The 203,238-nt window shown below is 41.6% G+C and overlaps 6 protein-coding genes and 1 long non-coding RNA gene across 34 annotated transcripts; 2 read left to right on the top strand and 5 right to left on the bottom strand.

Annotated features, from left to right (window-relative positions):
* Positions 1-3,810: 3,810 nt before the first annotated feature.
* LOC134021348 (uncharacterized) lies at positions 3,811-5,639 on the bottom strand. The gene is made up of 3 exons (XR_009930498.1): positions 5,203-5,639; positions 4,133-4,710; positions 3,811-3,929 (listed from the first exon to the last, which is right to left on the bottom strand). It is a non-coding gene; the product is annotated as an uncharacterized LOC134021348 (long non-coding RNA).
* Positions 5,131-66,355, top strand: plekha7a (pleckstrin homology domain containing, family A member 7a). 13 transcript variants are annotated; one of them, XM_062462068.1, is made up of 29 exons: positions 5,132-5,261; positions 5,381-5,457; positions 5,589-5,646; positions 36,011-36,094; positions 41,067-41,181; positions 43,441-43,545; positions 44,435-44,507; positions 46,101-46,201; positions 50,761-50,942; positions 52,369-52,896; positions 53,237-53,819; positions 54,263-54,346; positions 54,851-55,057; positions 55,986-56,039; positions 57,076-57,141; positions 58,328-58,408; positions 58,646-58,795; positions 58,979-59,080; positions 59,267-59,378; positions 59,468-59,613; positions 59,813-60,004; positions 60,154-60,250; positions 60,483-60,574; positions 60,848-61,087; positions 63,781-63,969; positions 64,300-64,433; positions 64,859-65,001; positions 65,234-65,274; positions 65,866-66,355. In XM_062462068.1, exons 1-28 carry the CDS (start codon positions 5,179-5,181, stop codon positions 65,254-65,256), a joined length of 4,101 nt encoding a protein of 1,366 aa, XP_062318052.1. In that variant the 5' UTR covers positions 5,132-5,178; the 3' UTR covers positions 65,257-65,274; positions 65,866-66,355. The 13 variants fall into 13 exon arrangements, with proteins under 13 accessions (XP_062318053.1, XP_062318052.1, XP_062318055.1 ...); XM_062462069.1 differs by lacking the exon at positions 65,234-65,274 and having other exon boundaries at positions 5,131-5,261; positions 59,270-59,378; XM_062462071.1 differs by lacking the exon at positions 65,234-65,274 and having other exon boundaries at positions 50,821-50,942.
* A 480-nt stretch (positions 66,356-66,835) lies between these two features.
* Positions 66,836-69,640, bottom strand: c5h11orf58 (chromosome 5 C11orf58 homolog). The gene is made up of 5 exons (XM_062462066.1): positions 69,474-69,640; positions 68,787-68,870; positions 68,246-68,306; positions 67,674-67,783; positions 66,836-67,439 (listed from the first exon to the last, which is right to left on the bottom strand). Exons 1-5 carry the CDS (start codon positions 69,525-69,527, stop codon positions 67,227-67,229), a joined length of 522 nt encoding a protein of 173 aa, XP_062318050.1. The 5' UTR covers positions 69,528-69,640; the 3' UTR covers positions 66,836-67,226.
* A 1,318-nt stretch (positions 69,641-70,958) lies between these two features.
* On the top strand, positions 70,959-140,668 carry LOC134021344 (transcription factor SOX-6-like). Of its 6 annotated transcripts, none has more exons than XM_062462061.1 (17): positions 70,959-71,028; positions 71,216-71,278; positions 83,267-83,337; positions 96,584-96,800; positions 98,217-98,424; positions 109,852-109,941; positions 112,512-112,684; positions 113,566-113,634; positions 118,624-118,744; positions 120,515-120,594; positions 125,972-126,121; positions 127,315-127,486; positions 128,401-128,582; positions 133,586-133,691; positions 134,764-134,937; positions 136,516-136,732; positions 137,777-140,668. In XM_062462061.1, exons 4-17 carry the CDS (start codon positions 96,585-96,587, stop codon positions 138,078-138,080), a joined length of 2,262 nt encoding a protein of 753 aa, XP_062318045.1. In that variant the 5' UTR covers positions 70,959-71,028; positions 71,216-71,278; positions 83,267-83,337; position 96,584; the 3' UTR covers positions 138,081-140,668. The 6 variants fall into 6 exon arrangements, with proteins under 6 accessions (XP_062318045.1, XP_062318049.1, XP_062318047.1 ...); XM_062462065.1 differs by lacking the exons at positions 70,959-71,028; positions 71,216-71,278 and adding exons at positions 71,538-71,857; positions 137,156-137,221 and having other exon boundaries at positions 137,777-137,909; XM_062462062.1 differs by lacking the exons at positions 70,959-71,028; positions 71,216-71,278 and adding exons at positions 71,542-71,857; positions 75,763-75,814.
* A 6,156-nt stretch (positions 140,669-146,824) lies between these two features.
* Positions 146,825-158,500, bottom strand: zgc:113516 (uncharacterized protein LOC541449 homolog). Of its 2 annotated transcripts, none has more exons than XM_062462058.1 (8): positions 158,236-158,500; positions 156,620-156,882; positions 155,326-155,460; positions 152,264-152,412; positions 151,677-151,760; positions 151,312-151,472; positions 149,419-149,492; positions 146,825-147,518 (listed from the first exon to the last, which is right to left on the bottom strand). In XM_062462058.1, exons 1-8 carry the CDS (start codon positions 158,371-158,373, stop codon positions 147,446-147,448), a joined length of 1,077 nt encoding a protein of 358 aa, XP_062318042.1. In that variant the 5' UTR covers positions 158,374-158,500; the 3' UTR covers positions 146,825-147,445. The 2 variants fall into 2 exon arrangements, with proteins under 2 accessions (XP_062318042.1, XP_062318043.1); XM_062462059.1 differs by lacking the exon at positions 158,236-158,500 and adding an exon at positions 157,119-157,933.
* Positions 158,501-167,674: 9,174 nt separating this feature from the next.
* On the bottom strand, positions 167,675-195,363 carry LOC134021341 (protein inscuteable homolog). 7 transcript variants are annotated; one of them, XM_062462053.1, is made up of 13 exons: positions 195,096-195,363; positions 183,904-183,992; positions 178,643-179,006; positions 177,974-178,026; positions 177,661-177,784; positions 176,592-176,705; positions 174,027-174,152; positions 171,667-171,838; positions 171,285-171,463; positions 170,977-171,043; positions 169,629-169,784; positions 169,234-169,310; positions 167,675-168,562 (listed from the first exon to the last, which is right to left on the bottom strand). In XM_062462053.1, exons 2-13 carry the CDS (start codon positions 183,972-183,974, stop codon positions 168,434-168,436), a joined length of 1,632 nt encoding a protein of 543 aa, XP_062318037.1. In that variant the 5' UTR covers positions 183,975-183,992; positions 195,096-195,363; the 3' UTR covers positions 167,675-168,433. The 7 variants fall into 7 exon arrangements, with proteins under 7 accessions (XP_062318037.1, XP_062318034.1, XP_062318038.1 ...); XM_062462050.1 differs by having other exon boundaries at positions 178,643-179,009; positions 195,096-195,362; XM_062462054.1 differs by lacking the exon at positions 195,096-195,363 and adding an exon at positions 194,751-194,786.
* A 2,525-nt stretch (positions 195,364-197,888) lies between these two features.
* Positions 197,889-202,883, bottom strand: LOC134021340 (calcitonin gene-related peptide-like). Of its 4 annotated transcripts, none has more exons than XM_062462048.1 (5): positions 202,750-202,883; positions 201,761-201,852; positions 200,817-200,951; positions 198,700-198,888; positions 197,889-198,482 (listed from the first exon to the last, which is right to left on the bottom strand). In XM_062462048.1, exons 2-4 carry the CDS (start codon positions 201,844-201,846, stop codon positions 198,726-198,728), a joined length of 384 nt encoding a protein of 127 aa, XP_062318032.1. In that variant the 5' UTR covers positions 201,847-201,852; positions 202,750-202,883; the 3' UTR covers positions 197,889-198,482; positions 198,700-198,725. The 4 variants fall into 4 exon arrangements, with proteins under 4 accessions (XP_062318032.1, XP_062318033.1, XP_062318030.1 ...); XM_062462049.1 differs by having other exon boundaries at positions 198,700-198,885; XM_062462046.1 differs by lacking the exons at positions 197,889-198,482; positions 198,700-198,888 and adding an exon at positions 199,309-199,924.
* Positions 202,884-203,238: the final 355 nt, after the last annotated feature.

Here is a 203,238-nt window from a genome sequence, read left to right as displayed (position 1 = left end):
CTTCACTTGTTTCCCATCACTGATTTCTTCTAAAGTCCATTCACACATCATGGACTTTGACTTGGATTGTGTGCCTTGACTGTGTACAATACTGCCCTTTCTAACATGGCCACATACTCAGGACTGATTGGGTGTGGTTACCTGGGTGGAATCAAAAAGGTAAAAGGTCAAGATAATCAGTGAAATGAGTGCTGTAGGGAATGTTAACACATGCTTTAGGCTATTTGATCAACAGGTAAATTACCTTTCTGCCTCGACAGCATGTAATATTGGACTGCAATATTAACCCTCGTGCTGCCTTCGGGTCACATGACCCAAAGGTTCATAACGAACCATCGTTGTGTTTACCCAATTTTACCCAATACAAAAACAAATTAAAATAATTTTCTTTTAACCTTTGCAATGTGGGGGGTCTGAGACAGCCCAACGGTTAAAAGAAAATGCTTCACTTTGTCTTTGTATGCGGTAAATCTGTCGCAATACGACGGTGGGTCACAATGACTGATGGGTCAGAATGACCCGAAGATAACACAAGGGTTAATTTATTTGCGCCTTATTCCTTTCCCAGTTACTACCTATGCCTCATTTACACTTTTGCATTTCTGTCACTAACTTCACCAGGTGGTTCTTTTCATTTCAGGGGAGACATCTCCTAGGAGACGGTACTGCAAGGTTTGTGTAAGACAATGGTTAAAAACAAAAGTATGATGAAATTAATTCCCGAGAGAAGAAAATTAATTAATCACTCCCCTTGACACACACACTGCATTGGGATGGTGTAAAGCTGAGCAATCTCTGACGATACTTGCAATGGTGTGTTCCATTTTTCCTGCTGGTGACACGGTTGTAACAGACGCACTGGTGACGGTCTCTCTTTTCCAGTCTGTTTTGATGTGTCGCACACTGGTGCTTCCTTTCAGTGGCCAATTTACTTCCCACAGTTTTGTTTGTTCATCTGCTAAAACCTTTAGGAGCATACTAGCCCTCCAATATGTCCACCACAGATGCTTTTTATCAAATTGTGCTCTTACTCTAACTTAACTAAAACACTAATGTGATGTGCTGGCTGCTTCAGGGGGATGGAAGGGCTTCAGAGATGACGTGATCTCTTTCATCTACACAATACATCTCTCTTAATTGTTTTTCTCTTTCATACACAATCACACTCCTAGTTTCCCCAGCACTGTTCCCTGTTCCACCACCCCACCCTTTCTCTGACATTCCCTCTATCCTTCCTAGGGTATCGTTAGCTTTGTGGTCTAGGTGACCCTGTCTCTAGGCAACCAGGGTGCTCCAGTGGCTTGGTGAAAGGATTGCAAACGATTGCAGCAGTAAGTCTTTCACCCCATTCAATACACACACACGCACACATAGGCCCCTGTTGCACGCCTAGCATAGAGGCATCTCTGGGGTGACAATTACCCTCTCTCTGCTACCTGATGATGCAACACAACAGCAGCTGTTGTATACTGTGTGTGTGCTACAGTCATATGCTCTATGATGCCAGCAGACAGGTGTCTGAGCGTTGCTTTATCAATGCGAACAACTCCACAAAGCATACAGTGTGAATAAGTCATTAAAACACACATTTCATTTTCTAATGCACACAATTAATGTACATAAAATGGGTAAGTATTTTCTAGACTATGGTTATCAAATGTTAGAAAGGCACAGGTTCAAGCTGGTATAGTATTAGCAGAGCATGGTTAAAAAGGGGTCATAGTCATGAGATATTGATGAGGTATTTATTCAGATTTTGCTGACGTTTTTTCATCAGCCAAATTATTGAATGTATACATGCTGTAGGAAATGCAGGTTATTCCGCATTAAATCTAATATAATTAGTACACCTGGGTTAACGTTAAAAAACTGTACTATACTGCCCTCCTGTGGTGTACGCAAGGGCAGTCATTTACTTGCACACAAAATGTAGCCTGATTGAAAGGCACAAACATTTGCAAATAATAAAGCTAACAGTCATTCTGAATAAAGCTCATCTATCATATTATACATAATTCAGGGTGATTTAATACTGCCAGTTTATTTAGGGAACATAATCTTTGCATATCTTTTTAAACGGATTTTGCACTTACTACACATGACTGTACATTTCAGTTTTAAAGAGTAGGAATATAAACGATGCCACTATGTATAGGCCACAGACTATGGTATAGACCAGAGAGAATGATGATGAAGGGAGACACCCCCCCCCCCACACACACACACACACACACGCAGACACACACACACACATTAGCAGATGTGAGGCATGAGTATGCCAGAGATAGGATTGTGGATATTTACTTTGACTAAATATTTAAATACTTGAGGGGGCTTAACTAGGCATACGCACATTGTAATAGGTTACCATAGAAGAATGAGCGCCCTCTTGTGGTTTTTGTCAACCATGAGTCTAGCTGCCAGTTATTTGTCTTCTCTAACCGCTGAGAGAGATGTGTGGGATTTTGAGAATTTACATTAATATTTCCCAATGTTTTATAATTATTTACAGCCACCGATCAGTTTATTGATTTATGAATTAATTTTTTTGCTTTAATAAATATATAAATAATTGGAAAAAGCATATGCTATAATTTTAATAAAATAGACAACTTTATTGTTACTGTTGAATGAAAATAGGTTTCAAATAGTACATGATCTAATCCAAATTTCCACCATCACATTTGTGTTACATTATATTATTTGAGCAGAAGTTTAAAATAAACAGCTTAAACCAAACAGAAGTTGTGATGTAATCTTTGACCCCTGAGAAAGAGAGCACCATGTCAGAAGGGTTACACATATAGGAAGAATGGAAGGTCTGGAAGTGTATCTAAACTTATGTGTTGCTATACAGCAGTGTGGATTATTATATCCTTTTGAACTAACACAAAAAACTGCTCCCTTTACCATATTACAGAAGTAGGCCATTAAGTGGATTTAGTGGCAGAAGTACCGTAGTTTATGCTTTAGTTTCTGGATAGTTCTTTGACCCTTCTTCTGCCCGGAATGCTCAACTCAGTTGAACATGATGCCAGGATAATGCAATTGATGCCATCATAATATATATTTTTTATTTTTTACAGTTCTTAAGGAGTCAGTACTGGTGCAGCAACAGGCCTTGTCCTTGAGCTCCAACCAGAAGGTCTGTGGCTAATGCTCTCTTTGGTTCTCTTGTTACACACATGCCGTGTTACACACACGCACACATTTACTGCAACCTTTCATCTTGAAATAGCTCTAATATGGTCATTATGCTGCACAAAGATCTACAATTCATATTGCCAGCATCCTTGACTAATGGATAAATTAACTATTAATATATCTCCTTCTTTGACACATCCTTGTTTTCAGTTGCTTCTGCTATTTCATTTAGAACAGAAAGCAAAAAATAACACACCTCCACACCAAGTAAAACTTTGCTTTCAGGAACTACAGATGCTTTCAGATATTACAGCGACCCCTCAGTGTCCTCGATCCCATCTTGCCGTGTCAGGTTTGTTGTTGCTGTTGAGGTGCCTCAGAAGTGTTGCCCACAGAAACCTTAGAGGAGAGAGTAAATCAAAGCCACCGATCCTATCCAGTGTACCCTGCTTCTTCTACAAAGAGGGGGAGGTCAGTCACACAGACCACATCACAGTGCCAAACATACAGACAACCTACTCACCTTACTACTCATGGCACTTGCAACCTATATGTCACATAAGTGAATACAGTAAAGTAGAACAGACATGACTTCACAGTTTTTAAATATATCATAGGGATATCCTAGTGTTTGGGTCCTTGCTTGGAGTCTATAGCTCAGACGCTTCTCTCATCCCAACCCACTCTATCCGTTTACTCAAACGAAGATGCTCTGTTGGAATTGTGGAGGTGAAGTAGAAGCTGAGGAGAAGGCCTCAGGAGATGAAGAATCTAGAGAACAACTACTTAGGGAGTCAGATGGCTGAGTGGTTAGGGAATTGGGCTAGTAATCAGAAGGTTGCTAGTTCGATTCCCGGCTATGCCAACCAAATGACGTTGTGTCCTTGGGCAAGGCACTTCACCCTACTTGCCTCGGGGGAATGTCCCTGTACTTACTGTAAGTCGCTCTGGATAAGAGCGTCTGCTAAAATGACTAAATGTAAATTACTTCTCACTCCCTTTTATATACAACGATTATCTGTAGAACAACCAATCAGACTACACATTGACCCTTACTTATCAACATATCACAACCAATGCAACATTAAGTCACAATGAGGTGTGAGAGCCATCAAGCAAATACCTATACTGTCCAGCAACTCCAGATTTTAGCATATGAGAGGTGGGAGCAGAGGTGACTACAGAATCAAATGGTCTGGGCTGTTCCTTTAAACTCCCAGTCAACACTGACAGACAATGTTAGGCTAAACACTTTTTAAAAATGATTTAATGCCATTTAAAATGGCATGTTGTTGGTGTTGTGTCCAAAACGGTCAAATGGAAACTCCACTGCCATTTCAGGACGAGCTGACACAAGCCCTTATAATGAGGCACTACTTGGCCTAACTACTACTTAGCCAAGTCATTATGGTGACCTCATTTTTCCTGACGAATAATTCCACACAGGTTGTTTGCCATATAGGCTACGCCATCCTATGTCACATCTTGTGCATCCCAAGTGAACATCCCAAGGTTCCACCTTAAGTTATAAGTGCTAGCCTATTGCTAACAAGTCTCGACGCGTCGCTTGTAGTTTAAGATCGAGACACTGAAAGACACAGAAAGAATGAAAGAGTCAAATGGTGACTGATAATAGTTGATATACTGGAACCAGTATAATTTTAACATTTTTATTACTGATAATAGCCTATTGGTTAGCCTATATTGTGATATACCCATTTTCAAATGAGGTAACAATTAACCTAACTCTTAGTAATTGCCTATTATTTGTCTAAACACATTTGAAAAATAAAGACTATAGTCCAACCAACTAATTAGCCTACAGAATATTAGTCCTTGCCTACTGTATTACTATCCAGCCTTTGCGCAACTAAATGTCGGCAGAAAAAAGTATCCGGTGGCAGCACCTCTCTATCAATTGTAGCATACAGCCTTCCCCTTTAATAGATTCCAAGCCCTAGCGGTGATCATTGGACTCGAGCTCCCTGGAGAATCCATGGAGAGGGAATAAAATAAGACTTTAGACCGGGGATCATGGCGGCGCCGCTCGGGCGGGACACCTTACCTGAACACTGGTCCTACGGTGTCTGCAAAGATGGCAGGGTATTTTTCGTTAAGTGAGTTAAATATATCTGCGTTGCCGAGACAGACAGACAAGCAGCCGCTTGTCTGCCTTCAACTGAAGTCTATCTATCTAGTTTTTGCAGTGTAACAGGTGTTTTTCTCTCTCTGTCAGCGATGAAACGCACACCACTACTTGGCTCCATCCCCGAACAGCCGAACCTGTCAATTCCGGACACATGATACGCTCAGGTACGCATTTGTTAGTGGACTACAGAGAGACTGCAATTGACTTATTGGAGGAGATCTGTGTTCTGTACGTTGTAAAACATATAAGCTTCAATCGTAAAACTTTCAAAACACCTTTCACTCGTTCATTACAGACTTGCCTCGGGGATGGGAAGAAGGTTTTACGGATGAAGGTGCAAGCTACTTCTTAAAGTAAGTGTTACTATTTAATACCAAGGTAGATTTACCTGAGCGCACCACAGAGCCGTTACGGCAGGTAGTGGAGCTAAACATGGCTTCACTTGTCACTCCTGAGAATCGTAATTAACACAGAGTTGTTTGTGGATTTAAAGGTAGGGGCACTAACCCTATGACCGTAAAATAACCTATTGCCTTCAACACAATCCTGATGCAGTCTATTGGTTGCAGCTACATTGCTTTGCACAGCCAAGTTTATTGACTCCTCACAGGTTCAAAGTCTTCAATTGCCAACTTACTACACACGCTTGTTGAATTGGTTCTTTATATATCTTTCGATTGTTAGTCAAAAATCACCATTAGAACTGCTGTGAACCTTTAGAGGGCTATATTACTGCATATAGATGTACACACTGTTTGGAGATATAGTATGTTTTTCTTATGTGTCTGTGGATAGTAAACTTAATGCTGTTAATGGGATTTATTACTGCACATTTCACTAGAGAAGAGTATTTGTCCAGGCATTTGTGATACATGTGCTGTTATTAATAGGGAGAGATGGCCACAAATATTTTCCTGCCTAAATGTTTGATAAACTAATCATTTGTCTGAGTCTGTTTTTATAAAGCTTCCAGCCAGACCAAATAATTGCCTTATGAGTGAGAACCTTATGAAGAAAAACAAAGTGAAGTAATAACCCCTTAAGAATCCAATATCCTATTTGAGTGGTAGGAGAACTATTTTCTAAAGGTTATGTTTATGTAACTTCTCCCAAGGTTCAAGCAACGTCTTCTGAGACCACTTTTGTCTGAATATGTTGTTTTTTAAACGTTTTTCCTGTAGTGAAAGAGCAACACACTCTCCACCCTCTCCAATGGAATGTGTTTTTCATTGTCTTTGGACGCTCGCAGAGGTCCTAGTGGCTAAAGTTGCTTTAACAAAAGACTTTGAACTTGAGTTGGATGTTTCTTTAACAACAGGGTGGTCTGTCAGACTGTTGCTTTTATGTTATACGAAGGCAAAGGGAATAGAGGAGTGTATCCCTTCACAAATGTATGTTGTTTTTTTTATAAATAGATACCCCCACAGTTGCTTGTCCATTAATGGTCACATACAATTTGAAGATCATAGATTTGACAGTGTCTGGCTGGAATTAATTGATTACAATACAATATCTTATTACACTAACTATTTCTTTGCTAGTATGCTGGAAGCTTGATGATGTGCCACCTTAATCTCCCTGTTAGTGCCCACACTAGAAAGTGGCCTTTGTGAAATCCAGCACTGGAAGGTTGGCAAAAACAGGACATTTGTGGTGTTCTCACAAAGAGCTAATTTATGGCCTACTGTAAAACTCTGTTAAGCCAAATCCCTTTGTATGTTTCAGCATACCATATGTCTGAGTTGGCTTGTTGAAAGTTCTCAGAACTATGAAATAGTGATTAGATAGCACAGATACAATTATGACAGAGTCCATCCTCATCAGCTAAGTTCAGTCATTTAAGTGCTCACTATTGATCTGTAATGGTGGAGGTCTAATACAAGCAAAAAGAGGCTAAGTGGTAGCTTCTCATTATACAGCCTATAAACGTCCATAAAACAGAATATGGTTTACATTAGTGTCCTTGTCACAGTGCAATTAAACTTGTACGTAGTGTGTGCTACCCAGTGTAAACATACACTAAATATATATTTATCTTGTGGAACATCCTGTAATTCCACACTGCAGTCACATATTTGCTGCCAAGCACTGCTCTGATCCTTACTCTGCTCTTTCATAAGGATGTAGGAAGGCTCTCCCTATTAGTATATGATACAATGCACATATAATGTAATTATAGACTCTTACACAAAATTAGAATTGCGGGTTTATCCGAGATGTACATGTTACTAGGGGTACACAGACACTCGCACACTTGTGAACACTTGTGCACGCGCAGCTTGTCTGTCAGTGTGGAAGCCCCTGTGCCAGGGAGCAGAGCAGGATCAGAGCCCTGAGGATGAAGGAGGAAAAACCTGGGGATCAATCCCTCAGAGAAATGTCCCTCAGCCCAACTTAGATGGGATCTGCAGGGAGGATTGGAGGAGGAGTGCTAGAGGGAGGGGGAGGGAAAAGAACGGGTGGTGGACATGGACTGGCCATTCTGCAGGAATCGGCTGGCCTTGAACAATACATGGCTCCATCTAAACACGTGGCTTAATTAAAGCAATGGGCAGAGAGTATTTCCTGATTGCATTCACCTTTTTGTATGGCAGAACACTGTACATTCGCAGCCTGAACAGTTATTCCAACCCAGACTGTTTATTTATTTAGTAATTTATTCATATTTTATATCAAACTCAGATGAAGCTTCAAGGCCATGGGTGTTTGTTGTAACATTAATGCTAGTGTTCCAGGAAGGATCATTGATGGGGATATTTTAATGACAACATCTTGAACCTCTAACAAGTTTAATTAATAAGCAGTTTACAATTAATGTACATTCATCTAAAAGTTGGCGTTGCAAGTTTCCAACACACAGATCAAACCTTTGAACACGTACAGTATGTAGACACAAAGCAATCACCGTGTTAAGATCTTATTTTATATAATATTATTATTTTACAGATGTTATATATCTTTGTTTTTGTAAAACCTTTTTAAATGTGATATGTAATGATTATTTATACTTGACTTGAGTTTTACTGAGCACAAGGTCTAAATAAAGAGGCTAAGTTGCAAATTGCAGTACCATAATAAGTGGCCCTTTCAAGGACCGCAAGATTTGGCTATGACTGTGGAGAGTTCAACCAGTGTATTAGTACAATACACTTCTCCAGCCACATTGAATTAGACCCAGTCAGGCCAAAAGGTCATCTTCACCTTTGTACTGATTTGCACAGCTAACATCTTAGCATTAGCAAACAAGTCAAGTGATCCAAAAAACCTTGAGTTACAAGACTAACAAAACCGCTCACAGGAAAGTCATAAACCCTAGCGTCTTTTGTTTCTGCATCAATAGAGAGGGCTTTGTTTTAAATTTGGGACCATGGCTATTTTAAATGTTTTCTGTGAACAAAATAAGAGAACATTTTTAAAACAGTAGTTTTTTATAACCCATTTTCCATTGCTCAACTCAGCCAAATATAGCAGTTTTTTCTTGTTCCGCATCCATTTGTAAAACTTCAACATTGTTTGTGAAATGACAAAATCAGGGTAAATCTGGCTTCACGGTTTTCAGTCTGGATTGTGATGTATTTTGCATTCTCCGAATGTGTGAAATGATTAATGATACTCTCCTCCTATAGCATTGGCATATAAGTCACAACATATTTTCAAACAGACTTCATGTTATAATTTTTTATGCAACCGCTCAAGTTGCTCTTCATGTATTCTGTATGAGAAATTTGCTTGCCATAAAATCAATGGAAAATACCCAGAGCGGTCTAAGGAAAATCAAATGCAGGTCTGCCACAGTTTGATCTCTGTTTTTGCTGAAGGTGGAGAGTATGGTTGGAATTCAGGTGCTGTCTGCAGACGTTATTCACTACAGGACTGTCTGGAATTGTGCCGTAAACCTACGGATGTAATATCTGCTTAGGCAGAGAAAGTGAAAAGGAAATATGGAAAGTGTAAATATGACTGCCTTTACATCAATACACAGTTAACTCAGCTGCTACAGTACTAAGAGCTGTATTACTCTACTCATGTGCTTCTCTGGAGGTTTAGTCATTAATGATTCATCCCAGTCTTTTAACCCTCTCTTGAGAAAAAGCGATACAAGGAGTAAAAGTGTGGGGGCTACCATCGGATGAAGAGGGAGGGAGGAATGAAAAGTAGTTATAAGATAGAGTGAGGGGGTAGAAGGACTGGAATGGAGAGCAGGTGGGTACCGAGGGTGATTGAAGGAACCGGGGGAGGGAGGAGATGGGCTAGAAAGTTAAGAGCAGAGGAGAAAAGGAGAAAAATGAGAACAGAGGAGAGAAGCAGTGACTCACTGTTTGTGACTCATTCACTCAGATCTGCAGTGTAGGGCTCAGTTCAGGGACTGAGCACTGAGGCTGGCTAATTATTTATCAACACCTGTGTGTGTGTGTGCGTGTATATGTGTGTGTGTGTGTATATATCCGAGAGGGAAGTATGGAGAGGGAATGGATTTCATTAGTGTGTGTGTGTGTTTATGGCTACTGTGCATGTGTGTGTGTGTGTGTGTGTGTGTGTGTGTGTGTGTGTGTGTAGCTGAGCTAGGACCTGGTTTGTTCTGGCTCATTACCTCTATGGGCCTAGCTGGACCTGGGCACAGTCACTGATGAAGGAGGTGTGGCCACAGGCATTGACAAATGGGTAGAAAGTACACAGCAGAGAGGCGGGCCTTTTCGTTTGCCCCAAAATTGTCTTCCAGAAGGAGCTTTTCCAGCTGCTCATTGGTCAGCTTGCTTGATGATGTCATAGAGTATGTCCTTCAGTCACCTTCTAATGCATTGAGTCTAAGATGATGAGGTCTTATCTGGTCTGCTGCTAGAGGAAGTAAGGTTGTGAGCAATGGAAATGAAAAGGAGAAATCTCAAAGAGCCAAAATAATGTAGAAATGTAGCATTAAATCACTGCAGGCTAAAAGCGGAAAGGAACGCTGAAGATTTCAAAAGGTTCTCAAGGCCCCAGGACGGACTTCTTCATGGCACTGAAATACATTTACAGACAGGCTTGTGGCGTGGAGGATTGTTGTTACTTGAATGCCTTTTGCAGTTACAGTGACATTCAGGTGATATTATGAACTGTGTTCACTGCAGCCCATGCTTTGGAACATGTCCTCCTTATTTAGTCATTGAAAGAAGCCTACTTCACTAATCAATTATAGAAAGAGTGTGTACTCAACAATTTTAACAGGCTTCCTCAATGGTTGCTTTATATGCCTCTAAATGTAGCAAAAATGACACAAGCTCTCAACTGCTAATGTTTATAATATTATACAGTGATGGTGCAATATTTGTTGAACATTTTGTTGAACTAGGATTTTAATTGACTTTGATTATAACCACAGCTTTAAGATTAAGGTTTAGCCTAGGGATGCATACTTAAACCAGGATAATGTTTTAATAAAAGAACAGCCTTGTGGTGACAGACAGTGAACACTCTTAACTCACACTGCTACACTACTCCTTATACAATTTCAATGCAAGCATAGTCTCAGTTTTACTTCAGTAACCAGAAGTCAGTTCTATTTTAAGGTTGTCAAACAATTGACACCCCATTGGGACAAACACTGACATAAGCGCATTCCAATGCCAAAGCCAAAGAGAAAATGGCACTTGAGAAGTTGGCCTGGAAGAAATTGATGTGCTCAATTATAGCTGGTCCTAATCAGTGATGCTTTGAGAAAACTAATTGTTTTTTTAAGTCTGTGCAACTAGTCCAAGATAAAGTACAAGTTCTCAAGACTGTAACCACACATACAGCTCAATGTCTGTCTGAATTTGTCTGTATATAATTATATACATATATATTTATAGAATGTCAGTCTGGATAACATTATAAAACAGTACAGGCTGTTTAACACACAACTGAGCCCCCCAAAAAACAGGTGAGAAGAACAGCAACAGTGTTTGCAGCAAGGTGTGTGTGTGTGCGGTTTTGGGTTTGAATTTGTGGACAAGTACTGTATATTTGCATACAATATGTGTGTGTGGACCCTGTTGTGTAGGTGCCTGAGCGTGCAGTGTGCATATGTAAACATAATTTACTGTTTTCTTTGATTGCTTAAAATTCATGGGATGTAACTAGCTCTGTACCTACAGCTAGCTAAATGGCATGTTGCTGTATTGAGAACTCTGCAGAATTGGGGAAAGCAGTGAAGAATCGCTCTCTGTTGATCTCTCATTGATTTTCAAATATCTATTTTATACTTACCATTCCCTCAGTCCATTTTGGATAGACTTTCGCAAAAAAAAAAGCTTTGTTATTGTGCTCGTCATTAAAGGCAGGGTAGGCAATGTTGTTGAGAAGCACTTTTGTCATATTTCCCTAAATAAACTTCACATCTTGATAGCGACCAATACATATAAAGGTTTGATGGTAATATGAAATTAATCAGACATCTGTGGGCGTCGCAAGACTGTAATAAACCAATCATTAAGCCGTACCCTGACTAATGATTGGACGAGCTATCTGTCTGTCTACCTACCTACCAGCACGCACTCTGCCCCTGCATTCAATGCGCGTTACTATAGTTTTGTGGGAGTGTTCTTGAAGGACGGGGTAGGATATTTTGGTTTGAATGTGTCAAACCAAAGCTAAAATAGCTAGCTTCGCAAAACTTGCCTAACCCAGCTTTAATTCATCATTGGTTAGTTCAAGCCACATCTGTTACAAAGATGTGCAAATTGTTCATTTCATCCAGACATAATTTACCTTTGTTCTTCTGCTAACAAGGTTTCAGAGGAGTCTGAACTATAGTGCCATTGAAAGAATGTTTTTTTGTTTCGTTTTTTTTTTAAAGAAATGTGGAATGGCCTCTAAAGATAAGCATTTCCTCTTTATGTGTGTGTGTGCACAGACAGCATTGTGTGTTTGTGTGCGTATATGTGTGTGACTCACTCTGCAGTCACAAAGACCAGATGTCGAAGGAGTGGGGAGGGATATAGAGGGGCTTTTATTTCACAGGTTTACCCCCTGTCTGTGTCTGTCATGCCACCTATCAAATTGCCATGGTTACAACTGCCTGTACACTCTGCTCGCACACACTCAGTGTGAGTGCTCTTTGGAAGTCCTCTCAGACCTGCCTCTATTCTGACATCTGACACTTTCAGGGGCTAGTCGGTTTTCAGCCCTTTAAGGTAAAGAGAATTTTAAATCACTCTTACAATATCAAACCTTATGCAAGATAACACTTCACAGAAATGTTTTGCGACACTACATATCAAAGAAATTAATTTAGGAAAGTATATATTTTTTCTGGTTCCTATCAATGCCAATACAGTCAGTGTTGATTTGCTGTCTGTGTTGATATGTACATCCCATAATAGTTTAGCTGCACCACAGAGATAAGACCCACGCAGCCCTCCGCTGCGACCCTGTCACCATAAACTTCTCTGTTAGATGTTCTATCTGTGACAGTGTATGACAGGTCATCTATACTGGACCATCAACACTTTCATTTTGACTTTAGCAGTGATATTATTGATGGTTAGCACATTGGTCTGTTTTAAAGTTGATGATAATCCAGACCAATGGTTCTGTGGGGAGGTGTTCCTACTTCATTTGTGAATGTTAAAAACTGTGTTTACTCAAAAGTCAGTTTACTGTACTGGCCTCTACAAAATGAAGGCTATTTTATCCATTCGAATGGATTTCCTGTTGCCATATCCAGTTCAAACAGCCCTTCGTCCTCTCACTAGCTCCCTCTTATTAAAGGTCACTTCTACTGTACGTTTATTCCCTACATGAAATGAAACAAAATTCTTTCCCCTGGCCTCTTCTCTCTCTCTCTCTCTTCTCTCTACCCTTTCTTTCTCCGTAAAAATAATGTGTTCAATTAGCAGACTCTTTTTGCAAAGCGACATACAGGGGGGATTTGAAACTGCAACCTATTGATCTGCTGTCAAATGCTCTACCTTTGAGATATATCTAACCCCCTTGCGTTCCCTCTTTCTCTCTCTCTCTCTCTCTCTCTCTCTCTCTCTCTCTCTCTCTCTCTCTCTCTCTCTCTCTCTCTCTCTCTCTCTCCCTCTCTCTCTCTCTCTCTCTCTCTCTCTCTCTCTCTCTCAGGAAATCCTCTCTCCTCCTCTTCTGTAGTTCTCTTTTTCAGTTTGACCTCCTGACAAACTTTAATGCTATTCCCTTGATGTAACCAAGGCAATAAGGTGCTCTCTACAGGAAATCTCTCTGGTAGCTAAAGCACCTTGAACCTGCAAGTATTTTTTTGTTCACATCCTTTCATGTATATATGCTAAGTCGTTTCTGCTAAAAGCAAGTTCAGATGTTTTGACTCTTGAGCTTGAAATAACGTACATCAGTAAACAATATACTTTAAACAATCCATAGAAGCTGCTTTTGAGAATGAGACGCTAGTCCCGTCGTCTCATTCCGTCCACCATGCGTCCTCATGCGGCTTGTGAATGATTCACATGACAAACCACCCGGCATGACGGACCAGGTCCTCCCGCCAGCTCTTCTCTACATGGCTGGTGCCTGTAGACAACAACAGAGGCGTGGGGACAGCAAGGGGGTGCGTCCATACCGGACAGAGCGGAGGAGGACTGGCACAAAGGAGGGATTGAGGGACAGAGGGAGGGAAATGGAAAGATGGTTGATCCAACGTGTGAGGCTTAAACATCTGGTTCTCTGTGGGAGACAGTGGGCATTCTGTCACTGTGACATAACATGTGACATCCAACAGGCCCTGGGCACAGAAACATTAGCATTTTAACTGAGGGGGCTATCAAGTCAGACCCTGGGACAGACAAAGAAAACAGAGAGATAGAATACGCAAGGGAAAAAGAAGGACAGAGAGAATAGAGGACAGACACTGCATAGGACAGAAAGAGAGAGGGAGAGGGAGGGAGAGAGAGAGAGAGAGAGAGAGAGAGAGAGAGAGAGAGAGAGAGAGAGAGAGAGAGAGAGAGAGAGAGAGAGAGGGAAACGGAAGGAGAGTCAAACAGGGAGAACGAGTACAAACAAACTGTGGAGAACCAAAAGAAAGGAGAGAAACAGAGGGACATTGAGAGACAAAGGGATAGGCAGAGGGCCACTCAAGTAGGAGGAGGACTAACATCACAGTGGAATAAAAGGCGAAAAGTAGTCAGGGAGTCAGGGACTGACTTGGACACATGGACTAGAAAGAGAGACAGGTGATTGTGAACTTAGCCGAGGAAGACAGAGGAGATGTGTAAAGCCAGCGTGTAGTCGCGAAGTACTGTTGAAGGATGGGTACCTGTTTTGGCTGCGACCCCAGCCGAGACTCGGGTCATGAGCTGGTTCCTCTCAAGCGACATGCCACATGGCCCAGAAGAACGAAGGCTGTTGCAAGTATAGAATATGTTTCCACTACTTGGAACACCATGCACAGGTCAGGGTAAACACTAACGCTAGATCTAAGTTCTGCTGTACTTACAAAATGCACGACTTGTTTGTCGCTCTGTATATAATCATCTGTTGAATGAATAAAATATAAATGGAAATGTAGATAAATTATGTCACTTTCAATACCACTATTGCAAAACATTAGCTACCATATGAGGGTATGATCGATCTGTTCCATGTCAAAATGCTTTTTCTCCAATTAATCTTGAGGAGCTTGGTGCATTAAGTGTAAGACGGCTTGTCGCATTGTGGTTTGTTTGTTTTTGTGGTATAAGTTTTGTAAGGGGGGGGTGTGGTGCTGGCCTTTTGATTCCACTACATGCACGCACACGCCCACACACATTCACAGGAAAGGCAAATCCACCTGCAGTATTTACACACAAAGTCAACTGTAGTCATACACGAGTGAGAACAGTCACTGTGTACAGGCACGTATGCACAATAACCCCATCCCTTTTAACACACAAACACACACTCGGTGCCTGCTTACAGCAAATATTGGATTTATTCTTTCTGACAGGAGGCATATGACAGCTTGACAGCTTTACTAGCATGCTCAGCAGTTTCCAGCCGTACTCAGCGAGCCTGTAAAACAGGTGTCTATAGCCTCTTACTGCAGGATGAGCCATAGAAATACTGTACCAGTAATAGGAAAAACAGACTATTATTATGCCAAACCGCCATTCATCAATTCAATTAACTAGTGAAACTGAAAGAGTGAACTCCTAATTGTCACACATCTTTTTCAGTGCTGTTGGCACATGACAATGACTCAGTTAAATGACATAGCATCATGATACCGGAAACGGTAGTGTTTATCTCGGATTCTCTCCAGTTGCCTGTCGCTGCTTAGATGGATAAAATTCACTGCTGCTCTCAAGCTGTGCTAAACCAAATAGCAGTGACTAAGAAACAGATGGATTCTGCAGATGCCAAGGTTCTGCAAGAGCCCCCAGAAACAAATTGAAATTCAAATACCTGTGTGGAAGGGAATCACATCACACCAAACACGACTCTTTTGTTGAGTCAACTTAGTATGCAAACGTTGGTGTAAAGCAAAAAAACATCTCTCTCTGGATGCTGCTTTGGCCTCTAGTGAAGACCATGCTAGAGTGAGCTGTCATAGTACTATTAAATTTAAGTGTGTCATGTATTCTTTATGAAATAGAGTAGGTGGAAATGATATGCAGAAAGCATTTTTTTGTTGTTAACACACAACACCATGAGGCTATGAAATGCTGGCTTTTGTGATTTTCCACATCAACCTGAAATAATGACTGCCTTTGGAATGGCCTTCGGAATGAAGTCCAAATGACTGCTTTTAGCTGTCATGTTGCCATTTATGCCCTGTATTCAGAGCTTGTAATATTCCATTTCGCTCCCATCTGCATCGCACATTTTAGACAAGAGGACATGAGTAACAACTGGTTATTAAAGTACTCAGAACTCTGACATTGCTCAGACAACCCCTCTATCCGCTGCAGGCTATTGCAACATTTCTGTCTGCACTGGTTCAACTGTGTTGCTCTCCGAATGGCCACTAGGAGCTGCTGTTGACTTTTCAGGATTCCCATGGAAACCAGAACCCCCCCCCCCCCCCCCCCAGACTCAGGAGATGCACCTCAGATCAAAATGGCTGTATGTCACAAATGGGCTTCGTTGCCCGGGTCTCCTTTCAAGACACCAAACAGGAGACATTACAAGCACTCCTGTGTAGTGTTTGATGCCGGTACACTTTGTTCTTTCGAAATGTCTTGCGTGATCTCAAGAAAACCTCTTTCTGTCACATCCATTCGGAATCTGTATTGGGAGTGGGACGCTGTTTTCAAACAAGGAGACAAAGTGAATTATTCAGGGGATGACTTGAATATTTCCCCCGGCTGTCGTTTACGTGATGATTGTTAGCACTAACTGTGGAGGACATGTTTTTCATCAACTTTCCTTGCCTGTATGTGTGTGTCCTGTCTGTCTGCGATGCCTCGTCTAGAGTGTGTGTGTGTCCTGTCTGTCTGCAATGCCTGGTCTAGAGTGTGTGTGTGTGTCCTGTCTGTCTGCGACGCCTGGTCTAGAGTGTGTGTGTGTCCTGTCTGTCTGCGACGCCTGGTCTAGAGTGTGTGTGTGTGTCCTGTCTGTCTGCGATGCCTGGTCTAGAGTGTGTGGGGCATAATGGGTGGGTGGGTGTGGGGGGGTTAACTGTCGTCACTCTATTCCCAAAAGGGTTTTAACCTGGTTAAATGTCACATTTGCTTAAGGATGCTCGACTTTGCATCTTAATGAGATGTGTCTGGCCTGTGGTCTGTCTCAGGCTTGGATTCTGGTGTCTTTGTGACTGTGGTATCTCATAGGAAGGTACACTGATGTCTTAAAGAGCATAGTCTGTCAGTCATACACACATCAGTTACTCTCTACGTTTGTCATTCAGTCTGTTTGTTACCCGATCTGTTGGTTAGACAGGTCCCTCAGTCAGTTAGTTAGACAGAGGAAGACATAGCGACTAATCAGTCAGTGTTTAGTTCAGAGTGACAATCACTCAACCTCTCAGTCTAATAGTCTGTAAACCTGTCAGTTTATCTATTTACTAGTTTGTTTTCCAGTCAGTCAGTGACTCCGACTGTGCAGCTACAACTAAGCCCTGTATGTTTGACTGAAGCAGGTTGGGGGGAAAACACAGTCCATTAACAAAAGGACTACTTTTGTCCTGTTCCCTGGGGTGTATTGTAATGGGAAACCTCCCTCTCTCACACACAGTAGCAGCGGCCAATAGGATAGAAACTCTACCCTGTGCTTTATGACCAGTTCTAATTGCATTTGTTTTGTGCGTATTTAGCCTTTAACCCAGGTAAGGGTATATATTTGATTGTGTTACTTATGACATTACTTTATTATTCCATTTCAGCCTATTCATTGAACTCAGAAAAGTACAATGCAGAACAGGTATCAGTGAATGTGACTTACAGCTGGTCTGGGTAACCTGGGATGCATGGTCTAGTATATATGTAAACTGCTTTTGACAACATTTATTGTGCCGCTTTTTACTTATCACAGTCTCAGGATTGCATATGACTGGCATATTCCAAACGCACGTCATGAATATCCTTTAATAGCCAGTTATTCGATTTTGATCAGACTCAGAAAGTCTATTGAGTGTATGTGGGGACATTTAAAGCGGCCGTCCAAAATGTCCTCAGTGGTTCTGCTCTACCAAACGAGCTCCCATTAAAAGCTCTCCATTGACCTTTCACTGTAAACGATGTGACATTTAGAACAATGGGAAGCTCTGATAGATTGCAATGTTGAGAATTTACTCATTCAGTTTTCACAAAAAGGAGAAAATAGTTTTTGGATTTCTGAGGTGGTTATTCCAAGACTAGATTTATTCACTTGGGCATGGATTAAAGATTTTGAAGGTCTGTTTATGACAGCAATTCAAACTGGGTTAATTATAACACCAATTGTCTGACAGAGATATTTTGCTGTGTCTATTATTCCATAATGGTATGCAGACTGGAAGTTGTAATGGGTTGAGAAACTTGAGAAAGTTCACATAGTTTTGTCAACTGTTTTGTTACAGTATTGCAGAAATCACTACCACTGATAAACTTCAGGTTATTCAAGTCTTTTTATCAAGGCAGTCTGGAAAGTGTCTGAAGGAATCAAGAGGCACCAATCACATCTCCACAGAGAGGATGATGGATATTTTACTCCTCTGAATATCCCCTTAGATCTGGCCTTTCACCTGACTATATAGAGTAGAGTTACACCACATGAAGGTCTGAAAACTGGCATGCAATATTCACGACCAGTTTCACAATGTTGTCATACAGTATGTCACCATGGTAACATAGAGTTCGGTGAGTTCAAGAAGAGAAAGCTATCCATTCTAAACATTTCATTTGTGGCCCGTAGGCAGATTGAGCCACTGTCATCCTGACAAATGAGATTCGTTAGGCTCAGATGATAACGATCAGATGGAGTATATTAAAGGAGCGTCAGTGATAGTGACTATACTGACAACCCTGTTGTCTGGGTTTCTGTTAAGAAGACCCAGATAGATGTTAAGACCAGTCAATCGTCTCATAGGGACTAACTACCACGACAGCGTCTGATATCCAAATGAGGGACTTTAATGATGTCCATTTTCCTCATCCAATTTGGCTGCTGATTGCGTGCTCTTCATACACTTCAATTCTTTACAATTAGAAAATGCCCAGCAACTTTTGGCGACTTAAAAATAGGCCGGACCTTGTTACTATGAAATGTGAGGTGGGGGTCGGGGGTGAGGGTGTTGAGTTCGATCTTGCAAGTCATTGAGGAGTCGGACAGCTGATAGAGTTCTAACAGCCTGTCTTGTGGACTGGGAGGTGGTGGACAGGGAATGTAGGACTGTGGTTCAACGGTCCAAGATACTGTCAATCTGTACACCACATCAGTCTGATGAATTTGGGAATGGTCGGCAAGCATATGTTAAATAATTCAGTCTATCTATGATTTCCAGCACTTGTTGTTTCCAGTTCTCTTTCAATATGGTGCTTTTGTAAATCTCCGGCAGCAAACAGCAGGGATGTCTGTGTTCAGCACCTGCAGGAGTCTTGCAATGGGTCCTGTTCTGGATTTCTTGTAATTGTTCTGTCATGTCTGTAGAGATGGATGGGTACCTGGGCCTAAGGGCAGCACTGTTTCAGGAGATTACTCTCCTGAGGTGTATTAATAGTAGGACTATGTGTGTGAGTGTATGTCTGCTCAGGGAAACTTCTGATTGAAGAATCTGGATCAGAAGCTCCTGAGGGAGACACTTACTGCAACAACACACACACACGTTTCCACAGACATCCTCACACTGCAATGAATGAAGTATAAACTTGAAGTGCTTTGGTATACTACTTTGTGCAAAATTCTTATTTCTCAATGACACCTAGTTTGTTTAACCTTCTCCTATTAAGGTTTATTCCACTCAGTTAAACAATTATGGAGACTGATTAGGTAACAAGGCACTACAAAAGTCAAATTCTCAGGAGAGCTTGAGCATGAAAGGGCCAGGAGAAAGAAAGGAAAGAGTGAGATGAGAGAAAAGGTAGGACATGAGAAAGAAGTGGACTCAAAGAAAAACAAACGAGATGGACCGAGCAAGAAATGGCGATGAAGATTAGATTGAGAAAGGAAAAGTGAACGGGAGAACTAAAAAAAAACGAAAAAATAAAAAACATAAAAGTAAAAAGGGAGTGAGATGGTGAAAGGAGATCTGACAGTTTTCTAGGGCATTCCTGAAATATAGGGCTGGATATAACCTTGACAAGCAGGAGGGAGTGCAGGAGAGGAGAGGCCTGATCACACTGCCTCTAACCAGTCTCAGCTGTGTGGGTGTGTTTGGGTTTATATGGGTGAACATTTGTGTGTGTGTGTGGTTGTGAGAAATACTTCGGACCAAAATGTATGTGTGGTTTTCTCTCATGATTGTGTGTGTTGGCAGACTGAGAGCACGGGTGAAGCCAGTTCACCTGCTTCTTGACAGATGGACAGCAGGAGAGAGTGATTGGAAGGAGAAAAACAGAGTAGAAAAAGGGAGAGAGAGAAGAAGGAGAGAGAGAGAGAGAGAGAGAAGAGAGAGGAGACAGAGTGAATATGGCAGTGAAAGGAGAATCGGAGGGAGAGAGAATCAGGCCCTTTCCTCTCCCTGATGAGATTGGTCTGGAATTGAATTTCATAGAAACAAACAGCAGGAGACATAAGTACCTACCTCCCTCTTTCTTTCCCTCCCTCTCTCTTTCTCTCTCTCCCTCCCAGCTTCCCTCCATCCTCCTCTCTCATTCTCTAGTCTCGGTGGAACAGAAGCGTGACATAAGCACCCAATTAAAAACGAGACAGGAAGAGACCCAGCAAGGAACTGTAACTCTTCTGCACAATAAGAATAAACTCTGTCTCTTTCTCTGTCATGACGCATCCAAACATTACTTGTCCTTGATGGGAGACTTGAATCTAATGACCTAACTTCCTGTTTCGGATGACAACTCTGGGCTGCAGCGCTGTATATTTCCATGCCAAAATGATACAGTACTCTGGACATGAACACAGCAAGCTTATCAGTTCTTGCTAACATTAGCTGAAAGGTTGAGACCTAAAATCCGATTTATAATGTCATAGTGTACCAGGAGTAAAACATACCTATGCTACCTTATGGCTCACAAAAACACAACTTAAAAGTTCCTAATAAAATATTCAAATTCAAACCATATTCAAACTATAATTTAGTAATATATGGATGATGGTCACTGCAGCCACTTTGCTATGTCAGTGTCAGGGATTTCACTTTACAATTTTATTCCTTAGTAGGTCAGTGGAGTAGTCTACATCTTGGGACACATAGCAGATCTCTGTTTAGCTGCACAGAGGTGACCTCTTACCTGCAGGCTTTATTTTCTGATTGGAGGGATATACTGAACCTTCCTGCTCCTGACACATGGCCAACGTTACCAATAAGGTGAGCTAGTAGCAGGGAGTAACGTATCTGGATGAATTTTCAGTTCAACAAAATGTTCAGTTCAATTTTCTAATTCGCTTTCTTGCCCTACCTCTCTCTCTCTCTTGTCCTTTCTCCATCAGTCTAACCATCCGCTCTGTTTTTACCGTTCCCTTTCGCAACACCATACTCCCCCTTCCCTCTCCCAGCAGTGCGTATCCTGCCTGGGAGCATGAGGTGGGAAAAGGAGAGCAGCTTCTCTCTGTCTACCTCCCTCCCTCTCCCTCCCTCTCTCCCTCCCTCTCCCTCTCTCAATCTCTCGCATGCTCTGACACACCCTCTCCCTCCCTCCCTCCCTCCCTCTCGCTCTCTCTCTCTCTCTCTCTCTCTCTCTCTCTCTCTCTCTCTCTCTCTCTCTCTCTCTCTCTCTCTCTCTCTCTCTCTCTCTCTCTCTCACTCACTCTCTCTCTCTGTCTGTGTGTGCTCAGATGTTAAGTGGCGTGCAGTGTTGTTATGTCATGAGGCTGGAGAGCTGGAGCGGGAGAGAAATACTTGCTTCTACCGGCTTCGAGTACCTTGCAGATACATTAGATGCTAAAGAGGAGAGATGGATAACAGCACAGGAGGTGAAGAACTATGATTACATGCTTTTAGTGTCCTGGGTATTTTGGTCCGTGTTGACGTTTAGAGACACAACTAATGTCTGGCAGAAGAAATAGTTGCATATACAGTTCAGCAAGACTTTGAAGATTTTGAAGATTCCAAACCCAGGACATGCTGCCCACCTGGAGATTCACGTTTGAAAGATTTTAAACTGGAGAAACCAGCTGAGATGTCTAGGACAAATTGCTTTGGACAGTGAAGGTATCCATCTGAAGGACATGGAACGTGCGTAACGGGCCAGAATATTGGGGCCAGACGCTGGATAGAAGTGTTAGTTCTGTAATGCCAAAGGGGGTTTGACCTAACCATGTATGACTCTGCATAGTTAGTGGTTGAGGGGGCTGTACAGGTGTGTCCAGACCAGACATTCCATCCCCTCCTTCCAAGCTTCTAATGCTTCTCCTCTTCCCCCAGTCTGCTGTTTCACTTGACATCAAGTTATTTCTTGCGACTCTCTCCATCGCTTCATTTCAATGGAAAAGCCACAGAAAGATAGAGCAGACATAATCTATTGATGTAACCGTCACACATCCGAGACCAGGTCCGTGGCAGCAACAGCAAAAACAACACGCAGCTAAACACAGAGGGGAATAGCAGATGGACCATGTGGAGCCAGACAGGATACTGCACTCACATGCCTCACCCTGGACATCCCTTCTACCATGCGCCCTGCAGGTGTGTATACTGCAAGTCTTCTCTCCATTCCCTCAGAGTATCTAACTCTCTGGGAGAGGACTATAATCTGTCTGAGTTGTAGGGGTGTAACGATACCCTCAGTATAACAATATTTTGAATTTTTTATGAAACTGAAATTCAATTAACAGATTTATTTCCAAAACATTAAACATTTTCAATAATTGTCTTTGTTGTACATACAATTTAGTTAACTCAGTTCAAGAGATTTCTGTGAATGCAATGAATGCACGCATGACATAGGAGCAGAATAGGTCGCACTTGTAGCTCAACCAATAGGTTCAAACGGACGTCATATTGTAAATATATTGCCATAACTCTATGATACATATTGTAAACATTTTGTATTGCGATATATTGTTCCACGATATATTGTTACACCCCTACTGAGTAGTGTAGGTTAGTATTTGTGGCTTTCTTGTGTATTGAAGTACAACTTGTGTTTTTGACCTCTAAATCACTTAAGGCAAAACATTTTTGGCACTGTTAACTCATAAATGTTTGTTTTAGTGTACTGCACTTGACACACTGAGAACAAGGGAACAGATTCTGCTTTCGTTAAGCCAGACAATAGGTATGGTCTTTTGGTCAGTGTGTCATCAAGTTATTTATGTAATTTCACAGATTTGAGGTGCTAATCAAATGACTGGAATGGCATGGATCACAGAGAGGATAATTGCCCGATACCCTTTTCTAGTTGGTAAACTTTCCTCCATATCAATTGACCATGATGAGGTTGAGATTGTATGGGTTGTGCAAGTAAAAATCAAATAAAGAGAGCATTATTGGTCATTTTGGTTGTTCAGGTTCACCCCCAGTATCATATAATGACATGTATCACACTGTTGCGGATGTGACTGCACTCCTGTCTCAAATGAACACTATCCATTCCCACCCCTGAGGGAGGAACAGTCCCTACTCCTCAAGTCTTCTGCTGCCGTCTTTTAACATTTCTTGGCCAGAAATTGTAGACATTTATAGGGGAGAAATACACCAAAAATACCCCAAATTTTATTTTATTGTATTTTGTGAAGGACTTTTATTGCAATCACAAGCAACATGCAGCAGGTGTTCCTAATGTATTTATAATATCTTTCTGAAATCTGAGTTCTTTGATTTGGATTCTTCAAGGCCATGAGGCTCTAATGAAATATGAATGCATGTGCATCTTTGTAATGACGCGGAAGTGTGCATGTTCATGTACTATCAGTATGTGTGTGCTAGGTTAGTTTGTGTGTGTGTATGATCCTTGCTGTGGGGGGGGGGGGGGGGGCTTGATTGGAGGATGACTCATAGCTCCGGTCTCACAGGCACATCAGTTACCTGTGATATCACTGGACTGAGTTATTGACTAAAAGAGCAAACCAAGGAAATGGCCTTCCTTGGCCTTTCCTCGAATTCCACTCCACTGTTCCAGCAGTGACAAAAAACATTCTTATTTTCAGAAAGGAATGTTAATTCGTCAGAGGGAGACTAGTTTAACAGCTTGTTGAACTAAAACTTGTTTGGTATACTTTGGAAGTAACATGACCTGAGAGGCAGCACTGGTTAATTATTGGCTCAACTGTCAATAAAGTGGACGGTGACACAGATCGCCTCCACCCAGCTCGCACACCCTGCTGGCACTCTCTCTCTCTTCGTCCCTCCCTGTCTCCCTCCCTCCCTCTCTGTTTACATTCAAACATCCAAATGAGGAGGTATTACTGGATGTTTAAGGAAGTACTTAGCAAAGTCTCCTACGCTTGATTTAAGCTACAATGAGCTCTGGCCAGGCATAGTGGGATGAGGTGAGAATGTCTTCATCCTTGTGTTGTGTATGTGTTGGTATTATTGATAGTATGCTTGTGCTTGCTTATAGATGTGTATTTGTGCACATTGTGGTTACATACGCACGATACCTTGTTGTTTCGATTGTTGTGTGGTAAGATGTTTATGATCACAATAATCTCCTTGTGTACTACCTCGCATTTCTCACAAAATGGACAGAAGTATTGTGTGTGCTTTTACGTGTGTGTGCATGTGTGTGTGCGCGTGTGTGTTCTGTCAGCAGTTTAGCACTAAATGGATTGGTCTGTTGTCACAGCAGGGGTGTGTAGGGAGCAGATTGTCTTGGAACCTTTGCTCATCCCCAAGTGTCTGTCACTACACACACAAACACACACACACACACACACATTACAAACATACATGCACGCACCCACTCTCACTAAGGCACACCATTTCCACCCTACATCTGGACATGACACAATGCAGGATTAAGCAAAGGCAAGGGATCTCAGTAAACTGTAAATCTGATGTTTTGACCACAGAGTCACCATAATAGCCCAGTAATCTTATCATATCTATTCACGGGAACTGATGTATCCATTTGTGCCTTTAGATGTTTTATTGGAATGCTGCTGATCTGGTTCAGAAGATGGCAGGGCTGACAGTTGAGGTGGAATAAGGCTTAAAGGGTTAGAAAGAATGTTGGTTGGATGAGACTCTGGTGTGGGAGTCTTTTGGTATGCTTTGTGTGGACTAAACACACACACAAGCACACAAAGACCAGGGATCACTAACCAAATCTGCTGGACAGAGAGAAATTGAAACAAAATAGCAAATAACTGTCCAGGGAATGCTTGAAGCAGAATCTGTCATTCACTCTCCATGTATGTAGCATAGTCATGCACTGTGCAGTAAGGCAATCTAACACTACTGAGTCACTATTCTTTTTGCATATGCTAAACCATTTTCACTGTGGCTCCACCACACACATCCTATCCCAAACATTCATATTCTCCCTGGCGCCGTTGGCAGTCTAATTGCATGTCTTATTTCCTCATTTACGCATAACAAATTACCCTGTTCATTATATCAGCTTGGTAGCCCCAGATAAATTGTTTCAGGAAGCAAAAGAAGAAATGATTTTGCACCATTGTAGGGACACTGAAAGTCCATAAAAAGTTGGTGTGCTTAATAAGGTCCCAACAGCTTTACTGATGAGTAATCTGGCCGGGCGTCCATTTCATTAGTTCTCATCCGTGCTGTCAATGGATTGAGAGGATCAGGGGTGTGGGGATTGAGCTCAGTTGTGGACATGGGTCATTAGACTTCCAATGAGATGAGAAGAGATGAGTCGATTTTGTAACCCCCCTCCCCAAATCTCTGGATTCTCAGTAGAGTGTGTGTCAAAAAAATGTTGAAGCATAAAGTCCACACTCCAGAAGGAAAATGCTGGATCTTCTTCTGTGTATCAGAATGAAAATAGCTAAATCACTGCCTTTAATGAAGGAGAACTACTACATTCTTCCAGGGTAGACGTTTTGCTTGGCAGGTAGCTCTTTTGGAGGGAACCGGCGATGCTGACTACCTGCTTAGGAAGTGTGTGCTTCTGCACTGGTCTCAGGCCTGAAAGGTAGGATGGAAAAGTCCCAACAATGTTTGAGCACAATACATGTCCTTGTGCTGTCTGTGTTTTTTTAACTACTTAATACATAGCAAATGTTACTGCTTCATATGGTACCAGTACATATGGAAGATGTCTTGGTCTATTTTTTGTGTAAACATAGTATGTGCACTCCCTGTGATGTTCAGAAAGACGATGTGGCAAGGGAGCACTGAGCACCTTGCCAAATCTGGCACGCTCTGATGATCAAGCAGTTGCACTATGTGGAGAAATATTTCTCCAGCTTCTTACAAATGGGACGTAGCAAACACAACTGCAGTGAATTCTTCTCAACCCACATTAGAAAACCCCAAACAATTATGAATTTTCCTCTGAACCCCAGAGAACAAAATTGTGAGTAGGCTTGAGAAGAAAAGAAGCAGGTCAGTCCTCCCCACCAGCTTCAGTGGGTAGCCTGCATTCCACAGGACACATACTTGGGTATAATGTGCCATTGTTTACACACATTCTGAAACTAAGTGGGTGGTGTGCAAAGATATCAGCCCATCTATGCTCGTTAGTTTCAGTACGGAAATTGGTTAGAAATTGTGTTTTATTAGATGGGAATAATAATATGAAGATCAACTAAAGAGTATGCGGAAAGTTTGACACATCAACACCGTATGTATAATGGATTTGCTCGGTTCCAAAACGGGGTGATCCCATTTTGAATCAAAGAAGATTAGCACATATATTAACTGAAATGAAAGTACAATTTCATCTTTTTTCAGTTTGGTAATTTTAAAAGGAGGATATTTTGCAGTGTTTCAAATTACTGTTAGATTATTTGTCACTATGGTGACATTTAAATAATGGCTTTTGAAATGAGGTAACAATCTAATTAGTGGACTCTCACAGTGTGAAATAAACATGTGTGTGCGTGTTCACGTGTTTCAAGTGTTTTTGAAGATGAAACCAGACATGCGTGAATGCTCTGCTTGGTACCTCAAAGCCCAGTGTTTCCACCTTCAAACTCTCCATGTGGGATTCCTCTGGAGTCTTTGTGTATCTAGGTGGAGCTAATTTGTGCCTTCTCTGGTGCTGAAACTCTCTGTGTGACTTATGACTCATGTATGGTCAGATGGGAACAATGGTAACAAAGCTGACCGGCTCAGCGGGAGCACACATCCATCAAAGACTGTCCAAGCCCCTTTTCCTTCCTCTCTTCCTATTTTTTCTGTCTCTCTCTCTGCCCCCTGATCAGCCCGCACACGCACTCGACACGCACACACACACACACACACACACACACACACACACACACACACACACACACACACACAGACACACAGAAAGTCAACCAATCCATTCTCCAATGGGAACAGAAGCTTTTTCCTAGGCGTTTCGAATGTGAATGCAGTTTAAAGTTCTCAGTGATTTGCATACCTGCCTGTCTGTCCCCAGGCTGAATCCCTGCTCACCAGTCTGCAGGAGCCTTGTTGTTGTTGTTGACCTCCTACACACTGTTGATGCTGTGACTCAGGCCTGTTGAAGGAACACAATATGTGTGTCTCTGTGTGTGTAGTAGACACTCCTGCTGAAGTCCTCCCTCATCGCCAAAAGTGCACTTTTCAATAGAAAGTCTCTGTTGGCAGGGTTTATGATAATGGAGAACATGAGCATATCATTCGGCAAATATTACCACATCTCCAACCATTGCCATAGCAACAATGTGCACCAGTGGTCCAGAGGAAAAAAAAGGAAAACCACAATCCCGGTCTGCCCTGCTTCAAGAGAGACCCGAGACACCATCTGTTGGAGGGGTAACGATTGACAGCTTTTTGAGGCGGCAGTGGCAATAGCTGTGTGTTTTACCCTAGCAGGCCACAATCAAGATGGAGCATCTCATCAGGATGGTAGAATCACAATCCTGCTTCTCGACCACAGCGCAATTAACTTTGAAGGCGATCTCATAACCTCCTCCGTCTGAGGGAGGTGGGGGAGTGGAGAGAACACAGGAATGATTAGGATGGAGAGGTGGGGATTGTAGGGGGAGAGGATGAAAGGGGCAGATGGGGAGCCGGAGATGTAGAGAGGATGAGGGAGGGAGGGAGGGGGGGGGGTAGGGAGGGAGGGGGGGGGTAGGGAGGGAGGGAAGGGGTAGGGAGGGAGAGAGGGAGGTGGAGAGAGAGAGAGAGAGAGAGAGAGAGAGAGAGAGAGAGAGAGAGAGAGAGAGAGAGAGAGGAGGAGAGAGCGAGGGGAGGATGCAGAAGGAGCAGAGAAAAGCGAGGGATAGTCAGAGGATGGGAGAGTAATAAATGAGGAAAGGGAGAGGGGGAGTTAGAGAGCGGATCGAGGGAAAACGTGATACCGGAGAGAAGTCAAAAAAAATCTTGTCAGCCTGTATACTGAAGGCTGTCTAGACTTTAAATTGTTGAGCCTGAGTGAAAGTAAGAAGTCGTGACGAGGGAACACAGTCTAAATCGAATCAATAAAATGGGAAGGACAAGAAGAGCATGGACTGACATGTAATTACATGATACTCTGTAACCTGGATTCATTTCAGACTGACACCTGAACCACTCATTTTGATATAACCCAGTAGACCCGCATCAAGCATTTATGCAAAGTTTTCTATGTGTGCATAGAGCTATCGGAGCAGTAAGAACCATGTGAACACACAGTGATAAGGATCTGCAGTACTGTGTTTAGTGACGTAGGCAAGTTTCTTTGTTGCCGAGAAGGCCGTTTTTCAGCTGCAGATCTCACGTTGCTTGCACATTTCCTTGAATACGGTGTCATCAAAATCTGAAAGAACAGTACATTGATTTCACCCCGGCCTCGTGCTCTTCGCGAGTCACTCCCCCACGACTGGCCTCTGTCGGAGAGGATCAGACAAGAGTCTAAGAGGTGGACCATGCGGCGGCACCCGAGACAGACGCACTGCAGAAGGGCTTGTGTCGTCCGTGTCAGGATCGATGTAAATCAGTGGCTTTGTGCTTCCGGTTGTCACGTCCCCTGGGTGCCTGTAAGGTACCTGGTGTCACTACAGGTGTACATGGTGTGCATGGGAAGTGATGTACGGGCGGGGCAGGAGAGAGAGTGACGTTGAGACAAAGGGAAAACCGTCTTCCATCGGAATGTTGTTGATGTTTTTTAAAGTCAGTATCACTGGGTGATTCAAAGCTCATGAGATATGAAGACTGTCTAGAAAGTCCTATTCTATTCTATTCTAAGCAATGATGTAGCAACTAAGTGGCTTTCACACTGAAGAGACCACAAATAGACCACTGAAAGATGAACCACTTCTGCCCCCCAAAATAATTATTTTTGAGAGCACTACCCCTTTAACCTCAGCGCCATCTAGAGCCAGCACACGCTGCTGCCCTCTAACCTAATTCACTGGAAACATCTTATATCCCCTTCATCCCTCAAGTTACAACCACTTCTCGCTCTGTCTGCATCAATCTGACCAATAAGTGATTCTTCTCTCTGTTGCTGCCATGCCTCTGAGGAAACGTCCCTGATAATGCCCCACCTCGTCGTACATGCCACAGTGTTTGAATCCTTGAATAGCGAAGCATTACCAAATTTGACTTGGGCAAGAGGAAGGCCAACAGAACCAGATTTCTTCTTGTAAGTAAGTAAGACTTTATTTATAAAGCACATTTCATACAAGAATTGTAGCTCAAGGTGCTTTACATAAAATCAATAAAAACAATAATACAAGTGATAAAAGTAATAATTAAAATAGCAAATCTCTAAAGAAATATCTTGTAAATATCTTTATACCCTTGCACATTCACTCTCCTCCTGAATTAGCTTCCATGGAACCCTCCCTCACACTGCTCTTCCAGTGCTCAGCAGAATAATGCTTTCTTCTCATGAATGCATGGTCTAGTGTATAGAATAGGGGTTTAGTTGATGTAGGCATATTCGTAATGACTTTAAACACAGCTCAGCGCTTGGAACTCTCCTCGCAATCACACAACCTCATCCTTCTGCCATCCTTGTTTATGCTAAGGCAAATATTTTCATTATATTGGCAATGATACATTTAATACACAATCTGTTCCCAGGCCCTTCCAGAGTGAATTTAATGAGAGCCAATCAGGTTCCGGGGAAGACAGCCAATACCACAGTGCTGATTGGTATGTGGACAAGGATTGAACAACCTGCGTTGTGATTGCTGAGACTGTCACAGTCTCACTTACACACTTGGAAGTCTAAACTTAATGAAGTTCAAAAGTGTTAAAGAGGAATTGACTGATTGTATTACTTACTTTCAAGTACACTTGCAGTCCCTCATATTGGAGTGGACATATTTAAGGAAAAATCTAGAACTACCATCTCAGTCAAACCTTTCACTCTCAGACCTTAGAAAACTTGATTTTGTCTTTAAAATGTGAATCCCTAACCACAGTCCTGGCCAGTGTTTGTGGTAAATCACTCACTCAGATTCCCACACAATGTTAGCGCGCGGCTAATGTTAGCGCTGCAAGCCACAAAAACACCTGTTCTCCTATATCATTCTTACACACATAGAGAGGGGCGCTCACCACAGTCATTGTATAGATTAACTTGCATGTGTGGTATTACTGGGATCCTTGCACTAATGTACTTTAATAACATACCTTATCTAGAGAGTCAACAGATAGTTGGAATGTGCATGTTTTCTGAAACCAAAATTTACTTAAACCAATTAACTTATTGTTAATTTGGGTGAATTCTAGATATTTTTTGTTACATCTATTTGCCACCAATCCTGAAGATAGGTATGAGAGGCCAAGGGGAAGTTAAAGATATATTCTAAGAATCTATTCTAAGAACTCTCATAATGTGAGGATCCTCCACACTCCAGCATGCTTTGATCTTTTGTACAAACGCTTTGTAGCATAGCTTAGATTTTTTCCCCGTTCTGTCTTCTCTCAACCATGTTTTTGGTGAGACACCTGGAGGTCAGACATTTTATTTATTGTGGTGCAGAGATGGATGGATAACCACATTGTACCTTTGAGGACTATGTAATTCGCATTCCAATGAAATTAAATTCAAACTGGGTATAGTACCAACCTGGACTGCCATATACCCTGAACCCTGTAATTACATTTCTCTCTGGGCCCCTCAACCTGGTGGGCAGCCTGCCAGCAGCAGTGACTAACCCTCCACCCCCTCGTGCCCCTTAACCCTCCCTCTCCTGTTGGAGAAGCCCATATATTTCAGGGCCAGGTTGGCACCAGAGAGGTCGGGTGTGGGCTGTGAGGGGTAGGGGTGTGTAGGGTTGCTGACCATGGTTCAAAGTGGGCCAAACAACAACATCCCCAATGGGACATGCTGAATGCTTTGTTAAGAAGTTTGCTTTTTCAAATAAGTCAATAAAAGGAATGACAGAGAATCTTGTGGGAAGGACATGGTTACTCGGATGTGTTGCCCTGTTCCGGCTTACTTGCTACAATAATTTGTGTGTACCTTACTGTGCAACCTTACTGTAAAATGTTGCCAATAATACAAAACAATATTCTCAACAAAATGTTGACACAAATATTCCCAAAAAAACCTTCCCTCCATTTCCTGGGAATTGTCCACCCGTTTGCAAAGCTATGGTTTAATAAGATATGTTTGACAGTCTAATGGCTTGTGGTCAGTCAGGATGGTTAAAAACCCTCATTAAAGTCTGTAGTGGCCCCAGTAGCGTTCCACAGACGCTGTCTGTCCCCGCTCTGATAAATGGCTTCCCTCTCTCCTTGCAGCACTGACCGTAGCTAACTCTGATATCATCATGGGAGTAGACTTTAGTCAACCCCATGCCTGTCTGAAAGCTTTGCCAACATGTGTGCGTGTTAGTATTTTGTTGCTTGACCACACTGTCATTGCCTATCACTTGTCTGTGAATGCGTGAGTTCCCTGGCAGAAGCAGCCACCAGAGAACCTATATTGACTACAAGAGCAGAGAGAGAGAGAGAGAGAACGGGGGGAGGGAGAAAGGGGGGAAAGAAAGAGAGAGAGATAGAGAGAAAGAGACACACACAGTGTCAGATAGCATTTCACCCTTTAACCCCTCCCAGACAGGCCCCTCCGACAGTATTGCCACTTTACTTCCTGCTAAACACAAACGTGGGATGAGCTTACACTCTCACACCACACACATTCCTACCCGGGAAGACTGACCAGCGGAGTGATAGACAGAACACCGTAACCATGGGGAACCAGGTAAACTGGGCCTAAGACTCTTTGCATAGACCATGGATATTCTACAAACTATAAGCCATCGAGTCTATTTCAGTCATGCATTCTTTTTTAGGCTACTCTCCGAGTTGTGAAAGAGAAAAAAGAGAGACAGATGGTGGGGGCGGGAGGAATCAAGGTTGCACTAAGCTATAGGGTTAAACTTTAGCACCGACATTGACAGAGAGGACAGTGCTGAAACCGCAGCAGCTATCTGCCATTGGCTCGAGGGAAATGGAGACAAAGCCATGCTGAAGCGGTGTTAGAGCTGCAGTTGGATGCACCTTTCAGTACAGGGTTGTATAGCTGAGGTGGTTATTTGTAGTCAAATGTGGATACAGTTACCCGTAACTAATTCTAGCTATGTTGAGCTGTAGGACTTAATTCACATGACTCTCCTGGTTGTAATATTGTCTGATGAATGTCTTTTCTTTAAAATGATGACAATAATTACTGTCAGAACTTACTTGACGGAACTTAGAGTAGTAGCCATAAAAAGACTGGCTTGTTTTAGTGTGTGCTACAGTTAATCGCACATTATAAATATTTTCGCTGTATCAATTATATGTAGGCGAAGAGAAATTAATTCAAGAGAAATGATGAAACTCCAGTTTAGAGCTATTTGTGCCCAACCAACCCACACTTAACTCCATCTAGGGATTTGTGGTCCTGGGTCCATCCAACTCACTCTGAGATTATTCGTATTAAGGTCTTGGCAGTTTATTTTTCTGTGCGTGTTTTCATGGCTGTACATCCGTCTGTCTACTCTGTGGATGCTGGCATGGTAGAGTTGTGGGTATTCATTATCACAGTATGAGCTCCATAACTCTTAAGAGCATGTTACTGTATGAAACGTGTTAAGTTGGTGTTAAAATGTGTTCCTGTATTAATGAGTAGGAGAGCTGGTGTTATTCTTCCAGCGCTTGATTTATGATGACACCTGAGGCTCTTCATGCTTGTGACAAAAGGCTGATTGCTGATTGTTGGCTCATCCACTGCCTGCAGTTTACCCTGAAAGGTCTATGGGCTTGTTCAGAAAAGAACGCGAATGCTCACTGACACACACAAACAGGCACAAAGAGTAGTCGGACTCAAAGAGTCAGACGGGCGCACACAGACACATACCAACGTCTCCTCCAGCATGTTCCAAATAGGGAAGGTCTCCCTCAGTTCCTCTATTACAAACCAACAACCCCCATCCTCTTTCTCTCTCTCTCTCTCTCTCTCTCTCTCTCTCTCTCTCTCTCTCTCTCTCTCTCTCTCTCTCTCTCTCTTTCTCTCTTTCTCTTTCTGTCTCTCTCTTTCTTTAAATAGACATGACCTTTGACTGGCAAACGCACCCACTAACCAAATAGATATTTTGAACCGATCAGTCTAACCCTATCCTGCGTCGCCAGATATGGAGCCAAACCCTCCATAGAAGAGACCGGAGAGCTGCTGTTCAAAGCAAGTGATTTTGCCCTTTTCAATTTCAATCACCCTGGAGGTATATGCGCCTTCATGTTTGTGATGATTAAGGAAATGTCAGTAACAGTGGCATTAAACAGTGTTTGTCCAGACACAGACAGGGACAAGTAAGAAACAACTCGTTCCTTCGTTTTTTAACGAGGCTTGATTAAAGGAAAACAGTGAAAGCATCCACATGGAACTGCTTTATCATTGACAGGAGAAGACTTCCCGCCATACAGTTTTGATGAAACTGTAATAGCTTAACTGTCTGGTTCCAGGTATGTAAAAAGGTTAGGTTCTTCAAAGGAAGTGAGAAAATGAAGTTGAACAAACAAGATTTCCTTGAAATTGAGGCGAGGCCTTAGAGGTATATTGAAAGTGTTGACAGATATACAGTATTAGGTCATGTGATACAACAGGTGCATTGATATTTATGTATTTTTGTGTGTGTGTTTGTTTGTTTGGACTTGTGTTTATATGTGGCATGCAAATGTGCCTGTGGGTGTATCTCAGTCTGTATGTGAGCTCACTTACAGTATGTTTGTCAATGTTTGTTGTGCACTATTTGTGTGGGAGGTGTGTGTGTGACCCCTGTCAGGGTGTCTTATGTGTGTGTGTGATTCAGCATCTGCCACCCGTCCCTCATGAATGTTATGAGAACACCAGACGAGGGGGTCACAAAAGACATGACACCCAACCCTTTCAACTGCATGTATGGATAGCTGTTTACAATAGAGCATCTCTACCTGCCTAGATGAGAGGGTGGTATCTCTATGCACAATGAAGCCTGTCTCTCAAATATCAACAAATCACTAACTCATTAAAGTGAAATATACATTTTTTACAGTGAACTCCTGGCTCACAATTCAAACATGGAATCAAAGAAGTCGTTTGAGTAAAGTTTTTTTTAAAACACCCTTTAGATTTTAGTGTGATGGTTTACACACAAAAAACCTGAACCTTTGACACTCAAAGCATTCTCCAAAATATAACTATACCATTCAACATCTTGAGACCATTTTAAACCCACTCAAATTAAATTTGCCGGCACAGTGGAAAGTGACTGCCAAGGAAATCAATACCATATTCCATTCATATGCAGTGTAAGAGCAACCAGCGTGGAATTATGGTTCAACCGTTGCCTTTATCAGATTACAAATAAACCATTCAGGTTTTCATGTGTATTGAATGACAGTGAGGATGGTGCCATTCTAAAATAATAATATGATGTATTATGATTATTATATTGGGTATTTTCCAGTGTACAAGGTAATTTGCACAGTAACCAAAACATATAGTAGTGTTCCAGCTCTAATTCATTTTCTATGGTTGTTTGCAAGTACCACAGCGATGACATTGCTTGGGATATTATTGCGTTGGCTGTTGAATTTGATAAGGCATCGAGACAACGTCATAATTCCTAACTCATAACTGGAAGTTCTGTTGAGGGTAGGTGCTGTCCTCCCAATGCCATCCATTATGTCACGCATTTTGTTGGACTATTGAAATTCAAACAAAGCCAACATTTATGCTTATAACCTTCAACTTTGGTGCACACACTTTTTTTGTTGTTTGTTCTGCACTCAATTTTGTACACATTTGGGTCCACGCTTTCTTCTCGTCTGGTGCTGTGTGTGCTTTCCTTTTAGACACATCACTCAAGCAGACAGAGCGACTGCAGCCCTCTCCCCACAGTGCTCCTTCCCTGTGGGTCGGTACATAGCGCTTCTCACATTTTAAAAACCAGGAAGTGAGGTCTTTGCTGTCACTCCACATCACTTCTGACACGGAGAGAAGCACACTGGCGCTACTGTAAATGGAGGAGGGCTCTGTGGGGAAGATGGTAAACGAGGGTTGAGTTGTCCTACATGTCAAGCCATCTCTCCTGTGTTGAGGATTGGATCAAACAGATTCATTGCTAACAGCCTTATCGACACGTTAGCTTCAATGCAAGACACAAGCCACCTGCCATCCAGCCCTCCACTGCCCTGTTTATCCCTGGGGCAGTTTTTTTTTACACACTGGTAGAGACCCGAAAAGACTGAGATTAAAATCAATTCTGGTCAACTCTCCTCCCTAGTATTGTGTGTGAAGCCTGACAGTTTGTCTGGGTGCGATTGCATCAGTTGTCCAGAAATGGGGCCCGCAGCCTCAACTCACATTCTACACACGACTGGCAAAGTAAGGGGGGAGGTTGGAGACGGAGTGGGGGCCTTGGGTCGAGGTGTGTGTGGGGGAATGTTTCTGTGTGTCTCTGTGGTTGTGGAGAGGAGGGAGCTGTATTTATAAACCCTGCTATGCCCCTACAAATGATCATCTTGTGTCTACATGCAAATAGAGCTTGTGAAAATCCATTCCAATGACCGCAGCGTCGCTCAACAGACAAGGTTGCTAATTTTGTTCCACATTTTCCCCCTCCCTTCTATACCCCACCCCCATGCCTCCTGTTTCTCTTGTTTTGTTGCTACAGTCATAACCAGAGGGCCACCACTTTTTTGCACCCTGGGACGGGACAGGTGACTGCAGATAGCGTGGATTTTATACTTCAGGAACAGTGAGTACTACTCTTCCACTGCTAATCTAGCGATGACAATGTATTGTTCACAGGATCTCTGGTATGTTGGCTGTAGGCCCCATCAATGCCAGTGACTCATCAGGAATGTCCTTGCCACAGGGTCTATTTGTGAAACTTCAATTATACACAACCAAGCTTCTTTGGAATCGATTGGGGATATACACTTTTGTCGAACATAAAGAGAGGTTTTCTGGGCAAATTGAGTCTGGAGACATTTCACAAAGAGGTGGCTCCGTTAAAAGTGGTATTAGTTTAGAATGAGGCTCGTCTGTGTCTGGGAAACTAGTCTTAAATGTTGTGAACAGTTTAGAAAGTCTTAGATTCTTGGAATTGTTAGTCACAACCTGTTATTGAAGTATGAAGACATTTAGTGACACTGAAAAGATAGTTTGTGTAGTTGGGATTAAAAATAAGGTTGGCAATGTTGACAAATTTTGAGATTACAAAACTCAGTTTGGCATACAATACTTACTATACATTACTATAATATAGGTAGACTCTTCTGGGTATGATTGTGTACTGATCTGCTCATCACTTTGTGTGTATTAGGTTGATAGGATTGTCTCTCTGGGAGTCCAGACGCAGTCGGATTTTCTGGCTGCTACTAGGCATGACTGTCTCAAATACCAGACTGCTGGTGGAAGATGTCCACTTCAGGCTGTGATTAGATGTGACATTAAAACAGGTAGATTATATAAGTGGATGATCAGATAATGGCAATCAACATCCACCTGATTCAGGTGGATGTTCATAACAGTGGTTAAACACAGGAAAAGCTGTGTTTAACCAAAGGTAGATGTCACGTTGCAGCTCGTCTCTCTACAATAGCTCTTACTTTTTCATTTCACCCCCTTCCCTCTCTCTGTGCTTCCACCTCTCATCTCTCCATCCTTTGTTTTGCTTCCAGCATGTGTCCTTAGCTAACTCCCAGCACCATAGGTGGGGGAGAGACAGAGCTCTTTGGAGTCTCTCCTGCGCCGTGTCCTCCTCTTAAGCATAGGACTGGAGATGAGTCAATCTGCTCTTTGATTTGCAACAAAAAGACAAGGTCCCTCTATTTCCTCAGGGGCCAAAGCTGGCACAAGATGATAGAGGTTCAAGAGGGTCCACAGCAAGTATCATTCTGCTAAAATGATTCTGTTGAAAACAAACTACACTGGACGTGTATTGAAAATTGTGAAATTAATACAATAAGGATAGATGTGCAGATGTTTACCTTATACTATATAATTATTTTAGGACTTGGTTGAAAATGTATTTTATTCTAATTCCTAACCTAATCCTGTTTTATTGTACTTTAGTAGTGCAATAGTTATTTTTCTTCTACCCTGACGTTGCTCCTCATAGATATTTACTTACATTTTTTAATACAGGAAATAAAAAAAAAGATTGCTCCTTTTCCAATAAAAGCATCACAGTGAAGCAATATGTGTCTAGAGGCTTGCCATACAAAGACTCACCAGCCTACCTCTCTCACTCTCTCTCGCAGTCTACTTTTTTTTCTCTCTCTCTCTCTCTCTCTCTCTCTCTCTCTCTCTCTCTCTCTCTCTCTCTCTCTCTCTCTCTCTCTCTCTCTCTCTCTCTCTCTCTCTCTCACACACACACACACACACCACACACACACACACTCACACACACACAGACAGACAATCTATTTATCTAATTCTCTATAATCTCCTCTCATTCTTTCATAGTCTCTCTGTCTCTCTCTGACCCCCTCTCTCCCTTTGCCTTTCAATCTCCAGCTCTCAGTGTTTTTGCCTGGCAGAGAATAGGAGGGCACATTCCCCTGCCATGTTCTGATGGATCCGGCTCATTAACAGCTATGTGGGCGTGCAGGGCCTGTATGAACTACTCAGATAATGTGTCACTACCACTCAGCCTGAACCCCTTTACCTCATACACAGCAGGAACAGTAGAGAGAACCTACCACTTCACCATATGTGTGTGTGTGTGTGTGTGTGTGTGTGTGTGTATGGATGTGTGTGTGTGTGTGTATGTATGGATGTGTGTGTGTTTGTGTGAGTGGGTGCATTAAAGTATGTTTGTGTGTGAGTCCAGCATATATGAGAGAAAGAGAGCAAGTTTGTGCATTTGCAGATTTTGAAGTATCTAATAGGAGGTGCAGTCAGTTATTACGAACAGCGTGCCACATGTCATAATGCTGTTCTATAGGCACTGAGTGGAAGAACAAGTCTGCTTCTCACCGGTGTGAACTATAGAGGATTTGCATCTATCTCACTGAAATATACCCTGTGCAAACACAGAGAAAACACAGCTTGTCGCCTGTGGCACACCATTTCTACAAGAGCAGCAGGGCTCAAATCACCTTCCATGAAGACTTGAGAGCTACATTTAGTCATTTAGCAGACGCTCTTATCCAGAGCGACTTACAGTAAGTACAGGGACATTCCCCCCAAGGCAAGTAGGGTGAAGTGCCTTGGCCAAAGACACAACGTCATTTTGGCACAGCAGGGAATCGAACTGGCAACCTTCTGATTAATAGCCCGATTCCCTAACCGCTCAGCCATCTGACCCCCTGCTAACAGGCTCTCGAGGCGGGAAGGTGAAAACCCCATCTTGTATGGTTCTGTGCGGGCCAGAGCAGACTGGCGTCGACAGGCCTGCGTAGCTGAGGTTATCAGAGACCGGAGTGGCTATAAAGTGTCAGGTCTTTACTGCTTGTAAGGGTCCCTTATCAGGTCTTATTTTTGTATCGGAGCGATGGAATAACTTCTTAGGCTGTCTGGGTCTGGGTATGTGTTTCTAAGTTTGTTTCCTCTGCACTCTCTTGGCTTGTTTGTCCGTTGGCCTTGTTTGTCAGCCTCTCTATCTGTCTTAGTTTGTACATCTATTGATTTGCCTCTCTCTCTCTCTCTCTCTCTCTCTCTCTCTCTCTCTCTCTCTCTCTCTCTCTCTCTCTCTCTCTCTCTCTCTCTCTCTCTCTCTCTCTCCTCTCTCTCTCTCTCTCTCTCTCCTCTCTCTCTCTCTCTCTCTGTCTCTATTTTTATCTCATGTATTTATTTGTCTCATGCTCTCATTGTGCCTCGTCCTTTTCTCTCCTCTTTGTATTTCTTAATCTCTCTCTCTTTCTCCTCCCCTGCGCATTGCCATGGGATCTGTGAGCCCAGGACAAAACGATGCCAGCCATGTGATGACTCTCACATAGGAATTGGCGCCCTCATCAAGACTTTTGTTGACCGTCGCCATGGCAGCAGAAGGGGTCAATTTCACCTGGGGCATTCAGTTGACAGCCGAGAAGTTAAAAGTGTGTCTGCTGTTCAACAAGGCCCTGTCTTGAGTCCTTATCCTTGTGTCCTCTCAGTCTGGAAGGATGAGTTCAAAGTTACAAACCCTTACTTGAAAACTGTTTTGAATCAGCACATTTACAGTAACAATTGTTATGCGTTTTCCTTACTGTCTACAATACACGTATCTTGAGATATACCTTGTTGCCTTGAACAGCCTTCATTAAGGCTTTGGTTTTACCATTAAAGTGCTATGGGAAATAGAGAAGTGTTTCATTGGTAGTATATATAAATCCCCAAATTAAGGGTCTGCGTTGCATTGTTTACATCTGGCTCCTGCTTTGAAGAGCTTCAAAGGGATCTTTCCCAGCCGAAACTGTCAAACGTTCTCTGTGGTGCTCGTTTAAACATAGTAGATGTGGGTATGTGTTGAGTCCCCGTTGCCCCGGTTGGCCAGATGCCTACATCCTCTCATCACTTTTCTGATTGAACCATCTTCATATCGTGTGGAGAGAAGACCCCTAACATAGTGGCAGTATACAGCTAAGGTGCAGTAACTACAGTTAAAACAACATGCACACTCCCTTTGCACTACCATTTCCAAGGGACATTATTTTGTTGGTGCTCATTAGTAAAACAAAGGGCATACCTACCAAAAAGCTGAATGAAATCCCATAAGGTCTGGTTCATGGGCTGTCCTCTCTTTGGGTACCCTAAATATTACCTGTTATTGATGGGGTATTCATTCACCTTTCACAGGGTTTTAGTCCGGTTCTTTTAGAAAATGTCTGGTCAGAAAGGACAGAATCTTCTTTCTGTGGATGAGAAAAAGCAGTTTCTTTGCTGGGCAGAAATGGGGCCTAATTTGTCAGTTCTGTCGGCGCCTCCTGGATCTTTGGTCCCTAGATCTGAAAGTTTCTAGTTCTATTTCTGTCTCGCCCACATGCTGTCTTTAAGATTTACATTGGGATTGGGAAATGGGCTCTGGCGGATTCTGGGCCAAGTCATTGTTCATGTGATTTGTAGCTGTGACCGTGCCTGAGCGTTATATTGGCTGTTGTGCCTATGTATGTGTGAATGCTTTTTATGTGAATGTGTGTGTGTCTGTGATGAACGGTGGAAGGTCACTTCCGTCACTGAGGATGAATAAGTCATCTTTAAAAAATGTACGATCTTTATAAAGTAGCAAGGAGTCAAAAGAGGGTTTGATTTTCGATGCCAAGTGTCTGTAACCGCAGCCCTGATTCAAAAACATCATGTGTTTAAACCATTGTCGGAGTCAATGGTCAACCGTATTGTGTTCAGCCGACACTCAGTCTTTCATTCATTATTCAAAACACTCTCAGCTCGAGCTGCTAATCAGAAGTGTAACGTGGGAAGAAGAAGTTGCCCATAGAAGCAGGGGCAATCAATGTCTATTGGCAAAGCTACAAAGTAAATGGTAAACAATAAACCTGTTTCGAGTGACGCTACACTTACAAACCTATCGGCTCTCCTGTCGGTTCATCACTGTCCAATAGGCACCTATAGTTGCCTATTAGTTCCATTCAGCTGTTTCACGTGTGCATGTTCGCGTGTGCATCTGTTAACGTGGGAAGTCTCATCGTTTTCTCTCAATGTTGGATGTGGTTTATACACACAATGAAAATAAACACACACACACACACACACACACGTGTAACCCGTTGACTCTCTCTGACTAGGCCAAGTGGACGCATGTCCAGGCTACCGGCTGCAGACCTGCGGCCCTCCAGCACCGTCAGCGAAGCCTCCACCGCCGTCACCACATCCACCGCGGATACCACCTCAGTGTCAAAGGTCAGTTGTGTTAGGGTTTGGCTGTTCTTAATGAAATCTATTTGAATTATGTGACGTTGATTTTGTCATTAGAGATTCCCTTTTAGTACATGGTGTCCGATAAGGAGAAAACTAGTATTCTTTAGACAAGGTTAAAATTCCTTAACAAGCTAATAAACTTTTAACTGGTACATTAATAATAAACGTCAACTGCCACGTTAATCTAGAGTGCATTTCGAAGTGCTCTACAATGATATTGTTCTTTGACACCTTGGTACACTGGTTGACCAGTAGAACCCGTTTTAACTGCTTCTAAGAATTGTCTGCTGGCTCGAACGGACTATGGTTAATGATGAATGGCTGGGGTTCGTTCTGGGTGGGCTGTCCTGTTACAGCCAGCGCCATGCACCAATCAGGCCCACCAGTCAGGATGACTGTTCTGTCCGAATGGCTTGATTAAAGAAGATGGCAGAGGTGGAAAGCCAGGTTCTAATTAATCAAACTTCTAATAAACTTGTTTCTTTTGGATAATTGTGTAGGTGTGTAAGTGTGTATGTCCAGCTCATCAACAGATGCCCTTTGACTGTGATCCAGTGCAGCATACAGGAACAGATCACTCCAACATCCATCACACAGACATCTTCTGTTGCCACTAGATACCATGAAGCCTTTCACCACTGTATCGTTGGGTCTACCTGTCTGTCCTCCCTCAGGTCCTTTTCTCAGTGGTGGATCAATGCAACTCATATATAGAACCACTAATATTTATCTAAACCTCCTATTCAGCTCTTAGAAGAATGAATCCTTTTCTACCAATGTTTGTTGTGTGCTTGCCAGGACAATTTTCAATATATCAGTGTGGCTTTAAAATGGATCAAGTGCATTCTGTGCTTTTGGGAGTCCTGTTTGGCACAGTTATGCAGGACTTTTGTACAGTCTGACTTCCAATTGAGAGCCCAGTGTAAACAGATTGTCCCCCTGTGTAATTTACTCGACAAATACTCATTGAAATGGTTATTATCTGTGACACTGACAATATTGGTGCTTTCATAGCTATTACAGTACCTGGTGGAGCACCTGACCATTTTAATTATGGCAGTGCAACAACAACAGAGACCTTCTAATGACAGCAATTCTCATCCTCAAAGACAGAAAAACAGGGCGAAACCATAGCTGGTGCTGTGTGAAGATCTTTCATGGGTTTTGTCTTAGACCTGTCACTTTGACTTAACTAAAAAGTACTGTAATGTAAATGTTTAAAGACAAAACCAGGAGTAATTCTCCAATCCATCTCTCAGAATGTAGAGCCCCGTAACCTGAGGCTTCTCTGGGAGTTTACTGCATGAAAATAGAACTCAACGACACACACATGCAGACAGGGGAATCAGTTTGACAACGCTTCAGCTGTTTACCGTCAAACGCAGCACACTTGGTTAGCCACTGGTCTCATAATGAGAAAATGTGTTTCAACTCCTGCGGGCTGTTAAGAAGTCCCAGAGCCGTGACCGTCACACGCTAATACCACAAGAACCACGCCTTCAGTTTGGCGTCAACATGTCCCTGTGTGTCGGTGGTGGATTGAGAATACAGGTTGTGTGTGTTTTTGAGGGGGTTGGAGCAGGTGATAAGTGTTGAGTTGAGTGGCTTTGATCTGGTGTCTTTGGAGGGTGTAATTACACGTACAAACACACATGGGAACTTGAAGACAGGCACACAGACATGGTATAATTGATGTTACTGCTTATTGAGAGGTTTAATAATATGCAGAGCACTGATGTTAGAGGTGTCTCTGACAAGGATATGCACAATTGACGAGATTCAGCCTTACACACTGCAACGCATAATAATTACTGTGTGTGTGCGTTTTCTTTTATTGGAAATCTCAGCCCAAACTGTTACTCAGGCCAGAATTGGTGTTCAGGCAGCCATAACAAACTGTTCTTTTGACAGTCAGATAGCCCGGCAAGACCTTATCTGCTCCTACCAGGCTAATTATTGCTATCACAATAGGCACTTAAATAAATGGGCTGTGATGGATCGTAACTGTCATGGCAGGTGAGTCTAAAGTGTCTACATTTGGCGCCTGAAGATTGGTTCTGCCTTTGTGTCACCTTCCAGACCACAGTTCCTTCCAATTGTGTCATATTTTGTCTCCCACCTCCATCAATACTACCTTTGACCTTTTTCTAACATTCTTTGCCATTTCGAAATTGTTCACTGTATGTGTGTGTTTTGTGTGTTTTGTGTGTGTGTGTGTGTGTGTGTGTGTCGATTCTCCAGGGCTCCAGGTTGAGTGTAAGGGTGCACAGCTTTGGTAAGAGAGACCAAGCCATTAAGAGGAACCCCAACATCCCAGTGGTGGTGAGAGGATGGCTCTACAAACAGGTGAGACACACACACACACACACACAAAGACAGACAAATCCCACACTGTACGCTTGCTTGATGTGAGTCATTGGCTGGGATATAGGATTAAGATCATTGGTCAATTGGGTCTTGAGGTCACTTATTTGATTGGCTGAAACAGTGAGGTCCCCAGGCTTAGTCTGGTGTTTATCTCGTAGTATCTTAAAGAGATGAAGAGTTGACCCTGTGACCCTGTGCTTACGCATGCCCTCTAAATGAATGAAACGTTGCACCTCAGACTGGCTTGAAACAACTGTGCTGTTCCATTATTAAATGTTTTTCCTTGTGGCACTTTAGCAAGACAGACACAGTTTACTCAGCTAGGAGAGATTGACGACAGAGAGACATACTGTAGCATGTATCTTTTATTTACAAGGGATGTACTCCTGCTTATAAACAGGCACACACTTTTCATGGTCACACATGCGCACTTATGCACAAACAAACACTTGCATGTTTCACATCAGAAATTCAAAGGCCCAATTCCTGCCAGATTTTCCTAAAAATAAACTCTGCTACTGCTGCTACCGTGAGGAAAATAACACAGCATGCCCCATTACTGCCAGGGTAAAGATTCAAACAACAGCTCAATTACCGTGTGTATAAAGGGTCTTTTTGAAGTGTAAGCCCCCCTCCCCAACCCCCCTCTGCTTCCACCACTACAGAAAACTCACCCGTCTCTTTAGAGGGTTTGAAAGATATATTTGAAGTGGAAGAAACGCAGGCCTCATGAACTAGAATAGACGGGTATTATTATGTCTCTCTCTCTCTCTCTCTCTCTCTCTCTTTCTCTCTCTGTCTTTCTCTGTCTTTTATCTCTCTCTCTCTCTTTCCCCCCATCCCACCCCGCCCCGCCGCCCAACACCAGGACAGCTCTGGGATGAGGTTATGGAAGAGGAAGTGGTTTGTCCTGGCTGATTACTGCCTCTTCTACTACAAAGGTAAGCTGCTCTGAGCCTGTGGGATCCACAAGGCTCTCTTTAGGGTAAAGGATGGGATCGTCAATGCTTCAATGGGGATAAATCCATACTTTTCCTATTGAGTCCTCTTGACATCAAAGCTCTGTTGTTGTGGTAACAAACAGATGGATTGTCAATAAAATGTTCAAAAAAGAAAATAGGTTCTTTGTTCAATTCTGCCACCAGTATTTAACGGATAAGTGCCATATTTTTCATATTTTGCTTTTAATCCTCAACAGTAAGTATTGGTTGAGGATGGATGGTATGTCCCCTCGACGTTCCCCAGCGTATCCTTGCGTTAGTGGAAGGTTATGTAAGAGATTGGATCAGCATGTCTGACTTGATGAGAGAGACAGGAGTTTAATCAGTGCTGGTGTTAATCTGGGGTTTCCCATGGGCTCCTAATACATGCACAGGATTCTGTCTCAACACGCACACACACACACACACATGCTGTCACATCTGAGGTGCATGCACATGTGCTGTCACAACACGCACACACTCTGTCACAGCTTTCCCTCATACACAGACTAGCACAGCCACACGCACAACACTCACACAGAGATAGGCACCATTTTCGGATAGATCCTGATAGGATGTAATCTCTTCGCATTGGCCTGGCCTGGTCTGTTTTGCCATGCTATTGAATGTGTGTGTGTGTGTTGGGGAGAAGGCAGATAAAATATTTTTTTCGGTTTACAAGTAGGTAATGTCTCCTCTAAAGCTCCTTGAATTATTTTTAACCAATTACTATTTAATCAAGGCCCCGCCTTATCACTTATCAACCAAACACTCCACTGCTAGCCTCAAACTCAAACACACACAAAAACACACACACACAAACACACACACTGTGACACACATTATTTTGCTTTCACAAACACACACACACACACACACACACACACACACACACACACACACACACACACACACACACACAATGACAAGAATAGAAAGTTACACACTCATTCTCAAGGTTAGACGTGGACATGCACAAACGCACACATTCTAACACGCTGTCACATAGTCCACTGAGCAAAAAACATCTCTTATGAGAGGTCCTCCCTCTATTTTTAGAGGTGTGAAGTCATTAAGATAGCACTGTGGTCTATGTTAGAGAGGCACATAGTGCCATGACACTAATGCCAGGCCAGACTGACAGGAAGGCTGCAGTGGCATCACCAGCCAGTGCAAGCGGAGCAGTGAAGATTCAAAATGTATTTCATTGACAGGGTAGTGCCAGTTGGGCATAGTGGAGTTGGTTTGGCAGTGGGACTTACGAGAAGGACAGGGTTGACTTAGGAGTTGGCAGGAGAGTGCTGTCATATGGAGGGTTGTCAAAAGGTGTGTGTCGTGGGGTGGGACGGGGGGGACGGGGGTTGTCTGTCACATGCACACACACACCACGAACACACACCACGAACACACACCACACACACACACACACCACACACACACACACACACACGTGACACGGCCCCTTATCTATTCGCTCACTCTATCTTGAACACTCTCAAGCTTATATTCGAAACCTTCTCTCTCTTTCTCTTTTCTCTGTCTCTCCCTCTGCAGACAGCAGGGAGGAGTCAGTCCTGGGTAGTATCCCCCTGCCCAGCTATGTCATCTCAGCTGTGGAGCCAGAGGACCACATCAGCCGCAAGTACGCCTTCAAGGTACGAGCCAAGCTTGGTCTTTCACATGCTCTCAGATGTTTTATACTGAATTTGATTTTGTCTTTCTTATATGATATATTTTCTACTTGTGAATGGTTATTGAAAAGATAATTATATTTTTTTCACAATGTGGAAAGAATGTCATTATCTATTGTTCTCTGCTGTCGTTGCATCACTATTAAGTCACAATATCCCATCATCCTTACACCAAAAAGCCCTATTAGTTTACCAAGATAATCCACTTCATTGTCAGTCAATGAGAAATAAGTTTAGCATATAACTTGTATAACTTTCTAATATTTTATTTTGTTGTTGACTTACCTTCATAAATAGTTTACTACTCACTGTACACAGACTGTCATAGTTTATATCACGAATGTCAGTTACAGAAAACCAATAAAATATGACATTATTTCATTTACTTCTAGATTTTTTATGGTTACCATGGTTGCACAGTCCCCCCCAAAACATGTTAGCCAGATTTGTATAAATAATCTAAGACAAGACCCCAGCCATACACAATTTAAGATCCACCAAGTAAGAACAAAGTGAAATTACTAGTAGCCTCCAACCTCCCAAAGAGGTTGAGGAATGTGGAACACTGCATATTTTTTCACAGAACACTGAAATCACTGAACACGTCCATAATCCTTTATGATCAATTATCTAATAATAAAAGGAGTAGAAATAGCCAAAATGACACTCGTATTGGATAAGCCTACTCTTTGTTGTTTTGGCTGTATGACTACAAGGTTTAAGCTATTTTTTTACTTTGCAAATTACTTAAACATTTGTAGTCATTGATACATCTTACATTCCACAGATTTCTGAAGCTAAGATTGATAACTTTAATGAACACCTTCCATTTGCATCTACTGCATATGAACACAAAAAGATACAACTGCCCAACTCTCTTCTACAGCTTCTCTCCATATGCTTATCTTGCCTATTCGGTCCCCCTTTCGAGTAAAGGCACACATCTCTCACAGGGACATGGGGTTTTTACAGCCTATCTGTCATTGTCTAGATGGATCCTGTATTCTTCTGTAATGTACCCAGCTAGTGGTTTCCTTTCTTCAGGAGGGAGTTTTTTGTGTTGTTCCCTCTTCCCAACACAGTAATCTAAACCTCTGTTGAAAGTACAGTCAATGGACCAGGTTTCAGTTTCAGGTCTGTTAATGATGTGGCTGAAGGCTAGTCTCGTGTTATAGTGGAAAGTCAATGACTGAACCAACCAGTTTGAGTCCTCACAATAGTTTCTTTGAGAGTCCAATGTTGATTCACATATTTTTTTGTAAAATGCCTTGATAGACCACTACAAAACAGTACTGTTTTAGCACTGTTGCAATATGTTGTGATGATTTGACTGATTTATTTTTCACACTGTAGATATCAAGCCAATCAAAAACAAGTCCAACAAAGAAACACATTCAAACGGGGAAGTAAATTGCAGCATTAATCATTGACCGTAGTCAAGTCAGACTAGTTAGGTTCAGTTTCATAATGATGTGTCTTGGTTATCTCTACTAACTCCTTATCAGATTTCTAAATAGTCATTTTGTCACGTTTAACCCCACCACCCAGAGACCTGATAGGAACTTTAGAATGGTGCTGTATGTGTCGAAGTGAGGGATCATTTTGGGGTTGACACCCTTCTGTCTTTGTATGTGTATCAATATTCATTTGTGTTGCTACCATTCACCTCCCGAAATAATCATTACCTAAACAATTAAGTAATCCCCCAAAATCTCCATAGTTACATATGCACATTCCATCTTGAGGAAACCTTGCTTCAGGTTGGAGACCCTCCCTCTATTTGTTCAACCCTGTACCCATCTTGTTCCCATTGGTGGGCTGCCTTGGTTGGACTTCTGTGAGTGTGCGAGGTCGTCCAATGAAACACAAGTGCATCGTCCACTCATAAATAGGTATTGGCCCTTCGCAGCCCTTCATACTTAACCAGAGTTTATTTTCTTTCAGTCATTCTTTGTCATTAGTATGGTTTGGTTTTAAAATGAGAATATATACAAAAGCGAAGTATATATTCGTACAATTTGGAGCATGCTCGAGACTGGTGTGTGTTGTTATCTGATGTGGTTGTGGCCTGCCATAATTCTTGTTTCACCTACTCTCATAATCTGTGTATTTTATTTTCTCATTAGTCTCTATGTGTTCTGTCCATGTGGATAATCCTTTTAAATATGTGCTCTCTTTAGTAGAGAATAGAGCAGAGTAGTGCTTTTTTGATCCCCAGGGAAAGATCACACTGTTCAATAGCAGAGGTAACAACTAAATACAAAATACTAAAATAAATAAACAACATTAATTTACTGTATACAGTGATACTGGAGATCACTGCTAAGCAACTGCTCAGGAGCATGTTTTTGTAAATGTAAATATTTCATACAGGTATAAATCTGGATGTCAATCCCAGCCAGTTTAATTCTGTGGGATTCTTGTACAGCTTTGTGTACGCATAATTGTATTTCCTTATGTGACTTTGCTGGATATATCAGAGTATTGGGCTCGCCCTGCCCTCCCAGGCTTTATCTTTCAGACACAATAGACATCCAAATAGCCCAATGACCAAAAACAACACTGCATGTTTGAGAGAACAGGGCGTGTGGGGATGGAAAAGGATGGTGCTATTGTTAGCCTTCCTGTCACAGAGTAGGAGCTATTTTTAGTTTGGGGATGGAGGGAAGTTAATGGGATGAAGAAAGAGTGAGAGAAAGAGGGTGAAAGAGAGAGAGAGAGAGCAGCGGTGTATAAGTGTGTTTTACAGCTGAATGGAGCTGAATGGAGGGAAACGTAGTGTAGGTGAAGTGTTGGGGTTTGTCTGCATATCTATATGAAAGAAAGAGAGAGTCAGTAGAGTGAGACAGACAGATAGTTAGAAGGAAAGAAAAAAAGAATTGCCCATGGGTGAGCAGTGAGCATTCTGCGTGCAGGTGCAACGCTCATACATAGAGCTGAATGTGTACCACTCAGCATTCCTGGACGAGAGAGAAGGGCTACTGTTATTGGCTGTTATTTTAGTCTTACATTTAGTCATTTACAGACGCTCTTATCCAGAGCGACTTACAGTAAGTACAGGGACATTCCCCCCGAGGGTGAAGTGCCTTGCCCAAGGACACAACGTCATTTGTCACAGCCGGGATTCGAACCGGTAACCTTCAGATTACTAGCCCGACTCCCTAACCGCTCAGCCACCTGACTCCCTGTTTGTGTGGGTGTGTGTTAGGTTGAACACACTGGTTGATCCAGTTACAAAGTCAAATATTTTGTTGAGGAATTATTATATTTTGTTAGTGTGCATGTGAGTTTGTGCAGATGCGTTCAGGCACATATGTGTCCAATATCTACAAAAAGCAAGTTAGGTACACTACCTTGACTGCACCTGTAATTTATGGTCCTGTGGTAGGTACAGGCATGGGCTAAAGGCCAGGCCGGGCCAAGCCAGGGAACAGATTTAAGGGCTCCCCTGGGAACAGAGACAACCTTTCGGCCTGACTATACGTAGACACAGCCTGGGGCTAAGAGGGTTCCACCAAGGCTGTGTCTGCTTGGTTGTGTAAATGTGAAAGTCTACGTGGGTTATCTGTCAGCCCTTCCCTTAAACCCAAAAGATTCTGACATTTGGAGAAATTCACGTAAAAAAAATTAAACCATCCCAAATGAAAAAAATTACACAAAAATTACCATACCAGTCTCCCATGCCTTTGCATAATTATTCTGCATACATATTCAAGAAACAGAGGAACAAATTCATTAGAGTTTAAACGTCATCATTTGCATGCCTCTGTTGTCTTGCAAATCTGTTCTCTTGCTTAGCCTTCTTGTCCTAAAACTATGGAGGAAGTATAACATTTTGTCATTTAAATAACAGACCGGATTAGATAATGGTAATGGTCTGTGCGTCATTGCCTGAGTATACAGAGTGATATCTATACTGGGAACACAGACAAAACACCACCATAATAGCTTCGTCAAAACTGTCTTTGAACACAGCTGTCTCTGTACAAACGGACATACTGGTAGACATTATGAATAGGGAATAGAGTGTAGAGAAAGGGAGGTAGAATAGGAAAAAATTAATAAAATGGATAGCAACCAAATCCCAGATTAACTTTTTTTTTGTGCTAATTGAATGCAGGAAAAAATAGCCCCTGTCATGAGTTGGGATTGGCCAGATTGCATTCTGCTCTCTGTCTTTCCTGCGGTTGATATCTTTCTGTTAGTTAATTGGTTTCTCTGTAGTTTCCTTGGCTGATATTTACCTTGGTTTCTGTTGGCTGGCCTTTACAGTATGTGTCTGCGTCACTATTGGCTGAATATTTGTATTAACAGTTTTTGTATTTGCTGATGCTTTAGATGTTGTTTCTCTATTGGCTGTCATTAATATCCGTCTCTGTTCATTGGCTGATGCTCACATGTCTCACCACTTGGCATATCTCTACACTAGCTCTCTATTTTGCCATTGTGTCCAATCTATCGCCCTATTGGCTGGCTACCGCATATGTAATTTATCTGACCTGTCCTCACTTCTCTTCCCATAGGCCAGCCACACGGGCATGCGCTCGTACATTTACAATCAGAACTCTATGATTGGCTCTCAGGCGGAGCACAGTGGGATGAGAACGTACTTTTTCAGTGCTGACACCCAGGAGGACATGCATGGCTGGGTGAAAGCCATGAACCAGGCTGCCCTCATGCAGAACCACACCACCATGCTGAAGAGGTACGGCACAGGCTAACATTGTACAGTACGGTCGTCCAATACTATGTGACCGAGTAAATTGTTTGTGCTCGCCTGCCTGTCTGTGTCTCTTTGTGTAAATATGTGGGCTAAGTTGAGTTTCTTTCTGTCTGTCTGTCTGACTGTCTCCTTGAATGACACCTCAGACAGAAATGGCTGCAGTTATTGGGGATGTGTGTAAATGTGTCTGTATGGGTGAGTTTCCCTTGGCTGTGGAGAATGCAGCATGACACTGTGTGCATGCCAGTGTTATCTCATTCTGCCAGTAACCCTTGTTCTCAGATTACACTGGGCAGGACCTTGGCTACTATCTTAAACACACACACACACACACATTCCTATACACTGTACTATACTGTTTGTTGGCATAGATTCAGACACCTGACACCTCCCCTAGGTGACTGAAATTGAGTTGGAAATAAAGGATGGAGAAAGAGAGGTCAAAAAGAGAGAGAGAGAAACAGAGGAAAGAGACAGTGACAGACAAACAGATAGTAGTAGATACAAAAGAGAGTGACAGAGATTGATGACACCCAGGCACGGGGGGAGGAGGAGGGGGATCGGGGGAGGATATGTCCTCCCTGTCAGAAGTACCACAGCAGGAGTGACAGGTAGCTTCACTACACCATGGCCACTGCATCTGTTTAGACATCAGATAGTGTGTGTTTGTGTGTTTCATTGAAAGATGTGTGATTCTGAGAGAATGTGCATCAGAGTTGACCGGTTCTGTCTTTTGTCAGTTTTTTAAGGAGGCAAACAAATTGCCCACACCACTTTTCATGCAGAGCTGTTGTGGAATGCCGTCTTTGATGAATGAGCAGCCTCCATCTATTTTTAATCCTAAGTGATTGCGTCTGTCAGCACAGATGTGGCTCCTCATTCCCAGTCAGCCTTCAGCAACTTCCAGCTACTTGTTTTCTGGAAAAAGTAGCTTTCATTTCGTTAGCTGCCTAGGGTTTTGCTCTTCTAAACAACCAGGTCTTAGGCTAGGATAATGCTATGCTACACAGCTAAGCATGAGGCTAGATTTGCTAGATCTTAGTCACAGGTCATTGGCAAGGTTAAAAATCACAAGACCACTGGAATGTGGAGCAACACTTCCACTTAGGTCACAGTTGGCTCAAATTATTAAATTATAAGTGACAAATGAATTGTCGGTCATAATTTGGAACTTTTGAAAACATCTTAGCAGTGTGAGAAGGGTAGAGGAAAGACTCACAGTATACATATCATATCAGTATACATATAATATCATATCATATCTTGTCTTTATCTTTCTCTCACACTTGCTTTGGAAGACCAGGACTATTTAGAAAGGAGAGACAGAGATTAAAAAGATATCTAAAGAATGAGAACTGCAAAACAAGAAAGAAACATCCATATCCTTTCTTTCCTCCACTTCTCCCAGGCCTTCAGACAGTCAGAAATCCGAAAATTCAGATACATCCGAGTGCCAGGCAGTCCCACAGACCAACCACATCATCACCAACCACACCAAGACCAACCCCGAAGCACCCAACCCTCTCGCTGACGGCGTGGTCCTGGAACCTGTCGAGATCCACAGAGACACGGTGGACGCCGCTAGCATCCATCCAAACCCTCCACCAGTCACAGAGATCCCCAGAACCATAGACATGAAAATCTTCCCCACCAACCCCCTGGACCTCCCTTTTGACTCGGCCTCAGTGTCTGCGCCCGTCTCCAGGGCGCCGTCCTGTGTCCCGTCCCGCGCTCCTTCCCGCGGAGCCTCGACGCTGCCCCCCAGTGTCTTTTTGAGGAATGGCTTGATCCCCTCGCCAGTGCCAGAGCCCAATGGAATAGGGGCGGGGACATACCAGAGGGCCACGCTGCCACCTATGGAAAGGCAGGTGCAAAGGAGGAGCGCATTGGAGCAAGTGGAGGACTGGGTGCAGGTGCAGAAGGGAGAGCACAAAGTGTAGGTCACTGCTTTAACACGGCTGGGCTGAGACGATGCTTTCTGAAGCACACACTCACGCACACATACACAATCACCTGGCTTCATATTTGACGTTAAAAGAAATATATCATAATCACACAAAATGTTATACTGTACAACATATTATTGCCAGTAGTGCACACTGTATTTTTTATTTGAGCTTCGGTGTGTGCACTACCATAGCAAAGAGTTCCCTCTAGTGTTTTCTGAATGCTAGAATGTGGTGAGTCATTCACGAGACATAACGCAATATTTTGTGTCTCATTGAAACATAAAAAAGTGTAGATCTGATCCTTTACCTTTTGTCCGGCCCTCTCAGCCCCACCTCACGAGAAGGCTCCCTTCCTCGTCGTACCCCCCCAACGCAGCCCAAGTTCAGCAGGGTGGAGACCTACCAGTCCTTGCCAAAAACTCCCCGCCACAGCCCCCCAACTGCCGCTCGCCACGGTGAGTACAAGTACGCCCAGGACCGCCTCAGCCACTTCCGCCTCACACCAGACCCCCAGACGGGCACCCTGTCCAGGGAGGGAACGGGCCCGGGGGGCACCACTGTGTGGCAGCTCTACGAATGGCAGCAGCGTCATCAGTTCCGCCATGGCAGTCCCACTGCCCCTCTCTACACACCTGCCCCGGACTACCCGTTTGGCCCAAGGCCCCCCTCCACCGTGCCCCCCTCGGCCCCTCGACCCTCCTCAGAGGTGCCCCGTTGCATTTCTGTACCTCCGTCGCCCTCCGACATCCCTCCACCAGGACCCCCACCAGGCTACGGCCGGACCCTGTCTCCCCCTCGCAGACCACACATGCCTGCAGATCGAGTGACGGTCAGGCCCATGGGGGAGAGATCGGCACTGGACATGCCCTTAGCCGGCTCCCCTAGGCGAGCCAAGTCTCAGTTGCTCAAGGTAAGAGGATCTAAGGCACAGTAGCACAGTAGTGTCCTTAGCGTTGGACATTTATTTAACCTAAATGTAGGTCTCTTTAAAATAAGTTGGATTTGTCAAACTAAGTTCATGTTTTATGAGAATTATTATCAACCAACTTTAAACCTCATCAAAGCAAATAGAAGACTGCAGTGCTAACCCTTTGATCTAGTAAAATACACAAACAGTAATTTATGAAATTAAAAATATTTAAAATATGAAACTTTGCCTTAGTGAGTTTAGTCCAATATGAGTAAACCACTGCTAAAGCATTTGTATATCACTTACTCTGTACAATTCAGACCTCAGAATTCAAAATATAAAGACTGTCAATCTGCAACAGAGTAGTGTTTTGTGTTTATAATGTACCTGAAGAGGCTATTAAGTGCGGTGTGTCAGTGTGTTTTTGTGTGTAATCTATCCAGACTTCCACCATCGAGAGACGGTCTATGCCTTCTTCAGGCTACATCACACACACAGTCAGTGCACCCAGCCTTCACGGAAAAACGGTAAGGCTTTTACCATCCTGGCAACACACGCACGCACACACACACACACAACCAGATACATCACACGCGAATATTGTCCTTGTTTGAAACACAATTAAGAAAGGTTACAGTTAGCCACTTGTTCGGTGGCTCAACTCAATTTCAACTAGTTTTCAACAGATCATATCACTTATGTCCCATAATGAATAATAGAAGGCAGTTATGGAATCAGTAAATCCTTGAGTAAATCTTTCTTTTCCTTCAATTCCTACTGTGATTATCTTAAATAATCCTCCTTTTCTCTTTTTGAGTCTCGTGGACTTCAGAATATACAAAAGATACACTTTATTAAACTTGGGCCACTTCAGTTTAAGTATTCAATTGTTTAATACAATTATTAGAAGTTAATGAACTAGTGAAAGTCAACAAACAGCCAAAACAGAACAGTTTTCAAAATGGTTGATTTCATTTAGACTGAATTGACCCCTGAACTGCAATCTATCTATTAATGTATGTGGTAAACAGCCCGAGGAGCTCACCCTCCTCCTCATTCAGCTCCGGAGGCACCAGACTAAGATGGCTAACGCGCGCCTCCACACGCTGACCCAGCTCCAGCAGCTCAGTGGCCCCACAGCCCCTCACTTCCTCACCAACAGCCTCACCAGACCCCTCGTCACCAGTGGCCCCTCACTGGGGTACTACATGTGCCCCTCAGGCCCCTGCTACTCCCAGGTTGGGGCCGTCCAATTAGCCTAGCTGCCTGTCCGCCTGCTAGCTGTTTAAGCTAGCTTGTGACGTTGTGTGAGCTGGCCCAGGCATGGCTACTGAATGTTAGCATTAGAGTTAGCCTAGCTTACCTAACCAAAGCCCATTTGTCCCCCATCCTTATACCATGGCAGCAAATACATGTGGTTGTACCTTGGCTAGACTATGTGACATACTCTACGCTAGCATGTCATTCTAGCTGCTGTGTTCATTATCATGTGGTTGAACCATGCATTCATGACAACATTTCATGCTTGGACTGACTACTTGGTAATGCTATGGACATATTTATCTGTTGGTACGTTCTTTGGTAATTAGCTTTGATGTGTTTCCCTCATTTCAGGGCATTTTCTTTAAGTTTGTTTGGCCTAGTGTAGGATTTTGCTTCAAAGTAGAGCTATGTTTTGTCTTTTAATCTTGGAATATGCTGCTTGTAATTTGCTTTGTATGTCTTTTAGAAAGTGGAGTGCATTCACAGTCTATTAATGTCCAAATTGAGAAATTGTTGACTGAAACGCAAGTGTGCGTGTGTGTGTGTGTGTGTGTGTGTTGTAGACTATATAAGAGGCATTTGACAGTTTCCCATGTCGTTATCCTATACTTTTGTGACATCTAACAAACATAACAGATTCATCTCATCTGACATTCATTACTCCTACATAGAATAACTTACCAATATTACCACTTTATACATTATACAATCTGAATAATTAAGTCTTGAATCATGCTCAATGATTTGTTATAAAATATACCACAGAAATTATACGCTACTTAAATGAAATGGTAAAATATCTTGTAATAAATAGCTACAATGTATTAAGAAGATACTATGAACCGCAGATTGACCATAATAATCCAGTGCTCTACATTAATTTACTTTTCCAATCCTCTGAAGGCTGACGATACCTACATGCAACTGAAGAAGGATCTGGAGTATCTAGACCTGAAGGTGGGAACTGACTATATCTTGTTTCTTCATTCTTCTCCCTCTCTCTAGTCCTCTGCCAACGCTCTCTCCAGTTTCCTTTTAGACCAAGGCATAATGACTGGCCTGAAAAATCACACTAACCCACTCACCTGTCTACTCACTGAAATGTCTCCAGTAGAAAGTCTTTGTATGAGATTGACTATGTGTCATGTATGTCTATGGAAAAGGAGAACGGAAATATAGAATTTGCAATCAATGTATGGTTATAACGGCGGCGGTTTTGTGACCTTGGCTCTCTATCTCCGTCTGACACAGATCAAAGCTTTAGAACCCATGGTTGTCATGGTTCACAGTTTACTACTGCACTGCACTGCTGGGCCTCTCAGGCCTCTATGGAACGTAAGCACCGTGCACACGGCGCAAACCTATGTATGTGTACTCTGTGCGTGTGTGCATACATGTCTGTGAGCCAATAACATCAGGGGGTTTGGGGGCTTGGCATTGCGATCTTCTGTCCCTGCAATCCTTTAGTGATGTCATTTTTGTGTCCTTTGGTGATGTCATGTAGTGTTGGGCATGGGATGGCTCAGCAGTGCATGTGCTGCCTGTGACTGTGGTCTGGTGGTTGAAAAGCCAGCTGCTTGCACCATCATGTTAGCCTCCTTGATATACCCTAGTACACCACATACCTGGACCTATTTGGTGAAGCGTACTATCTTCAATTCTCAAACTCAAATATATTTTCCGAAACAACTTTTTATCCAATACTGGGACTATTGGAAGGAGCAGTCATCTTGTACATTTATTCATTTATTTGTCAGATGATCTGTTAATTTGTTTTGCTATTGAATGATTAAGGGCTTCTTTACCATGCGTCAGATTCATTGAGAGCTTTTTACTTTTGATGCAGTGGTCACTCTCATGGACTCATGCATTTAGTACAGTATGATAAATATTACTGTTGCTCTTGTAATGTGATAGAAAAGAAAAGTCCTTTGGAGTCGATTTGCATGCACACATACAGCACACCTATATTTATATTGTCTTGATTCTTAAGGTTGTTGGAAGTCAAACTTTAAAAGATGCGGGAAAACCAGTGAAGGTTGCAGAAAGTGACGTGGATGTGAGTATAAACAGTATAAAATACAATTTAGTTTGTAGTTAGCTTTCCACTTGACCATGTTTCTGTGTCTGTGTTCATATTCCCTAAAGGTTGTGCTAAAAATGTGTGACATATCAATACAGAGTAAAAAAATGTATTAAGCTTAGAAGATCCTGTGAGCTATAGTGATTTTTACAGAAGAAAATAATTGTGTCCCCTATAGACACATAAAAAGTGAGTCCATGACTGGACATTTAATTCCTTCAAATTGTATTTGTGTCTGTTTCATGGCAACAGCCTCGTTGAGATGTGTATACCTCCTCTCTATAAAATATATATGATATATGCATCCGAATAGTTTGTAATGTGAATTGTTCCATTTGATACATTAAGAATGAAAGCCATGTGAATAACTGAATTATTCTTTAATATAGAGAAGCAGCACTGTCACATTTAAACAATTCATGAGAGTGCTGGTGTTTTTTTCAGTTTTCGATGAATATTTGATGAGATCAAACAACAATATTACCGCTGAGATGCAACCACAGTTGAATAATTAATCCAAGAGAATAGTAAATGAAACTCTTAAGTATTATATGCTTTAAAAAGAAGCCAACTTCTACAGTTTATGTTTTTAAGTTTTACGAGAACCGATAAAGCTCATTTTATCATCCGTAGTACGATAAGGGTTGATGTCAAGCCCTGTTGCTGGTAATGATATCATAATTAGCATTCTTGAGATTACAGTTTTTCTGTTGTTGCAAACTAGAGATGATGATGAATTGATCCAACCTTTGCCATGATGTCTGCTGTTTTTTAATCAAGGATTAATTAACTGGGCTCAGAGCTTCCAGGGCACTTTGACAAAAGGAGGCGTGTGGAATGTATTCGTTTTGCATGATGAATTTACATTGCATAATTGTCAGCTAATGAGACACGAGAGGCTAGGGACACACTGCACACACACTGCACACGCACTGCACACACACTGCACACACACTGCACACGCACTGCACACGCACTGCACACGCACTGCACACGCACTGCACACGCACTGCACACACACTGCACACGCACTGCACACACACTGCACACACACTGCACACACACTGCACACACACTGCACACACACTGCACACACACTGCACACACACTGCACACACATGCCATGACCGTCTCTGTAAAACTCCTCTACCTCCCTCTGCAGGTGAAACTGAGTCGTTTATGTGAGCAGGACAAGATTCTAAAGGCGTTGGCGACAACAATCAGTTCTCTGAAGGACGATAAGGTAAACTGGATTCCCCTCAATATGTCCAAAATTATTTACACATTTTACTGGCACTGTCAAAAGTAACTTTTTGCATAATTTGAATTGACAAACTTCTTAAGTACAGTTCATTCTTAATTCCATTTCAATAAGCAAAACATATATATAGCGAAGGACTTGGCATTGACAGTCTAAGTATAAACTTAACTACAGCAACACTATTTGACCTTTTGACCTGTGGCCCCGGGGTTTGTCCAGGACAAGCTGGAGAGTGTGCTGGATGTTTCCCACCAGCAGATGGAGCAGTACCAGGGCCAGCCGGCCCACGCTGAGAAGATCGCCTTCCAGCAGAGGCTGCTGCAGGAGGACCTGGTGCACATCAGGGCCGAGGTGTCAGGAGCCTCTACGGTCAGTGTGTGTGTGTGTGTGTATGTGTTTGTGTGCATGCGTGTGTGCACGAGCTGGAGAGAAGGGGAGTGAGACTGAGTGTTTGCAAGTTTGTGCATTAGGTGTCAGTGAGTGCATGAGTGTACTAGTGTGTGTTTGTGTGTGTGTGTGTGTGTGTCATGTTGCTGTGCTATGTTTGTGTAGGAGATGGCAAAGGCTTGGGATGAGTACAGCAGGATAGAGAGCTCTGTGGAACAGCTAAGGACGGCGCTGCATGCCCAAATGAACCACAGTGCCACCCCGCAGGTAAGAAATCATACTGCATGTGGAATGACACATTTGACAGGTCAGTGCTGCTGTCGATTTTTGGATTGACATGATGTATCCATGTGTGTGAGAAGTCGATGGGAGAAGTCAGTGTTTTCCCACAACAGTGCTTCTGTGTGTACATGAGTGTGTTGGTGTGTAAAAGGCTGTGTCCCTGGCCTCCAGCAGGAGAAAGCAGAAATTAAGCGAGAGTTGTGGAGGATTGAGGATGTGATAGCAGGACTGAGCTCAAGCAAAGCCAACTACAAGGTCACCATCGACTCTGTACAGAACCCTGGTGGGTCACCTGTGTGTGTGTGTGTGTGTGTTATAAATTATGTGCAAAGTTTGTCCTGTGCTCATCCACCTGTGTTTGTCCATTTCCAGAGAGGAAAGTAGTGCCTTTTGTGTCGGACTCTGCAATACCTTCCCAGAGCGTCACGCTCCCCGTGGAGGAGATTCAGCCCCCCCCTCGCAGCTCCCAGCCAAGCCCCGCATCCCACACACTGCCTCACAAAACCGTGCCAAATTGGGTGAGTGTCTCTTAAAATATGTTCTTTTAAGGCACAGGATGGATGATAAACTCGACAGTTTTTGAAGGACTCCGCCTTTTTGAAGAACTCCTACTTCAAAAGAATCAGTGCATGATTTAAGTGGATAAAAACGAGGGTTGCAGAGTGAAGCACTCAGTGTTCCGAACATTGACTTTCTGTATGGGTGTGACTTTCATAGGCTGAGGATGATGCTCCGCCCAGACCGCCGCTGCCCCAGCTCTACGACTATGAGGACGCACCCCCTGTGGTGCCGCCCCTCCCTAAAGAGGCGTCGGCTATCAGACACATGTCAGTACGAGGGCTCAAGCGCCAGTCGGACGAGAGGAAGAGAGACAGGGAGAGCGGCCTTGTTACAAACGGGGACTGTAAGGTCAGGTCACTAGCGTTACGCAACAGAAAATACAATTGGTCAACTTCTAGTTGACGTGTCAGATAAGATCCATCTAACCACAAGTACCTTGATGATTGCTTCATCATCAGACCACCCACTTAGCATACTGTGACTGTTGGATTTTCCAGGTGGAGTTACGGTCGTACCTGAGTGAACCGGAACTGCCAGGGATGGGTCATACTGGCACTGATTTTGAGGGTGACCACCACACCCTCCCAAACAGAGGTAGCCTCGCTTAATACTTCACTGTGCTATGCTAGCCTCAGCCTTACATATCACCTCTATCTTAATATCAATAAAACCCATTTCCTAGTGTATTTTCAAGTGAAGTCATTATCTGTAATCATAATTATCTGTCATCATGTTTATTGATGTATGGGAGTAAATGAGGGGTAGTATCAGATTGTGCTGTTTTATAATGTGCCCTACTGCTAGATGATGTATGCCTCTCTCCCAGGTCTGTCTAGCTCCTCGTCCAGGCTGAACCAGTCCAGTAACATCTCCTCCTACGTGACCCTGAGGAGAGGAGCACCGGGCTCCCTGGGGAGGGTGAGTCACCGGGCAGACAAACTCAAACACCAAACCAACACCACGATTACAGAGGATGCACTGTAACGAAGCGTTAGGCTCCTTGTATCTGTAATACCACACTGCTACTCTGTTTGAATTGTAATGACACCCATTAAGAAGATAGCAACGTGTCATCTCTGCTTTTTACTTTCCCACTTTTTTTCTTGATTGTTTTCATCTACATATCCCTCTCTTCCCCTTCATCTTCTTCAACTGTCTTCCTTGTTCATCCCATCCCCTAATCCATCCCAGGAGAGGCCCAAGAGTGCCTTGGAGCGTCTGAATCCCGACTCCCAGCAGGCCCTGCCAGCGAGCAGCAGCCAGCCACGGGGCCGCATGAGCGCCGAGGAGCAGCTGGAGCGCATGAAGAAGCACCAGAGAGCGCTGGTGCGAGAGCGGAAGAGGAACCTTAGCCACGGGGAACGCTACTCCACCACGGCTGCCTCCTCCTCCCGGCCAGCTCCCCCCTCCTCCGCTGTCGACCTGGGCCCCGTATGTTACCATCACCCACCTCCCCGCAACAGCAGCAGACATAGGGACTACCGCAACTGCTACAGCCCCGAACCGCCGTTGTAACTTTAACGGGGTGGTGCTAAAATGCTAAACGACTAATGCTAATCCAACCTCTGCTCTCTTCATCACCTCACTTTCATGTGTAACCAATAGAAGTTAACCTTAGCTAATGTGCTGAGGGTGGAACTAGCTGTGGCTAGCTGGGCCATGGAGATCTTTTGAGGGATAGTGGTGGGTAATACCTGATTAGAGGTGGAATGGAACTCCAAAGTAAAAGATGCAAGGGTGGTGTCTACCCCGTTGCTAGTGCCACCTTGTGGTGCCTCACTGACACACTTGTGAATGTAGATCTATAATGAGAGGGAGATACGCAACAGGCATTGTCTGCTTTCACTCTCTCTATGACCACAGAAGAAAAAACAAACATTATATGTACATTTTTATTTATTTACTGAGGGATATTTTCAGTATACATTTGTAAATTTATATTTTGTAGAGATTTGATATATAGACAAATAGAAATACATATCTATATATATATATATATATATATATATAAATATACTAGAGAAGAGGGTTGAAACGTGTAGAATGTGTACTCTTTGAATGAAAGGAATTAACAAGACAGGCAGTGGTGATGTTAACGGCACAAATCTTTTTCTTTGGGTGAAATCAAAGTGCCTTTTTTTGGTGATGATCATTCCCATGATTCCATTGTCATACCACAAATCCACTTAAAAATTCACTTTCCTTTTCAATCACAGTTTATTTGGAAAGAATGCTTTGCCACAACAGAATCAATGATGGGAGTATTACCACATATTGACACTGACATTTTATATGAAATAAATAACTGACTTGGTATTAACTCTAATTATCTAACACTGGGATTGCTGTGATTTCTACTGTTTAATGACATCCAAGTTCTATCCTTTCCCCATCCTTCCCTTTGTTCCCAACTGTAACTGTCAGCAATATATAGTTCATCAACTACCGCTAGTTACTAATTTAAAGGTAGATTTTTAGAACAGCCAGAGGTTGTAGTTTTTTTAGGTCTCATCATTTACATTTACATTGTACATTTAGTCATTTAGCAGACGCTCTTATCCAGAGCGACTTACAGTAAGTACAGGGACATAACCCCCCGAGGCAAGTAGGGTGAAGTGCCTTGCCCAAGGACACAATGTCATTTTGGCACGGCGGGGAATCGAACTGGCAACCTTCAGATTACTAGCCCGACTCCCTCGCCATCTGACTCCCTATGAAAATCATGAAAACATTTGAACAGTATCTTCTAGATTGACACTTACAACAGTTAATTAAATGTTTACATATTGTTTTTACTGAATTACTAAATGATATGATTATTATTACAGCCTTATTTATCCACATTAAGTCATTTGTGTTTGACTGTGGCTAACCACTGCTGCATTGTCAGTCATAGAGAGAGTCACTCCTGTATATGAAAGTGTCCTATCTTATTTTGCCATCTTAATTGGATTTGAGAGGGCTGGATATGTGTAAACAAAATGGGCAGAGCCAGCCAGTTGAGAAAGATGGGTTACCATTGATTTCACCCATCCAGTTTTTTCCAGATCAGCAAGAATGACAGGACAGTTTAGGGATGAGGGGACAGTATAAGCTGCTTGGCAGGTGAGTGCATGATGAAACAGATAGCTAATCAATACATTCTGTAAAATCCAGGAGAAGTGCACTACTCCTTCACGAGACATGTTCTTTTCTAATGTAGAGATCTGCATCCGAGAATAAAACAGTTTTGCTTCTGAATCCCTTCTGGCTGTGTTTTTCCAGATTGCGGGCGGTTGATGAATATGTATGCATGCATCCTCTGTCCCTTGTGGTGTGTGGGTTTACCTCTGTCCAATGAACACAACAATGCATGTGTTGCATCTTCTCCCTAAAGCATGAGCGTACACAGACCTGTCACACATTGGAGTTGGAATGATGCATGCATAGGTTTGATGCCTGGAAGTCTTCCACAAAGCACATTTACAATTCAGTCCATAAGTATTTGGATAATGGCAGAATTTCTCTTGTTTTAGCTCTGTTCTTGGCTGCATTAGATTGGAAATAAAACAGGGACTATGAGGTTAAAGGACAGACTGTCAGTGTTAAATTGAAAGTTTACATTGACAAACCATGAACAATTATCTTTATACGTACATGATCCCATTTAAAGAATACGAAGGGTACATGTTAAGTCTCACTTTTTGGGTCCCCTAAGATGAATTAAATATGAAATATGAAAATGTGAATTTCTGGGTGTACATAACCCTCCAATGAAAGCCGACAGTCTTTCCTCCTCCTATTTGATGTTTCATTTCAATCCAATCCACTGCTCACTGTATATAATACACATGTACGATTTAATGTAAAGATTTCTGTTTTCTTAAGTCAACCAATGACAAGAAATGGTATGTGACAACTTTTTAAAATTTATTTTAATATATAAAATATTTTAAAATTCTCTTTAAAACAAGCGTAAGTATATTTATGCTTATTTAGTACCACAAAATAAATCCTAAATCACAGGTACAACACTGTAAATCCTGTTTTATCATAAAACAATATATAAAACGTAGTAGGTACCAGATTAAGTGTTTGTCTCCCCCTGGTGGAGGTAAGACTCAGTGCAGCGCTTTGATTTACAGCAACAGCAGCAAAGGATGAAGACTCCGTTGGAGGAGAGACAGCGGGCCGAGGACCAGAGTGATGAGGGGAGTGGTGTGCCAAAGGAAAGGGAGAAGCTCCAGTTAGACGAGTGGATGACTGTGATAGCCAAGCCCATGAGAGAGGTGGACCTGGACCCTCTTGATTATGACTTGGACATCAGCCGTGAGGTGCGCCGGTTATTTGACCATCAGTAATGAAGCAGTGAAAACTGCTGTTTTTAAGCAACTGATGTCCACCATCTAGTGGTATCTCATGATGAAGGGTCATGAAAGAAAGGGCTGTGTGCACCTACAGCGTCTTAGGAAAGGACTCCTTTGCAGTTTACAAATGTTAGAAACCTACTTTAAAATGTATGTATCTTTTGCCATCTATCTACCCATAGCCTATTACCCCAAATAACATTTTTTTTGTTACTTTTGCAAATGTATATAAACGTATTTAATACTCAATTAAGATTCTTTGGTTGTCTATCCTTCACCACCGGCCTGTCCTGGTAGCTGTCCAAGCCCCAGAAGGTCCTTATCCCAGAGCGCTACGTAGAGTCTGACCCCGATGAGCCTGTGAGCCAGGAGGAGATGGACCAACGGTCACGCAGAGCAGATCGCATCAAAAACATCCTGGCCAAATCCAGGTAACTTCTGGCATCAATGTACAAAACTTGAATCTTGGCCATTTTCTATGGAAGCATCAATAGCATCCATCAAAGTGTGTATGGAGTAACCAATGTGTTCAGGCCATTTTAGAATATCTTTGTAGAATGAGCAATAATTTATCGGTTTTCACAGCTTCTTTGCTTTATTCTATGATATACCATAGGCATGCAAGTATACATGATGCAATAGTTTTTTAGTAATAGTAATTGTAATGTCATCACTCTTTAGGAGGATTGAAGCATTATTCAAATGAGTAAGGGTTCCAACAAATTCCAGCACCTCTGTATGTCGCTACAGGGACTATACCGTTGTTCTTATTGTGTAAAAACTAAACCAAGCGCAACCCAAAGTAGTTCAGAAACCAACTGGAACTGACTGTGCTGTCTACGTGTGTTGGGGTCAGTGTCCAGCATTTGCCACCATCTGGGGCGGGCGTGTCGCTGGACTTCACCGACCTGGACTCGGCCCTACAGCAGCAGGAGAGGATCATGAGTGTGTCCCATGCCCTAGCCTCCGAGGCTTCCCGCAAAAGCAAGGAAGTCACAGGTTAGCCATGGGTCACAAACGCATCAACGTCATGCTTACACACATGTACACGCACGTTTCCCATCATAGACACACCTCTTCCATCCCCATTGCATTGAATGTAACTAAAAAAAGTATGATTCCTCCAGTAGAGTTTGCAGACTGGTTCTGCCTTATTTGATGTGTTACATTGGGAAAAGTGGCACCTTTCTACAGTATCCCTGAAATGCGCTCGTTGTTCCTGGTTGTGCAGATAACCATTTGATGTTGAGATGATGAACTGGTCTAGTCAAGGTATACTGCTCTTTAGGGTGACATGGGTTCAAGGTGTGGTGTAGCTACAGCTTGTTATTTCTGTGGTGTGGTAAAGCTTGTTATTTCTGTGGTGTGTGTGTGTTATGGCTGAAGCTTGTTATCTCTGTGATGTGTGTGTGGCATAGCTAAAGCTTGTAATGTAAGCCGTACTAGGCTCTTCTATGCTATTGTTAATGGCTGTATCTATTGTTTTAACCCTTGTGCTGCCTTCGGGTCACATGACCCAAAGGTTCATAACGAACCATCGTTGTGTTTACCCAATTTTACCCAATACAAAAACAAATAAAAATAATTTTCTTTTAACCTTCGCAATGTGGGGGGTCTGAGACAGCCCAACGGTTAAAAGAAAATGCTTCACTTTGTTTTTGTATGCGGTAAAGTTGTCGCAATACGATGGTGGGTCACAATGACTGATGGGTCAGAATGACCCGAAGATAACACAAGGGTTAAGTGGCTGCTTTGCCAAAATTGGTTTATTTAGTTCATCAAGCAACTGTATGGATTTGATGTTTCAGAAACAAAAACGTATACATATTTCTTTCATTCTCATGTGTTTTGCCTCTATTTCAGCCAAGGCCGTGTCTGAACTTTAACCTCCAGAAGACTGTTGGCGTTGAAGGGCAAACCATCTTACACTAAACAATTTCAGCAATAAGAGTAATTTCTGTAATGCTTTTGGCTGAACCTAGAATATGAAAATATTTTTAAAGAACCAAAAATGTGTACTGCATAAAGTATTTGATATTGTTTAATTCAATTAAGAGTTTTTATGCTTTTGCACTTTTATTGCATGTAGTGTCATTTACAATGGTAGTGAAGAGCTATTGAATACCAGACATTGCTTGGCTGTGTTTCTGCAATGTGGTCTTTATTTCACGAACGAGAACACTAAAAGCAATAATATTTTTTTAAACAGTAGACTGAAACTGCTATATGGAATGATTGAGTGAATCATATTTATTGTAACTATAATAAATTATAATTTTGCAACTAATTATATTTTTGTTGTTGCACAGCACTGCCATCTAAAGCTTTCAATAAATCAACATCTTTATGTGTATGTTGTAGTGTTGTATTATTTGAAATAAAATTTGTATCGTCTTTGAATCTGTTAAGAATTAAGAATATTCACTGTGTCACTGACTGCATCTAAAATGTTAGGATCTAACTGCATGTTGGCCTACATGCTAGAAGTGAGCTTAAGTATAGGATGAGTGTTGTGTTAATCCACGAGTGTTAAAACCTTTAGGATTTTATTATCAGTATCTACTGTTGGTCTTTTCCAGGTCTAGCCAATCCAATTCTGAAATATTTTTTTTAATCCCATTACCTCGTGATATAAATACTTTTACTTGAATATGTAGATTCTTCATGGAACGTCCTTTCAAACGACTTATTTCTCAAATAAGTCTTTACTACCATACCTTATTCTGTGCCAACTAATGTATTTGACATCAGGCAAAAATCAGGCATTGTGATTTCACACTGGAAACAAATTATTAATGATATAATGACCATTTTCATTTAATTTAAAATCAAAATTGATTCAGCCCACCCCAGGGTGAACTTTGATTTATTAATAATACATTTGCAGACAATGCATAAGAACATAACATTTACTATACTTATGGTTGAACTCAGACTGTAAAATAGCTCCAGTTCTGCCCACATGACATAATCAGTAGAAGACAGAGCCATTACTAAATGTTTCTGCTTATATAGGAAGTTAAAACATGAGTTTTACCACTTCTACTCCTTAGAATCAAACTGATCGGACTGTTTGTTGGACCAAAGACTACTACCAAAAAATAAATCTTGGGACCACAAAACTACTGGTACTCTCCCGGGTGAGTACTCCAAACAAAAAGATAACTTATGTACAAATTGGTGGTTCAAGTTTACAAAAAGAATCAGTCTACACTCACAAGTCATTATGATGATTTGACGTGTTTCTTGTCCATTTTTGGACTGTCTCTGGCACTAGACTCGGCCTGTTCTGTCACTCTGCCCTCTGGTATCTGTGGTGTTGAGTCCTGGGATTCCTGTGGTTCCGACTCAGGGCTCCCTGGGCTATTGGGACTGGCTGCTTTCTCTGATTCTACTGCTGTGCTGCTGTCTGAGGGTGGTGAAGGAAGGGGTTCAGGCTATCGAGAGAGAGAGACAGAGAGAGACAGAGATTATTGTACACAATAAGAAGACAGTAACTAATCTGAATGTAGAATGTGTTTTCGCCCCGGATGCATGTTTAGAGAGTTATTGTAGAGGTCATAAACATGTAAATGTCTCTTGAACATAACATTTGGAGACACCTAGAGTGATCTGTTGACATAAAAGTTAAAATGCTGTAAAAAAAAACGAAGTAAAGGGTGGGCCCTCACCTCACTAAAGCCCAGGCCACAGTGTCGGCGGTCTCTCCCAGATAGCTTCCCGTCCAAACCCTGCTGGTACTGCAGCTCTAACTCAGAGTTCATCCTCTTGTCCTCCATGCCTGCAGAGGCAAAACTAGTCACCCGCCAGACACATATACCCAACACAGTGCTATCCATCAGGTGACAGATAGACCTGTATTGAATATTGTGAGAGGGTACCCCCAGTTATTAAGGTTATATTATCGTATGGATGCACACTTAAGTGAGTAGACAGCCGACCCATATATGCATTTGAACCATACAGTCGAACACTCAAACATAATTTACAAGTGCATTGCTTAATCTGTACAGAAAAAGGGAAAATATCTGGATCTACTTTAGGCAAAACACGCTATCATACTAAACTGACATCAAATCACGCTACCTGACACATCTCTATAGCTGTCAGCATAATGGCATGAGCTGTGCCTTGCAAGCAACCTGTCATTACATTACATATCCCTACTTTTCTACAGTCCACTCTGAAGTAAGTTCTGATTCAGTGAGTGCCATATCAGGTTCTACCGATTAAATGTCCTCACCACTGCGGACATGAGACGTCGACTTGTGGTCTCCGATGACCAGGCGTCCAGTGTGTTCTTTCTAGAAGAGGAGAGGTGTGTGTTATTTTGTGTTTACCACTATTACTTAAGTGTCCTCTTTCACAATAGAATTGAGACATTTTCAACTTGTATCAGAAATCATTTGAAAATCTTTGATCCAGGCCATTGGAATGATGCCTTAAAGATGTGTTCAATTATACCATGTGTAATGTTGGTTTAATAAACACTTTTGCTGGAATGGAGTCAAGACATTTGCGTGACTTGATTTGATGACTAATGGTATTGATGACTATATTTCTATATTTCTAGACTACAGATTTAAAGACTTTTTTTTTTTTTTTACTGTCAGGATGTTTGGTGTGGTTTAGGACACATCTCTGGACAGGTCAGGAAGCATCTCTGCTTGTACTTAGACTGTCTCTGACGGGCACGAGCAACGATGTGGCTTGATCTGGGATTTTGGACACAGGAAAATCTGAGAAAAGAAACATGGTGTGCACTTTGCATTAGTTTGACAAACCTTGCCAGCACCCATCAACCGCAAAAACTTCTGCTTCCTCTCATTGCTCCCAAGGTCTGCAGCCTCCCACTGAGTGGAGCCAACCTGTAAGTGGATCGACGTTAGTGAGGCTTGTCAGGCAATGTGGAACACTGAAGTTAAATCTATTTAACGGTGCAACTACCTCAATTCATAGAGTAACATGTTATAAGGCTATTGTTTTTAGCCTACAGTGCCATGATGGTTCGGTTCCAAAACAGTGTGTTTAAATGACTGTAGATGACTAAAAGTGATTGTGATCTTTGACGATCTTAAAATATACGTCTCCAACAACATCTGATTTAAACCGTGTCAAACGTGAGGCTCAAAAACCCAAAGTTGACCAGTAATATCATGAATACGAGTTTATACTCGCTAGATAACACTCCTAGTTGACATTTGATTTAATTATCAGAAGAATATAGTTAAGTGCCTACCCTCACCGTAAATAAATACGAATATTTAACACAGTAAACTCCACCATAAAGCCATGAGACATGATTCTAGTGTCACTGAAGAGGCTAACGTGCCCCGCTAGTGCTAGCTGGAGAGCACTACTGTACATGGTAACTAAACGGCTCGAAGATCAGCAACATACATACATAGCTTATCGTCCACAACGTTTACTAGCTACATCACTGTGGTAAAAAAAATTACAACAGTAGCTACCTCATCCGTAGATGCAGGTCTCTTTGTCCCATGCCTGTTCTCTGTTGAACTCATTTTAAAACACGGGTTAGCTAAGTGTTCTTCAATGTAGCAACTAACATCACAGGGTCGTGAACAACAGCTAGCAAGTAGTTAGTGCCAGTAATGTTGTTGTAAATCGTCACGTCCGGTTGTGATTGCACAGTTCCACTTTCACAATAAAGGTTCTCAGAATAAAGTCCTCTGAATGAATTCTAAACTCAAAACGTAGAAATTAAGGCGAGATGGGCCATGTGATTGTTAATAACATTTTGAAGTAAGAACGTCGTAACAAGAAGGTTTGAGGTTAATATTATAGCGCTAGCTAAAAGCATGATTGGCTCATTCAATCTCATTTGTTTACCATTGATAAGGTCTTGGAGACATTTGCTGCCTTTTGGTGACTCTTTACCACATGGTGGCGCAAGAGACGTAAATTCAATGAACAATCCCTCCCGTCCAACCCGTTGAAAGCTATATGCTGAGCCAATGGCTCTGGTTATAGGGTTACCCCGATACGTTTCAAATCTCAACACATAATACAGCACAAACAGCCTTATAAACAATACGCACTCGTTGCTAAATTACGAAAGAGCGAGAGAGCATTTTCACTGGCGAGAAACCTATTTGCCAAATGTCAGATTAAAGTTGAAAACCAAACATAATTTGATTAAATGGTTAGCGTCACAGTATCCTAATTATCTGTTTTACACTTGACAAATTATGCACAAAATATATAATAATCTTAATTTCTTAGTATTTTATTATGCCAAATAAACCTAACCTACAGATTAAGATAAGGTCTGGAAACGTGTACCTTACGTTAATTTAGTAGGCTGTATGAAAGAACTACAAAATAAATGACTATCCTATAATTTAAATAGCTCAGGTCAATTTGGAATTGTAAAATTATCAAACCCATGTTATTTGCATAGTATTGTGTGAAGAAAAAACATTAGCCTAGGCCTTAAACGGTGTAATTTTTATTCAAACTCAATCAACTATTTTTTGGTCTAAACAGTTTAATTCTCCCATTGCAAAAATATATAAAATGACATACAAAAACATACAAAATGTAAACATCAGCAATTGTGTATAAGTTCCAAGAACGAAATACGAGGTCAAGGTAAAGAAGCCGCAGAAGTCGCAGTCTTTATTTGGTTGGGATTTCTATTTAAGCGTTTTAACCAATTAAGGAATCACAGAATATCACTATGGCCTTTCAGTGTACGGCCGCTCTAAATCTTGATGTAGAAGTTCAATGTCATATAGGCTACTTGACAGTTTTTCAACACACATATATTGCTCTCTCTCTCTCTCTCTCTCTCTCTCTCTCTCTCTCTCTCTTTCTCTCTCTCTCTCTCTCTCTCTCTCTCTCTCTCTCTCTCTCTCCCTTTCTCTACCTCTCTCTTTCACACACTCTTTCACAACAAGCTTTCATTCTCAGTCTCTACTTTGGGAGGGGTTCTCCTGCGCTCGACTCTCCCTACCCGTACACACTTATCCTTGGACACACTGCTTTCAGCTGTTGTTGCAGGTCGGAAATGCTTAGAACACTTAAGCCATGACTGCTAAAGTTTATTGCCAAGACTGACAACTGAGACCATTGTCTTTTCTTTGCTCTAAAGAGGAGAAAACAAGTCGTTATTCCATTTAATGACCAAAACTGAACTTTACGCACGGGAATTTGTAATCTCATGAAATGACTCACAAATCTTCAACAGATGCAGAATATTGACTGATATTGGTAACGTAAAGGGCCATACCCAGACATTGGATGTATCCAGGTAAGTTTAGCTTTTTAGCTTTTTCTGTTTTATTGTAAATAATTATAGTCAAATCAACATACAAAATTGTATGTTAGGTGTTGCCAAACGCTTTTTTAATTAAGTGGTTTTGTTAATTATTTCACCCAAGAAAGTAAAGGTTGTTGACTTTCAGACAAGTTGATTTGCAGGTCCCACTGTCTACTTTTGGCTACTATGGGGCAATGTCTTGTTTGGCCACATAGTGGTACTATTTATTAAAAGCGACGTGCGCTTTGCTGGCTACCTCAAGTGGGAATGCCAAACCTTAGTTCAGAGTTGGCTCACGGTTTGTGAGAGAGACCGGTGAGTGCAAATGTGCAAATTAGTTTTCATAATGCAGAATTTCAAATGAAGTGGAATATGGAAATATTGTTGTCTGCGGAGCAAGGGGAGTTTTTTTCACAAGTTAAACTTTCTCTCGGGTCACGGAAACCGACCCTTAAAGAATGCGTGAGTCATAAATTAAAATAGACCTAAGACTTCATTCTAAAAGTGATCCATTGAAGACAATACCAGAGAAACAAGACATTTGTACCAGCTGACACGGTGCTACACGAAGTAAGTTTTTTGAATTGTAGCCTAACCGGAATATTTTTAACATGTTAAATGTTGCCTATATTTCAACGTAAATGAGTTTACTCAACCTGCACCTTGCATTGGACTATTCCTTACAATATAAAGTGAGAAAGTCTTCTTTAACAGATTTGAAGGGAGGGTAGCATGTTAAAACTAATACAGGGAGGAATAATACAAGACAAGCTTCGAATTGATGTGTTCCTTTAGTTCACAACGAAATGTGTGTCGTTGTTGAGGTATACCATCTATAAATGGTCCAATTCGAATAAAATAGTTTTCTAACAGGCAGTAGAGTGTGTACGTTTTTGTAGGACTGTTGAGTGAAAAGTGAAAGTTTTGTTTGGGGTCATGGTGAGGATTCGTTGTGTGATGTAAAACGACAATTTAGCCCTTACAGGGTATTGGAGGACAAGGCTCACAGAAGCCATAGCTTTTCTGGAATAGGCAGATAAACTCACACGTAAGGGTGTTCCCCAAATTTAGTCGCATTAAATGTCTCAGATAACGTTCACAGAGGAGCTGCACGCGCGGCGATAACGTCTGGATAGAGTCCCTGCACGCACGAAAGAATGCACGTGCCAGGGTGTGATGTTTAAAAACAACCAAAGAGGAAATGTCGATAATAACAATATCCGGATAATTGCCACACTGACTCTACTTGATGTCTCAATAGTTGACCTTTATGGCATTGAACAGCTCCCAGGTCGCCTGTCACAAGTAACGATTACGTACGCCACTTTTCCTCGAAATAATTGACCTAATCTATTCAACATCTGTTGTTTTACTGTCCATGAGATATGGCAATTAACAAACAATTCATCCACGTTCAAACTGTTTCGCACGCTTTCTTTTACTCAGTTTAGTTGTCTGACTAAAACTGAGCAATTTTAGAGACCATTCCTGTTGTAGGCGAAAGTGTCTGAAAAACAATCCAACGGCGGGACTCCTCCACGGGAGTGAAGTTGATCTCGCATGGCATTTTGTTTTGAGCAGGTGCTGTGTGTTGAAGTTCCCTCATAAGGTAAAGTGGCATTAGAGTGTCGTTCACGTCCAAATGGCAGACTTATAAATAGGCTGCCAATTCAGCACATTGTCCCGGGACGGCAGTTATACATGGTTGTGCTATCCACTGTCTGGGAAACCCTATCGCGGCGGTCGGTCCTGTAGCTGGGTGCCTAGATTGAGGCTGACAAGTGGTACAACATTACAACATTGGTCGTTCTGATCCGTTTACCAGCCGTCACTGAAACGTTCAGTGCACAATGTTCTCCTCATATTTCTGATTTAGCCTAGTTCTTGTTCCCTTGCCTTAACGCAAGGCATAGGTTTATTTCAAAATATAATTGTTGTTTTTAAACGCAAGTTCAAGTGGAATTTATCCATGTTGTCTATGTATTTAAAAAACAATTTTCGTCATGAATAACGATTAGGCTAAACATTTAAACAATTTCTGCTAAATCAGGGCAACTTTGTTGAATTTTGTTTGAGATGTTTGATGAGAAACGACTGTATGTATAGACAGTTGTACCCTCGTTTGACACTGCAGAACAATTGGGGACAACAGTTGCAAGAGACCCACGGGTGAAGGTCTTTGACAGCTGAGAAAGAGAGAGTGGGGGAGAAGGAAAGGGCCAGAGGGGTAAATAAATAAATAAATAAAGGATATAGAGACTGGCGTTAAAGAAAGAAAAAGACAAAATGTTATGGGATTAGAAAGTGGAAACTAGCTCCACAATATCAATATTTTATACTTTTTTATTTTATACATTACATGTCAGCAGATATATTTAAGTCCAATTTGTGATATCATTCAAGTGCAGTTAATGATGTATTTCTTTGATAGATTGTTGATAGATTTTCATATAACGGTGATAGTAATAAATAAAATCATAATCTTTTGTGTTTAGCTTGGTTTATTGATAAGATTGTGCTCAAGACCTAAAAAATTGGCACATTGGGTAAATGATTCCGGCCTCTTGATTCTGTGGCAAGGTGGTCATTCAAACAACGTGCACCATTTTTATAGGTTGTACCAAACCCAGAAGTCCTAATTATTTTTTGTTTAGCTCTTTGAAAAGACACCAGCACCCACATTTGCAATGTGTTGCGCAAACAGAAATTAAAACATTCAGCTGTAAGTATTTCTTCCCATTCTGTAAGTGCACGTTAGCCAGCCTATACTTATGTGCCGCTCAACGGCACACCCAAATTGCAGTCTTGCTGCTGAAACATAAAAGGTTGTAGACAATAGTGAATGAGCGCTTCAAATGCAGTGACAGAAGCCTATACGTTTCCTAACCACAATGCAAGTTTTGTAGGAAAGAGTTGGAGGTAGTGGTGGTTGGATGTGTGTGTGTGTGTGTGAGTGTGTGTGTGTGTGAGTGTGAGTGTGTGCAGGAAACCTCATATAAACAGATCTACCCATTTACTACCATAACCTTGGAGTCAGAATTTCCCATTTAGCCAAAACGGAATATAGGGAACCCACTTCCATTCTCTCCTTACTTTGTCATTGGCTGTAATGACCTCTCCTTTTTGTAGGGAATGCTTACAGCACCTGCTACCCACTATCCAATTATAACAGACTGAATAGGATCTTACCTGGCGCACCAGTCATAACGAAGACCCAAACTGTGCTTCTGTCTTGCCTCGCCAGATCCACTTAAGAAAGGATGTGTGTGCTCTCTTCTAATCATAAAACATTGTTCCTACTTTTGCCTGGTTCAAACACACACTTCTCACACCAAAGCCAAATAGATAATTGCTAGTCAGCCCGACTCCAGCTTTAATTAAAAAAAATCATCGACTTAAACAATTCATTTGTTTCTGAACACAACCTCCAAATCAACACAATGAGTTCTGTCACAAAGGAAATGGTTGCTGATCTTGTTTTTAATCTAACAGTTACATACAGTAAATAATGTTGAACCAGTTATGAGGAAATATAATTCTAAATTGCTGATACAAGTGGTCTAATCTTTATTGTCCTTAAATCACTTGTTCTTTCCCTTTGTAGTTTTAAGCTCTTGAGTCACTCAAACGCCCCACTAAACCCACTCTGCATCCTCTATTACAAACAGCTTGAATAGGCTGCTGATATTCAGATGCTGTATGCAAAACAGATCTATGTCACATTGTTATGTTCATCTGTGCCCTATCTGGAACTCCCATCATTGTGACTTTCTTAGTGTGGCTTAAAGTGGAAATTTCCGTAAAATACATCGTTTCAGGCTTGAGCTTAATTTATCAGGCTTGACTAACATCTAAACCCACAAGGTACAGCCAAGAAGACATCAAGCCTTGGAAAAAAGCGTTCTTGCTTCTGGACTTAATCTATTGACGTAAATTGTTTTTGCATGACCAACGGGAGCTTTATCTTTAGGATAGTGGGAGGGGCAAGGTGACCGACACTTGAAGTAAATACTAAGCATTCAACCAAAATAGAGCCACTGTTTTGCATTTAAGCAGCAAATACGTTATCTTCTAAACTGGTCTTGAATAATTATAAAATATTTGTCAACCAGTCAGCTAACCATTCTTGTTTTGATCCCTCTATTTTGATATTGTATATGCATCCGAGATTTGTGAGCATGGTACCAGTGAATGCATGTACCCAATTGATTTAACCGTCATTTCTTCTTGTGTTAGGTTCCAGAATGGAACATTTCGTTGCAACCTGAGCTAAGCAGGTTACAACATGTGATGACTACGAAATAGTCCATGAACAGTATGATCAAACAGTCTAAATTTGCGTTGACAAGCAAATCTGAATTTCTGATGGAAAGCTTGCAAAATATGATGGCTCCTGTCGAACTACAGTTTGATGAGATTGAAATGGAAAACAAATCACAACAAAGTAAAACTTTACTTTCTCTGTTCTGTGTCAGACAAGAAAAACAACCTACCATCATGAACAAAAGTCTGCCATAGAGGAAAGCTGTAAGTTCCCATATCAAGTAACCAAACACAGTCTAGCTTTTGTTAGACCAGACTCTCACCAATTTCATTATGTTCATTCAGCACTGTGAATGGAAACCAGACATACCTAACAAAGAGTAGAAAAGTGTTGATATTATGTCTGTCTGTACTCTATAGTGTTCAGGTGGATACACACCTGAATTATTTAAGTTAACAGTTGAGTACAGTATAGATATGTAATTACTTTTGAAGATACAATGATGTCTCTACAAAGCAATCATTTGTGGTAAAAAACAACAACAATGATTGCCTAGATTGGGTTAGTGGGTGAAACAAATATGCTCCATTGGTCTGTCTAGATAAGCTCTATGCTGTTTGTCTGTAGTGTAATTGCATCATTGGAATGGAATTGAACAAGAGAAATGTGCTGAAATGTTGTAGGGATAGTTGCTGGTTTTGCCTACCATGAAACTCCTATGTTTCTCTAACCACCTGACAGAGGTGCTGAAATGGGCACACTTCATCCAGAAACAATCCTATATCCTACTGTGTTTAGGCAGTCAGTACACACACATGCATACGTATTGTAGACTGTATACACAGAGTAAAGAACTATGTGAAAGAGGATGCTATGTTTTACAAATGTGAACGTGGTGTGTCATATTTAGTTTTTCCCCCTTGGTCCTTCCAAAAAAAGTGCCTATTTTCTATACCACAGGGCCACAATACACAATGTGTGAAGTAGAGAGGGAAGGGGACATAGGTGGTTGGGGTGGGCGAGGTCTCCAAAACTGCCGTGTGGCCAGGAAATCAGGGGAAAGGAGGCGCAGGTCCCACCCACTGTGCCCTTTAGCTGAGAGCCGATTGGTTGTTGGCCAGCTGTTGAAGGGTGTATGAGGTTTCCAGAGTGAAGAGAAGTCTTTAATTAAACTGTTGTCTTTATGAGGTGGTGGCGAGAGACTTGTACTGTAGAATGATGGTTCTGAGGTGACAGAGAGAGGTTGAGAGATAGAGAGAAATAGAGAATCACAGATGCAGGGATACCAGTAGAAAAACTGTATTTAGATTGACATGCCTGAAATCGCCTCCATGTGAGGTGCATTGCATCATTATTTGGTGTGACCGGGTATTCCCATGCCTATAGAGATCATGGGACACTGTTCAATGGCCAGGAATAGCTGTATCTAAAACCCCAATTAGAGTGCATGTTTTTTTCATGCCTGTTTGTATCCAGTACACATGTACAGTTCTGTTTAATCCGGATTTCTATTTGTTGCTGAGAGGCATATTCAGAGTGAACAAGTTGTGTAGAGTGCTGTTGGCTCAGGTACAGCTGACTGGGCTGGACGTTATGTTACCTTATCAAATCAAACTCGCTCTATACGATGTGAAAGATCCATCTCGCCTTTCTGACATTTGTATTGGAGGTTTCTCGACCCCCCCCTTGCCCATTTCTGTGACGATGGGGCTAACGGTAGCAGTGTGTGTAGCACCATCTGAAGAGAATTACAGGTATTTCATGGGACCCACCGGTTGTGCTTTTAGCCCTGCTAATGCTAACCTCATGTTAGCAAAGCCTTTTGGAAGTACTAATGCTAAAGTCGTGTTAGCGTTCACTATGCGAAAGGCCTTAAAAGTGGTGCGAGAACCGCTAACAAGCTCACCCAGGTTTGGGTGTTAATCAAGGGGGATTGGTCTGTCTAGGTTGGGACTTGCAGTGACATCACAATTGGTGTGACAAAAAAGATCCCTTTTTCTCCAGTCTCCCAACTTTTTGGCTCCTTTTGGGAGGGCCTCCTTTTGTAGGAGTGGAAAATTGCCACTTCAGCAGTTTCATTTTCAGGGAACTTACCGTGTCCCCACCCCCCTCCCCCTTTTTAATATAGGAAATATTGACTTGCTTGTGATGTCAATTATTATTGCTGGATGCATGTTATAGGAAAACCACATTTGCTTTACAAAAAAACTGCTGTGAAAAGCAGCTTATGTCATAAAGACTACATTGTGGAAGCTGAGGCTTTTCCTTGTGTTTAAGTGTCACTCGTACTACTTTGTACAATACATTGTTCACTTCACGTGTGTTTTCCACTCCATGTGCAGGTCTCAATGCACAATGAACTATGTGCCTATTTGTTCACAGCGCACACAGCAAAAGAGTTAAGCGCCTGCCTTTTGTTTTGAGAGATTTGTGAATAACAGCAGCTTTTGAAGCTGCCATGAATTATTATGAGTTAGTCAAGGACTCTTTGTTATGTTGCAATGCACCTCTACAGGATATGTGGTCGGGAGCCAGATTAAAGTAATATGAGTTTTTGATAGTCTTCGACAACTTATAAAATACCAGCACCTTGAAGCACCTCTGCAGTTGCAGGTGATTGACAGCTTGGTTATACTTGTCAGTGGTCTTGACTTGGATGTGTTTGTGTATGGAGAAGGGATCACCCTTTTTGGCAATTATGCTTCAAATCAGAGGAATAGATAGACTTAGGGACTTTGTGGCGTGTACACAATGTTTGGATGCGTGGGAATGACGAAGGTAGCTAATTGAAAGCCACTGGGATCGATCTATCTCTTTGTTACTGTCTCTTATTGAATCAAACTCTCTCAAAGCTCAACCATTCCTGACTAACCCGTTTAACCTCCCAAAGCCTAGGGGCAAGCTGTCTTGAACATGAGTGGTTAACTTGATTTAGACTGTGGTCAGCACGATAGAGACCTTTCTCTGAAGAGAGAAAGAGAGAAAATAGGGGAAGAAAAAGAGATGTGCAACTAGAACACCTTTTAACATTCTCCTTTTGATGGTTTGAGAAAGACCAGGGTTAGAGCTCACAGAGTTTGAGTCTTGAATGTGCAACAATTAGTAATTAGGTGTACTGTACGACTGTGAAATGCTCCTCCCTCTCTTTTGTGCTAAATATTTTATCAATATCTTTAGTTTACTACTACATCCACCAAAGACCACCTTCTAGTTCTTAGCCATCCCCCACCCTACTTTCCAAAACCTCCCTCTCTTCATACACATTCCATCATATGTTAGATTTGTATTCCTGCTCTAAATCACTTCCCTCTCTAACAGATGAAGCTCACAAGTATTAGCCTTGACAGTCATTTCTCCTGCATACTCCCAGCGGACTCATTTGCATTTATGCATGCTGCAATTAATTATGGGCCTTCACTGGCCTTGTAAATTAAAGGACAGAGGCCGCCTGTGTTAATTGACCCTGACAGTTTAAATGGTTGTTGGGGCTGTGGCATAGGTGGTTTATGCTGTAACCTCAGTTCAAGGAAGTAATTGCACATTTCTTAAATCAACATTTACACTGCATTCTTAAAATGTGTATATTTCCAGTTTTTGATTGTGTCAGTGTTTCAACACTAATGGTTTCCAATGCAGGGATGCTTAGCGTCTTGCAGGAAACTGAAGGAACCTTGCACCTTTGACATATTTTAGCTTGGTCTTTTCAAAGTATCTCCAGGTTGTTATATCACCGTAGAGAACACTGTGGTCTCTTCTGCCCTTCGTTCCACGGGGTTTCTGAGAATTGTGTCTTGTTGGAGAGAGACAAGACATCTTCTCACGGTACAGTCTTTTCAGGAGTTCTCAACTCCCTCTCAGGGCCTCCTTTCTTCTCAGTCACGCAGTGACGTGTTTGTGCATACCTCTCTGTCCCAACAAAAGAGGGAGCGATCCTATTCACTGTCTGCCTTTGACATTCACCCCTTGTTTTTATAACGTCGAAGGAAGGTTTGCCGAGTGGAACCTTCTTTGTCTTGAAGAAGCGGAACAATCGTAGCAAGCAGAATGTAATCTCCTGCTAAGTGTACTAAGTGAGGGTGAGGTTGATGTGTTGCCGCTTGTCCCTTTTTTACCCTTACCTTGCCGATATTTCATGTGTATGACATCTTTGAGAATAGACTTTGTTGGCGAGAGATCTGTAATGTTCACCTAGGTCTTTTGTATGGCCAACACAAAAGCTTTTCAGTCAATGCAAACACCAGGCCTCCTTGTTGGTGTCATTAGGATGTTATGAGCAGACCACCCTTGCTCTGACCTGATAACACGCAAACCCAAGGCTTAGGTTCATTGATCCCAGGTTAAGGGTATTTACTGGCTCACAGCTCAGTTGAGCTAACTCTGAGATCATCCGCGGGATCAATTTACTTATTGGCCATAAAACGTTTTTTTTTGTACATGTTAATCATAGAACCAACCTTCAGAATTGCATGTGTTGTGAGTCTGGCTAGGATGTACTGTTCTCCCTCTCTCTTTTTGTCTCTGTGTTCATTTGCCTCTGTGCTCATCAGTGTTAGGGACAGCTGTGACAACACAACACAGGAAATGTGTCTATAAATGTGCTTCTTGTATGTGCTGGTGCATGGGGAACACCATGCTCCTTACTATGTAGTTCTGAAAGTTCAAAGGAATAGCTACTGTGTCATTTTTACCATAGCCAGTTTTCCACATACAGGCACACTCCATGCTTACTTGCATAGTAGTCCATGTGCCATGTTACAACTGCTTCTCTCCTTGTCAAGAAAGCCAGGGACAGCCTTCTTTTGACTGTACATGTTAACTGGCTAGAACATGGATGAGGATGTGGCAAAGTGTGTGTGTGTGTCTCTTAGAAAAAAAAACTGCGAAGGAGAGAGAGAGGAAGAGCGAGAGAGTGCACATGTGAAGGTGTGTGACTGTGCGCATTGAAGACCGCATGTGTGTTAGTTGTTTCTCTCCTGTGCGTGTGTAAGCATGTGCATGCGTGCACACTCTAGAATGTATGAGTGTGTGTGTCTATGTGTGTTTGTGTGTGTCCTAACTGTCAGCAGAACCTTCCCGCCAGCTGGGCTTGACAGGGACTGGATGGGGTCCAGTGGGTCGTAACTCAATGATCCGGTGGATGCACTCCAGAGGAAAAGGGCCGTCTTTGTTATCCCACAGCTCCAAGTCGTGTCTCTGTATATTTTCTTTTTAAGAATTTATAGACCTCAATTAATTAGGTTATCATAGCACAGCCACCAGCCCCCTCCTCCCTCGGCCCCTGATGCACCCACATAACCGTGACCCACCGAGGCATGGATACACCGATGTGTTTGTTCACTGATGTGAGTGTACCACACCCACGTTTTAGGTGAACATGAGCACGCAGTGTGGAAGAAATTGCGATTTCCGGTGTGCTTACATTATTCACTAATCAATATAACTAGTCATTGGATACTAGTTAGTATGTTCTCATGTAAGCTTGCTATTAATAAGAGTAGATTGTGTCTATGTGTCAGGGTTAATAGATGTTCGTGATCAGGAGAAAGTACTTGGTAAACGTCCTTTGTCATGACTACAAGGAGAGCGCCAACTATGATCTCTCTAGTCTGAGTGGTCATGTGTTGGGAGCTGTGAATCTCTTCCTCTGAGACTGTTGTAACGTCATTACTGCCTGATTGTCACTATCTATGTTTACATTCCTCTGCCCTATAAAAGATGGTCCTCCGGCTTTCAGAGCTGAGAGAGACATGATTGAGACCTAAGCCTGGTGTTGTGTGGTCATTTATTGTCAGAGGTCTGGTTTTCTCTCCCAATCTGCAGATTGATAATACTTATTAAAATCCAGAACTCAACTGAACTTAGTCACTCCGTTTATGAAGAGACGGACAAAACACTTTCTTCATCAGCAGGTAGCATGTACACACATACAAGCATACACACAGTGACACAGAAAGGAAACATTTTCCAACATATTTACGATGCCATATCAACACATCAGCGCAGTGTCTTTAGTTCAGTTAATACCCATGCCAGGGCTGTGTGTGTGTGTGTGTCTGTGATGTGTGTGCGCAGTGTGAAATGCATCTGTCTTTTTGAGTGAGATGTGAGTGTCTGTAGCATGTTCTCCAGCCTCTTCAGTCCTGTGCGGCCAGCTGTCTCTCTGATTACCCAGCGTACTCCAGGTGTTTTGGAGCAGCCAGCTGCAGACGGGAGAGCGGCAGAGGGCGTGGACAGTGGAAGGAGTGGAGGAGACGAGAGGAGCGGAGAAAGAGAAGGAATAACTGGTTTAGCAGATATCTGGAACGTGTTCAGACGAGCTAGTGAGAGAGGAGTGCAAGTCGCAGAAAAGGGATTTCAACTGTGAGGAGGGTGAAAAAGTGGTGGTGAATCTCTGGTATTTGTAGTTTTACTGAATGACATTCCTTCCTTTTTGCATTTTCTGATATCTGATACCTTTCTGACTCGTTTTTGAGAGGGAGACAGACAGATAGTAGTGATAGTTACAAAAAAGGACACGGTACAAAATGTGAAGCTAGGTGAGGGGTTCATTTACATGGACATTTGGACTATAACCGCTCATTCCAACTCAAGCTAACATCTCTTTTACACACAATCAGTGAAAGGCACTCTTAGAATTATTCTTGATGCATCGTTTAAAAAATATGCAACTTCTAGGAATGCAGACCTTTGAGTTATTTTTAATGAAATTGGCCCTAATTGTGCCCAGAGAAAAAACAAGTTGGTTCTGAGAGAATCATGTTGTTATTAAGGCCTGAATAAAAGATCATAGTTACTCGGTCAGTGCTGCTTTCTTCATCGTTCTCAATTAGCATCAACTTGTAGAATCAAAGGCCTAGTATATGCATTTAGAAATGGTGTAAAGGTACTTAGGCAACGATGTTCGGGAGTGGCAGTGTATGTTCTTGTGCGTGTGTGTAGCAGTGTATCCTATTGTTAGTTTATTGTATATTTTTGTGGACCTTGTCTCTCCAACCCTATTTATCCATATGACGTTTATTATTCAGCGATGTGCAACTAATTTACTCCCCCCCCCACCATATTATGAAAGCTATCTGGCGGCTTGGCCTTTCCTTTTCCTTCAGTGTGTTTATCTATTAAAGTGGTGCTGCACGGAAATGCACTGAAAGGATGCGTGGGGATCAATAAAAGATGGCCTTGTGACATGGGTTAACTTTCAGAGCCAAGACAAGAAAACTGTTTCAGAAAAGTGGTCAGTTGCTACAATGTTGTTTATCCTAATGATGTGAAAGAGCTGTATTCAGATGACTTCTTCCTCCAGGTTCCTTAGGGTCCCTGTTTGTGGCTCCAATGATAACAGTATTAAGACCACGCTTAACAAACTTTCAAGCTTCAAGGCCTTGTTCAAAAATCATGCTCTTGTCATTCTTGTCTGCATGTTTTTGCCACATGCAGTGTGTTGTCTTTACTACTGTGAAATGCGTGAGAAATGTACCTTTTTTTTTGTACTCACTTATTACACAAGCCTCGTTGTTTTACATATCTCAAAAAATGGGGGTGGGAGTGTCTACGTGACTAAATTAAAACTATATAGTATTTATACTTATTTTTTTTTATAAACTCTTTTCATAACATTTGATCACAGGATAAACATGACAAACAACTGATGTCACTTTCTTCCTATAGCAAACATTTTAATATTGTAACATTTATTTCTGTTGTTTGGTGTTTTTCAGGTGACTTTCATGAATTCAAAATTCACCCACAAGTGAGAAGAGGGTGTTGGAGTTGAAGTCTCTATATTTCTGTAAGTGTCGTGCCCTTCTGCTTGAAAGTCTGCCGTTTCTCTTACTAAAAACATACACAGAAAATAATTATTTTCAGTGTCTGTGTACTTTTAATGTTACTTGGAAACTTGCGTGTGCCATGTTTGTGGGTTTGTTAGCAGCGGTGCTCACACCTTTCTTCCTTCATGCTGCTGTGATCTAGGTTTACAAACTTCACCTGACTCGGTGTGTGTCTGTCAAGCCTTGCCTTCATTGGCGCACACAGAGTGCTTTTGATAAGATGGATGCCGACCTCCATCCTGTATAGTGTGCAGCTCTGAAGACCCTCAATAGGAGCTTTCAGTGTGGCGAATAAAGGCCTCTTTTACAGCCACAAGCAGGCAAGACTCCAAGAACCTTTCAGCATCGGGCTACAGTATGGCTACAGGACTTTCTCTCTGTTAGCAATAAAGATCATATCGGGAGTCCAATGGTGCTGTTGGTAACACTAGCCCAAATTAAGCTGGTGCAGTTGAAGTCATGGATCTAAATGGTTATAACAGGGGGGTATAAGTGTAGGGCTTCAGATGGGAGAAGTTAAGAGAAATAGAGTTTGCATGCCCATACCGTTAAGCCTCTTGTTTCAAGTGTCTGTATCTGATTCTCATTGGACTGTATCATTGGCTCCTTGCTTTCCAATTGGATGGCTGGATAATCTGAGTCATTTATTTTAGGACATTCAGGTCCATTTCAAAAGGCGTTTATCTTAGGTGTGGAATTCCCATTGTGTGCTCACAATAGGTCAAATAAATTGTGAAAATATTTGTATTCAGGCACAGCATGCAAAGCCTTCTGAACACTCCTGAACCCACCAACTCATCCTCATGATAGTTGACCTTCATGTTTGAAGTACAGGACTTGAAACATGACCACTTAACAGTATCAAAGTTAAATTTAATCAATTTCCCACTAAGTTCCTAACTTTATCAGATCTAGCAGGAACCTCAAAATCCTATTATTGTGTCTTTTAAGATACCGTTGGCTTTTAAATCCAATTACATGGCGGTAAAAGGACAAAAGATAACAACTTGTAACATGATTACTGTGTATGAGTACTGTCATGACAGGGACAATTCACGGTTTCTCTCTACTTTGTCTCATTAAAGGGAGTGGGGCTTTGAAAATGGGAGGTGGTTTAATGAGATGGTAAGATGATGTCCTTATTACATCTGGTCAATACACTTCAGTTGGCATTGTACTTACAGAGCAGGGGCAGTTGCCTTTGTACTGTGACTAAACTCCTAATTAGCTCTGATACACCACTTACCACGCAGGGTGACCAAATCAGGACCAGTTTCTGATTCACCGTTTCTTCACACTCAGTCCCAGTCATTTGAGTGATAAAAATAGGTCAGCGGGTGAAACAAAAAGTTAAAATGTTGGTAAAAATATGTACATCGAAATACCATATTGAAGGTATGCGTTGCGTAAATACAAGTCGTCTTGTGTGCTGTTCCATAGAGCCTATTCTGGTTGAATCAACTCCAGGTGGTTCCTCATTTTGTGTAGTCAAAATCCTATTAGCTGGGATCTAACAAAATCAGATAATGTCCCCTTATCCTTACATTTGGCAGCATGCTCCAACTGCAGTTTAAAAGCCTTCAATATTATTAGATGTAAGATTTTTCAAACAGTTTTCTTCATTTGTGGTGAATCATAGCTTATTAAACCAGCCTTTGTTAAGTTTAAAAGGAGGACATGGGGAACTCTTCAGTTGTTCTGGAAATACCTGTTGGTGCTGGCTTCACAGTTGTATAGCATGGCACAGCCCTAATGGCAGTTGTTTCCCACAAGTTTGAGGAGTGACCAGAAGACCAGTGGAGAGCAGCCTTTGAGCGAGTTCACGAGGAGCTAACAAGCAAACAAGCTAAAGAAGCCCCTGAGGTTGACGGTTTGGCTTCTCCCAAACCAAACAATGGACTCTTCTACTCAAATTGCCTTATTTCCTGTCACTTTAGTTTTGGGCAGAAACCTGATGTTCTTACAGTATACTAACCTTCCCTACTGTGAGGAAGGAAGTGTGTGACATGTTTCTACGTAATTTGTGTTAAATTGACATTTGTTAGCACCACAATGGTGTTGGCAGGATTGTGTACATAATGCATTTAGACTTTGCCGTACATCAATCTGAGATGTGTATCTGCAAGAGGGCTTACAAATAAAAGCAAATTGAATTGTACTGCCATGCAAGTCTGTGGTGCGGGGCCTGAACATGAGTTAGATATCTGTGCTTATGTTTTTTATCATGTGTGTTTATGTATGTACAGTATACCCACAGAGTGTATGTGTGTATACCTGTGAGTATGCATCTGTGTGTCCAACCATGAATGTGGAATGGGGGTACACTCATTGTCAACATTACCGTGAAGCCTGAGGTCCATATGGTTCTATTTTGAGGAAACTCATTGGTTTCAGATGGAGGAACCATAGGTTGGGTCCTAGGCCGTGGTTACAAACGTATGCTCGATCAACGAATGGCTCATGGCCAGCTAGAAATTAGACTCACACACACACATTCACACACACAAACCCCCATCGAAACCGCCAGCTCAACTCCTATTTCTCTTCTATTACCCATGAAATGGGGCCTGTTCTAAATATTATCTTCTCTGTTTCATCCCTGTGTTTAGAGCTCTGAAAGGAGAAAAAGAGAGACATGTGGCTTCAGTCACATTTTCCTTCTCCAAGGCCTCCAGACCACAGCAGTGGTGGTGGTAGCTTTCTGGAGATGAGCACTTGTCTCTGTTCTGGTACAACTGTGGCTTAGGAAGATACTCTTAGGATGAGGTCATGCTGGAAATGAAGAAATAGAGAGTGGAGGAGTAGAGGGGGACAAAGTAACAGTATGGATCTATGAGGCACTGAAGTAAAGAGGGGTGCAGGGGATCAAGAATAAGTATGTTACAGCTCAGGATATTTTGGAACAGGAGGCCATTGGGTGCTATAGGTCTTAGCTTTTCCACATCTTGTACCTGACACCTTAACACTAATCTGGTACAACCATCTGAAAGCATATCAATGTCAATATCCATTGAAGCAAATCATTAGCATTAGCATGCCCTTGAAGACATGCTACTGTACATAAAATCCATTCCATGAACTGCATTGGCTCTCAAAGCAGGCTGCAAGAGACACTCTGAAGTCTAGAAATAAAATGTCTTGCTATTTGTCTAGTAATTCACGTGTCTGTGCATTACCTATGTATGTTTGTATGTGTGCGTGTGATTACATAAATTAGTGTGCACAGTATTTGTGTGCCTGTACATATCTGTCCTATCTCTCCGCTTTCCCCGGAGCATATATAAAAACAACTGGTGTCTCCTTCTGCAGACTTCAAAAGCTCCTGGTGACAGGAATGTCCCAGACATGGCCCACACTCAGGTTAATTGCTTCCTGTTTTAATTTAGAAGAGTTGTGGGTCATAGTTCAGGGTCGGGCTCAGCTGTTATGTTCTGTGCCACAGGGGGTAGACACCTGGTCCTCAGATCTACAAAATCTCTCAACAGTAACTTTGACACTGTGTATCTGTCAGTAATGGATTTGGATTGTTTCCTCATTGTCTTATATAACTTGTGACCTCTTCAATGTCAGGAAATATTTATATTGTTAGGGATTGACCTTCTGGATCTAGGACACACTAGGAAGTATGGAAGTATGGGAATAGGGGGGTATGCGGATGCGAAAGAGGAAGGAAACCATTGAAGAACCATTCATGAATGTGACATAACAGTTGGCAACATTTCTAATTTCTAGGCACTGAAAATTGGTAGTCTGAGCATGTGGCATCATTGTTTCCGGATTGCAGCTTTTCTCATTACAGTAAAGACAGTGGTCTGTCAGCCAAAACTGCATGTCTATAATGAATTCTGTAGATTTTGCTTCTCCATTTTTAGTGGATCTGATTGTTTAAGTACATGTGAGCATAATTAAAGTCCTTTTAGTAGATTAGATTTCAGACAGCTTTTAACAAAGCCTGTTCAAACCTAATCCAATAAACTCTATTGTAAATCCAACAAAATGAATAACATTAGGTCCAGATAGCTTTCCATGTATCTTTGTGTAACAATTATTTGTGTTACATTGTAGTACTCTGAAAGAACAATAGACTACATGCCTACAATTAATGAACCATGCTCAATTCTCAAGCCCTAAGTAAAAATTAAGTTATATAAAATGTACTTTTATTTGTTTCATGCCAGTAACAGCCGTCAAACACAGGAAAACAAACTATGAGGGTGCAGTTGTATTGTGTATGTAGGTTGTGTGTGTGTGTGTGTGTGTATGTGTGTGGGTGCGTGGCCAGAGCTCCCTCTCCTCTGACACCTCCAAAAGGAGACCCAGAAAGCGTACCTATCCCCTCTGACCCGTGACTGTATGTGACACACTTAATCCCTGCTTAATCAGCCCCTTTCTTAAACATATGACAACAAATAGCCAAGGAAAGGATCTTTTCACTTGTTTGTATGTGATGCAGTATGTACCCTTCAGTGCCCGTGTCCATGCCTAAAGATGCCTGCGTGTGTAGCTCTTCCTGTGTATTCTTCCTCGTTTTACATGACCCTATTCAAGACAAGTGTTACTCGGAGAACGCTATCTAATCAATGCTTAAACAGGATGAGGATAGATTAGCAACAGGAAGGTTGTCATGGTAAAGGGGACATGGTACTTGCCTCTTTCACAATAGTGTTTACACCTGCTAAATTTAGCCCTAACATGTTGAACTTAACTCTGTAATCTGTGAGTAATCCGGCCACTGTTCCAATAGTTCTTCTTAAGATCATCTGATGTGTCCAGTATGGTCTCAAAGGCTGAGCAACACACTGACACGCGAAGGTGGGAGAAAGAAATAGAGAGAGTGACAGAGAGAGAGAGTGTGTGCCAAGTAATTTACCGTTTAGAACTTCATGTCTTTTTTAAGATGAACTCACTCTTTTTACCCCCCAAGTTTTCATGAACCCCATCAACGTCAACATCCTAGAGAGAAAGGCTCTTGTATGTATACCTCAACTGTTGAACAATTACAGTGCACAGCTTTAGGGAAGAGGAACAGTTCAATTTGATGAATGGAACAGAATTGGAAAGAAAATAGAGCAGCAGATCTCCTTTGACAGTGACTGTAAAACACACACTGGCCAGATTTATGTCATGGACAGGGAAGGCAAAAAGTTCCGGTGTGTGTTTGTAAAAGCTTAAGGGTAAATCCTTGTGGTGCCTTAGTTGTGCCCACACACACATACACATGCACACACAACCTATAGCCAGCCAAGCAGTATAGTAAGATACATTAGATTTTTTGGGGTTGAAAAATATGATTCTTTTCAATACCGTTCCTGCAGAGGGCATGGAAAAATTGTATTCTTATAATCAACATAGTGCTCTAATGATCTATGGTTGATTGTGAATGAATTGTGGTACTATATGTCAAGTGTATGCCCGTCCATGACATCACAAGTGACTGATCTTGTAGTTGGCTAATAATATACGAGCAGGGTCCTTGAAACCAACAGTGTTAATCAATCAATCGCAAATGGCACAACTACTTAATACAGATTTACAGCCCTACATGAGTGGTATGAGTGTTGGTCGATTGGTGTGTGCATGTGTGCACATTCAGCAAACCTATGAAGAAGGCGAAGGAGGATGTGAAGTATTGGTCAAATGAACATGAAAAAATGATGAGGACAGAGGGTGACCTGCTTCAGTTCATCTGGGTTTAGGGAGCAAGAGTTACATTCTTTATTGACTCCAAAGTACCAGAAAAAATGTATAAAAACTGCTTTATCCCCCAAATATGAAAATAATCTTGTTCTGGACATCAAGTTTCTTGAGAAGCCAGATAGAAGACTGTTGATATGATTATCTGTAATGTGATAGAAATCAGAACAGCTGTACAACAGTCCCCAAACAAAGGCAAAGCCTATTTATAACCACAGTTTAAACACAGGTGTTGCTCAACACACAAAGCTGTATTTTCCATGAGTGACGTGGGACATATTTCATATAACAAGCTTACAAGTCATCTCTGATCTTTGCGGTGATTTGAGGTTTTTAGGCCCATGTGAGTAAATGGCTGTACAGTATACTTAGTCAGATTAGTGTCCAGGGTTTTAGAGGGTTGAGCTGAGGTCCTTTGTGCCATTTACAATGTACTGCTGCGTGAGTCTGTATTAATGTGTGTGTTAGAGCATGTCTGTGTGTGCGTTTGTGTACGTATGACTGTGTGTGTTTGGACACACATTTGCCCTCAATGGACAATGGTTAACTTATGTTACTGGGATTGGTCTGTCACCTCATGGTCGGACCTTTCAACAACAAGAGTATGTGTCTGTGTATGTAAACACTTAAGACTGTCTGAATGTGTATGTTTGTGTGGTCATCTATTGCCCGTATTCCATGAATTATGTGTGTGTGTGAATGCTATCAGATGAGTAATTATCTGAGTAAGCGTAATGCTTCAAAGCTTTGACCCACACAAACTCGCAGACACAGACACAGCTGGGGCAGAGGGTGGCAGGCAGGCAGTGCCACGTCCTAGCCTGACTGGGGGATACCTCAGAGGATTAGCCTGAATTCTGACAGGGAGCCATGCGAGTGGGGCAATGACGTGCTTGCAATTTGACAACAACTGCTCGAACCTCGGCCTCGATGGTTCATCTCTCTCTCTGTCCTGCATCGGCGCGTCTCACTTCTCTTCCTATAACCTCTCTCTCTCCACCTCTCCTCCAAGTCCCCTTAGCTTCATCCCTACATTGGTAATGCCATCAACCAATTTGGGTGCCACTCTATACTATCTTTAGTCAGATCCTTTAATCTTTTAATGTAAAGTTTGCGGTTCTTATGATTTCAAGTAGAAATGAGAGACCCCTGGGCTAAGAACCTGGGCTCAATGCTCTCTAAACGGAAGGATTCTGTTTTCACTTCTTCATCTGGACTGTGTAGATCATTTCATTGTGGTGCTTTAAACAGTCCATTGCACAATGTCATCTATCTATTTCTTTTTTTCAGAAATGTTACTGTTTATTTTCCAATATGTGCAATAACGGCTTCCTCGAAATTCCTAGTTGAAATGCAATTGGGAGACCATCTGCACATAATTACACTTTCATGTTGCTGCATGAATAATTGCAAGATATGTTGTTTGTCTTTTAGAAAGCAGTTTTGGTGTAAATAATATAGTTGTTTTATGTAAAAACAAACATGAAATGTTTATAACCAAATACAACTAAATATAAAATAGTTATATTTTTATGGGGGACAAAGCACATTGTCAAAGGACAGAGCCAGCAGGGACCAATGATACAACCTGTCAGTCCTAATCTGGGATAAGCAGGTTTTAGCACCTCAAGAGTACTCCTGGAACCACCTGTTTTGACGTTTCAAGAGATGATCTTAAACTGTTAGTTGTACTTGTGTTGCTTTGATGAAGATGCAGTAGGTACGTGTTTTTTACTTGAGGATAAAGTGACAAAATGTAAACAGATTTAGGATTTCTAATCCGGTTTAGATACAACAGCATAGTTTTGACTGTCTGTAAGATTTTGACAGGTTAAACATTCCTGGAAAGTTTACCTGTACATGGCAAATGTGTCAGAACTTTGCAATTACTCTGCTAATGCAGCACTCTGTGAGTTGGTGATTTCACTGATTCTAAATCTATTAATTTTTGATCATTTATCTTATTGGAGAATGTTCGCCAGCCTGGGATCTGCACATTTCTACATCTAAAGTAGAATTTGGTCAGATATAATTGAAGGCACTGATTGGGAATCTAGTTTCATTACATTAGATGTATTTATACAATATATTCTGATGGCCAGATGAACTCATGAAATGCCCCATTTCTACTTCAGTTAGCTGTGCTCTTCACTTGACTGAGCGAGACATGGGCCCTCTGTGGCTTCCAAGTCACTTCTGCTCAACTTGTACAGAATGATGCGTACAGATAGGAGTCGGAAGGCGACAAATACAAAAACTCTTAGTACTGAACCAACACTGAGGACCAGTAAGTAGGAACAGTTGGTGATTTTTTTGGCCCCTCGTGAGGCATAATGGCATATTAAAAAGCTCACTTGTATGGCTTTGGCCTCAGGCGTAATACAGTTGCTATGAAATATGTGTGAAGGCAGCTGTTGATGTTCCTGTCAAAGGCTTTCACTCTACCCTTACACTTACACTGTCACCTCTGTGTTTAGAAACCTGGACTTTCAAATATACTTTTATTTATTTGAATGTATTACAACACGATATATATGTAGAAATTCATTTATTTTAGAGTGATTTCCCAAGTAAAAAAAGATTTACCTAAAGTATAATTAGAAACTATAAATACAAACATACTTACATATATTTTAGTTATTATCATAGCTGTTAATGAAGTTGTCAAGCTCTCATTTAATACATTATAATACAATACAATACAATACAAATTTAGATGTAAGTACTCTTATCCGCTTTGATTAGCCTTCATATTATTTTTAGACGGTTACTGTATATCCCCTACAAAAGATTTAATCACACTTTTTTCAACAATGTAGAAGGCCACCTTTATAGCTCCATCAGTACTATTATGATAATAGGATTGTTCCATATTTACACCCTCTGTGTAACTTACGTTAAGGTCGCCTAACTGGGCTTAACTTGTGTAATAAGCTTATTTGCACTTCCAACTGGCATTGTATGGAGCTTTGGAAGAGCCATGGGGGTCAGAAGTGACAGGTGATAATATGGAGTGACATGTGATTGGGGGTATGCAACAAGCTCGGGTGTGCTACTTGTCCCTGAGCTTGTGAGACACTACAGTCTACTGTGTGTCCCTGAGAAAGGGAGACAGCGATAGAAAGAGAGAATCACCATCATGTGATTAGTAACTGTGATTGGATTTGTGAGACTGGACTTCACCACCATCATTATTGACTTGGTCCTTGACAATTTGTATGCAATTTTGTTTATGTTCTATTGATGCCATATCAAAATACATTCTGTAGTTAGACACACTTGCAGGTTAGCTGACTATATTACCCTCTTTCAGACTCTCCTACAGTACCAACGACAGAGGTGGAGAAAGACAGACAAACATCTATTGAGCAAGCAAATGTTTACTTTGGTCTTGAATGGTTTGACTTTGGAACTCTGACATTAAGTAGATATATGTTTGAGTGTGTATATGTGTCAGCTCTGGTTGTGTTCCTCTGCCAGTAAAAATAATAGCACAAGGGACTACCAAGTCCATGAACTAACCCTTGTAGTAAGAACTGGTTCATTCATGAGGTCCTTGCTACATTCTGTTCTGTATATTGTTGGGCATAGGCAGTGAAAATCGATTCATTGGACAGTTATGAAAGTGTTCACATTTTTTATATACAGAGTCAAGCACATAATGGTGGTATCGGGTTCCTTCTTTACCAGACCTTTTCTACAGTAGCTACGTAGTCACATAAAAGGCGCAATGGCTGTATTGAATTAATAGAAATGCCGGATTGCAATTAATTCATTTTGTGGCAACCTCACAACTAAGCCATGGTGTTTAACTGCAATGGATGCTGAACATCATTTCCACCATCCTCTCTCCCTCTCTCTCACCTCCCCACCCTCACATAGAAAATGAATTACAGGGATTGGAATGATAGGAAACAAAACAGCTTTTCTTGTCATTAGGTTGCTCTTAAAATGGACCTATTTCTGTGACCAGGCTGCTGGTGAACACTGTCTATTTTGGAAAAAGAGTGTCAGAATGGGTGAATCCCTAGGAGAGAAAGCCAGGCAGTGTGTGCGTCCACATTCCACATGTCTGACTGATGACAGTGCTCTCTGTTCGGAGCGGTCAGCAATGATCTAATGAGAGTCCAGACAGACTGAAGATTGACGAACGTTCAGAGCTGTGCAGTCCCATAGGTGGACCAGTTCAGAGACTGTTTGTGACACTCTAGTGCAAATAACCATCACTTTTACTTCGGAGCATGTCTGGCTAGTATAACCATTTGTTATAGACTGTAATGCCCCTTCTTGTTTTTCACCAAACCAAAAAAAACCCCAAGGTTAGTTTTCCACCTCTTGTTTTTGTCCCCCCTATTTCTCTCTTTCTCACTGGTATTTCCCACTTCCTCTGTACACTTCAGCTGTGATGGTTGGACATTTTACACCCAATTGGTTGAACTAGAGTCCTTTGTGGCAGCCCTCCTTTTGCTCCACAAGTGGCAGAAGGGACCTGGCTTGTGAATAGTGCTTTGTGTACTGTTTTCCTAAGAGGGGGCCCTCGCTCTCCCTCTCTCATCTGTCACAGGTCCCTCTCCTTCCACGCTCCACAATGCCTGATTGTTTTCAGCCAAGTAGCCAGGTTCCAGACCAGAGATGAAGGATGCTTTCCTGCCAAATTCCGAACCCCATTTTCAGCTTTTCTTACGCTCACAAAGGGATTCTAAGTTACTGTCCGAGAGAGGTGGAGCTGAAAAGCGAAACTGTCCTGTCGGCAAACTACCTCCGTCGACAGTAGTTCAGTGAGTGTGTTTGTAAACTGCATCGCCCAAACGCAGTGGAAGATCTCTTCAGTATGCTGGAGCTCTGGAGGTCTAGAGAGGAAAGAGAACTACCTTGACTACAATGCCCTGAGATGACAGTTAGTAGAGTAGCTGTGCCCTCAGTCTGCCTTATTGCCTGGAGGTATAATCAGTTTCAGAGTAAGTACAAATGTAATTCATATGGATTATGTTTTATGATTTATTCTGGATTTGTATCGCATGGTTGGTTAATGTCCCCCAATTTTTTTGTTGACTTCACTGGAATGAGCTTGACTACAGGGAAATGACTGTTGACTAAACTCTAATAGCTTCATTTTTCCATCAATCTCATGAGACTTCTCCAGATTTCTGCCAACTTGATATTTGAGGTAATATACTATATACAAGAAAACATTTTTGTTGCTTCCGCATTGGTTGCAGTTGTGTTCCAACAGTCAGATAGGTTATTAGGTAGTAATTGATGGCTACATTGCAATCTTCTTTGGGTTGCTTCAAATTGAGATGTGAGCATCAACAGGATTCTTGTTTTGGTCCTTTATTCCTATTTTAAGTACCACATAAAACAACTTACCCCTGCCTCATAATGGGCCTCAATGAAGTTGAGCCACTATAACAGCAGCCATATAAAAAAAACTGTAAATTGTTGTAATTTGTTACTCAATGTTAGTCCATAGTAACTTAAAATGAAACTGAAAATATTGACCAGTGCAATTTTTACTCCACCAAGTTTGCCGTTAATCAAGACTGGTATTTTCTCTGATTGGTTTTACTAATCATATTTAATCACACAAGGCCCTAGTTTCACAAACGCTAACCAATAGCATTGGGTCTGTTGCGTGATGAAACTGTATCGCTTGCAGCGATTTATGAGTCGTGGCATTCCTGACCATATGAGAAGCCGGTTCCAAGAAGCTAGCTAACTGTTAAGCCCCCATAAACACAGCAGCAGCAATATTGTCAGCTAAATATAGGCTCCCTTCTTTATTCTCACCCCCCCCCCCCCCACACACACACACACACATACACACTCATCCAATAACACAGATCTATGATAACCAACTTAGTTTGTTTGTTGGTTATTGCACCACAGCTAAACTGGTGAAAATCATTTTCAGCACTTAGCTCATCATATTTGTAAATTAGGAAAGGTAGTAAACTTGAGTGTAAAGTATGCACTTGTGGGGACAATCTTGTGCACCATGTAGACAATCTTGTTGATGTGAGTGAGTAACTGACATCAATCCTTAGGGTCAGGGTTGGTGTCTCATGGCATTGTACAAGAGCCCTATGACATTATCCATGGATGGCTCAGTGATTTGAGTTTGGCTCTGTTCAGAATCAAGCAACAGGACCTTCAGCACGATCAGTCCTTCAGTCACTCATGCCGCCACTCCAGTCAGACCATGCTGCAACTACACACACACACACACATTTACATTTACATTTAGTCATTTTAGCAGACGCTCTTATCCAGAGCGACTTACAGTAAGTACAGGGACATTCCCCCGAGGCAAGTAGGGTGAAGTGCCTTGCCCAAGGACACAACGTCAGTTGGCATGACCGGGAATCGAACTGGCAACCTTCGGATTACTAGCCCGACTCCCTCACCGCTCAGCCACCTGATTCCCCACGCACACATTCACTGCCTATTTCCACCCCATCCCCTCCCGTGGTCTTTCAGCACGTATGATGTATAATCTTCTCCAGTTGACAGAGTTACAGACCCCCCCATCTCTGATCCAGCCTATGTTCCTATCAAATCACTGTGGACACCTGGTACTGTGGACCCCCTTGCCCACCTCCTCCTCACTATTCCTCCTCTCATTTCTCCTTTCTGTAGTTATTTTCCCTCCCTCCAACCAGGGATTTAACCTCTTCAAACCGCTTTCTCGTTCTCCTTCTTTCCCCCCTTTTTCAGATGGTGTTAATATTTCTCTCTTCTCCCCTACCCCCTCATCTCTATTCCTTTCCTCTCAGATATTTGAGTGAGGGGTTGATTTATTTTTTTATCGTGCCCAGGAGACTGAATAGAACACAGATAAACATCCCTGTCTGATTTGTGGGCTGCTAATACCCAAGTGCTGCTCCGTGTCGCTTCACTGAAGCTGGCGTTGGTGATCTTTAGAGTTTAACAGTGTTTAAAAGGTTCAATTTGTACCCATAAATGTTTTATCATTTCCATTAATTTTGAGTTTTATAGTGACATAATTACACTATCATGACAATGATTATCTGACACAAGTCATGCCTTAGGAGATTCTTAGTTGTAAAGAGGCACATGGAGCTACATCTCCTGTTTTTTTTTTTTACAGCTGTGTGGTGTTGAGTAACCTTCACACATTGATAACGCAGATTTCACCCACTGTGGAAATTGGATTATTTAGTGTGTGTGTGTAGGTGAACTTGTGTATAGATATCTGTGCATGAGATGTCATTGATTAATCAAATATGACATTCAGGAACTTGAAATACTGGAAGCGCCATGTCTATTCTTATCATAATATCCACTTTGAATTCTCTTTTCAGCATAATTATGACACCAAAGTATCAAGCTCACTGATGTTTTGGTTTAGATTAGTTTTTGTGGATGGTTCTCCTATGGAATCACCTTGGACTTTTAGGCAACATCTAGATAGAACACCAGCAGTCCGGAAAGTGAAGGAATCTTGTCCATCAAAGTCACACATTTCTCCTTGCTTTTTTTCACCCTCAGAATGATGTCTTCCAAGCGAGCTACACCTCCATTTCCCCAGGTGACAGATGATGAGGAAGCGATGAGGCAGGATAGTGCAGGCTGGGCCAATGACGACAGAGAAGGAATGGCCTCAACCACGCCTCCTCTGCATGCCAAACTTCACCAAGAGAATCACCAGCCAATTAGAGATAGCCAACCTGTGTCTGATTGGGACAGTATAGGTCCTACTTCCACGGTAAGACCCAGACCCTCCTCCGTCCCATCAAATAACAATACAGCATATACACATCAACATGTTATACACATGCAGGTACAGCACAGTAGGTCACAAAAAACAAAGACAAACAAACAGTCTTTACTTTAAAAAAAATATTAACCTCTATTGGTTAGGTTGTAAATGAGAAGGTGCAGCTATAGGGGATGTAAGATCTATCTGTAAATATCTAGTGCTCACACTCACTCACACACAGCCCCATTACAGAGACATCTTCCTCTTTGGAGACAAATGCACAACAAGAGTTCTTGGACACCATTCAAGGACATCTTAAGATCTCACTGTTAGCCAAAGCCCCTTGTCTTTGAAACCTAAGCCCTTGAAAGTTCCTGGAGATCCCCACTAACACTATAAGAGTAGGTGAAAACACAAAAATAGACTGTGTGTTAGAGCACCTGTGTTCTGTTTTGGGACAATTATGGCTTCCTTAGATTTCTAAGCTCTTTCTTCTCGGTGCAAAGCCTTTGGGATTTTAATCATGTAGGAGGAGGAACATATATGCGAGTCACAAAATAAAACAATAAAATGTCATGTATGATTAGGAAAGTTTTTTTTTGTTGCTTGCTCTCACAGGCTTAACAAGGTCTGTAAGGCCTAAACTTACTAAATTAAGTATTCATTTAACCTCTCTGGAGATAGCAAACTCTGCATCTGTTATCTGAGAAGCAGTCAACAAGTACGTCAGAAACACTAGCTTCTAATACCGTATGTTAGTTCCAGGATGTAGAAACAATGGTATCCATTCTTAGACATTTAAGCAATGTACTGCAGGTGTGACCTTAGAGACTTTGACCTACGCCAATCTCCAATATCTAAAAGCATTAGTCAATCCAAAAGTAGTGAGAAGGGGGAGGAGTTTGAATGAGATCCAAGGCAGACTGCCTTTGTTGCAAAACCTTTGAATTATGAACGTGACCTTTTCCAATCGCCATGCTCTCTCCATGCCAAGGTTTTGAGCTTGGGTTGCCAACCAAAGCCAGCATTTGTAAACTAACTTTAGAACCCAGAGTGAACTGTAGGGAGATTAATTACATTATTAACAGCAACAACCGACAAAAACCTTAGGTTAGAGATGTAAATAAGTTGAAACAAATACAAAGTTTGTCATGTTACACGATATGAACCTGTCTTGCGACCTAGTCTTGCATAATTTCTGCAAGTTTTGACTCTACATCACTTTCTTCTGTATCCATATTTGATTAAAGTTTTCTACGATCTATAGTACAACGTTGTCAGAGCTGACACTCCACCAGTTTAGAAAGGGCCAATAAGAGCTGAGAATGTAATCTGATTCATGATGTATATTGTAATTAAACACTTAAAGCTCTGTATATTAGTATGAGACAAAACTGTGGACCTTCTTGTTACGTTTAACAGGAAAATGAGAGTAGTAAGGGCTGCTCCTTGTACAACCCGAATAACTCAACTTCTCCGCCCAAGCCTGAGGAGTGTTCCCGGGAGCGCGGTGAGCTGCTTGGCGGGCTTGCTTTTGGAACGCCAGAACGCCGCAAGGGAAGCCTGGCAGACGTAGTGGACACACTGAAACAGAAGAAACTGGTGGAGCTGACCAAGACGGAGCAGGACGGTAAGAGATTCTTTTTTTTACTAAGGTGGTTTGTATGTTTGTGCGTTGAGTACTTGACGATGAGCCCTGGTGGGTGACTTGTACGTACGGTATGTGTGAATGAGTAGACGAGAAGGAACCCCTAGTTTGTGTGTGTGTGTGTGTATGTCGTAGATGTAAGAGGATGCTGTGGTGTGTGTGTGTTTTGGATGTGTGGGTGGGTGTCTCAGCGTTTTCGTGCACACGTTCTCTCCCTCTAGAGTTTTCCTTTCTCTCCCCATCTACTTTTGAAGATGTTTGATCCCTTACATCACTAGTGACAAATCACCCTTGCTCATAGATCACAAATGTGTGGGTTGAAACACCAGCTTCCCAATCCCTTGTTCATATCTGGATCTTGACTCGTCAGACATGCCTGTACTCGCACCTCTACCCCAGAGCCATTTACTATAGATCTAAAATGCCTCTATAGAGTACCCTGTACACATTATAATTTTTAGTATCAGAGGGACTGTTGATCTCTCTCCTCAAAGGGAATACATTGTTCCTATGAACAAGCTATCTTAAGGTTACACTCCCAAACCTCTTGCAGGCAGTGTCAACAGCAGATAGAGTACAGAAGATACATGGCAATCTATGTCTCAGTGATGTGAAATAACGGAAGGACAGAAATACGGAGAGGGCTCCCACCAACTTTCTCTTTGAATTTTCTGTCAGCTTATGTTGTGTTCATTTTAAATTTTTCCTGCTTTGGGTGGTAGGGTTCAAATAATTTTTAAATGTAGGTGTCATATTCTTCCTGTGTGTCACACACCGGTCCATCAACATGCTGTATTTGAAAGCTAAGAAGGAAGATTCTGGACAGCGCAACATCAATGAGCGTTTCTAGTGGAGCCTAATTCCTTTCTTTGATCATTGGGTGTGCTCAAGCCTTCGGCGAGAGCACAACCTTTGTTCTCTCACATATATATTATTATTATTCTTTTTGCCCCCCTAAAACTCAGTCAATATTTGGCGTACATAGACAACCTATGTGTCAAAAGTTTCGTCTTGGTAGCGATTGAGTTGCTTCTATTGGGATTTACGTTCCGTTGCATGGTTTAGGCTCAAGTTACGTTTTTGTGGCGAAAAGTGAAGCTAACGGTGGCTAATTTGCTAGCCACAGTCACTGACGTTACTAACGTCACTACGTCACTAACGTCACGAAAACACGCGTGACTACCTGTAGCAGAACATTCGTTTCGCATCTGTTAACTTGGGGGATAGCTAGGCTAACTATAGCTTTACTGCAAGGCAGCTGCAGAAACGCCACAAGCAAAGAGGCCAGGGTGATAACTATTTACTTATTTTACTTTGTGATGTGAAACACAATTGTAAAATGTAATGTACAATATTAGCTGATATTATTAAGGAAGTAGGCCCACATCTACTTTCGGAAACGGTAGTCTACTATTTCACTGAGGCATTAGCATGACATTAGCCTCTGTTACCCGGGCAACACATACTACAGTGGTCTATGATGCATCTGTTTTCAATCATTAAAATAAACGTTCCTCACAAATACATTTTCGTTGTAGGATTTATTAGGACATTACATTACAAGTAAACGATTTGTTGGTGAAATTATCATTACCTGTGGTTTCAAACCAGTGTTGCTCACTGCAACGCTGTAGCCTACGCGAGACACACTACAAAAACATCTACACAGCTGTTTAGGAAGTCAAACGGCGACAGAACATGTTTGGCACTCCCCTTACTTAAATCAAAAGTCTTTCAATAGGTGAAACTATCTGACTACTAACCTGAACTTTACTGCCACAGCCTAAACTTAGTCAATCTGTTCATGAAAATAATTAATTTCAGCCTAAACCGTACAACGGAACGTTAAATCGAATTCAACCAACGCAACCGCTACCAAGACGAACACAGCAGTAGTCTAGTACTGTACTGTAGTAGTAGAATTTACAGGGGCAGCTTCTCCACACAGGGCTATATCGCATTTTGCGTTGTTACTGACAATGATCGCTACCAGTGAGCTTTTTATGAATGAGCAATTTTCCACTAAATAAATGTCAAGCTTATTTACGTTTTTGGGGGCATATTTTCAGTTAGCAGATGGTACTGTTTGAATCGCGATTCTATCTTCTGCCGGTAACGTCGTAGAATAATCTTCAAAGGGGGTTCTTTATTAATGAATGAATGCAATATAAGTAGGCTAAATGCCTGAAAATATCACGAGAAGGGAAAACTTAAAAGGACGTTTAAGTCATAGAGATTAGGTCCATTTTTACACCGGTCTGCCAAATGTATTCGTTTTGATTCAGCTATGAGGCTGCCTCTTGCAGGGGAAATGAGAAGACATCATATTTCATTCTACACTTCACTCGTATTTTGAGTTGTAAATGAGCAGCAAAAAAAGATGCTTTTAAATCTATGTAATCTCTATAAATAATAAGTAGGCCCTATGCATTTTTATATAAAATATACAGACCCCTGTGCAACCGACGCAAGCAAGCACACCCTACAATTTCACAAGAAATTGTACCCTCTCTAGTTTGTATCGTAAGAACCATAGTAAGGCATTGATTATCCCAGGAGCACAATATTATGAGAATGAACACATCAAAATAAATGCCAGAAGGAGGGCGCTACACATTATGTTTCCAAGTCGAAGCTCCCTTTGGCATCTTGTTTAACACGGTACGAGTTACAAAAGATACATTTACTGCAGCTCATCTTATTTTGCTGTGTTTCAGTAGCTTCTTTTGTTAATAATGTATTTTTTGTTTGTTGTTGACCTCTGGCTGGGGAGGTTTTGTTGAAATCGGTTTTATTTTAAGAGAAGTGTCATGGTATGGAGTCAGGTGGCTGAGCGGTGAGGGAATCGGGCTAGTAATCCGAAGGTTGCCAGTTCGATTCCCGGTCATGCCAACTGATGTTGTGTCCTTGGGCAAGGCACTTCACCCTACTTGCCTCGGGGGAATGTCCCTGCACTTACTGTAAGTCGCTCTGGATAAGAGCGTCTGCTAAATGACTAAATGTAAATGTAATGTAGAACAAGGATACATTTAAAGGCCTGGGGGCTTGACATTGCAAAATGCTCCATCAAAACACAGCAGCCATTGACATGTTGATAATGTGTTTGGATTAATGTGATAGATTTAATGAAATTTAAGGGCACTAAGTTTGAGAATGTAATTCCCTTGCTTGATCACAGACTTGTTCAATGTTTCTTCTAGGGTTCTGTCTTTTCTTTTTCATTTCAATTCAGAAGCTTTGCTTAACCTTGTTAAAATTACCTTTACGCTATTTCATTCTATCTCCTCGTCTTTAATAGTACTTTTATTTTTTACATTCTTTTTCACTGATTCAGACCTTGGACCTAATTGGTTTTGAAAAATGTAAGGCCAGTCTTTTTAAGTAGTTGTTGCTCTTGGCTTCCATTAGTTTTCAATGTTTTACAGCACAGGCTTTTGTCATTTATTTCTCTCTGTAACCTTGTATTCATCGGAGTTCCAGAGCACATCAAACCAGTTTTATTTTGTGACGTCTTGTCTTTTTAAAATGGCCTTCCTAGTCTGTGTGAGCAGGTATGCAGGGACATAATGGTGAGAAGGTTGACTTGATTGTGTGTGATGAAGTGACTAATCAGAGGTCCTTTTCACGCTTCAGGACTGGAGCCCAGGGTGCATGTTTGGTCAGAGCTACAATAGCTAGAAGTGACATTTTGTAGGCTAGCTTATGTTTCCATATTCTGTGCACAGGAAGTGGAATGTGAAGTTTTGCAAAAGGGGTTTCCTTTTTGTCAATGGTGGTCTCCCATCAACCACTGACATAGTGCACGCACAATTTTGTTGACAGTTTATATATATATATGTTTGGTTTTAATATCTTCAAACATATTGCCAAGGAACAATCTTTTTTATAAGCATTCAAAATAAACCATTCAGATCTTTTAGATATCCTACAGTAGGATAATAATAGTATGATGTGCTTCAATTTCCAAGAAAATCCTCTTGGTATTCTCCTCCAGCAACCATCTAGGATCAATCGATTGCGGGTCCTACCATGCACCACACATCCATTACTTCTCTTCCCTCCTTCCCTCCAACGTTATCTCCCACCCTTGTCCTCCTCTACTTCCTGGCTTCTTGGAGCCAGCTTTACAACGTACGATTTGCCACCATCAAATGGAATTACACCCTATTAGCCGTGAAGCTCTTACTTAGCTTAGCTAGGCTGGCCGGGGACTAAAGTGCAAACACAAGCATAGTTAGACCGTTCAGTGTATCGGTCCCCCATGGGTTCACTATTAGCTTTCACTAACAACCTTAAAGGGTCTTAGTAAGTGCCTGTGACAGTTATAATGAATGGAAAGGGTTATTCTCTCACATGGAGGCCTGGTGTTTACTAAAGTGTGGCCTCAGATTTAAAAGCTGTATTAGTAAGTATACTGTAGCTCTATAAGTGTGTCAGTACTGTACTGAACTGTTTTGTTACATTGCTTCACAGAACCTTTTGGAAACCCCAAAGTTTTTGTGAGTTTTATACATGTTTTTGATACAAATATCAACCACAGGGTGCCAAAACTTACAATTTAGAGTGAGCATACAACATGAAAGAAAAATGTATACAATTAGTATCAGTTATATTGTCACAGCCTCCTGTGTTAACGGGTCCTGGCATTAGCACTGTTTCTCTGCCAACTTAGTCAGCCATCTAATATGCTCCAAGCTGCTTCTGGCAAACTCTTGACAACGTCTCTATTTCATGCGTCTAACCTGCATATAACCGTCTTTAATTCAAATAGTTCGCCAATACAACAATAAATCAAGTCCAGCTGGAATGCAAAAAAATGGCTGCTTCCACCACTTGTTTTCCCTAGTGATTACATGTGCAGAGTAATGCCAAGAAAGTTTGAAGAAGACGAACAAGGTAGGAGATTCATATGGCAGGCTAATCATTTTTTGAAGGCACAAAGTGCTGGATAGAATACCTTTCAATCAAATTTGTTTCGAGACAAAGCTTGACACTAAAGGCCTGCGTTTGACTCACTGAGTTCTGGGTTTGACACGTCTTGTAGACATCTTCTGCATGTTTTGTCACAATCAATGAAAGCACATTGTTGACTGGCAGTCAAACATACAGAAACAAGAACACATGCAAGTGTAAACACACACACACACACACACAGTAAAACATCTACAGGAAAAGTGTCACTGTCAGTTATTAACCACATTAGCACAGGTCCAATCTCCCTCAAACTGGTTCCTAGATAGCCAGCTAGACAGCAAGCATAGACTGTTCAACTGTTCAGGCCTGTAACATACAATAGATGAGCTTGTGTGGTCTATATTTTCCCACTATATCCCATCATGTAGCTTCTAGCTAGCTAGCTAGCCTTGCCAAGTGCTAGCTGCCCTGACTCTAGCTGAAAGTCTGGGGATCTAATCAGGCCTGTAATGGCTTTACCAGCTGGATGGCTACTTCAAAGCAGCCAAACTTCCCCTAACCCCGATGTATGACAATGGACTCCTTCTGTGGAGCTGCACTTTGTTGTCCCTCAGGTCTGATAGTTCATTTAAGCCTCTCCCCACTGCCACTCAAAGGGTAAGTTATCCCCTGTTGGGACCATGGTGTTTTGGTACTGTAGGTGTGTGTGTTTCTCTCAGTGGGTGCGGGTGTAGTTTTACTAAATGTGATTGTGTGCACGTGCATATGTGTCAGTGTTAAAATGGCAGTCTATATTTGGCTCTACTGATCAGTTCTACAGTTTATCTGCTTACACTTAATCTTTCCCATGACTCCTTGTGTTTCAAAGAGTAATTGTTGCTTCTCTAGAAGTAATCAGCTTTTTTCTTCAAGTGATCCCTAATTGAGGGCACCATGAATCTATTAGGGCTGGGACAATTTCAGGGTCCTATTTTGATGGTGCATGAGAACAATAGGTAAGAAAACATCTGCATATGACTTTGCAGTGGCTTCACCCAGTTATCAGTAGTTTCCCAGTTTTTGTTGTAGCTGCATTTCCTTTTCTTTGTGGTAATACATTTCCATCATGTAAAGGCATAGTTTGTAACTTTATGGTGACTCGCAATTTTCCCCGTAGCATAGGCAGCAAAGACTGTGACAGGTCCATCTGCACTTGACCCATGTCAGTTATATTGACATCAAACACAGCCCTGTGATGATATCCTTCCCTGCTTTTCTTCACAGCCATTGGATTAAAGCCATATTTGAAAAAAAGCGTCTCTCCTGCAGCGTTTTGACATCGGTTTGAGTCAATCAAAATGCGGGATATCCTCTCAATATGTGGGACGTGGGATAAGGGATGAAAATGCTGCGCAATCCCACATAAAGCGGGACTCCTACTCTAAATTGAGTTCCAGGCAAACTACTGCACAGTAGTGTTCATGTAGGACTTTTCCCAAGTAACCATGCTAAATTCCATGTTTTTTGTTGTTGTTTTTTTTCATTGGTTTAAGAGGATCAATCTTCTAGATTTTACACAATGAAATTCCACATCCTGGGATCTCTACAGACTGGAACCAAGATTGTTGAATCCATTTATGTGATGCTCCTCTGTCTCCCACTGTTCTTCCTCTTCCTGGTTTTCCTCCTTCTCCCCTTTTCCGACCGTTCCTTCCTCCTTCTCTTCATCCTTTCATCCTCTTTTCCTTCCTCCTCTCCATCTTTCTCTACCTCCTTTCCACCATCTTCCCCTTTGTCGTCGTCCCCCCTCCTCTTCTCCACTCTTCTCCTTCTCCACCCTTGTGGTTAGTTTCCTTCTCTTCCTCTGTAATGGATAGGGATCTCTTTAGTAATAACGTGTGGCACGAGGCTTTAACTGCACATGAAGCCTTGTGAGACACCCAGTAGCCTTCTCCATGGTTTGGCAGCCAGCCAGTGAACATGCAATGCATGCGTGCATATGTCTGAACATATGCAATGAGCTTCTTCACCAATTTACTTTGGAAAGCTTTCATGAAACTAAGCTATTGAGGAAAGAAGCTTTCAAAACTTCTGTAAATAAACTAGTAGTAGATATGAATCCATTCCCTTTTACCCCAAAATAGATTGAAAGTAGGGCAGGGAGTTTGGTGCTAACATTTTATGGCACAAGACTGTTGGAATGCAAGTGGGTTGGAAGATGTGCCGGGCAAAACCATCTTTGGAGATAGCGTCGAGCCTCGACGATAGCTGTCATTACAGATGATTGAGCTGGCAGCTGCCTCAGTGCCACTCTCTTTAGACTATTCTCCTCTGCACTCATATCGCTTTCACAACCCCCCCTTCTTCTTTCTCTACTTGTTCGATCCTGCAGTACCGTGTTACGCACTCTCCCTCTCCCTCAGCTGTCTATCCCTCCAAGGCCCCGTACCCTTCTACCAGGAGCCTCCCGACCCTGTTTTCTCTGTTCCCTCACGGCCTTCGTCAAGTCCCTGCTGAGCCCCTGGTGACCCTTATCTACACCGATTCCCCTTCTCTCGAGCCATTCATTGTATTTGTTAGACAAGGCCATTCTACTGTGTCACAAAAATGTACCACACATCATGTTTGGGGGGTGGTGGCATGACTGGAGAGGTGGGGTGTAAGGTTTCCTCAAATCAGGGCAGAAGTGGAAACAGAAGGCTGTGTCTTGGGCCATGTGTGTTGGACATACACACTCGACAAAGAGTTCTGGAGCTGTTTAGACCCTCTGTCGTCTTCAGTCAAGAGAATGGTGGTAGCTACATTTCCAGGGAGTGACGTTGAATCTTCTAGTGTGTGTCGTCCAGGTACGTCACCTTAACTCATTTGGGCTAGCAAAATGGCAGATGGCTGCAAGGCACTTTATGAATGATATATTATAATGTATTCATTTAGTAGACGCTGTTATCCCAAACAATATACAGTACAAGGGGGTATTTAAACCTGTGCCTTCTCGATCTGCAGTCAAGTGCTGTAACCACTGTCCCCTACATCTCCTCGTCTAGTTGTGGTTACATATTCTAAAACTTACATTTGACAACGGAACAGAGATGCACAGACATTTAACCGCAGCTGCCCTACAGCAAGCCAAATGTTTGCACCTTAACCCTCGATTGCGGATCGGTTACCCCCACAGCAAGAAATCTAGCTTGTATAGTAGGTTGCCGTGTGTAGTTGACGGGGCTTCTGCAGGGTTATGCAGGGATACTATGCCCTCCCTCCCCTCCAGGCTAGAAGGAGCCAGTTCCCAGAGACTGTCCAGCTCAAACAAGGAAGCAGGTGTCATGTGACTGATGAAAATAGTGTCTCTGTAACAGACACCATGCTAACACAAATCAGACTCCTCGCTCAGGACTCTAATGGTTTTTAAATGCTCAGCCATTGGGAAAGAGATGCAGCTATACACATATTCACTGTTTGACTTTATTATTCCTTACGTGTTTATTGTGTGTGTGGACCCACAAATGTGTGTGCATGCGTGTGGCTGTCTGTGGACGTGCATGTGAGTTTGCACTCAGAAACGTGTGTCTGTGGGTTTGTGTGTGCGCGTGATATCAAGTGTGCTGGTGCTGAGTGGAGGAACTCTCCTGGCCTGACTCCTCATGTTTGGACATATGTTGAGTTTTATTTCACTCTGACATCAATCCTGCTGGCCAGCTGTTCAGCCAGCTGCTCTCTCTCTGTCTCTCTCTGTCTCTCTCTTTCTCTCTCTCTCTCTTTCTCTCTGTCTCTCTGTGTATCCCTCTCCCTCTCTCTCTTTCTCTCTCACTCTCTTTATTGTTCTATCCTGCCCTCCCTTGTGTCTCCCTCAATCTCTCTCTGTATCCCCGTTTCTCTCTTTCTCCCATCTCTTCCCTCCATTCTCTCCCTTTCCTCCAATCACTCTCTTTGCTCTCCCACCCCTGCTGTCTGTACATGCCTCTTTTTGAGAACTTCTTCCACCTGTGTGGAATTACTTCTTACGTAAGATGCGAATGTATAGAGAGCATTGGACAGTGCAGTGCATTGGTGCACTTGGTCTGCCAGATTCCATCTGACCCAACATTAAATAACAACAGAGTTAGGGCTAAGTGCACATACAAGTCTCATTTTCCCGCTTTATGTCTTGTATGTGATACCTGTACAGTATGTCAATTTGTTTACCAAGTTTGTAAGTGCATAAAAAATCTGATCTCTTGCATGATTTTGGATAGCAGACCAAATATGTCAAGTTATTGTGTTCTGTGCTGTTAATGGTGGTGTGTGTATGTGTGTGTGTTTGGGAGGGGGGGGGGGGTCGGGCAAAATCTGCTATGCTTGAGTAGTTTCCCATTCCGTATATCTGTCTGTGGCTGTGCAAGAGAGTGTGTGTGTATGTGTGTGTGCATGTTTGTGTGTGTGAACACAAGACTGAGCATAAGGGGGCGATCCCCTTCAAAGTGGGGACTTAGCAGTACATTGTTGATCTTGGCGGTGTGGGGGTTGTCAGGGCATGTCTGCCCGCTCACCGCTACAGTAGATGCCTGTGGCTTCTGTTAAACAGGCACAACACTGGCTCCTGGAACATCGCCAAGACAGATAATAAAAATCTGTTTACACCAAACACTATCTCTGATTCTTGGCTACCTGGCCCACAGACAGTTACAGTCTCTCTTGCGCGCACACTTTCGCCCGTACACTCACATGCTCCATCTACCTCTCCCCCCTCTACCTCTTCCTTCTCCTCCCTTCTTCACCCTCCACTACTCTGGTTAGCGTTCCTTCCTTCCTGTCCTTTCTCCACCTACTCCTTCTATCCCTTACCCTCCTACTTTCTTTCTCCTTCTCTCCTTATCCAGGGCCTCTCCCTTTCTATCTGTCTATCTGTTTTTTCCCTCCCTCATCCTCCCCGTATCTTCTGCACACTTTACTTCCTCATTGGCTCCTTTCCTCCTTCTGCCTGCTCCTCTCTCCTCACTTTCCATCTTCCTCTTGCTCTCACCCCCTTGTCCCTGGCTCGTTGTCCTGTCTTCCCCTGTCCTTTCTGCTCTTCCTGATGTCCTCTCTTCTCCCCCCCCCCCCCCCCCCCCTCTGGGCTTTGTGAAGAGGCCGTTCATCATTGGAATATCTCTTCCACTTGATAAAGAGTGAGTGTGGGGACAGTGTGGAATTTTTATCCCAGCCTCAATCTAAACAGCACTTGATCCCCTCTTCGTTGAGGAGGGACAGACAGAGAGCCATCTAGGGTAAAATGCCTCTCATCCCCCTCTCCTTCTCCCCTCTCCTTTTGAGCCCTCTGCACTGACACCTCTATATCTCATCCCTCTCTCTTCAGAAGTGTTTACTGGTGCAGGTGGGGTAAGGATGTATGTATGATCCTCTTCACGTACGCGCAGACACACATATACACACATTTGCACACACACTGTACGCTGTATAACTCAGATGCTGGCTTGAGCTACAAGTTGTATTTTCTTCTTTAAGTGTGCCTATCAATTGTGGCCCTACTTTTATTCGGATATGCAAGATCCACCTGTGTATGTGAGTGTGTGTATGTACAGTACTTGTGAAAAAAGTTTGAACACATCCAAACTTTTGACTGGTACTGTACATACACACACTCAAGCACAATTTTCTGTTTTCTTCAAGAACAGTGGAGTATTTCTTTAATCAAGTCGAAAGTTGATTTCTTTGTAAGAACTCAGGCCCTTCAATCTACTTTATCCAAGCAGTGTTTAAATTAATCACGTGATTCTGGTCTAAGTACGCAATTGTTGTCAGGCAGTTTGTGTGTGTATGATGGGGATAGGGTGTGGCTGATTTAGAACAATCTTAATCCAATGTAAACACTGAAGGCTTTAATATATCGTAATAAGATAAGTTGTGTTGTGTTGCACCACCCCCCCCACACACACACTCACACACATACACCCCTTTGCAAAACTTTTCTGACTACAATAGATTACATAGCATATGCACATAAGCAAACATTAAGCTGTTCACAATGCCCATGTGTTTGTCCTTTGGTTGGATCAGGACCTTAAATGGCGCATTGTGTCCACGTGACCTCTTGAATCCAAGCTGGCCCTCTGTGGGGTTTTCCGTCTACGGATGCAAGAATGTCTGCCTTTGACGTGGTTACTCTTTAGAAGCAGCGGTGTCATTCTAATTGCTCTCTAATATGATTGTGGCGGATAATTTAGACTGTGGAGGCGCATACACACACAGAACAGTTTACGCACATGCACACCGTGCCAGTGCAGAAACAGAGACACAGGCTCTCTTTACGGACAGACACCCTGTGTGTGGGTTCATGTGAGTGCGTGTCATCAGGCTAAGAGTCCATGAGTACAGTTTGTGTGTGTGTGTGTGTGTGTGCGCACATTTCTGGGGTTTGGGCGGATCTTCATCAGAGAGAGAGACCTTCAGAGTTCCTTAAATCTGTTTTCCTCATGTTTTGGAAAATTGACCACTGGAAAGATTCTGACTGGTGCTGGTCTCCTCTATCTGGTTCTTTAGAGTCCCCCTGTGTGGAAAGACTCCTGTCAAAAGACTGGAAGGAGAGGATGGACAAACTCAATACCAACGAGCTCCTGGGAGAGGTCAAAGGTGAGACAGAAGGAAGGGCTATGAATGGAGAATGTGCCTTCAGAGTAGATAAAGGCCTGCTCAATGACACGTTATTCATGTAGTCTATAGTGTGTTTTGTGAAATTCAGCAGCGCAACCTGTTTCACATGTCTTACTTAGTTTGTTGACTAAAGGTCTATAGATCACTTTATGTAGGTGACAAGGTTATTCTTTCCATTCCTTGTCTTCCTCCTCCTTTTATAGTGCAGTACTTTCATTACACCTCTTTCCAATTCTTGATTTTCCTTACTATATTTTCTCTCTCTCCCTTTCTCACTCTCTGTCATCGACACACTTGAACTTCCACACTTCCCTGTACTGTGCAAGTATGACAGCCTAAGAAACATTAATATTTTTTACTTATCCTTTGCATATAATGCACATTGAAAGTCAAAAGGAAAACAGTGTCTTTGGGATCTTTCTCAACTGATAGAGCTGATGTGAACCTTTTGCACCACAGCTTCTAATAGTACCTTTGATTAAATGACATACAAAGAGAAAGGCGGGCGGTATTGTAATATGTGTATGAGTCAGCGGTAGTGTTTACGAGCCTATAAATCTTGGCAAGTGAGTGGGGCGAGTTGAGTATGCAAATAACAAATTAACAATAAAAACCCAGAAGATTGAGAAGAGGCTGATTTGAAGCTTGTTAAATCCAATTCTGCCGCTTTATTCATGGTCTAGAATGTTGCATAGTTGAGGAAGGATGTCGGTACTGCATCATACTTCAGCTTGTTTAAGAGATTCATGCAAGGTTACAATGAATTTCCTTTGATTGATGTAAGATAGGACGCATGAATGCTTTTGGAGTAAGAGTTTGCCTTTTTGTGGCGGAGGTTCGTACCCATGTAGACATACATACAGACATGCACACAGTCTGCCAGCTCCTTTATGCTGACTTCTTTCAGAGTCCTGCCACACGTCCTTATAAGCATGCATTGAATGTCTTGATAGGGTTATTGTATGAGAAGACCTTCATTTATATGACAAGCTCTCAAATGTCGGGTTGAAACCTGTAAAAAAGGCAGCTCACAGTTTATGGTTTGTCCCTGAAGTGTGCTGTACATCTGACCTGCAGATGAGCCGTTTCACATGCTTCCATACTGTACCACAGCCATGTGTATTATCAGTTTGGATTACAATAGGTTGTCAGAGATAGTGAAAGATGGACGTGCGATGCACTCTGTAGGATAAGTGACACGGAGTAGCACAAGGTCATCTGTCTTGTCATGGTGATGAAAAACACGGCCTTCTAGGCTTGTCAGAAACTATTCTTAATGTTGTCTGCTATTTATCAATAGACAATACAGAGATAAGAGACTACGACTTCTAACCTTTTTATACTGTGGGTAAATGGTCTTTGACTCCATCACACACACACACACACACACACACACACACACACACACACACACACACACACACACACACACACACACACACACACACACACACACACACACACACACACACACACCCCAGCTGTGTCCTCACCAGAAAACACTGGTGATTCAATTCACTTGCCAAACTCACTCACTTAATGTCCAAGATGGAGCTTCTGCCCTCAAACTCCTTGGGGATGTACAACCATTACCCTGTTCATGCTGACAACATCCTGAACAAATTTATCTATACATCTGTTTTGATGTTGAAGATGACAATTTTGTAAAAGTGTGACTTTGTTTGTGGCTCAATACAATTTGTATTTATTTAAATGGGGGCATTTACATAGTACAAGGTAGCCACAAATGAAACCACATTATTGAGCTTCACAGGTTTTGTCAGTAGTACAAGAGTGTGTGGTTTGTGTGTGTACACTGTATGTGTGCCTGGTATGCACAGTTGTATTTATTTGTCTGTGTCTAGATCTATGTGTATTGTATAAATACTTTTCATATGGCATGCAGATGTGTTTTTTCATGTTTTCTCTGTTTCCAACTGTCATGGCATGAATTCACTAAAACTATTCTGACTAATGCAAGGAGAGTGAAAAATGATAATCACTTCCTGTTTGGCTCATTCAGTGAACAGGTGTGAGACTTAAAAGTAATCCTGATGGATGGTTAATGGAAAGGCCCTGACATTATTATTACTGTGTCAGGAATATTAAAGGAATGTGGAGTGGAGGCGTAAACTCACACACTCGCCATATTCTGTAAACTTCAGCCATTGTCATGACGCCACAAAGTTTCACTGACTCACCCTTTAGAATGTATGTGGAGTCTACGAAAGGTGCTGGGCGTGAGTGAGGGAAGGGGAGGTTGTTGTTCAAGTCCTAATGGACCCCAGACCCTGTTAGACTAACCACTAACTGATGGGAAGAGTAGATATGACAAATGGGAATACATAGAAGGGATATGTTTTTATCTTCCCACTGTAAGAAATAATAATTGGAAAATTGTATGAAAAACCTTGTGGATAAATGGAAAAATAGTCATATATAGTGGTGGAATGGAATGGCGTTCTATATACTGCACACTGATACGACCTTATGCAAGTACAGTATATATGTCGTCTCCTCTCCTCATCCTTTTCCACCTCCATCCTCAGGTACCCCAGAGAGCCTGGAGGAGAAGGAGAGACAGCTGTCCACAATGATAGGTCAGCTGATCAGTCTGAGAGAGCAGCTCCTGGCTGCCCACGATGAGCAGAAGAAGATGGCCGCCTCTCAGATGGAGAAGCAGAGGCAGCAGATGGAGCTGGCCCGTCAGCAGCAGGAGCAGGTGAACCAGGGGGGGGGGGGCTGGGGTGATCAGAGTGTGTGGATATGAGAGGGGGGGTGAAGAGAGAGAAATAGAGAGAAAAGGAGAGAGATAGAGAGAGAGAGAGAGAGAGAGAGAGAGAGAGGAAGAAATAGAGTTTTAGAGAGATTTGAGGATTGGATGTCTATATTAACCTGTGTTTACATCGGAACGCTTGCAAGGGGTACATTTCATCGAAGGTTTCTATCTGTTGACAGGATGTGTGTTTGGACAAGTCCACAATTCTCCTCACTCCCGAGCACATAACACATTCCAGCCCATCACAAAGGACAAAACGAGTGGAAGAGAGATTGAGGCACTCAATATTAGCCAGTTATTTAGCTGTTGAGACATGATAGACTAATGATCATTCTGACGCCACCGGGAACGCGTGCTCTAATGAATTCTGACATTTGTTCAGATAGGGACACACCTCACATTCAGAAACCTGCAATTACATTTCAAAATAAATATCAGAACAACTTCTCTGAATTCTGGGCAGCTGTTGCTTGTTTGTCAGAAATGGGCAGATACCTTTTTGGGAGCGTCTGACTCAAGTGATTGGTCAGGCTCTGGGGCTCCGCTCCTAAGTGACAGGTAGCCAAGGGGGAGGCAGGCTGGTGCGGGTTATAGATGTAAACATGTCAATCTAAGGTATTTAATTTTTCTGGTGAAATAATTGTCAATTCTTAGACCACACTTTCTGAACGTTTTTAAATAACGTTCATTCCTCACTGAAATCTTTATTGGACTATGATACTGATAACAATATTTCTTCCTTTTCCGCAGATAGTTTTGACCTTCATGTTTTGCTTTCGTACCAATAAACGGACCGTGTCCTTTCTCTCTCTGTCTCCATTCAGATTGCCAGGCAGCAGCAGCAGCTTCTGCAGCAGCAGCATAAGATCAACATTCTTCAACAGCAGATACAGGTGGAGCCTCTCGTTTTGGAACGCATGCATCTGATGCTGCGCACTGTTTACCACTTGCTCTTCATTGTGTACCTATCATAATATGATAGATATTACACAGATATTATCACCGGATGGCATGCCACCACACTGTGTCATGTGTTCACACTGGCTTGGCTGTGCCGATGTTTGCATGCCTTGGTGTTTTTGCGTCCCTTTTTTCGCGCGTGTCTCCTGCGTCTTACTCGCTATTCCTGAATTGGTCTTATCTCCCTTTCATCCCTTTCTTGGCCTTATGCCAGATGCACCTCTGTTATCACTCTCATTCCATGTTGCCTTCATGGGGTCGCTGCCCCCTCGTTTGATCTGTGCGTTCATTTGCTTCTGGCAATTAGAAACAGAGACACTGGGGAAAACCTAGAGGTTGTGACCCCTTTCTTTTATGTGGTCTCTTATTATTATTGAGTATCGTGACGCACTCATCCATAGACACACACACACACACACATACACACATGCACTCACATACATAGGGTTCACGTGTCTACATACTACATGCACACACAGGCATATGCACTCACTCAGGCAGGCACGCATACACACACATATTGACCCCTTAATAGACATGGTTATACTTAGATCATTTGCTGTCATTGATCATGTGCTGATCAATAGTATCTAATCCCCAGGGTCCCTCCGAGCAGTTTTGCTCCATCACCTTCTCTGTCCATCAACATCCATTTCCTTTCTTCCTTTCTCTCCTTTTCACATTCACTCCATCAGCTCTCTCATTTATAGAGGATGTTTTTACCTTTTCTTTTATATTTTCCTCACCCCTTTTTCTATTCTTACCTTTCACCATGTCCATCTTCCTTTTCTATGCCTTTCTCCCTCTTTCTCTGTTTCTTAGTCCTGCCTCTACATCTCTCACTTTTGGAAAGAAAGTCCAACCACTTTTCCTATGTAATTTACTATCCTTCTGTATTCATCTACAAAATGTTTGTTAATAAAACAGTGACCTGGAGATTGACATAACAGGGGGATCTGATTCTCTACCGAGCCCCAGAAGAGCTCACCCTGACTGGGCAAGCTAGTGAGCCAGAGGCCCTGAAGCCCTGGAACTGTGGAGGTGTTGTGTAGTTAACCATGGATCAGTCTTTAACGGCACCCCCCTCTGACTTTTAATAAAGCCCAGATCTGAGTTCATTAGGCTCGGCCCCTCAGGGACTGATTCCAGGTGAACATAGTAAAGTCTCTCTCTCTTTACTACTGTGTGTGTGTGTGTCTGCACGTGCCAACGAGATCTGTTTTACAAACAAACAAATTCTTAAGATGCCATAGTTTCTCTTTTAAGTGTTCGTTCGACTTTGTAGAATTTAAATCTCTTATTTGGAGCCCCCCCCCCCCCCCCCCCCCCCCTCGATATCTAGACCACTGCACAGTACATTGATTTGACATAGGACTGCCGTTTAACACAGCCACCAGAGAATTGACTGTTTACGCTGTGTTTAAAGAGTTTGGCTTCAAACAAAGAGACAGAAGACTACCCGTCTGGACTGATCAACTCCAGATTCAGAGGAATTCAGGGCCAATACTCTGAGGCACTGACCAAGGGCTTCTGTTTGGAGTAGAAATTGTGAAAAATAAATTGTGCAACTGTTCCGTAGAAATATGGAACAGTTGCTACATATAACTATATACCATCAAGCTAAGTATTATGAAATGGTTGTTTAAGCTATACAGTACAGTAACAGTAGTTTAACTATAAAACACAATAAATACCAGAGACTGTCAGGTACTGTGGTAACTGTGAACTGAGGATAAGTAAAGTTTTCTGGCTATCATGTTGTTGAATTATATCATAATGTTTCATAAAAGTTTTTATCATTAGCTTTTTATCACCAAGACAAAGCTTTCCATCCATTCCGGAAAAAGTGCATTGCAGAGAGTGCATTGTCACTTTCAGATCATCTGTTCTGGGAGTTGGGGATTAGGTGGAAAGCTGTTTTCAATTGTTGTTCCTTTTCTTCTCTGGAGTGATTGGTATCTGTGTTTGTGTCAGCCTTTCGCTGTTATGGGATGAAGGGAGCAGTTCAAAGTGATGGCAGGTTTCCTGTCATGTGGTTTTAAATGGTGTGGAGGAACAGCAGGAGACTTCAAAGGGTTAAAGGAAAGCTTCCGATGGCCTCCCTTATGAAAGTGACGGGTATGCACGCAGACACACACTAACAAGGGACATGCACATACACATGTGAGTACACTGATGGAGTCCAAAACACTCATATCCACACAGACACATATTAACCCCCTTCATCCACTTACACACACACACACACACACACACACACACACGCACACACACACACACACACACACGCACACACACACACAAACACACACACACACACACACACATGCATGTACTTAAACACACACACACACACACAAAACACACAGAACCCTATTCCTCTCTCCACACACACACACACACACACACACACACACACACACACACACACACACACACACACACAAACACACACACACACACACACACACACACACACACACACACACACACACACACACTGAGGGTGGCCCTTTGTTTCCCCGTGGTTGACAGCCATGTGTCTTTGTTAAATGCAGCCTCTTAATGTGTCTCATATGTGCTCCATTTCCTCGGGCCCACAAAGGCTCGCCCAGACCACAGAGCCAGGGCCAAGCTAACGGGCTAATTAATGACTGCAACCCGCACTACCCCTCCTTCTCCTCCTCCCTTTAGTCCTTCCCTTTCCCTTGTTCCTCCTCCTGTTTTTAATTATTTATGTGTGCGCGTGTATTTATGTCCGTTTCGCCTTTTTTTCGGAAAATATGTGTTCTTGATAACATATAGCCAACTGTATGGTACACTTCTTTTTCCTGCTACGACTTCTCCTTTGCCCCCCTCCCACAATTTCCCCCTTCTCTCTCCTTCTCCTACCGTGTCGCAAATATTGCTGTTTTGCAATTGTTGGCTACTAAATGTCAGCTTGTCTCATCCCCAATGGTGGTTAGGTTCAAATCGCTGATGACAGTTGCTCACAAGAACTGTCTTATCCCCCGAACCCCGAACTTAAAGGCAGTCTGTCAGGAATCAACCTTGTAGACACAAACACACATGGATCCTCTCTCTGCCTTTCACACTCCACTTTCACACTTGCGTTCTCTGTCTCCTTCTCGCACACACACGCACCCCTTACCCCCCCTCACACACACACACACACACAGTAGGACCATTAATACTGCGTGTGAGTGTGCCTGTGTGTGGGTACGTACATCCGCATGTGTGTGAGTGTGTACGTTTGTGCGCTAGTGTGTGTGTATGTACGTCTGTCTAGTGGGCAGTTGAGGAAGGGGCCCATGTTTTCTTAGTGTGGTAGGGGTGTGGGGGGGGGGCACACACAGGGCCAGCCCATTCATCCCCCCCCAGTAAAAGGGTCTTTGTGTTTGTGCTGGTGGAGAACCCGTCCCAGCATTCCCAGAGGAACACAATGAATGGAGGATTTTGTCCTGTTCCCTCCCCCACCCTTCTCCCGAGACACAGGGTCATTTTTCATCTCCTTCATTCTTGTTTCGTCTCTCTCCGTGTCACAAGACACATCTCCCGGTGTGTGTGCATGCGTGTGTATACATCTTTGTGTCTGGGCCTCCTGAGTGTCTGGGTTAGAAGAGGGAGACCTTATGGGACCTTGCCTGCATGTGCTCGGTCGAATCCTGTAAAAACCCGCACAATGTGGATCCTACATGCATATGGGATGTAGTGATGCTTGTGCAAGTAGACACATGCCATTCAACTTGTGTGTGTGTATTGACTTTCTTACTGTGTCCATGGGGGGGTCTCTCTAGAGACTCTATCAATCGCATTCAAATTACCACAGTCAAGCACACACATGCAAACACACACATCCAATCAAGGGTAGGCTTGTTTGTGTCTACTCTCTGGTCTCCTCTTTACCAATGCTCTTTGAACAACCCTCAGGAGTCACCACATTCAATGTTAACTGCTGCATTTGCCACGCATTCTCTTGCTTGTTTACAGCAAACGTTTCCATCAAATACTTTCTGTGCATGAGCTCCTGAGGAAGAGACAGAGAGGAAGAGAAAGAGAAAGAAAAAGAAAGAAAGAGCGCGAAGGAGGGAAATAGAGAGAAAGAGAGACAAATCTTTATTTTTGTTGGTCAAAATTACAGACAAAACCCGTGGCGAATGTAGAAGCTCAAGAAACCCAGTGAGAGCGCTGGTCCAAGAAAGAAAGAGAGGAGTTTGAGAACCAGACAGAAAGACAAACGGTGAGCAAGAAAGGGAGAGTGAGAGGGAGGCATTTGCAGAGGAAGAGGGAAGGAAAGGGAGAACCATAATATGAGACAGACCCAAAAAGAGTGTTAGAAAGAGAGAGATGTGCCTACTCATTAACAAGGTATACACACTGTAGGACTAGTCATAAGGAGGCCCCCCAGGCCTATCTTTGATATGCTCCTTTCAATATCAACCTGCCTGTCTTAACCACAGCACAGACAAAGTGAACCCCCCACTTTCAGGGCTTCTTAGCCCTACATGAAAGCGCAGTCATGTCTGGACTCAAATCATTGTGTGGATGCTCTCAGGGGGATCTGTGTACTGTAGTTGTTTTCTGAGTTTAGTCTTGCCTTTCTGAATGTTTGATCGCTTCATTTCTGTCTTCCCTTGTGTGTGTGTGATCTATATTCCTTGTTTGATATTGCTTATCTTTTCTGGCGAACGTGTGTATGTGTGTATTAGTGTAGTGTTCACATGGGCGTCATATGATAAGATGGATCTAAAGAGCATGACATGTGCCCATGCGTTCATTTTCAAGTAAGTTGATGTACTGTTTGAGTACTGTACTGTATGTTTCGGACTCCTTTTCTCATTCCTACCTCTTTCCCCCTTGCTCCTTCGGTCTCTCTCTCTCTTTTCTCTCTCTCCCTGCCTTCATTCTCTGCCTCTCTCCAGGTACAGGGTCACATGCCTCCACTCATGATCCCAGTCTTTCCTCACGACCAGCGCTCTCTAGCAGCTGCCGCAGCAGCACAACAGGGCTTCCTCTTTCCGCAAGGAATGTCCTACAAGCCAGGTACACACACACACACACACACACACACACTCACACAGAGAAACATATATGCATACACAAACATATGCATGTGCGCACACATGTTAATAGATGCAATCCCATGACGGTGTGAGCAAGAGGTACTCAATCCTGGTCCTTGTGCCCCCCTGCCCTGCCATGTTCTAGATGTTTCCCTGCTCCAACACACCTGATTCAAGTGATTGTGTTCATTTGAATCAGCTGTGTCAGAGCAGGGACACATCTAGAACATGCAGGGCACGGGGGCACGGGACCAGGATTGAGTAAACCACTGGTGTAAGCACACATGCCCACAACCTCACTCACACACACACACACACACACACACACACACACATACACGCACACATTCACGCACACGTTTTCAAAACATCATACAAACCCATAAGGTCAGCAGATGCTACTTTTACCCATTCTGGCATCCAATAAGTTACGACGGGCCTCACACACATTTCTCCTTTTTAGCACCCCTGTCGGACAGAGAACCCTGTCGTTACTAATGAACTGTGTCAGGTCAGGAATGTTTTGGGGAATAACCTGGAGATTTCGACTTCCCAGTGGTTCACATCAGGAACAATAGATTGGATATGACGGGGGAGAGGAATGTCTCTTTTATGATGTGCTGAAAGAGAGCGTGTCAGTTACACAACACATCTCCAACATGGAATTTCACACATTTATACACTCTGACACTGTCTGACATACACATTAGCATGGTTGGATGTGCACATAGAAGTCATGAATGGTCATATGCAAAGCATGTATACAAACACACACACACATACGCTTGGCAGATAAGCACCCACCAAGTGCACACATGCACCCACATACATACAGACACACAAACAAGACCTCTTCTTCTCTCCTCTCTCTTTCTCTCTCTGTCTTTGTCTCTCTTTCACTTTGTCTTTCTTTCTCTCTCTTTTTCTCTCCCTAGAGAACTTGCTATTCTCAGGACAGGGGTCTAGTCACCACCTGCTCTTGTTCTTCTCCTCCTATTCACATTCCATTCCTGCATGCATACCAGGCATACACACACACAGACACACACGCATGCTGACAAACACACACACACTTATGCAGCACACACTTACTCAACATGTTAACTAACCACAATCAACAACATAGTCTAAAATATCTCTCATCAATTTTCGGGAGGTGGTAGGCTGGCAGAGGTGTAGGGAGGGGTGTGATATGCACACAGTTACAAGACGGACAACCAGAACCAAATGCCTTGATGTCGTTTGTGCACAGATCCGAGGATGTGACTGTTCACATTGGACACGAAAAGCCTTTTAAGACAAACAGTAGGGGTTGCGCTGAACATTCTGGGTGCCAGGTTTTTAAAAAGCCTGCTGCATTCATGAATGCATCCAAATCCATGGCCGTACTGCTCTCAGTCGGAGTCCTTGACCGCCAAGATGGGCCGTGAGAGCTTGTCCACGCACCTCAGAGTAAAGCGACGGTATCAAGAGGCATTCACCTTTGATAATGCTTAAACTCTTTAGACTCAGTTTGCTCTGGCTTTTGAGCAAGTCTCTCCCTAAGGCCCTGTTGGAAAAACACTGAATAGCTGAGCAGAAATACAAGTTTACTTGAGCGATTGAATCATTTTTTTATAAAGATTGTGTCGGTAACACAAGACAGAACATCTTTAAGCAATGAAACAGGTTGGTGCCTGTGAACTCCCTTTGACCTCATTTTTTCGAGAGAGCACAAGTATGTAAGACTTTTGTGTTGTCTTTCTGACAGGTGACAACTACCCCATGCAGTTCATTCCATCCACAATGGCAGCGGCCGCTGCATCAGGACTCAGCCCATTGCAACTACAGGTAGGCAGGCCCATTAGCCACTCCTGATGTCAAACACTAATGGCTAGAGAGCCGTTTTCTCTGCCAAGTTCTAAAAAAGTTCTTCTGAGGTATTGCAACTATTCTAAAAAGTAATTACATATAATGTAGGCCACATACCAGCTGAAGTCTTTATCACTCGGCTCTTTATTAGGTACATGTAATTTTTTACTAGCTTGAAATTCACAACATGCTAACAAACCTAGCCCCACAACACTGTTAGTTCCACTGTTACTTCCTTATCAGAAACCTGTCAGTTGTGTCAAACAAAGGCCAATATGATTAATAGCTGTGGAATTCCGCCCCCACCAGCACAACACCTGGCACTGATAATTCATCATCTTTTTATTAGTGCTTGACACCTGTGGTTTGGAGAACAGCACTTACCAATAATGGTTATCATAGAACATATTCGCGAAAGAGAAATGTAGAACAAAAAAAGTCCCTCAAAGAGAGTTTCACAAGAAATCTCTTGCACACCCCTCCCTCTGCACCCTAACAATACGAGAAAACAACATTTCAAAAGGCCTTTCACAGACAAAGAATTTAGCCTCAAAATGTCAATCATTATCCTGTTATCTTTGCCCGCTGTCGGCTTTTAAACAGTTTAATCTCAGTTTATTCAATATGTAATGTAAGTCTTTTTTTTCCAAGCTCTCATTAAATGTTATTGATTTAACAGAGCGGTAAACAGTGTGTGGAAGCGGAACTGTGTTTTCCAATATGCAGAATACCTCCACTTCTGGCTATAGAAATTATCAAAGCAGGGTGTGTGTGTGTGCAAGGGGGGGTGTTGGGGGGGGCTGTTTGTGTGTGTAAATGTATGTGTGTGAGTACATTTCTGTGTGTGTATGTCTGTGTGAAAGATAGTGGGATTTTAGGAGGATGAATGGTGTCAGAGACATGTTGTCATTCATATTTAAACATCTCCGAGAGAGAGAGATGGGAGAAAGAGTAAGAAACCTGAATGAAAGGGGAAAGGAAGTTCATAATCACATAGCTTATTCAAGATAGAAAAAAAGGTGTTCGTATCTATGAGAGAAAAGGGATGATGAAAAGAATAGGACAAGTGAAGATAACGTCTTATTTTAATCTATAGCTTGTTCATGTCAGACCTCTCGATTCATTTCTAAGTCACTGGATGTCACATCAAGTCCAAATCTTTCCATATAACGCAGATGTCAGAAGTCCAATGTGGAAACAATGTGGCGAGAAAACCCCCCCACAGGTTATGGTACATACACTGACAAAGGTTGCACTATTATTAAGTCCCATGGTCTGTTTGTGGCCATAGGGGTTACGCAGTAGTGCTACAGAGTCTCTCTCTCTCTCTCATGCCAGGCTCTGCTCTACACATAGCTCTGCCTCTTGAGAGACGAGACACAGGAAGTAAAGAGAAACTCCCAGTCTTAGTTACAGAGAAAGGTTTCAAAGCAAGCTTCGGTTAGACTCATATTCTTGTGTTAGGGCCAATTTGGTCTGGCAATGTGTGTGTGTGTGTGTGTGTGCATGAATGGCTGTAAGTGTGTGTGTGCCTTTGGGAGCATGTGCGTTTTCTGTCTCTGAATATGTCTGAATATCAAAGAGTCGTTTAACAGCTGGCATTGAAGGTGGAGCTCACTAGAGAGGCAGATGTTTGCCCAGATTGGCACTAGTGTCCTGTGGCATAACCCCACAACCTCTAAACAGCTGGACGGGCATCAACCAGCCTGCCCTGTATACTTTCCTGATGGACAGTGGGCAGTCACTGCCACGATCAGAGGCATGTACATGGGCCAGGCTGTTTAGGTCTGTGAAGGGAGCAAGGTCACCATCACGGGCCCTGGAACAGCTGGGCTTCAGCGCGAGCAACCAGAGAAATAGGGAAAGAGATAGCGGAGAGAGTGAGAGAGGTGGATAGTGTAATGGAAGTCAGAGGCAGGGAGAGTTTAAAGTCTGACAAATATGGTCTACGGTCTGTAAGAAATGAAGACTGAATGAGAACAAGAGAAAAAGAGAAAGCGAGACGCGAGCATTTTGCTGAGATTCCACCACATTACAAAGAGAAGAGGAAGAAAAGTTGTGTTTCACTAAGACAAGGCCGACAGGATCAAATACTGGTTAATAGTTTTTGCTCATTCATGACAGATAATGGCAGTATAACATTTCAAGTTATCTTTATCAGTGTGGGAACTTTGTCAGACAATTGTTTCCAGCTCTTCTAACTGGTGGCTCCATCAACAGTACAGTCCAAATGAAGAATAAAGTCTTTGTATGGCACTAATGCGAGGGAAATACAGTTACTTTGCGGACATTCTTGTTGACATCACAAGACGTCTCTCCCTGTCTGTATCTGTGTCCCATTTGCCATTACTTTCTGGATGTATCATAACCATAAAGTTGAGGATTTGCTTCACAGATTTGCCAAAACGAGGACTTTCCCTTAGACTTAGAAATTGTAACAGCATTAGAATTGTCCCAATGTTGATGAATTACAAGATAATCATAGAGAGAATCAAATCCAAAGTTATAGATTGTGATGGCCCATAGATTCAATCCATTTAAAATGTTAAAGTAAGGGATAAAAGGAGGAACACACACACACACTCTCTCTCACACACACACTCTCTCACACACACACACACACACACACACACACACACACACACACACACACACACACACACACACACACACACACACACACACATACACACACACACACACACACACACACACAAACCTTTAAGTGCTGCCTTTAGCCCTTTATCAGTGGGAGGTCCAGTCAGCTGGCAGCCTGTCTATTTCTTCCGTCTTTTCCAACCTGCTGAAAAAGGGAAAACATCATTTGTTTTTTCCCTACCACCATGATCAATAGCATCCATGAGCTAAAAGAGACTAGCTAAGGGGATTCTTTATCCAGCCCTCTCAGGGCAGAACAGACCACTGGGAAATGTAGTACAATGGATCAGTCCTCAAGCAAACTGTACCCAGGTCACTACAGACCTTTTTTTTTTTAGCATATTATTGTGCTAAGCTGGCTATCAAAACCAGAATTGGTATTACATGGCAGAATAATAACTTGTATTTAGTCAAATTAGCACTAACAGGCAAAGCCCCTGTCAAATAGATGTGTGGCAAGGGTTGTTTCTTATGTCTGTTTGTCAATTTGCAATTTAGGAAATTGCGGCATTGTCTTCCCTCCGGGGTTGCTGAGTGGCAACAGATCTGAAAGGGGTTTGTTTACGTTGCACATTAGCCCCTAGTGGCTATCGATCTATAACTGTCACTGAGAGAAGGGGGAAAAGGCCCTTTTCTGTTTCTTTTGTTTGTTCGACAATTCCAAGGTTATCCAGCTTTAACTAGTGTGGCAAGCAGGATCAATGTGCAGTGAGTAATCAAGTGAATGCATAACTTGACAATGCGGGCTTACAGTAAAATGGCAAGACTCAACTTATCAAACATTTATTGATAGATACTTTGCAAGTCTGACTGTAGTCTGCTTGTTCGACACTGTATGATGTGGGTTACTTAAATACAATTATTAGTTACAATTTTATAGGGAATATATAATTGTAATGAATAGCTCTTAATTGTGTGTAAAAAATTTTCTATATTAATTCTCTAAATAAAAGTGTAGCATTTTCTTGCAACAAGTTTTGTCTCCATCTCTGTCACCTGCTTGGTATTATTTAATGGAAACATACAAGGGCATATTGAATGTGTGTGTGTTACGTATGTGCAGTGTGCCTAACTCAGAGACACCGTAGTCCCACTGAACCCCCCCCCCCCCCGCACCCCCCATTGAATCTGCTGTCCTTACCACTGGAAATCGTGAGGTGGAGTGATTGACACTTAAGGACCTCACTGCCTGTCGTTGAAAATACATGCCTGTGCGGATCTCATATAGCCGGCGATTGGGGTAGACAACCCAAGGAAAAGAAGCGGTGACGTCAGGGCTTCTTTCACAGTAAGGCCCCTTCTGTTTGTATTTAATATTGCATGGGAGGGCTGTCCGACCGCGCTGGGCCCTGACCGCGGAGTCTGCCGTCGCGTCTGTAAGCAATGGCAGCAGTCTCGTGTGTCGGGCTCCCTCCTGGTCCACGGACTTCTGAGAACTCCCAGGAGGCTTTGCAGTTTTGACTGTGGGGAAATTGGATCTCACAACACAGAGGCACCGTGAGAGGAGAGAAAAAGAGAAAGACTGACAGAGCATGGAGCAAGATAATATCAGAGAAAAACAAAAAGAGAAAACCAGAGGGAGAGGGAGAAGCAGGGAGGAACAGAGAGAGACAGAGCACGCAGCAAGGTGGGGATGAGAAAGGAAAGACAACAACAGAGAGGGAGAGGAATCGTGGAGAACGGAGAGACTGTGACATAAGGAAAATTGACTAGAAGATGGAGGGAGAGGAATAGATAGAAAGAGAGGGATAGGAGAGGAAAGTCAAGCGAGTATAATATTCCAAGAATAGAGACTGCTGGACACGTCCGGATGGTTCTCCTCAGGACTTGATTTTTGATATGCTCAAATGCTTAACGAGATTGACAGTGTTTACAGTGGTCCATCTGTCTGGAGCTTTGAATTAGACCGGGACTTCAGCAAGTTGACATCCAACCAAGAGTATGTTTGATTTTTGGGAAAGTGGGGTTTCATCGCTCTAAGAATCCCTCTGCTACACAAAGATTGTGTGTCGGTTGTCACTTGTTCACGTGGTCTTGAGTTTTTTCTTATTGATCTTATGGTTTTAGGAAATATTATAAATGAATGAAACCAAAATGTTAACTGTTTAAAAGATTCAAGTGTATCAATGAATCAATGTGCAGAATTGTTTGTGAACAAACATGTTCATGGCATCACAGCCGTAGTTAGGTTGATACTTGCACTCTACTCCTTCTTGCTGTGTACGAAATACATGTATTAAAAACTTACAGTTGGTACAAGTTGCTATTTAAGCCTCACCCTTACTACACTTTAGACAAAACAGAAGTTCTAGGCTTTTCTAGAAAAGTTTTGGTGTGTTTTGGATAAGCTCATGTGTCTATGTGTGTGTTCCAGAGAGTGAAAGAAAGAGTGAGAGTGTGTCATGGTGTGTAATGTATGTGCTTGTTAGTGTGTGTCCATGTGTGCATGTGCCCCTCTGTACGATATGTGTGCGGCTTGTGGCTTTGACACAATGTCGGACCTTAGACAGGATCCTTCAAGCCGTGCCAGAACAGGGATAAGAACGCGGTACATTATGGACTATGTAGAGAAGACGGGAAAGACATGGAATGAGAGAATAGAAGAGAGGAAGGCCACTGATTAGCGGCTGGCTTGTTATGTTAATAACCCTGTCAGCTCTTTAATAGTTCTTTTCTGGTTTCTTCTTCCTTTCTGAAGCAGTTGTACGCTGCCCAGCTGGCCAGCATGCAGCTCTCTCCCGGAGCCAAGATGGCCACCGTCCCTCAGCCACCGAACTCTTCCGGGCCACTCTCACCCTCCACCATGAAAGGAGAGAAGAGAGCGTCAAGTCCCATCATCCACATTAAGGTCTACAATCCACGTTAATAATGATCCACATTCTGCACAATCGCTGACTCTTTAAAATGTCCCAAATTATCTTTGGAGTCAAGCTTCACCTTGTGAATGGAGAGAAACGTAGTGAGGACAGACGTGTTGGTTTTAATGGTCTAAGGTTATTGTTTTTGAGTGAAATGGCCATTATTGAATAGTTTTTTTTAATCTGTCTTCAGATAGAGAAGTTGACTTTGACACCCACCAGAAACTCACTGTACTGACGCAGAAACACACTCCATCTCTCTTTCCCTCAATCCCTCTGTTTCTCTCTCTCTCTCTCTCTCTCTCTCTCTCTCTCTCTCGCTCTCTCTCTGTCTCTCTCTCGCTCTATCTTTCTGTAACACACACACACGCTCACATTGACATTGGCATTGGCTGCCGTTTGGCAAGACCCCAACCTCTTTACTGCCGAGAACCTTGGAAAGTGTGCACATCATCTTCACTGGAACCAGCCAGTAATGGAGGCCATGTGGGGTACAGCTGCAGCCAACATCACAATAGACCGGAGTCTTAGCACAACCACAACCACAACAGTAGTGCTCTTCCCTCTGTCCCCCCTCCCCTCCCGCTGCACACCCGCCCTGCCATAATTCCGTACCACCCACAAACTCCTTTCGTCAAGCCCTCAACACACCCTCCCTCCACTTCCAACGACATTACCCAGGGCCAGCTCTCAAATTAGATCTGTGCATTTGTTTAGCGCTCCCTCCTCACACATGAAGCCCCAGTCAGGCGGTTGTCGAGCTGCCGTCATTGTTTTTTCTTTCCAGTCGCTCCTTCTCGTTTTCTCGGGCTCCTTCATGTGAGAACGTGTGGTCATGAACCTTTGATTAGAAACAGAGGAGACCACTAAACAAAAGTGCCTCTGGCGAGATAAGTGAACATAGAAGAGATCCCATGTTCAGTGGTAAATGGCAAAGAAGAACACCCTGTGTTTCGATCCAAATTGATTTAGAGTTTTGAAAACCTGATCATTTTCTTTCCTCAAAACATTTGAGTCAAGAACTGATGAGTTTCAGTAAATAAAAGACCTGTTTCTCTTATAATTACATGCAGGTAATATAATGAGAGTTAAATGATGAGTAGACCCACATGTAATTTCTACAATGAAAACGTGTTATTACTGATTATCACTGTTTGCCTCAACTCTGTCTTCATGTTTTCAGGAGGAAGGGTCAACGCAGCCCCTGAACCTGTCGGCTCGGCCTAAGACCTCCGAAGTCCTCCGTTCCTCTACCTCGCCCCCGCACAGCCTGTTCTCCAAGACCAGCCCTTTAGGCCTGGGCAAGGGACGTGTCCCAAGCCCCATCTCCAGCATGGGCAGGAACTCCTCACTAGGTACCACACACACTTACACTTACACAAACACACACACACCAGTACACAAGCATATACTCACACATTAAAACATGTGTAGTGCGGACACAGTGCAAGCTTAAAAACACACTGACATACACACAATCAGGAGCCGCACAAACCCACCTCCACCTCGTCCACCGCACACACACAAACAATCCTAGCATACTCCTCCTGTCAGACACAGGGAAGCTTCAACCCGTAGGAGGCAACATTTTTTACAGGCCTCTAAAGCCCTGTATTTAGCCCCAATGAAAACTTAGGCGGCGGAAACAGTGAAACACAGCACACGTTATTTGGTTTTTAAGAGCTTCCTCACATCATTGTCTGGCCTGGGATAAACCTTTATACCCTACCACTGCTATCTGTTATTAAACCCAATCCAAAGCCTCTCATTACACCAAAACAATTTCACTCGCTCCTCTGTGCAGCTTTGAGGACACAGCGCTCGCCTTCCTTCCTATGCAATTTTTTCCCTTTTTTTATGGCCACCCAAGCATACAGTTACTTCCTCCTCATCTGCTAATTAAACTAGCAAGGCGACGGAAAGTTTGGATCATTGGTTGTTTTGTACTTCCAAGTACACACAAGCTTCAAAAGCGTATTTACTGTACATAAATTAGGGGTGGAGGGGGCATTTGGGGTAGTTGAAAAACAACCAAAGAGGATGGAAAAAATGGACACATCATGCTTAATTATACTGTTTAATACTTTCAGACTTTTTTTTAAACAGTAATTACATGTAGACATTCTTTAACATGCCAAAAGGAGTTGCAACGTTTGATTCATACTTACAGTATAATGTGTTCTGCCTGGCCTTTAAATACATCTCACACACGACTCTGATTGGTTGGCTGTTGTGTCAGTCTTAGTAACAACCCTTCCCTCCTCCACAGACATTCTGTCCAGTCTGAACTCCACAGCATTGTTCGGGGACCAGGACTCTGTGATGAAGGCCATCCAGGAGGCCAGGAAGATGAGGGAGCAGATTCAGAGAGAGCAGCTTCACCATCACCAGCAAGGCTTGGAAGCCAAGCTGTCTGCACTGAGCGGCATGAGTCTTAATAACGGCAGCAAGGTTAGAAAGCACATGCACTCGTGCACAATCAAAATCCTATGCAAGGGCTTACATACACACAGGCACACATGATCCCACTCACTCTGGTCTCGCAGTACTTATTTGCCAATTCTTACATGCAAAAAAGAAAACACTACGATATTTTGTCTCCTTCGGCTGGAACCGTGGCCAGATTTCTTGAGATACTCTCCCTTAACATCCCCGGCCACCCAGAAGTCAATAGCTTTGAAGAGGCAGCAGCTGGACCAGTGACAGTAATGGTTTTGGTCCGTGCGTGCGTGTATGTGACTGAGTGTGCATATCTTCGTGTGTTTATGTGTGGGTGCTTGTTAGCTTGTGTGTGTGCATGTGAGAGCGTGTGTGTTTGAGGGGGGGGGGGGATGTAGTCCTGCTCCCCTTATACGCTCTGGGCTATTAGCCCAATCGATCCCTCAGTCTGGGGCACATGACTACCCAACACCTCCTTCCTCTCCTAACTCCCAACCCTGCATTCTTTGGGGTAAATGATTGCCTTGTGCCAGAATGATACCCATCCTCACAGGAATCTCTCACCCACATCTTCAGTCAGTCAGTGAAGTCAGTCACAGCATCAGGGGTGAAACAGTTGAAAACAAGAATTTATACCATCATCCTCAGAGCAGTCAATCCCATGTTGTCAGTGTAGATATGGCTCATTAATATTTTAGATATGGGCACTTTGAACATGTCTGTTGGTATACCACTGGAATATTTAGACTGGTAATTTGTTTGTTTATCATTAGGGTTAACATTTGGGATATTAGTCAAAAATATGTTGTCACCTTGTGGACTCTAATAAGATTAAACATATTTTGAAGCTTAAAGTAATTACTCATATTCTGTAATGTTTTGCATTTTATTTTTCTTGCACAGATAAAAAAAAATATATTTTAATCATTTAATTCTATCCACTATATCATACATTTGATATACTTAAACTACACATTGAGAACTAGATCAATCTTCAAATAAAGTATCAATTGTTTCCAACTGAGTCACTGTATGCATCCCGCATTCCTCAGTTCTCTTCTGAGGTTGGTGCCGGACCTACATTTTCCGACTTTATAAGAACAAACCTTGTGATGCAGTAATTTGGTTTATAGCTTCATGCCTCATAATAAAGTTCTCGTTTGGAAACTCTGAAGTAATTGTTTCCGGTTAGAAAAAGACAGTAGGTTGGTGTTTGTTTTCCGTTTTTCTTCGTTACCTAACAACAACTCAAACACACTTTTCTTTTGCATGATGTCATATAAAATTCAGCTCTATATGCCATTCATTGTTCAGGTTTGTCTGTGTGAAATAATTGACAGAAAAACTAATTGCACACAAGAATAGTGACTCCCATCTTCCAACTCAGAAAGACTATGCAGAGTACAACACTTCTGCATGAACGCGAAGGTGACAACTAATGTGAATAGAAACAACCTTTTGTTGGTAAAGGTGTTATGTGTGATCCAAAACATAGCTTTGACATCTGTTGATGTGCAGTCAAACCTGATTAAGAGTCAATTCTGTGATGCTGTTTATTGTGGATGTGGGAACAGTTATGAGCAAGCACGTGTATTCGTTGTGTTTTTGTCTGTTTCTTGGTGTGTGGGCTTCATTCTTCATCATGCTTACAGACAGTTCCCCCCCACTAGGTTAAGCACAGAATGTAATCTCTGCTTCGGTGTGTAGGGTGTCTGCTGCAGACTCTGAGTATTGGCTGTGGTGTCCTGGCACAATTCAGGCCTTGGCCATGTTAACGTCATTATAGCTATGCCCAGCTATGCCCAGCTAGCAAGTGGCATTGTTGAGTATCAGCTTACGCTTACTCTGCTTCCATCAAGTCCACAAGTGCCAAGCTGGCTGAAATAGCCACTGACGTGTGTGAGTGTCTGGATATGTGCTCTTGTGTTTTCTGTGTTTCTCTGTGTGGTACGGTGTATGCAGGTTACAGTGTGTGTGTGAGAGTTGTGTGAGTGTTTGTGTTTTCGCATGCATGCGTGTATGTGTGTGAGAGAGAGAGTGAGAGAGAGTAAGAGAGAGAGAGAAAGAGAGTACATTTTGGCCAATTCCAAGCGAGCTGTCCCGACCTATAGTTCTGTCTTCTTCCCACCACAGAGACCCAGAGTACTTTAGTCAAACGCTCTGTCACTAAGCCCACTTAATGCTGACAGTAGTTGACATCAGCTGTCATGGCTGCTCTTGCACTCAGTGGCAGTTTCTTTGTATGCCACACAGCAGGAGAATGGACATTATGGGCAACCATAAAGAAGCGGGGGAGAGAGGAATGGCTAGAGTTGAAGCCATGCCAGTCAACACACTGCCTGCTTCTGTCGTCTATGCAGTGAGACCTGGAAGGATCTGTAGAGCTATTCACTGGCTGTCGGTAGCACTCATAGTCACTGTACTGTACGTTGGAAGTACGGCAAATTTCTTTCTCTGTGTAAAGTGTATACCTTCTGCCACTAGCAGATTAAATGAGGTTTCAATAGATGCTGCCGTGAAATCTGCATTCTGGGAAATTAAAGGAGGAAGACGAGAGGGGTGGAATGGGAGAGCAGGAGAGAGCTTGAGGGAGGTCCTCCATTTCAATGGGCGCAACGTAGCCTTGTCAGGATGTATTGGGAGGAGGATGAGAAGGATGGAAGGAAAGGGCAGAGAGAAGAGAAAAAGGGAAAGGGAGCGAAGGAAGGCAGGCCTGTCTACTACTGCAGAAGCCAGTAAATGGTTGCAGGTCAGTTGGAGCAGGGTTGCCAGGACCTGTAACCGTGGTAATGAGCTCAACACGCTGCTGATAAAACTCCCTGGCCTGGTGTGGTGTTTACAGCGCTGCCATGGTGATGCTGCAAGTCGTGGAGGGTACAAGAAAGGAAAAAGAAAAGAAAACAAAACTGCCAGAGAACAGAAAGTTTAGGCACAGAAATTGTCGGTATAGATTGAGAAACTTGTTGGATAAGCTTCTATTCCAATAAAATGAATACACCATTTGGAAGCCTTTCCTTTAAGCGTTTTCATTGTTTGCACAGTGTAGGGACTGTCTTTCATAAGGCATTGTATTTGCAATGTTTGACTGTGAACCTGTTGCCACAGAAAGACTGAAAACCATACAGACGTGTTAAGAAAAAAATGAATGAAGAAAATTGTCCAAGGATGGCCTTATAAGTCTTGTCTGTTTCTTTCAAGGTTTAATACACTATACTAGAGGTTTTCATTTTATATTTTTTTTTACTGTTTCGGGGAGTCAAGGTCCTAGAACCTAACCTCTCTCTCTCTCTCTCTCTCTGTTTCTCTCTCTCTCTCTGTTTCTCTCTCTCTCTCTGTTTCTCTCTCTCTCTCTCTCTCTCTCTGTTTCTCTCTCTCTCTCTCTCTCTCTCTCTCTCTCTCTCTCTCTCTCTCTCTCTCTCTGTCTCTCTGTCTCTTTCTCTCTGTCTCTCTCTCTCTCTTTCTCTCTCTCTGTCTCTCTGTCTCTCTCTGTCTATCTCTCTCTCTTTGGTCTCTATGTCTCTAGTCTTTATTACTTTAAATCTCCCTCTCTCTCTGTCTTTCTCTGTCTCTCTCTGTCTTTCTCTCTCCCTCTCTCCCTCTGTCTTTCTGTTTCTCTCTCTCTCTCTCTCTCTCTCTCTCTCTCTCTCTCTCTCTCTCTCTCTCTCTCTCTCACTGTCTCTCTCTCCCTCTCCGTTTATAGCCCTGTGCAGACCCTGTTCAGATTCTGTGGTGCGCGTGGCGTAGCCCAGGCACATGTTCTGCGGTGGGCCTGATTACAGCCTTCATTGTAGTGCTGACATTGGCTCCCCCTATCTCCCCCATGTATATAAAACACAACAGAAGTTGAATAAGAAAAAAATACACACACCACACTGCCTCAAGTTCCACTTGGTCCTGCCAACAGCCAGGCCGGCATTACTTCACCCAGCAACCATGCCTCCCCAACAAAATGCTTCTGTCACCAGAATAAGGAGGAGTTGAGAAAGGAAGGATGAGGGAGGGACGAGGATGTGTGGTGATTGCGGATGGGTCATTGCTTTCCACCACAGTTTGGGAGCGTGGCAAGGGTAATTTTAGATGGTGGGCGCAGACGGCATGCTGGACTCATTTGGATGGAGCGGGCAGTGAGGCAGAGGGGTGGTGAGGCAGCCAGTGTGGAGGAAAGGAGTCAGTTTACATGGCAGCGCTGCGACTGAGTCATTTCTCTTTCTATGTATTATTTTCTCTTTCATTTTCAGAATTTCCGAAAATAATCTCGTCTGTCCTTTTCTCCCCGTACTCCTGTTTACTCTCTTTCAAAGCTTTTCAGACTCTCTTAAGCAGGTCATGTTAGTATTGTTAGTATTGTTGTATATTGGGGGAAATTGTATTATAGTATTGTTGTTGGTAATCATTCATCACTTAACTTATTGATTAGGCTAATCATTGATATTACAAGAGCTGCATTTCTAATGAATCGACAAATCCTATAAACTTTCAGTAAAGCGAATGCAAGTGAGTCTGAAATGCTCTCTCTCTCGTTCACACATACACACACACATCAGTGTGTTTCGTCATAATTAGCAGAGCTCAACCATCCAACTAGGAGATCACAGGAATAGTCCAGACCTTTGATCCAAAGACACACCAATTACTAATACAGCTGCACAATCAAAACAGCTAACATGCTTACCTTATCAAAGCAAATATGTGTGATAACTTGATACTTATAATTTATACTTTTGATACTTCTCTTTTTCACTGCTGAATAAATGATATCTACAGATTTACCCAATGGTTTTCTTATATAAACACCCATAATTGTGATGGTGTTGCGATAATGATGATCCCCTGTATTTTTACGACTGTGGTTACTGTATGTATGTTACAGTAATGTGTATACATTTATATGATTGTTGATATATATTCAGTCATTTGTATTAACATGTATTATACTTTTGTTTAACATTCATTGTGTGTGGTTATCATTCCTTTGCAGTAAACTTGTAAAGTGGAATGGGCTTTGTGTGTTACAGGAGCGGATGCACTTTGAAAGTTTGGGTCAGCACTTGGGGAAGCTGGGGGAGGAGGCCAAGATGGGTCATCGGGTCATAGACCTGACCAGACCAGAAGATCTTGATGGTGAGTTCCCCCTTTTTTCTCTTTCCTTTGGTGCTTCTATTACTTTCATTCGACATCCTTTTGATCTTACGCTCTTCTTTTTCTGTCTCATCCCTCCTTTTTCCTGTAATTTACCTAAATGAAACTCTCAATTGTGTGTGTTTGTGTGTGTGTAGTGTAGTTACCCTGGTTTTCCTGGTTTTCTTCCTGTTTTTCTCTTCTTCTTCTAATGTGACCAGAGTCACATTAGAAGAAGAAGAGAAAAACAATATCTAGGTAGATGGGAATCAGAGAGGAGGAGAGGTTGCAGAGGGTTAGGTTTGAGGTAAAAGTGGTACCATCCGGCCCAGACTAAATGACACCAACGACCCTGAACTTTGGGGCCCTTTGGAGCGGTGGCGCCATTTATGTGGCTCTTTCATTGTAACACATCTGTGGTGGAGACAGACTTAACCAGTCAATCTACACACATGTATTCTCCAGACCAAAATATTTATTGTGTCCTATGCTGTTTCCTCAGGAAGGACACTTTCACCTGCCAACAAGGGTTACTCTCTGTTCTCTTTAATCCATCCTTTAGAAGTGTTTGTGCCTCAGACAATCTTATCCAGCATAAGTATGCAAACAGAAGCAGAGTCTGTAGAGAGGGACATCGTTTCCTTTATTTTTTCCTTGACTCAGATCCCACCTGTTGTCGATAAACCTAAGTGTTTACAGATGCAGAGGATTGAGGAGCGGTCATTGCGGTTTAGTTTAGAATAGCCGGTGTAAACAAGTGTGTGTCTAAATGAATATGGTTATTTGGAGGATCGGAGAGGAGGTTCGTCCTCATCCCTATGGCCCAAGTTGGGGCTTCACAGCTGGGAATGCGTCTGCCTGCATGCCCTTCTGTCCCAGTTTTCCTCAAGCTGGCCCACTTGTAACGCTCTACCCTTTTTGTCCAAAATTACAGATTGAACATTTATTATTATTTTGTAAATTATCAGCACCTACATCGGCCCCACTTTTAGCATGGCCCCATAGCAGACTTTTGCAAATTAACGAAGATAGAGATGAGATTACAATTTTGATGTAATTATGTTAACATCCACAGGGAGCGGTACTACCACAGAGGCACGAGTCTTCAGGGAGGCCAGGGGCCGGAACAGCAATGAGCCCCACATCAAGAGGCCAATGAACGCCTTCATGGTCTGGGCAAAAGATGAAAGGAGGAAGATATTGCAGACCTTCCCCGACATGCACAACTCCAACATCAGCAAGATCCTTGGTAAGGTGGTGGTGAAAGCCCCCTTTGTTATTGGTCAGTTCTGCCCCTCATAGGCTTCGCTCCACCAATCGTTGGTAGGCTCCACCTTTCGTCAGCTTTCTTATCGATCAATTGAACCCTAATCAGCTAAGTAGTTAAAATTGATGTTTCAGTTAAGGATGTGGTTGTAACTATGAGTTTAGTAGTGCAGCTCCATAAGGTTTCAGTGAGCCCTGTGGTGCAGCTCCACTGTGGGGCACTGAGTTCTGTGACGCAGCGCCACATTTTGGAACCCAAAGTTTATTCTACTATAGGCTGTGTATATTTCTGTGGGAACATGAAGGGACCAGTATGCTTGCTCCCTCAACACTACAGTACGTTTATCAAGGAGGGTGTGTGTGAGGGTGTTTCAGTGCTGGTTTCTCAACACACAGAGCACTGCTGTAAGACCTTGACTAGGGTGATGGATGTGTTCAGTTAAAAAAGTGCTTCTGTTGATACTAACCTACCTGACACAGATACTCATTCAAACGCTAAGCTTAAGGGCTGTGCATGGCAGAGCTACGTTCAAGGGCTCCACTGTCCGACACAAGAGTCCAATATGCACACAGAGTACTGTATGTAGATGAAATGCCTGGTTGCAATGCGTAGGAATGTTTTTTTTCCAGGTGGGGGTACGGCGAGTCAGTCTTACAGATACACCTTTGTCCAAGCTTACACAGAAAAGCCATTTTGACTGTGGAATTGCTTCTCCGGTTTTGGTTTCCAGCAAACAGTGCTCAAGTACTGGAAATTATTTTAACAGACAAACTGAACACAACCACTCTGATAATGTTTTCAAGCTTTACGTGTAGAACATTGGTACCAGTGTGTCCTACATGAAATGCTCATTACTGTAATAGAATACTCTTGATAGGGGTGACAATGAAAGGTCAAAGCACTTGGTCATATTCCATCCATAGAAGACTACGGATATTTACTAAATAGATGTTTGTGGCAATAACAGGAAGCGCCTGAGAAACGACCTGTAGAGGGAACAGGAGAGGATGAAATGCATGCGTGTGTTTGTGTATGTGTGTGTGTGTGTGTGTGTTGGGGGGGGGGGGGTTCACACAGATACAATAACACAGCTGCAGAGGAGGCCTCCGCGTTATGGAGTAAAAATGCATCCATACTGTTTCCTGAGCTCAAAGGAGAGCTTTTGATAAACCCTGGTAAACACAGAGAGCTGGTCCTGGACTTGTCTGTGTGTGAGTCCTGTAGAGTGTTTGTATAATACACTGTCAGAATGCTACACAGATGTGCCGTGTTCCGGTAGTAATGGCTCTGGCCACTTGTCCAGTAAGTTGGATCCTTTTATGAGAAAAAATCATAAGTGCACAATGTGACAGTCTTCTAAAAACAAGACTGAACTTATTTTTCAAACAAGTTTGCAAAAAACATATTTACAGGCATATTTTACTGTAGAGGTTTAACATTTCACATTTAGATATTGACATGTCAAAATGTCCTCAATTAGGCAAACTCATGCTCCCCTTAAAAACATTTTACCCTACAACTCTCCTAAATCGTCAAATGTGTTTCAATTGTCCAATCCAGGCTCTCGCTGGAAGTCCATGACCAACCAGGAGAAGCAGCCATATTATGAGGAGCAGGCTCGTCTGAGCAAGATCCACCTGGAGAAATATCCAAACTACAAGTACAAGCCTCGGCCCAAGAGAACCTGCATCATTGATGGGAAGAAGCTGCGCATTGGCGAGTACAAGCAGATGATGCGCTCGCGACGACAGGAGATGAGGCAGTTCTTCAGTGTGGGGTAAGAAAAGGTTAGATTTTATTGGGACACTTTGGAAAGTGCTTCTAAGTTATACGGTATATCTGGATGTATATGGGTCTTAAGTGTCTTTAGTGCAGCTGACCACACATGGTTTGAAATTAGTTACTTGTATAATTGTTTTTTAATCCCCTATTGAAATGCCTGTTGTACTGAGCTCTAAAAAGACTCTCTAATTTAAAAACGGATTAGATTAAACTGCAATAGTCTCATCCAAAGGAAACAGCCTTTTTCAAATCTACATGGAAACTAGTACAAACAGGGTGAACAATTCAATGGCAATGTTTTAATAGATAACAGCTGTAGATGTGTGTAAAGTAATCTTAATGGACTGTTTAACTATATTTACCAGAAGCAGAGCTTTGAATACGAGCGATTTTTAATAGTTGTCATTTATGAAATTAGGACAATGGCTGGGTGCTTGCGGCCATGAGAAATTGGACACAGCCATTTTCTTGCGGGATGTGAAACGTAAGCAGATGTTTGAGAAGCAGAGAGAGAGGGACAGAGAGAGAGAGAGAGAGAGAGAGAGAGAGAGAGAGAGAGAGAGAGAGAGAGAGGGAGAGAGACAGAAAGACAGAAAGACAGAAAGAGATAGCGAGAGAGAGTGGAAGATAGAGAGGGAGGAAAGAAAGAGGAGGGCTGTTGGGAGAGCCAGAGGGCTTTCTTGAGTAATGTGTGCTTACCTCAATTCCATCCATATCCTATTAAGTTATTTAGCTGTCATTGACATACCTACCGTGTACTGACAGAGGCTCTGTATTAAGCCATGCCTGAAGATGAGAACTGACACAAATAACTTATTATTAAGTAGGTTAAAATGTCATACTCCATCATGCGTTTTATAATGAATTTGGTCATCGCTTATACACCTCTTCTCTTTCTGTCATTCTGTCTTTCTGTCTCTTTCCTGCTCGTCCTTTCCTTTTCTCCTGACAACGTAAATGTTCCATCTCGGTCTCCCACTCTCCCACTATGTCCTTCTTGCTCTCTCTTCCTTCCTCCTTCCCTCTGTCTTCCTCACAGGCCTCAGCCACAGATTCCCATCAGCAACAGCACAGCTGGTGTCTACCCAGGTGCCATCGCGATGCCATCGGCCGCACCCTCTCCACACCTGACATCAGAGTGCTCCAGTGCATCGGCCAGTCCCGAGCCCACCATCCCTGTCATCCAGAGCACCTTTGGTATCAAGCCAGAAGCGGGCACCATAATGCCCAGTGAGCCAATCAACGGAGAGGACGAGATGGACATGTATGAGGACTTTGACGAGGAGCCCAAATCAGACTACAGCAGTGATCACGAGACGAGGGAAACTGTCAGTGCCAACTGAGGTGCTCAGTAGGAACACCTGTTCTATTTTTTCTTTTTTTTGGAAAGACAAAGACCGAGACAACATCCTTTTCAGGGTCTGAGCGTGCTCCCGGGCGTGGGAGCATGGATGTGTGAAGCGAACACGCTCAGATTTCTCAGTGGGATGAAATGAAACTGAGCATGCTTAGACTGCTCCTGTGACAGTATCTGATAGACTGATCACACTAAGACACCATTTCAGAGGAGAACGCAAAGCATTCTAAGCATGCTCAGATGCCTCCGAACAAACTGAAACAGAGCACGCTCAGACGTCCTCCTGATATCTGACTGACAGGAAGCATGCTCCTCAACTTGACAATCAAACTAAAACTAAAGCAAGTGATAATAGAGAAGAGGAAGAAGAGATTAGTTACGTGTATGAAAACAACATTTTAGTGCGTGGTTTTTAAGGAGTATGCATGGATTTGAGGCATCGGAAATTGGTCTTTGACAGCTATTGGTCTTAAATGTTTCTTTTAAGTGTGATGAAGTTTTTATTATCAAGTATTTCCTTTTCGGGATTTTTTTATTTTTATTTGAGGAGACATTTTTCTGACAGGTTTCACTACTTGTAAAACCTTGGAATGTCAGAACTTGAAATGTTAAAGTTAATATAAAAGTTAGTATTCGTAGTCTTACCTATGTTTTCCTAAGTACAGTACGCCTACACGTTTCTTGACAAAATGCTTACAATATGTTACATTACTGTTCATGATGGGGTGTAAAGTCCCGGCTCAGGTATGTTGTGCCAGCTTGTGAATGTGTTTTTTGATTTCATATGAGCGAGTGGTAGAATTGTTTTTTCAGACTGACATCAAGACAAGGGGCAAGCAAATCCTTGTATATTATTGTTAATATTATTGTTATTGTACAGTTTTTATTCAAATGTGCCAAAACTACATTTGCATCCATCTAACATATTGTAGTCTTAATTTTTTCAAATGCTGCAAAAAAGTCTTACACAATCAGTTTGTTCTGTCAGATAAATACTTATTTAGAAATTGCTGGCTGCCCCAACCATATACTAGGTAGAGCTCAGGGAGAACATGAGCAGGTCTTTGCTGCTTGCTCAGTCAGTGTTTTGTAGTCTGATCCAGTTATTTCTGACACCCCCTCTGGTGATGTCATACCTTTAGAAAGCCTCATCTACTCCTTTTTGATTCTGTGTCCGAATTTTCAAGTCTGCTGTATTACGTAGTGTTAATTTCAGCACTTCACTTCCTTGGTTTGAATGAAACTGGCAGGTGGATTAAATGTTTGAAACGCCTAAAATAAGAACAGTATAAAAATGTATACTTGTGTGAAAAAGTGTGGAAAAACAGGATGCAGGAAGAGCCTGGTCTTTACCGCCTGTTAGTGTTTTAATATGCAAATTCGGCTGTTACGCATTTGGGGCCAAAACAAACAAATCAGCTTTTTTTGGTACTGTACTCCTGTCTCCTGACTATACTGATGTTTAGATTGAGTGTCACATTTTAAATTAAGCAGCTTTCTCATTGTCTCTGGTTTGTGTAGAGATAGTGAATATAACATGTTCTGCAAGTGAATCTGCCCATCTTAATTGACAATAAGTCTTAAAGTTAGACTTAAGTCTTAAAGATTTTTGAGTAGGCTCTTAAGTAACTCAAGTTCCCAAGACATGATGAGGCCGACTATGTGTCCTTTACTGTATTATACATGGTTACTTAAGACAAACCAATACAAAATGGGTTTACAATTCAAATTCCCTCATTAAATGACAAACCAAATCTTTGGTTTTTCAGGAAATTTTTGTTTGAAAAATAGTTCAACATTACCTCTTGCATATTTAAAAACTATAATGTTTCTGTAATGCATGTATATATTTTTTTTTACTGATATGTCAAGTAACTTAGAATTATACATTTCTTAGTTGTCACTCACAAGATCCTGTTTTAAATTCTCCTCCATTTAGAAAATATTTCAAATTTGACACCTGTTTTAAGTGGTTTGGAGCAACTGCAGTATGTGTGCTGGTTGGTTTGTCTTTGGTTTTGTATGTCCTAATGACCATGTTGAGCAAAGCATTTGTTAGAGGAAGACTTTTATTGAGTTTTATTTTGCTTGCATCACAGAAGAAGAGTTAGTGTTCGCCTCATGCATAGACATTGTTTAAAGTGTCACACACATCATAAGCACTGGATATAAGTGGTATTTTTCAGTACTGACTAATGTGAAGTTGCTGTTAGATGAAAAACAATACAAATAAAAAGACACACACGTCATCGATTTGGACTCGTGAGAAGATCTCACGTTTGCCAGGTTTGGGTAAACTGTCAAAAATCTTTTACTTTTTCAAGAAAATCCTTTGTTGTAGCACCAGCGCTGCCTGAAGGGTCATGAGAAGATAAGTTGTGCCCTACAGATGGAAACACTGGTTTCCCGTTCGCACACATTTGTGTTAAATATTGTATTTGAAATTTAGTTTTAACATGTTGTTGTATTTATTAGCCAGTGTTGGCTCTAAAAGTGTCAGTACAACTTGGTGAGATAAGACAATCAGAAAAATAAAGACTGAGATTTCCTTAAAAATGTACTGTTTTGGTTATTGACTCGGCTCCAAATTTGGCTCATTAATATAGTTTAATATAGTAGTTACTTTTTTTAATGTCCCATATTCACCTTCTGATTCTGAAATCGAGCGAATGCCAAAATGTACCTGTCTGTGATCAACCTGGGGCAGAGTACTTCAGCTTCATGTTTTTCTAGACCCCTGGAAAACAAATGACTTGAATGTAATTGCTGTTAAGCTGTGACCATGTTAACAATTAAGAACGTTGCTTCACAGAAAAAGGAAAGAAAGCGATTGTGTCTTCAATTCTGTCCATCTGCAAAAGTGAACCGCTTGAACCTTTGAACCTTGCTCACACTGTATGTGCCTGTGTCCTCCATTTTCTAAATTTAGGAAGCCATGTATAATTTAATATTTTGGGTGGCTAATTACAGAAACTGTATTTTATTACTCCATTTCTCCATCTTACAGCAAGTGACTGTCTGTGTGTGTATAGTTGGATGCATGTGTGTGTATGTATGTGTGAGGTAACACCACACATTCTCACTGTACTGTGGTGTGTCGGCGGCGCCGGTGCTTGCTCTATCCAGTCTCTGCTTGAGTAGGAGATGGAAAACTCTGCCATATGCAGCCACATAATAAATCTCATTGTCATTCCCAAATCATCTGCAGTTACTCTTCAAGGGGCGTTGGGAAGTTTGTCACACTGTGAGTGTGTGTACATGCTTGTGTGTGTGGCTCCTGGGAGCCATGGATGAAACCAAACCTGTGCCAGTGCCATCTTAATCTTGTTAAATAAGTGAATCATTTACGTTTCCCTTTCCACATGATTTATATTTTACCATTTACTGTCTGCAAATAAATGGGATTATCCAGGAATGTAGATGTGCATTTCATTGTATATCTCTGTGTGTGTATGTCTTCGCATTTGTGTGTGTATATATGTGTGTGTGTCTGTGTGTGTGTAGAGAATGGGGTCAAGAGTTTTTGTTCTCTATCCTACTTGCAAGACATGATTCCTTAGCTCTTTGGTGCAGTGTTTGGATGTGCCTGTCTCAGTGCTATCATAAAGTTGCATGAGTTTGGGTTTAAGCATAATTAGTCTCAATACATGCCACCGTTCTAATGTTTGAGACCCCAGTCTGGTACAGAGCTGACACTGTCAGATTGGTGTATAAAGGTTTTGTTCTACTTTAGCTATTACCCCTGCCTCATAATATAATAATATCTTTTGTTGTAGATATGCAAACTGGGGAGGTCATGGATAGCCACTGGTAGAACACACTGGCTAGATTAAATGTGTTTTATTCTGTGTAAGTTCCATCACTCATGTTCCATTAAGGAAGATATTCAGTCTTTTAAAGCTGACATTAATTGCAGCATGGTTCTTTGAATTTACATTTCTTCTCCTCGAGTTATGGAGCAGTGCATGAGAACACAGACTGGGCCTGGGTGATCTTCCTGTGAAAACCTCTTATGATGGGGACCTCAAGGCACAGTTCAAGTTTTTATTTCAAACCATGTTAAACACCAAAAAAATCCACACCAATTTAGCTTAAGATCAAGGGAATTGTAAATCCTTATTACAAAGGCAGAGTCTTCAGATATGTCGGAGGGTTCTTCTTATCTCAATAGGCATCAAAGGTAGGCTGGTGTCTGATGAGGGAGACTCCAGCAGTCATTAAACTAGTGGGGTTGGTCAGGTAATCACGCTCCTTTAGCTACGAGCAAATGGTGTCTCATTAGAATTTCTTTGTTTTAATCAAAGGGTGGGGAACCACCAAGAATCATCCATTAAGTTGCAAAAGAGGTAATAACATAGGTCAAACAGGTTTCTAGTGGCAATCAAAAGGGCTGTCAAATCTTAATTGAGATCTTGTGTTCTACCCATGGAGACTCATTATAGTAAATCTTCCCAACATGCAAATATCACAGAAGGAAACTGTTTGTTACATATCAAATGTATTCAATATGCAATTTGAGTTTGTGCTAAGGGTAAAACATTCTTTATGCACTAAACATTAGATCGTCTTTTTGAATATCTGCATGTAAGAATCCATGACATTACAGCATGCAAAATAAGTCATAGTACAATTTATCCATGCAGTCGGTCTGACAGTCATTCTCTGGAATGCAACCATGAAAGCCAAGTATATTCAGAGAAATGATCCATAACTTAAAGCTCATGTTTTTATTGCAGTGATATCTATTGCACACTGGAGATTTGTGTCAGATGGAACCAAATGCCGGAGAATTTAGCAAACAGGATCATAGAAGTTAGATGTATTGAAATCAAGGTAATGCAGACTAGAACAAGCTACTCATGTAGAACATAACAAAACAGACAAATGAACTGACAGAGACTGACTAAGGTAGCACATATGTGCACAGAGGGCCGGGAGATGGTGATTAACAACGGCTGAGTGATTGGAACGAGACACAGGTGTGTGGAGAACCAGAACAGGTACGAGGAGAGAGAGAGAAGGTAAGAAAGACTGGAACATCGGAGCCACGCCAAACAGATACACAGACCCAGGGACACAGGAAACACTGGAGGGGCAGGGAGAAACTGGGGCTGACGTGGCATTCACAAAATATAATAAAATGCTGTAGCTACAACCTATTAACACTTTACAACTGTCTTAATAAAATTACTGTAAAGGGACAGAAGTTGGTGTTCTGATGATTCACTTGTCGAATAAATTAAAATGTAAGCGAATTTAGGCTAAAATATTTTTATACAATTCCTATGGTCACCCATTTAATGGCCTTCAACAGTAACTGAAAGCTAAATGTATGCTACCCAATCATAAATGAACAAAAACATTGCCTTTGAGAGAGAGACTTTAGAGATACCTTCATTTCAACCTTTCCAAAACTGTTTTTCCTTTTGATGTCATCAAAATAGAATAGAATGAAATTGACAGCACATTCAAAGAAAAATTGATGTTGGACAAAAGGCCTATGTTTCCTATTTAAATCTAAGTCCTTGGTCTCTTTAAGTGTTCAGCCCTTCTAATTAAATATATTAGGTTTAACGAATAATGATTTTTTGAAAGCTTGTTGGATTTTTTCACAGCCTTGATCGATAGAGCTTCATCGAGAAACAGTGGGGAACGTTTGTAAAGAACAGAACTGTTTTAGTCACTCACATTCCGACATGACCTTTGCACAAAGACAATCGTCCCTCCATCAGTAAGGATTTAAGCACTGGAAACCATTTTTGCATTCTAATGATTTATTCAGCAAAGGATAAAATCGCTGAGTGTAATGGCAGTCATTCAATGCTGTGTTCTTCATGCACATTCTCTGATGTGAAAAAGTCTTTGTAATCATAATTTTAACGGATGTAGTTTAGTTCAAGTGACTCACAACATTTGCATAATTAACATCAGCTGTTAAAGGTGCTATCATAAGTTAAAATGACAACTGACAAACAAAGGGGCTCATACTCTTGGGGAGACTTTAGTAAAAGTGATCTGTCTTTGTTATAAACATGTAAATGACTATTATCATTACTTTTTAACTTGCACAACAACTTTTCTTTTAAGTCTGTTTTCTTGGTTTAAAGTAAAACATTGTACATACAAAACCCTATTTGTTCTCTTACGCTTTGGTTTAGAAAGCTTTTACAGTTGTTCTCAATTGTTTACACACAAATACTGGCACTTGAGACACAATGACCACAACATGTAACTCATGCACCAACCCCCCTGAACCAATTCTGCTAAACTAAGCAGCACAATTCCTGCTTTACACTCAAATTGCAGTTCTAAAACACACTTTTTTCAAAACACTACACACAATTATCTGCATTTGGCACAATTTTCATCTTTGTTTTCACAAGGAACACACTGCCATTCAAATATGCACACTGACTCATCGCATGGGCAAACACCTGTCACACAGTTTTACAATTAGAAATCAGAGCTTTAGCATTAAAGGACAACAGGTGACCTCTTCTGTTTTGGAGCAATGGATGCCAACATTCGAAACAGAGGCAGAGCCAGAGCCAGAGGAGTGAGAGTAAGAGGAGGAGGACGGGGAGGACGAGGAATGCCAAGGACCGTAATCTCTGATGAGATCCGAGCCACTTTGGTTGACCATGTGGTCAAACATGGTCTAAGAATGAGGGAGGCTGGGCAAAGAGTACAGCCAAATTTGAGCAGGTACACTGTAGCATCCATCATCCGGACTTTACGAAATGAGAATAGGTAAGAAATCTACTCTCACTAGAAAATTGCAGTAGGTCTGGAGTACTGCATATCAATACAGTACTCAATGAGTACAGTAGTATAGTATTGCCTGTGGACTGTTCTGTAGGACTGTAAAAATAAAGTATGTTTCAAGTATTTGGGAAATGTATCCCTACTTTGTATTCCACAGTGTATTCCACAGTATTTACAGTATTTTACTATTTGTTTGGCAGAACTGAAAGATTACCAACACAAGGTGGTCGGGAACGTCTTCTGTCTCCTGAACAGGAAACTGAAATCATGAACATGGTCCTAGAAAATGACGCCATACCATTACGGCAAATACAAAGAAAAATAATAATATTGTAGCTGTATACAGTCAATTCTTCTGTTGTTGTGTATGTAGACCACTGTATGTGCAACTTTGTGTTGGTTGGGATGTACACTGTGTACATTGTTTTTGTGGGAAAAATAAAATAGATTTGTTACCGTGTATTTGTGTTCTGAGTATAAAAACAATATTTTCAAATATTTTACGACAGACTTATGTATGTATTGTCTGTAGTAAGTGTTACACTGAGCCTTATGCTCACGTTTGATTTAGCTTTCCAGCCCTCGAAAAATGGTGCCTTATTGAGTGAATTTGAAGAAAGCACACATCACTTAAAGGTCTCCCTCTTTTCAACGCATCAATGAGATTCGGACCTTTTTAAACCTTTTATTTACAGTTTTTCTCGATTGCTAACACACAAAAATGGTATGTGTAAGCCATCCCCACAAAACCATTTTGCCAAATCCCAGCAGAAAGACCATGTACCCCAGTCTTTAAACACAATTTACCCTTTTTGACACATTTCTCAGGTTCATTCACACTTCTTTGCAAAAGTCTAAACACACCTCTTACTTTAAGACACAATTATCACCATTATGTCAATCAGAAAACACTGCCATTTGATAAGTAAACCCAAAACAGCGCAATTCAAACACCCTTAACAACCAATTATCCATGTGTAAGCACTAACAAGCAAATATACTCAACAAGCAATCAGGGGTTTGGAATGAATACAAAGGTAAGCTCATCTGTACTTTGAAATCATGGATGCAAATATCAGAAGAAAGGAATAATTGTCCAAATGAGAGGAGGTGGACAAGGGAGAGGAAGAGGCAGAGGAAGAGGAAGAACAACAACAATCTCAAATGAGATCCATGCCACACTATGACAGAAATCCCTATGACAGAACAACCTTCTCCAAGCCATGGAAGAAGTTTGTGGGGAAATTGCTCTTGAGTCTTGTCATGGATGGCTCAGGCATTCAGGGGCATTTTCCCTGCTGTATGGCTAAAGAAAACATTGCCTGTGATGTTGAGGAAAATCTCTGGCCTGACCCTGGTCAGAGATAGGATGCTGACCCACAATGAACAATACTGTACTCAAGCTCTGTTACCCAGGTAAAAATTACTTGTTTATTTCCTTGTTTTCTTAGCCTTTGTTCCCCAAATTACAATTTACAGCAATACATTTGTGTTGTTGACTAACAGTACTACTATTTGTATACTGTGACCACTACAGTAACAATAGCTCAAAATACAATTGCTGTATAATGTAAATAGAAAATAAACAGCCTGTAAGAAGGACAATTGCAGTAATTGTGAGTTTTATGACATCATGTCAAACTCATGAGGTGGAACATATCTAAAATTCAGGGACACGTTATAGTCAATGGTTCTTGAAAACCTTTTTATAATAGTGTTTTCAATTCCTCCCAGCAGTGTCTAAAAGGTATTCAGAAGGTTGAATTTATTTGAGGGCTTTGTGTGTATTTTGAATGCAAAGTTAGGTTTATACGACAGATAATATGGTTTTGACTACTGTGTTTGATTTTGGGTCAAAAGCCAAGGGTTTGGCCAAAACAGTGTAAGTATGAAGATGTGTGTTTAGAGTTTGGAGAAAACACAGTACACATTCAAGAAATGTGTCTTAGCAATTGAGAAAAACTGTAAAGCCACTCAAATTTTATGACAAGATTTTATTCTCAATTCTTTTTTTTCAGATTACATTCAGTTCAGATTCTATTTTAACCATAGAGAGCATAAATCTGGTTATACAATTTCAGATATTGTATTTTATAGGACCTAACATGCCTATTTGGTATAGTTGTTCATATATTTTTTAACATGTTTACATACATTTATTGCATATATTATATAAAGTCATTTTATTGATTTATTTTTGCAACAAAAGTCACAATTAAATAAAATGAGACAAACTTCTATCATTATGCACAATCAAGCATGAATTAAATACTTAAAAATAATTTAAAGTGGACATTACAGGGTTTTTTTCTGCATCACTATACATAAGATTACACAAACTACCTTGTCTCTGCAGGTTAAGACGATAACATAGATTTTTGTTCTTTGATCTGCTAACACATCCTATACAAACTATGAGTTTATCACAAAACAAATATTGGACTCAATGGACTTACCATTAACAAATATTTGAAGACTTGTATTATTGCAATCAGATAATCACTGAGAATATAACATATGTTGTTAAATAAAGAAGTTACTTTGATCCATTATATTGAATGTGTTTTCATTTTATGATAGCAGCACTCAGTTCTTGAATGTCAATCGAAAGTACTCCTCCTTCTTCTCAAAGTAGAAGTTGAATCGGGCCTTGGCATACCTATGTCAAAAAGAAGATAATAAATATACCACATGCAGTGCTTATTGGAAGACTATTAGCTTATCAGTCGGATGTAGCAGACATATTTCCTGCAGTTATGTCATGCAAAAAATCTTGTCTTTTGAGTCAAAACATTGGCTTAAATGCACAGTATGACAAGTAATGCCTTTTCAGGTTAATAATGCAGGTTTATAAAGACTTTATAAAGTAAAGAAAGTGCATACATAAAAAGAGTTTAACAACAAATTATATTTACAATGTTTTTCCCCACTGACTGTGTTTATTGTTAAAGGTGGTATTGTTGTACCCAACCTTTATGGAAGCTACTAAAGAGGAAGATGTGCATTTCTGCCATCCAATATTAGCTCTTCCAAATTGACGTTGTTATAAGATATAACAGTTTATCAGTTTAACATTCAAAAAATACACATGAACTGAAAGCAGTGCAAGAACTTTTTCACAACCTCTGTGTTTTTATAACAGACACAAGGAACTGCCGTGCTTAAACCTTCAACGATCATTATTTGCAATGAAATTCAGATGTTACAATGTTGTCAAAAAAAGAGGGAAGCATGAAAAGTAAAAAAGCAGCTACTGTAAGCAATTTTACAATGGGCTTTTGTATACCAGCCCCCTGCCCCCCCCCCCCTCCCCCAATTCCAAACAGGGCCCCACTATAAATTTTCTTATAACAATGTCTTAGTCACATTGGCTTTGGAACTACATTGAAACCACTGATTTGCCCACGCGTCCACAGATGTAACCACTGATTTGCAGACGTTAAACGAGTAAAACCGAATAAATGAAGCAAATATTACAACGGCGAGGAGAGAGGAAGAAAGAATGAAGGGTAGGGGTGCGGTTGTCCCTTCTTGGGTCCCTTTTGTCACAAGTGCATATGGCTTTCGTTATGAATGAAGCCTAGGCGTCGTCTGCCACTTGTTTATAGAAGTCAGAAAAGATTTGGCTCTAAGTGATGAAGTTGGAAGGAAACAGGCCTGGGGAGATGCAGTACACCCTCACATGCCTTCATGTTGACTACTCTTCCTTTCCCTGATGCTTCTCTGTAAATATAGGACTGATTATTGTAGGTGGGTCCAAGCCATATAGCCATAAAGCCAGATATGTACACAGCATGTTACAATAAGTTGTAGGACAAAGATATTTCACAAGAATGTTGACCCTCGTCACAGCTCAAGTTTAAAAAAATAACTCTATGGGGACAACACTATGAAACGCTTTGCTATGGCACGCTTAAGTCATTGTTGCTCTCCACCTACTTATTTCTGGTCAACCCCTGTTTTTTAAAGGAAGGTAACTTGACCCTAGCTGTGCACTTTGGGACAACTTCAGCCTGGGGCTTAGTGGGGCAGACAGCTAACAGGCACATGTGGCGAAGTCAGGGGATGAGAGGTACGGAGGGAGGACCAATGAGACTTGAACAATACAACCTCTGTTTCTACCTCGCCCGCTGGATCCTATTTCCTGAAGGTTCAGATAGACATATGGTGAGGCCCTGTTGCTGATTCACAGAGTTGGTAGAAAAGCCACACAGAGGGGAGGGTACCGTGTGTCAATAGTGATTAGTATCACTATCACAACTGGGGCTGGAAGGGCTGGAAGGGGGCTCATTGGGGGAGGGGAGAAAAGGATAAAGTAAAACTTTCAGGAGGCATTGGGAACCTTAACCCTAGCTTTAAGGTGGTGCTATATTCAGAATTTCTTAATTGTGTAAACTGGACATTGGATGTAGTATTTGCTATAACAAATGCAATGGCATAGCATGATAACCTATTTGATCATGTATTAACCAGTATGGCGTTAAACATTTTTACTCCTTTGAAGAATGTTAAACTTAGCCTCAAGATTTTGAGACTAACTTAATACACAGGTCACTTACCCTTGGAAATCAAAGTCAATTGAAGAGTACCTGGCCTGCAAGATTGCCCAGAGACCCCAAATGAAGTTGGAAGCCTTTAATAAAAGAGAAAGAGAAGAACGTGGAGAAAATAAATATGTTTTTCAAAATCAGAAGATGTTCATGAAAGATATTGCAGCCTTTAGCCAGTCCTTATGTGACTCAGATGATTTTACTTCAAATAATATAGTATATTCACACAGATGGTACTTTCATTAGCATTTCTTTGAATGACTTAAACTACAACATTTCAATGGAAATCTCAAAATGTTCAGAGCAAGAAATCAAACAATCTGCCAGCAGTATATTTTTAACAATAATTCCTGTAGTCTATTTTCCCAATGTTCCTTTCGTTCAAAGTTTGTAATATTGCATGTTGATCACAAACAGTATGGTTTAGAAAAGACAGGCCTCATTGAATCGTTCCCTTCTAACGGTATTGTTCCCTTAGGTCCTTCCATGCTGTCGTAAACTTTTTGTTGTTATCTGCCCTAATTGTAAATCTTTCTAGTAGTAACCCTAATAACAACCTAATGAGTTCCAGACAGACCTCTGTTCTATGGCCCAGTGATATAATCACATTTTTATTTGATAATCAAATAAATGGTGGAATGAAACACTGGAACAGTGTGTGGTTTCCCCAAAAAAGAATTCCTGGCACGTTTTGAGCTGTAATTTATTTCTCTCTTTTTCTGCTTGTAGAAGGAGATTGAGTGCAGTTCTACTATGATTAATAACTCCCCTTCCATTAGAATGCCATTAGCCTAACGCTAAACAGAGACTCAAATGACAGGGAGTCATTCAGAAAACCAGCCACCGGGCATGCTGGGAGATATGGATGACATCACCGATCATGCAGTCATTGGTCTTCAGTTCTAGCAACAGTCCCCGGGGGAGCTTTAGAGGACCCCAGTGTGCCTTGGCTCACACAGCCTGGGTTTAAAATCAGTTTCACTTTGGCAAATATTGGCAGTTAGCCACTGCTCAGTGATGCGGTAGTGGAGACACATTATTTAAAGTTTCCTGAAGAGTGTCACAATAAACTTTGAAGTTCAACAGTGCATCCATCTTTTTTCTTGTGCTGGGTTATGTAAATTATGAAAAAATGTGGTCAAATAATTAGGTAAATATTGAGAAATACAGCTCCACCAATCATTTCTCTAGTGACTATGAGATATCTTCCAATTCAAAGCCAGACTTGGACTGAAAACTCACCTTAACTGTTTAGTATCTACAAGTAAGATCTCCCACTTACTAAATTCAGAGTCCTCAGTTTGTCATTGAGGTCTGATTCCAATAAACTAGATATTATTGTTACCCTTATTCCATTCCAGCCCATACTTGTTCTTTTTCTTTTCTCCATTTTTATTTTAGCTGAGTGGCACTTCTTTGATAAGTACTGTTCTTTCTCATAATCTTTTGGCTCTTTGGAGAGACACACACCAGCCAAACTTGCTATGTTATAGTGAGTTATGAAAAGCACCGTTTGTCTAGTCCAGCACCACTTGAAAATTGTTGTGGTTAGAAAAATCGTTTGGAAGAATTTTTTATAATTCAGTGGTTTCTTATGAACCCTGATGGAGTCTTATATAAAGCAAAGACATGTAGGTCAGTCATAAAATGGTTGGTATTGGTGTCGATTTCTTGGGACAACGAGAGGCACATTGCCAGTGTGATGTGTTAAGTGTTACAACTTGGCTTCTGGAAAAAAATTGAACATACTCAGCACAGACTATTTTAAACGTCTGTGCCTATTTTCCCTACTTTAAACAAATCCACACATTGTTTCATGTAACGCAATACAAAGAAAACGGATATAGTGTCATTACTCCTTTGAGTGGTATATCTGTGGTATTTCATATTGCTAACACTTACCAATGAGAACTTGCAGACTTGAATATAGAGCTCAGTAACTTCTGTCTCTGTCACTGGAACATTCTGTCGTGTGTTGGGTTTGTAACTCTCCAGGTAAGAAGTCAACCAGTTTCTCTGCAGATCCCAGCTGGGGTATAGGCTGCAGTCAACATTTTTTACACCTTGAATTACCAGAAAAAAACATAAACATCCATGTTCATGCATCAATGTCACTTTGTACCAATGTTTAATGCTCATGGGAGTTCTGTTCAACAATACAACAGACTCTTTGAAACCCATCATTTAGCAACAAAATTCATTTTGACAGTGTGAGGAACTTTGAGCAATAATCAGCACATGGATGAAGATGGAGAATGCAAATTTACCAGCAAATTCATTGAAGTGATTTCCTATGTCGAAAGCCTGATAGTTATAATCTGCATACTCATAGTCAATGAATCTCACAATGTCTGAAAGAGGAGAAAGAAAATAGAGTGAGAGAATAAGTGGAACATATGTTATTATAAATGCCATTTTAACTCCCAACATGACTAAATACCTAAATCAATAAAAAATATATTCTTAATTTATCCTCAGTGTCTAAACCAGAACACATTATGAGAGCAAAATAATTTGATAAAGACTGACAGTAAAACAAACTGAAAAGCAAATACATTTACCAAGATGACTTTTAACAGACGTTTCACCTATCTAGTTCACATATTGTGGAAATGGAGGCTCTTAACAAAGTCTAAAACATACCTTAATGATTTGAACCAAACTAAAGTTGATTGGTTAATACTGAATGAAAAATACAAAGATTGAATTATGAATTTTTCTAACTCACTAACAATTCTGATTAATCTCATTTCTGGCTTTGCCCCACAATAATTTGACAAACTTTGTTAATTTAGATGAGAAATCATACATTCTGTTGACATTCTGCTTGAAAATATTTTCAATTTTTACCCACCCATTTTGTGATCATAGATAATGTTTTTAGTCAACAGATCATTGTGGCACAGTACAATCGGAGAGATTATGTTGGACAGGTGTGTTTTCAGTGACTCAATTTCACTTGAAAGCTGTTCAATGCTGGGGACATCTTGCAAGATTGTGAAACTGAAAAAAGAAAAACTGTAAGTGTTGCACATGGTAGCTACCAGATCTTTCATGTGTTCACAATTCAGAACAATATTTCTAAAATTACATCAGAAATAGCTTGAAGGAAATGTGCCCTTCTGTAGGTAAAACCATTGACAGACAAAATGACACAGAGATAGAAATTCACGTGTCAAACACATACTTTGTTAGCACCATGTTGCAAATTTCACGGGTAAAGCTCTGTTGTAGGACATTGGATAGTAGATCAAGAGGTCACAAGTTCAAATCCCTCTCTGTATGTCACTTTGGATAAAAGTGTATGCTATAAAACTGTAACATGTCATTTTAGTTGTTTGTTATCTCAAATCAGCCCTTCATTTGCAACACACGTGCTCATGGGGATGTTAAATGCGTGCCTTTCCTCAGTCTGACAACCCTATTAAAAACAACTCTTCATCCTATGATGTTGTTAAGATCATGCCTTCTCAATTCATATCTAGACTTCCTTTCAACAGTGAGAAAACAAGAAAGTAATTTAAACAGTAATACCTATTTACTTAAAGGGAACAAACTGTTGTGACTGTATTATACACAGTTGTCAACATAATTTAGTAGGGCCTGTTAGGAATGTACAATAAAGAGAGTGGGGTAGTGCCTCTTGTTTATAGCGGACTATCGTCTCCCTTAAACAGCTCATTCTCTAGTACATTTCCTGTCAACTATTTTTATATACTCTTTTTCCTTTTTTCTTCTAGGTTTTATACAGATTTTGTTTTTGTTTTTTCTCACAAAGGTAACCCTTTATTCAATTCCATATTCAATCAAAACTATTGTGCATTTTATATAAAAATCTAATTTCTTCACAGTAATCAATCATTATAGTACATGTCAGGAACAAGTGTTTGCTTCCCATGCAATTTGTAATATATTTATGTTTCAAAGTCATCAGTATTCATGAATACATTATTTGCGAATATATCTATGATTTTAAATATGCATTGACTGTTTTCTATGGACAAGACAACTAATCCTCCTTTTGTCAACCAACATCTTAAAGGCACAATTAAATTATTGGATCTTTATCTTGCATAAATACAACACCAAAGAAATACTTATAGAGCAAAAAATAGAGAACTCTGCAAGACTCTGAAATTGCCATTGACATCCCTATAATTCAGCACTGCCATCAGAACTTTTTGCTCTCCCTTTTCTCCTAATCTCTCTATTTCGAGACGACAGTCAAGTACGTTTGCCTCCTGTGCCTCTCATGTCTCCCAGTCAAGTCTCCGTTCCAGATAGGTAATTAGTGGAATTTCCTCCTCTGGTGGCTCGTTATCAATGTGCCTTATTTACATAAGGTTTTCAGCGCCAGCAGAGCACCACTGATTTCTGCGTTATATTGTGTGATTTGTGCTTGGTGTCAATGGAAGACATAGCAGGGGGTCTTTGGAGCCGCGGAGGTGACTAGTGCAGTTCCACAGCTGCCTGATGTTCTCCCTCTCTCTCAGCCCAGCATGGGATTGTAGCGCTGAAGACCTCTTCTGCAGGTGCAGCCTCTTCCTGCCCTCCATTTCTTCTGAAGACTCGACTCGAACTTCGAGTGCACAGCTCGAGTATAGCACAGCTCGAGTATAAAAGTCTCTCTGATGCTTTTAAATGTGCTAAGGTTCTCTCTGTCTCTCTTTTTTTCTGTTTGTGATACATGCATGCTGATACAATGACATACAAGTAAGATGTATGTAAATGTATCACATTTTATACATTATTTGTCTACAGTTGTATGAAAGCATTCTTTCTCCGGTGGATTTTCTTGATTTGGCACCCTGTGCCGATTTGATAATTTTTTATCAAGTACATTTCACTACCACACAGTGAACAGTAAGCATTAAGTTATTCAGCCTCTGAAATGTATCACAATTTAGCCCCATCTATTGGGCTTCGAAATGTGGTGCAACTTGAAGGTAAAATCTCAGATAGGAGTGCCAAACAGGTTTTCCATGGTTTTGGAAAGTTATGTACATTTTTTCGTTTTAATTCACAGAAAAAATGGAGCCTGAGTCAATTCTTAGATTGTATGAAAGGTATGAATATGGTAATACTACTATTGTAGTATGAATGAAATAAAGGTCCACGCTTTAGAAAAAGAAACTTTGCTTCCAATACAGACAGCTATGGGCTTACAAGGTTGTCTGTGGTCTGTCATTGTAATGTTACAAAAGTGACACAGACATCCTGACTCTGTCTCAGCTATTGCTTTTGTCTCTGGTATAAGAAAGGAGGAAGTAAACTCTCTCTTATCAGGAAGTCCTCTCTCTCCCCTGAGTTCTCTTGCATGAAATGGATGACCTAGACCACAGCTAATTGCTTGGCCCTCTTTCTGAGACATGAAGAACACACTTTGTGTTTGTTTGATTTGCCTTGAATCTGGGGAGTTAAAGCAGACCCAGTACTTGTCAACATAGGTTGCATGGACTTCTGACCCCTCACAGACAATGTAAACAAGCCTGAACAGTGGAGTGATAAGAGAGGGTTGCATGAAGATTATCTAGGGTCTGCTTCTTAGAAATGGCTGGACTTCCCATATCACCTTTCACTCTATGACCCTGCTTCAGATAACACAATGTCATGACCAAAATCTCCACCTCTCGGACGGTCCAATGACAGCTCTCTATTTCAACATCTTTGCATGACAAGAGATAGTGAGGCCTGCAAACTTTCAAAGATAGTCCATAGAACTAAACACTTGCAGTATTACTGTAATTGCAATTTTCAATGAAAATGGAGGACACTTTGGTATAAAAACTTTGTACACACATTTGCGAAATACGATGCCGGCATTGAACTACCTACTGTATATTATGTTCTGTGATATCTGTAAGGCAAAAAAGCTGTGTTCATTACATAATGGAGGTCATCATTTTTTTTGCTTACCCCTCTCTTCCATCGCTTTTGGTGTTCTGAACCAGTTGTAGAAACTGGGACATCCTCTTCCACAAGACAGGTTCAACTGGAGACTCCCAATCTGGTTTGATAGAGTGAATTTTCCCCATTTCTGATGCAATTAATCTGAGGGAGAGAAAAGCCAAAATATTGCCAGAGGAAAACACATCAGGGAATAAACAACTATACAGCTTATCACTTCTTTTCCCATTGCTTCCAAATTGGATTTACATTTAGTCATTTAGCAGACGCTCTTATCCAGAGCGACTTACAGTAAGTACAGGGACATTCTCCCCGAGGCAAGTAGGGTGAAGTGGCTTGCCCAAGGACACAACGTCATTTGGCACGGCCAGGAATCGAACCAACAACCTTCTGATTAATATCCCAACTCCCTAACCACTCAGCCATCTGACCCCCGAGGATGCTATTTGATTTAGAATTTCAAATCCATAGAAGTGGTTTTCTCAGCGACTTGGAACTTCCTTAGACATTGCAGTTTTTTTTGGTCTTTGATGTGATTGATGAGGAGAATGATCCCACGGTTTGCCATGTGCAGTCTGTGTTCTATCAAACAATTTGACCAGAACTTTTTAGAGCATTATCATGAGAATGACACTAAGCGTACTGTGCAGTTTCATACAAACTTTGAAATACAACATGACCCCTTCTTCTTTGACCACTAAGTAATAAAGTCCACCTTAAAACACACATAAAATGACCCTAAATAGTGATGATCTTCATCGTTCTATGTGTCTCTTGATCAGCCAACCAGACACACAATAATCCCTCGGCCTAGATACAGCAATAAGATGACATTCATTACCATGTTCTGTGTACTAGCCATAGAAAAATTGTAGTTACATAAGAATAACTACAGTATGTAATTAAATAGTTTTGTGTTCTATGTATAAGAAGGGGTTTAAGGGGTAAGCGGGTGGGCAGTTGAAAGTTGTTGCCCAAACAAGATCAATGTTAACATCCACTTACTCCTGGATAGTCAAATCTCCCCAGTTTTCCTTGTGTAATAACTTAGACCCCTAAACCTTAATAAAGTGTAACTACATGGCAGTTCCGATGTAACTACAATGTTGTTCCCATAGGTTTACTATGCAGTTACATATTAATTATTGCAACCTCATTGTAAAGCTTGCCGAAGGTACGTGTTTTGTCATTGTTGAAACTCTTACTTTACTTTGAGATTGTGCTTGTATATGTGTTTTTTTATGTGTGTATAGGCTTGTGCCTCTATGTGTACAGACTGTGCACAAAAAAACAGTTTTTGGACCTGTAGATGGCAGGCGTCCTAAGCAGAGTGTCGTCCAGCACAGTCCCTATCACAAACTCATAGCAGATGCCATTCTGGAAACTGCAGTAGATTTGAGGACCACAGTTGTGGGCGTGGAGTAACTTAAACATGTCCACCTCTCTGTTCCGGTCCACATAGAGCTCAGTCCTTCTGCCGTACACGCGCACCAGCACTGCCCCAGCATCCTGGAGCGAGTCCACAAAGCAGCCCAACAGTTGGTTGGTGATACCTTCTGTGAACACCTGAAATGGGAACAAAACAGAGGCATTAACCAAGAGTGAACTAGTAAAAAAGTAATTGCAAAAATTATGAACAATTTCAGTAATAGTGTTCCATTGCATTGCTTGCCATCACTTTTATATATATGTGCAGATATACAGTATGGGAGTATGGACCTCTTTGTGGTTCAGGGTCAGCTGGATGAACCCTTCCCATATTCTAGTATATTCGTAGACTCCAGTAGCTTCTGTTTGCTTACAAGGTCATTTTGTCTTTTTGTGCATTGGTCTCCATTCATTGTCTGCTCAGCGCTTTCTCATTCAGAACACCTGTCCCCAAGGCCCCCGCTCTGACCAGTAGGACTACACAGAACACAATGTTTCATCAAGAGCTAGAGAGAACAAACATGGTTGCCTTGACATTTGATGAAGTATTCATACCACTAGATTGAAAGCCTCTTGAACAAATAGAGGTTGGTCAGTCAATGTGATCAAATGACTTTTTCATCAGAATTGTGTTGTATGAACGTACAAGATATCATGATTGATTCAATTACAAAGTCTGTTTTTCGTTTACTCTCTTCACTTCACTTACTTCAAAAAGCTATTAAATGTACAGTTTTGGTGTTTTTTCCATTGTCAACAGAGAATTGCTGAAGGAAGTGTTTAACTTGTTAAAACAATAAACTGTATTCATGTTCTGGGAATATACAAAGCAGTCCAATATTAAATTTGTTCCTTCAACTTTATATTAAAGCAATGAATGAATTGGTTGGACACAACACACAAGGCTATAGAGGTTAATAGATGTCTGTGCAATCCTAACACTAATGTGTCTGCCATAACATGGCATTCAATTTTCATTTTATCTGTGTTCTTACAATGTGATAACCTTACCATTTAAATATGTTGTGTAAAGCATATAGCAGAAACCATGGCTTAGTGAGGAAACTCTTGGTAGAATGGAGAAAGGTGTCTCTGGGGTTTACCATTTCAAAGTCTATGTACTTAAACTAGAAGTACCATGGATCTATCAGGTTACAGCAGGGTTCCACCACAACCCAGACAAACACCAATTATCTTCCTTTCTGAGATTATCCAGTTGTTTGAACACACAACGTATGTTCTATAATTTATAGAACTAAATTCAACCTAGATTATGTCTGTAGCTAATTTTAAGGAACTGTCGAGTCAAAGGTTTGACCAAAATTATTATCTTCAAATGCTTGACCATTAAGAAAGAGAGAACTTCCAACAGCACTGTCACATACCTGCATGTTGACGAATGTACTAGCCCAAAGCTAACACACATAGCTCTCTTAATGTATTTGAGTTTGTACACTCAATACATTATCATACATTCTCTTATTCACTTGCCTTCAATTTGATCTCCTCTTGCTTCCATTGAGGCCGAATTCTCCGGAGCAACTCCAGGACTCCATTGTGTGGTGTCTGTTCACTCACACACACATCCAGGTGGAGGAGTTGACCTGTGCTCTTAAAGTAACTGTTCATTGTCCCTCAATCTAAAATCCCAAAGGCTATGTTTAGTGGTATTCAGACCAGCCTGCGTCTTAATATTGTCAGCATATCCCCTGCTCGTCTAGCCATATGTCCAGTGACTCAGCATACCAGCTGACTTATCAAGGAGCAATGTTCCTTTGGGCATCTCGACCCCTCTGGTTTGAGCCAGTCTTTACACATTAACTACCTGTGTTGGGTGTTCTATTGGAGCATATGTATTACCTGTACATGTGTTCAAACTGAAAAGTGACCTGTAGATAACAATTCCAAAGACTTTAATTGATATTTGAGACCTTCATCTGTAAGGTATTCATGAAATTGAATGCCTTTTATAACTAAAAGTGTTTTCTGAATAGCCTAACAAAGTTTATGGGAAGTGAACAGCATTTGAATATACCTTGAATTAACAGTTGCAGTAAGAGTCCACTATTTCAGTCCACTATGTCAACCTAGTCATATCTGTTGTTGTTCAAATAGCAACAAGAGTGCATTGAACCTATTTACGGTTTTTAAATGATTAGTTGTTTAAAATGTATTATGAATGATTACAATTAAGACAAGATAAAAGTTCAGGGAACATTTGGGCACAATATTAAACAAGCTTTTAGAAACAAATGAAATACACCTGTCATCAAATTTCTTTGCAGAGTGAAAGACATTTTGTATTAATATCTATATGGTACTGACATGCTGTAAGTCAGGGGGTCATATGGCTGAGCGGTTAGATAATCGGGCTATTAATCAGAAGGTTGCCGGTTCGATTCCCGGCCATTGTGTCCTTGGGCAAGGCCCTTCACCCTACTTGCCTCGGGGGGAATGTCCCTGTACTTACTGTAAGTCACTCTGGATAAGAGTGTCTGCTAAATGACTAATTGTAAATTGTAAGTGCGACTAAAATGGTTTGGCCAGAAGGCAGAATCACAAACAAAAATGTGTTTTCCTTGTCACAGTAACTTTCCTCCTTTTCCTCTCTCAGACAAAGGCTTCTGTTTAGCTGCATAGTCCTTATGAATCTTCACAGACCTTGAAGATGACAGGGGACAAATTAATCATTGATTAAAGTTGATTAAAGGATCAACAAAGCACCCAAGAGTTTAAGAAGGGAGGGAATACGGTACAGCCGTGAAGAGGCTATTGAACAAAGATTATCTTTATAAATGTATTACAAATTATATAAAAAACTGTGATGGACATATTCAAATATTGTTCTTACTTTACCAGCATACAGTCAGAACCTAAGCATGGCATAATCCATCTTTCTCATACTGTCTTAGAACTTATTCAGGAGAAAAGTTCCCTTTTATTACTGATGGCAAATCTTAGACAGTGCCCATTATCAAACTGTTCTATAGGCTAGAGAAAACTACACAGCCAGTTAACCTTTTTATATAGTCTTTCAATTGAGGTTGTCAAGGCCTTTGATTTGTGATGTTCCAGTGAGAAATCATACGGCTTGGGTCTCATTTCAGCCACCAGTACAGTACATTTATATTTCTGCGCCAATTGAATCCAATATGTCATCCCTATGCATTTTCCCTCCAAGAGTCCTGCCTTCCCTCTATAATTTCCATGGACATTTTGTGTGCAAATGCAGTAATAGACACATTTATCACATCAATAGGGATTCAATTTTCTTTTCAATCACACACCGGTATGAATAGCAACGCTTCCTCTGCACCCAACAATGAGAGGCCATTACCGCACAGCCAAAGGATGGCTCGCCTTTACTAGCATTCAGAGAAGTGTGTCAAACTGTTTGCCGTCGCCACCAGCATTTGTTCTAGACAAACGGGAGACGGCTTTCAGACAGGTGATATCCAATTTTATTGTCAGACAAATGTTATTTTTTGTTTCAACAGGGGTATGGTAATGACCGAGGGTGGACCTTGGTGTTCCTGTCTCTTGTAATGCAGCTTGTTAGTCCATATAATACACTAACTCCCAGATCCTGACATGACACTGGCTGTCAGTTCATTATGTGAAGAGGGTGACACATGTGACAAACTGCATTCATAGCAGTTACTACTGCAACAATACATGGGTGAGAAAAGAGGAAAGATGTTTCAGCAATAAGGATGACATTAAATTACATTATTGTCAATCTCTCTATCACTGGGCTTTACTTTGTTGCTAGTTGTTTCTGATGTCACCCTGGATGTCACATTCCAATTTACATTGCATTGTTCATGAATTGTAGATTACCTTTTTTAAAGTGGTCATTGAGTTGCATCTGAAGTCTTGAGCTAATTCAAAAACTCCATTGGCCTTGAAAAGATATGGTCACATAGTGCCTTCTTTATTTTTGAATATTCTGTCATCTTTTGTTAGAGTGTGTTGCTTTGTTTTTCATTGCCAAACGGACTCAATCTTAACCATTAAGGTCATCCACAGAAAGTAAAACTGAAGCAGCCAAATCAACTTCTCCAAAACCTGATATAACTCACTGGCAGACAGAAGCTTGCAAAATACCTCACCACAACTTTCTCTTTTTGTCCTTGTACAGTACAGCATCTTCTTGCATGTGTCTTATTGCTTTGCTTCCATATGCCTGTAAAACTGTGTCAGGTTCAGCCTTTAAATGTCGAGTACAGAATTTGTTTTCATAGGCACAGCATTTTCTCTAAATGTCACACTAATGCTTGCAGTGGGTATGAAATGGAAGCAGAGTGGTTGGTCAGGACTGTGTTTATAAACCATCATCTGACAAAGAACCGGCAGCCAACCGAACCAACGTCATTGTGTGGGCAGAAAAACCACCATCCATCTATTAATCTTCATGGAAAGTATTGAAGAGTTGAGGTCTGGCTACTGCTATATAGCTTGAAGTGGGAGGACACCAGAAATCCACAGTGCTCTAAAATGCAGTTGTTCACATTGCAGAGTTGCAGATGAAGAAATGCAAAATAACATTGGGTCTGGAAGTGGACGTCTGGAGTATACGTCCATTTGTGCGTGGAACATTGATAGACATGTTTTTGAAGTCAGTATCCTCCCTTTTCTGAGCTGATTTCAATCAACACTGTAGATTCATACTACACTGAGCATAGCTGACAGTCTGTGTGCCATGTAATGCTAATGAATTAAATATGCAGGGCATCTGACCTTGGTTTGGAAGAGCTCCCAAATATTTTCATCTTCAAATGAAAAGAAAGTCTGCAAGTGATTATGGAGTCATAATTACGTATTCACTTTCATCTAGAGAAAATTATTCTCCAGTCTGGTTCCATTGCTGTCTGTCCCTCAAATTTTTCAAAACCATATATTTATAAAAGATTCAGCAAATGCACCTGTGGTATAAACGTATGTATATTGGTTAAGGTTACTCTACTGGTCCAAGCCTGAGTGCTTAATACTTAAGTAGTGCTTCGTAGTATTAGGATGTAATAAGAGACTACTGTGTGTTTTAGGTAAGATGCCACAAAAAGTGCACTTAAGTTGTCTACCATTACAATGAAACCAGTGTATGGTTTTCATGAAACAAATCCAAAAATGACTTTCATTAATTAATCTGTATTTGGTTATGGTCTGACCAACACACACACTCACGGGTGCACCCCCCCCCCCCCCCCCCACACACACACACACACACAAAACCCACTTTCAGGAAAGGCAGCAACCAATCAACATGCTTCTTTCTCAGTTCACACCCATAATAGACTCAGTTTTGTTTTGTAATTTCTGCACTCAAAGATAGAAATAATAGTCTGTCTATTCCCTGACGCCTTTACTGCTTGTCGTCTCCGTGTAGAAGAGCGACTTACGAGGGAGCGATTATGTAGTTGCCATGTTCCATGGGAGAGCAGCAGTGCGGAGCAGCTCTGGGACAAGAGGCGGCAGTCTCACTGGTATTGATGCTTTGTTTCGAAGAAAGCAGCCGCAGCACTGCACTAAATGGACTTAAGTAGACAAGTGTCTACTTGAGGGGGAAAAAACAGCAAGGTTTAGATAAGAACAGGAGCAAAAAGTATACTTAAGAGATATATCAGAGCAGGTGCAAATGGGCCTGAAGTCCCTTGCAATGCTGCCTGGCAGCAAGGAGGTCCTAAGTTTGATTCCAGCATGCATTGTTCGGCGCTGAGGTGGACTATCTCCCAGGTCTTTCTGTGTGAAGTTTGCATGTTCTCCCTGAGTTCACATGGGTTTCCTCTGCAAAATAACACCAGTAAGAAAACATTCAGAATAGAAACTCCTGGCCATGTCCCTGGCTAGGAAATGGGTGAGCACTTGGACTTGGCTCCTGGTCACCGTTGATATCGCTTACCACTGCTCCTGGCTGCCCTTGGAGTAAAAACAGCAGGTTATGAGAAAGCAGGGAAAGAATTGAGTCAGTGGACACTCCTGAATATGTGTGTGTGTTTTCTGGTGTCGCAATTAACTCCTTACACGCACGCGTGTGTCACATTATATGACTAATGATTAACACTTCTTTTTCAGATCTTTTGGGGTTTGGTTGTGAGTTAATTTACAAGATGCATAGGTAGTACCATAGTCTAGTAACAGAGTTATTTATATAGGCTACACGTTAAACATCAGTTGGACATTGAACATTGGTCACCACAAACGGTGAATATTTAAATAAACTTGACAACCTTTATGGACAAACAAACTGCAACAGAGATGCAATTGAACATTTACCCAACGGAAGTTTCTTCCCCTTGTCTTTAATTCACTATGACATATTTTGGAGTATATGTTACTTGTTTGTGAGTTACTGATTATGACAGTAGTTAGGACAAATCCAGGTCAACACCTCCGAAACACAACCATTTCATTTTGCACACAGGGTGACAGTGTGAGCATGCATAAGCACACCACACAGGTTAATATTTTATCCTAGATGTCCCTTCAGAGCACATGGTTAGTCATTTTAACACGCATATATTATTATATGAATACAATATGCTGTGTAGGTAGACACATATTTACTTTTTTGTAGGAAATAACAAACAGGCCTATAATATCTGTAAAGATTTTGAAGTTTACAACAATTCAAACCTATTCAAACTACCTCAATGCTTAGTCCAGTTGTTCTTAAACTGGCAAATGTTATTGTATCAAAGACTTTTACTTTGCTTAATCTCTGAGAAATCATTTAAAAAAAGCCTGGTTAGAGGCATTTCTCAATAGCAAAACAGTGTGTGACAAGTGAACAGAGCTATAACATACAGTTGTAGTGGGGTTTAGAAGTACCTGTCTAGTCTAGTCGTACAACGCAGTTTGTGAGCATCAGCAGTTAGGGCTCAGATACAGCGGAATCTACACAAATCTCCAGTCTCCTTTAGCACGGATGCAGAGAGGACGGCTAGTGAAACAATCTACCCCACAAGCCGTCAGGGACATTAGATTGACACAGATAGAGGGAGAGAGAGAGAGAGAGAGAGAGAGAGAGAGAGAGAGAGAGAGAGAGAGAGAGAGAGAGAGAGAAAGAGAGAGAGAAAGAGGGAGAGAGAAGGAGAGAGGGAGGGAGGGAGGGAGAAAGAGGGGTGGTGGGGATTCTGGTGTTCAGGGGGTCTACGCTTGTTCAAAGGGGACATTGCTAAGTGGTGGAGGCATGCTGTTGTGGTTTTTCACGGGGGTGGGGGGGGGGTGGGGTATGCAGCCCATTCGACAAGGTTGGGACTTGGAGGGTTGGTGGGTATGGTTCGGGGGACAAACAGACAAATGTACTTATAGCTGCAGGGCAAAATGGATGGGGGGAGGTCCATTCTCCATCAAGGAATGTGTTATCTACCGTTTTGTTTTTTGAACTGAAAAAACTTAGCAGCTTTTATTTGCAACCTTGTGTGCTTTTGTGTGCTTGTGTTTTGAAGGAGTGGTTGTGTTCCTACTGTATTTCAGATTGAGTTGTGTTCACATGCTTTCTCAAGTTTTACCCAACTGCCAGTGTATTTTTGGGCAAAATGTATATAACTCCAACCTAGGTACTTAAACTTACTTATTGTGTGTTGCATACTGTTTATTTTTGTTTCAACAAGCAAAATAATCTGTACTAAAGGTTTTGTATTTTATTTGTCTGAGCAACACCTCAGTGTTTAAGATGGAATAGTTTCAGGTTCAACTTTGTATTGTGTTGAACAGTGGTCTGGATTGCATTTCGTCATGTACTGCAATTTAAAATGTAATCTAAACTCTAAGGATAGCCAATAAAAATGTTCACATACTGTATTTCAAGATTTATCCATGGATGTATCACTTTTGCAGTCAATACAGTACAGATCTGAGTCACCAAACCACACAAACAGATGTCATGCTGTCTTTCACTCAACAATCACACAAACACATGTGGCCTTTAAGGGATCTCAGCGAATCCTTAAGTGAATACACTTGAACACATTTTGTTTCACCTTCAAGAATAAATATTGTCAGAAGAAAAATGGCATACAGGAAGAAGAGACATATATTTTACATATTATGTAGTTTACATATAAAAGGTGATTATTTCAAGGCATGACAAACAAAGAGTCTTTATAACAGAGCTACTGTAAGAAGCAACAATTACTGTACAATTCAGGATGCAGTGCAGTTTGGCCTTTGTGTCTGGTTTCACAAGTCTTTTTTCCCTGTTTTCACCAAGACCAGACACCGTGACCACAGAAATGTTCATATTAATATGGTGTTGATGATTCGGTGTACAGTTGCAATTAAAAATCCTCTGGGTCTGGGAGAGGACCAGAAGAACCCATGAGCTATTAGATACAAAATGTTAATCCTTTAATTGGCCGTCAAGTATAATGGATTGTGCATTCGTTGGTCTCTAAAGGTCAAACTGGAAATAAATGCTGTTAAATATGTAATTATGTAGGGTCCAGTACAATATATAAGTGTGGACATGTGTATGTGTGTTTATATACTGTATATGTGTACATGTTTGTGTGCATGTGTGTAAGATGAGCAAAGTAGCAGTTCCTTTGGAAAATAATCAGACGCTTTCATGTTTTCTGTATTGTGTCACAAACGTTATTGAAAATTGACCACATACTATTCTTTTCTATCGGTCTTGTCACAATATGCCATAATGACACATTGATTTTTGACTGAAATTTTAAATTATACAATAGTTATGAAATGTTATTCAGTACTTTGCAGATCACGATTAACCCTAACACTTTGAGGATCCTCTCAAACTCCATCTGACTGTATGATGAGTGTGGATGAATTGCTATACATCAAGCCTGTCCACCGATATTATACGTGCGGTTCAAATTCAGGTTCAGGTTGGGTTCATCAAGGACATTCAAATGGATGGCATTAGCCATGTGATGAGCAGTACGTATTCTTTATTCAACTTAACAACTGGCATTCTTACAAATGAGTTTGCCTGTTTAGACCACAAAAATGGTATTCCTAATTCTATCCAAGTCCTTTAAGTACCATTGGAGAAGCTGCAGCTGGGCTGTCATGCAGACACTGAGGAGGGTCCTCAATCTGGGCACACAAAACTTTGATGCAATTGGGCTCTTGGTCATATCCCTGGCCAATGCCCTACTTGCCTAGTTATTTATACATACTGTAGTTTATTCAGGCGGCCAGCTCTAGAAAGAGTCTTGGTGGTCCACATTTTGTAACCTTTTTAGGGGATCATGGAGAGTTGCTTAGACCTCAAATGGTTTGGATTTTGCTCTTGCATACAAGGTGAATTGTGGAAGCTCATTTGAGTAGCTGTGTGAATTATTTTTTTTAATTGCATGTAATGTGCATGTAATGCACTGAAGTTCTATAGACATCTCATTGATTATCAAAATATGCAGCAAGCTTGATTACCATAGAAAACAATCTACTGTATATTCAATAACAATAAGACACGTTTATACAGTTCAATAATATATTCATATATTTCAAATGTAATTAATTTACTGAAACTTTTTTTGTCATAATGAGGTATTGTGAGTTGATACAAATGTTGAAAACAGTTTTTGTAATCCATTTTAAATTGTAACAGACAAATTTGGATAATTGTAAAAGTAATTATTCATTTCCGAAGGCAGTCTGTTTGAGGTTCAATTTCCTGATTGCCTTTGTCAAGAGCACATTGTATGACATCAACGTGCTGACTAAAGTGATGTATGTCTTCATTGTGCTTCTTCGATTAGAACATCTTTAAATTGTTTAGTAAATAAATTGAAATACATTTCAGAGTATTGTTTTCTAAGCGGTTAGGCCCTGTAAAAAACTTTTTGTGACAGACATGAGGAAATGTGTTTTATGTTCAAAGTGAACAACAAAAAGAATATGAATCTTTGAACGTTCGGTTCCGCCAAGTCTTCACACATACTTGAAGTCTGCATTTGTTCATATTTTGACAAGGAGGAGAAAGTAAGCTAAACTTAAGGACAAGAATAGGCAACAAATAATATGAGTGAGGCAGTCTAAGAGTTGGATGTTAGGTCAACCCAAAGCTGTGATGCTCAGCCCCAGACATGGCCTAAAAAAATAACATCAAAAGAACATGTCCCTCTATGTCTCACGCTCTACATATTTCATTGGGCCTTAACAAAGCGGCCAGGAGCAAATACAATCACAAAGCTCTCTGAACCCAGAGCCATGGACACCACAAGCGCGTTCACACGCACACACACACAGACACTCACGATCGTCTTAGCACTGGACCACAGTAACAAGCCTGTTCTGTGCCCTTAAGGGAAAAGAAGCAACAGAAATGGAGACATATGATGCTCAATTGTCTCTCCAAGGAGAGGAAGGGTTACAGAAAACAAGAGTGTGAAGAAACTTTCATCAGGCAGATGACAATACAAAGGGATAGTGCTGTGTGTTGCCTCCCACACGACCAATACAGTACTGGCTCCTTCTGTCGAAGGCTGGAGGACAACCAGCCACGGTCCCTTTGGTCCTCAGAATTCTTTGACCTGGTAGTTCAAAGTCAATAGAGGACCTTTGGACTCTCTTCTGTATTTTTTCCATCTCTCTCAATCATTCTGAGTGTGGGACAAAAGCCTTGTTCTTCAATACAAAACTACATTATTCCTTGGAGATGTACATTGATAGAGCGAGAGATGGAATGATAGAGAGGGAGAGGGGAGAGAGAGAGATGACTGGCTAGGAATTCATTCGATTTAACCATATAAGCCTTTTCACTCTGACTGGCAAAACGGCTTTCACCAATTTAAGGCTCTGTCAGGAAACCGAAAGCTAAAAACATTTTTTCAATAGAGAAAATCAAGAAAAATCAATCAGAAGCCTTGTTCTGAAAAGTGTTCTGCAGTGGTTTCTTGAAATAGTCAAGTTAACATGGAATCGATCTCTAAATGATGACATTGATTAAAATATGTGCAAATCATAAGATATGCTTTTTTTAAATTATCTGCATGCCATACAATAGCATAACATTATTTAGATTCAGGATATTTAAATAAAAGGATAATAACAGGTTTTGAGACATGTCTTTTCTTAGTAGATATACAATTTGAAATGCACAGTTTTACAATTCAATACACAAACCAGATCATTAACGTCCCATATAACCTTTTCATTGGAGGACTGCTCTTACTTTGACCATCCTCTAAAATGCCTTATTCTGAACTGCCCCTTTCTGAACGTGTGTCAGCGTTTTTAGCAACCCATGAAGTTGGCAGCTGGCACTGAACAATGAAAATTGACAGATTTTGACCGACACAATAATAAAATAGTAAATACAAATAAAATATCATTGTAGCTTCATATGCATGTTTGTTGTGCATAAACCCGTTGGGTTCTGAAGGTCTGCAGCTTATACCACAGGGTCAACAAAAGCACCCTTTATTGTTGTAGGTGGAACCTTTCTAGAGGAGAGGAGATTTGTTCTATAGAATCTAATATTTTGTCATGGATAGGATAGGGACATAATTTCACAGTCATTTCTCATCTACAAACTCAAAGTGTTCACTGTAACTCCCAAAATGGTAATCTTCCATTTTCCCTAGAAATATTTTCGAGTCTCTAGCTGAGTTCTCAGAGTGGCAAAAATATTGGCTCCTGTGACCCATTGTTTGTCCTTCAGGGGCATAAAGCATTTCTTTATTTTGAGATTTCATAAACTCTTGTCTGGACCTCCCTCTCATACAAAGCTCTCCTCCATGTTGGAACACAACAGGAAGGAATCCACCAGACGAGGTTTGATAAGCTGCTGATGGTCTATGGCCTCAATGCTTTCTGGACAGCCTGCTGCCAGCCTCCTCAAGGCAGCCTAGGATTCAAGTTTAAAAAAGGAATGACCAGTCAATGCATTTTACAATACAATGACACAATGTGATGTAAAGCATAACAAAATACTGGTAGATAGAGATACAGTCTACACCAATAAAAACTCACATATGCACAACAGCATAATAACGTTAAATTGAATTGAACATTACATAACACACACATACATTATAGTGAAAAGGAGCTATGCCTCACAGTTGAATCATTACAGTAAATTTCTGACAATTATATATAGATCTGAAGAGCCTGCACATGATCTGATCTTATCAATTATGGTCAGGCAGAGTAAGTAATACAGGGCTTATGTATGATATGTACATATTTAAAGAGGGATTTGCACTGTGTGATCTTATCAACCTATGATGACAAGGTTAGTTGAGATACTCAGGGCTGTCTTGTGTTTCAATACAGCCCGGTGGACATCTAACTACTAATTAGATTGAAAAGTAATGAGATTCTGTACACTTGTGGTCTGGGCATTCCTTGAGAATATTCCATTGAAGTGTGAGTAGAGTTTATGTTTATTATGTGGATCATTACATAGATGAGGTGTATTATACTGGTTTAAATACACAAATACATCTTATCCATTATGGAAACACATTGGTATGCATAACCCTACACACAGACACAGCTACAGTGTTTGATACCTACCAAACAGGCGACCAGTACTGAGTCACTGTTGTTCCTTTCTGATGGCGATCTGCAAAGCTCAATAAGACAAGGAACGGCTGGAGCAGAAAATGTTTCAATTAGATATACAGTATGTTTGGTAAAACATCTAGAGTGATTTTATTATTCTGTCTGAACGTCAGAAAGAGCCTCACTGAATTGATTAATTAATGATTAAAAAAGATCAGGTTCTCCAGGAATATACACATACATTCTAGCAAAGAACTGTGTTCTGTGATGAAACAGCTGTTGATATATAATCTTGTATGAAATCATCCAATTTGTTTGAAAGACTGCTGTGTAAATACTATAAATAATGAGTATCTATGCCTGGAAAGATTGAGGTGTAAATGTTTGAAGTCAAATGGAGCTTCTACCTTGCAGCTGGATGGCCATTTGAGCCACCCTTGGATCTCTGCTCAGACGTGCTAGAGTGACAGCAGCTTTCTGCTGCACCCGCTCGCATGCAGCACCCTCCGATGGACTGGTGGAGGACGGCTTCTCACTCAAGAGCAGAAGAAGTTTATCAATCCCTGCAAGTCACAACAACAGTCACAACATATTCACAGGAATCAGATGACCAAAAAAAAAAAAAAAAATGTGATTGAAAAATACAAAAAGACTATTAATTCAATATGCAATAGTTCAAGTTCAAGTTCAACTTTATTTATATAGCACATTTACAAACAGCTACACGGCTGGCCAAAGTGCTTCACAGAGCGTTTGACAATTACACATACACCATAAAATAGAGTTCAAAGAGCTAAAATAGGAATTATTAAAAAAGAAAGTGATATAAATATAAACCATAAAATATAAACAGACATAAACCCCAGAGCAATCATAAAAAGGCTAGAGAAAATAGGTGGGTCTTTAGCCTGGACTTTTAGATCTCATCTCTCAACTAGAGATGGAGGGTACCATCCTAGTCTCCAATGTCAGGGAGTTCCAAAGTCTAGGACCGGCCACAGCAAAGGCACGCTCTCCTCTACGCTTGAGCCGTACACGAGGGACCACTAACATATCCTGGTCAGATGAACGAAGACTTCTAATAGGAGAGTAGGGATGAAGAAGTTCAGATAGGTATAGAGGAGCGGTGTTATGGAAAGACTTATAGACAAAGAGTAAAATCTTAAAATCTATTCTCTGAGAAAACGGCAGCCAGTGTAGAGATTTGAGAATGGGAGTAATGTGTTCATGTTTGCGACAACTAGAGAGAAATCTGGCAGCAGCATTTTGAACGAGCTGGAGACGCATAATCTGAGTTTTAGATATACCGCAATATAAAGAGTTACAGTAGTCTAAGCGAGAAGTTACAAACGCATGGACAGCCATTTCTAGAGTCTATTGCATTAATAATCAGTATAGTGTTGATGTAAAAGTACAAACAAAGAACCGAAATGGGTTAAGGTTAGAAATGACATATTAGAGACAAAACACATATAAAGAAGGTTGGCCCAAAAAAGTATAATTTGTAAGTGAAGTAAGCACATTAAATAGATTGGCAGTGCAAAGTTCCTTTTCTCAGCATTTCTTCATTGTATGTGGCCTGATGTTGCCATCTTGTGGATCACATTTATTTTTCATGATGTTGCAGACTACATATTAAGGGATTTGAAATTTGCTACTGTATATAGTCACACATTTTACTACTCTGTTTTGTACATTCGATTAAAAATTGTATTGTAAGTGACCTACAAATAGTGCATACAGATGTCTGTGTACCTTTCTCTTGAAGGACTTCAGATGCAGATTGCTCTATGACCGAAAGGTTTGCCAGGATGGTCACCACCTAAAAGGACCATGCCAACCAGACAGTGCCATTTAGAGTGATGAAGCAGGATTTAATGTCAACAGTTGACAAGGTGTATCTAAACTTGTAATTAAACATGAATCACAAAAGAGATTTGTTTGGCAATGTTTTAAATAAACGTAACAAGCTGTGAGGTGTTGACTGTGAGGTGTTGTAGCAGTTTATAATGAGTATCATCAATGGGGGATCGTTAAAATTTATGTTTGAGGTGTTGCTTCACCTGGTCCTTGGAGTAGGGTGTATCTACTCTCTGGCGGTCTTTGCAAGCCTGGAGGAGGATGTGGATGGCATTGAGCTGGAGGAGAGTCTCACAGGCCATGCTGTCGAAGAACGTAATGTTGGCAAGAGCAGCTGATGCTAGTAGAAAGACTTCACCACATGAGGCACTCTCACACAACTCTGGAGGGGACAAGACCAAAGACATGTAATGCAACATACATTGTTGGGGGAAAATTGTAATGGTAAATCATTTCACAAAGCAATTCCAGTTGGCCATAAGAAGCTTAATTTCCACAACGTTCCGGTTCCACATTTAACGTTGATTCAGTAAATTATGAAGGATGATTTTTTTTGTGGGGGGGAATGAAACGCTTTCCACTCACTGATGAGGGCAGTGACAATATCCTGCATGCTCTCCAGGAAGCTGGCCAGGTGTTGCGTGGAGGTGTGATGAGGGGAGGTTATCTGGGCTACCACCGCTGCTGCCTCTGCCCTCGCCGCCTCTGTGCTGTTCTCATCTGTCAGGATATCCGCCAGGCACAGAATCCCATCAACCTGGAGATAGGAAACACATATCCATCAAAGTTTAGTCATTGTGATTTACTGTAACAAGCCCTTAGCATTTAATTCACTCCACAGTGCAGTTTCATTCATATCACAAACACCGTGGCTATTTCTTAGGTGGATAGACCAAGAGGCAAGTGTCCGAGGTGAACCTGGGAGAGACTTTAGAGGCTCTGTCCATAAAGTGAAAACAATAAAACCACAAGAGAGAGCATAACTTTGTAACTTTGTAAGAACAAATGTGAAAGGAAAAAAAAGTTAAATACAAAACTGACGGTGTCTCAACTACATCATTCTCTGTCAATTCTGGAATTCTTAAACAAGAGAAAATCTTCATCCACATGGTGGCAATGTTGCCCAGATGAAACTCTCAGCCTCTACTGAAGTGTTTCAGATCTTGACTGTATACTATAAGCTACAGTGACACATTAAAATAGGTGTCCACAAAATTATATAAATGCATATAGCTATAAAAAGCTCTGTCAACTGTATTTTGGTTTCACACTAAGTTGATAAAGGAACACACTACCAATTCCTAAACTTAAAATAATGCAATGTTATATGTATGCTTTGTGTGCATTAGTTTGACCAACGTAAGACATACAAAATGAAATGTCAATTGTCATTCCACAGACACACCTGTCAATCTGTCATCTTGACAAACATCACATTGTGGTTATTCATGACAGGGCAAATCCCTATTTAAACCTATTTTGTATCCGTCAGTAATGTGTCAGCTCAACCAAATGATGCAGAAAAATCGCTCTTCACGCACAGTCCCTACTGTACTGAGATGAACTCCTCCTTTGTGTATCCAAAATGTTCTCATTCATTGTCGGCTCAAAAACTCTGCTGCCTGTTGTCTTCGTCACTCATTTGACTTGCATAAGAGTTCCGTCTCATTGAGAGTGACATCATCAACAAGTTTAGTTTTATGGTTTTTGGAGGGATTGTTGGACAGTGTGTGGAAACTTATGGCATTTAAGAATGCAAATAAGAATAGTATTCCAAAGTTAAAATAGGAAGTGATGAGTATATTGTATGATACTAGAGTTGTTAAAAAATTAAATTAAGAATATAATGTGAGAATTCAAAATACTGCCTTTTGGGTTTTTGTTTCCAGAAGAACAGATGTGAAACTTGTCTGACAGGTGCAACACTACTTGGCTAATGATCAACTTTATGCTTTCATTGTGTAATAGTATTCTGGTGCCCCATCGGAGATAACGAAACTTTTCCCAGTGATAAGAAAAAAATACCCATTAGTCCCTTCATTCCATCACCCAACAACAGTGACAGGTGTGTCTCTCAAGGTTGAGCGACTGCTCGTGCTCACTTCGTAGCAGCAGGCTTCCATGACAGGCCCCTCTTGAGACACCAGCTTCTAATCTTGGGTGAATTTGTCTACTGCATCTAGCGTCTTTACACCTGGCTGCTTTTTAGTTGATGCAGACAGTCGTGCCATCATTACCCAGTGAATAAGGTTATATTTATACTAAATGTAATAAACAAATGTCAGCTCTAAGTCTTTATTGGATTCAAAACGGTTTGATAAAATTATAAGGTCTATCAACTGCACACAAACTGATTCTTTCTCTCATTGTCTCACATAAATTCACACAAACTCCCTCTCTTACACGCTCTCCATCACCCAGCTCTACAGTATTTCTCTCCTTTTCTATCTATCTATCTCTCTCTCATACACGTACACACATAAGTCATCTGTGCATGGCTTTAGAGTTTAGAGTATGCGAATCTCTGACAACCCATGTTTAGTCTTTGCAAGAAACCAAAATAAATCTGTAATAAGACTGTTAGGAAACTGTAACCAGAGAGAAACAAGAGTTCCTTTGTACAGTGAACATTGCAGGTGTGGCAAAGTCTCCCACTGGTACCATTATGACCACAGTCTCACCAGTAAATAAATAAACCAGTGCCTTAGTCAAAACATGCAGAGGCTATGGATAGTGTGTACAATATTAGTAAATCACAACCATCACACGGTGAGCCCAAACATCTGCCACTAACGCTCTCTATCCTGTCTGGATTTTATATCAACAGTTTGTTTAATTCATAACGGATTAAGGTTTTATAGGTGCACGAGTAAGTGAAATGTGATTGTGTGTGTGTTTGTTTGATTGTGTGTGTAAACTGGGAAGGGTGGTAGATGCGTGTATACCTTCTCCAGCTGGTTGATCCCCTCTTCCACGCAGCACACAGAGGCCACGGTCCTTAATGCATGTGCGTAGAGGTCACTGAAGCAGTCTTGCCTGCAGATCTTAAACAAGGCCACCACAGCGCCCTCCTGTGGACAGAATAAACACAATCGGGGTTTAATGATGCTAACTCATCTGTCTCATCATCAGACACTTGGGAGCTAGTTGTACAAAATGAACAATATGTCCAACTGAAAGTCAAACAGTGCTAAACCCTCTGACATACAAACAATTTGAAACTGGCATGACATTTAGGATATTCACGAGTGTCCATCTTAACCATTTACCGGTAGCTGTTGACTAAAAACTTTAAATAAAAGCTAAATCGACTTTCAGTATGCTAGACCGATTTTTCAAAAACTGTTTAGTGCTGGCTTAAACTTTCTGAACGTTTTCAAAATCCCCATTGGGCCAGCCAAACTCATCAAACTGACCAGTCAAAATTGCCGACTGTGCTTGGTGGACTTGCCAAGCAGACCTTGCAGTGACTCAAATAATTCATAGCACTTAGTAAAACTACCCAATAACACTTTCTATTAGCCTACTCATGTTTTGTCAGTAAACATGGAAACAAGGACTGATTTGGTCTCACCATTATGATTGTCCATCTCCCTTGAGATGCAGATTGAGGTAAACAAACGTAAGCATGACTGTAGTCATACCCTATCTCCAATCACTGTCTATGGAGATTTTCTTTGACAAAAACACTTGCAGAGAAAATCCTATCTGCCGTAGATTGAATTACCTGGAAGTCCAACTCCAGTAACGACCACCATTATCCTAATAGGGCCCATTATTCTGAGGTGGCGTCTAACTCATAGATAGGGGCCATGCTGCCAGGGATTGGAGTGGCTATTCTCCAAGGCCCACACCTGACCGCTCTCCCCTGCTCTCTGCCCTGCCCACGCACTGTAGCCAACCATGCCTGGAAAACAAGAGAGGCGCCACCATCGTCCAGTAACTACGACTTTAGGGACAACCTTTCTTGATCGTGTGAGAAACGTCCCTCAAAATATAAGAAGTATAATATTTAAATGAATATTCAAACTAACACTAAACACATGAGATGTTTGGCAAATAATAAATTAGCAACTTTGTGTTAATGGAGTTAGTGAACCCAGAAGAGTCTTTGTGAGGTCAGACAATGATGTTGGACGAGAGGGGCTGGCTCGCAATCTCCGTTCTAGTTCATCCCAAAGGTGTTTGATGGTGTTTAGGTCAGGGCTCTGTGCAGGCCAGTCACATTTCATCACACCCAACTCAACAAAACATTTCTGTATGGATTAATGGGCAAAGATTCCCACAGACACACTCCAAAACTTTGTAGAAACGCTTCCCTGAAGGGTGGAAGCTGTTAAATCTGCAAAGAGACAACCAACTCCCTGTTAATGCCTATGGATTTAGAATGGGATGTCATAAAAGCTCCTGTAGGTGTAATAAGTAGGTGTCCCAATAGGTTTGTCTATTAATCACACCAGAAGGTAAACTAAATCATGTCTATGACTTTTCCTGAGGAATACAATGCAGAGGAAGACTCAGGTAGGCTTATCTTTTTTCCCCATGCCGAAGTATTGAAGTATCTTACACACACACACAGATACATTGTCCACTTAGTTGGCTAAATGCCAGACTAAGCTACAGACATGTAATCTGCTTCTACAGTCAGACCACCATACCAACTTTATCTTAGTTATTCATGCTCCACATCTCAGACTATAGGCACATCTGTCAACAGAAACCGGGAAATGGTTGGAGAGTTTCTGTCGTGCTGGACAGCTAATCGTAGAAATGAGAAAAGGGTGAACGAAGACGTCAGCGCTCTGAAAATGGCAGATGACGGAAGAACTTGGAAATGCACCAACAATTACACAACCAACCCTTTTGCCCCAGAGAGAAAGGCTTTAAAACGTCAAAATCTCCATAGAGTGAATAATGAATTTACAAGCCGGTTTGGTTTTATGTTCTGTTTTCATTAGCCCCTTTGGCCGACACAATTTCTTAAACAGTCCTCTAAGGGCTCTTTGAGCTGGAGCATGGTGAGAAAGAAGGGAAGGTAGAGCAGACTGATGTGGTGAAAGACAAGAACACAGAAATGCATGCTCTCTGTGATCACTGCTCACTGCTAATAAAAACTGACAGTATTGATCTGATCCAGCAACAGTCGAGGTGTGTGTGTGTGTGCCAGTGTGTAACCTCAGTATCCTGCCAGGAAGAATCTTATCAATAGCATTCTGGAAGCGACTAGTGGGCTAATGGCCATGGGGACATGTTACTCAGTCTGTACTGTCTAATCTTTTTGTGCAATAGCTTTTTAGTTCTAAACATAGATGGGAAGTTGAGTAGGCAGATCGTCAGGTCGTCATCATTAAGTATTATGGGGTTTGATTAAGACTTCAAAATTCAAATGAAAAACGCAAAGATGGGTGTGACTGTCAGAGGATGTGGCTAACAGCCTGTGCTGAAAGCTGGGTGAAGGTAGTTTCTGTTGGCTGTGCTGCTGGAGAGGTGAAGCTGAGGCACAGACCCACCTTGGCGATGATGCTGCAAAGCTGTGGCCCATCCTGGGTGAGAGAGAGCAGGTTGCTGATGGCACTGCCGATGGTGTACATATTGTCTGACGACTCAATCTGCCTGATTAGGATCTTGAGAGGGATGAAAGCAACAATATTCAACAATAGTGGACATTTTCTTTAACTAACGCAGAAACCAGGGCTTCGCGTTTAACAGAAGGACTTGAATTCCATCTATTTGGGTGGCATTTCAATCCAGTCACTCTGTTTTCTGGCTCGAATTGCTCTCCAGCTAGTTTCCACCATGTTGCTAACACAGTCCTATATGAGGTGAAAGGGAATGAATGAGAGAAACACTTCCTGGAATAATATGCTGTCCATTATAAGACTAAATGCTTGTGGACATTTACAATTGCAGGGTTGGAACCATGAAATGATGTAAATAGAGGAAACTCTTTGTTTTCATTATAACCTCTTAGTAGTCCAGGAGTGATGGCATAGTCTATTCTAGAAGCCTATCAGACTGTGCAAATGTTTGCTATAGTATTCACCCTTTCTATTGGAGCATGGCTTGTTTTCAGGTCCCATTACAATACATTGGGAGGGTTCTGAGCAGAGAGTTAATAGGGTGTGTGCGTGTGTGTTTAAGTCCGGGACGGGGAGGAAGGTCTCTGTATGTCCGCATGGTACAGTTTTCATGTAAAATGTGTTTATGTTTGATATGTACTGTACCACAGTCAATTGAGGCATATTGGTACACGCAAACAAATGACAAACAATCAAACTATCCGAATCAGCTTACGATACATTTTGCATTTGAACCAGTGTTCACTGGCCTCAGCCCTTACTCACCCTGATGGGATCTGGTGACTAAGTGTTTGGTTTTTCCATCCATGTTTCATCGTATCATTAGCAAAATTGCTTGTTACTGCACGCTACCTCTGCTATCAAAAGTATCAAATTAAAATGTTCAATGTCTACAAAACACCCACTTGCGGACTTTACAGCCTCTCATGGTAATGAACTTACAAATATGCAAATACTCAAGGCTATTAGATAACAAATGATTAGTCTCTAGATTACAAACCTGGATCTCATTGGCTAGGGCCAGGTCAATCATATGACTGAACGAATCACTGACATCGGTAAGGATCTCGTGAATGGCCTCCCTCATGGACTTCAGGAAGAATTTGTCTTCGGTATGCAAACATCTGTGGAGGACATGAGGTCAATTAAAACTTCAAATTGAAGGTCAATTGTTTTCCAATAAACAATATATCAAGATTGAGTTTTATTTACTGTAGTTACTGCATAAGCACACATTGAAGTCTTCATATTCAAGGATATTGTGGTATTGCGTCATCATCTAAAAGTATATTTGATTCCACTTTATTTTTTACCTCTCTGTTATGGTAGTCAGCTCTATGCACTTCTCCAATAGAGATTTCTCATACTGTGGGGTGGAGAGAGAAACAGTGAGAAAGAAAGTTGATTGATAGTAATGTAAAGTGAAGTTCCTGTTGTCTAGTTTCTCTGCAATGTGCATATGAAAAACCAAACAAAAGGCATTTGGGTAGTGAGCTAAAGTAGAAACGTAACTAGTGAGGCATCGTTTTAAAATGATGAAGTGAGTGTGTCTTCTGTGGTAGAAAATGCATTCATTACACAAGCTTGCTTCCGCATGGCTTCTGCAACGGGCCCTCAGATTAAAACTGTGACAAAGACTAATTTGTTGGTAGTTCAGGCCAGAAATGTACTCAAAGCCTGATTACGTCACTTTACACATTGTAGACTCCATTTGGATTGGATGTGACTGGTACTTCACTGTACAAAATACAGAATAAAGCTATACTTATGAACATTTCCGGTGGTTCACAGTAGATTTAGCCACTAACTAGCCATTAGCCATAGATTTTAGTAATGAATGGCTGAAACACAGTACAGCCTTCAAATTATTAAATGTATTTATTTTCACACCTTAATCAAATTATACATGCACCAATTCACTTTCTACCAACTGACCCATGATGACCCACGAGCCATTCCACCCCCTGCCTCCTCACCCTCACCTTCTGCAGCTCTGGTGGCGTGTTGCGTGCAGTGCTGTACTCGTGCACCAGCGAGCGCACGTGACAGTTTGTGCGCACGGCTGTGCTGTGTACCCTCTGCCAGCGGCTCTTCTCCAGCCGCTGGAACATCTTGCCCAGTTCTGTGCTGACCACCAGGGCTCGCCGCAGCAGTGTCTGCAAATTGTCCCGCGCCACGTGGTCGCCCAGCCCGGACGCCACGATAAGCTCGCCTTGGGGATCCTCTTCCACACCAATGGGCTTGGCCTGCAGCACACACATGCACTCTACCTCGGTCATGTGACGCAGGTCCTCCATCCAGCGCTGCACCGAGTCCACTTGCAGTGATGCCCCCCCACGCATCCTTCTGCTGGTATGAAAAAGCACACAGGCATACAAAGAAAAAAAGATTTTTGTATTACTTTTACTACTTTTACTGTTTTCTCCACAGTTCTGTAAAAAATATACCCTCAAACATCAATATTTGGTGTGGAATTTGTGATGTTGTCACCAAACTTGGTCTCACCGCTCTTGATTACTTTCTCTATTAAATAATCCAGGTCATCAATAATACATTTTACGCCTCTGTCAATCACATGTTCACACATTAAACACATATTTCACACACAAAAAAACTTTGCATCTTTCCTAAACTCTGCAGTAATCTGAACCAACCATTGGTAACAGCCAAGCTTATCTAGGAAACACCAAGCAAACCCAACATCAATAGTGCGGGAGTGGGGTCTATTACAGAGCAGTAACTGCTGGTCTTGCCTGTCATCTGTCAACTATCATTTCAGCTCACTAGAGATAAGGATTTACCTATGGGTCCACTTGAACAAACACTTCCCATGGTCTTTGATCTTACCAAGAATTTAAGCGAATGCTTTTGTGCTTAAAGGGGTATTTTCCAGGGTATTTCACTTGAATGAGTGAAATCAACATTAAATAGGGTGAGCAGTCGATTGATAACATAGAGAAACCTCCTCTTCTTAATGTAAAACATGGGGGAGTTCCATTCATATTCAAGATTACATTATTTGTGGGGAAGATCGATATGGTGATGTATGATTGTAGGAACAAAGAAATGAGTTGTTGTTTGTTTTAACATTGCGTTTACAAAAACCCTGTTCTTTGTACTGATGGAAATCTATCTGGAGCTGGGGGAATCCACAGACATTTTGTGTTTATTCACGATTTTTATAGATGCAAAGAGGTAAAGAACCTTGCCTTTTGTGTTGTTGCTGTGCATGCATCCGTTGTCAAGGTTTCAACAGAGCTTCTTAAATATCACTGTGCCATTGAGAAGGCACAATGCCATATTCTTTCCGCCAGATAAAGTAGGATGGTATTTGTCTGTTTACAAAAGTAAATCAGTTCCCTGTGTTTCCATGGAGGCTTTTGTTTGTTTTTCCCAAATACTATTAACTGAAGGTCCATTGAAATAAGCCACAATGAAATGCTATATTTAATAAAGCACCACAAATTATAGGGCCTAGAACTTTAAGGAAAATTCATTGCATCCCATTTTTCATATTCACATTCTTCATGTGGAACACACACATGCACACACACAGACACACACATGCACTCACAAGTTTATAAAAAGTGATGCCAACCTAAAATCCTCTCTAGACCTCTCAATGTGTCATTCTCCTCACGGCGTAGGCAAAGTGATTTTTGCTCAGCTCACCTCATTTATGACAATGGGTTCATCGGTTCAACTATTGATCTCCCACAAGTCTCTTCAGTTTACAATGGTGAGATTTTAAATGAGATCAGGAGTCTCAATGAAATGCTATAACTGCAGAACAGTATAACTATCTTCCTCGTATGTGTAAACTTGACAATAAACCGGATTCTGATCTTACAGCTGTAAGATGCTGTATTTCATTTGGTGAAAAAGAATCAGCACATTTAAAGAGTGGACAACAATACTAGAATACCCAAGCATGCACCGGTAAATGTTTTCAATGACCAACAGTAACAGTAACAGCGCAGCCTTGGTTACCAGAGTGTTTGCAGCCAATTAGCTTGATAAAGCTTGATGGCTGCTTAGCTAACACTGGCTCTGCTTCCATAAAACCCTTCCCAACCCACTGACCACACACAATCAGGGGGTCAGCACCCATAGCACCAACGGCACATGGTGGTCACATATTTGTTAATTACTTTGTGTGTCATGGCTGTAGTGAATGGGCAGTGATGGGGGTCCTAATTGCCCATCAAGCCTGAAAGAGGTAACCCTGCATCGTTTTACCTGGTGAACCCATAAACATTTGTACCGAGGACCATTTTAAAAACCCACAATTGAACGGAAAAAAAGAAAAATCCCATGTTTGGATTTTGGATGGCTTGCAAGTGAACCCCTATGTGTGTTCATTGTTAGCTGTAATCCTGTTAGATTGGAGTTTATTGATAGAATATTTGTGTTTACTGTATTGACTTACGTAGACAGGTGTCTTGTATTACTGCTAAAGTATACAGATGTGAATTTTTACAATATAATTAATTGATTAATATATTTTAAAAACAAGCTCAAATGAAATATCCGTCTTCCAATTTAAACAACAATTTACCACATATACAAAATAAATCCTAGCCACACACATCTACATACACATGGCAACTCTTCTCACTGTGTCATATCTTTGGAATTATAGGTGTGTTTTCAAAGAGGAGGAAATAGCCCACTACAGTTTCAAGAGATTGCAAATATTTACATACGAGGCCAGGGAGGGCTAGGGCAACAGTGTCAGCTCTGTTATCACAGACTAGGACTGCAGAGAAGAGAAGTCCCACTTCGTAACCAATGGTTGGGGAGGGTGGAGAGAAATATGTTTACACAGTGTGGCCAGTAAACACACATGCTGGAGAAAAAACATTCAATCAAATATCACAGATGTAAAGAAGGGAGATCTTACCTATCATATCAATTTGGATATTTATTGTGTGTTCATGAAAAGGCCTACCCTGATGAATCAAAAAGTGTAACATATGCGCCATGACCCACTGGGGAATAATAGGCTCCAAATTAATCAAGCTAAGCTCTATAGTTTCTCCCTGTTTCCATTTGTAAAGTCCCACCATTACTCTTGAAAATACTGTCATGGAACACATTAGGGTTTTGTCAAACACAGACAAAGTAGACACTTCCAACATGTGTCAGTAAGTTGACCATGAAAGCCTGCATGACTTCCATCAGCAGGATGATAAAGATGCTGTTTGTCTACTCGAAATACCGTCTGCTTCTCTCCTGATCAAAAGGAGAGAGAAGCGCAATGAGTAAACGAGAAAATCGTTTTTCGAAATAAAATTTAGAAAATCAAACCTTTTCCTAGACTAGTAACTGAAGCACTAAAAATAACTTCGATGTTGTATATGGTTGTCTCCTACTGCCTTTTGGAAAATTTTGGAAGCTGCAGACCTCTCACACAAATCTCTATCATATATATTTTTTCCTCCTAGGTATGTTAAGCTAAAAAGAAAACCAAAAGTCCCTCACCACTCTATTTGAAGTGTCAGTTTCTCTGAAGAATTGTGGCCTTCAAATTGCCAATGTTAGCTGCTCTAATAGTTAATGTCACAAAGCTCTCTGATTATGGGAACGTGTCAAGTTTGCTGGTTGACAGCAAGATATCCCCATTTCTCTTGTGACTGCAAAAAACAACCTGAAACAAAGAAGACCAAGGATAAGAAAGTGGGGTAATAATAAAGAAAAATGCTTTTTTTGTACTGCACATAGAAGAAATAGTAACTAACTAGTGTGTTAGAAATAGTTTGCCACTGAAAGTGAGTCACTGTGTTTGGAACTAAATCTAACCATTGTAAGTATAGCTCAAGTCCATGACATCCTCCTTCTTGCACTCCTTTTGTGTGTCACTCCACTGCATTGACAAGACACACACTCCACAATTCAGCCTTCACTATCAATGATGCTAATACATCAGTTCAAGCTACAATGACGAAACTCTGTCTATTTTGGGTACTTAGGCAGTACTGTGCTAGTTAGCACTGTGTGGTAAACAGACTTGTAAAGCCCAATGGTGCTGGTTTTAACACCTGTCATCACTCAAGCTTTGCAAGATTAAGCAGGAAACAGCACAGATCGCTGAAGGTTCCAGGTGATTGGTTCAACACAAGAGAGACCATGGTTACCAGTTCTGAAACGTCCACCTGGTGTGCCATAAAATAACTTCTCACTGACTGAGTTGTGGAAAATTAAAAGTTAATTTTAAGAGACTGATTTGGAATCATGTAAATGTTATGCTTTAGTGAATATTTTACCATATATTTCCATGTGCATGACAATTTGGTCCAAGAAATAGCAAGACTTAATCTGGTGATTAGCAATTGTCATCAAAGATTGCAAATACTGCATGTGCCTGGGTGTCTCGTTTGCTTTAGCATCACCATTAAATATTCGTCACCATACTGAAAATCACAGAATCACATTGGAATCAATTGAAATGTTTTCCGGAGACTACAATAGGAGCAAAGTGTTCACACAGTGAATGGGCGTATCAAATTACATTTCAGAGTTTCAGCTAGTTTGAAACAACTGAGGTAAAAACAAGGAGACTCATGCCGAATTAAGATGTGAAATATGAAGAAATATGTAGAACGAGTCAATAGAATGCTAACATATTCTTCTTCCGTTCATAACACTGGATACATCAAATTAGCTTATGTTGAACTTCACATAAACGAATCACATGACTAATCCTACATATGAAGACTTTTTCGGTGACATTTCTGTGTTCCACATGTTCTGTGTTCCAATGTGTTCCAGTGATAATGTAACCACGTTTCTGTTTGCATATCTGTGTGGTTTTATTGATGATACATGTCCTTGAGGACAGACCAGATACCTCTCAAACTACAGTAATTGCAGTCAGAAGCACATTACCACCAAAGGCTGAATACTGTGATGAATACAGTGAGAGAGAGAGAGAGAGAGAGAGAGAGAGAGAGAGAGAGAGAGAGAGACTGCATAATGACATCACAACACCAACACCTGAATTCCTCACCCTGTCAGGACCATGATATTAACATCTGTTAGACACATTATAGTACATTAACAAAACAAGGGACTGCCATAAAATACCATGCGTTTTTGGGACCCTATTTAGAGATAAAAGAGGCAAGGTAATATCTTATGAGTAGTGTCAGAAAAACAACAACCATTGTGTGCACGTGTGTGTGCCTGTATGTGACATAGACAACCTAGATTATGTCTGTGTATAAGTGCTGTGGTTACTTACCTCATAGGAGATGATGAAAGAGAGCTACTGTGTCTGGAACTTTGTGGAGTAGCCATTCTGTCTGTGTCCATACTACTTTTTCTCAGCACCTAGAATGAACCAAATTTGACATAATTAATGCCAAACAACAAATTCAAAGTTGTGTTCCAGTGGCATTTTAAAGTGTCTGTATTAGAGTCGTAAATCAAACATGGTCAAATACTATATGATACAACCATGTTGCTTTCCAAGCAGCGGATAGATATTGCAGTGGATATGTAGCAGCATATCCACTGCAATATCTACTTATTGATCTGCATCCAAGCCCTCTATTCTTGTCTTGGTTTTTTTCCCTCCAAGTAATTCAATGATCAATAACCCAATGTTTTAAATAGCCGCAGACCCAGTGTGCCAGTACAAGAATATTTCTTATCTTCTAATTCACTGGCTGGCTGCCAGCCAGTGACTCTCCACTTTGAGCCTCAAGAAAGTGCCTGGCGCTCTAAGTGCTTGCAACTTTATTTCACATTTTCATTGATGCATCCCATTTAGATTAGACCATTTCTAAATATGCAAAGGCACGGGTGGCCCTAGCGTAGCCTAATCCATTTAGTTAATGACATCATACTGTGAAATGATAACAAATTTCATGTTTACCATTGACTATGATTGGTACCTAGTTACACACAGTACAATAGCCGAGCCTCTACCAAACAGCCAGTGCTGCTCAGTGTCAATGAGGTTTCTGAGATGTAGGGGCGGGGCTTGAATTAAATGCTCAGGCATTGGTTTTTATTGATAACATTTCAGTCCAATGTTGTATCGATATAGTTTACAGTAATAGTATTGGTATGCAGTATGTTATATATACTGTATATGGATACAGTATATATAGGTAGATACTTAGATCATCTTAGTGAAAAGGGTTAGGGTGAAAACAATTAAAGACTGCTGCTCTGGATAGCTACAGTACCTATTTAAACACACTGTATTATTATACACATTGAGGTGAGAAGTCTAATGTGCAGAATCTAGCAATCACGCATGCCACTGCTGTTGCATGAATGACAGGCAGGTCAAGTGCTATCATTCTGAGAGGGATCTCTTGTTCTACCACAAGTGGTCATAATCTGCTGAAATGATGAGGAGGTAAAGTATGTGGCGAGAATTTAGATTCATTGCCAAAGCCAACGCACTGAAAGTGAATCACTTTTAGAGTGTTTGTTCATTACTTATTTGTTTTTGGTTTCTTATAGTTACTGTTTTCATCATAAAGGTGTATAAATGAACAGCTACTGATTGTAAGTGGGAAAGATTTACTGTCCTAGGGGCTTCATCATGCCCCATCTTGCCTCTATGTCCTATGATTCCCGTGGCTCTTGACCATTCACGTTGACAATCTTTCGACGGCACTGATAGAAGACATGGGTCACCTCACTTGGAAAAGTTCTGCTTGGATCAAAATAGTTGCTTGGGTTCTTGACACAGAGCACAGAGTAGTACAAATGTGGCTCCACTATTTTCTGTTTTTCTTAAGCGTTTCAGAAATTGTTTCAACTGGACCTGTCTAAGTTCTCCTTGTTGGGTTTGTCAGTTACTTTCATGTCTAGGAGAGAAACCTGAGTGGCTTGATGGCTTCCTGCCTGTGCTAGAGAGAATGTGGTTGGTTTGGGTAAGGAGACAAAGGACACTTGTGTTCCAGCCATGTCACATGTGGGCTAAAATAACAACCGCCTGGTGGGTTATGTGTGTAAGGACTGCAGAAGGAAATAATTCAATGTGCCCTTGAAATGTATTGCGGCACTTGTATTCATGCTTCACCAGTGCATTTGTGTGTGGGTGGTTGTGTGTTTAATGTCCAGAATAGTCTCAAGTTCTGTTTGTCTCCACACTGCACATGAAGTTTACCTAGCTCATACTTATACAGCTACACAAAACTGTAATTTCGACAGCATGGGACAGTGTACCACTCCATAAACTCATTACAAAGCTCAAGAAACCAATACAGCAAGACAACTCCTTACGTCGAGAAGGCCTGTCATTTGTTTGCAAAAGGTAATTATTTGAAAAGTAATTGAGTAACAAATGAATGTCATTTAGATGTTTTGCTCATCTAAAATATGACTAAGAAGACACACTCCCAGTTCCCTTTTTGTGTGACATGGTGCAGGCTCTAGACAATAGTTTCACTGTCTGCTGACCTCAGCGCCTGTGGTCACGGTAATTGCAGAGCCACAGTAAAAAAAACAAAAAACTGCAAACCTTTAAATGTTCTGTGGTGGAAATTAAGCCCATAGCTGTCTCTGCTTAAACCCACTGCATGGATACTCAGGAATTAGGATCCACACACCAAACACAGAAAGCAAAATACATCCCCTCATGCTGGTTCTCCTCATTCGTTTGCCAAACGCTATTAATCAGCTTTTGACGTAAAACAGATTAACAGGATAGAGAAGGAATTAGAAATAGGCAGACATCACTCACCTTTTTACAAAGCCATAGCTTGTCTACAACATAAAACATCAGAGTGGAGCTAGTTGAATTACAGCACTGGAAGTCCTCTATCCAGTATCAGAGTAAGCTCCCAGGAGATCCTACTTTATCTGCCCTTTGGCCTTTAAATAGACAGAAATGCTTCCTATGAACGACCATCAGGCGTGGAGGCTTGCTCCAAGTTCTTTCATTGAACCAAGAGAGGATATTCACAGGTGGAGACAATAGTTACAACATTTACCAGAGAACTATCATCTTGGATTTGAAGCCTTGGTATGATGACCACTGTAGCGTTACTGTATGGGTCGCAGCTGACTGTGGGAACATGCCGGAACCCAGCTCAGCTGAGCTCTGCCCCGGCATTCCAGTCCCACGCTCCGTGGGCTGACTCAATGTAGGCCCTGTGCTCAGAGAGAAGTACAGTATAGTGCCCACAGAGTCACTACAACAAGTGACGCAGCACACAGTCAAATGTGGTAGCCTAGCTGTTTACTAATACCTTTCCATGGAAGGGTTTTGATTGTTTTGTACGATCTAATAGAACAGTATACAATAAACAGTCTAGGGTAGACACAAAAAAGAAAAATCAATTAGCAAGTCTCTTAGCCAAGAAAGCCTGTTAATGGAATTTTTATGGAAACTTTGTTTATAAGATCTCTACTGAGCTTTACAGGTTTTCTTTGAAACCAAAATAACCCTGTTGATTTTCTCAAGTGAGAGAATGCAACGCATTCTTCAGATAACAGTGTTATTATTGTAAATGTATTCTGATGCTGACCTGGAAATATCCATTCACTTTTCACAGACTGGTCAAATGTTTTTAAAGCGCTGACATTTTTTGTTTGCACCATAGTCAAGCAAAAACTGAAGCATGTGAAATGAATAGTGAGAGACTTAAATTTTAAATCTGAAGACAGTCATAGAGTTTGGCTTCCAGCATCAAAAGGTGGAGCAGGAGAAGAATTACTCAAACACAGAATTCATTGCATGCTGCATGAAGACCAACATCGTATCTAAACCGGATAGTGTGTGAAAATAGCAACAGTGCCATGTTCTATTAACTCTCTCACCGCCCACATGCAGGCATTAGGATGGGACTGTCAAAATAATACAGCCCTCAGAGTGCAGCTCAATCATTTAAGACATTGCAGTCAAACAGATATGGGGACCCGCTGCGGATAGCAGTGACAGCTCCCACAGTTTACATAATCATGGCTTCCTGGAGCATACAAAAAGCATACAAAAATACACACAATCAATGTCTGTTTGTTGGATTTTGGTTGCAGTTCTTCAAGTGTTCTACCTTTTCCTTATAAGTTGATAGTCTTGATAATATTGCAAGTATTATAAATATAACAATTATTAAAGTTTTAGACCCATAGTCTTTCTTGCAGTTTTACTCTCACAATCCAGCTACTAATGACAGTTGAAGTATTTGAGGAGCTGATGTTTGTCTGAGGCATGGGTGCTGACAGATAGGGTTCAAGGGTGTCACAGCTGTGAGAGCAAGACACCCGCAGCGAAGGAGGGCAGAAACAAGTGGGTGGCTAGGATGGTGAGCAACTGGCGAGTGAAAGAGCTGAGACGAGTACCGTTGAGGGGGAGGAGCGCGTGTGAAGTGAGTCACTATGCCAAGAGTGCCATGGTTAATTATCGCTTCCAAACTAAGAACTTCATCACACTGACGACCCCAGTCAGTGACCCCCCCAGGCCAGGGGGAGGAACACACTCAACATGCCGGCTCAGAGTGGACACTAAGAAGCGGTGAAGAGAAAAAACTGTTGCAGTCCAGGATGCTGAAAAGGAAAAACATGGGAGATACTTTAAGACAGAGAGCAGTTGTGTAAAAAGCTGTAAGAAAGTGGAGTGTCAGAGAAGTATGACGTCAACACACACACAAAAGTGAGTGAGAAAAATGAACTTTTTTGTACTACTTTTTTGTGAATATTAAGGAAGTAAGAGAGCAAAAATCTGTCAGAAAGGAAGGCAAGATGTTTAGAAGAGTCAGGAAGGTGATACAAAGGGCAGAGAACTACAGAGACATGGAACGTAGCATGAATACAAAAGGTCACGGTCTTGTCTTTAGGAAAACAATGAAGTTGGAAAAGAGGACTCCATTGATGTGATGGAATGACAGAAAGCTAGGTCTTTGGGTAAGGCATGACATGAGCCCATCTCTACCCTACATAAGTGGTCCATTATAAAGCAAGTGAGAGAACTAGAGGAGAGAGGGAGAGAACTGGTGTCAGAACATGTCACCTGACACTTCTGAAAAGATAAATGGATGACACCATAAGTATGTTCTGTATTTCACTAATATCTTGCGGTCAACTGAAAGTACGATATTTCACACTTTTACTCTATTTTACTCTTTTCCTTTTCATATCTCCATCCTTTAACCTCCCTTGAATAATTTACTTGGTCTCATGGTTTTCACATTTTTTCATTTCTTGTCTCTCATTGTCTTTAACTCTATCCTTGTAGCTGTTCAGCAGTATGTTCCACATTACTTATAAAATGTAATGGTAACGATAATAATAATGATCAATTTAATTAAATATATTGTTTATGAAACAAGTCATGTAACAACATTTGTGACGAATATCCTTTTTTATGCCGCCCACTCTCTCTCACCTACTTTATCATCCCTGTCCAAAACAAATGCAGTTTGTTTGACTAAGTCTGGCCATCAAACGGATTCCTATAGAATTTTCCTGCAACTGAACTTTGGCAGCCTCAGCTTGCTTCATATATAAATCCTCCCATCCTCGCCGCCAATGTAAACATCTCAGGTGAGATGTTGATCAAGGGATCAGGAAAGGAAGTCAGAAGAGATTAGGTAGACCATTCAGTGAAGTTCTTTTGTGGACTGTAGGGTGACAAAAGTTGCTGGCTCATCTAACCAATAGGCAGAGCTATCACCGGTCCTAGGTAATAAACTTTCTGTGAGAAATGGAAATAGTCGCTTGAGTATTGACCTCCGTGATAGATAGTTGTGTAAGCCAGTTCCTAATAAACAACAAATAAAGATTACATCCTGTCTCCTCCAATTAAATGTTGAGCCATTCAAGATACTAAATGGACACAGACAAACAACTTGGGAGTCTGGCAGAGACTGGAGGGCATGTCTCCCACTTTATGGCCTTGTAGTATGAGAGGTGCCCTCCAGTGCAGTCCAGTACATTACTCATCACATCATATGCAGAACATGTGAACCATTACAACCTGTTTTTATGATGCAGCAGAATCAATTTGATCAGGATGGGTGAAGTCCCCCCCCCCCTTCTCTCTCTCTCTCTCTCTCTCTCTCTCTCTCTCTCTCTCTCTCTCTCTCTCTCTCTCTCTCTCTCTCTCTCTCTCTCTCTCTCTCTCTCTCTCTCTCTCTCTCTCTCTCTCTCTCTCTCTCTCTCTCTCTCTCTCTCTCTCTCTCTCTCTCTCTCACACACACACACACATACACAGCCACACACACACACAGAGGTTCAGATGCAAAGCTGGCTGAACCTGCACACATACATAGAAAAAGTAAAGGCACAATGTCCAACAGATAGCCCCTCATATATCCAACAATGATACAGGCATTCAAAGCAACAGTTTCAGCATTGTAAGACTTTTTACACCTAAACTTACTGCTTCAATACCAAATGCTGCCAAGTCTCTTTTTCCCCTCTATATGAAACTCTGGATGATAAATATCCCATTCACTTGACCACAAGTCTGCGAAAGCAGAGCCACTGTCATTTTAGTGCTTTACAGTCAGTAATAAAGAAAAACCATAGCTCTTCTTTTCCATGACTTTATAAATAGAGGATGATAGAAATAACATACCTTCCAAAAGATGGTCACCTACTCCAATAAAAATATCCAAATGCATTTTAAGGTCCACCGTCCATCAACAGGAGCAAACTAAACACATAAATAACAAGACAGGCCTCTCGGATGAGCCAAGGCACTCTGCTAACAGAAGACCAGAGTCATTTTGAGAAGCATCAATACTGAAGCTGTGAACAGCTACTGCTGCAATTGGATCCTGAGACTTTAATGTCCAATGGAGGCCATGGCTGCATTACCTGACACCAGAGCAACGCTAGCGTAGCTAGCAAAACATCAGGAGCTGCTTAATAATGAATGGAGCCTAGGGAGAGCTAACACATGCCACATGGCTAATACAGAGCTAGGTTGACCAAACTTGAGACAGGTTATCGTTGGGTCAGTTAATAGCAGGCTTTATCACTATGATCAGTACCGACAAGTTGCTAGCAGGGGCCTCTGTCAGCAGAGCACCACACATGGCTGCTTAGGAGAACACTAAAAGCTGTCATCCATCATCGGTCTGACTAGTCATATTACACAGCTATTAGTCCTTCAGATTAAAATACACAAATTATTTGAGGTAGGAACTCAAGACTTGCTTTAGATTCATGACCAGGGTAAAGACCATAACAGACCGTAACACATTTCTACTTCAGGATGCAGTGTTTTGTGATTTGTGTGATTGTACCATCCACTTCGAGCAAATGTGATATCCCGCCAAGTGTTCTCTGCCATTTCTGTTGCTTTTCTTTTCCCATCAATCCCTCTCAGAATGACCTCACTGAAGTTTCCATGACACCTCCTTTAAGTTAGATGGAGTGCCTTGGAAATAGCAGTGCCCCAGATATAGCCTCTCATGTCAGAGAGAGAGGCATACCAAACACTGGAGTCAAGTGGAATCCATACAGGCAGAATTTACAGCTTGTTGTCCATCTATCTCCACCTACGTTCACCTGCCATGTAAATTACAATCTTCATACCCCCATGCCTAAACCATAAATATACCCTAAGTGGATATGGGTGTTATGCTCTTTAGTGGGTGTGGACCCAGTGCGGGGTTAAGCCACACACGAGACACAAAAGGGAGGAATGGGAGAGGGCAGGACGACACCAAACCCACTGCTGAACTGAAATATACAGATGGTTAACATTAGGGAGGGGAGCAAATTTGGTCAAGTTTCTTGTGTTTGTCTGTGTGTGTGTGTGGGTGGGTGTGTCTGGGTGTGGGTGAGTGGTTGTGTGTGAAAGGCAGTGGCATGTCTTATTTCCAGACTTGGCTCCATACACACGCCAAGAAACACAGGCTCCCCTTGAGTGTCTCAGTGGAATTCCGGAGGTGTTTTCATTCCTGTGTTGTTGCCCTACACAATCAAAAGCCCAGGGTAAATGTGACACATATGAGGTCAATAGTGTAAGCAAATGTTTTTTGGAAAGATTTCAAGGTATGCAAGAAAGTTCACGTGTGACCACTGAGCACACACATAGCCCTTCAAACAAATTCTTCCTATTTTTTCCTGTCATTTATAAAGTAAACATATGAGTCTGAGTGCGAGTGTGAGTGTACAGACATCTGCCGCGCACACGTCGAACAATCCCATTTGATATACACAGAAACATTCCCTGGCAGTGAGTGGAGAAGATAGTATTCACACACCTCTTGAATTCAACGTCACCAATGAAGGACCATCTGATTCAAACGGCAAGCGCAAGCCATCTGTTACGGAAGTCATGGGAAAAAAAGCATTCGTGTCAGAGCTATCCAATGCTCCAATAATGAGAGGAGGGACCAGACTGACTGAACAATGATCTTCTCAAGATTCCCCCAAGGAACCCTCCACTGCATCAACACTCAGGCTGAGTCAAGGAGAAACATGACCCTTGTGCGTTGCCACAGCACTCCAGTAAAGGATGTTGGTACTCGTCCGCTCTGAGAGGTACCTTAACTCTCTTTTTTTTCCCAGTCCTACCAACGCAAAGAGCCTCGGAGCACATGAATGGACGGTTAGTGTTCCAATTACAGAGAGGAGGAGGTAAAAACACAGGAGGCCCTAGACCCCATTCTCTAACCCTCCAATTAAAATAAGAAAAGGGGCAGAAAGAGTGAGAGAAGGGTAAGAAGCCCAGGAAGTACAGGCTCTCTTTCACTCATATTGATTTGTTTTCCAGTCTTCTGCCTCAGTGGCTGCCATATTGGGTCCGCCTACGCAAAAGATGACAGTATACGTGCACTCTCTTAATTGAGCCCCGTATTGGGGATAGCATCAGCTGAGTCATAAGCTCTGGCGGTTCATCAGACCTGTCAACAGACCAACTCTCCAAAATAAATACAAAGATGTCCATGCGTTGTACATCACCCATGTTTGCACTTTGAGAAAGTTAAACTTGGTGTTACACCTTGGCCATTTTCGGTGGGCCAGAATAGCCCATGTTAAGATTTTGATAAATCACCCCAAGTAGTAATGTAAAAGATAATTGAGGCTGGGATTTTCCATAGATAGTCTTTAGGAAAATGAAATGTCTATGGCTGAGCGGTTAGGGAATCGGGCTACCAATCAGAAGATTGCTGGTTCGATCCCCGGCCGTGAAAAATTGAAGTTGTGTCCCGGGGCAAGGCACTTCACCCTACTTGCCTCGGGGGAATGTCCCTGTACTCACTGTAAGTCGCTCTGGATAAGAGTGTCTGCTAAATGTAATGTAACGTTAAAAATGAATTTCCTTTTTAATGCTACAGGTCCTACATGGATTGAGGCACAAACCTTTAAATCTTCTCTCTCTGAAAAATATTTTCCAAAATCTAAAACAATCATTCATAATCTGAAATCACAGATGTTGTTCCCTTGTTAAATAATGCTGCTCTTTGAAATATATGTTAGCTTGTTTGCACAAGCATGTCACTGAAAGTGTGTGACTCATAGCTGATATGTAAAAAGAAACACAGGTGGTTCCGTGCTGAGGACTTCCCTGTGGGTTCAGAATTCAACAGCTGGGAGCAAACCCAATAATGCCGCCTTTGGTCCTACACAGCCTGGAATGTTTCTATGTTTCTTTAGTGTCATGCGTCGGCCTGGTTTTCATCTCAGCTTTTCATTATTCGCATGCTCTGAAAGTTAACTCAAATAGTTTGGTGTCTTGTGTCTTGGATGTGTCTAGATCGAATTCTAATCAACTGGCAAGGTGAAAGAAGCGACTAGTAAGAATCTTTTTTAGACCACAGTCTCTTTCTTGACACTTGCCAAATTCTTCAGCTGGGCTTGTACTTATTTACTTTTTTGACAGTGGTACTTTCTAGGAAAATAACTGTGAGAGAGGACAGAGCTGGCCTTGAAGCCATCAAGGGAATTCAGCCTTGGAGGGGTAATGGGATACTTTTCTATATTTAATGTCTATGAAAGAAATAGGGAATCAGTTTAAACTAGAACTCCCACCGAGAAAAAAACGAGTGAGCTTTGGGAACACCACAGTACGTTTCTCAAATACGTTGTGTCCTCCAACTCACAGCAAAGCAGAGATTGAAGGTAAAGATCAATTGGAAGCCAAACATATTGACACTACCATCACTCACTGTCCCGAATCATTCATTGTCCCTTCTTTTTCTCTCTTGATGGTTAGAGGGAATGGGGAATGTGTTTGATGCAGGATGCTGGGTCTATAGAATATGTATAGTAGAACACCCTTGTCGCCCCACCCAAGGAGGGAAGCTGACTAAATGGTGTGGTAGAAGGGCCAGAGCTACCAGTTGTGGTTCACATTAGTCAGGCTACTCCCCTCCACAGCTGCTTACCAGAGGAGTGGAGCATGAGATGAATGATGAGAGATGACTGCCAATGTGGCAAGGAAGACATATGCAGCCAACAGACACACACAGAGACAGTACACAGATGGTTATACTTACACTCGGTCACGCATATCAAGCATACAAACACACACACAAGTACTTACTCTCATGCTCAAACAAGTGTGTATGACAAGCTCACTCAAACAAACTCAAACAGTACATGTCTATACACACTTCTGTCTACATGCAACACGGGCATTAGAGTCCTTCTTATCATTAACCATATGACCAAACTCACAATCCTATAGCCTATATATTGTCATCTCTAACTGCAAACAAAGCTGGCAACGCCTACACACACGCCCTCCAGAGTTCCCAGTCATATCCACAGTGGATGGTAATTTAGCATCACTCGGAGAAAACACACACAAAGCATCTCTTCTGTGTGGGGACATAAAAGGTAACCTGATCCACTGAGGGCTACACTGGCCTACTCTGGCCATGATGTGGGTGGCACACTAAAGGGCATGCAGAAGTTGGGTACAGAAAGAGTTGACATTTACAAAATGCTAGTTGATATTTAAGTTGTGTCAAAAGAATTGTCAAACGTGAAACAAGTGATTGTGATTCCGTCATAATATGGGGTGGTTTACACATTGGCAATTTAACAAATAGAATAGCAGAAATTAAGTTAGTCTCTTTTTGTAAAACACTTCAGCATCAGCTTTGCCTTCACCATGCCTTTTAAATGTTAAAGTCATTAAGTTCCCTTTTGAAACCACCTTACCTGACTGTAGCATTTCCATGTGGATTAGCAACGCTAATGTTTAATGCTATTTCTGAAGAATTAAGTAGAGAAACGCAGTCTCTGTCTTTGAATTAAAGTTTCCACATTTCTTCAGCTGAATCTCTGTGGGAATCTAACAAAGATACCTGCTCTTGCCTGCTTAGATGGCTTCTGATGCCACGCCCTTCAGCAGACACCTGCACTTCTCAATCCTCCTTTGGTTTCTACTACTCTCCAATTGCAATCAAAATGTGTGCGCTTCTTTGAAAGAGTATCAAGTCCTCACACAATCCCTTCGTGACGCCCAGGAGTGAGCAAACATCAGTGAGCAGTTCCCTGACTTACCCGCGCCCAAGGTCAGAACCTTAAAGTCTTCCAAGGGGTTTTCATGGTCGTGCCGCAAGAGTCTCTCTCCTTCTGCAGGCTCCTCTCCTCCTTCCTCCTCTAAGCTCAACCAGCACACTGGAGCTCACTGGCGTTACTGCTCAAATTCTACCATGACCTTAAGGTTTTTCTTGGGGAAGAAAAAGTCCACAGCTCCATTGCCAGTCAAGGGGGCTGAGCATAGTTTCAGCTGGGCGGCCATCCAAACAGACAACTATTCTATTTCTGTCTGCCATGTGAGTGGCGTCGTCGCATTTTGGAGAGGTTCTGTGGTGGGGAATGTAATTGCAGAGAGACCAGTTATGGTGAAATGTAATTGTAGACCTCATGATATCGGGCGAAACTGCCAGCTGAACAAGGTAGAGAACTTTTAAAAGTCCCACAAAAACAACGCAGCCCACATAAATAAACGAGGAGCTGGGATCCAGATGTGGGAGAAAGGGAGGGGAGGAAAAAGAAGAAAAAAAAGAGGGGAGAGGGAAAACCAGACAGAGGAACTGCCATCACAGCAGAATGAAATCACATTTCGGACAGTGAAAGGGTGTTTACCTTCCCTGGAAGTCTCAAGAAAAAAGGGCTTTCGGGAAGGTGAGAGGATGTCAGCTGATTGTGTGTTGTTTCTGGCCCATAACCAGGAGCATTTTTAGGTGTCTGGTTTCACCTTGGAAAATACAACCGTCTGGAAAAATTGGAAGCTTTTAAAGAAAAAGGGAAGGAAAAATTCTAACATGAAAAGGGAGTTGGGTGGTTCGCATTACCCTTCCCTTTTCACACACACACACTTTTTGGCTTACCAACACACAAATAAGAGCAGCTTTCACATACCAATCCTGAGCACTAAATTATTAACTATTACTTTTCAAACTGTAAACCAGCAAATTCCCTTACCATTTAACTTTATTTCCTTACATAAGCAATGGCTGAGACAGATAAGCAAATTGCAATATATATTAGTAAATCATACGTATACTCCTTCACTCACTAGTGTAGGAACAAAATGTTCACATGCAAAAGAAATGCATCAAAACTCCAAAACCTTTCACCAGATTTTGGGTTGTGGTTGACATTTCTGGGAACTGCAAAAGTAAGGACTTTTCTTTGGATAAAGGGTTTTGCTGCAAACCCCTTTTTCATATGAACCATCTAATTACCAACTGAAATCATCCAATGAGAAGCAGCTGTACACTATTAGGACTACTTTGTCATTGGCAAATAAGTCTGAGTTAGGTTGCTGAGAATAAAACACAAATATTTGAAACCAGCCCTTAAACTCTCGTCCCCCTCAATTATGAGAATGTGTAGAAAAAATGTTTCTCCATCATTGAAGACATTTTTCCATGTGGAATCCAGCCCTGTTCAGAAACCTGAACTGATTCCAGCCCAGACAGTCAGACAGACTGAGTTAGAGAACATGCGAGACGATGGAAAGACTGTAAAAAACGAATAACAGATGAGGCTTCTACAGCTTACAAAAGAAATGGAGCGCAAATCCAGTTTTGCACTCTGTATTGATCATATATGAAGCACCAAGAGACTCATTGGACGTGATTATATCTTTCCTATTTCCAGTAACAGTAATGAAGTCCCATATCTCAAGCCGTAAGAATCACCCTGTAGAACTTTGTTAATTGCTTTTAGTTTATAGTTCATCTTCATCTAAAATCTTTCACCAATCTTATCTTGGTCCATCTTAACCGATTGCAATACTCTTTTTATTATTTGTATTTTCAGTGGTTGGGGTGATGTTTGGTGTGTAGTATGATATTTTCATTTAAAGACATTTGTGTCAGTGGTTTGCACCGCCTCCATGTATGTGTTTAAGCTTCTCCATAAACCCTACTGGCCCTGATAGAGTTTTCTCGGATTATTCCACTGAGAATGTATCATGATCATTTATTTTAATTTCATTCTCATTCAGGTCTAACTTTGTCTTCATCTTTTGTAAGGATACTTATATTGCCACCTGTTGGAAGATTGCTGTAAAAACACATGAAGCCCAAACTGAATTAACAAGAAACCTTGTAGGTACGTTATCAGTTTATACACTTCAAATGAAGTAAAATAGTGACCATACAGTTACAGAGTGAGCAATTCACAGCAACAAAAACAGTTGGACCTTTGACTTGAAACCTGTACACAATTTAAAAGAACCAGTAGCAATTCAGTTTCAGGTTCAGATGACTATGTAAATTGTATGTAACTCCTGCTTGAATGGAATCCTATGTGAACATACCATTATAGTCAAATGGCGTAGGAAGCATCGTCGATTCTAATTGACAACAAAAATCTGCCTGCAAGTCAGGTCAGTTTTCTTGAGAGATTCCCAATTCTCATATGTTGTGCTGTCTCTGATCTGGTGTATTAGTTTATGGTTCAGCACATTAATACAACAGTATAATTTAAGCAGTATGAAAAACTACTTGCAGTGCTCTAACAGGTATCATCTACTGCTGTATTATTCACTGTTGCATACTAATTAGGCTTTAAGTTACATCATTACAATTTGTATTTTAGTTGCATTTGTAAATGTTTATTATGAGATAGTCAAATTCTTTATCCATGTATTCTGTCAAATGTTTCTGAGCTTGCAGTTCCAGTGTATTGGTTGTAGAAAACCAAGGTAGGTATCAACCATGGGTTGCATCATACATAATCAACAAGCATCTTTCTTCACCTAAAATCCAAACCCTTTGAAGAACAACACAAGTACCCCAAACCCAAATGTATCTAAAATACATTTTAATTATGCTGAAATTTCACAATCGTTACAATATTAATCTCTGGAATACGTTTTTTTTTTCTCCTCTTCATTCTTGTCTTCTTTGTATCTGGAAACATACTGTACAATCATGTCATGTAAAGTGTTCTACATCAAGGCACAAGACACAGCCATTGAGGGGGAGCCTAGGGAAGGCTGATCTTTAATGGCGTCCCTCAGGAGAACAGCAAACAGGTGCTGCCAGGGACAGGGACGAGGGAAAGGAATGATGGGTCTTATAAGGGGTCACATGGTACAAATGTGCTGTAAGTAAAGAGAGAGATAGAGAAACATAATAATAAAGAACCACTTCTGCTCTTTCTTTATTTCTGATGAAAATGTGTAAAAAAAAAAAAAAATTATAAGGAGTCATTTGTTTATGTACATAACTTTGGATGGTGTTTTTTTTTTTTTTTTTCTTCTTTGCCAAAAGTAAAAATGAAAGGTTCATAACATTAGTGGAGTATGTTGTCTCAATTTTTGAAGACTGTTGGAGACTGAAGGGCCAGTGATCTCAGTTTATTTTGAATTTGTAGTTGATGTTTTTTCCCCAGTTACTCTGATGTCCTCACACTGAGAAGGTTCAACCTCTGCAAGAGAAGAAAGTAAAGTAAAAACGTCTTAATAACAAAGACAAAGGGAAATAAAGGTGTGTTAAGCAAATAGTTACATTTCATAATTTCAATGCTTGCTAAACCACCAAAAAGAACAAAAAACAGAGAAAATAACGAAGAAATAGAACTAGAAGGACGAAGAGGAAGAGACGGTAAGAAATGGAATGCTCAAGATTGAAAGATAAGTATTCACCATATCCCTGAAGGTGGTTGGAATGCTCACATCTGGGTGTTTCTCCTCCGCCGGCCGAAGGCCTTGGAGCCTACGTTGGTGGGGACAAAGTTGCTGTTGCCCATGCCTCCTGACCGGCTCAGGAAGTCAGCCAGGCGGTGAGTCACGCAGGTTGCTGTGTTGCAGGCTCGCTTCTGTGCTGTAACGCTGCTTCAGGAGAGGAGTGACGTGGTTAACGATGAGCTCCGGAACACACGCACACACCATCATAAAGACATGGCCCTTCCAAGAGATACAGTCATGTACACACATACGTGCCTACACAGTCCCACACATGATTACACATGTAAAAGCAGTTGACTAATTTAATCAAGAAAATCTTAGACTAGAGTAACATATAGCATATATTTAGTCACTTTAATCACTTTAGAAAATGTGTTTTGAATTAGATCACTCATATTTCTTACCTTGAGACTCCATTAGGGATTCAGAGGTATTTCAAGGGCATTACTAAAGAGCTAAAATAATTTCTTAGTAAACTTAATTTCCTGGCATTGGCTTTATAGAGCTACGCCAGGATCATAAAACTACATAGCATTACTTTGAAATTGAAAATAAGAAAAGGCTTCCTGGTAGAAAAATACGTTTATTGAATGAGAAACATGGTGATGCATGGAGGAAACATTTATTATCTGTTGATATTACTAAAATGTGCCCATTCCTGATTAGATCCTTCAGCAGTTTTTAATACAATCAATGATTTGTACTGTGAGGATTGCACATTGAGGATGAATCAAAAGACTCCTGTAGAAGAACTGATTATGTTTTAAACCCAATTGAGTTGATTGATTGTCTAAAATGGTAAAGTATGTAATTCTCTGTCAAAATGAAATGGAATGAGCTCAAAGTAAAGGAAAACGATCGTGTTGAGGGTAGCGATCAGAGATTCTCCTTAAAGGGTCAATCAAGCAGGCAAACTCCACATGCACCGAGACTTGTCAAACCAAAACCATAGGGATGCAGCGGGACGAGGAGAAGAGGAAGGGAGCATCTGCGTTAGATACTTTCAAGCATCTCCCCGTAGCTTGTATAGTGCTCGCTGTCGCGCAAGCTGCGCTTCTTGCCAGGCGTTCCCGCCCCCACATCCGTGCGAGGGAACGTTTGCAATTTGTGCAGCTCCTGGGACAGTTTTCCCAGCACACAGGTGCTGAGGTTGGAGCAGCGCTTGGTAAGGGGTCGTTCCATGCTGTCAGAGGGATAGGGAGGGAGGAAGGGAGAGGGACACACAAACATGCAGAAACAGGCTCATAAACGTGGGATAACATGCAGGTCTGGTCACTCTCTCTCTCCATCGGTCTTTCTCTCTCACACTCATGCTTCATCGTCTTCTTTTGCTCTCTCATCCACTGTTAGACACACTTTTTCTTTGTCACACTTACTTACACCCACACATGATCTCTCAATCTCCCAACGTCTCTCTGTTAATTATGTTAGTATGGTTAAATAACAACAATATCCACTCATGCATTTGCTATGAGAGAAAAATGCATCTTTGGACATGCTTTCAAAATAACATCATGCTCCCCCTCCCAACACTTATAAGATTTTTTTTTTTAATTAACCACATGCTCATATCATACCTACGATCCTCCTGTTGTAATGTAACGTTTTTCTGTCATGCAATACATTCCACTCCCAACTAATCCACATCATGCACTCATCCACCTGGTTAGGCATACTGATCGGTCAACATATCCAGCAAGCAAACAGGTTTTCCCATTCAAATAATATAATAAGAGTCAAACAGATCCATGCTGTAGGAAGGTTGCGACAGAGACTTTGTTCGTGAGCACTCAAATCTTTCCTTTAGGTTTGAGTACGTTTTTTTCTCACCTCTATAGGTAAATTAATATCCAGATGAACACACTGATATGGAGGGGTAAAAAGGTCCTCAGAAAGAGTTTGAGGAGGTTAAAGTGAACTTTAAAGAACAATTTGGGTGTGACACCGGTGGTCATCCACGGGTGATCACTCACCCTCATCATTTCTTATGACTAATATCTGTCCTTCATATTCACCAGCCACTGGAAGACAATCTTTCCAGGGATACCAGGGAGGTAAGGAAGGGTCGTCTGTACCTATTGCCTTCGTTGACTTGCTGCTCCAGCTCCTCGGCTGTCATCTGCATAAACTCCTTGACTATGGCGTTGAGTAACCTCCGTGCCTCATAGTCCGTGAGTGTGACGTGATCTGTCATGGAGTCTATGCCCGGTCTAGAGAGTGGTGGGGGAGAGTGGAAGGAGGAGTAGGTTGTATAGGACATTTACATGAACTGTGGCTAGACTTAAAATCTACAGTGAAGAATAAAGAAAGAAAGAAAGAAAGAAAGAAAGAAAGAAAAAAACGGGATGGAGCTTCGTAGTCCGAAAGGCATTATGTTGAACTGGGAGGTACCCCAGCCAACACGGAAAAACAATCTGCTGAGAGTGGCCCATCTAAAAGGGCCGTTGTGTGACCAAGTCGAGATTTATGACTAAATCAATATCTTCATGGAACAAGGAGTGGGGGTCGTGACTTGGATGTTTTTATTTATCTCATCTATCTCTCCTAAATTAAATTACTCGTTATATTTAAAAAAATTTCGACTGGAAATTTCATTAGAGTCTCCCTTGACACTTAACTAGAGTGCACTTCGATGATATTGGGCAAAAAATATGCTTGTATGCATGTTGTTACAATAAAATTACAATTTCTTGTGGGAATAGAAAGTAATTTACAGACACAATAGAACGATGGAAAACATGAAGTCTTCCAAAAACAGACAACAAGTAGTAGATATGAATGGATGGGGTATTTATGGTGGATCCACAATTTAAGTCAGTCCATTCATGTGCACAGTATGTGTGCATTCGTGTGTTTGCATAACTACAGATGTATGTGTGTGTGTATTACATATGGGTCAGCAGGTGTAAATGAACTGTCTGTTAGTCCGTCAGTCCGTCAGTCCGTCAGTCCGTCAGTCCGTCAGTAAGTCTGTCTGTCTGTCCGTCCGTCCGTCTGTCTGTCTGTCTGTCTGTCTCACCTGGCAGGGGCCGCTTGTGAGCTGTACATCTGGCATATGACCAGGGCATAGGTAACAAGGAAAGCAGAGATCTTCAACATAACCATGGTCCCCTACAGCAAAGACACAATCCTGTCAGCTCCACACAATGCTACATACATTCATAAATTCAGTCATAGAACATCAAGAACATCAAGAAAATCATCACCATTTGATCATACATATATGTATACATTGGTGAAGCACACCAACGGACTACTGTATGCTTTTTCAGGCACTTGAAAATAACTTTCCCCAGTCACTGCTCAATTTAGTTGCAGATTCTCTCACTCGCTTCTCTCACCTTCTAATTGGACAGTTCAAAAAAGCCTGACACATCCATCCATTTCTCCATCAATCTATCAATTTCTCCATCAATCTATCCATATATCCATCCATCCATCCATTCCAACTCGTATCCAGCTTCTTATCTCTCTGGCTCCATCTCTGAAAAGGACTGGTAGTCCTCTGCCAAGCCTTTAGCATGTCCAGGACAAGGGTCTTAGCTTGTAGCGCAACACTAACAAGTGGGACAGCAGCATTAGCTGGAGCTCTGAGGAAGGGAGTGGGACACCAGCGTGCCAACTCCCAGGGGAGCAGGTGCATTAGTGTAATAAGCTGCCGCCTCTCTACCTCTCACACACACTCACACACACGCTCTACCTCTCTTTCAGACAGCCCGAACCCCCCAGACCCCCATCCTTCTCTCTTGCTCCCTTTCCAGCTCCAACACTTACTTTCACTCTTCTCCACCTGCACTTTCTCTTACCGTCTCCGGCCCCCTCCCTCTCCCCCTTGGTGCCTGTGGAACTGGGCTCTGGAACCCTACAGCCACACATCAATTCCATTATCACCACTACCTCATCACACTGCACCAAAACGCAGGTTTACACTCTCAACATCCCATGGACTTTCCGTTCAAAAACATTTTTGGTCCATTACGTGAATCACAGTAAAAGTTTATCACTTACCTTCAGTGATAATCACCTTGCAAAAAAATAGAGCTATATATATATATATCAAACACTAAGTTGACTTCTCTCAACTTGAAGACCAACTCTTGATTCTGTTGCAAGCGGAGTCAATGCACAAGCCTATATATCCACCACTTGGATTTGTGCATTGACCGTGTAGGTGTTTAATTATCTTTCTTCGGCCAATCCGCTGGCTGAAATGCTCCTGTAAGCCAATCAGATGTCATCCCTTACTTCTGGCACTCTAATAAGGGAAATGGCTTCGCAATGACGTCATTCTCCAGTCATGATGTGCTCCATTCACAAAATATTCCAGTCATTTAGACCATTTGACATCCAAGTTGGTGTTGTAGCCATTAATTAAACAAGCAAACCAAATTAACAGGACATGAAAACTATCCCCAACGATACACATTTTGTGGGAAATCTTACATGCATGACATTTGTCAAGTGACAAATCAGTAAATCCCGTCATTGATTTGCAGA

Source organism: Osmerus eperlanus, chromosome 5, assembly GCF_963692335.1.
Source record: "Osmerus eperlanus chromosome 5, fOsmEpe2.1, whole genome shotgun sequence".
Taxonomy (NCBI): domain Eukaryota; kingdom Metazoa; phylum Chordata; class Actinopteri; order Osmeriformes; family Osmeridae; genus Osmerus; species Osmerus eperlanus.
The sequence above is the reverse complement of the archived record's forward strand: the minus strand, read 5'-3'. Positions and strand labels throughout refer to the sequence as shown.

What these genes read in the sequence shown, in the direction of transcription:
- LOC134021341 (XM_062462050.1), bottom strand. Translation starts at nt 183,974, where the DNA reads ATGGACACAGACAGAATGGCTACTCCACAAAGTTCCAGACACAGTAGC. An exon ending in CTTTCATCATCTCCTATGAG is followed by an intron (nt 179,010 to 183,903) that starts GTAAGTAACCAC and finishes TTTTCATACCAG; the next exon opens with CAGAAGGATGCGTGGGGGGG. An exon ending in AATGGCCATCCAGCTGCAAG is followed by an intron (nt 169,311 to 169,628) that starts GTAGAAGCTCCA and finishes TTTCTGCTCCAG; the next exon opens with CCGTTCCTTGTCTTATTGAG.
- zgc:113516 (XM_062462058.1), bottom strand. Translation starts at nt 158,373, where the DNA reads ATGAACAGTTACTTTAAGAGCACAGGTCAACTCCTCCACCTGGATGTG. An exon ending in AGGACGCCTGCCATCTACAG is followed by an intron (nt 155,461 to 156,619) that starts GTCCAAAAACTG and finishes TCTCTCCCTCAG; the next exon opens with ATTAATTGCATCAGAAATGG. An exon ending in AAGTCTGCAAGTTCTCATTG is followed by an intron (nt 149,493 to 151,311) that starts GTAAGTGTTAGC and finishes CTTTTATTAAAG; the next exon opens with GCTTCCAACTTCATTTGGGG.
- plekha7a (XM_062462068.1), top strand. Translation starts at nt 5,179, where the DNA reads ATGGCGGCGCCGCTCGGGCGGGACACCTTACCTGAACACTGGTCCTAC. An exon ending in GGTGCAAGCTACTTCTTAAA is followed by an intron (nt 5,647 to 36,010) that starts GTAAGTGTTACT and finishes TTGTTGCTACAG; the next exon opens with TCATAACCAGAGGGCCACCA. An exon ending in CACCGGGCTCCCTGGGGAGG is followed by an intron (nt 60,575 to 60,847) that starts GTGAGTCACCGG and finishes AATCCATCCCAG; the next exon opens with GAGAGGCCCAAGAGTGCCTT.
- LOC134021340 (XM_062462046.1), bottom strand. Translation starts at nt 201,846, where the DNA reads ATGGTTATGTTGAAGATCTCTGCTTTCCTTGTTACCTATGCCCTGGTC. An exon ending in TCACAAGCGGCCCCTGCCAG is followed by an intron (nt 200,952 to 201,760) that starts GTGAGACAGACA and finishes ACCACTCTCTAG; the next exon opens with ACCGGGCATAGACTCCATGA. An exon ending in CAAGTCAACGAAGGCAATAG is followed by an intron (nt 199,925 to 200,816) that starts GTACAGACGACC and finishes TCCCTCTGACAG; the next exon opens with CATGGAACGACCCCTTACCA.
- LOC134021344 (XM_062462061.1), top strand. Translation starts at nt 96,585, where the DNA reads ATGATGTCTTCCAAGCGAGCTACACCTCCATTTCCCCAGGTGACAGAT. An exon ending in GCTCCTGGGAGAGGTCAAAG is followed by an intron (nt 109,942 to 112,511) that starts GTGAGACAGAAG and finishes CTCCATCCTCAG; the next exon opens with GTACCCCAGAGAGCCTGGAG. An exon ending in CAGACCAGAAGATCTTGATG is followed by an intron (nt 133,692 to 134,763) that starts GTGAGTTCCCCC and finishes TAACATCCACAG; the next exon opens with GGAGCGGTACTACCACAGAG.
- c5h11orf58 (XM_062462066.1), bottom strand. Translation starts at nt 69,527, where the DNA reads ATGAGTTCAACAGAGAACAGGCATGGGACAAAGAGACCTGCATCTACG. An exon ending in GACGTCTCATGTCCGCAGTG is followed by an intron (nt 67,784 to 68,245) that starts GTGAGGACATTT and finishes TTGCCTCTGCAG; the next exon opens with GCATGGAGGACAAGAGGATG. An exon ending in GTGGCCTGGGCTTTAGTGAG is followed by an intron (nt 67,440 to 67,673) that starts GTGAGGGCCCAC and finishes CTCTCTCGATAG; the next exon opens with CCTGAACCCCTTCCTTCACC.